Genomic DNA, 278,994 nt, shown 5'->3' on the forward strand with positions numbered 1-278,994 from the left:
TCACATTGGTTTTTTTACAGTTAGAATAAATCAAGCCCTAAAAGAGGCATTATTTTTTTCTTTCTTTCTTTTTTTACATTATTTATGTGTTTCTGGTAAGAAAAAAGTTTTTCATTTTAATTGAAAAATTATTTTCGGTATTTGTTCGGCTTAATTATACCAAATTTATTAACAAATATGGTACCGGATATTTCAAATCTAATAAAGTAAAAACTAGATGGTAAAGTATTTTATATTTGACAAGCTTAACCAATATACTTTTGAAAAAAATTAGGCAAACTTTGAAAACAGATCCTCATCTGTCCTTTAAGGTATATAACTGACCTATGTTGTCAATTTTATAGTTGCTTATAGTGCCTATTAGGGGGCTTATACCTTAAATACACACAGACATTAATGTACCAGTTTAACCTATCAGCTAGCAAAATAGATTGAACTAATGTCATCTAAAAGTATAAAACAATATCAATTGAAATATTTGTTATGAAATGATAAACGATAACAATTATGTTGTTCCCATATTATAGTCGATTCTCAAAAAGAGTTGTAACATAGAATATTTCTGCTATTCAATATACAACATTATTTTACGTAAACATGATAAAATGAACAGGTTTATATGAATTATGTACCATATAATTTGAACCTTCTGTTGTTCTTATCATTACAAAATTATTGTGACAGTGTTTTGGCAATATAAGAATAAAGTTGTATCAGTTATGAACTGTGATAATAGCAAAACTTTATGCTGCTGTTTCAAGAATGGCAGCAATTATTCCATTCGTATTTTGAAATTATTGTATTACAGTAGTTTTAAATCTGCATGCCCCCAGATTAGCTAATATATTAAATGAAAAACAACTTTTAGAAAAATTAATTAAGATTTTTTTAAGAATAGTAAAACATATTTACAACATGTAGGTCATGTTATATGCAATGAATGACTGATTTTGCAGTATTTATAACCATATTTATATTGCGTGACTAACGCAGTAATGACTATTTTTTGCATATTTTTACCTTAATTCGGTAAAGAACGTGGATTAAACAGTAAACACGCCGTTTGCAATGTGTAAATTACTTCCTTTGTTCACATGGCATTTTTTTTTGTTTTTAAAACATTTTCAAAATGTTTATGAACATAAGCATGAATATGGAGGCATGCTGCTGTAAGAGAATGGTGTGTTTTGGAACAGCCATCGATTGGTTAAAGATGAATACGATCACGAAATAATCAAATGACTTAACAATTAATTGGCAGATGAATGTTTTTGGAGTTTATTTATTTCAAATTTAATATATATATTTATTTATTTATTCATTCATGTGTTGTTGGTGTGTTTCTTTCTTCATTTATTTATTTTGTATTTATTTACTTATTTATTGGCTTATTCATTTGTATGTTTAAGTGGTGGAGTATGTCACGGTTCAAAACCGTGTATTATGTAGGGGAGAAAGATGTGTAAGCGGACAGCTCAGTTGGTAAAGGGACGCTGAACTGTATACCGCTGGTCGAGGGTTCAAGTCCCTGCACATTTTTCTCACCCTTTGACAAGGCAACACACTATTATCTTTATTGGTATCTTTTAATTTATCATTATTTTGTTGCTGTTTTTTTTTTTTTTTTTTTTTTTTTTGTTTGTTTGTTTTTTTTTTTTGGGGGGGTGCTGTTGTTGTGTTGTTTTTTGTTTTGTTGTTGTTTGTTTTTTGTTGTTTTTTTTGTTCTTTTGGGGAGGCGGTGGGGGTTTTGTATTTTTGTTTTTAGGGGTATTTTTTAGACATTTAATTCATAAATCAAATCAATCTTTATTGCATTACATCTTCCTAAATCAACCTTTGTTTAAAACATGTAATTTTAGCACAAGAACATGTGTTAAATGTCCATTTTATAGTGCGTGAATCATTTGTTTTTGTACTTTCAATGTTTGTTCCCCTTAGTACAAAAAGAACACGACCACGTCATGTGATTGCTTGTAAATATAAGACCGAACTCATCAGTATCACATTATGTATATATTATCACACTAGGTGTCCCATTTATATTCAAATTTCTAGTACGCGACGTCAAGGACATAGGTTAGTCATCATAATTAACATATGTCTTAAAAACATGTTGTTGGCGATAAATAAGTCGATTTTAAACCCGTGACAAGCTCAAGTTGTCGCAGTTATGTTTTATTATTATTCAGTTTCACTTTCGTATAAACAGAAAGTAACATGATCGTTCAATGGAGTAATCTATCTTCTGAACACTTTTAAATAACATAAAGAGACATATTAAAGTAATAAGGAAAATAATAAGATCATATTTATTGAACTACCACGATGTAATTTACACCCATTTATCATTTACTTAAAGAATAATTATGTTTCCTTCCCTAAAGGTGATATTTCTTCTTGGTTTAAACTTTTTTTTATTCATTGCAGGTTTGACTTCGTTTTTGATTCCTGTGCAACTTTTATAATCCAAAGAAAGAAAGAAAGAGATCGGCAAACGTGTGTATCATTGCATAAAATATATATTAAGCAGAGGAGTTTTGTCTGCCAACAGATCTTGGTAATAAGCAATTGGCTTGATAAAAAGAGCAATACAGTTTTAGCATTAAGATAAAGGGGTTGATTCTGAAAATCTAAATCATGACATTCTTATTAAATTGGATGATTCTATTTCACAGAAAAAAGTGACAGTTTCAATTCAAGATTCAATGCGATATTTGTGCATTTTTAAATTTTGGTACAATGTGATTATTTTCAGATGTCGGTAATATTATTTGTTAGTAATCGAATTGAAAGACTACGACAAATGGCAAGAATTGTTTAAAGGAGCTAGCTCTTCTGAGGTCCAAAAGCTTTGTTTTACATTGTTTGCCAAGATACTGGCACCATTTTTACATTATATCAACTTGGGTATTAAAACGAAAAAGCAAAATATTACACAGAAATATACTCATAATTAATTTAAAAATCGCCTTTTTACGAATTTTTTGCCCGATTTGAATTAAAAGCGTTTAAATGTTTTTCATTTCTTTGGTCATTTTTCACAATTAATTATTCTTGAACAAAAATGCTCAAATGATCCGAAATATCTTGCACATAATCAAATTGTCTAGACATATATCATATGATACACAAATTTCAAAAAAAAAATGTTTCCAGTCCAGTCATCTCAAAAACCTCAGTGCAGTCCCTTTAACATTCAAATCTTCGTTACATACCCTTGATAGTCAGCGATAGAGATCTAAATTTTGTTTAAATTGGATAAACACTGTAAATCATTTGCGTTAAATACTAATTTAAAACAGTGATGCATTATTACATTGTATCTTGTAATAGATGGAGATGTATGAACGTATTGTTGAATAGATACAATTACTCTCTGATGTTTTTATATATGTTTTTATTTACATCGTTTTCACTCCAGTTTAACAAGTTAAAATGATAAATGCAACATACATAATTTTGGATCAAAGACCTTTGTAAATAAGGAAATGATGTGTTGACAACCCTCTATCAATAAGGCAATACAGTAGATTTACAACATGTACTGTAATAAGTATATTAATCACAAACGAATAAGTTCACCAAACAGATTTATCTTAGCTTTATATTCTTCTGTTACAAAACTTCAAAGCAATCATTTAAAAACAAAATAAGAAGAGTGTTGACAATGTATGAATCCATCCGCTTAGCTGAATAGGGAGAAAGTTTGTAATCTAGGTGTCCATGGTTCGATCTTTGTGCAAGGCTGAAGTTCTCCTCGGACATTTTAGCTTAATGGTCATTTTTCTCTCCCAGCTGATTCAGAAAGCATGAGGGATTTATATTTGGTTACTTGCGGGGAAATTAGTAGATACATGTTTGTTAGTTATCACTGAACAATGGTACAGTGAATCAAGTGAGAAATTAGCAAAAATGTGATAAAATCGGCGTAGAACATTAAACAAACAAATATAAATATTGACAGCATCTTCGAGATAAAACTAGTAATATACAATGGAAATCATTGTCGCTATCAAATGATAAGTAAAAATGCTTAAAATATATGGAGAAGAAAATTTATTCAAATTGCAAAGTCCAATCATCCAATTTAGTTTAGTATGCTACAGATATAATCGTGATGCATATTTTGGGAGGACACACATTTGACGCTTTATCAATACGATTCATCAGTTTAGGTTGATAGACTGGAAAATAAGATATGATAAAAAAATATTGAAACACCCTAGAATATAGCAATGAAATGTAAAAAATATAGGCATAATGTTAATGCAACATTTTATTTATATTTGAGATTAAATTTTGAGTTTAGTTTTAACATATGAAACAGGTTTAGCAACTAAAAATCTATATTATTATATTTATAACTTCTGTGGAATGCATAATTTCGAGCATTTACCATATCGATTTAGAGTAGATTTTTACATATTTGAGAATTACGTTGTCGAAAAAACAACATATCTTTTGAAATGCTGTATTTGATCAATTCATACGATAAATATTTACTTAACACAATTTAATAAGGAACACGTAAATATTTTGTTATATTCTCTATTGTCAACATTTCATTTATTTTGGGCGTGAATTTTCAAAACACGCATGTCATCAATTTAGCCGATCATTTGATATTTCACAATATGGTTTTGCATGATTTACAGAAGGAGCCACTTGGCACAGTCAGCCATAGCGTCTAGTTAATGAAATTACATACTATTGGTCCCAATCATAATGCTTTTGTGTGGTTCCAGTTTTAATCTTTCTGACAGGAGAAACAAAACGATAAGAAGATGTATCTGGTGTTTTTCCTGGTCAGACAACAATCACATGTAGGTTCCACAAGGCATTATCCCTGGGCATCTGTTATTTTTATGTATGTTGATATATCTGCCGTTTTGTTTTGTCGAAAATACTTTTAACTACAATATTATGGTGTTTTTGTCTTTTTTCATTTTGTTGTTTAGACGGTCTTCCACCAAGAGTTAAGAAATATCACCTCAACTTCAAAACTGCTATCAAAGTCCGATATATAATTTGTAAGCTTTATTTTCAATTGTTTTTTAATTAATTACTTTTAAATTTCTTTTTGGCATAACATGTGATATAGCACTTATTTGTTGATAATGCAGCACTTATAGTGATAGTTTTTAGGTGAAAGTGGTGTTATTGACTGTAATGGTAGATCTGTTAATACTGTAGTATTTGTAATTGAAATAATAATAATAGTGGCAGTAGTGCAGTCGTGTAAGCTGTTGGTTGTATATATAACATATATAGTGGTATAAGTGTGAGCTGTGGTAGTGGTAGTGGTGTAACTTTTTGGTGTCGTAGCAATGATAGTGATATTAATGGCGCTATTATATGTTAGAAGATAAACAATTAGTGGTCATTCTGTAGTGATGCACAATATACCTGTCACATGTGAGGAATGTAGGGCAAAGAATAATGATAACAATGATAATGCTTTTAAATATGTTATTAGGCAAGATTTGTATACGTTTATACATAATACCTATCAAAAGCAGATGTACATATCCAACGTATACTGATTTTGTTAGCTGCATGCTTGTCAACTTACATATTTATCTCACGTGTATTTTTATTCACGTTGTAGTCTGTATTCGGTGTAACATTGTCTCCTTATGCACCAAATCCCAAAGCTACCAAACTCTGCCCGAAAATATGAACAGATATATGGGCAAGTAAATATACACTTTAAATTAAATGTAAGTTAACAAAAATTGAAAATCTCGACGATATGCAGTGACGATATACGTAAAAAACGCGGACGATATGCAACGTTCGAACGTTTTCCGGGACTTACGTTTTGAGTTGTTACAATGAATATAGGTAAATCACATCAAATGACTTGTTTGCTCCAAGATAAGGGTCTGCTGATTTTCTTTGTATTATGGCATTTTCATATTCATAAATAGAAAACAGGCTTTTATAAGAATTTTAAAAGTTTTTAAAAAATTGCATAATTTTATTACGTATTTTCCTTGATGATAAATCCTACAATGTGTGTTAAATATGAACACAAGCGACCAAAAAAGTAAGTTAACATCATAAAACAAATTAAATATAAGTGCTAAAAAGTAGCAAATGACTATCTGAATACAGCTCTATTGTATCTAGTTTAATTGAAAGTTTCACAGAGACGATTTATGTGAAGTAAGGTTTTTTGAAATGGTAATAACTTTTGCTAAAGTATAAAAAAACTTGATAATTTGACACGATAAAAGACAATTTTAAGTTAAAAAAAAATATGATAAATCATCATTATATAAGGAACATTTTCTGATAGTTTTTACTGTATGAATATTCATAAATTTGTTATCAAAGGAGATTTTTTTAAATGGAATAAAAATTTTCTTTAAAGATAGTGAAATCTGAGATACCCTTTTTTGAGTTTTGTACAAAAACAGCGAAGCAAAAGGAGCGCATGAAGGAAAACCTATTTGCATAGGTAACAAGCTACTAAATATGAATTCACTAATATTTGAGCCGCGTCATGACAAAACCAACAAAGTGCATTTGCGACCAGCATGCATCCGCGCAGTCTGATCAGGATCCATGCTGTTCGCTTACAAACCCTATTACAAGTAAAGAAACTAATAGCGAACAGCATGGATCCTGATCAGACTGCGCGGATGCGCAGGCTGGTCTGGATCCATGCTGGTCGCAAACCCATTATGTTGGTTTTGTCATGACGCGGCTCATTTTATCAAAACACAGCAAATGTGTGTATTTTAGCCCGTATGTTCATCTTGAATTGACATAATGATTGTTGTTCATTCTAGTTAAATTTGTTATTTGAATTCGTAAACTTGTTAAATGTCTTACAAAATTTGCAATAGATTTAACGAGGAGCTAAATTCGCAATTTAATCAAGTAATAGTAAATCAGGGCGTAAAATTGATTTTCCAGAAGTCTATCTGGAAGTTTTTATTACTTTTGTAGTGTAAGTTCTATATAAAAGTCGAACAATACCGTTTGTGTTATTTGTATTCTGGAAAAAAGAGAAAATTAGCAGTAATTATAATTCTAAATATTTTTGTTGAAATTATTTTTCTCCTGTACAGTTAAAAGAAAGCATATTATATTCTGGTAGTCCATAAATATTGAAATCATGATACGTTAATCGAATGAGTTTAAAGCAATTACGTAGGAACCACGCTTATTATTGCAGTAAAAAAGAAAGAAATAAGATTACAAGATAGAAGTAAGTTGTATGAACACATCTGTGGATGTTTCTGAATTCAAAATTTCACCGTTTTTGTTTTTAAATGTTGAGTTCTGCTTAAGCCAGTGCTAGGGGGGGGGCATGGACAGTACTTTGTACTTTCCAGTACCGTTTATGAACAAGTTCAACTAAACCGAGTCTGTAACATTTTCAATTTTGCCGTATTGGGCTTTCTTTTGGAGATTTTGTTTTTCTCTCTTTTAAGATGCATAAACGGTGATTTATTTACTTACATCTTATTGTTAGTTTTCTTAAAAATAACGTGTTTTAATATCTAATGACAGTGAAAGTAATGTACGTTATTAAAAAAAAACAAAGTTTAACAGATATTTACAAATAATAAATTATTCTTTCACATTAAGTCCACTGTTTCTTATTCGATGGATGTGAACATGTATATTTTTTAATTAAGATACGAAAGTACAATCTTATAAAACACTTATGACAGCTGCATAAATTAAACAGACAAACTTGCCAGTTAATACAAAATAATCTTAGTTTGAACAAACAGTGCATTGTTCATGGTATGTTAAAGTAAAGTAGTACAAATAAATGAATAACATGACTAAACCTTGTTATTGACGTACTGTAATGAATAGCTTACTTATAGAGAACACCATCTGTTTCTTTCGTTACGGTTTTGTGACTGAAAGTTGCGTTTAAGCGTAATTTAAATGAATAAAATAAATAAATTACAAATTTTATAATGGTCACTGTGTTAGCACTAACTGAGGTATGGTAAATTAGTCAGGATAGGAAGAACCATGACTGCACTTGAGTGATTTAAAAGCAACGACTTTTCCGAATTATGTCAATTTAATGAAAAATGAAAGAATATATTCATATTAGAAAAAAGTGCTGCTGTATATATTTTACGAAGATAGCCCTGAAGACTTTACACTTATTATCCATAGATATGACATCATTATTGATATGAAATATCAAAATCAGTTTCAAAACAATGAGTCGTCATTGCGGGTACAAACACTTTCTTCTGTCATTTAGGTGCTTACAATACATGTCTTTCAAAATATCAATTTAAATCCAACCAAAAGATCTGGTTCTGGTTAAACTTTTTAACCGTTTGATAATCTTTCTGTCTTTACATAAAGATTTACCATAAATAATTGTTCAATTCAGCTTAAGCCGGTGCTGGGGGTGTGGAAGGTAGCTGGCAATTACCACTACCGCTAAAAGTAGGGCCAATCAAACTTGACCTGCAACATTTCATATCTTTCCATTTGTGGTGTTAAGGCATTTTATTTTTCTCTATTGTTTCGTTCTATATACATGTACACAATGATTATTTTGTTTGTATATGTACAGTTTATTTATCATCTCCAAGTGTATAAAAGTAACACACAGTGCTTCCCATTGTTTATTACATTATCTCACCAAACTGCCAAAATTGATGATTTGGTAAAAAAAACATGTAAATACCATGGTTTTCCCAAAAGTAGGCAATTTTTTAGAAAACTTATCTATTTACCATCGAAATGTCTAACTAAAAGGCAAATAATGCGGAAATTTCGTCATATTTAATTTTCTATTTTAAAATTAATCGAAATTTTGCAAACCAGGGTACTTCAAAATGTTGACTATTTCTGTCAACAAAATGTTCTTTTTTTGCAGTGTACAATTATTAAGTACATAATGTACATGCGTCTAGTGCGATTTGCTGCTAATCGTTGACGGGTCTAAAGAGAATATCTGATGTCATTCATTACAAATTTTGACATCATATATCAAAGTGTTCTTACAGCAAGCGGAATATATCAAGTTATGCATGTCTCTTTAAATCTCATCAAATTAGACAATCAAAATGATACAAAAACAACAGGGAAGGACAATATACATATAAAGATGTACTGTTTGCAATTTTCGCGGGCTTGTCACAAAAGTGCAAAGAAGTTTTGCTGGCGATTTTCAAGTGGAAAGATCAACACTAACTCATGGCGGGGTTTTGACGTAAGATAAGATTTACTTGAAATAAACAGACGGACAAAAGTATTTTAAGAATCTAACGGAATAGGGAACATTAAAGGTTCTACACATAGACTTTTAGAAGACTTTCCACGAATGCGAACGGATTCGGTATGCCTGATGCCTAAGCTATTGCTCAAGGGAGAAAAAATTAATATAACATAGCCTTTATGTGAGGATTTCATATAATTATTTATTTGTAAATGTATGTAAATTTGCATGTAAAGTACATGTTGTAAAAGTATATCGTTTTAAACATGTATTTCTATGAGAACTATTTCCCTGTATATGTTTATTCTAAAGTTGAATTATTCGATTTGGACGACTTTTGCTTACTAGTTAGTTTGTTTGTTTTTTTTTCAAGCATTATTTGTTCACAATACTGACAATTTCATTGCTTTCGTATTATGAGGATCATTAAACTTGAATGGCTATAAAAAGTTTAAAAAAAGAACTTAATGTTTTAAAAGGTTTTTATAGTTACTTGGCGAATGCATTACATCTTACCCTACTATTGGTGGCACTACAAAACATTTTTACAACTACTCGTATAATAATGCCATCTTTATTTTATGTTGAATTTAGACCCAAAAAAATGTTGCATAGATATAATAAAAACAACAATAATAAAACTATGCAATGCTTACCATGCAGTTTCTTATATTACCTTTCTTATCATTTTATCTTGTCCGTTTTATCTTGTCTTATCAATCTATGTTGTTTTTTTTGCTTATATAGTCACTATTTTATTATTTTCCATCTCAATACTGTTTCAAAAAGTGAAAAAATGAATAAGATCTACAACCATTGAAAATTTTATTAAACATTTACTACGTGACAGCCTAAAAGAAAACAAAAAATAATAATAAGGTCTACAACCATTAGAAATTTTATTAAACATTAACTAGGTGCCAGCCTCAATGAAACCGTCAACTGTGGAGGAAGACACCAATCTGCAGTGACTCTATCGTGATTGTAAAACTAGGTTTGTGCCATGAAAAATGTTAGAACAGTTTCTTTGCATCATTAATGAGATAATAACATAGCTGATGAACTAAAAATAATTGACATCGGCTACTTTAATTACACGAAAGTAAAGTAAAAAAAAAACGTTAAATAAGCTGCATGGTCTTGATCATATATTTGACAGGTAAACTAGGTTCGTGCCCTCAAACTTGGCATGACACATTAATTTCTACTGAGATACTCATCTTGCTGATGACCAAGGACTTGATTGACATCAGCCACTTTAATCACATGCCAATGAAGGTCTTTAACATACAATTTTAGCATATCCAGCAATATAACTTACTAATTATATGCATCAACATGTGAGATGTGCCGACCACACAAGTTAGCTATGCAATTAAACATTTTAAACGACTGTTACTTGCAAATGTTGCATTTCGCTGACAGTCAATAATTTACGTTCCTCTGAGAATCTTGTATGTATCTTTCAAATTGATGAGCTATATTTCTCCAACTACATGTACGTTATTGTTCAGGGAATAATTTTTGTTTTTTACATGTGGGTACATAAAAAGCAATGTTGTTGGATTTAATCATTGCTTTACTACAAACACTTTTTCAAAATATTAAGGTATGAAAGGAACATATAATTGTGAAGGTCGTGTTTCTGCATCAGTAACTTTAAACCTGACAGTTCTTTTTTTAAATACTTAAATAGCTTCCATTTTCTGAATTGTCCATTTTCAATTTAAGGGATATCATAATGAAAATTTCAAAAAAAATATCAGCAAGTAATGTACAGAGGCATTAAAAACTGACAGTTTTTTAAGAAAAGACCAAATTAAGTTGACCAGTCATATGGAACGCAGCTGCCTACACACAGTTTGTACATTCTCTTAATCAATTTAGACATTCAGGTAAAAGGTCAAAGATTTCAATACATTTCTGCAATGAAAGTATTTTACTTAAATATAACAAAGTTTATCGTTTAGAATATAGATTTAGTAAGCATTATTTTTTTATCATGCAAACTTATAAACAAAAATCTTTCTCGTTTGAGATAAGTTTTTAAGATTTTCATGCTACGCAATTAATATGACAGGTGGCTACAAAAAAGGTTTGTTATATCAAGATCGCAACATGGTTTTACAAGATGAGTTAAGATAATCTTTTATACTCCTTATATCACTTAAACTTAATTTTAGTTGAAGTCTGTTTTGCAATGTCCTTGAGTAAAACATGTAAAAAATCAAATATTATCAGGACAAATGTACTGGTGATGCAAATAACTATGTGTGTTTATATCAAACACAAATGAAGAGCGTGCAATTTTCACATAATATGTTGATTTACGTCTATCAATTTTCATTTTAAATCTAAATATGGAAGTACATTAAAAATCAGTTTTCCTCCTCACATCAAATATTTTAGCAAACGATAAGCGTCCCACGACTCTTCACTTCAGAGTTTTTCCTTAAAGTAAATCACAACAATTACGAAAGTGTAAAATGATAAAAAGATTGACTGTGCATATATCATACCAAATTGTGCGTCATTCAGTAAAAAAGCTTGTTCCTAAAACAAATAAGATATTGTCTAAGCTACAACAATACACTGGCTATAGGAGCAATGAAAAGAATGACTAAAATCTTTGACATAATAAAAAAGTACGAGTATTTAATCACACAAACAGAACAAATTCTAGTTCGTTCGTTACGTTACTCAACAGTGCTTTACTGAAACGTTAATGATTTAACATATAACCCTGTGTATGTTGTGAATTCAAACAACTTTATCTGCAGCGGATTATCCGACAACGTTTGCATTCCGTATAACTAAAAAAAACAAATAAAAAAGTAAACCGTCTGCATTCTTCTCAAAATAATTTAATTTGATACGATTATATCATTTTGTGGCTTCTTGCAAATTGAAATAACTTAAAGGTATGTAACTTCGACAACTCGATAGTGAAAGAAAAGCATGCATTTAAATAGATCAATTAGTTAAATTAAATATTTCAATCTAGATCTAACACTTACCAAACATAATCAATTTTAATAGTATTTGTATAACCTAAATGATTTAAATGAATGGTAATAGAAGTCAACTTTAAAAATGGAATGCTGTAAAGAGTTGATGTAATAACCTATTTATAAATTGTTTCATTGCCATTGAGGTATCATTTGAGGTGCCATTGCCTTTTTCCTTCTTTTAAGACCTTTTTACAAAATTGTCAATGTGCATGTATTTGTCATGATAACGATATTTAACAAAATACAAACCAACGATTGAACGGCATATTTTACAGAATAAGAAGATTAATAGCAAAATTCAGCAACAAACCTACCACACACAAATACGCACATTCAAACAAAAAGCATATTCAGGTTTTCTGAGATATGGGCGTATATGTTATAATATACAGTAATCATACATGTACACGTTGAATAATTATATTTTTATTTATACTTTTACGTTATATCGGTATTTCAATGATCGTGTAGATATGTGTAAAATAAAATTACGCCAAATAAAATTACGCCCCATATCCCACGCTTCTTTATTTCGTTACTGATTATCAATTTAAAAGTTGTTTGAATCGGCGTTCATTTAAAGTATAATTATCAATCACACTCCAATCATCATATTTAAACTGATGCATGATTGATCATTGAGTCATATTGTAATCAAAAAGTTACTGAAGCCATTAAAATAATATTTACAAACTCATAGATTAAAAGTGTTTTTACTTTAGTTGTAAGTACTTTTTTTCCTTTGATACGACGTTACACCCTTATCAGAAAGAGCCATTTAACAAATTAAACAGCTTTAACTTGCACGCCTCGAAATTAGTAAACACATTCTAAATCATCAAACTCTAAGGTAAAATGTATAAATTCATAAAATATTTATATTAACAATCAATTCATCTATTGCATACACAATATGACTATAATTAACACATTTATGCCATCACAGAGTAAGTTTACTAGTTAAATAAATTGTAAGAAAGCTATAGGATACACTTTTGAAAATATTTCAATTCTTCGTAAGATAAAGTTCATAATCTACATGTTTCTTCCGTTTATCTTAGTTACACAATAAAATGAGCCGCGTCACGACAAAACCAACATAATGTGTTTGCGACCAGCATGGATCCAGACCAGCCTGCGCATCCGCGCAGTCTGATCAGGATCCATGCTGTTCGCTTACAGACCCTATAACAAGTAAAGAAACTGATAGCGAACAGCATGGATCCTGATCAGACTGCGCGGATGCGCAGGCTGGTCTGGATCCATGCTGGTCACAAACCCATTATGTTGGTTTTGTCGTGACGCAGCTCAACTGTATGTCTATGATCCTGGAGCACGAGCTATAATTCGGTAAGACTTGCTTCCAAATAGAGTTGACATGACATCACTAGATAACATGTTTAAGAAGAAAGGGGGATACCAACACAGTAGAGGTCATACGGTGACTTTCCAGCTTTATTGGTAGAGGAAGATATCAATTGCCTGCAATTTCGTGCAATATTTCAGACACGAATGGACACCTGAGTAGAACCGCCGACGTCCCGTAAACTAGCTGAAGAGCTTCCTCACATGAAGGAATACAGGGTCCTTTGCGGGATCCGGACACAGATCGATGAGGGGAGAGTGTTCACTAGATCACAGCAATGTTATGACTGCAAAATTGCAGCTCTGTCTAGAATAACCATCTTTTACCAATCTTGTTCTTCCAACAATCTACTGGTCATGGTCATGAATAAGTTTTAAAAGTTCATTAACCTAAATCTATTTATTTATTTTATTTATAGATCTAATTAGATAAAAAATAAATTAATAGGAGAGAAATCATACTTTTCAAACCTAAGATCTGATGTATTTATCAAGACTTATATATGCGTGACAACCTTTTAGTTTGGCGTTCAAAATATAGGTTTTAAATTTTCATCTTTATCGTCAATTTTCATGATGTTACATGAAATCGCGCTGTTACAAATTAATGCAAGAAGAATGGCCGTATAAACAGACACTTTAGAGTTTATGCACAAGCATGCACAATCAAAAAAGTTAATGCGTTTCCTTTATTTCGTTGCATAATGTAAAACAATTTTGATACTTTCCCGAGTACGCCCGTCTTTCAAGCTCGCCAGACTGGAACATAAACAAAATGATTAAACTGTATACAAGTTTCAAAAGCTGTAAATTCACTGTGTCCAAACTACCTGTCATGCTGTCAAAGAAATGTGAATTGAATTAAATTCTTCTTTGAAATAAATAAGTTTAATTTAATTTAATTCACTGATTTGGTGTTGTAGCTTTTTCTAAGCTTTAAATCTGGAACAATCCTTTCAATGCGTAAGCGATGTCAGTGTCAAAATTCAAAAACCTACATACCAACAGTAGTATGGGAAGCCTGCACGGATTTTTTTTATGCGTTTATTTAAGGTCGCCGCCGAAAGCCCATATGGGCGACCGTACACTCAAGTCGGGTCATCCTAGAGCGTCCCGCCGAGATTTTTCGTCGATTTTTTTCCAGCTTTATTGGTGGAGGAAGACCCCAGGTGCCCCTCCGGGCATTATTTCAGGCACGAGCGGGCACCTGGGTAGAACCACCGACCTTCCGTAAGCCAGCTGGATGGCTTCTTCACATGAAAGATTTCGACCCGAGTGAGGATCGAACCCACAGTGGTAAGGGACCTGTGATCTCAAGTCAGCGACTTTAACCACTCGGCCACGGAGGCCCCCTGCCTGCACGGATGACCGGCTGGCATGGTTTTATACTGAAAAGCTGGCCACTTTCGTTTATAGTAGGTTAAATATAATATTGTAATTTCCTCCATTTTCACAGCTGATACAGCATTTTATTTACTTCTTAAATGTTTGTTTCATTAATTTGACCAATAGAATTACCCTGCTTCTAATTCGTAATAGTTCGGACGTCTATTAGAGTTTAATATCAATATATTAGCATTTACTGTGAGAAGCTAACGATAGGGAGTCTGGTCTGACTTTACGGACGTAAATGCTGGCATTGGTTTGGTCTGGGTTTGCATATTTGTTTTTATGACGCTTTATATCAAAATATTCACAAAAAGATTTAAATTTCTGTAAGAGATATCTCAGAGTGTAAGAGTTCCTCTTACACATATCTTAAATGCATATACACTTTAATATACTTTGGAAGGAAACATATTTTTTTTTATTAAAATGATATGTAGAAAACACAAATTAAAAGTAATGTATAACTAAGTTACTTCTTCCACGTGATTGCATTTTAAAAATCAAAAACTTATTTTTTTAATTGTTTGGTTTGTGATACGATAGAGTGTTTATAATTACTTAACGATCATATTTCATAATAATATGAAATTAGTATCAACCAGTATTTAAAAAAACAAAAGAAGTTAGAACTTTAACCTCCACCTAAATTTGGTTGGTATTGACTAAAACTTAATTTCATTTTAAAGCATGCGTAATGTCCTAAAACCCGTTCACACAGTCTTCAAACATTTCACACCTGTTAAAGATGAACACATTATGTAAATTATGTGTTCATAAACAAAAAAACAACAAAGTTTAAACAATGAAAATTAGAATGATTAATTGTTTGCGAAAACATAGAACGCCATATAAGTATTTGTTATCATCATGTAACACAAAAAACCATAGATATATCACATGTACGTCTGCCTCTAACTTTATAATGCATGACACAAACTCATAATCAGTAGGCTTAATGTGTGAAATAAATGTCGAACAATTTTATGGGCAATGATTTTCTTCATTTGAATTTTAATACATCACTCATGATTATATGTATAATATGTATTTTGCATACACCAACATTGGCTTTTACATCTAATGAACCGTGAAAAAACTTACCTTCTATCACGTTGGTTGACGGTGAGATATCAAACGCTTGATTCAACGGCCAAACGCTTGGCACAATGTCAAACGCTTGATTAACGGTCAAACGCTTGGCACAATGTCAAACGCTTGTTTCATCGCCAAACTCTCAAAGATTAAGACTAAAATTTTCATGTAAGCGACTCAATGCTATCTTTATCTTTTTCAGAAATAATGATTACATTTTGAAAGATGAAAGGAGAACAATAGTTAAACCGTATAACTCGGGATTGTTTTGAAAAGTTCATTTATCAAGCAAAAAAAACAAATTAAGATAAAAATTTGGACACTATTATGATGAAAATAAACAATATAAATTAATAAGTTCAGTTTTTTTAAATACATATATGTGATATCGAAGACGTTATAAGAAATATATTTCTAATTACCTCCTTTAATTTACTTGAACTGTTAAATTCAGTCATATCTTTGTAAATAATGCTTTTTGTAACTTATGATTTTGACAATTCTTCATTTAAGCATCAGGTTTATCATATAGGACCATAACTTTTTAAGGTACTGGGGCTATAAAGAGTAGAATAAAACCTGGTTGTTCATAGTATAATACGAAGCAATAAACGTTAGCTTGTAATTATTATCATTATACTTATTATTATTCATTATATATAAAACAATTCAAAGTGAACAAATTCCAAGTGTGGTTTTTTTGTCGAGATGACATCTGAAAGCTTATTAAAGGAAACATTAAGAAGAATTATTATTTTCTTGTCCGACATAAACTGAGCTCGCATTGACAGTTTTATGACAGTCATTTAATGGACCATTAATTTTTCTACTTTTATAGCACCAGACGTAATAAAAACGTGTAATGGTTAAGATTATCTTATTCAGTTTATTGTCTATTTAATAGATGCATGCAATACATATTGCAAAATAGTGTGAGTTTTCACCAGAATAAGTACCAATCAATTGTCATAAAGTATATAATGTACACATGTACTTTTCGAACGTATAAAAATGATTGTCAAAGTGAACATATTACATGAAGATAAATTATATTTACAACAACTTTGAAACATCAGAAATCATTTCACTTTTAACGAATTTGCGCCTTAATTGAACGCTGCCTTTCCTTGATGATCTTGTTTTTCACATTTAAAAGCAAATTCCCGCCATTTTAGTAATGTATTGGTTCTAATTAGCTGATATACCAGCTTAAGGTAAAGCATACATATATCAGTGCATAGAAACATTAACAGTTTTTTTAATGGTTAAAATTATAAATTGTCACATGGAATTTCGAAATTTTTGAAAAGAAAGCTGGACTTCAAAATAATAATATGATTATTATTTTCCGTAATGGACCTAAGTGTTAACCCTTTTTGTGTTATCCTTGGTGTTGGTGTGCATGTCATGTTTATTGTGTTCATATTTGTGTTATATTATGTGTCTTTCCTTGTGTTATATTACCATGTATGTACATTATGCCAAAATCAAGTTTAAAAATTCACTTCCTTATCTGTTACTTTTTCCTTTTTTACTTTCTCAGTCTTTTACTTTTCCGTTCTTTTACTTTTACGTTCTTTCTTTTACTTATTGTCCTTTTCGTGTTTTTTTTTCAATTACTAATATTAAATAAGGAATGTAGTAACTAATTTTGCTAGCGCAGCATTTTATTTTCGTAATTCACTAAGGTAATGTTCACATTATTTTAAATTACCATATTTCATGGCAAAGATATCACTACCATATGTGATTTTCAAAGGTCATTAAACCTCAAAGTCTAATAATTGTTGAACATGGTAACAAAATGACCGAGGAAATCAAAATGGGCGTGTGTTTTGCTGATCGTATTATCATGCAAGCTCTATAGATCTTCTAAAATAAAAATCATAGACTAATCAAAATGCCAAGGGTGGTCATTTTTCTTTGAGTAGGCATTTTCTTGTGTATTTCATTTCTCTGACAACCATGTTTTTCTCTCAAAAATGCGCATTAAAAGTTTCTTATCAAACAAAGTAAGATATATTAATTACAGTTAAAAATCTTTTGTACAACACAAAACTTCACATACCAAAGCAAAAATGTGATAATTCAAAGTGAAAAGCTTGAAATATGCAAAGTAAAAAATAACAACTGAATCAACATCTTAAATTTTATTGGTATTTGTTACTAAATGAACGAAATTGAAGATAATTTGAATATTTCAAATTTTATGTTAGATTTAGTCTTGAATCCTGATCATTTGTATATATTTTCATACATAACGACTTCTAGCATATGCATGTCCTGTAATCAGTAGAGCATGAAAACATTGACATCTTTATTATTAAAGAGAACTCCGCCGAGGTTCAAAAGTAAAAAAACATAAAATTTGATTTCTAATATATATCAGTTGGGTCACTTAAAACAGAAATTAAAAGTTATTGGTCTGTACCTACAACAAATGGAAAATTAATCTCGGAAAATTATTTCCAGTCCTGTCATGTCAAAAGACCTCAGTGGAGTCCCTTTAATGTGACATTATGCACATCTAAGTGTAAATGGTCAATAAACAGAAAACAATCACAATAACTTGGCTTTTTGTTTATATTTTAATACATTTATGACAAACACTTTCACATTCAGCGCTATTTTCTTTATGTGAAAATACCGCAATCTAAAATACCGCAATATTAACGTTATAAAATTCATGTTTGGAATAAACATTGTATTCGTTTCTGGGCCATAACAATATGCATCTAAATTGCAATGTATTGTTTCATTATACAAATAGTACTTTCATTATTAGTGGACGGCGGTGTCAATCTGCTATTTCTTTCTTTTTTTAAGCTGTTGTATTCGTGTTTGTGTGTCTATAATGTTAATTTTTTATATAGTAACCATTAGTCTGCTGGTAGTAAAAGATGCAACCAAGATCTGTCCTGTTTGCTATTCAGTCAGTAAATGTTTTGATATTTTCCCTTCAAAGATTAATGGATGTGTCAATAACTGTAAGATGGTCAAGTCAATTTAAGATATTTAGTGTGGTGAATGTGAATTCCTTAATTCCTTATTTTCTTAATACCTAATATCAATTTAATAGTTTTATGTAAAGATATGTGTTTTCATTATGACTGTGTCATATTTCATTTCCCTCTCTATGTGGTCATAAATAGCAAATAATTCCTGCACTGAACATGCGTTCCATCACACACAATGATAATACATATTTTATTTAATGTATCATGTTTCAGGAATGTATTCTTTTCTAGTGCATACTTGATCGTATAATCAATTCGCAGTGCCAAACAGATGCACAGTTTGGTAATAAAACCTCACCTGCATGTCGCCAATAAGTTCAAACGGCTCATAACTTCAATAGTCCTTTTATACTCTTAAGAAGTTTAAATCGATTATATGTACGACATGTAATACAAAATGCAGTTTAAGGCAGTCAGTCAGGCTAAGAAATTCATATCAACTATTAATTTAGATCGGTTGCTTGCAAATATATTACTTTTTTAACTTTGAATTTACCATTGCCGTCTGCGATTTAATCAGGGATTAATCATTTTGAACCAGCAGACCATCGAACTTTTATGTTTCCATTTTATCAATTCTAAGATATGCATTTCGAGAATAACTTTAGATCAGACGATGAATTCATCGCAATGGTACTAAAGTCGAGTGTTAGGTAAATGAATTACTACTTGTTATGAAAGTGGCTCACTAATGAAATAGTACCAAACCAAAGAGTTTCTATTTAGCAAATTTATCATAACAATGCGCTGCAGTAGGAAAATATCTTATAATTATAGTAACAATCCAGATATAGAATATATGAAACATCATATCAATAACATATGCATATAGTGGCGGCATGAACGAGTGGGAGTGATTAACGCGTCAGACTAGTTATCTTAGGATTGCTTACCTCACGGGTTCAAACCACTGCAGAGGCAAGACACGTGAGCAAGAAATTTTACACAAATTGTTCAGTCTTGATAAGTTCCAAGATTCGAAAGTGTGTCTACAAGTTCCTACACAAATATGTTCTGTTTGCACAGTAAGGGAAAGGTTTTTTTGTTGTTCTTGTTGTTCTTGTTTTTTTTCCTTGGGGGGGGTGGGGGTATTTTTTCAACTAATTTACTCATTTTACTTTCAGATTTAGACGTAAGTCTACACATACATTTAAAAGGACTTCACTAAGATTTTTAACATGACGGGATTTGAAATATTTTGCAGAAATTTGTGTCCAATTTGATGTAGGTCTAGCTCAATAACTTGATAGGAAAATTTCAGATAACTCGCTTATTCTGTTTTCTTCCAAGAATTATTATTTCAGTTGTGCAAAATGGACCCAAAAATGAAATCTGTTTAAACGCTTTATACTCGTATCGGGCGATAACAAACGTACAAAATACAATTTTCAATTTAATTCTTAGTATATTCATTTTTTGTCTCATCTTTGTCATATTTTCCCACTTTAATTTGATATATGTAATGATTCACTTCACATATTGTGTTTTTGGCTTTTGGACCACTTTACAATCTGAAGTGGCCAAATAAACTCTATTGCTATCAAATAGTAACTTTTTAAGTTCATTATAACACAAAAAAGAACGTTTAACGTTTAAAAATAATATGACTTTTTCTCCTGGTAACAGCTGATCATTATTTACAGTCCTTTCTTTACCGTGAATTAATTGTTATCGTCAAAAATATAATCCTTCCGACAATAAAATATGTAGAACAATATAGTGAATAGAATGATAATAGAATAAAGAGTGTAAAACGTACATATTATAATTAATGAATATGTTTAATATTTCCGGACTTGATAAAAGCTTATACCTAGGCTTCTGAAATCCCATTCAGGTTTGCCTAAACGTCGTTTAATATACATATAATCTTATCAGATCGGATCTTGTTTCAGAGAGAGAGAGAGATCTAAGAGCAAAGATTTGTACTGTACTAAATCACTAAAATTATAATAACTTTACTATAGTTGGTGACATTCAAAGAACATCAAATAAAAACGATCGTATACAAACTGTTTTGTGAAGTCAATTATCACGATATTATTAAAATTTATATTAATACAGAGTAGTTTTAGTTAATAAATCAAACATTTATGAGTTTTCATGCCCTATGAAACACACACACATTTGTGATTTTCAAGCGACTTTTGTGGTATAGAAAGGTCTTGCTATGTAGGACCTTTTGTGTTAATCACTAATCACTTTCAGCAAGTCAAATCGTATATGAATAAGACACTTGATTCGGTCTATATTATGCGTATAAGCCAATTTGTTTTCAAAGAAAAAAAGGTTGTTTCGAAGCATATTGCTGGATAAGATAGCGTTCAATTACATTTAAAAGATTATTAAGATGAGTCACGTGGCTCAAACAATCTCTATTTGTTAATAACTCATATTCAATTATATTTTTTCTATTTTTAAACTGTGTAAGATTTCAGCGTTTTAGGCAACCACAGATGGTTTGCCCATTTATCATTTAAACATTTGCGTCACAATGCAAACATTTGATGAAATCGTTATAACTGTGGTAAAGAGAGTACATTCATTATTTCATATAAGCTTTATTTTGCAAATGATATACATACATAATTATGATATACAATATTGTAACAAAGATAAAACTTGCATGATTAAACACTCTTGTTTTTCAAACATCTAAAATATTTCAATGATATTAAATATATGACTGAATAGTAATTTCTACACAAATTTATTGGCACAATCTTCTACAAAAACTATGTTGATTCATCAACATTTAAAGCCTTTCACACGTTATTATTTTACAACGACGTCAAAAAAATATCAAAATATAAAGAAAAGTCATGAGCCTCGTCACATAATGGGATTGCGACCAGCATGGATCCAGACCAGCCTGCGCATCCGCGCAGTCTGATCAGGATCCATGCTGTTCGCTTACAAACCCTATTACGAGTAGAGAAACTGATAGCGAACAGCATGGATCCTCATCAGACTGCGCATCCAGACTGCGCGGATGCGCAGGCTGGTCTGGATCCATGCTGGTCGCAAACCCATTATGTTGGTTTTGTCGTGACGCGACTCAGTTGTTTTGATGTTAAAGATACGAAGGAATGCCGACTACTTATCCTATTAAATATCTGAATCAGCATGAAAAACAAATGACCATTTACTGCTGATTCAGAAACAATCTGGTGTTAGTAGCCGGTCTCTTGCCAAGAACTGGCTTATTACTGGTTAGTTATTCAGAAAAGTCGGTTAGGCGGGATATATATAGCCAAGCAATGAAATCTTATTTACAAATTTCAGCTGAATTTCAGGAGATTCTTGATGAAGAGCCGACGCGGTTATAAAATCGGCGTAAAAAACCAACACACAAGAAACCTATTATCATTATTATTGCAATAGATTCAGTTGAAATTATTATAAAAGTATTGTCATGTTAATTAAAAGCTAAAGGACAAATTTACCAATAACTTTTTTAATATTTTTCATCTAATCCATACCAACAAATAGTTCAAAAGAAAAAGTAGTTAAAAAAATCTCCAACTATAAAGTAAATGTGTGCATATTTTCAAAAGTTTATATATCCATATGCAAATCAAATAAAATAACATAACATTCTATATTTTGAATGATAGATAAACATATAAGTATATATGATATATATTTGATTTCTATGTATACTGTTATATTAAACAAGATCGGGACAATACATAACAAATGAATACAATTTTGAGCGTAAAGTATATGATTAAATATTGATTACATATGTAATATAATAACCACAAAAAATAACTGTTTTGTTTTGTTTTCCTTTAGATTTTTCAATTTTCAAACTCCAAAGTTAAACGTAAGTATAGGTTTTACTAAAGTGCGAACTATTATTTTTGTACACATTCTTGTGTAGCACAACTTAAACTTTTTAAGAATGATATACCTTTGATCATCTTATGTCAATCAACATTTCCAGTCCGAATTCATTTTAAAATGACATTCAGGAATAAAGTTATTTTTCGTGTTGATTTAACTTAAGCATTGTCTTTATTTACACTTCATTACAAATACAAAAAATGATAGTAAAGAATATAAAGTCTATTGTGACATTCGCCTCCCAAACGTTAATTAACTGGATGCTTTCTCTATCACAGATGCTTTGCTATACTCGAGCCTTTTTCAACATAAAAACATACAATTCTAGCATACAAATTGAGAAACATTCAAATAAAGTCAGCGAACGTTACGGTTATACAGGTTCAATAAAGTATATATATAATATGAATATATTGAAAATTTACATAACCATGGTTTGAACACAAGGACAGGTAAAATATAAATATTTATAAGGACAAAATTATACATAAATTTGCTTCCTTCATTTTACTTTTTACAACTATCCATGGGTGATATTTTTATCATATATACAATGTATAACATTGCGGGGAGATTCACGCCTTACCTAACACCTGGGGATAGCATTTAAAAGAACATTGAATACTTCATCAACTTTTCCCTATGCGGTAAACCCTATCTATAATATACCTTTATAATAGAAATGGTAATTTCACAGCGGGATTTCTATCATGCATACAGATACACGACGAAGTACTTAAAATAAATGGATATATATAGAATTATATAACAGCTATGCTCAACTGAATAAATAACGCACACAAAATATTGTTTTATCAAAATATAGATGAATCTTGAAATGAAAATGTGTAAGATTTTGTTAATGAAATGGTAGAACTCTTCACTCAATCAAATGCAGAATAAGGCAAGATAAGACAGTGTTGAATAATAAAAAAAGTCATGTAATAAAGGCTGATTCAGAAAAAAATACGATTGTGATAAATCAGGTATATTGAAAAAAAGGAATTCCGATTTGAAAAAAACACATGTATAGCAAATGTACAAATCAACCCACACAAATTAAAAAGGTATAACGGTATTTGAATTATACATGAAATTAATAAAAAAAGAGAAAACCACGTGTCAGATAATAATACATCAAAGTAACCATAAATTAAAATCTTTCAAAGGAAGTTTCATCATTTTTGACATCTACTCTATACGTAATAGTAAATATAATTACCATTTGTGTAACGAAATATTAAAAGAAGTTGTAAAACAATCTAAATAAGAAAATAAGAACATTATTCAGATTTGCATTGCACTTGTTTTTGTTTGTGCAAAAAGATAATATTAATGGGACGTAGGTCAAATATAAATATACGCGCATCGTACATTTTCTCGTAATATACGAATATATTTCTTGTATACAATTAATGGTTACTTATCTGGCAAGAATAATAAATGCACTTTAAACGATAAGACTTGAAAACAGTTTGAGTAAGAAGAAAGAAAAACAGTATAATGTTAATGTTAAAGGCATATTATGTCACAGAAATCCATATTCAAATGTAAACAAAGTAGTATTTTACTTCCATACAAAATACTAATTCACTTAATTGTCAAAAAAAAGCAAAAGAAGCAAAGATAGTTCATTTATATGGCAAATGAGTTACTTTTTTGGAAACTGTAACAAGATACAAAACATTTTTGTGAAATTAGTATGGTAGCATTTATGAGACTACGTCAATCTTTAAAGATATTCAGTCTATGCTACAGGCTAGGTAACAGAGCTAAAGTGTCGTATATTTTTAAACAATCAGTCAGTTAAAACAATTAAAAGATACAACGAAAATATACATGAATATACTTTGCTTACCTTATATCTTCTCTTTAACAATGAGTAATTAAAACAGACTAGCGCACACTGCACAGTAATTTATCATCACCGAATATAGTATTCATATTGTAATAAGCTTACATACACAAGTTTTTGAATAATTATTATTACAATTAAGGAACTCTTTCTTTCTGTACAATTAATTATTGCTCATGTTTTTTTGTTTTAATATTACGTAAATATGCTAAAACCAAAGCCTCGACTATCGATGACGTAAATAAATAAATTATTAGTTTACATAATCTAACATGTTTATAAATTGTTATTCTAATATAAGCGCGCCTTATATAAAATGTTACATCGTTTTCTAGACTACATTAATATGTTTTATATAAGTTATTCATATGTAATATCATCTCAAAGTTAAGAAAAGCTAACGATATGCTTTTTTGTGTATTCTACAAAGCAAAAAAATGGAACACATAATGAGCACACGTTGTCTTGCCAAAAGATTGTTTCTTATTCTTTAAACATTTAAATATCTCTGAATACCGTTTGTCCTTTAAAATACACATATCTTGTATATAAATACATGTCTAACTGTTGTATCAGTTTAAGATCTACCGTGACCTAGGCAATCACCGCACCTATGCCATTGAGTATCAAAAAATTGTTAAAGTAAACTGTTCACTTATCTTCACTGTGATTCTATGCATGTCTCCTCTCTAAACACGTGTTAAAATAAAACTTTGTCTTCAGTTGTATTAATGAACTCGTGAACTTCTTCACTGATTACATTTTTCGTAGAGTCTAATTTAGAGTCTAATTGGATTTCTTCGTCATTGACCCTATTGAACATTTCTAAATTGTCCCCTTCTATTTTGAGCACTTCGTCGTCTAAATCTTCGGCAATGATTTCTTTCTTATCTCTTATGACATTGTCAATTGTTTTCTCATTTTCGTCACTTTCAAAAGAAACGATCGCTTCTCTTTTTTCGTCGTCTAAATCTTCCGCAATGATTTCTTTCTTATCTCTTATGACATTGTCAATTGTTTTCTCATTTTCGTCAGTTTCAAAAGAAACGATCGCTTCTCTTTTTTCGATTTCATCCGTTTCAACAGAATAAACTGCTTCTGTTCCTTCGTTTTCATTCATGTGAACAGAAATCAATTCATTTGTTTCCTCGTACTCGTCCTTGACAGCCGTAATTCTATCGGTTCCCTCGTTATCAGCATCAACAATAATGATATCTGGCTCTGTGGAGTATGCTTTTAAAGCATTCATATCTAGTACATACCCTTCTTCATCTTCTCCAAGATTCCCAGTGTTGCTTTCCTCTTCTCTCGTTTTTTCATCATAGTTGTGCCTTATCCGTGAAACAACTGAACTTAATTCACTTCTAAAGTTATCTTGGGAAACGTGGTTTTCTTGCGCACGAGCCTCAAAAACAGAACGGGTATGTTTAACATTGCCAATTAAATGTTCAGGTTCATCGTCTGCCAAAGGTATCTGTTCGACCATTTCATTATATCGCACGCGTTTTTCTTCTATAATTTCTATGTTTTTGTCCATATCTAATTCTTTTTCCTCAATCTCTTCTGAAATAATTCTACCCGGTTCTGAAGCCATTCCTGAATTTACAAAGACTCCAAATCGATTTGAGGCATTCAATTTTTCAGTTTTATCTTCACGTACTAATGTTTCATCATCATCATCATCGTCTTTGTACCTAAAGGCGGGTTCACTTAAAATGGCATCTTTAGGTTCATCCTCGTCTGGTCTTGTTGTGTAGGCACCAAAGAGTCCACTATCTTCTCTTTCTTTATTCAGACGTTCAGACAATTGTTCTTCTATTTCTATCTTAACATCATCTGCTACAAGCGATCGCTCGTTAGTAACATCATTTATTGGTTCTTCGGTTACAATTGTTTCTTTTGTATAGTCTCCAGCATTTTCTTCATCATTGATATCGACTTCAACTGTTTCACTTTTCCCTGTATGCTGAGACATTAAAACTTCGTCTTGGTCTGATTCAGCGTTTTCAATAACTGCAATGCTTTCGCTAGTCATAGGTCTCTCATCGTGTACCTGTCTTAGTTGTGATGAATCTAATCCTATAATTGTAACATTTTCGTCGTGGACAACTCTTCTTTGGTATTCTTCATTCCCATGATTCACTCCGTTACTATTGATGACGGTAACACGTTTGTCGTATCCAAGATTGTTCTCAAGATTGTTCTCGTATTCGTCTGCAAATTCAGCACGGACGTGATACACATTTCCTTTGCTTGATTCAACATTCTGAACATACATGGCATTTTCTCTAATTTCACTAATATTTCTACGATTGTCTTCGTCAACATTTTTGAAAATGACTTCATTGTCATTTCTTTCTTGTATTATTTCCCTTTGTTCCATGTCTAAACTACTTTCGATCTGTTTCATTTTATCTTCAAGATTGTCATTAACAGACGTGTTAACATCAGTACTTGCTTCTGAATTTGATTCTACTTTCGATGTTTCGGCATCTTTTGGCTCGTAATAAGTTCTGACTTCCGGATTATACTTGACATGAACTGCGTTTTGCTGAGATTCCCTGTTAACAACCACTTTTTGTCTCACGAGTGGTTGCTCCTGCGGTACATTCTCTAACCCGTGACTTTGAACGTATTCTACTGTTTTGCTGTTTTGTGCTGCTGATTGTGGCAAATACATTCTACGTATTGACCTTGACTTATACACATCTTCGATATTTTTATGTATAATATCAGAGCTCTGAGACAGTGGCTGGTATAGTCTTTGTCTCTGAACAGCTTGTTGTGGTGGTGTTGTCCGTCCAATAATTCTTACAGGATAAATAGCCGACCCACTTTCTGCATACGGGTTTTCTGAATCGTAAACTCGTTTCCTATAATCCTGTCTTGTAGGAGATTTGACACTTACAAAGTGGCTTCTGGTTTTTAATTGCCTGGTGCTTCGTGGAACTCTGCCACCAACCCTGATGACTTGAGGGCCACCATTTGTGTGACGAACGTTTGCTTCATTTTTAACATATACGTTTCCAGGAATAGGTTCAATTGGTCGAGCATCTATATTTCTTTCGACATAAGTGACTTGCCTTTCAACTGGTGGTGGACTGTGAAGAATCCTGTAGCCATAGTGTTTCTCAAACTGTGATCTGCCTTGGGATCCTTGAAGCAACTTTTTAATACCCCTAACTTCATCCGCTAGAATGTGAAGCTCTTCCTTTACTTCAGAATTTGAAGTTTTAATTGATTCACGGGAAAAACTATCATGACGGTCACTTGTATCGGTCACGATCACTCCGCCATTTTGTTTTTCTGTACTGATGACACGGACGTTATTTCCGGGCATATTTACTATGGTTTTTCCTCGTACATCTCCGTTTATCGTCTGGTTCACGATTTGCTCGTTCTTTGGCTGCAAAACCCAATTTTTTCCTTTAGGTGTAAGATTGGTATTATATCCTTCTCCACTCAACTGTCTCTTTATAGTTTTAAAAGTATGAATAAGAGAAGCTGCGTCTCTATCGGATTTGCATAAGAAAACAAACACTGTGTACACCTTTTGTTGTTTCTCCCGAACAATTGCCAGAGTGCACGCGGTTCTGTATTTGTTATCAATAAAGTATTTATTATCAATAAAGTCCACAATATTTTCCAGTGCTATTTTATCCTTGCGCGTTAACTTTCCTTCATTATTGAATATAAGTAGTTCCAGTCCTTCAGGTGTGATATTCACCTGAGTGGCAATTTTTTTCTTCGTTGCTATTTGGTTGCTTATCTGGCGAAGAAGTTGTTCGGAAACATGCTGAGTACGCCAAGCTCCTATAAATGATACTTGTTTCATTTTATCCGATTCTCCAGCCATTTTGAATTGAAGTTTAAATCTCAAATATCAAAATGTAAAAGTAGAGAAAGTAACTATCAAAGAATCTTAAACTTAAATTCCGTTTTCATTTGTGTGTGACATGTCAGTTTGAACGATGGTATGAAAATGAATTAAGTAACGTCATTCAAAGCGTTATCATCCAATCGGTTCGCTTCGCTGACTTTCTCACAGGTCTATAAAATCGATCTCCAGCGGGCTGAAGAGGCTAATTTAAGCTACGTAGGTTTATATTGTCGTCTGCTGAAACGATATATGTCTACAGCTTGATTTTAAAAAAGAGGGGAAAGTAAAAACGTATTTTTAAAAACAATTATAATTTTAAAAATTTTTTTTTAACCGTTTTTCTTTTGTTTTGCCCATTTCAAAAGGCACTTGGAAAAGAAAAAATTTTGCTTTGGTAATTTTAAATTTAACCTTTTAATCGAAAAAAATTTATCTTTTTAAAAAATTAAAAAAAAATTTTTAATATTTTTTGAATGTTTTCCCAAAAAAAAAAAAATTTTGGTACTTTACCCTTTCCCTAATTTTAATTTTTAAAAGGGGAAAAAAACTTCTAAAACGGAAAATTGGTTTAAAAAATTTTTTAAAAATTTTAATTTAAAAATTTTTAAATTAATTTTTTAAAAAATGGTTATTATTCAAAAAGCCTTTTCTTTAAAACTTTAAAAAAATAAACATGTTTTTTGTTTTTCCCAAAATTGGGGTTCCCAAAACCTTTTTTTCCCAAATTTTCATTTATAATTTTTTTCCTTTTATGGTGCTTTATTAAAAACAAATTTTTGGTTAAATTTTGTTTTCCTTCCCTTTAAAATTAAAAAAACCAAATTTAAAACTTTTGGGAAAACAAAAACTTTTCCATTTTTTTTCAAAAAACGAGCAAAAAACTTAAATTTTTAAAAAAATTTCTCTTGAAAAACAATTTAAAAAATATTTTTTGGTGTTTTAAAAAAATGTTTTGAAAAAAACGTTTAAAATTTTTAATTTTTTGGGGAAAATTTTTCAACTTTTAAAATATTTTGGAAAAAAAGCCCAATTTTAAATTTTTGGAAAAATTATTGATAGTTCTACCTGAAATTTTCAAAAATTTTTCCCAATCAGTTTCAAAAACTTACCCCTTTAAATATTTTCAAAACCTTTTTAAAATGAGGCTTGGGGGTTTAATTCTTTAACTGGAAAAAAATTAATAAAATTTTTTAAAAAAAGGGAAATTTTTAATTTAAAAGTTTTGAAAAAGGGAATTTTCAAATTCACAAAAAAATTTAACTTCTTTCCTGAAAATGTTTGAACAAAAGGGGGTTGAAAATTACAGAATTTTTTTCTTTTAAACAGCTTTTCCCCTTTTGTTTTGGGGTTTAAATTGGTAAATTTTATCAAATTGGGCCATTATTTCGAACCAAAAATGAATATTAAAAAACCATTCCTTTTTGGGTTTACCTTTCTTCAAAACCCCAAAATTAAAAAGGATTAAAATTTTAAATTTTATAAAACTTTTTTAAATTTCAAAATTTTTTGATTTTTAAAAAAGTAAAATTTGAACCCCTTTGAAAATTTTTAAAGGGAATTAACCCCTTTTAAATTTTTTTACTTTTTTTTTTTTATAAAACCCCCAAACCTTTTTTCTGACCCAAACTGCCAACCCTTTTAGCTAAAAAAATTTTTAAAAGGGTTTTGGAAAAAAAAATTTTTTTTCCAAACATTGGAGGGCTTTTTCAAATTTCCATTTTTATTTTTCTAATTTTTTTTTTCCTTTTTTAATAAAAATTTTAAAAGCTACTATTTTTGCCTTTTAATTTAGTTCCCCTTTTTTTTATTTAAAAAGTGCCAAGGCCTGAAAGGAAAATTTTACCCCCCAACTTCTCTAAATTAATTTATTTTTTAAAAATTTTTTATTAATTACCTTTTAATTAACCCCAACCCTTTTTTTCTCATTTTAAAAAATTGTATTTCCTTTTTCGGGGAATTTTGGTTTAATAAAAAGCAATTGAAATTTAAATTGAAATACAAAAGGTTTTATTTTAAATTGAAAAGGGGGTTAATATCAATCTGTTTCCAAAAAGAAATACATGTTTCACATAACTGCAAAAAAAACAAAACTTTACTTTTTACGACTATTATTTAGGGTTTGGTACAGGGGGGTTTTTGGGGAAACATTTGGGAACTTTGAAATTAATAATTGAAAATTAAGCAAAAAAAAAAAGACTTGTTTATTAACTATGAAAGTAAAAAATCAAAAATTAAAAACCCCCCAACCCCTTGAAAACACGTAGTAACGTTAACGGTACGCTATCACCACAATATCCGGCCACACAGGGCACCCAGTGTAGCACCGGAGAGGGGCGGGTCATAAAAACGGGAGGGGTGTTGTAGAAAGGGCACTTTATGTGAAGAAAGAGGCGATAATTCATTATGCATATTACGCAAATATTACATCAGTGGTCCATTTTCATGGCATCACTACTATAGCTATAATTGATTCAAAAACATGGAAAGTCGGATGGCTATTGGATAGTTTTAAGTTATAGACAGTTAGTTTCTTAACAAGGAAAGGAATGAGGACTGAGGAAGATTTGCCTGAATAACTATAACATATACAGTATAGGCGGCTAAAATATTTTTGACCTGGGTAACTGTATCAGTATCTGTATCCACATATGATCGACACCCATTAAATTATGTTTTATTAATTCACATTTTGCCTTTGTGCGAATTTAAGTACAATTTTCGTCCTAATTTCGAATCTAATCGTGTTTGTAAAAATAACATTGAGAAGTAATGATAGGTCAAAACGGATTTACCATCAGAAAGAATATAAATGATGTATGCGGTTGCTTATGTTTGTGTTGTCCTAATATCTCAACCCAAGAAGAATTGTGTGCCGGCTCCCTATTACTGGGAAACACAACCAAGTCCTTTACACCGGGCAACCAGTTGGTTAGTTTCCAGTGCTTCGGGCTTGTAAGTGGGCATTTATAAAGTTAACGTTTGTCTCTCACTTTTATCAACCTGAAATATATACATGTATTATTTTAAAATAATATGTAAATAATTAAACAATCATTTCTAAAAAATTACAGAATTGCATATAAATTTTACAGATTTGCGTCTATTAAATTTAAATAATTATTTTCACTTTATCCCTTTTTCATAAAATGTTTATTAATTTCCAATCAATGATGTTTCCCAAAAAATTTTCCCGGTTTAAAAATTGTGGGGCATTTTTTCATTTTAAAAAAAGGGGAAAGCCCAGGAAAACAACTGTTTTTTGGCTTACAAATTAATGAATAAAATCGCCCCTTCGGGGCAGTAACGGAAACCCTCTAAAAAACCCTTAAATTGGGGGAAACCCCTTTAACTGCTTTAAGGGGGAAAAAACCAATTTCTGAATCTTTAAAAGGTTTTTTCGAAAAAAAAAAATTTTTTTCCCAATTTTGGTGATTTTCCCAAATAAAAAAATTTTAAAGATTTTCATCAAATACCCAAGATGACTCCGTCGATTTACATTGACCTGAAAAACTAACCCTTTAATAGTCGTCAAGGAGCACGTTAGTGACAGTAATTAAAAGATGCTAACTAGTTTTACATCTGTTTTCCCAATGGGGAAATTTCCCGTTTTTGAAAATCTATCGTATTACCCGGGTAAAAAAAAGTAACATCGTTTAAGCCCGATTTTAAAAAAACATCATTTTCATTTTTGTTGCCCAAAACGGCTCTAAAACTTAAATGTCAATATGTTTTAAGGGGGTTTAAAAGTTCGTGCAAAAAAGTAAAAATCCCTTTTTTTTAAAAAATTAATGCCCTTTGGTTTTGGGGTTTTTTTTTTAAATTGAAAATTTAAATTAAAAGGGGTTTGTTTTAAAAGATATAGAAATTTATTATGAATTTTTTGTTTTGTATGCAAACCACTTTCTTTTCGGGTTTAAAGGGCCCACTATTGAAAAAATGCTTTTAAAATTTAAAACCCCTTTTTTCAAATTTTTTTTTCAATGTTTTGAGGGAAAACGCTTCCGTATCTTTTCCTTTACCAAAAGGGTTTTAAAATTGGGTTAAAAAAATTTTTGAAAACCCAAAATTATTAAACAAAATCGAGTATTTTTTTAATTATTTCGTTTTGGGAAAAAAAAAAAAAATTTTAAGAAATAAAGGTGTTTTTCTCCCCAAATAATTTGACCCAAAATCCCCTGTCCTTGAACTTTTTTATTTACCCCGAGTAAATGTAAATTGCCTGTAGGGTTTAAAGCTCCCAAAGGGAATAAGAAAAGACCGTGCCCTTCCCTTCCCTTATTTGTTTCCCGCCCCATAAATAAACAAAAATGGGATACATTATAAAAATGAAATCCCTTTAAATTGTTCACTTTTAAATTTCCCAATTAAATTTTCCCTTTAAATAATATTCTTTTGGAAATATTAATCCCATGAAACTTGAATAACACAAAAAAATGTACCATATAAGTAAAGTGCATATGGGTTGGGCTACAGGTTATTACAAAATTAGCAACAGCCCTTCCCAGAAATATATTTTAACTAACAATTCAACAAATAAGATTAAATTTTACGTGTTAGTATTGTTTAAACATTTCGGAGCGCCTGCAGTAGTAACATCTTGCTGAGGTCTGAAGTAAAAGGCCGGTCTTTACGAAAGACCGGTAGGGCCATTTCAACTTCATGAATTCCCGATTTCATCTTCATGAATTCACAATTTAAACTTCGTGCATTCCCGTTTTCATAATACGGAATTCACGATTCAGCTTCATGAATTCACGACTTCAACTTCACGAATTCACGATTTCAACTTCATGAATTCACGATTTCAACTTGAAATCGTGAATTCATGAAGTTGAAATCGTGAATTCGTGAAGTTGAAATCGTGAATTCGTGAAGTTGAAATCGTGAATTCTTGAAGTTGAAATCGAGAATTCATGAAGCTGAAATCGGGAATTCATGAAGTTGAAATGTCCCCACCGGTCTTTCGTAGGTCTTGGAATTACCCTTTACTGTCGTCTGCGTTATTGCTTTTGTTTGTTTTGTTTTATGACGAACCAACACAGTACAGGTCACATGGCGCCGAAACAGGAATAACTTCGGGTGTTGCAAACTTCAATACATCACAAGGGGTCAAAACCAACTTACCAGCTGGAACTAATAGATGCATAGATTCCAGTTATTTCGAACCTATTTTGTCGTCGGCTTAATTTTTATAAATTCATCTCTTTAACAAAAGACAGTTCCAAATAGACGTAATCCGAAACACGGAAAATTTGGATTTTCCCAATTTTATCCCAATGTACAAACAAACATTTTCCGTAGTAGCTTCACTGCGCTAGATATCGTTTCACGTATTTTTGACTTATTTGTTTTTGTAAAAGTGCCGAAATTTGATGGGAAAAGGACCACATTTGCCGACTTCCGAAGTATCTCTAGAGCCGCATTTGCCGAGTTCCGGATAATCTCCAGAGACACATTTGCCCAGTTCCGAATAATCTCTAGCGCCACAGTTGCCGAGTTCCGAAGTATTTATAGAGCCACATTTGCCGACTTCCGAAGTATCTCTAGAGCCGCATTTGCCGAGTTCCGGATAATCTCTAGAGACACATTTGCCGAGTCCGGATAATCTCTAGAACCACATTTGCCGAGTTCCGAAGTATCTTTTTTCAAAAAATTACGGCATATGAAAATAAGGTTGGATAAGGGATGACACTTTTTTCTCCCTCAATAAATGGCTGATATTATGACGCAATAAGTCGGAACCGGGTTTTTTTTTTCTTCTTTTTTTTTAGTTTTGCATAGAACACGATATTGGCTTGCAATAACACCAAATAAACTCATCTGGATTATGTAACATTTATGACGTTCTACCAATAATAATATTGCATTGAAACGATCATTTCCGTAAACCCCATCCGCAAAGACACTTAAGTTTTAAGGATAAAAACTTGCAATTTTGATGAAGATATTTTAACACGTATATCGATTTACAAAAAAATCAAAACTTATATTATAATTATAACCTTGAAAGAAAATAAAATTGACACAATTCAACTCTAGTTTATAAAATACCAAGTGTTCTGGCACGGGTTTTCTTAGCATACATTTGAGCCGCGTCACGACAAAACCAACATAATGGGTTTGCGACCAGCATGGATCCAGACCAGCCTGCGCATCCGCGCAGTCTGATCAGGATCCATGCTGTTCCTTTTTAGTTTCTCTACTTGTAATAGAGTTGGTAAGCGAACAGCATGGATCCTGATCTGACTGCGCGGATGCGCAGGCTGGTCTGGATCCATGCTGGTCGCAAACCCATTATGTTGGTTTTGTCGTGACGCGGTTCATTTCATTTTTCATGTTTACGACAATATATCGTCAGCCTATACAGTATAGCTAGAACAGGTTTGTCTATATCGCTTCAAGTGATTATTTATTTATTTAAATACTGTATTAATATTTCATCAGGAAAGAGCTCATCGTCAAGGGTATTTGACTGCGCGTTATTTACAGTGAAATATGAACATATAGCTACATGTATTTAAACAGTCATATGTTGTTGTTGTTGTTGTTGCTGCTGCTGCTGCTGGCTAATTATGCTGTCGGGCTTTAGTCGCACCGGCACAGTACAGGTCATATGGCGACTTTTCAGCTTTACTTGTGGAGGAAGACCTCAGGGGCCCCTTTCTTCATTATTTCAGGCACAAGCGGACACCTGAGTAGAACAAACAACGTTCCGTAAGCTACCTGGATATATGTATATTTTTTAGACATATGATAATTTTTACGAGCTAACGTAACGTGAATGAGAACTACGACTTACACATGAAATTATTCAAAGTTCAAGGCGGGATTCGAACTCACGACGTTAAGGGGTAAGGGGTTTTATGTCAACGACCTCGACTTATTCTTGATTCTTGATAAGCGAGACTATTATAAGCGAGTCTTTTAATTCAAAACATAAGCTATCGAAATTTTCATGTGTTTTGATTTATTTACGAACGATGGTTCGCCCATTTAATGTACAGAAAGTGTTCCTGAATAATAACATGGCGTATAATTGATAATTATGTGTTTCATCGCATCATTTGTAAAATTTATAGTACAGCCTTTAAATCAACTTAATACTTAATTAAGGTTTAAACACGTAGTTCATTGTATGCCATTCATCCGTAGCTATATGTTCGGTAAACTCCGTAAATTTCCGTTTTCATATTGATTAAAAAGCATTTACTAAAATGATTTTTTAATTTGCTCATGGTCATAACGACGCTTGTTATAGAATGTGGCAAAGTTTCAAACATATAGAGGCTGCTTCAATCCATATTTGTTACATTTTAATTGTCCTCCTATATGTTGAAAAAGGAAGTTAAGATCACAAATGTATAGATTTGTAAATGATTTTTTTTTCTCGTAATCAAAATGGCCTTGATTTTTTTTATTTACAAGTACCTGGCAGTTTTTATAGATAGTTTGAAAGTGTTATGTCTTTAATAAATTAACAAATGCTTAACCCGCTAAAATGTAAAGAAATCATACTCTTAAAATTGAGCAAACAGGACATAGATATTTCCGAAGTGGACCAATTAAACTTTTCAATTTTTCAACATGTGTGGCGTTAATGACGCTAAATGTCATAAACGCGCAAGCCGTAACGTATCAACGTAAACATATACTTCTATTTTTTTTCTTTAAAAAATAAACTTCAAAAAACTGTTTGCGTTTTATTTTAAGTTATATTCAAACGTGTCAGTCATGTTATATTTACGTATGTTTTTTTCCAATACGTCACCAGGTAATAAGTGATGCCCAGAAAACCGCGAATTCATTAAAATGAAATCATAATAGAAATGATAACGCTCTACAGTTTTTTCAACAATAAATGTCATTTTTATTATACATTTTTACATTAAAATCTGAAAACCTGCAAGATATGACCTCTACTACGTTAATTCAATGAACATATCTCTAAAAGAAAAACACGTAATTTTGTAGGCAAATGAATAAGCTATAAATTAGTAACATAAAACTGACAAACATTAAACTTTATGCACAGTTTACCTTTCCGTTTTGGTATACTATTTCTATAAGGTTGAATGGGATCAGTTATTAAAATACCCTTACTAAACATACCACATCACAAAACCTCTTTCTTTCTGGTACTTAAAGTATTTTCTCCCTTTTTGGACACGTCTACTAATCGTTCAAATGTCTTTTACTTTCATAGAAGTATTTAAAGGGGTATTTGTAGAGTACATGCATAAGGAGTGTGCGGGGGTGTGCGGGGGTGTATCTTTACTTTTTAACCGAACTGTACGATTGAAGGTATTTTACAGGTAAAAAATATATACATGATGGTATATAACATGCCCTTTATAGCACTCTATTATAATATCTTTCAAATATTTCATATAACATTTATTAATATATATTTTTATGACCCAAAAACTATCATTCATATTCATACACTGTATGTACATCACTTCATTAACTACCATTCATCATGTATTATCAATGTAAATCAAGAAAGTGTCCTTTTTCAAAACATTTATGTAGTCAGTATGAGAAAGAAATGATTTATTTATGCGTGACCTACTTATATAATTATATATCAAGTTACAAAAGTTCGGTTTACGTCAAAGAAAAAGTTAAGAAGTATGCCTTATGCACGTGGGTCGTAAGAATAGTTCATCGGATCAGAAAATATTAAACTCGTTTATTGCAGTTTAAAGACCCGCCACCTCCCCCGCACCGCCCTCTCTTCAATTGTTATATCATGCGGGCAAAATGCGTCATACTCAGTCGTACTGCCATGTCGTATTGTTTTCGGGAAACGGTTGTCTATGTAATGACTTTTTCATTCAAAAAAAGCAAAGAACCTTTATACACATCACGTGCGTTTCGTTTGGGTATATTGCAGTATAAGTTTAAGACCTAAACTCCCTTCGATATTTAAGATCAAATTTTCATGTGAAGTACGCTAACTTTTTCAATGACGATAATTTTGTTTTTAACAATTGATTTGATTTTAGTACATTTTGTGTCAGGTGATTATGTCCGAGTTCTTTTCATTTTTGAATAGGTATAAAAATGAGAATAAAGACCAACAAAGCAAAGGCGATTTTCACAGAACGCAGCCACCACATCTTTGTTACCTGAAGAAAGTAACGATGCATGTGAAATTATTTGTCATAAAAGTAGCAAAATGTAAACAAAGTAGTATTTTGACTTTCATATAAACTACTTATTCACTATCATTGTTATTATTGCCAAAAAACAACATATGAAAAAGATGGTTCCGGTAATTGGCCAATGAGTAAGTTTTTGGATACTGTAAAAGTACATCAAAAATAAAAAAGCTTTTGAGAAATAGAAATAAAAGCATAATGGGCCTTTTAAAGCAAACTATCAAAGCACACTAATTTACGGAATGCCGTTAGGGCCATCGCCTATGAATGTGTTGATCTAAAACGCGATAGTCGATAGTACGATGGTGAAAAAGCGAAATCACGAAACTACGATGGTGAAAACGCGAAAGCACGATGATGAAAACGCGATAGTACGATGATGAAAACGCGACAGTACGATACTACGATGATGAAAACGCGATAAACTATCGTGTTTTCACCATCGCACTGTCGCGTTTCACCATCGTAGTTTCGTGATTTCGCGTTTTCATCATCGCACTGTCGAGTATCGCGTTTCAGATCAAACCATTCATAGGCGATGGCCCTAACGGCATTCCGGAATGCCGTTAGGGCCATCGCCTATGAATGTGTTAATCTGAAACGCGATAGTCGATAGTACGATGGTGAAAACACGAAATCACGAAACTACGATGGTGAAAACGCGATAGTACGATGATGAAAACGCGATAGTACGATGATGAAAACGCGATAGTACGATGATGAAAACACGACAGTACGATGGTGAAAACGCGATACTATGATGATGAAAACACGACAGTACGATGATGAAAACGCGATAGTACGATGGTGAAAACGCGATAGTACGATGGTGAAAACGCGATAGTACGATGATGAAAACACGACAGTACGATGATGAAAACGCGAAATCACGAAACTACGATGGTGAAAACGCGACAGTACGATGGTGAAAACACGATAGTTTATCGCGTTTTCATCATCGTAGTATCTTACTGTCGCGTTTTCATCATCGTACTTTCGCGTTTTCACCATCGTAGTTTCGTGATTTCGCGTTTAACACCATCGTACTATCGACTATCGCGTTTCAGATCAACACATTCATAGGCAATGGCCCTAACGGCATTCCGTACTAATTACCAGTAGCAACATTCCTTTTATTACATAGATAAAATAATGGTAGTTTGCGTCTGACAACTAAACAACGGAGCATTAATCTCAAGGTGTCTACATTTAGAGCAATATACGAAGCTCTTCACTACAACAGGAGCACAGACACTTGGGGTTTGGAGCTCAAAACGCCTTTAAAATCCAAATAAAATGCATATTTGTCAATCCCAGCACATGTACTGATCATATATATCAAAAAATCTTAATATATGCCGTTTTGAAAAAAAAATCATATTTCAACAACTATAATAATACACAAGATAAAATTGTTCGCCGGAAAAAATCCGCACCCCTACCGTCATAATCACCATGTATTTTATTCCATTTCCAATATTTTCACATAATCCTTTGGTCCATCGACACAGAAGATATAATTCTTCACGATGATGGTCAATTTTAAACTTCAACGGTAATATAAACAACGCAACAGCCGAAATAAACATCAATATTATCGCCGTTTTTTTTCAACGACAAAATCTTTCGATAAATTCAATGGACCAGACGGCTATGAACGAAGCTATCCGATTATGTGGTTCCCAAACTTAAAAGCGCTGCGCATTTTGCACACGGCAAAGCTGGGACCACATAATCGGATAGCTTCGTTCATAGCCGTCTGGTCCATTGAATTTATCGAAAGATTTTGTCGTTGAAAAAAAACGGCGATAATATTGATGTTTATTTCGGCTGTTGCGTTGTTTATATTACCGTTGAAGTTTAAAATTGACCATCATCGTGAAGAATTATATCTTCTGTGTCGATGGACCAAAGGATTATGTGAAAATATTGGAAATGGAATAAAATACATGGTGATTATGACGGTAGGGGTGCGGATTTTTTCCGGCGAACATTTTATCTTGTGTATTATTATAGTTGTTGAAATATGATTTTTTTTCAAAACGGCATATATTAAGATTTTTTGATATATATGATCAGTACATGTCCTGGGATTGACAAATATGCATTTTATTTGGATTTTAAAGGCGTTTTTGAGCTCCAAACCCCAAGTATCTGTGAACAGGAGCTCTACGGGGGATACGGACAAAAGCCCCCCCCCCCCCCCCATGAAATTTACACGTAGGACAGACAGAAGCCCCTCCCCCCTAAAAAATACAGGTATGACAAAAACAGTCTTCGGATAAGGGCCTCGAACACAGTAATATGAATACACAGAACGGATATTATTGATAATAGCCGAGGATGTTCAGATTGTACGGCAATGCATAGGTCCTTTAGAATCAGTTTTCGAGGTTACAGGGTACACAATAGCACGCTTTACGTGATTGCAAAAGCTTTATTAAAGTCCCATTATGCCCGAGCAATGCTTTTAATTTTAATTCTAGAAAGCTTTTTATTTTTAATGTACTTTTAATGTTTGCAAAAAGTTACTCATTGGCCAATTAAAATTTAGTTATCTTAATATTGATACAAAATCTAATATAATATAAATATTCAAGTGTTTTACATTTTGAAATATATTATCGCCTTTATTACCAAAAGTGGTACTTAATCGTGCGTATACATGGCAGTATGCATGTGTTACTTATACCTCTGAGCAGATAAAAAAAAACATGCTACGCAGACGAAAAAAAATATATATTTATGTAACCACACGGTGTTTAATCGTGCGGGTCCTACACTTAAAGCGCAATGGGTGGATTGGATTTATGAATTTTATGTTAACGAAATCACTTAACCATCATCATACATAAATTCAAGGTTATGCAACTAATATATCAAAAGGATTACCATAGCAACATAGCAAATCATTGATCTGAACAGTAATATACATGTATGTAGTTTACACTGATTCATAATTATTTTAGAAAGATGTTAACGCCTTATCCAGTGTTTAGTCAAATAGAAAAAAAATAGTAGTAAAACATTATTCTTGTTTAGTTCTATCGTTTTTCTGTTCAAATGATACCAATTAACTTACGATTATTATTATTAATACTTAAAATTAAATATCATTATACAGATGTGAACTCAGCAAGATATTAAAACAAATTAAATACATTTATATCTAACCGTAATATTTTATATATATATATATAATTCAATCCATGGTTTTTGTATGCTACTTATTTATTTGTAATTATTGTATATGTATGTACCTAATGGTTGATGATGATAAGCTGTAATGCTTAAATCTAAAATAAATTTTATGTTCTGGTCTGTTTTGTTCTGTTCTGTTCTTTTCTGATTATTTTTTATTTTCATAAAAAAAAATTCAAAAGGGCTAAAGCGTAGAGAGAAAAAAAATAAAAGAACTCTCTCGCCTCATGAAACATTTTGTTAAATAGATTTTTAGGGTCATGCGTAAAATACATGTATTATGACTAAGTTATTTAACAATCTATCAATTTAACTTCACAGAGCTTGATAAAAAGAGACCGACCAATGTATACATTATACATTAGATAATAGCATTAGTAGCATCTTCACTATGATACCTATTTGAAGAAGCTTTTTTGTAAGAAATTAAATGTCCAACGTTACGGACCATCAATAAAGTACAATAGACCAGGGGATTATACATATCCGCGACGGGTGATATCTGGATAGCCCTATATTAAATGAACCCGGTATCAGCGAAAGTGTGTTATATATTGCTATCTATGACCACGGATTTATACGAGGGTTGTCCAAAAAGTTCGTGCACTGCAGTTATTGTCGTCAGAGATATTAATAAAAACAAATGAATTATATATCACTTGAAGGGGAAATCTGTCTCAAATAAGAAAACAAAAGAAAAAGCCAAGTAATGGGCGTGTCATGTAAAAGAATGGTCATTAAGTTACCTTAGTAACGTAATACCGGCGCACGACAAAAAATTGGGAAAGTTCATTACTGTTATTGTATTAATTGTTTGTTGCTTGTAAAGTGGCATTTGCTTTTTATGTTATAATTTGTTTTACTGTCAATAGAGGAATGATTGATGCAAAGTATTTTATAGTTTTTATTGTTCTTATGGAACGTACATGTAACATATTCCACCAGTACACGAATATATTTGACAACCCTCGTCACATGCGCCGGCTTTACGGACGGACGTCTGCCTGACCGATTGTCATCGTCTACCGACTCTCGCCCTTCTACAGAGCGTTTGTGCCATTTAAAAACCAGCCTTCGTGACACTGAACTTGTCCCGCTTGCCATTTTAAGTTCTTTGTAGGTATGGGTTGGTGTTGTACCAATATTTGCACAAAATGTAATGATCGTCCGTATTTCCAGCTTTAGAGACTGACATTTTCACGTAATTACAGTATTGACGACCTCACAAAAATGTGTGTTAACGACCGTTACAATAGGGCAAATGTCGTAATATTTTCTAGTGACGTTAGGAATATGTACACACACTTTTCCGTGAGATTTAACTTTCATATGTAGTGTTAAAAGAATACCGTGATGCCTCAAATTAATGAACTAACCCATTTTTTTTGTCGTGCGCCGGTATTACGTTACCAAGGTAACTGTATGACGATTCGTTTTCACGACATGCCGATTACATGTTTTTTTTATTTTGTTTTCTTATTTCAGACAGATCTCCCCTTCAAGTGATATATAATTCATGTTTTTCTATCAATAACTCTCACGACAATAACTGCAGTGCACGAATTTTTTGGACAGCCCTCGTATTAATATCCGTGCTATGATATAAGTATATATACACCACAGTTTAAGATAAGTTGAGAAAACTGCGCATATATTTGAATAGGCGAACAACATATTGTAAGGCTTAACCCTTACCACGCATAATATCTTATATGGACTTGTCAAACCTTTATCATGTTTGGGGAAAATTCAGAAAATGTATTGACTGAATAGCGAATACTGCAGACCTTCATTCCCGAAGTTAGCCAAGCTCATCTTTTATATTTCGGCGCCATGACAAAAAGTGTGTAAGTGCGCCGTAAGACCAAACAAAAACAATCAGACGGTATAGATGTGCCGGCTGATCTTGCCCCGTACATGTCGCATGAGTAGAATCTGTTGCCGCCAGACGGATAAAAGGGTTAAAGAACATCTACTGAGGTCCAAAAGCCTTAAAACATTACATCTGTATTTCTTACATAGATAACCAGGGGCAATTAAAACGGAAATATATACAGAAGATAATAAAGAAATATATAGAAACGTTTCTCAGCCCGATTTGTGATAAAAACATTAAAACTCTTTTCATTTGTGGGTCATTTCTTACAATTAAAATAATTACTTTTTGTGAATGATCTGAAATTTTGCAGATTAGATATTGGTCGAGATCTACATCAGAATAAATCTCGAACAAAAATATTTCCATTACTGTCATGTTAAAAACAACTTCAGTTGAGTACCATTAAATAGCATGGCAGTATATTCTAGATGGCTTTATTTTTTTAATTGTTTCTAACTGGTAACAATGCTATGTGTGTCAATCAATATAACGATATCGAAACTAGCCAAAATGCACACGTGGTGTTGGTAGTTTTTACTCCGAATCACGGCAGTAAGCCACATTGAACTTACCAGAGCTTAGTTCAGCCGCCGCATCGTTCATGGGCATGTTGTCAAGCAGTTTACTAGTACTAGTTGCCTTCACTTTACTTTCACAAGGACTTCTGTACATGCCGAAGCAGAGGTACAGTGAGAATGTCCGTAGAAAGGATTTCATAATCAATCACATCGACAGTGACATGCATCGTCCAGGAATCGAACCCGGGTCGCCCGCTTCACAGTCCAACGCCCAACCCATTGAGCTAACGGAAGGCACTCAAAAATGAACGCAATATCAAAAAAAACCTACGGTTGTATATAGGCTTTTGTCAAAATATGTAAAGAAAGCCCTTAACCCATGAGGAACCGATGTAGAAAAAAATGTTGATGTAATAGTAAGGGTATTATTAGCTATTGATATAATGACTTCAGTGTGATTTTTTTTTTATCACGCGTGCTCAGATTTTTAATAAAAGAAATTTGAACAAATAGGCAATGTATTAAAGATATAGAAACACAGATCAGTGATTTATTTTTCACTTGAGAAAAGTTAAAAAGGGCGTTAATTTATGACTCAAGTATATATTAAGGGGTTTAATTGTACTAAATATTCGAACGCAGCGTTCCAAAACGTTGTTATAGTGTATCGCCTACCTTAAATCTACGGCTGATTTAGCATAATGATTTAGCGAGCGGCCGATGAAAAATATAATTACATATTTTGGTCTATTAATATACATGTACATTGTTATTTTTAAATTGATTAATGTATCTTAATCACGCTATTCTTGTTAGCATTAATTGTTTTGTTTATTCCACTGATTACATCAAAACATCGTGATGTTGCCCTATTTAAATGGAATGTCCTTCCACCCTTATATTTCACACAAATAACACTATTATAGTTTCGTTAATTTTTTGTATTATAAAATATCAATGAAGTATAGGGCATCCATCATCATCATTATCATCATCATCCTCATCATCATCACCACCACCATCATTATCATTATTTTCACAACCATCATCATCACCATCATCATCACCCCTTTACAGAGCTGGTGCGTACAAATTCTTACTAAAAACATCATCATCAACAACTACATCAACAAGAACAAAACGATCAGCAATAAAATTATCAACAACAACAGCCATCGTCAATCGTCAACAACAACGACAACATCACTATCGGTTTAAATTAAAAAACTTAAAAACATAAAAGCTCTTTACACTTTTGAACAGATAAAACAGAACTTAATCGCTAGCTACGAGTAAAAGAATGTTAACAATGAAAGGGAAGTAACTGAAGAAATAAACATTATAACGTGCATGGAGGTAGTCATCCTTTATGAAGATTTTCACGTCGAGACAGTATAGTACTTTAAATGATACGTCTGACCTTAAGTTTATGTTCATAAGCATTGTAACATCCCACTTTGGGGTCAAACGCACTTTCGGGTCAAACGCACTTTCGGGTCAAAATCGAGAAATTGACCCCAAATTGCGTTAATATGCTACATAACAACACACTTTGAATTCCATAGTTCTGAAGGTGTCTTAGTCGGTGGCCAGCAACATTCCTAGAAAACATATGTTAACACTAATAGATTCAATTACAAGTATAACCTAAATAACATTAAATCTGGAATGACTCATGCATTACAAGACAACAATCTAAATGACTCTTGATTTTTGTTTGCTTGACTCACACCGACACTGTTCAAGTTACAAGACAACTTTCCAGTTTTACTGGTAAAGGAAGACCTTAGGTGCCCCCGTACATTATATCAGGCACAAACGAGCACATCAAATGGTCTAAACAGGTGCCCTTGCACATTTGTTGTGAGGATATGGATGGCAGTGTTACATTGATAAATTGTTTGTTTAAAAGTGCCATCTACGAAGCATTGAGTACAATGTTTATTTGCTATATGACATTGTCAGTCTGAGGACAGACTTCAACATATTAGACTGTAAAAGGTCGCCCCGTACATTCAATCAGAGATGTTATATTTCCGATCCTTAAAGATCGTTCAGCACGACATAATTGTTGTGGCTGTGGTATTTTTAGTTTTAACTTTTCGGCATTTTCTAGTTGGTTGGTTCCAATATTCCTACATGAATAATGTTGAATCACCCTAAGGATATGTTTCCTGCCTTTTGACGTGTTATCTGTGATATGCAGACTTCATAACCTCTGAACCCCTTACAAAAGTCCATTTTATTTAGTTCCGCCCATTGTTTGCTCGTTTAGGGCACCCGCACGCTTTCCATTACTTGGGGATTTTGAGGTTTTGTCACCCGCCTTTGCCTGAAAGATTGCACTACAGGAACACGTCTACAAATGCAGCTGGAATCTCGCCATATGACTAACGAATCAATAGACAGACACTGTGAAAGTTGATCAAGACTGGTATCGATTCTTCGAGAGTCCCGGTGCTGATATACTCGCAAGAAGCAGTTGTGTTTTGGACAGTTTTCTACACCTCTGTGCCGGCAGCTTTGTAAGATTGGAAGTTGTTTCAGTGTTGAGAGAGATGGACACGGTGTATTGTTTCTATTGATGGCAGGAGTTATTCTCATTAAAACCGCCTCCGTGGTCGAGGGGTTAGAGTCGATGACTTCTAATCCAGTTACCTCTCTGGCGTGGGTTCGATCCCCGGGAGATGCTTTGGTAGTTAAGCGCGGAGGAAGGTAGTCTAGTACTGGTGTAACTCTCCAGGAACGATGGTTAGGAAACTACCCGCCTATATGACTGAAATACTGTTGGGAAAAGGCGTTAAATGTAACAAACAAACAAACAATTCTCATTAAAGGTAATGAGTCACAATAACTGTTTATAAATCTCTTAACAAAATCAAATAAGTTGTTTTAATCGTTGCTATTTCTGTTTTAAATGGTGGCCAAGATTGTATGCTTGGAGTAAGAAATGCCAAAAGCTTTTCAATTGAAGTTTGGCTTGCTAGCTAGGTTGAGATTTATTCAAATACTTGCCCATGTTAGATACAAACCATAAAACGGCAAATCTTCATCCACCAAAAAATATTGAAAGTCTTAAATGACTTAAAAAGAATCCAAACAAAGAATTGTAACTATATGCATGTAGTTTAATTGAAAAAGAATTTGTATGTAGAAAATGTTCGTATTTTGAGATCTGAATGTTGTTCTGTTAACTTCAGTGACCTTTCAGATAATTCTTATACCATGGAGGTTTTATTGCTTGATTGGTGGCTTAAGTTGCCATGGTGGATAATGTAAGAATGTGGATGCTTATGAGACATTGGAGAGTGGTTTGTGTTGGTAAGTGGCATGATTTAGCATTGCTAAATTTGTACATGTATTATGTAAATGACATTGTCATTCTAGCATGTACGGAAAAATGATATATTGTATTCCATTGAATATAGGTTTTTAAGGTGTAGTTAAGAAATAATAAATGCCTTCAGAAAAATAATTTTTAAAGGTTTGTTTTATTAAAAGATTAATAATTTCAGCAAGGTATACTTTACAGATGATAGGAATTGTCAAATATACATTGTCTAGTTAGTTAGCTGGTGGAAGTTTTATGGTTTTACTCCGATACATCCTTTTGTCTGAAACATTGCACTTAGACTAACATCTTCATGTACCAAAAGAGCTCGAGTGTCGCCATATGACTTAAAAACCAACAAATTAATTGTAATATGTTGTGTTTAAAATATTTGTTTAGATAAAGTAAACATTTACATTTTGAGATAATCGTCACCGGCCCTTGTCTATAACTTACATTGCACTTAGGAACACATCTGCAAATAAATCTGGAGAGTTACCATGTGGCATAAGAGCTGTGACTACTGGAGAAATGAAGGACTTGGCAGACACTGTGAAAGTTGATCAAGACTGTTATCGATTCTTCGAGAGTCCCGGTGCTGATATACTCACAAGAAGCAGTCGTGTTTGGGGCAGCTTTCTACACCTCTGTGTCGCAGATTTGTAAGATTGGAAGTTGTTTAAAAGTGGAGAGAGATGTACACGGTGTATTGTTAAGTAAAACCTGCCCTTTGATGTCACGGGAAGTTCTCATTAAAGGTAATGAGTCATTATGATGTTCGTAAAAGGGGTAGACTTTTGCTTGGACAAGAAAATTCCCATAGCTTTATTAATTGTATATTGACCTGCAAGGTTCTTTAAGACAGTTCGGTGGTTTTTCTTAAATACCTACTCAAAATTTTATTTACCAATATAGCTTGAATGTCGCCATATGACTTAAAACGAAATAGATAAAATTTGTTACTAGTTAAATTAAAAAATGATTATAGTAAACATAGTAAATGTTCACATTTTACGATATGAATCTTGTTCTGTTAACCCTAGTGACCTTCCAGTAAACCCTTGAACAATGAATGCTTGAATGTCGCCATATGACTTAAAACGAAATAGATAAAATTTGTTACTAGTTAAATTAAAAAATGATTATAGTAAACATAGTAAATGTTCACATTTTACGATATGAATCTTGTTCTGTTAACCCTAGTGTCCTTGCAGTAAACCCTTGAACAATGAATGATAGATTGGTGTCCAACGATGTGATGGTGTATCATGTCGGAATGTGGATGGTTGTGTGACATTGGTGAAACGTTTGTGTTGGGAAGTTGCATGATTGAGTATTGGTAAATTGTGTTTTATATAAATGGCATTGTTACTTTGAACACAGGCAAGCATCCAGACACAAGTAAAGTATTTTATTTTATTGAATATTTAGTAAGTAAAAATATATCCTAAAGGTTTGTTCAATAAATAATTATTTCAATAAGGTATATTTTACTGATGATAGGAATTGTCAATTATACGTTTACAGTTAGTTAGCAGATGGAAGTTTAAAGGTTCTACAACGATTCAGCCCCTTGCATTAAACAATGAACTAAGACGTACATCTTCATTTACCAAAAAGAGCTCGAGTGTCGCCATATGACTTAAAAAGCAACAAATTAATTGTAATATGTTGAGTTTAAAAAGTTTGTTTAGATAAAGTAAATATTTATATTTTGAGATAATTGTCACCGGCCCTTGTCTATAACATACTTTGCACTTAGGGACACATCTGCAAATAAAGCTGGAGAGTTGCCATGTGGCATAAGAGTTGTGACTACTGGAGCAATGAAGGACTTGGCAGACACTGTGAAAGTTGATCAAGACTGGTATCGATTCTTCGAGAGTTCCGGTGCTGATATACTCGCAAGAAGCAGTCGTGTTTGGGGCAGCTTTCTACACCTCTGTGCCGGCAGATTTGTAAGATTGGAAGTTGTTTCAGTGTGGAGAGAGATGGACACGGTGTATTGTTAGGTAAAACTTGCCCTTTGATGTCACGGGAAGTTCTAAATAAAGGTATTGAGTCATTATGATGTTCGTAAAAGAGGGTTAGAAATCCTTGTAAAATAAAATAAAAATGTTATTTTAATTACTGCTATTTCTATTTTGTATAATGGGCTTGTGTTTTGCTTGGAGGAGGAAATTATCATAGTTTTGTTAATTGTAGTTTGACTCGGAAGCTATTTTAAGACAGTTCGGTGGTTTAAATACCTACTGAATATTTTATTTACTAATTTAGCTTGAATGTCACCATATGATTTAATAGAAATAAATATAATTCGTTACTAGTTAAATTTAAAAAAAAAATGATTATAATAAACATGGTAAATGTTCACATTATATTATATGAATCTTGTTCTGTTAACCCTCATGACCTTTCAGGAAACCCTTAACAATGAATGCTAGATTGGTGTCCAACGTTGTGATGGTGGATCATTTCGGATTGTGGATGGTTATGTAGCATTGGTGAAACGTTTGGTTGGGAAGTTGCATGATGGAGCATCGGTAAATTCTGTTTTATATAAATGGCAATGTTACTATGGAGACGGGCCGGCATCGAGGGAGACATAAAGGATTTTATTTTATTGAATAATTCAGTAAGTAAAAATATATCTGAAAGGTTTTTTCAATAAATAAAAATTTCAATAAGGTATATTTAACAGATAATAGGAATTGTCAATTATACGTTTATAGTTAGTTAGCAGATGGAAGTTTAATTGTTCTACTCCGATTCAGCCCCTTGTCTGAAACATTGCGCTTAGGCGTACATCTTCATGTACCAAAAGAGCTTGAGAGTCGCTATATGACTTAAAAACAAACAAATTAATTGTAATATATTGAGTGTATAACGTTTGTTTAGATAAAGTAAATATTTACATTTTGAGATAATTCTCACCGGTCCTTTTCTGTATCCTTGCATTCAGGAACACATCTGCAAATAAATATGCACAGTTGTCATATGACATTATAGCTGTGAGTACTAGAGCAATGAAGGGCTTGACAGATACTGTGAAAGTTGATCAAAACAACTGGTGTCAATTCTTCAAGAGTCCCTGTGTGTTGGACTATTTTCCGTTCCGGTGTTTTAATAATATTGTACTTTTAATGAAAGTCTGTTGTCTTATATTTGTTAAATTGTATTACTTATGTTAAAATTTGGTATGTTTCATTCAATATTTTTCCATCCAAATAAAATACTGTTAGTGTCCTGTATGTATTGTAATATTGCGGTTGTGAAATATATATCGTAATATTTTCCGATGACCATGACAATACGTCAAGGAATTTTTACTGTAAATATTAAATCATTGTATGTGTGTTGAAACTAAGGTCAATGGCCCGTGCTGTCGTCGATTATTTTTCAATGAAATGTAAACATATTGTACTTGTGTTGTCTAATGCTTGTTAAATTTATATTTCAAATGTCACTAATTGATATGTTTCAAATTTCTCTCATCCAAGTAAAATATCATTAGTGACCTGTATTTCTTATAATATTGCAGTTGTCAATTATGTGTCGAACTATTTTCCGTTCCGATTTTCTGACCATGCGGGTCGTCATGCGAAACACATTAGAGTGTGTTGTTATTAAGGTATATTGTCTAATACTTGTTAAAATGCATTTCTGATGTTACCAATTCATATGTTTAAATCATATGTTTTAAATCAAAATTTCTTCCATCAAAACAGAAACTTATGTCCTTTATTTCTTGTGTGCTATTTTACAAATGTTGTACTTTTTACCGTTCCGATGTCCTGGCCACGTGGGTCACTGTGCTTTATCGCTCTCTAAATGTAAACAAATTGTACTTTTGTTTCATTAAAATCTGTTGTCTAATATTTGTTTAAAAAAGTACTTCCAATGTTATAAACATGCATATTCAAATGACATTTTCTCCCAAATAAAATACTGTATGCGCCTTTTATTTCTATTTCGCTGTTTTTCCAGCCGTTATAATTTCAGTTGTGATGTCCTGGCCACGCGTGTCGTCGGTTATTTTTTCGCTAAAATGTAATCATATTGTACTTGTGTTGTAATTATGATTTGTTGTATAATATTTGTTTAAAAAGTAGTTCCAGTGTTACTAACATATATGTGTTAATAACAATTTTCCCCCATCCAAATAAAATACTGTATGTTTTCTTCAATTGTATTAAAATTGGTTTCAAATTGTCCAATATGCGTCATAATATTTTTAGTTGCGAAATCCTTGCCACGCAGGTTGCCGTGTTATTTTCGCTAAAAATGTCAACATATTGTACTTGGCCGTAATTAAAGGTTGTTGCCAATATTTGCCAATATTTGTGAAAATGTATTTCTAAAGAAGCTTTTTTCATTATATAAATCAAAGTTTCTCCCATCCAATAAAAAACCATTTGTGCCTTTATTTCTATATATATTGCTTTTTACCATTTGTCCAATATGGTCAATATTTTCCGTTGCGTTGTCTTGGCCACGCGGGTCGCATTATTTTCTCTAAAATGTAAACATATTGTACTTTTGTTGTAACCATAGTCTTATTGTATTATATACTTGATGTCAAAATGTACTTCTAATGTAACTAATTTGTGTATTTATAACATAATTCTCTCATTTGAATAAAATATAATTGTCCTTTATATTGCAGTTTTAAAATTGTCCAAAATCTGATAAATTATTTTCCGTTGTGATATCCTGGCTATGCGGGTTGCCATGTACTTGTGTTGAAATTATAGTTTGTTGTCTAATATTTGTGGAAATGTATTTCTTCTGTTACCTATCTATATGTTTAAATCCAAATTCCTCTCCTCGAAATAAAGTACTATCTGTGTCCTTAATGTTTTCCAGTTGTCAAGAATGTGTCGTACCATTTTCCGTTGCACGCGGGTCGCTGTGTTATTTTCGCTTTAAATGTTAAAATATTGTATTTTTATTGTAAATAAAATTTGCCTTATATTTGTTAAAATGTATTTCTAATGTAATTTATTTGTACGTTTAAATCAAGAATTTCTCTCGTCAAAATAAATACTACTTTTATCCCTTCTTTCTTTTGTAAATGTTGTTCATTATTACCTTTTCCCTTTGATCATATAATATTTTCCAATTTTATGGCATATATTGATATATGAGAATGCAGATGTTTGGATTCATCCCCTTGAGGTTGCTAGCTAGTAGTGGAATATACCATGAGAAGATAGCTTTGATCAATCGAACAGACTTTAATTTTCATGGAGGTAAGAGTTTTGACGAAATTTTACTATGTTATAAAAACAGAATAATGGGATTGTGGAGTAGTTTTCTATAATTCACAATTACCAAGGCTTTTTCAATTCTAAATTATAATTTAAAGAGTACATGTAGTATAATGTCCTATGTGGTCATGAATTGTGTTATGTCCAATAGTAGAAGATGATTAGTTTTTGTATTTTTTACTATTCAGTTTATAGGATAATCAAGGACTTTACAGACACCGTGGAAGTTGATCGAGACTGGTAACGATTCTTTCGAGAGGACCGGCACTTATTTACTCGCAAGAAGGTTTCGTGTTTGGGACAGCTTTCTACACTCTTGTACCGGCAGATTTGTAAGACTGGAAGTTGTTTCATTGTCGAGAGAGATGGATATGGTGTATTGTTAAAAAATGTTTCCACTTTAATCCAGGTATTACATGCAGGTCAAATCAAGGAAATTATTTATGAAATTGGTCCGAAATTGAAAGACAAGTATAAACAGTTTTTCTTGTTGTTTTTTTTTTATTCACCATTGATATTATTACTTCAAGATTACATTTTTTAACCTATCAAAACTTGTTACATCTAATATTTTTTAGAATTAAAAATTTATTGCCTTTATATTCATTAAACTTTTTTCATATAAGGCGCTGGAGATGTGACTTGATGACAGAAACCGAAGTAGTAACTGTGTTGACATCAGGAAAAACACAACAGCCTACATACGCGTATGTTTGACTTTTTGTATTGAATTGCCATAAAATATAAATTAATAAATCCCAACTTAACAAACCTGACAATTGTAATTTGATTAAAGAGAATATTTGACAAAGTTAAATGTAAATGTGGTATTTCAATAAAGGTTTCAATAAAGATTGAAAATTCAAATTATTTAATTCATTAAAAGGATAATCAAGCTGAGGGTTAAATCATTTTTGTTATAAAAGCGGTACACATAACAATCTGGTATGCTTTATTAACACTTTATCAGAGAATTATTGCTAAAAAAGTGTTTAATTTTCTTTTCTGTGTGTAGATCTGAGCATGGTCAAGGAAATGGATATGATGCCAGAAAAGATTACCTGAGATTGTAACTGATACCCTTAAGAGGTAAGTTTATATCTAATTAAATGTATGATTCTTGAGCAAAATCATTTCTGTGATAAAGTTTATTGTGTCATTCTCACAGTGCGATAATTAAAGTTATATATATCTATGTAATTTAAACTCATTATTACTACATATATCTTTATAAAGAATGAAAAAGTATGCATATAATTATTTGTCTAACAGCTGTTACATGTCACTATTTCTTTTCTCTTGACTTCAAGCTTGTAACCTTGAAAGAAGTATTGGTTGGCCGTTTTTAACATTTTCAAAAACTAGCGTGAATGTTGTTGTAATGATTGTTGTATTCCCCCTCCCCATTAGACACTCAGAAAATGGCATTTAAGAAATTTAAAGGCCCATTTAGCCTAAAAATGGTACCTTATTTTAATTTTCAATTTCAAAAAGTTAATCTTTGGCAAAATACCTTAACTATCTTTTGTTACTTATGGAAAGGCACCTTAAAATACTATATGTGATAAGCTTCGCCATTATTAAAGCATAATTAAAACATAAAGTGTCCTTCCTACAGAAGAAATAAATTCATAACATTAATTTTAGGCGTTATGCGCCCTTCAAATATCTCACAGAAATAGTTTTCAAGAATTTATAACTTGGATTTTAACCTAAATTTAAGATAAATCTTCACTGTAGATTGCAATTAAAACATTGATGAAGATGAAGATCCATATGTCATTGGAACTGCTTGCGCATTTGGTATTACCTAAAAGCTAATTATGAAATCTTATTATTCCAACAGAGCATAAATAATTCCAGTAATCCTGATTCCATTACCTTTATATCTCAGTTATTGCAACTGTCATGTCATTCCATCACCTCGTTTTTCCATAATTATCATTTTTATTGCAAATGACACAAAAATGAAAGCTTTTCAACCCAATTCGGCTAAAAGTCGCACAAAAATTAAATTTTCATTTCAATTTTTAGCATATTTCTTTGTTGTCCTTTCCAGAGTTTTCTATTTTAAAACGACAAGTTCTGGTGTCTGCCTCTCAAGCCTCTCAAGCCAAGAATCATAGATTCGAGTCCAACTCTGGTCACGACCATGATTCCTAATATGACACCAGTACTGATTAGTTCCAGAAAGCGGACTCAGAAGTGATCAATATAAGTTGCAAGATAGAGCTAAATTGTATTTAAACTATGTAATTTATTTAACGAAATATGTATTTTTCTCAGTATTTTTTACAATGAATGATATGAATCTGTTGATATTTTTACAGGACTGATTCTTCATTACGGACGAAATCGATGTGAAACATTTAATTCCGGAATATCACGTGTATGGACACTTAAGTGACATTTACCATAGAAACCATCTGACCACTGGTTGGGGGAGAAATGTAGTGATTGTGTGGGAACTCAAACTATCCAGTATATTGAATTGAATCAGGGCGTTTGTGATGGGACTAACTATAAAACTACACTTCTTCCAATGCAGCCTAGTTCTAGTAACTAGCATGTCCCAAGCCATGGTAAAAGCAGAGGGGAAGAAATGAAGTTCAAAATTATTACTAAGGAGTTATATATAAAATACTACAATGTGTTTTGTTAATGATATTTCTATCCCGTCATAATTGTACTTCCCATACTTCAAGAGTTATTACCTCAATTTAAGAAAAAAAATGATAAATTTCATTTGATTTGTTCTCTGGTATCGGTGTATCCGTCAGTAATACTCTGGTATATTGCCGAATTAAGCCAAAAGTCGAACTGTAAATGGTCATTTCAGCTCAAAACTCCATTTTCGACTGGCCTGTGAGCCCAAGGTTTAATCCTACAGAACCTCATATTATGGCATGGTTTGTGTTCCCTGGTATAAAATCGAACTGTAATGGTCATTTCAGTGTGCAAACTTCTTTGGACAGAATACTATATAGTTAAAGTTTGTTATTCAGCATTAATGTGAGTTGGTCTATAATGGAAGGTTTGTAATACAATGAATGAATTTAGTTTAAACTTTATTTATTCAATAAATTGTACATAAATGACATTTACAAACAATGTAATTCAGACATGAATTTAGTATTAGACATTACTACAAACCATGAAAAATTATATATGGAAGTTGTTGGCAAGTGTGAGATATATGATCCGATATTAAATACATTTATATAGCAGATAATAGTGTTCTAGAACAAAATAATTCATCATATAGAATAATGTTCGTTCTAAATCACAAAGGATTTAGGCCACATTTTGTGCTCGAGCAGCATTTTATTAGAATATCCAAATGATACATTTCTATTATTTTAACAATTTTTGAAATACTTCTGGTCAATGTGCTCATCGTAGACTATTCCACTTAAATGAAAATTAATCTGTATATTAGTACAGTGCCGATTTAATAAATTCACGGCGCAAAAAATATTTGAAGAATGTAATGATAACCACATTGAACAAAAGTATGACTTGGTCGATTTACTTTACATATTAAATTTGTCGATTTACCAATGGTTCATATTTGCAATGGTTCATTTGAATAACTGCAATTGTATTGGGCAAAAATAATATTTCAAACACTAATCATTTATCAAGATTTAGTTTTTTTTTATCGTTGTGGCCATATTAATTTAATATTTTTTCTATCAGAGAAAATGAGAGGGAGACGATTGTTTTACTATCTGAAAAAATATTATTTCAATCTAGCCAATTGCAACTGTTCAACATTAAGTTTAATTAATTTCAAAGTTAATTAAATCTAGTTCATAGTTCATGTTATTTAGTTATTCATGATCATACAGGGTTTGCCGCAAAATTTTGACAAACAACCGTGTTAGTCCACGTGATCATATCAGGCCTTAAATTAGATATTGTTTGTTTCCCCTTGTTAACCCACAAAATCATAGCTATCCAATAAACTTTTTCACTTAAATAAATGTTTTAATGAAATTCATAGATGACTAAATCACAAAACGTTTGCAGAGTCAATAGTGTAAACATCAAGGGTATGGTTCTAAATGCTTAGACAAGATAACTATAAACATGTGTATACGTGTATAAAAGCTGCTGGTTAGTGGTAAATGTTAAATCAATTTTACCACTTGAACTATCTAAGATGACCATAAAATAAACTCCTAAAGTATGTGATAGCCGGTTGCGATCATTCAAACCCGCGAGAAACTATTGTTTTATCATAAAATGTCGTTGGCAACTTATAACAGTTGCTGGAAACAGCAAGGAACATTTTGACTCCAGTGGCCGGTAGCGTCAAAGGTTTGACGCTTTACTTTATCCTTCGTTTGTCTATAAAAGTTTCTTGTTCACTTCACATTATCTATTAAGTGTTTAAATACATGTTCAAAATTTCGTGACAACTAGTGTGAATCTGGAGCATCCTGCTAGAAACATTTCTACACATTATCTTTAAAGTTTAATCAAAAACGTTATATACCCTTGCTACTTCTGACAGCAATTTATTACACGGGGCAACATAACAATGGGCATCTTAATACTTATTTAAAAAAAAACAGAAGAAAATAATTCATGAATAAAAGCTGACATGATTTAGAAAATGCACTCGATTCTCTCAAGTGCTCAACATGTTTCAACCTAAGACGAGTAGGACATTAGCTAGATAAGAATTCTGCATATATACATGATATGATTAAAACATAAAGTATAAGTGTGATGAAGATGTGCACCTTATACATGCTCACCAAGTAATTCACATAATTTTGATTGATAATTGTATTCGTATTTAACTATTTCCATAAACCAATGCGTTTTTCACATGCTTTTTAAAATTCATGACATCGATAATGACGTCATGAAATGGAAAAATCCCTACTTTCTAATAAAGTTTAGAATAATAAGTTTATAATGCTGTTTGTTAGAAACACAGTTTTAGTCATCTGAAAAGAATGAGGATGAGCAGAATGTTTAAAATAATTACTTGATTTCTTGTTTGCTAAAAACTGTGTGATTAGAAATGCATGCCTGTGAACCGTAGAAGAATCATTTTAAACTCGTTTGTTAAATTATCACCCATTGTACACTTAAATACATGACAATTATGAATATTTACAAATTGTTTATTAAAACATAAATGTATGCCAAACCTAAAATGTAATTATTATATAAGCAATATGCTAATACGGTGCTTTGTTCGGACTATATGTCCGGTGCTTGTTGGTCTGTAGAATGAGATTGTCCATCACCCTTCTTTACCAATGTAACTAGTCTAAAAAATCACATACATAATGGTTTTATGCTCAACTTATGATTTCACTTATTTGAAGGTTCATCAATTTTTATAATAATTCCTAAAAAATCAACATTATAACAAAAACATAATAAAGCAGCTCGCCTTCAGATTTTGGTTGGTCTTTACTTAAAATATTATTTACAAGTGGGGGAATTAAATAAGATTTCACATACAATTCATAGATATTACCCATTATTTGTCAAGTTTGCAGAAGTTTGATGATAAAGATAGTAAACTTTATCATATTTTGCATAATGTATTCAAAGTTTTACATGTATTGTGATTTTTTAAATATTTTTTTTTTGCTTTGTACTATTTTGTAGACATACCGCTTTAATATAAAGGTTACTAAATATAGCCGGAATATTAATGTCATGTCACTGTCTGATGAAACGAAATGAGTCTGTTACTTCTATTTTATTAGCATAATATTACTTATTTATAAGCATAAACTTATATACTTGCATAATTAATATATATGTCTGTAATAAACGTGTCTTTTTATCATTTATACTCTAATCAGGATAAGTATCTTAAATAGATCAGCCGATCTTTTTAGCCCCTTGTGGCTGAGGGGTTGCATGGCATTTGAAGTGCGGCCAATGTCTTACCGTTTGTGATCGTAAGAGGCGATTAAATGGTTTCGGGTTACTGAAATTTATGCATCTCTTAGCTCCTGTAGGTGAGATGGTTTTTTCCCCTGGTGTTACTTTAAGTTTGTAACACTAGGGGTTAGCCAAAATCATATTTCATGTCTCGGCGCCATATAATATAAATTGTGTTGGTGCGTCGTAAAAACCTATTAAGGTCGTTGAATTCAAATCACTGCCCCCTCGTTACTGCTGGTTTGAATCCTACCAGGAACTTTGGATTCTTTCATATCAGGAAGCTATTCAGCTAACTTCCGGAATGTCGGTGGTCCTACTTGTCAGTCTCTGCCCGTTCTGGTCTTACTCCACCACTAATGCTGAAAAAATGTGACATTTGCAGTGTTATTGCCACGTAGAAGTTTACCTAAAGCATATATATTAAAATGAATAAAACTTATTTATGTGGATAGGCAAACATGAAAAAAGTGCTTTAACTGTAAATCTTCCCTTTATCACCATAAATTCAAATGATGTACTCTTAACTTTTAAGACATTTTTCATTCTTTAATATGACCTATATATCTTTGAATACTATTATGTTGATATGACATTTGATACATATAAAAATACTTGTTTTATGGTCATTTTGACACTTTCTAGTTTCAAGGTCAGCGCTTAAAGGCACTGAAAAGTGTAGTGTATGGAAAATAATATCTGGGTCAATATCAGATAACAAATATTATATCTGTATCTGCTCGATTACTTATATATTTAACTGCGTGTACTATTTAAGCTTGATCCTTGAACTTTAAAAACATTCATGTATATGTATATGTATTATGTAAATACAATTTTGAAATACTTTACAGGCCATTATTGCATTTGGCCAATATGTTTTGGTCAAACATTATCGTCAAAGGCAATACACATATAAATTATAAATTAATAAAATAATAATTAACAACATAACTAATTGTTGAAAAAAATATGTATTGATATGTCACACATGATATAGAATAGAACACAATAGAATAAACTTTATAACCAATCATGGGATTTTCCAGGTATATAATCACATAATAATGATATTGAACAAGATGTACACAACTAAAAACATAAATGTCACACGCGAGTGATATATTCTATTTTAATTGGACATTTGTCTCATGTTACATATTCGTTTGGTCAGTTTTGCAATTTTCACATTAACGAATTTATCATAAACGTATTCATGACCATCATCATCACATTATTACGGTGGCTGATTTGGAACGCTTTTGTGCGTCGTGTTGGCGTTAGCGACAACAGGACAATGCCGGACTTTCGTCTTGTCGTCCTGTCGCTAACGATGTACGCAAAACGGCGTGTTGTCGTACGGCGTGTGGTCGCGATCTCACATTGTCGATTGGTTCAAATTGAAGGATTGGCTTATAAGCCAAGCGACATCGCGACAACGCACCGCACGACAACGCGTCGCTAGCGACAACACGACAAAGGCGATAACGATATAGGTTGCGTTGTCGCTATCGAATTAAATCAGCCACCATACATTATCATTATGTAACGTATATGCCGCAGACGCATGTTACATCCAGTCGAATATAACACATGTGTTACATACTCATATATACACGGTTCAGTCGGATATATAAGAACATCAAAGTTTGACTACCCGACGTGATTGTAAACTAAGTTCTTGTTTAAGCAATGATAAAGTTACTTTCGATCAGAAAGTTCATACATCTGATACAATATTGATTGATTTGAGTGCGATATGAATATTTATATTTGTCTTAAAATAACCTAAGTATCAATTAGATGCCATTTATACGAACTTTAAATATTAATTTTATATGTGTGTCAGTTTTGTAAATACTACTCGGTAGAATGGAATCTATAGAATTTTAATTTATTTAAATAAGGACATTAAATGTCTAAATCAAAATTTTGATTTAGATGTTATCCTTCTTTTCATGACCTCCATTAGAATTTGATAACGCAGTAATCTTAATATTATAATAGTAAAAGACATATGTTGCGGCATACCATCAGTTCAAAACCCTGGCCCGTGTTCACAAAGATTTAAGGATCAGGATCAAGATCAGGATCAAATTTAAAAACTCTTATATTCTTCATTGTTTATCTCGCATAGATTAAATATCTTATATTAATTGGATAAAACTTGACTTGCAATAGCATGTGTATGAAATTTTAGAATAAATTCATCGTTATATTTGCAAAATATGGGCATTTTACAGTTGATCCAAATATTGATCTTGATCCTAAAATTAATCCTTATTTTGATCCGAATATTTTTGTATTTGTTTTATTATTTGCTGATTTTTTCCCAAAATAGTATGGTTTCTTTGCCAATCAGCATTTTTTACATTTTGAATATTTACCATTTAATAATATTTAATTCTAGCAAAACACTTGATCCTGATTCTGATCAGGGTGCCAGATGTCATTATGATGTGGTGAGGGCATTCATATCAAACATCTATGCTTATATTTATTGTGTTTGTTGCAATATTCGTCAAAAGACGACAAAAGTTTTCTTTTAATTTTATTAGATATGTACGGTGGCACAAAGGTGACATGTGTGTGTTTTTATTTATCTCGTGCGCACGAGATACTATGTCGTGGCCACGAGATAATAAAGTTGTTCTCTTTTTACGAATGATGTTTCAGAAAATAATGCAACTTTATATTTCCCTGGATAATTTACAATAAATGAATTACTTTATCCGCAACAAAGAAGAAAAGTATTCCTTTTGAATAAAGTGGACAGAAATGACGCTTTTCATATAGTGAAAAATGGCACTCAATTTTAACATACAAAAAGTGGATTTGGGTAGTATTTTCCAGACATAATCAGCCTCTTCTGGCAATAAAAAAATATGTGGTCTAGGTGTAATTAAAATGCGAAATACTACAAAAATATGTGCCCCTAGAAACGAAAGAGAGATTTATCAACACTCCTGATTTTCTGTAAAAATTTAATACATGTAATAACATAACCGTCAATGCTTTAACTTCTACTTATAACTATATACACTTAATAAATTAACCTAATTTTAGACGTTCTTGTTTATTATTAGTATTTATTAGTTCAGATGTTTTAACATAGCATTTAGGCTTCAAGGGCCGCTTTCATTCATTTTATTTGGTAATGTATCTGTATTCACATTACATATTCTTGACCAAAATGCGATATTTTTTCTCTTCAATATCTAAAGATGGCGGTGTATAATCAGTTTCTCAATATATCATATAGTTTGGGGTTGACTTTTTTTAAATAAATAAAACAAACTTAAGAAATTTAAGTTGTATACGCCAAAAATTATATCCAGATTTCCAAAACCCGATATTTTAGACCCGTATAGAATAATGGGTTTGATTGTTTTATTCTAATGTATTCTTGATCATGCATATTTAACGGAACAGGACATTCTGCACATTTCACGATGTTAATAAAAATACCACTATTACTACAGTATGCTGACATTAATTGAGTTTGCTTCACATATAAGAGATGTTTTGAAAAGTTCACCGACAAGTTCAAAAGATAGATATATAAAGAAACAAATGATAATTAGTTTTCGTGATTTCATGCTTTGTGATTAGTTGACATAACAAACTGTTTCAATTTGCCTTAATTAGCCGCATCGTTTTCTTACGTACTAATTTATTAAACCAATCGTTGTGTTTGTATAAAACTAAATGTAATACTTTAAGATTAAAGGTACGTGTTCAAAAATATGACATGTTTGTTTTTAGATAAAGATCGTAATACTTTTATAGAAGGTAAAGGTCTTGTTTTTATTATAGCGTCACTCGTACTGAAAGGGCCAGCCATTTCTGATTTATGAGACACCTTTTGCTTGCATACCATGTACCTCCCAACTCCTACCACTATGTCAGGCACCAGACGGATAGAAATCGGTAACCATTCAATTTAACTACCTTACGGCTCACGAAGCGGCCATTTCGGAACGAGTCCTACGAGAAACATTCTTTCTTCAATTAACGCTCCCCGTGGGACCTCCCGATCCGAAGGCGGACGCCTCAAGCACTAGGTTACCGGTTATAGTTTAAAATTTAAATGTTTTAATTGATGTTTTCTCATACTGTAACATTATTTATTTATTTATTTATTTATTCCAGTCTCATCTATATACAATATAATATAAAATACATGTATATAGCCATTCTATAAGAATTATAAGAGACTAAACATCTAAAACACTATAGCATACATAGTAAAACCAATATTAAGATTAAACATTACCAGTGTTAGATGTTGAATCCGAGGGAACCACCATGTTATATTTGAGCCACAAAGTGTACCTTGAAACCTATGTGGATGAGTGGTTAGAGTTTGTGACTTTGGATTCCCTATCACCAAAGTGGTCTTAAATCTTACCAGAGTTATTTCTCTAGATAGCTTCTGGAAGTATTTGTTTCATTAAAGTCTAGTCTCGATTATGATTATGAAACATTTGGGTGTAGCTCCGCCAGTAAAATCCCAAAGAAATCTCTATCTTACAATGTCGATAATAATTTAGAACCAAGAACCCAAATTAAACAAGGCAAATGAAAGAAAGACTAGACGTGTGTTAATTGCTTTTATTGGAAACTGGTCCGAATGTTTGTCGCCATGTCCTTTAACTCAACCAATGGCACCATACGGTGTTGGTAGGTAAAAGATCTTATATCTACATACACGTATATATATAACTTTTTTACCAGCCATGTTTGAGAAGATCGCTTTAAAGATGCAATAATTCGACAATCGGTAAAATGATAAGCGTTTTATCGCGTCTGTCATGCGTTACGGTAAACAAAATTTTACGTAGACGTTGACGTTAACGAAGAAGAAAAAAACGTGCTCTTCTCGTGTGTGAATTACAAATGAAACTGCATATATATTCAAGGAGGCGCGTGAACGTTTCATTAGAAGAATAACATGTTGCTGATAAAGGTATATAGTATTTTTTCTCTAAAAATTGTTAAAGTAAATCTTAAAATCTAAAATTTCAAATCAACATATGGCTGGTTTAAAGATATATATTTAGTACGATACAGTAATTTCAACAGAATTAATTGGAAATTTAAAAATTTAAACTTAATTTGATGAAATAAATAAACTTAAATTTCAAATGAAAGTTGTTTGTTTATTTGAATACTGAAATCACTGTGTTGGACGTATTATATGGAATACATTTCATTTATTTTTCTTTAATCATAGGTGGTATTTTATTGTTACCATATTTAAGCTCCTTTCAACTCTTTAACACATCGAAAAAAAAACATACTTTCCTTGCAAATATTATTGGTGTTGGAATAAAGTAAATTGAAATTAAGTAGATACACTTTAAATTTAACGTATTTGGCATGAAAAGAAATAATACTTACTATATTTTGCTATTTCATGTATTCGCTATGTTTTAGGGCATTACAGAAAAAAATAATATTAATCTAATAGATATTTTATTGTTGTTGTTGTGTTTGTTGTTGTTTTGTTTTTTGTCTTTTTTTGTTTTGTTTTTTATTGCACGCAAAACATAATAATAATAGTTTAGGTAGCATGTTAAATAATACTTTTTTTTAAATTGTTTTGCACTATTTGATGCCTTTATAAATAATGTAGGCACATTATGTCTCAGAATCAAATATTTTTAATTCTTTTATAAAGGTCAAACATGAATTTTATAATTTTTTAATATTTGTTTTGTTTTAGAGAATGATAGATGTTTGTTGCCTGAAAGAAAAAAAAGCAATAGAAGTGAAATTATTTGTCATAAACGTAGCAAAATGTAAACAAAGTAGTATTTTGACTTCCGTACAAAATACTTATTCACTTTCACTGTACTTATTGCCAAAAATAGCAGATGAAAAGAATATGGTATAGATGATTTGGCAATGAGTACTTTTTTGGATACTATGAATATAAACCAAAGTTAAAAAGCTTTTGAGAAATAAAAAATAAGAGCATTTAGAACTGAGAAGAATGTTTAAGTCAATAATCTCGCTTTCACATATTTTGCGATTTTATTTTTTTAGAGATAATGTGAAAACTTTGTTTGCAGATTTCAAGAAATCCTTTTGAAAATATTTAACTTGACAATTATTTGATATTTAAGTTATGTACATCATATATGTTATCCGTTAAGAGACATTGTGTTGTTGTGTTATTATTACGTTATTTCTTCGTTATTATTGTGAGAAACGAGTGTTATATTTACTTATGTTATTATTGTGATGTTATTATTTTGTTACTTTTAAGTTATTTCCGTGTTATTATTGTGATATATTTTTGATATATTGTTGTATCATATACTGATAAATTTGTGTTATGATATAATTGCGTTATTCTGTACTATAGTATTTTATTCCATTGTCATATGGGAATTTTTATAAGTTATAACTGTGTTAGTTATCATTGTTGTTTGTTTGTTTGTTGTTGTTGTTATTGTTTTGTATCATGATATAATTGTGTTTTTCAGATGAATAAAAAATTATTATTATTTAATTTCAGGAATTGGTGCTTACATGCACCTTATTGGCTGCTGTCCACATAAAAATAAGCAATGCACGCGTTGAACCATTGGAATACCTACCACGTGACTTGCAGGGTTATTTTGACACATGTAGAAGTTCCGGTGATTTGACTAGAAATTCAGGTGAGTTTTTATTCACATTTTTATTTAAAGACAATAATGGGTATATTATTTATTATTTTACCGTTTTTCCTCTTCATATTTTACCATTTGTGGGGGATGTCACAAAGAAAGCCGAACAGAACAGTAGAGTCAAATAAATATAAGGCATACATACATTCTGTTTCTTGTCTGCAAGCTAAAGGTAGCATTTAAGAAACTGCAATACAATTTATATAAATAAAAAGCAGATGCCCGTTCGTACACATTATAAATAACAACTTTTACAGCAGATATATAGTTTTTAATATTTAAATATTTTAACTATTTTATAAGGTTTTTTTGCAGCGGAAACAACCAACTTTACGTATATGACCACCAATCTGATAAGCATAGCCTTTCGAAACTTCATCAATTTAAAATCCGAAAGTATTTAGAATCTTTTTCCATAATGTTTTGACCATCCCTGTTAAAGTAAATTTAATAACTAGCTTTAATACATGATGTGGTTATGTGAGACACGGAAAATTAATGGACTATTCTGTAAACCATGTCTTCATACATATTACATTAATTTAAACCAATTAAATGTCTTGTCAACCATGGTGGTAAAAGCGGATGTGATTTAAAATATACTTTTATTTCCTCCTTTGAGAAAGGTTTCCGTCACATGTCTAGCATATTGGGCGTACAAACGAAATTTGTAAATAAAGTTGTTTTTTTTCGGTGAAAAGTTGTATTATTCCTATTTTAAACTCAGAATTTAATTTTGGAGAAATGTTCCCGTTTTTTGTTGTTGTTTTTTTTTTTGTTGTTGTTGTTGTTTTTTTTAACTGGAAATAACTAAACTCTGAAACAATTTTATATATTTATCTTTATTATTTTTCTTAGTAACAAAAAATGAATATTTAAGAGTAGGTCAAAATTTTATACTAGGTTCCTAATATCCTCCTTATATCCATTAACCTTTCCTTTAATTCCTCTTCAAATTTACCATCAATATCCAGCCTAAAAATGCCTTCAATTTCTGTTCTAAATTAAAGTTTTTCTGTAAATTTAGCACGCCTAGAACCTTCTTTTTGGTTCACAGTAGAATTTAATATCTCTAAACTAACAATTTATCAACTGCGTGTTGATAAATTGTTGAATATATTTTGCTGCATTAAAAGGTTTATTTAATGCCTGTGCTTGTGAACCGTTAATGGGCATTCTAGCTTTAGTTGTTAAGCTTTATTTAAAACACACGCGCGCGCACACGGACACACACACAGAGTTATCGTCCTCATATAACTTTTATTCTTTATTTCTAGCTCGCCTGGTGTTCTGGCTGTCGGTAAACCAGTTTTGTTCTAACTTTGTTAAGAGTAGACCAGATTTAAGTCCACGACAGAGTACGTATTTGGAAAATAGCCTACGAGAAGCTATTGCACCGCTCTATGAAATAGACTCTGGAAATGTAGGTCACAGGAAGAAGAGGCAGACGGGTCCCCGCACTAGGATGGAAGTTCGAACAATGAACAGAAACCAGCGTAGAAGATATTTTGCAGCTTTAAATGCCATGAAACGTAATCCGGTAAAATGTCAATTCAATCATATTATTCTGCTTTGAGAAATTTTCTTAGAGCATGTGAAATAATGATATTAGATATAATGAACTTAATTATGTACATCAATAACTTATTGTAATCTACCTTAGATACATAAATAGAAGATTGATTGTAATCTGAATAATTATATATATATAGTAATATTGTAAGAATATATTTTTTATTAAATATTTTTTTTTTAAATGCATTGGCATATAAGCATTTAATGAGAATACTTGTACTAGTCAGTGAAAATAAGTAACTTAAATCAGTTCAAACACTTTAAAATAAATTTCTTAAAATAAATATTTTTTTAAAAGAATCATTTTTGTTGCAACTGCTCTTAAAACATGAAAATTCAACAATTAAAAGACAAAAATTGTACCTATAAACTATATATTTTTCAGCTTTTGCCACCAAACGTTTTTGATTTTCTGGCAAATTACCACACAGGGCCTAATCTTAGACGTGCACATTTTGGACCAGCATTTTTATCTTGGCATAGGCTTTATTTGTGGATGTAAGTTTTGTTTTATAGTTGTCTCTTCTCAAACACTATTCTGTATTTGTAACCCCATCAGTTTGTTTTGTTTTTTCTATTTCTTTAATTTTGCCCCTCCCTTCCAAGACCCCTAAGTCTCCTTCACTTGTGCCCGTTTACTTTGTGAGCCGGTTAATCAATAAAAGAAATCGCCTGCTTTAATTTCCTTGTCGATTACTTTTATTTCCCATTATGTATTATTTATAGTGATTGTCCCGTCCGTGCATTACATTGTGCCCTGTCCCGTTTTTGTTTAGGGTCCTGCTGCGCTCCTTTGCCACAGGCTCTGTGTTGCTGGGTCGTGTGGGAATTATGTTCATTAAACACAACGCCCTTGCTTATTAATCTTGGTTTTATATTTCATACTACTTGCCCATTGCTTTGTTGCTTAGTAGTGGCTTCCAGCTTATAACAATTTCCAGCATAATCGAACTAAAAAGTCTGTTTCAACTAAGCACGTGGCAAATTCAATTTTACAGCAATAAGAAGGGTATTTCATGATAACTGAAATTTTGTTCTAGTTATCAAATGTAATTTCACATTAAATAAGATCATTTGACCCACTTCATTTTTATATTTAGTATATAATTATATTCTTTTGTCTTCTTCATATTTCTTCTTTAATACTTATAATATTGAATGGAATTTATCCTCTCTTTTTTTTCAGTTTCGAATTTTTCCTTCGACGTGAAGACAGTCAAGCTACTATTCCATACTGGGCATCGGAAATCGATAACGAAATGACTGACAATTCGGAGTCCACCATATGGCATCCCACCCTTTTTGGCAATGGAGATGGTTTTCCACGAAATGGACCATTTGTGACATGGAGAGGTTTGAATGCGACTTCTGCTTTTAATAGAGACGTTACTCACGGACCTTTATTCAATTATGAAGAAATTGCCAGGTTTTTGACTCTTGAAAGAACCGCAAATATAACAGTCCCTCTAGCCGATCCCGAAAATAACTTAGAATTTGCTCATGGACGGACTCATACTCAAACGGGTGGATTTATGGGCGGTTTAGATACTGCTGCCTTTGATCCCGTGTTTTACAGCCACCATGCTTACGTCGATAAGATTTACAACGATTTTCAGATACGTCAAATACAAAGAGGTATCAATCCTCAATTAGACTATCCTTTCGACAGCAATGATCAAAGATTTAGACCTGAACATAATCCCGATTTCAATGCAGGTTTTGCAGGTTTGGGAGGTGCTAGGACTTGGACACAGCGTCTTGGATTTTCAAACGTCTTCCGTAGATTAGTAAGGTATGCCCCAAGACCAAGCTGTGAAAACAGATGTGGGAACTCACCTTATTTGTACTGCAATCAAGCCAGTAGGCTTTGCGTCAGTTTCACTAGAGCTCAGTTTGACGCAAGAACTCGAGATAACCCTGCCGGGCGAAGGAAACGAGCTCCTGTCATAAACACATCGCCCGCTGCGTCATATATACCAGAGGATATTTGTCCAAAGCGGCCATTTATTTATGATGTAGACAATAGAATAATGGGCTTAACTACACCTCTACCCAATGTAAACTCAAATGATTGGGCTTACGTAGCATTTAATGTCATTTCAAAAAGATCACAGGACTATCGTGAATTCAACAAATACTCATTGCACAATCAAGGCTCAATTTCCCATCTTGGAAATAAAGGCGAGTTTTTAACTCCGGGCACCCAGTATAAGTACAAAAATTGTGATAAATATCAAGATGCTGTTGGGAAAATAACCGTTGTTGCTCATGGTCTAAACTATGATGGACGCTCGAAGGAGGTTGTTTTTGTTGATAATAGATTAGGCGTTTCCGAAGCAAAAGGATTCATTCCAGTGAAAAGGCCTACAGCTGCCAAACCATCGGAAGTAATAATCTCTGCTTTTGATTCATGTGGTAGAGTTTGTAAACCATTTTGTAAAACAGGTGGTACAAGTGGCGCAATGGGTAACTATTTTCATGGAGGAATCAGAGTATCTAGTGTCGCTCCAAAGCAATATGCATATTCATATGCCGATGCTCAGCTTGATATTTGGGACGTTCCTACACAATCCTCTTGTCCGAAAGTCAACTATGACCATATCCCTATATCGTTCTTTTGTGAATACACCGACTCCTGGATTTGGGGTGGTTCACCTACAATGCCCGGAGTAGGAAGTGGTATGATAGGCCAAGGGTCACATATAGGAGTTGAACGTGGCACTCACATGGGAAATCGGCAAGGATCTAAAACTGGCGCATGGCGAGATCATCAAATTGGCCTTGGACAGGTCTCCCAAATAGGCACTCACCAGGGCTCTTTGACAGATCCATGGCAAGGTTCTATTGTTGGTTCAGATCCTCATACACCAATGTGGCAAGGAACACACATAAATCCTGATCTAGGGAGGGACGCCATGCGATCGTCAAGAAGGGGCGGAAGACGTGGAGGTAGAAGACGAACCGGAAATTCTGGTCGGCGCATGCCAAGACCGTCATCTCATGAAGACATGTGTAAGTATGTTTGTATACCTTCAAACAGAACTGCCAAAAACATTTATTTTCTACGTTTGAGAACAACTGAATCGATTATTTCAAGAATTTACTTTTAAGTGAAGACTGTCTTATTTCTTCCTTTGTCAGAGTATTTTGTAATTAATGTTCTGTAAATATAAAGTCCGCAATATCCAACGATAAAACTGGTATCTTGATTATCAGATGTATCATAGAAATCTCTGTTATTACCTTCCACTTTTAGTCTGAATGATATAATGTTAATATATTCAACTCGAATTACATCCGTCAGTAAAACAAATAGACTTATATGTTTAAGCCAAAAATAAGTTCAACTTAAATGATGTGTGTGTATTCTTTTGTTCTCGTCGCGCAATTGTTTATATTTATTACTCTAGTAAGCAAAAAGATGTCGTTGACATTGTTTGGAGTTTTAATACCTTTCTGTAACACAAACTGTTGCAATATTTCAGTTTCACAATTTCCAGGAGGCCAATCTTTTTATCAATTTAGGCCAAGAGTAAGTGTATAGGTTCTCGTACAGGAAAAACTTTGTTGCATTGTGTGTGTGGCGTCTGTTCAATGTTTAAATCCCCATTATTCAGAACGATAATCATGAGTTTGAAACATGTTCATAAGTTATCATTCTGATTTGATATCGCATTTAACAGCTTTTTCTACAAACTAGAATATTGAAAAGTCAGGACTTTGTGTTTATTTTCCAATTCTAGGTAAATTCTATCTCTAATACTGTGTAAAGAAATGTCCATAGCAGTTCAGTTCAGTAAATCTAAACATTTTATTAAACAATGATGTTGTCTGTAAATCTCACGAAAGAATGTTGGTTCTTTTGTCTTGTCTCGGTCATTGTTTTTTGGGACTGCAGTTTTGTTGTAGATATGTTAGTTAGTACATGCTTAACACGTTTGATTTAGAGTAGATAAAGATAGTTTGTTTTATCCATTCTTATTGCATTTTGTCACTTGATTGATTTGCTTCAAACCACGTTAAGATTTTTAAAGCGTCTTTTAAAATTGCTATTAACATTAAATTGTCATATATACTTACAGTAAAATCATAATTTATTCAAAGGTTATTAATATTCATTAATAAGGCGGTTTAACCTTTCCACACTCGATATACGTTCAAGAATGTTTAAGGTTGTATGTCAAAGCGAACGCAACATCACATGTCAACAAAGATTTTGATCTGTTCAAATATTTTCACAGCCCGGTAATTATAAGAGCAATCACTGCCACACTGTCACCATGATGTTGTACTAAATCTTAACAACTATTTTGCATAATTCAGTTAATGGTATGCGCCTAGTTACTGGTGGTCGACTAGTTCTGGTATCCGTCTAATCCTTATCATTAACTTATGGTGTGTCGGCATTATAGAACTTGTTGGTTTATTTGTTAAAGTCATAAATATATCTTACTTCAATATAATATTATATCAATCCCAAATAATTGTGTCTTAAAACATAACCTCAAAAGCGGTTTTGAAAGACTAGTGTAAATGTCATATAACTGACACATACATTGGGTGAACAAAGGTGTTTACTTATGACTGGGATGTGCTAGATTGAAACGTTTATAAACTGGACTGAGAATAACATGATTGCGACAAAACAAGTGAAAAAGGGTTTACTTTTTTTTGGATATGAATAAAATCATTTTAGTGCTTCAGGGTTCAATACACTTTCTAGCAATATTAGATAATGGAAAGCTTTCACAACGCAGAAAAATGCACTGAATTTAAACCTTTAAAACAGTATAAAATTGTTTCAGTGTCCGACGGCTTTTAAAATCATTGTATCATTTCTTTTTATATTTTACATTAGACACACTTTTTCACTTACTGATTTTGGTAATTTTACATGGATTGGTGACTGATATGTTTTTATTTACAATATATTTGAAGGAGACGACTAATCAGGTTGACTTGTTGTTGTTTATTGAATCAAGCAACTTAAATTGTTGTATAATATAAATTTATTTTTGAACCACTCAATATGTGTGCTTTGACAAAATAGACAGTTACATGTAAGTCAAGTTCGGTTTGATACATCTAGTTTTGAGTGTACGTACCATGTTTTTTTTATTCTAGCTTTGTTTATATAACAACCACTTTTGATATGATATGTTGTCTTTTTACGAGTCGTTTTTAAACAGTTATTCAATTAATGGAAAATCAAATTATGGGTTGTATGATTAATATACAATATCTATATCTATGTGGTATATTAATAAAGTGGATCTCTAGCTCATTATTAACTGTATAAAACTATTTCTTTTATTCAAAACGTATTTGAATAATGTTGTCAATGTTTAAATTTTTATGGCTGACAATATGATTTATTTATTACAGCGCCCCGTGGCGTTCCATCATCCGGGCGTTATACGGGAAGAACTGCATGAGGAGGAAAAGCGAAGGTCATTCGGACAACCCCGTCTAGGATATTATTGTCATTGGTGCCTAAAACATTTTATGTTTAAAACAGGGATGTTTTAAATAATTAAGTGAATTTGTTATTAATTTTATTGTTATTGCTTTATTACGGCAAATAGGATATTTTTATGAATATACACGTAATTGTAGATGATCTAGTACATTATTAATAAAACATGTAGTTTCATAAATATTCTGTAACTTCATGTTAAAATATCTCATGTTTGCACTTTTATCGTCACATTATACAAACGTTGTTAAATTATAAATTTTTGTTTATTTTTCGTTTATTTTTTTTCATATAAAGATTCAAAATCTCTATGAATAAATTTAATACACAAAAATGAATCAGTAAATTTCTGTGGTACAGTTGCAACCCTTTTTTGACTTAAACATGTTTTCATTTCCGCTTTGAATGTATAAAGTGAAGGTTCTGAAAATTGAAAATAATAACATTCTACATTTGTTGTAAACAGTAAATATTGTAATATGTTATTTTAATGGCATGTTTCTTTCTTTTTTTTTTCTTTTTTTTTAAATGTTTGTTGTCCAATGCTCAATATGTGAGTGACCTAAAACTGTGGTTCTTGACCTTATATGTCTCATTTATTGTGTTTTCCTACGAAATTTATGTGCTCTTGAATTGATATTGTCTCCAATATTTTGAGGTTGCACCTAAGGGCTTCCTCTATAAGTTAAGCTGGAAGAAGACCAGGTCGGTGTGACTTGAAACAAATTAATTATACGGAGCTAGTTATCGCAAAGTTCCCAAATATTTTTGACATGAATGACAGATGATTGATCTTGTATTCGTATTTGTTTTTTTATTTTTATTTTTGTTATTTGATAGATCTACAAAATATGGTATACATTACAAAAGACAAACGCAAACTTTCCAAAATCATATTAAAACATTAGTGCATGTATTTTTGTTCATTTATCATTTTCAATTTCGAACACAATTAAAAGGTGAATGCCCTATGAGTTAATAGGTCTTTTTCAACATTAAAACAGTTACATTTGACAAAAAAAGTATTTTCGCCCTAAAAGATTGATCTCTATAAACAATGTAATTATGTAAATTTATGTTCTATTAGACCGATCTCTTTTGCTAGAAATACAACATATGTTTCACTTTAGCTCGACACGGCATGAAATAAACTTTGCAATTTTCTCATGAAATGCATGGTTTTTGTTGTTTTGTTTTTATCTTCATCATTTATTTTTATTTTAAACATTTACATATGTACTGTACTGACATCAATAAAACAGCAAATGAATTTAATGATCCCATGACGCCATACTTCATGTATTTGAAATGAGCAAAAAAATGTTTTGTGTTGTTTATTTGAGCATGTAAATATATATTTTTGTTCTATTATTTAGAAATAAATACAAATTTTTATTTGAATAAAATACTGAAAATTGAAGACATATGTACTGCTTTATGTACCTTCAATGTACTTTTGTCTTGTAATAAAAATGTGTAATTTGCCCATCCATCAAAGAAACAAATCCGTGAGAAATTAACTAGATAAACATGTATGTAAAAGACGTAAAACACAATTAGTTTTATATCATCATCAACTTAAATAATGCTGAATGTGTTAAATGAACCTGTCCTGCGTTAATTTAAATACTTCATTTTGTTTGTGAATGTGGTTTTAACATTGATCCAAAGGATGTATGAGTCATGACACACCTCTGTGATTTGGCTTGTATGTTAAACCCGTTGAGGTTATGATATCTACTTGTGTATTTTTAGTAAAAATCTAACAAATGCAAGTGACAAACAGTAAAATGTCACCACGCCCCCTCTTTGGAAAGCGCGTTACCTCTTGTCGAGGCAGTGCTTCATCCACTGATAAAACGTTTTGGAGCCGCACCTGAAATATTAAATATACAACATGTACAACCAATTGAAGAAATTCTGGTCCGTCTCTACGGAGTTGCAAGCTCATTTGGCTCTGTGCTTGTGGAACAGACGCAATAATATCATTATTTGTATTGAATAATGTTAAATTTAACGTTATTGCAAGATAATTTACGTATATCTTAAATTGCCAATAGATGTGTAAAATATATAAACAAAAGTCAAATTGTGACAAATTATTTATAGTTAACTAAATGTACAAATATTAACAATCCAGTTGTACTTACAATGTTTTATGCAAATAATTTATTTTATACCTCTTCATAATAGGAATTATTAGCCCTGTCAAAGTGTGTGTTTATGATAATTAGTGGAACAAAAAAACGAACTAGATATTAACAATTTTCGCAAAAATGAAAAATTCAAAGGGTAGTATAAAAAAAGATACAAACATAGGGACGAGAGGTGTGACCCTTGTCATATTCAAGAGGAACAACTATTTAAGGTTTAAAGTAATACCGATACATTATTGATATGAATGTATATGAAATTCTATATTTAAAAGAGGATGATACAAAAATAAAAGTAGTAAATTTTTGCACATTGTTGAACATGATGTGAAAGACTATAAGGTACAAAAATATTCACACAATTGGTAATCATTGATTTTTAGAGAAGATAAGGCTTAATTTAATATTGAAAATAAACATTTTTAGACACAAATCAATGTTCAAAGAGGTGATTATTCTTAAAATATAAGTGCTAGAGTTATGAATTTGGTCATTAATGACACGGCTGATGATCAGTCACATACATTTGAAGTTGGAAGTAAAGTGCTTAATAACACATATGTGAGCAGTAAGTTTCTAAGGGTCTTTGACATATATTGTCAACCAAAAGCATATTGTTATATTGTAAGAGTTGAACTTAAAAGTTATGAAGTTTTAATATAAAATCCTTCATAATATTTTTTTCAATACAAAAGTGAAACATGGTTTTTGGACTCCCGGTATTCATTAAAAATGTTGGCCCTTTTATTCATCATTCAATGGATTTTTTTTAAAAGTTTTAAGGGACTATTTATGAAGCTTTTTTTTAGTAGAGAATCTTTTCATTGAAAAAAATTTTCGTTTATTTTTTTTGCAAAGTTATGAGGAGCCGTTTTTAATCAGTTGAATGTAATTTAAATTAAAAATTAAATTGCCGGAACAAAGTAGTAGTTGTTTTTTTTTCAAATTTCCCTCATGAAAGGGGTGAAAAAAATTTTTTAAATGACAAGGGTTTTTGGGTACGAGAAAAAATTTAAAATATTTAAATAAAAAATTATGCTCTTTGGGAAACCCACCGGGAAAAAAGGCAAAAATTTGATATCAAGTTTATCCCGAAAATTAAAGTGTAAATTTATTTTCTTTTATTTGCGTCACAACCATAGGGGGAAAAAAATTACTCCCCTTTTAAATGTTCGAGGGGTTTAAGATAAAATTTCAAAAAAACCAATAAAATTAACTTTTTACATTTTTATTAAATTATCAATTAATTGCCCTTTTTTTTGAGTCTTGTTTTTCCGTAAAATTTTATGCTAAATTTTATTTTGATGTGTTAAAAAAAATCTTCTGTTTTTTAAAGTTTTTTATTTTTTCTTGTATAAAAAAGTCGCTCCAATTAAAACAAAAAAATGGCATTTTTTTTTCCCTTATCTATTCCTGGTTTAAATATAAAATTTTTTCCGACTTGTCTTAATAATTTTTTGGTTTTTCAAATACAAATGTACGAAAGGGTTTGGGGTGAGCCTTTGCTTCGCGTTTTTTTTTAAAAAGTCAAAAAAATAAATTATTAAAAATTTTTTTTTTTTCAATTGTGAATTATCTAAATTTTAAATTACCAAAACAAAAGTGTATTAAAATATAAAAAATTTTCTGATCGAATGATAAAAATTTAGTTTTCTTATGGTTGATATGATTATAAAAAAAACTATATTTTAACGGGACCATTTTTGAATACCGTTATCTTTAATAAAGGGTTAACAAAAAAGTTAATACAAAACAAAAAAAAAAAAAACAAACAAACATAAAAAGGTTTTTTTTGGGGTTCCCCCTTTCCTACGTTAAAAATAAAATTTTGAAAAAAATTTGTTATAGGGGCGTAACCCTTTTTATTCTTATATTTATAAATCAACTTTTATAAGTAAGTTTATGTATAAAAACGAAATTATTTAAAATTTTTTGAAAAAATTATATCGTTTGGGTTTTTAATTTGTTAAAGGCATTATCAAAAAATTTGAAATTTGTTTTATTTTTCCGTAGAGTTATTGTTATATTAAAACCATTTAACAAATCTTGCCGTGTGGTGGCGGGGCTGTGTGTGTTGGTGTGCGTGTGCGTTGGGGTGGTGTGTGGTTTTTTGGTTTTTTGTAAGATTTGACCATTTATGAAGGTATCCGGAGAACCAAAAAAAAGGGGCCATATGCCCTTGGGTGCTACCCAAATGGCCTCAGGGGGGGCCGTTTAAACCAAAAGGTTTTATTTGAAAAATTGGAAAACCCCCTTTGAGAATTTTTGGGGGTTTAAAAATTTTACTATACACAAATTGAAAAAAATGCTTTTGCCCCCCCCCCCCCCCCCGCAGGCAAATTTTAACCCCAGGGTTTTTTTTGAACAAATTGGGGAGAATCCTTGAAATGTTTCATGCTAAAAATCTCATTGCCTTTGGGGTTCTTTAAAAAAAATTTTTAATTTTTTTACCCCTATGTATATAGGGAAATCAATGACCCCTGGGGACGGGGCCATTTTGACCCCAGGGCTTTTATTTGTAACAAATTTTGTAGACACCTATTAGAACATGTTTTATGCTTATATCTTAGCTCTAGCTCTTTGGGTTTTCTTTAAAAAGAATTTTTTTTAAGTTTTACTATATACATATAGGGAAAATTCAATGACCCCCTGGGGCGGGGGCCAATTTTGACCCCAGGGCTTTTTTTATTTGAACAAACTTGGTAGACATGATCAAGAAGATGTTTCATGCTTAATATCTTAAAGGTCTAGCTCTTTGGGTTCTTTAAGGAGAAGATTTTTTTAAGTTTTTACAATATTGCATATAAGGGAAAATCAATGAACCCTGGGAGCAGGGCCAATTTTTGACCCAGGGGCTTTTATTTGAAACAAAACTTGGTAGACAACCCCATAATGAACATGTTTTTAAAACACCAAATATCTAAGCTCTAGGCTCTTTTGGGTTTTTTTAAGGAGAAGAAGATTTTTTTTAAAAAAGTTTTACTATATGCATGTAGGGAAAAATCAATGACCCCCATGGGGCGGGGCCAATTTTGACCCCAGGGCTTTTATTTGAACCAAATCTTGGTAGACACGTATTAGGAAGATGTTTCATGCTTAATATCTTAGGGGTCTAGCTCTTTGGGGTTCTTTAATAAGAAGATTTTTTTTTTAAAGTTTTTACTATATTGCATATAAGGAAAATCAATGACCCCCATGGGGGCGGGGGCTCACATATTGGACCCGGGCTTTTCAGATTTTGAACAAACTTGCGCATAGACTACAACATCCATTAGAACATTGTTTAATTGCCAAAATATCTAACCTCTAGCTCTTTGGGTTTTTTTGTAGAAGAAGATTTTTTTAAGTTTTTACTTATATGCATAATATAAGGAAAATCAACTGACCCCCCCTGGGGCGGGGCCAATTTTTTGACCCCAGGGCTTTTATTTGAACAATCTTGGTAGACACTTATTAGAAGATGTTTTTCTTGCTTAATATCTTAGGTCTAGCTCTTTGGGGTCTTTAAAGAAGAAGATTTTTTTTAAGTTTTTACTATATGCATATAGGGAAATTCAATGACCCCCTGGGGCGGGGCCAATTTTGACCCCAGGGCTTTTATTTGAAACAAAACTTGGTAGAACATTCCATTAGAACATGGTTTTATGCCAAATATCTAAAGCTCTAGCTCTTTGGGTTTTTTTAGAAGAAGATTTTTTTAAAGTTTTTACTAATATGCATATAAGAAAATCAAATGACCCCCCTGGGGCGGGGCCAATTTTGACCCCAAAGGCTTTTATTTGACAACAATACTTGGTAGACACTCAATTAGAAGATGTTTCATGCTTTTAATAATCTAAGGTCTAGCTCTTTGGGTTCTTTAAAAGGACGATTTTTTAAGTTTTTTACTATATGCCTATAGGGCAAATCAATTGACCCCTGGGGCGGGGCAATTTTGACCCCAGGGCTTTTATTTGAACAAACTTGGGGTAAGACACTCACTAGAGATCGTTTTCATGCCAAATAATCTAAGCTCTAAGCTCTTTGGGGGTATCTAGAAGAAGATGTTTAAAGTTTTTTCTTTTGGTTGCCATGGCAACCAGAGTGTTCTGCATGGAATGAAATTCTTTGAACAACTTTGTTAAGGCTTCACACAAGGAACATCCTGTGAAGTTTCATTATGATCTGCCTTATGGTTTCTAGAGGAGATGTCGTTTGGAAAAGTGTGAAGTGGACAACGGACGACGACGACGTTTACGAGGACGACGAAGAGTGATCCTAATAGCTTCACCCCTGAGCATATGCCTCGGTAGCAAAAAACTAAAACTGTTCTTTTAATTAAAACCCCCTATTTCTATTCTTTCGGGGTTTGTAAAAGGGGTAAAAAATTTGTACTATAGAAAAAAAACCTATGATGGCAATGAATACAAAAAAATTGTTAAAGTATCATGGAAAAATAAGTTTTAAAAATTTAAAAAAGAAAAAATAGTTTAAAAAAAAATAACAAAAAAAAATGTTTTAAAAAAAAAAAAAAGAATGGTTTTTTCAGTAAAATTTCAAAATTTCACTCTTATAGTTTCAGCCCAATCACAATCTTAAAAAAATGCGTAAAAAAACTTAAAATAGGTTTTGAATTTTTTTTGAAAATTTTCCAAAGTGAAAAACAAAAACTCAAAAAAATAAACCTTTTCAACAACTGAATTTTTTTTTTTTGACAGGTTGTGTAAAGTTCTGTTGAAAACCGGACTTTTCCCCAAAAAAAGTTTTTCATTTACATAGTATTTTTTTAAATTTCCCAGCTTTTTGGTAACCAATGCGTTCCAAAAAAGAGTTTTGGAAAATATTATTTGGTGCGTTGCAAAACAAGTTTAGGACTTTCTGGATACGCGTATTTCTTAATTCACTTTCTTTAAAAAGCCAAAAATTGGGTTGCAAAAATCCAAAAGTGAGATTACAACGCAAAACTAGGATTTTTGTGGGGGCCTGAGTCAGAAAATTTGCGAATGTCTTTTCTCAAAATTTAACTGCGTTCTACATTGGGCTTAAAAATGGTTTGGAATCTTGGCCCCCGTCTAAATAGGCACCCAAGTTTTTATGAATGACTTTTGAATTTTTTCCCGGGATATAAAATTTTTTTTAATTTAAATTTACCAAATTGGTTTTAAAAAAAAATTCTGTCTTTTGGGTGTTTTTTTGGGTTTTTTGGATTCATATATTGATGATTACAACTGTCTTCAGTTGTTTTATAGCTTTATTTCTTGGTCAATGAAGTTGGTCAAAAGCGTTGACTAAAATGGGGCATAAAAGCGCCGTTGGATTGGGGTATCAATCAATGGGTTCCGAATTGAGAAAAGAGCGAGGACTAGACAGCTCCCTGAGGTCACTGCTTCCAGAAATGTGGGTCGATTCGTAAAATTAACCCGGGCCGAAAATACGGGGTGGGGTCGCCCCCGAAACCGGTACCTTACCCGACTGTGAAACCCGTGGGTTTTAAAATGTTGGGGTAAAGGGGTTGTAAAACTCCCTTTATCTTTGCTTTTAGAGCTGTGTTTTTCTCCATCCGCTGAAGTTTGAAAAGCGGGAGTAAAGCAGTTCATGAATGATGACCGATGCTGATTGTTTTTTGGGGTAAAAAATTGGGTTCGACATGGTTTTTAGTCTGAAGACCCGGGGAAAAAAGTAAGTTACTAAAGGCTGTGTTTGAAATTGAAATTCAAAACCGCTTCTTAAAAAGGGGGTTAAAGTTCCTTTTTCCCAGTGTTAAAATACGCTTTAGAAGAGATAGATTGACTTTTGGAAAGGGTTTGGAAAGGCTTTAGATGGACTTTTATATTTTGGGGGGGATTAAAGTCACTCACCGTTTTGGTTTTGTTCACAATAAGGTTTCCCCTGTGTTTCTGAAAGTCTCGAATTTTAAAAAGGGTTAAATTTTTTTGCATTTGGAATGAAGTTGGGAAATCTAAAGTGATTTACAAAATTTTAGCTTTTTGTCCCTAAAAAAAACTGCAATTCTAGTAGCCCACCGTCATTTGTAGACTGTGGCATAGGATTTTCAGCTTTAGTACCAGTTAATTCGAAATTTAAACCATAGAGTTTTTTTGAATCACCTTTGGCATTTACAAATTTTCTCACTTATAACTAGTTTTTTCTCAGAATCAATGTCTTTACAGTATCTATTTCGTGCTTCTTTAAATTTCTTGAACTTGTTCTGGCTCTTTGTACTTTCTCCAAATTCTCTCTTTTTTCCGAACAATACGCTTAGATTCCAATATTGACTCATTGAACCAAGGTTTTTGAGTTCTGCATATCCTAGTTTGTTTCTTTGTTGGAGCATGTTTGTCGATAACAGATTGGATTTCTGATTCAAACAAGTTTACAAAAGTATTGACATCTTCACTTTAATTTCGGTTTTACAAGTCAAAGTAACACCGCCACCAATTTTGTTCTTGCGGTTTGCAACACTGATTTTGTAACCGTGTTGATTGAGATCAGACGTTTCATACTGATGTTGTTTTTCGTCAGAATACCATGTTTCAGTCAACAAAAGCAAAGTCAATTCTTTGTTCCCTCAAATACTGGCCAACAAATTAATCCTTGTTAACAACAGATCTACAGTTAAGTGTAAAACATGACACTTTTTCACCAATTTGAACACGCGTGTTTTGTATTAAGGGATATTTCAAATTGTGTAGGTTTGCACAAGAAGGCTTAGTCAGGATTTAGACATTTACCACCACGTTTGCTCCTTTTGTGTGTTTTGGGTTGATGAGATGTTCAGCTTATGTATAACACCGTGTACACAATGGTCTAATTTTATGAAGTTGCCAATTACTCGAAACCGTTAATCCTATTTTCAATAGCTGGTCACGACAATACCTGTACTTTTGATTTATGGTTGGCTGGTTAATTGATTTCAATCATGTTCGAAAATATGTATATTTTTCAAAAATCTGTAACTTTCACCCATCCTAAACAATTTGAAAAGTGTTATTGTTGCTAGTTAAATACACATAAAATCAAAAATCTTCGTTTACAATGTTACAAAATTTTACTTTTAGCACTTTTAAACCCTCAAAAAAAAAAGTTAAAAACCAAAACAGAAAAAAATTGCTTTTCGGGACAAATATAAAGAAAAAGGAACAGGTACGGGGAAAAAATTTTAAAAATGCAATGTTTTTGGAAAAAGCAAATTTATAAAAGCCAATAAAAATTTTTTAAAACAATTTTTGTGTTGAAAATTTTTGGGAAATTCCCTCTTAAAATTAAAATTAAATATAAAAAGTTCACTATATTAAAAATAGCATCATTGCAAAATCAGCATGGGTTTTCTCAAGGTAAAGGGAAAAAGACTGTAAATCTAAACAAGTAAAAACTTTCAGAATGACCTTCAATTGGGACCCAAAACTCATAAACGATATTAGTTATGAAAATCAAATTAAAGCCTTTTTAAACACAATGAATACATGTAAAATTAGAAAATTTTATACAACAGCAAAAATTACTATTTTCAAAACACTTGTTTACCAAAATTGACTTCCACTAAGCTAATTTTTTTTAAGCTAAAATCTTTTGAATTCATTGGTGAGAAGAGACAAAGTTAGGCGGCAACTACGTAAACTGAAGTTAGGCGAGAACTACGAAAATTGAACTTAAGCGGCAACTACGAAAGCTAATGTTAGGCGGGAACTACGAAAACTAAAGTTAGGCGGGAACTACGAAACCTGAAGTTAGGCGGGAACTACGAAATATGCGGTTTATGATTGATAGGCATTAATATATACTTAAACTCAATAAAAGCATCGTGGGTAAAAAAGATAATAAATGAGGAAAACAATGGTGACTGGAAATTTATCTTTATGAACGAGATAAAGTTTAAAGGTGGAAACAAACAAGATGGAGAGGGCGTAAACATTTAAAAAAGATATTCTTGAATGTTATAATGAAAGAGTGGTATAGAATAAATTATACAGTTATTACGGGAAACAATATAAAAACATATAATTTTGAACAATAGTGAAATTAAACATGGTGTCAAACTATTATGTAACACCTCTTGGATAACCAAAATTATTTTGTATATTTCAGATTAATGTATATACGACACATAATTTCAAAACATTCGAACAAATACAAAGTCAGATTAATATAAAAAATAAATGAATATTTGTATTACTATAAAATAATTGCCGCACTACTTAAAAAGCTTATCACGAATGCTTTTGAAAACGATATCAAATATATTTTTACTGCAGTTTCTAACACAGACTTTAAGAACGTAAGCAAACTTCTCACATGGATTCAAATAAAAATAATAAACAAGGTGAAAAAGTAAATCTGAACTAAAATGGGAGCAAAAATTTAACAACAGCAATAAATATTTCTGAATCATCTTTTTTTTTATTACAAGGACACTGAACTTAAAAAATGCATATACAAGTTTATTCATATATATATGTCGCCACAGACTGTTGTCCGAATCAACTTTATGTTCTTTGTGTTCCTCTGCCATTTAAGACATCGGTCATTTATTTTGAGAATGCTTTTATACACTAGTATTGAAACAAAGTGTTTAGAATTATAAATATCAAATACTTTGAAATAAATGTGAAAAAAAGACTTTATGCTTATTCATGATAAAAAATTAGTGAGCTATATACTTTTACTTGCAAATTACCACATATACAAATAATTCAAATCAATTATCCCAAAATTTGAACAACTTAGAATCAAGTAAGAACTAAGCTAAAATCACGTATTAAACTTGAACAAATAATAGTGTTTTAAAAAGAAAATTATAATTTAGAAATATTCAATAAAACCTGGTAACCTTTTTTTCACCTAAATAAACGACTCATTTATACGTGTGCAAAGACTAACAAATCCCAATCTTTTGCCGATCGATGATGAAAAAGTCTGTATAAAGGCCGCTATTCCATAAGTACGTGATCCGTGACCCGCGTCAGTGATCCGTGTCCGGGCATGTCCGTGGGTATTATTCCATAGGTTCGTTATTTTCTTTATTTTTAATTAAAGTAAGCGCATGGAAAATTATTTGTAGAAATGATTTTCATTCTAATACAAAAACAATTGTAAATCAAAGATTAGGTAAAACATTGTTTTCAGGGGTTTTTCAAAAAAACACTTTTTAGAAACCAAAGCCCAGATGTTTTTTTTTTTTAAATCTGTCTTGTATCATAAATTTATTTTTCTCCACCCCCCTTTTGGGTAGTCTTTGGTTTTTTTTTTCGAATGTAAAGATTAATTTCGTTCGACTTTTTGTAGGGATGGAATGTCTGATTCCCGCCCGAAAAAAATGTCTCTGCGAACTCGGGGATGCGTGCGGGCGGATGGAAAAGGGAAAAAAGGGATAATTAACTATTTTTGTTTGCAATCGTAACGGACCGATGACGGCGCGACTTGATACGTTAAATGAATGGGCCTAAGGGTGTATGCTGTGATAACCCGCGCGTTTAAAATTTTCAGTTTTTAAATTCTGCTTAAAAATTTGGGTGCTGCTTTAATGAAAATTTAATCCCAAAAAAAGCTTAAAAAACCGTAGAAAACGCGACTCCCAGTTAAAGTGTGGTTCCAGTAAATTGATATTTTGATGATTTTTTTTGGGGTGTTGCTTTTGTCGAAATTGGTTTGTATGTTTAAAACTGTGGTCAAGGTTGGTTTTTTAAGCAAATCTAAAAATTTAAGGTTCTTTCCCAAAATGTTTTTAACAAAATATATTAAATAGTTGGCCCGTTTTGAAATGTGTCCTTAAAAGGGGCATGGCATTTATGTACGAGCCTTTTTTAAAAAGGGAACAACGTCTTATTGGGGTTGGTACCCAATGTTGGGGCTCTTTGTCCATTTTTTAATAAACGTTTGTAAAATTATAAATCACATGTTTTGTTTAATTGTAGGTTTTATGATGATTTAAGAGTAGATATTATTAAGTAGTCTAGAGCAAAATAGCATGCCAATTTATTCTTTGAAATGCAGATTCTGATATGTATATTTACTTTTTTTCCAATAAAGATAAAAAATAAGATATTGTGCCAAAACCTGTAAAATATTTTAGACAGACGTGGTTTAAAACATTGTAAAATAAAATTTTGCAATAGATGCGGAATGGTTCACCACATCCTTTTATTACCTTATAAATTAATCTTTTTTATTACATGTCAGAAACTTCTTTAATGAATGTGATCCGAGGTTTTTATCCGTGCCTTTTTTATTTTATTTTGACTTACCATGTTTAGTTTAGATAAACTGTTTAATTTTAATGTTAATTTCTCATGACCCATTTTCTTTATATTCCAATAATGGATTTTGCAAAAATTGTTTTAATTTGTTTTAACATTTAATATGTATGTTTTCATCAAAAGTATAGTAAATTTTTAGAAGAAAAATTTAAATAAAAGAAATTTCTTCCTAAAATATATACTTTCTTTTTCCCATCCAAAAAAAAAACCAACCAAATTTGAGTTAAAAGGAAAAAAATTTTTACCCATAAAATTTTCTTTTAAATTTTATAACCCGCGTTTATGCCAAAACCCGTTTTTAATTTTGAAAAAGGGGGTTTCCCCGGGCCTATTTTTTCAAATGGACGGGGAAAAAAAAATTCCAATTTCCCTTAAAATTTTTTAAAAAGGGGTGGGGAAAAAAAAAATTTCCCTTTTTAACCCCCTTAAAATTAAAATCCAATTTTATGAAAAAAAAATTTTGTTTTTAACCAAAATAAACTATTCTTAAAAAAGTTTTTCCCAAAAACGAATTTTTCACATTTGAAAAAGTAAAAAAAATTTAAAAAGTATTCTTTTAAAAATTTTTTATTATACTATTTTAAGAAACCCAGAAATTTAAAAAATAGTAAACGTGAAAAAGGGAAACCCCCCAAAAGGACCCTGTATTAGTCGACAAATGTAAAGTGAAACATCGAACCTCTACATTTAACGACTGTATTGTCAAAGTAATGTATATTAACACACAACATGCTGATTACAATTAGGAGTATATTTAATAGTTACGAACAAAGGGAAGTCATTCAAATTAGTTATATATGTTGTAAAGCCTGTAGAATTACCTTTCCTTATCAACAGCAATTGGTACGTTATCGCTCGTTCTATAGATACATGGCATTTTGCATAATGATAAATTGAGCGGACCGTTGGTAACGCGCGCAACTTGTAATCCTTGAGCCTCTGATTCGTGCCTGGCACCTCTACAAACACTTCTAATGATCTCCCGGGTGAAGCTTAATAAACCGATGTCCCATGTACCGGTTCTTTTCACCGGGCATGTAAAAGAACCAGGGCTAACTCTGGAACTGGACAACTGCTGCAACTACCTGGAACATTACAGATCACTCTTCAGAAACGTTGCAGATATGGGTAACAAAATGTGACAGTAAAGAAGCCGGAATGAGTATAGTATGATTAAAATAAACCACTTCATACCAAAGAAGGTCCAACAAAATGTTAAAACATGATAGGGTCAATCTTAATGTCTTAAATTTCATAAAGAACGTAGAGTGCTTCTGTTGTCATTAAAGCTGTTGCTGTTGAAACAGAAAGTATAACTCTAGTTCGTCCATTTGATATCCGTGTACCAACATTTGAGATAATGACCTGGTCTAAGACATACAGTTTAGTTATGCTTACATTTTTTGTCAATAATAATGCCATCTTTACCTTGCCGGATCTCCTTAAATGTGTTTTAACAATGAGCTAGTCTTATTTATAATAAAAGTTTACAAAATAAAGATGACCATATCACGTAATGCATGTTGTCATTTTTGGTGGCTGCAATCCATTTGTTTGTTTTTTGTTGTTGTTTTTTTTTTTCGAGAAAAAAAACTAAATAAACCCTTTATGATATACAAATACCGTAATTCAAAAAAAATTGTGATAATAAATTGAAACAAAAAAAAAACAATCTTAAAGAGATGGGATGATGGCACAACTGAACAAGCCTTTCCTTTTAAAAGTAAACTTTATTATGGTTTTCGCTTTGATAAGGGGGAGATTGTAATTCTGCACAATCTGATTAAAAAGATATTAGCGTGACCATATACGAACTTATTTCTGGTAACAATTCACACAGCCAATCATCGGCGAGCTTTCATATTTTTGAAAGCGATGTGGTGTCTTAACCCTGGGAAAGCCAATACAGGGCAGATAATATTCACGATTTTGAGAACAAACATTGAGATGTCCAGCTAGCCGACAGGTAAACTGGCAAAACAACCTTGCCCTCCATTTTACGAGTAATTTGTTAAAAAATATTTTCAACATTTTTTTTCTAACAAAAATCAACAATTTGTTTAACTTCCACGTATAACTGTGTTTTGATACTTCCTCTAATGCCTATGTAAAACCAGTTTAATTTAATGACTATGTAAAAATAGCTTTCTCTGGAAATCTGAATTATAAAGAAAGCGAAACATATACCGTCGTCATAAGATCTACATTAAAGAAATAAAAACTTTAGTCAGATTGCAATTCTGCATTAATTCTAATCGTATGCAAATCGGTTATGTACGGGCTTAGTGGTTCTTTTGTCAGATATAAAGTATTACTTATTATAACATTTTGTAAAACTGATTTACTATGTTGAAGCTGTTCGCTGTTACAAAATACATATACAATTTGACAATTTACTTGAATGTCAGGGAACATTCTATATCTGATAAAAGATTCATTTAAGCCTGTGTGTAGGGATCAGATTCCTGCTAAGCCTGCGCTAAATATCATTACAATTGTTTAGGAAATAATGTTTTGCAAAGCTGATTATATGGATAGATTATAAATATATCCCACATTAGTTAAAATGTTTGAATTAAGTCACTTTATTTCTTAAGACATTTCACATATTTCTCTATCACGACACACAGCACAAAGCAAAGCAAACGCAAAATTTTATGAAAACATAGAATCAAATATTTCATTTTTTTAAGATAAAAGTGCAGTTTTCATTAACATTCAGCATGGCATAACTGAAAGGAATTAGTCTATAATGGAAGGTTTGTAATACATTAAATAATTACTTTGATAGTAATTAGTATTAGACATTACAACAAAGCACGATAGAATTATATACAAATGTTGTTGGCAAGTCCAATGTATATGCTTCGATATTAGTTATAGAAGAGCAGCGAAACTAGAGACTGATTTAAGCAAAGGGCGTAGCTTCCTAGTATAAACCAGATTGCCGAGTGTTTTGTTGTTCTTTCTTTTTCTTTGTTGTATATCATAGGCATAAATAAAAAGACGTTCCCTTTCGTCACAATATGAAACCCTAGACAAAAGTAACCAATGAACGAGCATCTGAATATGACATTTCTATCGTTATCTCTTTCTCTCTCGTCCAAGACAAACTAAGCTAGTCAATGGAAAATCATAGAGTGAGGGTAATTAATATCTGCACTCAATTTAACGCACTGTGCAAGTATGTGTGTACGATTTAATTCTGGCACATTTTAAACAGAAAGGCGAAGTATGTGGTTTTTATCAACTCGAAATTTCGGCTTAGTTACATTACAAGATTGGACAAAATTATGAGTTACCAAGAGTTGAGATAGGGAGTTCGGTTGAACGATGGAGATGGGGAAACGGAGAAACGGGTGCCTGGACAAACTATTAAAGTTAAACTTAGACTTATTTAAATTGTTCTTTTAAATACATAGGTTTTCTGTCAATGTGCAACAGCTACACATGAAAGAAAGTGTCTTGAATTCGATCCTTTGCTTTCACCGGCAACCAATGTAAGCCGTGCAATGTAAGTCGAAATTTCGAGTTTATAAAAAACATGCACCTGGCACTCATGCTCTTCCATAGAAAGGTCCCAAATCTATGATACAATATATATCTATAAAGCAGATAATTAAATGTTTATCATTCATCATATAAAGTTTTATGCTAAATGACTTGAAATTTTTAGCAATATTTTAAGTGAAAACACAAAAAAATATTTTAATTTTTTAAAGTTTTTATCATTATTTGAAATATTTATGGAAAATGTGCCTATTGTAGGACAATATACTTAAAGACTTTTTAAACCAAGTGAATTATAAGTCAATTTTTTGAATTTGAATGCCTTATAACAATCCTACATATTGTGTTAGCATGTCAATTAAGTATCTTTTTTATTCTCAGAAATCAAGGCAGCAACACAACAAGACACGAAAATAAGACGGATTTATGAGAATATAGAACAATAAATTTTATTTTAAACAAATGATAATAGTTTACATACGTGCTTAACATCATTGTATAGAGTAGCACAACACGCCTATAACCGGATAGACATCTCATAAAAGAAAACTCAAAATTTCATTTCCTTTAATGAATTTTGAAACATTTTACAGTTTTGTTGAATATATTTACACCAAATTTGTTATAGAATTAATAAAATTTAAAATAATTGAGAAGAGCAAAGTAGTGACGTTAGATCAAGCACGTATCCTCACCAATCGTGAATCATCGACATTTCCCGTATACTCCGGATAAGAGGCACGAATACACATCAATGTAAGAGTATCCTAAACTTTCATTTCTTCTGTCTTAGAAATTTTAGCAAAATTACCATTGCAACATAATCTATGATAGTCTGATACAAATCAAAAACAGAAATCTATCCTTTCTTGCTTAAAAACTGTAACGCAGTGTCAATATTAAGAGTACAGCGTTTAATGTTTGAAGGAAATACATTGCAGTAATCTGTTGTCGATCTCATATGATATTTTAAACAAAAGTAATGACGTTTTTGGTGTTTAATATGGAATTGGCCGTGAAATACGCTCGAAATATCCTGGAATCTTTTTTATACCATGTATATTTGCAAACAAATAACATAACCTTTCTTAAAAAAAACATTGCCGTGATTACATTGTATTTAGTTGATTCGTAAACATGTGTACTTTTCAAAGCTAATGAATTAATCACGTGTCATATAAAATGTTACATATTTACCAAAATTTATTCAACTTCCGGCTATTGAAAGGCATGCGCATTGAAATATTAAACTCCCATAAAGTGCAAATAATGCAAAATTAATTAAGTAAAACCGTAAAGTTATAAATGTCATTGTTACGCATAAATAACTTTAAAACACCTATCTCTTTCTTCAAAAGGATTTTGCCCAGCATGGAATGATTATGAAGGTTAGCTAATGAATTATTCTTTCTCAGTCACCTTTTTAATTAGTGTATTAAGGCTACGAATGCATAGCTTTTAGACAAAAAATAAGGGCAAAACTGAGTTGGTGTTATTTTTAAAATAAATAGAAAAACTTAGGTTGCCAAGTGTTTTGATCTGTAAGATAATAGATGAAAAGGAATTATTTAGGAACGTCCGACACGGCGAAATGTTCAGTTTGACAGTAGACCGGAAAATGCAGAAGTTTCATTTTTTCCTTTGAGAGCGTGATTTTTATTCAGAGTTCTTTCCTGTCCTGTGACTCAGTCGCTCTAATACTGTGACTTAGTCGCTCTATAAATATTGTCAGTTGATTACAAATCATGTGGTGATTTTTTAAATCTTTTTTAAATAGCTGTGTATGTTCTTCGATCTTCTTATGAATTGAATTGTTGTATTTACTAGAGATGTTTCTCTGTGTACATAATTCACGATACTTAATATGTCACCAATATCAATTCTGTATTATAAAACAAAATAATATATTGTATCTAATCACTATTTCATTTGATCTTTCTACTCTGGCAGTAAAATTTTAATTTGGCCTGAACTGAGTGACCAAGATTGCATAAATATTTTCATAATGACACAGGACATACATGTACGAGTATATACTCGCATATGTATATATTACATATATAAAGAACTGGTATTCAACAGCGATATATTGGACATAAATGTATGTATTGTTGGAAATTTAATAAATGAAACAATAGAAACAATTTTGTAAATATAGGCTTTTTTTAAAAATCTTTCGATTAATTTGACTAAAGGATCGGGCCTCAGTACCACAACATAGTTATAAAATTGGAAGCACAGGCTTGCAGTTTCCATAATAATATTTTGATCTTACAGTAGTCATGTTTCACATCAGAACGAAGCCTGAAAGGCGTTTCTGTGATTTTTTTTACTCTGCGGATGTTCTTATTTTATTGCTGATCCATTCCAAATATCAAAACAGGACTGTCAATATGAATGTCTGTGTAATAAAGTACAAGAAGCAATCATTTAAAACTTTGCTGATACTAAAATATATGTATCGTTTACAATGTAATTAATATTCCAGCAGGCAGATGTCATGTTTCCATTTCACTTTTTTAGAAGTTTTTGATGTTTGGTCGTGACAATGCGTCTCGCACAATATAAGACTGTCATCTCAACCCTTTGCCATTTGAATGTCATACATAATAAAGTAACACGGTGAATGAACTTCGTACCTGACCAACCTTAAACTTGTAAATGAAAGTAGTGCATCTTGTATATGTGCGAGGTCTATGAAGTTGGCAACTCCAATTAAAGGGTTGTCAGAAACATATAGGAATTGGTTCACCAGTTGTTTAAATTGTGAAAAATGTGAAAGTAAAGAACAAATTTACATAAACCCTATAAACGCGGAATTGTCCTAACTGCAAATTTTATGTAACGTCACTATTTTGCATAACTATTATTTTAATATTAATTGATGTGTCATGTATTTTGTTCATTGTACTTTAAATTGTTCATTAAAGAAATCTTTTAAACCTTGAAAGTTACGGTTGTCTTGAAAATGAGAATAATGCAGAAATAATGATACTTAATTGTGAATAATACATTAATTTCATCGCATGGCATGCCATGACTTCATAAGACATGGGGAATGTAAAATGTTTTATTATACTGTTATACATTTGATATTTTAATGATCTGTTCTTACAAAGAACAGATTGTGGCTTGTCTGCTAACGTCATGATATGCGTGTCCTTTAGTTTGATTCGTTTATTTACAGTAAGCGGAAGCGTCTAGAATAAATAAGAATAGATTAAATTGTTTGAAATCATGCAGTATGCTGTATTTAAATAATATAAATGTCTTCGTTTTGTTTATTATCCGTGATGGTGTTGGGAGTGTACCCACCAGGTCACGCTAGTAAGCCACATTGAATTCATCGGTGAACACAGTTCAGCCAACGCATCGTTCCTGGGCAGGCTGTCAAGCATTTTACTATCACAAGTTCCCTAGGCACTGATCACTTCTATACATCCCATATATATACAGTGCAAATGACCGAAGAAATGATATCAGGCACCGTCCGAGAATCGAACCCGGGTCGCACGATTCACAGTCCAACGCACTACCTATTGAGCTAACCGGACGGTCATTGTTTATTAACCTTTACCTGCTGTATTCTTAATGAACTTGTCCAGATTTATATTTGAAACAGTACGTACAAAGTTACATGGATTTTGATATCAAAATATAGAATAGTGGTACCATAAATAAAAGTCTAGTCAGAATGTACGCATGCGCGGAATCGGCCTGGTTCTATACTGGTGTCTATTTAAATCTTTTCCGGTTCCAGAGATGTATGATTTCTTGATATTTTGTATAAAACTTGCCATTTTGTAATTGTACTTTTGTAGGCTTTCCAAATATTTGCGATATGGCTCTTCATGGAGGTCAAATGCAGCCATGCCATGGTGCACCCTCTACCCAGCCTTCCTATAGAGCTTCAGGAAACATTGGATACTTGTCAGTCAATCGGAGATCTCAGCAAGCAATCAGGTAAACTAAGGTTTTCTCACTGCCTATTATTACATTAGTAATAAACAAATTCTGCTTTAAATTTTGTATCGTACTTACAAGAAAGAACAAATTATTTTAGCATTTTTATTAAAATACTTCGACAGAAATACAACCATTAATCTCTGATTTTTATTAAAAAACGGAATATTTAACAAATACAAATGTATATGTGATTTTGATTGGCAGTAATCCTCTACTTTTAAAACTGTTTGAAATACTCAAACTAGCTAAGATATCATAGATTTACTTTAAATATATACATGTACAGTAATTATGTCCAGTTTTGTTTGTGTTGTAACAGTAAATGTATTGAAGATGAATTTCACTTTGGTTGTGTTTGCCGTTGATACTCACAGATTAGAAGAAATATTTTAATCATTTTAAATATGCTAATTAATATCTAGGTTTAAATTTTATGAAATATTTACTTCTTTCAATAATAACGACATTATTTATGGGGCAAAAAAATTAAATGAGACATTAGTACAAGTAATTCGAAACTTTTAATAATTTTTTGACGTAAACTTCACTTGGGTGATTTTTAATTATTGGTATATGTTACAATATAGTAATATTACTATATGTTCTATACATGTATATGTGGAATGTTCATGTTTATCACTTATGTGTAAACAGGTTGATTTAATTCATGTACTTATGCATCAGTCTAATGAAATGTTTGCCATACACGTGCTGGAACTGAAAGTAATTTTCTTTTCCATAAGTATAAAATCAGGCTAGCACCGCATCCACTCATTCCATTAAACATGCTCTAAGTAATAGTTATAGTATATGAAACGAGTTAGTTACGAGGATATATCAATACAGTTTTCAAATGCTCATTGATGTTTACTGAGTATAATGGGTTAGTTAGAACAAAAAGTTAAGACCATGCGTATCTCAATGTTTGTATGTTAATATTAAAATCAGTGACGCAAAAATCAAAGCAGTTCAAAACCATCTAATAGATTTAGCATTCACTGGAATCATCGTACCTTTCATCACAAGCTTTATTTAGACACATTTTTTGTACTTACAGGTCAACTGGTACTATGGTCATCCATCCAACAGTACGTCTCCAAATTTTTTGTTTGTGATCTAAACTTGACAAAACCAGAATCCAAACTATTTGAATCTGCCATGTACGAAATATTGACACCTTTAATGGACAATAATTCAACGTACGCAAGACAGAAACGTCAAGCAGCTGTCAGAATAAGGTACGAGATTCGAACCATACCGGTCAGTGAACGACAAAGATACTTCCGGGCATTAAATGAAGCAAAGAATGATAGGGTATGTTTCTTTTATAATAATTCAATTTTCTTATTTTGTAGTGCGTTACTTTCGTGAGGTGTCAAATACTTTTCAAATTTGCAAGAATAAAATTGCAATTGCAGATTGACGACATTGTTTTATATTGACGTATGAATATTTGTATACAAGTTTTTTAATCATATGTGTTCCATTTTAGAGATTGACACCAAACGTTTATGACGTCATCGCAAGATTACACTCTGGCCAAAATATACGCCGTGCTCATATTGGTCCGGCATTTGTTGGTTGGCATCGACTTTACTTGTTCATGTAAGTTATAGGTATTGCCCACTCTAAATGTACGAGTATCTTATTTTCATGTGGATCAACCATTAGATTGGCAAAGCAGTACTATCTGGTTTTTCATTTAAAGACATTTTTCAAACTAAAATTCGTTAATCGAGCTCAGGGGATACAACGTGTATTCGAAACGCCTATTCGGTGATAAATTCGTTTACATGAGAACAATTAGCATTAAATGTATAAAAATTAATAGAGCTGTCATCGATATAAACGATATCGATATACCGTTGATATTTTTCTGTCGATCAGTAATCGAAACACTTTTTTTAAAAAATCGTCAGAATGGTGACAATACGCCAGTGCGACAGTATGATGGTGACAACACGACAGTGCGACAATATAATGGTTATAGTACGACAGTACGAGAGAGAAACACGACAGTACGAGGGTGACTGTCGTATTGTCACCATCGTTATGTCGCACTCTCACCATCGTACTGTCGTATTGTCACTATCATTGAATTGTTTTGATTTTTAAGTAATTTCGTCATTTCCGTGTTTAATTTAGAGTGTATATTGGATGCTCCTAAGCTTGAAGGAACTTGTGAAACTTAGAACATATGTTGGCGTTTTACTAAAAAATCTTTACTTTATCAAAGATCAAATACCAAGGAAATCGAAAAAAAACAGAATCAGAATATATCTATATAAATAAAGAGTTTTATGAAAAACATTTAATCGCTAACCTATGCCTTCATAATTTGAGCCGCGCCATGACAAAACCAACATAATGCGTTTGCGACCAGCATGGATCCAGACGCTATCAGTTTCTCTACTTGTAATATGATTGGTAAGCGAACAGCATGGATCTTGATCAGACTGCGCGAATACGAAGGCTGGTCTGGATCCATGCTGGTCGCAAACCCATAATGTTGGTTTTGTCGTGGCGCGGCTCAATTGTATTTCAATAGAACAGGCCTAATCTAGATTTTTTTTTGATTGACTTATTTGTAAAATATAGTATTTTCTTAAAAGACCTAGACCATGCTCAACAGGAAGGCGACAGTACGGTGATGACAGCACGACATTACGATGGTGACAGTATGACAGTATGATGGTGACAATACGACAGTACGATGGCGATGCGCGACAGCAGAATGTTGACAGTCCGTCGTACTGTCGTATTGTCACCATCGTACTGTCGCACTGTTATCATCGTAGTGTCGTGTTTCCCAGAGAAAACGCGCTGTCCCGAACGGAACACCGTATGTATGAACAAAACATGTATTTTACAAAAAAATCATTTAAACAGGTGAATTAATATAAGAAATTAGTGGTATTTTTGATATATCGGTGTATCGCCGATATTTGTTATCAGATAGCGATGTATTGTTAATATCCTTTGCACTGAAACTAATAGCTATCAATGTTTTAACAGACTAAACTGTTCACTACACTTGTTTTCATTTCAGATTTGAATCCCTGTTGAGGTTGTGGTATGATCCAGAAGTTACAATCCCTTATTGGGCATCATATTTGGACGATTTTATGTTTGATCCTACTCAATCACCGATATGGAGCGACGAATTCTTTGGAAACGGATTCGGTAATGTTAATAGTGGACCTTTTGCAGGATGGGGAATTAGACGAAATATTGGCGGCGGCCCTCTAATGTCATTGGCTGCAGTTAATAGAGTAATCAGTCGAAACTTAAACGAGGAAATACTGTTACCATTAGCCAGGTTTGACAGCAATTTGGAACAAATCCATGGTGGTCCGCATAATTTTGTTGGCGGAACAATGGCTAACCTAAACAGGGCTGCGTTTGATCCGATATTTTTCTCACACCATTCATATGTTGACTACGTTTGGGAACAGTTTCGAGTACGACAACGTGCTAGTGGCACGAATCCTGAAACGGATTACCCATTCGTTGCAAATGACCCTCGTTACCGTGTTGAACATGCACCTGACGCTAATGCAGGTTTCACAGACGTTGGTGGAAGTCCAACGGTTCTTGGTCTTCAGCTTTCAGCTCTAACACAAAGGATCGGGTACAGTAACGCATTTTTTGACTTGGTTCAGTATCAAGAAAATCCTGCATGTCCAGACTGCGACGGATCACCATATTTCTATTGTGAAACAAGCATGAATGAGTGCGTTTCTTTAACAATTGATGAAGTTGCAGCAACGATTGGAAATACAAATGTACAAACAACAACACAAGCTATACCAGCCGCAACTACTGTTGATAACTCGCTGACTGTCAATAATAATCTTCAAACCCCCATTGATAATTCACAAAATCCGTTTGGTAATGAGCCTGTCAACAGCAATCTTCAGAACCCAGTTGATAATTCACAAAATGCGTTTGTTAATGAACCTGTTAACAATAATCTTCAGAACCCAGTTGATAATTCTCAAAATGCCTTTGGTAATGAACAATTTATTGATAATAATCTTCAAAATACTATTAGTCAACCCCCTGTTGATCATTCTCAAAATGCCTTTGGTAATGAACAATTTATTGATAATAATCTTCAAAATGCTATCAATCAAGTTGATCATTCTCAAAATGACTTTGGTAATGTACGACATGTTAACGATCATCTTCAAAATGAATTCGGTAATTCTCAAGCTGCCATTGTTAATCGACAAACTGTTGTTGATAATTCGTTTATAGATGTTGGTCATTCACAAGCTTTCAATGATAATCAACACAGTAATATTGATAACTCAAACGCTGTCATTGATCGTCCTAACATTGCAGTTGATAATTCTCACTTTGCCATGAATAACGTACATACAACTAAACCGCCACCAACGACAAGAGGTACACCAGTTCCGGAAACAAAACCTCGAAGTAAATATATACCTCGACCTCGAGGCAACTGTGGAAGATATGAACTTATCCATGATGTTAATATGAAGGAAATGACTGATGCCGGAGATTGGGCTTACATTCCATTTAACGTCGTCTCTAAGAGACCCGATACGATCATCGGATTCGATTCGTACTCGCTGTACAAACCTAAAAACGCATGGGCGAACGAAACATTACTTGGCTATAAGTATGAATTTCTAAAATCTGGATACCAGTACGAATTTGAAGGTTGCAATAATAGGCAAGGTGCTGTCGGTAGAATCAGTGTCGTATCCTGGGGTATTAACTACGATGGACACGCGGAAGAATATGTAGTTGTCGATAACAGATTTGGTGTGTCGCAAGGTAATGGATTTTTACCTGTAAGAAAACCGACAGCCAGTACTCCATCCGAGTTTATAGCCGCAGCGTATGACTCTTGTGGCAGGGTTTGTAAGCCTTATCTTAATTCTAAAGTATATGGTAGTATTAACATGAATTTTGGAGGAGGGTTTAAAGTTACGAGTGAAAGCCCTCATCAGTACTCGAATTCTTACGAAGAAGCAATGCTCGGTATATGGGAGGTGAATTCTCCTACATACAGCCCGATCATAGATTATACCGATCTGCCCATAACATTTTTCTGTGAGTACACCAACAAATGGTTGTGGGATAAGCCAGCACCGACAACCACATCGACAACTACGACGACGACCACCACCACCACCACAACAACGCTTCCCCCGACAACAAAACAACCGGCTTACCAACCGAAAGTGAATAATGAAAAGGGAAACGGCTGGATCAAATTCCTAGCCCAAAAATATGGAAATGGTAAGAATACTGGAAACAACTACATTGCCCAAAAGCCAGTTACTTATGGAGAACGAATTTCAAACAGTAAGCCTATATTTCTTTTATACATTTGTAGATCATTTTTGCCTCTTTTGATAAAAAGATTAGTCAATCTATCGGATAATGCTGTACATATGATTTCTAAGCTTTTTTTTTGTTGAGTTTTACAATATTACGGAAAGGACTCAATTTGTCTGTTACGACCTGTCCTTGAATAAGATGTGGTCCTTCTTTCTAATAACATGTACCCTAAATATGTCCAAAAGAAGATCTAAAATATATATTGAGGTAGGTTTTTCATATGTATGACATTTAATCGCGATGGTCTCAAGAATTCCAAATATAGTACATGTTAAAATGAAAAATGCTAGTTATAAACGGAGGGTTTTGTAAAAATTAATATTAAAAATTACCATTACTTTTGCATTCTTTTTAAAAGTATTATGTTTTACTCTTAAAGCCTTTTATTAAACATAACTTCGTGTAAAATTAAATCGATAAGGATATAACGCTATGAAATTGTCTTAATCAAGACATGGTTTAAAATAGCTTGAAAATTATAATAATTGTTGCACTTAGACACTTTGATTTAAACTTTATATTAATAAGAACGAAAGCACAAGCAGAATGAAATTTTTGTATGTTAAAATTCGTGTATACAAACAGGGATTATTTCCAGGGATTTTGGGAACATGACCCATACCCACGGAATCGGGAATTTCAGCGGTGTTTTGTTAAAATTAGGGAATAAATGCATGACTGAAATGCTGCAGTGATTAAATGGACGCAAACAATTTTTGTCTATGATGGTATCTTCAAACATTTAAGTATTATTACCCTGAAGAAGTCCTTATTTGCAAAGATTTTATAATTTTTATTCAATATTTTTATTTTGTAACTTTTAATTGGGAATTTTTCCTGTGGATTGGGACAATAATATACTGTTTTCAATTGTTTTTAATTTGGAATATGAGCTATAACGGCTATAAAATAAGCCAAAAAAACCTGATACATTTAGACAAAATGAAAACTGTACAATAGGCTATTCATTTTAACTTTGTATGGTCTTAGTATATGATAAATGAAATATTTTAATTTAAAAAAATCGGGTAACTCAGCTTGTTTTCGAGTTACCTAATCTTTAATTTTAAAAAAAATATTCAAGGCAATCAAGGTTAGCAAGGCCATTCTTGCCTTTCTTAGAGTGATTGTACAAAATTTCAAGTACTGGTAAACAGTTGTTTGTTTATTTTTTTACCTTCTTTCTGAAATCAGTTTGGCCTTTTTATTCAGAATTTTCCGTCTAATTATTTTAAGTGCAAAAAAGGACAAAAATGATGCATAATATTCTACGAAAAATGAGTATAGTGACGAAGGAGATAATGAATACTCAATATTGTGCCCTTTTCCTGACTAAGCAAAACCTTAATAATAACGTTGAGATGTTTCGAAAACGAAACCGCTGACCCTTAGATTGTTTTGCTTAACTATTTCTGTTTAAATTCTAAGATTATGCAGCGTTTAAATGAAATTAATTATATATTTTTCCTGCTTTTATGTCATTAAGAAAACCGCGTTTTTATGTGTTTATGAAAAGCGCAGTATACGGCTTGAAGAAACAGGTTTTTTCACGCTCACGTTTTGTGTACCTGCATTCTGAGAACGTTACTCTTACTTGTTGATCTCAAAACCCATATTTGATTAAACAAATCATGGAACTTTGTCTATACATTTGTCATACAGGACTTATTCAAGCTTAAATTTTAGGACTTTGTATTCTCTTCACCTGTCTAACAACATTTAAATCATCAGAAGAATGCGTCCTTTGTTCGCCTGCCATGTTATTTTTGTTTTTCATTATTTTAAGTATTTCATTCAAACGTGAATAATTTAAGTTTAATTACATCATCATATAAACATTTCATTTTTGTTTCTTTGTCTAATTGACAATGAAATGCATGCACTTCTGAATTCATTAGTTCATGTACAAAACTAAAACAATTCATATAGAAAATATGTAGTGTATACCAACTTAACGTATTTGTATGTTTTAACTTTTAAGTAAAAGTGTAGCATAGCGTAGCGTAGCATGTCATATCATAGCATAACTTGGCATATCATAGCATATCAATTCATAGCATAGCATAGAATAGCGTAGCATAGCATAGCATAGCGTAGCATAGCATAGCATTGCATAGCATAATAGCATATCAAATGATATAATATCATATAGCATAACATAGCATAGCATAGCATAGCATAGCAAAGCAAAGCATAGCATATCATAGCGTAGCATATTATATCATATCATATCATAACATAGCATAGCATAATATAGCAAAGCATGGCGTAGCATAACATATCACAGCGTAGCGTAGCATAGCATAGCAAAGCATGCATAGCATAGTATAGCATAGCATAGCGTAGCGTAGCGTAGCATAGCAAAGCATGGCGTAATATAGCATATCACAGCGAAGCATAGCATAGAATTGCAAAACATAGCATAACATAGCATAGCATAGTACAGCATGAATGGGTGGACAGACGGATCAGGGTATTTTTCCCCCAATGACGTACTATTTATATCATTTGTTTTACTTTTAGCATGCGTGGTGGCTACAGACTGTGTAATTGACGTGCCGTGTAGAGGGTGCAGTGACTTTGAATATCAGTATTGTCGAGGGGAGAAGAAGATTGCCATATGTACATACGGACAATATTCTGTCACGGCGCTTACGGAAGCGTATTACAACCATTTTTATAGCAAATAAATATGTTTTTACAAAATATTTACTTGAAAAATAAAAATGATTTTGAGCTGAATTTCTCTGATTTTTTAAGTCAAGTCACTGAAATTTAAAAGGAAAAGAAACATTAAATGATAAAATTACAAGTATACACATAACAAATATTATAAATGTGCATGTATAAATGGTCTCATATTTGAACCAATATTTGCTCCGATCATGCTGAAATTTTCAATAAATACCGGGATTAAATATGATATGACATTAAATTTATCAAATCACATCACAAACACAAATGACATTCACATGCCCTATAAATGTGATGGAGCGCGAAAAGGCAATTTTGCAAAATGACGATATTAGTGACGTCATCATTTTGCAACATTGACTTTTTACGTACTATTACATTTATTAGACATGTGTGTAAAATTTGTGTTTGGAAATAAATGAATGGAATGTCATACCACGTGTCTCTTCTGTATTTATTGAAATTTTTTATTAATGCTATGAGACTATTTATTCATGCATAATTTGTTGCGTGTATTCCAATGGCATATTTCCATATTTCAGCTCCTCTGAAATAGAAAATATGGAATCCTTGCAGAACGCCCAAAACGGCAAAATACAAAATGTTACAGGCTCGGTTTGATTGAGCCTGTCCATTGGGCGGTAGTGGTAAGTAGAGGCTACCGTCCAAGCCCGTGGCACAGGCTTAAGCAGAATTCAACATTTAACAATGGTGAAATTTTGAATTTAGAAACATCAGCAAATGTGTTCATACGGCGGTTATCATAGAACCGGGACAACATATCTATACAAGTAATCATACTGTATTCATATATACCGGGACAACATATCATTATGGTAATCATACTGTATTCATATACACCGGGACAACATATCATTATGGTAATCATACTGTATTCATATACACCGGGACAACATATCATTATGGTAATCATACTGTATTCATATACACCGGGACAAACATATCATTATGGTAATCATACTGTATTCAATATATACCGGGACAACATATCATTATGGTAATCATACTGTATTCATATATACCGGGACAACATATCATTATGGTAATCATACTGTATTCATATACACCGGGACAACATATCATTATGGTAATCATACTGTATTCATATATACCGGGACAACATATCATTATGGTAATCATACTGTATTCATATACACCGGGAAAACATATCATTATGGTAATCATACTGTATTCATATACACCGGGACAACATATCATTATGGTAATCATACTGTATTCATATACACCGGGACAACATATCATTATGGTAATCATACTGTATTCATATATACCGGGACAACATATCATTATGGTAATCATACTGTATTCATATATACCGGGACAACATATCATTATGGTAATCATACTGTATTCATATACACCGGGACAACATATCATTATGGTAATCATACTGTATTCATATATGAATACTAGAACCATCCAAAAAGAAACGGAACAAATAATTGTGTCGTGTTAAATAATATTCAAGGGTCGGAAATACAACATCTCTGAATGTGTTGTTCTTTTTTATTTAAAAAAGGTGTTCACATATCAATGCTCTTATTAACGACCAATGTTTATTTTAAAAAACTCATCTGTGAGCTGACATGTTCGTAAAAAGAAATAGGCACGAAATACAAGATCTCATGTTTTCTGAAAGAATGAATTTTTGAGTACGGTTGGCGTTTTTAGTGAAATTAACGGAACGAGGAAAATTTTACATTTGAATGGGAGATATTTGTATGCACGCTTAAAATGCTTTATTAGGGGTAAAATTTGTAAACTCCGTAAATTAAACTCCAACATGGTCAAGGAAATGTGAAGGCCAAAGAGATGCAATCTTTTTACCGTCTGTTTTTACTGTTAAGAGTTGTGTGCCTTGACGAAGAAACATAAGGATACATTAACAATATATTGTATGGACAATTGAATATGGACAATATTATTGAACAAATTCAATAACCTAAAACAGCCTCGTCTATAAAGAAAGGAAATAAAGGAGTATAAACGTTTAAGAATATTTTTATTCTTTTACTCATTATACCCCTATTTTTTATATAATTCTTACAGAATTAAAAAAAATGTAAATTTCATTTCATGATTAATGTTCTAGTTTTTTTCCGAGACAAAAATTAAACCAATACAATTATGAATTCTATCTAAAGATCAGGGTGATTTTGCTTTCTTCTGCATTCTGAATGCTCACATTCAGAAACAAACTTTCATATCTAACTCAAAGGGTTAAAATGTGCAATTTTCTCGTAGGCGCGATATTACAAGTGTTTCCAGTACAAAAGACACAAAACAAAAAAATTGAATCCCTAAAGAACACCATGAACGATAAAGTTGAAAATGTTGCAGGCACGATTTGATAGATCCTGAAACTGGTGAATAATGGAAGACACAACATGCATGTTTAAGTATTAAGAGAAGTAAATTTGAAAACAGGTATTTGCTAAATATTTAATATGTTATTCAATTTTGGGTTGGAATAACAAACTTTTTAGGCATATTTATGATTTCACCTCGCAACCAAAATGCCCTGGACCTGGCATATAAATATCCCTCTTCTTGCTTACAACAAGCGACGACAAGGTGGATCCTAGAGGAACAAACTGGCAAGTCAAGCCTGGTCCACATCCACAATGTCCATTAACTTGCTCCAATAACCCGCAGAAATCATGCTCCACGCGGTATTTTTCGCAGACACCTACAAAGAAATGTACACCATGACGCTGTTTATAATGTAGATAAACTGGAAACCTTATAGAATGCCCAACAAGGCAACAGGGAAAGTGTTGCTTATACCTTATAATGCAACATACCGTCAACGCCCCAAGCATCGGTTTTAGCAGAAATGAACAATATCGAAATGGTAATTGGACGTAAAAATATTTTACAAATCACACTTATATAACGGTATTTTAGCAAACCCAATGGCACAACATTTTCTGTTTGGGACACTCAAAAAACAAAAGATAAAAACGACGGTATATTGAATAGGAAGAAGTAAGAAATCACCCAGACTTAACGGGCTTTTTTAATTTGAAACACTCTGGTTTAACGGTTATTTGAATATGAAGAAGTAACAAAATCACCATGGTTATCATAACCACGGATTTACGCCGTGTTATAACGGTATTTGTATCAAATTATCCTGCTACACCATATTTTGCAATAGAACCACACTGGTATAACGGTATTTTAGATATGAAGAAATATTTTTCACCCTGGAATACCTGTATCATGATGACCCGGTATAACAGGTACAGGCAAAATATTGACTTGTCTTTTCTTGCTCACAACTTCCATATCCGGTTTGATATAACAGCATTCACCTTGTCCGCAATCTGTGTCATTCTTGCAGATTGTACCCTGTAGGAATAAACATTTATTTTTTCTTCATATTTTCCTCAAATTTGCTCCATAACAATATTTCATGAAAGTTGAATCGCATCTTTGTTGAATTGTTATGAAATTAATATAGTGTTTGTAGATTTTAAGTGCCGTTTGCAATAAGTAAATTTCTTGCTTTGTTCACCTGACAATATTTCACTTTTTAACTCATTTAAATAAAATTCATGAAAATAAGTATAAATCTGGAGGCGTGATAAAATATATGGTTGCCGGCCATCTCAATCCCGCTAGAAAATGTTTCATTTTATCATAAAAGGTCGCGGGCAACTTACAAACCCGCGAGATTTTCTGCCAAAATCGTACAAAGTGTCGCGTGGAACATATAAATATATATTGTTGGAACAGCAAGGAACATTTTGACTCCAGTGGCCTGTAGCGTCCATGATTTGTCTCTACATTTTATCACTCGTTTGTCTATAAAAAGGCAAGGAACAGAAAGAAATCGGCGTCACCAAACTCGACTTTTTTTACATGGTATGCATAAAAACAAAATATCGCGGATTGTAATGGCCGCAATCTGCTTCTTACTATGTAGGCAAAAAATGTCGTGGTTTCCTTTCTATAAGCCGCAACATTTTAAAAGATTTAAAAGTTGCCCGCGATATAAAATTTAAAAAAAAAATATGGTTGCTACCGGCCACCATAAAAATGTGTTCATTTTATAATAAAAAAATAAAATAAAATCGTCTCACCTCAGCTATGTGTGCTATGGAACATAAGAATGTAAAGCAAAGTAATACACCTATCTTATCCATGGTTTATGGTATTATTATAAGTAATTACATGTATGTGTATGTTTTATACAATTATTATATATATGCCTACTTATCTTACTTGAGAAATGAACAGCTGAATGAAAAACTGGAACAGAACAGTGAGTACAACATCTACTTGATTAAAATGATATTTTGAAAGATACTTATTTTAAATTTTGTAGTTTGATTTATAATCATTATTATCATTATTATTTTATTATAATTTTTTTATTATGTTTATTATTATTATTATTTATTATTATTATTTATTATTATCATTATCATTATTATTATTATTATTATTATTATTTATTATTATTATTATTATTATTATTATTATTATTATTATTATTATTATTATTAGTGGTAGTAGAAGTAGTATTAGTATTATTAGCAAAAGTAGATGTATTAGTGTTGTCGTCGTCGTCGTCGTTGTTGTTGTTGTTGTTGCTGTTGTTGGTCTTGTTGATGTTGATCTTGTTGTTGTTGTTGTTGTTGTCATTGTTGTTGTTGATGTAGGTCTTGTTGTTATTGTTGTTGATCTTGTTGTTGCTGTCATTGTTGTTGTTGATGTAGGTCTTGTTGTTCTTGTTGTTGATGTTGATCTTGTTGTTGTTGTTGTTGAAGTAGGTCTTGTTGATCTTGTTGATCTTGTTGTTGTCATTGTTGTTGTTGATGTAGGTCTTGTTGATGTTAATCTTGTTGTTGTTGTTGTTGTTGTCATTGTTGTTGTTGATGTAGGTCTTATTGTGCTTTTTGTTGTTGATCTTGTTGTTGTCATTGTTGTTGTTGATGTAGGTCTTGTTGTTGTTGTTGTTGTTTTTGTTGCTGTTGTTGTTGATCTTGTTCTGGCCTCTTTCCAAGGGCATATACTGATTATTTATTTAATAAATTATTGGTCCTTAATCTTCAACAGAGGTCAAATCACGTTATCTTATGTTGTTTCAAACAATGTTCTTCTTTGCTATTTTGTAAATTTCAAATATGTTAGATCTGAAACAGTTGTGTCGCCATATGCATTACCAAAGTTTGGCCTTTTTTCAGATTTGTAAAAGGTAACGTTAAGTTATGATGAAAAATAAATTAGTTTGCCCTTTTTTCAATGACCGTGTATACTTCATTTCACTTTTATGTTTAAGTGGTGACCTAAACCACTCGGAAAATTTGATTTCGAACGCATTGAGAAGTTTTGATCAAGCGAACCCCTTGTCTTTCGGTAAGTGGGGTCAACCATTTTTGTATTACTAACCGGTTAATCTACAATTCTGACCGTTTGTTCTTAGTGATTTTACTAAATCACTTAAAAAAATATATGTTTACTTACAAAATAAACATATTCTTTATGCGAGAACAATAATCTTATTTAAATATGATAATGTGACGAGCGCCATCAATATTTACATTATTCATTAAGAAATAAAAAGCAATATTTGTAATACCATCATAAATATTATTTATAAGTAGTTGTAGAATTTGAAATGACAAATCAAACATTTTATTTGTATATATATTTCACGCTGATTAAAAGTAGACAAAGGTTTGTTTATCACTTTTTATATGGTATATTGGATTCGTCTGTATTTTATTATAGGAACTGATTTATTTCTGCTGAAATTGTTCGAAGTTAACGATGAAAATCATACAAAAAGAAAATATTAAGAAAATTAAGAATGCTTGCGCTTATATCAACTTATTTATAAATTAACATATGAGTCGCGTCACGACAAAACCAACGTAATGCGTTTGCGACAAGCATAGATCAAGACCAGCCTGCGCATCAGGATCCATGCTGTTTGCTATCAGTTTCTCTACTTGTAATAGGATTTGTAAGCGAACAGCATGTATCCTGATCAGACTGCGCGGATATATATATATATATGTACATACACATTTATACATACATATACATATATGTCCTTCGGATGCAATGCGCAGATCTTACTGATATTTTTATTTAACAAATAAAACATGGCCTTGAGGGCAATATGCAAGTTTACGGACTGGTTGGTCAGACTGAGGAAGGTATATGGCCCGAAGCGCAGCTGAGGGACATATACCTTCCGAGGTCTGACCAACCAGTCCGTAAACTTGCATTTTGCCCGAAAGGCCATGTTTTATTTGTTATATTATACCGAATCTAAATTCTTTCATCCCTTTTGTTGCTGTCATTTTTACTATAATTTGCTTTCAAATAATAAGTTATTTGTTCAGTGTGTGAAATATCTCAAACCCTAGTCGAATTTTTTATTATTATTTTCAAGCGATACAGCAAAAAATCATGCTCTTCTTTTGTTATTCATTTTTGTTAATCGAATTAAACAGGCAAAAAAAACCCCGAACTTTCAGATTTTCACAAACTGTATCAATAAATTTATAATCAATTTAAAGACAAATCAAGACTTTGATCAACATGTAATAAACTTATTTGAAACAAAACAATAAATTTAGTAAAAAAGACTCATTTAACAACAAAATAAAATATAATACCTCATTTGCATACGCCCTTCTATATTTAATATGACGTCATCCGGTCCATATAAGAATTATGGACCGCCCCCGGTCTGTATGCGGTTTATGGACCGGATGACGTCATATTAAATATAGAAGGGCGTATGCAAATGAGGTATAATATACATATTTAATCATTTAAATCCACCTTAGTAATGATGTCGGTAATATTGAGCCATTGATCTTGACCTATTACAGAAATAAAAGGCTCTTTTTCATGGCAATTCCCTTCATTAAAATTCAAGTGTGAAAGTGTGGTTAAATGTTATTTTACTGCATCATTCAAGATAACTGAAAGAGTTGATAATAAAAAAATAGCGAATGAATTTAAAAGCATTTGAAAGATGTAGCTACTTTTTTAACTTTAGTGTCATTATATATGTTTGTATATCAAACAAGGATCCTTTTTCAAACTGGAAAGTAAATATTTACTAAAGCATTTTTTGATATTCAATAAAAGTTCTGTACCTGTAAAGTTTATTAATATGTAACGTTGACACGTATTTATACAATCTTAAGGACCTTTAAACAGTTTTTTTTAAATATATAAATACATTGCTTATAAGTGTTAAAATTACGATTTCAAAAAGGCCAACGTAACTTGAGCGAATAAAGAGAGATGAATTGTGTCTAATAAAATATCTATCAACTGTTTATAGATTAACCAAGGAGATATTTGTAAAGGAAAGATCACCCACCACATCCTCGGTCCCATGTGAACAAAATATTGACGTGCATATTCCATTACAGAAAAAAGAAATTGTACTTTGATACGAAAAAAATTATTTCGTTTGTTAAACGTGTAATAAGAATAAAGTCATTATTGTTTAAATAAGACAAAGGTTTTGCTTACGTTCTTCTGCTGTCGATTCGGAATTGCAGTTATTTCTCTCTGTTGTCATTGTATAATGTCTGTAATTTTAGTTTATTTAGTGTTGCTTTTTTTTTCTGGTCCTTCGTGATCTTTGATTCCAGCACCATTAAGTGTTGTAAATTAAGTACCGCTCAAGCCGGTGCTGGGTGGGGGGGGGGTAAGGGATGTTGCACTTTTGCATTATTCCTCTTGTATATCAATCAAACCGAGTCTGCAACTTTCATGTACTTTTTGTTGTGATTATTGCTTCCGATGAATCACTTTTTCTTCAGATTGTTTCAATATCATATCTACAATAATAATTATTATTTAAGACTATATTCTTTATGTTGTTTTTTTTTCTTATAAGGATTACTTATGCTTATTTAGATTGAGATGCGTAATAAACAGTCAGACTAATAACTTAAAGTAAATATTTTTCTCGTTATCCCTGACCTTTATAAATCCCCTTAACATATATAACCATAAAACAATTATTTGTGTACCTTTAGGGTTATAAATTTATTCAGGTACATTAATGCGATAAAACATGTAAATATTTACATTTAAATGATTTATTGATTTATTCCGATGATCAATATTGATCTTGATGTTTTATTTATAATATTTATATATTAAGTTACCGTTAAAAGTAATTGTGTGAGCATCTATATACGTTGCCATTGTATTTGATAATACACACAACCTGCAGATTTAAAAAAAAAAATATTTTTGCTTGTTTGATTTGAATTCGGAACATTGAATTCAAAGTTTAAGGAATTTTTATAACAATATACACAAAAAATGGATAAACAAAATATAAAATAGAGCCTGGTTAGACTGCACGGGTGTGCAGGGGGGACTGACTCTGTACCGGTGACATAGACTAATCACTTTCTGTTCCAAAAGGTCAAGGTCAATAAGCAATACGTGTTTAATATCCAATTGTTCTATACATATATTGATGTTTTGTTTGTTTTACGGGTTTTAATTGGTTAAAAGAAGAAATAATATTTAACGTAGATCGAAACCGAACTAGTGCAGCTATGAGATTTATGAAAGAAAAGTAAATTTAAATTTAGTATATCTAGAGGTTGCTAACAATAAAATAGCGACAGATGATAATGTATCAATTTCACTTTTTTTTGTCAAAAATAAATAAATTTTATCCATTCATTAAAATCAATCCAAGTTTTTTTTTAATTTTAAGAAATTGAAAATTATTTCAAACCTGAAGAATTAGTTTTTAATTGTTATATAAATATGTACATATTTTTATATGCATTACTTGAAGTGTTAAACTGTAATTGGTGAAATGTGATACTGTATCAATTCACCACACGCTGCTATGTTTTTGTTCGTATCTCAAAAGAGATTTATTTATATAAATATTGATGATATTTAAAACAAATAGATATTTTAAGCAAACACTAAACAAAAAAATTCATTAACTAAAGTCTGTTACCAATTTCTATTCACCTGGCGCCTGACATAATGGTAGCAGTTGGGAGGTACATGGTATGCAAACATAAATGTGTCTCGTAATTCAGAAATGGCTTGCCCTTTCAGTAGGAGTGACACTATAATAAACAAAACCTTTACCTTTTATATCATTCAGTTTAACCTACTAGAAACAAAGGTGGTTAGCTTTTATTATCAATTTGGAACATCCATGGAGTTTGACCAGACTCTATATTGTTGGCTGACCAACATAAATCTTGATATCCCAATATATTGACAATGTATAGTTCCAAAACATCGAAGCTGGAAAATTAAGAAAATCAGCAGGTTAATTATAAATATCATATTTAACAACATACTCCCAACTAAATATTAAGTTAACAGTGCATTAGCACTAATGAAACTTTAAACGAAATGTAAAGCGCACATAATTGAAAGAATTTTTTTTTAAAATATGAATAGACTAACATATAATGACAACTAGCTTATAACTAAGTTATTGGTAGAAGACGAACAAATTACCCGCAAAAATAGGACATTTATAATGTAACTGACACTCGATATAACAATTGGAAAAACAAAAAATCATTGCCATTATTTTACAACAATAGATTTACATTCATTATTAATCTAACTTTAGTATAAACATATTAACGGCCAAGCCCTCCCAAAAATGGAAAGTCCAATATTTGCTATTGCCCCCATTCCCATTCAGTTACTGACGTACTACTCTTTTTTCATGAATATTTAACAAAATCTAATGTTTGCACAATTAATACAGGCATTTTATTTCTTTATTCACTTTCTGAAGATATATGGGACTAATCAGAAGGATAATTTGTCATTTCTTAAAAGGTATGTCGAATCTTTTTATATTACTCCATTTAAGTAATGTATTAATAGTTTAATGCAATACGTTATGGGAACTTTTTGTTTACTTGTGTTTTTTATGAGTTTATTATATCGTTGTTTGAATGTCGTAGTGGTTGAGTATAGTTTGCACTCTTGCAAAATTTCGGATGCATGTAATAAGCTTTTTTATTTAAGCGTTGCTATTTTGACTTAATGGGGTCATTGGTTAAAAAACTTTTAATGTTGAGGATTGAATACCGTTTAAGCCGGTGCTAGGTAGCGTAAAAGATCTTGCATCTTTTATCACTTCTCGTAAACAGACTCGGTCAAATCGCGTCACCTGTTTTCAACTTTTTACTATTGTTGACAATTCTCTCGTTGGATTCCCTTTTCTCCATTTTTGTTGCTAGTAGTAAATTAAATGCGTCACTATATCATTTAATAAGTAAATACAAATGTATTGCAAGCCATATCATTTGTTCTGTTCGTAGCTTAAACTCTTAATGTCATAAAGTAATATGATTTTCAACTGTGTTTTTTATCATTTTTTTGCAGTTCATTTAAACATGTCATTTGTATATATTAAATATTTAATAAACCGTACTTTTAAAAGTAGATTTAAAGCCGTACCAAGCAAATTCATTTTATATACTCTACTTCAAATACTATGAATTGTCCTTTTTTTCAAAGTCGATATTTTGTCCTTAGCTTATTTGATCAGCTTGTCATTTGACGTATACATATACTTAAGTTGTTTTTTGACCTATAGATGTACTTAAGTTGTCATTTTATATATACATGTACTTAAGGAAGAGTGCTTTATTTGGAAGTATTCTGGATATGACATTATTGCCTATTATCACTCTTAAGTACTTAATGAGTGTGCATTGCATTAAAAATTCAAGCAAATAAGTATGTTGAAAGATTGCATTATGCATTTGAAAACACAATTCATATAAAAAAAATATTATGCATGAGGAACGCGTTTTTTGTCCATTTAAAAATTCAACAAAATAAGTATGTTTAAAGATTATGTTTTGCATTAAAAAATAAATTTAGATCAAATAATTATAAATTGATTCAATAAAAACCATTCAAATAAAAGTAATTTACTTTTATTAAAAAGTATGCAATGTGTATTTAAAAAGTAAAATAAATATGTGCATATCACTTTACTGAAAAGGTTTTTTAAGAGTAAATTTTCCGTTTCATATTCAACAAGATAAGTGGATATGTATCTTTTTTAATCTAGTTTTTTTTTCTATATAACTATATAATTGACAAGTACATGTCTTATTTGTTCCTATGTTAACTTTAATACTTCAAAAAACTGTATATTGTTAACCGTTATTTTCTTGTGTATCATTGTTATTTTGTCTATAAGTAATGTTTATTGTTTTATGCTTAATGGAGTTCGTATATTCGTATTCGTATATTTGTATTCTTATATTAGTATTCGTTTTTCTCAAATTTGTATTCTTATATTCGTATTCGGATTCGTATATTAGTATTCGTATATTCGTATTATTATTTCATATTCGTATATTAGTATTCCTATATTACTATTCTTATATTGGTATACATATCATTTCATTAAAAAATTTTGCCTCTTCAAATTATTCCAACTGCGCGAACGTCGCTCTATTTAGAAGTTTTTAATTGTGTATTTACACGTATAAGTTATATATCAAACTTAACTTAGTGCACTTTACATTAAGTAAACGACAAAATAAGTTTCTAATTATGAAATACATGTCTAGTTAAAAAAAATGTTTCGAAATAGTATTACTAGCATTAGGATTCAGCTAAAGTGGCGTATATCACTTCACTAACAAGTTGTTAAATACTTTATTTTACGTCATGATATTCCATCAATTAAGTGTACATTTCTTTATAACAAAGAATTAAAAAAATAAACATTGTGTTATACATACATGTTTATAGTTCTATAATCTTTATCTTTTAAGATAATTGAATATTGCTGTAAGCGATGCTTGTTGGGCTAACGCTGTTTTGTTTTTATTATTAAATCAAAATGAACAGTCTAAGAACACTAATTATGCTTTTTGTTTTTGACAGACCTCCATACTTCAGTCAACGGAACGAACCTTATCTCATGTCCTCGTTGTTTTTTGGGGGGTATATAAAGCAAGTTAAATACTAAAATATACTGGAAGCTATCTTTTTTCCTCTAATTATATGTCATATTTCCGAATTGGAAAGCCTTTTTTCAATTGTCTTTCGTGTGAGTTATCTGTTTAACTTATTACACAGATCGATTTTACTTATTTCTAAAGCAAACACCATTTTTATTTGTTAAGTTTTGCTTTAACCGGTGCTGGGGGGGGGGGCATGGACAGTAGCTTGCGTTTACCACTGCCGTTCATAATCAGACGTAAACCGAAACTGAAATATTTCCAACTTTGCGGTGCATGCAAACCTATAAGGTTTTCACGTTGATAGTTCTGTTGGTGATTGTGCCGTGTGGCGGCCGTCAAATGTCTCCCCACACGTTTTATAGTAATAAGGAAATTAACCACACATTAATTGTCAACCTTCTATGTCATCCTTAAACCCTCCTGTAAAGCTATCGTTTGTCTCTCCTCTGTATCACATTTCATAAGACATAAAATATGTATTAGTATACTTTTAAAACACAAACAAGAACATAAAACGGGTGACTGATAAGATCTTCCTACTTCAAATCATGTTTCACTTTTAAGAGTAACTCTGTTTGCATTCTTCTGTTTTAATGATTTCAATAAAAAAAACATAACCTTGTAACGTTTGTTTCAACGCACGAGTTCCTTTTAAAGCGACTTGGTCACACATGTATTGTCTTTTTTTTACTTTTATAATAACAATATGTTGTTGCTGCTGCTGCTGTTGTTGCTTCTTCTTCTGCTGCTGCTGCTGCTGCTGATGTTGTTGTTGTTGTTGTTAATGATAGTGGTGGTGGTGTTTGTTGGGTTTTTCTCCTTTTTATAAATATTTTTATCGACTTAATCAAAATGTGTCAATGTATACAAACGCTTTGGTGGAAAACGTATAAAACAACACTTATAAATTATATCAAAGTTTATTTATATAACTGAACATACATAGTTTATCTCAATTTTGGAACAAGTTCTACAAACTAATTTCATATTTGAGGTCATTTCCAGAGAGCATGGATGTGTGTGACGGCTGTCTATTACGGCTGTGTTGCGCCTGAATGGGTTGAGAGTCAGATACTTTAATCACCGCCAGGCCACCGGTCACTAGTATTTGTTTGTCATATAATTATAATTTCCGACAAATCAGAATGATCTGAAAACGTAAAAATATTTCCTTTACGTTCTGTGAGTGTTGCTTTAATTATTAAATTCGTAAATTCACTGGGTTATACACTGGGTTATAATTGTTTGACAAGCTACAGGAGACAAAAGACAATACTTATATTCCTTTAAACGCGGTTAAAGTTGTCGATATTGAATTGTGTAAAGAACAATAGATCGAAACCTACAGAGAAACTTTATGTCTTAAAAGTGGTAGTGAGGACATAGAGAAATCTAAGTTTAATGTTTACTTTAAGCTTAGTAGATAAACGCAAAATGTGGCCTTAAGTTAATTTAAAACAGAATTACAACCAACTCCAAATGATAACTATTGACTTAAAGGAAATAAATTGTTACAAATTGTAATTTTCACTTTTTTTGCATGTGAAATAGTGTCGTTAGTGGTGAAATTTATAAGATTGTATTTGAAAATGTGTTAAAATAAATATAAGAATGACACGTTCAAAAATTGGATGTTAATAGTTAAAGGTAAATATGTACTTTTATCAAAGCTATCTTTTTAATTTATTTTTAATTGTTTTGTACAGATTGGAACCTATACGTAAATGAGGGGGAATTTTATAGGTAACCTTTTGTAATAATTGAATAGTAACGATAAGTAATGTGAAAAAGGATTTATTTAGAAAACAATAATATTTTTGATGTTTTTTTTCGTTTTACTATATTAAACACTTTGGTGTCAAATGTAACATTTCCAATAAGTAATTCATCAATAATTAACACAACATGAAAAATGGAAACCATAACAATTTGATGGTATAACTATAAAACAACTAAATATACAATGTTAAAAGAGGATAAATTAAAAAAGTAAAATAAAAGCAATATGTAACCTGTTTAAGAAAAGAGAAAACACAATAATGGAAAAATGTAAAAAATTGTGTGTGTGTGTGTTGTTTTTTTTTTAATCTGGAAAAAAAATGATCCCTCTAAATCAATGAACATAACAAAATTACAGGCTCGGTTTGAATGAGCCTTTCATGATATGTAACACATTTGTTTTTTGCTGATAATCCTACGTTTTAAACACAGAAACAAAACCATGTTACAGACCGTCAACCTAATCATAAATGAAATTTTGTTTAAAAATAACTTCAATTTTTTTAAACGTAAAAATAAATGATTTTGTTATCTTTTGAGTTCTTTCGTATTCAAAAAGAAAGCGAAATTGTTTAATTTGGGATAAATACATAATAGCTATTTCTTGTTAGCTTATCTATTTTCTTAACAAAGCTACAACAAATATCAAACGAATTTAACAAAGTGCATCCAATTACAATTATTGTGCCTAAAGTGAAATTAAAAGGTATGAAATTAGAATTTGATTAAGACGGATCACTTTCAAATCCACGTAAGCATTAACTGAAAACGTTTATCAAATACAATAACAAGTGTACAGGAGGAACGCTTGATGAATACAATAAGTGCATGTCACAAAAATGTACGTACATTGATAAAAAAGTCTCAATTTTATTAACAATATCAAAATTGTATCATTATATAAATAAGAAATAAAAGAGGCGTAAGACCATTTCAAATGAAAAAGTGGAAAGATTAAATAAGTTAACTTTTTTTAATTTGTTATATAAATTGCTGCGAGTATTTTATTGTCTAAATTTGATTTGATCTGTAACTACTAAATTTGATGATTCAGGAAAAATGTATTGAATAACAAAACGCTTGAAAAGATAATACAAAAAGATAAGAACATTAGTAAGATGGCATTCAGGACATACCTAATTAAAGCACATAGCTTTTTTGTCTGTTATTAGATTGAAATTTATGTATTGTAAATATATCGTATTTGACAGAATTTGAACAAAAATGTAATCATCACATTTGTTTAACTATGTAGAACATATTTCCTTAATGTCATACTTTATTTACTATATGGATGGATATAAAGGTGTCAAGTAGTTTCGTCTATTTTATGTAATGATTTAAAATAGTTCAGGGTTTCCTTTTTCTTTTTGTTTTAAGTACATAGTTGTTGCTTAAAATCATATATGTATTAAGATATCAAATATATGTATGTCTAACATTACAGCCACTTTCACATGACATATTCATGAGCGATATGGCGTTATTTCGAGATCAAGGATTCGCGACAATTGTGCTTTCTTATTACTCACTTGCTATGGGAGTTAATGTGATGAATAAATATAAATCATTTCTTCTTTTTAGATAAATATTGAGAGATTTGTGTCTTTTCCCAAATCATTAATTCTTTATGTATGTATTGAATATAAAGTTTTGATATACGTTGTCAAGTATACATAAACAAATGATTTTGATCTGAGATTCTTTGACCATTCCATGCGCTCCTATGCGCTCAAATGATAAACATACAAATACCAAATCATAATACGCAACAAATAAACATTATTACCTTTAACTATTGGTTTGATACAAGGGATTTTATATGAGTGAAGTCACCACAAAATAGGTGACTAAAACAATTAAGTTTTGTTTTATTAAAGATCACAATAACTAACATATGAAGAACATGATTTTATTTATATCATTTTGCAATTGAAATTCGATCTTTGTTGTTTTGCGTGACAATCTTGTTCGTCGTTCCTAATGACAAATTATTCCGTTTTTTAATCATTTTTCACTTAACAATATGTATGACCTGATAACCGTAATGAGAAATCTGATATACATAAAGAGCCATTTAGAATAAGAGATCTTTTTCCAAATCTTGAAACTGACAGTCCGACAACAAATGTTGACGCTGTAATCCGATACTGCCAATTACTAATCAACAGACATGGGTTAATTGGTTTGTTTGCAAATTAGTTATTGAAAAACAGAAATCGTATACGCTAAAACAAAAGGCGGATCCCGAAAAACAAAAGGTAGGTCGCTAGCGAACTTTTGTATGCAATCTTGAAAAATACGTAAACACAACGCCTGAATGACTATCAGTGGATAGAAGTTGTCAAAAGCAAGTACATTACCTAATAAACTATACAAGAAAAATATGATAGTTTTGAAGATACTGTGATATGGCACATAAAAAGGCGTATTTAAGATTAAATTTATTTAAAATTTGGATACCACTATTTTTTTAAAACGTGATGGTAATTGCTTAAGGCTTTAGCAACAACCATGGTTAGCTAAATTGCACGCTTATATGAATAGCTGACCAAGACAGCATAGTGTCAGGTTAATAACTGTTGCTCATGTTCTCATAAAGTTCTACTTTCGGACGCTAACTGATATAAATGAAGAATAAATATCTTTTTTTTCTCCTTTAACTTTAACTGAGTCTCCTCGACTATAATACAATGACTATATTAATAAGTGTATGCAAAATTTCCTTTCAATCTCCTTTTCAAATATTTGAATGGAGAATATCACTGGCTAGTACATACTTTCTACTTTAGAGTAATTTAACCCCTTGGTACGTATGTGACAGTGTACTTCTAACTCAATTTGTCATTAAGTCACAATGTAGATGAGTGTTTGATATGTTAAATATATATTGATTTTAAGGCGTACAGAGGTCATTTAAAATATTACATTTAACAGTAAAGTAACCCTAGCAAGCCCTCTTGTAATTTGAAACTGTCATTTTGTTATTTAAATGCAGCTAGAAGCCTATACGTGGCCGAGTGGTTAAGGCATTGGCTTTGAATCACCTGCACCTCACCGCTATGGGTTCGAACCCAGCGTCGTCGTGATTTAAAAGCAAATGTCATCATCAAACAAATTTGAAATCATTGTAATAATAAGATGATGCAGAAAAGAGTATAATATGGAATTAAGGTGTCTGCCTCCTACCGGGTTCGAGTCCTACTAGGTCACTACCATAAGTCCTCATATAATTCCTTATATAATTCCTCATATGATACCAGTACTGCTTAGTTCCAGAAAGCAGATTCGATGGTGGTTGATGTTTTTATACTAGGAGCAGATTACGCGCATGCATAGGCTGGACTGACTAGGGACACGAATGACTAGTGACATAGGTAGTTTAATATACAGCTACCATACAATGTTAAGAGTCTCGTTCTGTCATTTCAATGATGGCCTAACTTATCAAATTGTACAACTTTTTAACACACCTTACTTTAAATTAAAATGTAATTTTACTTCCTTGTGTGACTTCTCTTGTAAAAAATGATATAAATTGTTGTAATTGGGAATACTATTAATTACAATTAAATCATATTCAATATAAATACAGTTAAGTCAAAAATAAGAAAGAAACAACTATTCACTAAAATGACAAGAAGTATCTTAAAAAGATATTGAACCGATACTCGGTTCAATACAAAACAAAAATGTTAGCAATACCTGATTTTACACTAAAGATTAACACCTAGCATAGTGTTAAATCTACACGTAGTGTCATCTTTTAACATGTTTGTATATGAATAAAATTCATCCTTATCACCAGCGTACGATATTAAGATGTATTAAAGGCAAATAGATAGATGTTAAAACATGATCCTCTTTCATAAAGTCATTCAGAAAAAAAATATACCAAAAATACATTCAATATTAATCCGGCTACTGTATCAACCTGCGAACTTTGTGCCGTAAAGCGTGAATATTACTGCGCGATTAAATTTCGTGATTTCCATGCTGAACCAGTGGACGGTTTGTAATATTCAAGAAACTTAATTTTTTGTAAAGGTTTCTTCTTTTATTTATAAACTATATATCTTTATCAAAATGAGCACGGAATAATTGTTGGAATTACAAAATCACGAAATTAACGTGCAGTTTTAAGAAAGTGTTTTCCAGTATATGAATTTTTAAAGCACTTGTAAACCCACCACGTGCGATGTTTTAAAAAATGATAAGAAATTATGATTCGTTTTGAACATGGATTACATAAATATTTATGGAATAAAAATAACTTAAATTTCTTTGTAAGTTTTTTTTTATTTTTTACTTTATAATATATTACATAACATAAAAGAAAGGTTTAAAACATTTACATATCTTCCATTAAATGCAATGTTAATAAATACTAAATACAATGTACATGACAGTACTATTATCTTAAAGGTAGAGTGGTGTATGTCAATTATATTATCTTTAATCAAAAAACATGCATGCGCTTATCGTAATTACAACTCATCTTGAAAAATACTTTGTAGTTATCACGAGTAAGCAAGGACATGGTTCAGAAACATATTGTTACATAAGAACAGACGAAACAATGTTCTAAAAATAGATACTACGGAGACTGTCGAAAAAAGGCGGGAGCGACTACGGGTTTACGACATTGGTCAAGTTATCCTTTAGTTGAAGCTTTATCGACGTATTACGGAAAAAGCCGAACAGCTATGAGAAATAAATGTAACGACAACTTTTGCACTAGTTTTATGTTAATGTACAGTTATAATATAAAAAACAATTGAGACAGATCTACATAATATAAGACATGTTTCATGAGTTTTAAAAATAAAATTCAAAAATTGTAATCCGAACTTGTATCATACAGTGCACGTACAAAAAATATGCAAGCTGAAAAATGCAATATCGATATTTATGACACGGATTAATGTTAATATTGCATGACCCACGCAATCAAGAATGTTGATATGTGCAATATTGATATCAATAGAATATGCGGAATATTTACTTTATAAACAAAACTTCATATTTAAAACAATCCACAGGCCAATGCCAATTAAAACTTTTAAACATAATATTATCTCTAATGGCATTAATTAATGTCCAATTACTTGGGTTTTTTTTAACTGTCACCGTTTCCGTCGTATGATGTTTTTCTTTTGTTTATATCACAAGCTTTCACAGTATAATACCGGTACCATTTCCAAGAGTTTTCATGTTGTATTCTAATATATGCACAAGACTATAACGAAAGTGAAATACAGAAGAAAAAAAGAAACTTAGTAATCAAAACTAGTTTTATATCAGTCACTTTTCGTCATACAAACTGTATGTAAGTTGTCAAAAGTTACTTAGTTAGTGCTTTATTGACAGTAATTCAGTTTTAAATATCAAGTACGTTTTTTTTTAATTCTGAGCTATTATTTCAAAATTAAGTCTAAGAATAGAATTCAAAAATATGTCATTATCTCCCTTTAATACAAATACCTATTTCCTTACTTTTATTAAAAACATCATTCCATCTTCCGTTCATTTGAGGAAATAAAGTGATACAATCAAGGTGGTTCTTCAATCAAATTATTGTTTTTGTGTCAATAAACTATCCATTAGGCATTAAACCGATTCAACTTCCGAACATAAAAACAATTGCATTCACATTGAAAGGAATATATTATATAGGCGCATAACTGCACTGAACGCATGTTTTAATAAATTAATACCATTTAGATGAGCCTGTATTACGGGTCATATTGCTTAGTTGGCAACACCTTCGCGCCGCCCTATGCATCCGTGAAACTACAAAATAACTGCATTCGGTCGTCTGCTAATTAAATACGACTTTAGAAGTTAGCTTTAAACATTGATTTTTTTTCTTCTGTAAATCTTTACCTACTAACAAATTTAAAGCAAAAAAACAATGTTTTATTTAATGATTATTTAAAATGGCCTATTAAAACATCAAAATATACGTGACATTCTTTGGGACATCTGCCAATTCTCCCTAGTGAAGTTGTAAGATGTTACCCAATAAAATAAAACAGTATGATAACATCGAGGGAGGAAATTTCAATAAATACCACCAGCGTCAAGATTCTTTGTTATGTCACGTAATAAACAACATTTCACATTCATTGATTAAAAACGAAAATTACCTGATTTTCTTTAATTAAAATGAAGACAATTCAATTAGAATACAAACAAGAACTTAAGCATCAAGATACCAAGGTCATTTGCGTGCTTATTCTAGGACATAGAAACCTTGAGATAGCTGTTTCGTAGTTTATTGAAAGAGAATTAAGACTCATTATTGGTAATATACAATTTGTGGATCATTCACTGAACAAAATACTTTGTGAACAAGGTTATTTTAATTCTTTAGTGAGACTTACCTTGATATTGATATAGATAACTAGAAATTCAGGAAAGGGATATCTAACACATTGTTCAGGATCATGGTTTAAATCGTGTAAAGCCGTATTATTGTTGATACAACAACTTGGCATGGATGGTAGCTTGCATTTACCATCGCTGTAGTCAAACAGAGTCTGAAACATTGGCGACATTTTTACGATTTTTGTGTTTTCTATTTTCAGGAAAAGAAATGTTAAGTGAATGAATGAAATTCATAGTAGACTAGACTTGCACTTACAAAAACAATGGGAACACAGAGCGAATGGGTATATTCCGACTTACAGACGCCTAAAGGTGTTAAATCTGCACATAGAATTCCGTTGGTGTCACCAAGAATGGATGTTGATGTTACAGGCGTTTCCTTAAAAAATGTGCGCACGCACCTAATTGATCACCCACGTGACGATGGATTGAGACATCGTGAACAACTCTGGAATTTTCAACAAAGGTATCGTGGCGTGATCGGGAAGGGTCGTCCTACTCTTCCTATCGGAGATGAGGACCGGAAGTGTGAGACATCCGGTTCCGATGAGCAAACCGAAGATGAGACCCGGCTGGTAGAAAGCTCACGATCACGTGTTGCCAACGAACAATCATCATTACCGAGTAGATTTCGTAAACGTTTAAAACATAAAATAAACTTTACAGGTTTGAAGCGGAGCGAAAGTCAAACAGAGGCAGACCGGCGTAAACTTTTTCAAATTAAGGAGCCTAAAGAAGAAGAAAAAACAAATCCAGGAATTCAAAGACTGTATTCATCAGGCTTAATCGTCAAAAACAATTTATTCAATCAGTTACGTAATGTTAACACTGATGAAAGAAAAATAGATCACTTTCCTGATAATTCGAAAATTCTTGAAGCTATTCAAAAATATGGATCCTTAGAAAAACTTCCTGATATTAGTTACCCTGGATTGAAATCTGCGCAGCAAACACCAAACATTCGCTTCCTCAAAACCTTAAATTCTTACAATCGACGAATGATTGACCAGGTGTCAGAACGGAATACCTCCATTACGTCGGTCGTTGACAAGTATTAATGATATGGGTTCATCCAAACGAAAACTAATCATAGTATCTCGACGTGGGAAAAATGACGGTAGACTAGTTCGTCTTGGGTGTATTGACAATTTTAACGAAGACGATGACGAAGAAAATGATAATAATGGTGATGTGGATGATGATGACGATGATGATGAAGATGATGAGGAGTATGAAGAAACAAAATGATGAAGATGATGATGAATGTGACAATGAAAATCAGATTTCACACGCTGAAAAACTGCATGGAAAAGAACATTCGGATCATGTTGGTATAAGAAGTAATATTACTCACGTAAATACTCAAGACGATTTAATTTTAATCGAAAAATATAAAAACGAAGAGAATACTCATCAAAAGGAATTAAGAAATGAAAAGACATTTCATGAGGGTATGCGAAAGCCTAAAATCAGTAAAGAATATAGAAGAACAGACTTATCGAGCCAAGAACCATACGTACCAAAGTGCAATATTAAACCTCGCGAGAGCTGGAAAAATACTAAAGTTGGAAGTAAAGATAGAGACGAAGCTAAAGACAATACAAGTAGCAAAAAGAATCAGAAAAAGAAGTCTGAAACTGACAATAAAGAGGACGAATCTGATTCAGATGAAAGCTTAGATATTCCAGAGGATCGCTTCGGGCATACAACTCATTCAATAGATAAAAAATTAGCAATAAGGAAACCTTGGGAATGGAAACCAAGTCCATATAGATGGATAGATAAATCATATGTGAAAGAAAGTGATAAGCCCTACATTGAGCGTATCATTAACAATGGTGAAATCATAGATGAGTTTCATTATGATTCATTTGCAAGAACGAGACCTTTAAAACTACAAAGTTTTCCTGAAGGGGCAGGATACAAGGACAGATATGGGAATTTAAGATGAATTGTTGTGTTCAAAACATATAAACATATGATTATCTGCATCACAAACCCCATTTTTGCGATAATATCGCAAAACATATGCACGGCTAAGTATAGATTATGCAATAAAATGACAAATGTAAGAATGTGTGAATACATATATTTACATATCATATTTAATACTTATTTTTTACGTAAATAGCATACAGTCTTTGCATTGCTGTGTGTTTCTGCTCATAAAACATTCATTTCATAAAATGTTATAAAAGCTGTGGAGTTATTGTTTTTACATATATGAGAGTCCTCCAGTCCTTCCAGCTTACATTTTAGTAACTAGTCCCTTGGCATGTAAGCAGACATACCCCTGACAATTCTGAAATAAATTTCTTGGAGCTTTGCCCCCTTGATATTCGTTAAAATCAAACGCAAAATAAAACATTAAGAAAGAAAGAAAGAAGCGCACTGAAAAAAAATATAAATATATATTAATCATAGAAGGATTGAAGGTCAGATTTTGTGTAAACTCCGTTATGTAACGTTTGTTTGTTTATAATTATCTCAAAATCTTTTTTATGCGACAGTCTCCAGATATATCTACTCTTATCCACGCCCCAATCCTTGAACTTATATCTAGAATAAAATAGTATTCATATATTTACTGATAATCAAAATCAGTAGGCTGAACGTATTGTACAATTTCATAATTTTACAATCATAATCAAGTGTACATACAAAAGGGTTTGGGGGCCAAAAAAATTAACATTATGTAGGGGCCCTTTCCCCAGATTGGGCAAAAATAAAAATTATACTATTTGGGTATAAAAACTTAAAGAATAAATTTTGTGAAAATTTTAGGTATATTCTTTTAAAATAAAACTTTTTTCTATTATTTTATTTTTAAATTTGTTAAGAAAATAAGAACAAATTAACCACATATTTAAAAATTAACGACCATGTATTAGTCTGAAAATATTAGCTAGCTATTGTCCTGCTCGAAAGCGTAATCATCTATATACAAACATGTAAATTGAATCCATTGCTTTAATTTTGTTCAGCCCCTTAAGCCCAACCGCCGGTCGATCTGTGTCTGAATGTTAAACCAGAATGATCCCTAAAACAACTTAACAGTAAATCTTTAAATGAATTATGATTTTCAGAGTTTGAAACAAAACAAATCATTTAGAACAACGATAGTGAAATTAAAATGTTTCTGAACTTCCGTTAAAGTTGTATTAGCCCCGGACCTCGGTTTGTTTGCTTAACTTGTTTTTACACCGACTGTGACACATGTTTAGTCATATCTCGACAGTCGGGACAACTAACCGCTCTCTTGGATATCGAACCAGTAACTACCAATTTCTCCACAAATGACCGGTTACATATCCCACAGCGGTGAGAGTCATTTATTAGACTCAATGCCCAAGATGAATTGAAAAATCTGGAAATTAGGCCTTACATGAAGATCAAACCGGCGACCCCTGACAGGTAAGGATCCAGAAAATGTTAGACTAGAGTGTTTCAGTTTGATTAAAATCAATCTTTCCTTTCCTTATGGAATGTGTCAAGAACCACTCGATATTACAGTCTAATTTTAGCAATCAAGTTTGAAACGAGAAATTTATTCAACCATGATTGGTTACATTTCAATTTTTCTAACAATTTCCATTCTTGTATTCACCAAAATATACAATTAATGAGTATAAGAGATTAGTCATTTCCGCTATCCAATGAGTCTGCTATTCAAAAATTCATCTCCGTGTAATAACATCGCCTGTGTAGAATGATTATCAAAGATTCATCACTTTCTAAAAAATAACGTTTGTGAATTAATACAATGTAGTATTACCATTATACAGTATCTTTCTTTTTGAAAGACCCTGCAATATTTGAACTAAATAGAACTATACGTTTTATTTCAATTCCTCTTTAGAACCTTAATATAATCCACAGAGGTCATACTATCGTTTTACTTTGCATGTACAGGTACATAACTATATTTTCAGTCATTTGAATTGTTACATTGCAAAAAGAATGCCGTAACGGAAATGATATAGTGCGTACTGGTAATGATAAACGGAATTGATAAAGAAACAATCAACTTCGTTTGCAGGGATTTTAGCTATTTAAAAAGTTTCATTGTCATTTTATAACAATCGATCAAGAATTTTTGTTTGTAATACATGACAGAAGTTTTCATAAAATCATATTAAATAAAAGTAAATATATTGATATCACAGAAAGATTTTATACACATACATTTGAGATACGTTTTCCTTTTTTTCTAATTATCTCGTGGTGTTTTTGAAGCATTTGTTCATTCAAAAATATGAACTTATTTAACAAACTTCTCATAGAGAATGCACTTCAATTGGACGTAACGTGTTCATGTTGAGATTGGGCTACATCTATAAAAAGCAGGCAAGCTTTGAAAAAAACTACGCGTATATCTCATAGAGTGTAGTTAAGAAATTAGTTGTTGCATTACTATAGAATTGTTTCAAGTTATGATGCAAAGCGGTACAAAATGGAGATTTGTATTGCTTTTACAGTGATTAACACAAAGGTCTAATTGTCGTAGGAAACGATATTAATATTACTTTAAGAAAAATGCATTTTCCTTTGCTGTTTGAGATTGTATAATGTTATCATAAAGTTCACAATATGCTGAAGTGCTGAAGAGCTGAACAGGTAGCGCTTGTCAGCCGCACACATGCATGATAAGCTAAAGCTGTCCAAATCGCCTATATGTTCCACGGCAGAACACTTATTACAAAGGTGTCAACATCTAGACCAGCTGCGAAGAGAAGTGTGGCCAGCAAGTACCCCACTGGCGGAGAAATTCTTCGGGAACATGGAGGCCAAACAGAAGATTGCACATTTCATCGCTTTGGCTTGGATGACTTTGTAGAAGGGCAAACGACAAGAAGAAGACTATATGCTTGATGGTTTTCGAAGTTGATCATCGGAATTGTTTTGCTAAAATGTAAAAATGCAACAAAATATATTTTCATGTACGTATGCTCACTCATATATTTATCGATAATATATGTGCAAGAATTGTACATGCATCTTCTAAACATTCCTTGATTTATTATTCATAGTTTAATTTGATAACTTTTATTATAGAAATTTGTATAGAATGTTGTAATTTAATAATGTTTCCTTCTTTGTAATTGTGCATTTTGTATGTTGGAAACATTCACACAATTTAAACACATTTGCTTGATAATTGCAGACAAACTATATATACCGTGATGAGAATAATCCGCCGTCGTCTTTCACTAGCTATAATATTAACACATATGCCATTGTTTAAACACATATGATACAAATTAATCAGAACATAAATGTGACATAATATTTGCTTTTAAACTTAATTTGTTTTATTGTTTAGTGCTTGTAAAGATGTAAAGATGTGTATAATGTTCATCGTATTTGGAATGGATAGCAGATTTCCTGGTACCTAAGCTTCAATACTTGTTTCGGTACCTTGTTGCTGGCCTATAACTGATGTAATAGGGCCTTTTCTTACAAAGTCTTGTCTCTCGCGGTTGATGTGTAACATAACTGGATCTATACGAGTCCAAATTGCACCGCCATGATTTACAGAATCCAAAACTGAACGGATAATTGCAACTATAATTTTCTGAGAAATCACCGTGAATAATAATTTCATCTTCCGCTTTTCCCTATCTCACAGATACCGAGGTACTGCTTTTGTATATCAAAAATGTGACGACACATCTATTTCATGTATTTCTCTAAGTAACTGTTTGCTTCCAAAATCAGTACCTTTTATAAGCCTTGCATCTGTCTTTGTTGTTACATTTCAGTCAGAGTTTTTTGTTATCCTTTTTTTCAAATAGTTTTGTTTTCCAAACTTTCCAGAACATAAGTTATTGTTGTTTTTTTCCATTCCCATCATTTAACCCGACTGATAATGTTCATGCTTTACAAGATTGACAATCTCTATATATGCTTACATTTCTTGTGACTTTCATCACACACTATCCTTCTTTCGATCTTCTCCACACCAAATTTCAGTCTCAAGTCATTGTGGATCTTGCATTAACAGGTGTTTGTGTTTTTTCTGAGGGTTTATAGACCCAAAATGGTTTCAGGTGACAAAAAAAAGTAAATGAACTTTAGTTATTTTCAGATAAATTTTTTGCATGCTATTATTCAAAGTCATCACTCAACTAGTCAAAATGATACTTCATGCCACCTTTTAAATTTAGTTGCTCCTTTGTCTGCTTTAAGTCTCGAAATATCGTCCCTGCAGAGCAACTAATATATATTTTTACTTAGGTGAAAAACCATTAATGTTTATTGTTCTTATAAAAGATAATTTGCCTCCTAATAACAGATAACTTGCCTGGAATAATTATGATGTCTAAAATTACCAGTTTCTTTTTAGTGTAGTTATCTTTGATGTACTGGCGTAGAATTAAGTATAGTTTTTGTAAAAATGTATGCAATCATTTGCCTCTCCTGGTATCTTTTTGTATTTTTGTATCTTTTCAACAATTGCTTTATAAAGCAATTACTTTTTAGACTTTGAGTTTGTTTTTTTTATTCAAGGGTTTTATATCAGTATATGTTCCGATTTTCAGGTGTTGATATTTGTCTGTTAATCTCACTTCACATTGAAACTTTATTTTCAATTTTACAACATACCTGTATGCATTTACTTTTTCTTTCTTTCTTTCTTTCTTTTATTTTTTTATTTTTTTTTATTGCAGATGCATTTTGATGCTTTCACTTGTATTATTCGGCAGTGGTATGTATATCTTGTATTTTATGTGTCGGAGAAATCTGTGTTATTAACATCTTTTAATCTTTTCTTTACTGGTCGGAGAGATAACTCCCTCGCATAGATAACCCCGACACTTGATAAATGTAATTGTTATAAACTTGTTTTTCATCAAACAAGCATATGGTCACCTAGTAGTATGGGAGCAGGACATGTGATGATTTTTCGTAATTGGTAAACTTTAATATATTTTTCAAATAACCTAAACTTTTCGTCTGCAAAAACAGCCTCAAAATGTTCTTTTTACAGGTAATTAGGATTATATTAACCACAGGCCATTGACTTTCAAAAGATTTTTTTAAAAATTGTGTTTATATCAACTGAAAATAGATAAAACATATAAGATATAAAAATAGATTATTGGTGCTGATTATCCCGTCAGTTTTTACTTAAAATTTTCAGCGTCAACTTTATCTACTGTTGTTGGGTGAAAAGACCATATTTTGTATACCCCAAGAAGTATCAGTTTCCATTTTCATACATAATTTTTGTAGTGTAATGTTAGTTATTTGAACTTAACTTTGATTAGGTGGTTAGATATTTGAAATATACAGGAAGATAAACACCGCTTTCTTTTCTTTCATTTATGTTCATATTTATCTGGATTTGATTTTAATCTTTCTCTTCAGCATGTGTTCTCTCTTAAGCTGAGAAAGTAATTGTATGACCTATTTTGACAAGTATAGTATCCTTAGTCCCTACCAACATGGCTTTCGGTCAAAACGTTGCTGCGAAACCCAACTGCTGAGTTTCTCCCAAGAAGTTTTTGACAACCTAGACAGTGGACAACAGACAGACGTGATTGTGATGGATTTTTCAAAGGCCTTCGACAAAGTCGACCATCACAAATTGATCCATAAGCTAAACACAATGGGTGTTAACAAACAGGTATCCACCTGGGTCAGGTCATTTCTTCGCCACCGTAGCCAAAGGGTTGCAGTGGAAGGTCAAATCTCCGACCAGCTACCAGTGTTATCCGGTGTCCCTCAGGGTTCAGTCCTAGGACCCTGTCTGTTCCTGGCATATATCAATGATTTGCCAGAAACAGTCAAAAGTAAAACCAGGTTATTTGCGGATGACACTATAGTCTACTTGACAATTAAAGACGAGACTGACGCTGACAGACTACAGGACGACCTACATGAACTTGAAGTATGGGAACGGGACTGGGCTATGGAGTTCAACCCAGACAAGTGTGAGGTGCTGAGGATCACCCGTAAAAAGAACACCACCATCTTGCCATACACCCTTCATAATAAAACTCTCAAATCAGCAGAATCTGCAAAATACCTTGGAGTAACTATCTCTAAAGATCTAAACTGGACACAGCATATAAATAACATCACCTCCAAGGCCAAAAATTCTCTAAGATTCATCCAGAGAAACGTCAAAACCCAAAACAGGCAACTCAAAACATGAGCCTATGTTACTTATGTCCGACCACAACTAGAATATTGTTCCACCATATGGCACCCCTGGCAGAAACATCTAAGTCATAAGATTGAAAGTGTCCAACGAGCTGCGGCCAGATATGTCTGTAATAATTATAATTTCGACAGTAGTGTAACCCAAATGCTAAATGAACTTGGGTGGCCTTCCCTAGAAAGCCGCAGACTCCATTCCTCTCTAGTAGTGTTCTACAAAATCCAATACAAACTTGTATATGTTGGCCATAACCATCAAACACGAACTAGAAATCTGAACTTCCTGATCCCCCAGTCCCGTACCCAATATCATCTAAATTCCTACTTCCCTAGAACTCTCGGGTATTGGAATAGCCTTCCATATCAGGTCAAATCCAGTCCCAGCCTAGATACCTTCAAGGATAGGCTGGCGACAGTCACCTTCTAGTCCCCTCCCCAGTATGTTTTTTATCTTGCACTATTCTTTTTATCCTGCACCTTTTTTATCTGTGATCTTTATCTTTTAGTATGCACTTATTCTTTTAACACAGTTTTCCTGACAAGCGCCTCCCAGTCATAGTCAGAATTGATTGTTCGGGAGTAACATGTAGATGTAGGCCAACTCAGATCAGCATCTGTTACACAAACATTTCAACATTTTAAGTTTTATTATTATGATACTTGTACATGTTTTAGTTACACCCATATTTTCATGACTGAGTACATATCAGATGCTGCTACTGATATGTGCTCAAGCATCATACTGGAAATTAGGTCAACTATATTTAAATAAAATAAAATTGAATCATTTACTTTAATTTATTTTAAAAATTTAAATTTTTTAAAAAATTCTAATCCTTTTTCTGATTTTAGGGTTGTGTACATAAATAGAATTCTTGTATGATGTAATTTTATGTGATGTTTGATTGTAATGTATATTTGCTTTTAATCATTTAATGCTTTCTTAACCATATTTATATGTGCTGATAAATCTTAACTGTTTTACAGAGTCTTTCATAAATGTATCTTCTTAATACTTTTATATATTTTCTTTTATACAGATTGTTTGTTTGAATTGTTATAGGATAATAAGTTTTGTCGGAAAATAGCTTATATAGCTAATGTTTATATGTTTTTATGAAACCGACTTTAAATAAAGATTATCTTATCTTATCTTTATCTTATCTGATGTATTGCACTATTCTTTTTATCCTGCACCTTTTTTTATCTGTGATCTTTATCTTTTAGTATGCACTAATTCTTTTAACACAGTTTTCCTGACAAGCGCCTCCCAGTCATAGTCAGAATTGATTGTTCGGGAGTAACATGTAGACGTAGATGCTAGATGTATTTTGATTGAATTCTGAAATAAAAGATTTTATTCATCTTTCGTCTACTTTGCTCCTCCAGCGGTACTACTTTGCGAGTATTTAACGTCGTTAGGTTTATTTAAGCATATTATTATGTTGAATACTCTCCAATTTATGGTGGGGAATGTCAAAAATTTGCATGTAAAAAAACGACCTTCTCAAAGGCAGGACATCACTTACAAACCAAGTGGCTTGAATTTCAAACGTAGGTATAATTTAAATAATTTATCTTAATTATTTTGAAATGCTTAATTGCTTCAAAAATCAAAGAACGGAAAATAATTTAGATCAAATAAATTTTGGTGCTAAACAATCGGTACGTTACGATACCGAAATCAACTTGATTTCGGTAAAGTTACCGAAATCAACTTTTCATTACCGAAATCAACTTATAAAGTCACAATTAAGCGTTTTAATATATTTTTTTCATTATAATCTATTACAATAGGTTAAGTTTGACTTTCATGCAAAAAATCAGTTCGAAATAATTAATAATTATGAAATTAGAAACAATTAACTAAATATCAAGATTACTTCCCTGATTTGTCGCTAACAGAAATATATGTTACCATACCGAAATCGGCTTGTAAAATCACAATTAAGCGTTTTATTATGATTTTTTCATTATAATTTATTACAATAGGTTTAGTTTGACTTTCATGCAAAAAATCAGTTCGAAATAATTAATAATTATGAAATTAGAAACAAATATCTAAATATCAAGATTATTAAACGAACCGAAATATATGTTACCATACCGAAATCGGCTTGTAAAAGTTAAAATAAACATGTTAATAGATCTTATTTCATTAATTAATATAACATCATTCAAACTGAACCATAAACAAAGGAAAATAATATTTAATTATAAAAAATGATGATGTTATAGCGGATATGTAAATTATATCATGATTACTTCCCTTGTTATTAATGTGTTGCATTAATTTACCGAAATCAAATCAGATTTCATTACAAAGATGAGAACAACCCCTAAATAATTTGCATGAATTTCAGAAGTCTATGAAAAAAAAAGATATTTGAGTGAGTTTTAAATTTTTAATTCATATTGCATATTTTCAATGTTTAAATTTTCCCTTGAGTTAGATAACATAGCAGCGTATGTATCAAAATACAAGATTAAACAAAACTGTGTTTTAAGTTATCCGCCTAATTTAGATCATTATTAAAATAGTTGACTGGAAATTATCACAGTATTTAATTTAAATCCAATGATTATGATTTGATTAAAATGACGTAGCGGTTGCCATTAATCATGTAATCATAACACCTTTACTATAAAAAGCAAACATACACGTGCTCGGACAATGGAGGGCTGTTAAAATTACATATCGTTAAACCCACCCCTTTAAATCTACCGGGCAGGGGAAAACTTTAAATTCCCAAGCATTAAACTATAGTGCAGTTTGGGCTAGTTTAAGTCATTTTTTATTTAGATGTTAAATTTTAATAAAATTAAGCTGTTTGTCTCTTTTAAAAACAAAAGTCTTACGTTTAATATAAAATTGATTAAAAAACCCGCGGAAAACGTTAGCACCCCCCAAATTGATTATATAAAATATTTTTTATGTTTTTATGTATAATTTTAGTAAGAAGCTGTAAAAAAAAATTGTTTTTTTTAAAAATAAATTGTCAAAAGTCTGTTTTAAACATGTTGTAAGGGATACTCGCTTACTTTTTCCGTAGAAACATTTGGGAAATATGGCCCAATTAAAAGGGCTTTGTATTATTATTACCTAAAATTGCATATCAAGTTGTTCCAAAAATGTACGCAATTCTTTGATATCCCGGATACTTTATAATGTATTAATAACTACATTTTCTACTTATTGAAAAAAGTTGTTAAGACATGATTTTATGTTGATCGATTTATAATCATTTTAAATTTCATATCTGTAAACAGCATAAATTTATGGAATGACTGATATATATGAATTGATGATTTATATGATGGAATAAATGGCACACTTTATACTGACAAATTTCAATTATGTAATGTTATAACTTGTACGATATGACATGTTGTGTTTACTGTATTAAGTAAGGTGTGAAGTAATTAAGACAGGAGGTACAAGTTGACATACAATGTATGTTAAAGATAAAAGATTATAATGGACCATCGGTTTATTTCGTAATAAACCATTTGAATAATAAAATAATAATAAAATATAATTAAATATTATAATAAGGAGTCCCCATAACATATGTTAGCGATTTTGTTAATATACAGTTTTAACTGTTCAATAAAAGAAAGACCACAAACTTTCCAATTTTACTGCCTGATACATAATACAATGTTTATGGAAATTTTTTAGAGCAGTCAAATTATACATTTGTATTCAAATTTATAAATAGAAAAATCATAAACTTCCAGTTGAAGTTGGATATTTTTTCTTCATAAAACGTTAAATATGTACAAAACTTATAATTAGCTTTAACTCATATTACAGAGTATTATATTTTTCCATCAAAGTCCGATCATAGATTTTGAAAAATACGATTTTATTAGAAAATTGTTATGCACGACAATCACGTGCAGATATATAACATGCTTGTGCTAATGTCTTGTATATAAATGGTTGATGTACATACATAATTTTGTGTACCAAATATCTCTAAACCTGCAATATATTTTATTGCTAAAAAAAGAAAAAAAAAAAAAGAAAAAAGATGGGCCATGAAAAGAGCGCGCACCCCGTGGGGGGCCCGGATGCACTGAACACTAGATATTAACGCGTATCTTTCGTTGCAAACTGAACGCTCCTCAATGCACGGGTTCTCTTTAATTTTCAAAAACTTTTATCTTAAATAATCACTTAAAATGTTTAAACTGATTTTTTATTATAAATTTAAAATTTACAGCTATTTCGTAATGTTTTAAATTAGAACAAAAGGAATACTCAAAAATTACATTTTTTTTTAAACATCATTTTTAAAAAAAAATTTTCATGATTTTTAAAAGAAAAACTATTTTACTTTTTCATCAAATAAAGAAGAAAATATAGCAATATTTTAACTAGGTTGGTTTTTACGAGTTGATTTCGGTAATGAAAAGTTGATTTCGGTAACTTTACCGAAATCAAGGTTGATTTCGGTATCGTAACGTACCCCTAAACAACAATTAAATTTGAGTGTTTACAGTTTAGGCTTGTAGTTTGATTTAGAATGACCATGAATAAAGGATAAAGTGCATGTCCGGTATGGTAATTAAATAAAGGAAGTTGAACTGTTGAAATAAAATCCTGACGGGGCTCCAGATAAATTTTTTTTAAGCAAAGGAGGTTACGCCTTAAACAGTTAAAGTTTCAAACTGTCAAAATCCAGGATGAAGGGTGAAAAACTGTAAGGTGTAAAATTTGTAAAATTTAAGCATTTTGCTTTGGTTTTTGTGTCACATCTACGGAGTAGTTGCGACATATAGTCTGTCTGTTCATCTGTCTGTCCGTCCACCACAAGACTACTTGTCATAAACTACTGGTGCAATTTCATCCAAAACTTAAAATGGTCTGAGTGCCAAGTCTAGTTGTTTATATCATCAGCATTTTCAAGTTCAATGATTTTTGTCCTGATTATGACCCTTTAATCATTTTTATTTTTGAAGTTTATCCTGACTATACCTATTGTCCAGACTACTTCTCAAAAACTTCTGGTGCAATTTCATCAAAACTTTACAGAATGATCAGTACGAAGGCTAGTTGTGCATCAAAACTTTACAGAATGATCAGTACCAAGGCTAGTTGTGCATATCAACGGCTTTTTATGGTTAAATGAATTTTGTTGGAGTAATTGCCCTTTAATTATTTTTAAAACTTGTCCAAACTACTCTTCAGTCCTCTCATATTACTAATTTAATGCAATTTCAATGAAACTTTACAGGAATGATTGGTAGGTCAAGCACTTGTGCAAATTACACAGGTTTTCCGCTTGAATGATTTTTGGCCCGGTTATTGCCCTTGAATGAAAAGGGTGTTAATAAAAGTTGTCAGGACAATTTTAGCTATAATTTTTCCCAAAATCAAGAGGCTAAGGCCTCTTCCCAATAAAGTTAGAAAAATCACTGCATGCGCACTGTAGCTCCCCATTTTTATTTTATCAGTAGATTAATATTGATTGCTTAATATAATTATCAATATATATCAGTGTTGGCAATTTTTCCTCACTTTACTATGTCTGGGTCCGGTTTTACTTAAATTTCATGAGTTTTATCTTACATTTATGCTTTACATTTAAACTAACCTGAATTGTGTGTTTCACACAATATTGTAAGTTTTTTTGTTAAACTTACATTAAAATAGACTAGTTTTCATAGCTCTTTCATGGCGGTTTTCAGAAGTCTTCTATGAGGAGGCGTTTTGGGCATATTTATCAGACATTCAAATCAGGGACTTCAAAACATTCAAGAAAGCTAAACACACTAAAAACATATATGAACACACAATGTTGTCGCTGAGCAAGCGCTGACTGTACCATTGGCCATGCATCACACTGGTTTCTCTCGATTTTTGATCATGTGTATTGTAATTTAAAAGATATTTGCTGAAATTAAAGGTAAGTGCTATACAAAAAACTGAAACAACGTCCAGTGCACAAGGGGTCAAAAGTAATATTTTCCTACTAAACAATGGTTTTCTACTGTCTCAAATGTTACTACATTATGTGCACATCTAGTGAACTAGACCCCTTGTGCACTGGACGTTGTTTCAGTTTGTTTGTATATCACTTACCTTTAATTTCAGCAAATATCTTTTAAATTAGCTTATAACTATCTAGAGAAAAAAAATTATAAAAAGAAGTCATATTTCAGATTTTGTTACCGTTACATAATTTTATTGATATGAAAGTGGTCTTGCTTTTTTAAGGAATGTTTAAAACAACATTTTATTAATTTATTATTTTTACTTTTTGTATTATTACTTTTGTTCAATTAATGATTTCAATCAATATAATCTAATTATTAGTTACCTGTTGGAATTTGTAGAAATAATGATGTTTTATTTATATTCATTATAATAACTAGGTAATGTTAAGTAAAAATCTGAAACACTAAATTGACAGTAGTAAATTTTTCAACTTATTTAACAAATTAGTTGATCTACTCTATTTATGAATAAAGTACAACAATGTATGAAAAGTTTCTGACAATATTAGAAACAAATAGGCTAATAATTATTATGTACTTAAATTTTAGCTTGAAAGTTGTAATGAATAGTCAATCTATATGATGATGTACTATTTACAAATATAAAAAAAATCAAATTTCCTTTCTGATAATGTATATAATCAATTGCAAAGGGGGAAAACAAGAAATCAAATTCCAACAACTTGGAATGGTATTTACTTACACATTTTGTAAAGTTTTTAATTTCAGTTCAATTCATTTTAACATGCAATCTATGGTACATAGCAGAGGCTTTCTATAGGGACAGCTGTCATTTAAATATATCAACTTATCAGGTGAAGAATGTACACAGGTTATTTCAGGGGGAAATATAGGATTTTAGGGGAAAATATATCTATTTTGGGCTAGAGGAAACAGTCATAATTTGGTTATATGATATAGGGGTAAAAAATGCAAAAAATAAATCTCTGTTAATTTGTAACTATACAGTTTCTTGATATATCTTGTTTGTGGTTTGTATTTGAGAGTCACCGTCACTGGCATTAGCATTATAATTGTTACCTGGTATGTGATTGGTCCACAATGTTAATACTGATAGGGAAATTAAATCATTATGTGACCAGGAAAATTAATTCATTATGTGACCTTGTAAGAACATTTTTATCTCATGTGTAATAGCTATACTGTACCATTGCTGTTTTAACGATTTTCGGGTTTGCATAAATTGTACCCTGATCACATGACCTTTCTGTATGCCACTCTGCTGCTATAGTTAACAGTGATGGTATATCTGTTACTTATATTTTGAATTGTATAAAGTCGAAGGTAAATGTCATGTAAAGAGTGTAACAAAATTATCACACAAAGTTTTCACATAAGTATAATTCTATTTACATATACTCACATTAGCGCCACAGGTGGCAGTATCAGTGTTTGGACACACACCCCTATGATATCTGCCCCTGGACCCCTACTACAACCCTGAAAAAAATAATTCAACACTCTAAGGCTAACTATAAGGTACCAAATACAAAACCACCGATGAAATTATATAAAAAAAAATGTTTTTTCCACTATCAAAATTATAGTTATAGAAAGTCTATAACTATAATTTTGATAGTGGAAAAAAAAATTCTTATATATTTTCATCGGTGATTTTGTATTTGGTACCTTATAGTAAGTCTTAGAGTGTTGAATTTTTTTCAGGGTTGTAGTAGGGGTCCAGGGGCAGATCGGGGTGGGTGTCCAAACACTGATACTGCCACCTGTGATTAGCGCTGCTTGCACGGCAAAACAATCTGATCATTTACTGTGGTAGAAAAAGTCTTTTAGTTCTATTAATCAGCTATGTGTGACTTTCCTATTTATTTAGGCAAGAAATTATGTAACTTAACAAATAAATAAAATTTTAGCAATATTTACTCACATACAGAAATGATACTGCTTAAAATGCCTGCTTTAAATGGATTTTAAATTTGTTATTTAAATTGTAATTTGTAATTTGAGCCTGCAGCTTTAAATATATTTTATTAATCTCTATCTGCTTTAAAAAAATTGTCATGATAACAATCACCTTAGTATTGAAACTGCTGTTTCAAACAGTTTTTGGTAATTTTGAGCAATATTTGAGACAGCTGCTTCATATCTGTAGGCATTGTCAATAATAAACACAACTTTTAAGACTACAGCTTTAATGATTCAAATTGCATATAATTTTAAGAAATATTTAAATTTTTGAGACAGCTGCTTTAAATGCATTGTTAATTTTGCAGCATAGCCAGTTGAGAAATCTGCATGTAAATATGTTGCCACAGTTGAGAAATCTGCATGTAAATATGTTGCCTCTATAGTGCTAAAAGGTTATCCTCAGAGCATGCTGCTTTGCCTGCTTTATTTTCAATCTTAGAAACAACAACTGCTTATTTATAGTTATAAGCAATGTTTTTAAAAGATTTATTAAAAAGAATCACTTTAAAGTTATTAACATATATAAAAAGCTTGATGCTAAACCAAGGTAACTCATGTGACATAAAGAAGGAGTGACAACCATTTCATGCAAATCCTTGGATTATTACATTTCTATAACTTATTCTTTCTTCAAGCAATACATGAGACATACTTCTTTAACCTATTTATTTGTCTTAGTAAATCAACACAGTAATGAAGATATGCTGTCTTAGTTTACCTATTGACTATACAGAAGTTCACCAAATGTCGGTGTATACTATATATCTGTTATACTGATGAATAGGTATAGTTCTATAGACTGTGTGCCAGGTTACTATTTGTAATTTACCTGTATACACCTACATTTAGTAGATATAACATAGGTCAGTCTCTGTAACCACTAGAGGGAGTGACACAATATTTTTTTGTGGATTTATAAATTTCAGAAACAAGGATATTTTGTTTCCTGTTTTCAATTTTTTTCTTTCGCAAAATATTTGCAGGAAGTTTCTTTAAGTGGTAAGATTTCTCTGTATTTTTAGACGAGTAGGATAATTAAGCTTTGTAAGTGTAGTTTAGTAGGTCGTTGTAACTAAGTCGTTATTGATTTATTTGGTTTTAATATATAAAAAAAGCTGTTTTCAGCCCATTTTAATTGTATGGTAGTGATTTGTTTTTTACTGTTTTTTGCAACAACTGATGCCTTTAAAGTTCGAAAATTTTGGTGCGGTAAATAATTGAAAATTCAAACAATTTAGCAGGTTTTTATTACATTTTATGGATATATAATCAGTTCAATAAAAACAAATGATTCTCTATTAATAGCTTTGGACGTTTTGTCTTCTTTGGAAAATAACAATTCTCTGACAGTATTCTTTAAATTATGAAGAAAGTTGAGCACTCAGTACTTGTTGATTTCAAAAGCATTCTTATAATGCTAAGGTTATAATTTTTCTCATCTATATTTTCTTTCCAGAGTTGTGGCTCTGAATCTTGTTGTGATAATGATTTTCTAAGGTCAAAATCCTGATCCAAGACGAAATTTCAGAGCCAGCAAAATCTGATTTTGACTTGCTTGTCTGTTTTATCTGAATCATCTTTTTACTGGTCTGCATGATATTTATAAATTCTTAAAAATAAATCACTATCCATGTAGGTTATGGGAGAACCTGTGCAATATTGACAATGGATTTTGCAGCCGCTTATCATTCAGATTTCTATAGACTTATATGCCTTAGGATAATTGTGTGCAAAAATTTGATCTATCTTTGATGTAACTGAATGTTTTCACTTGAAACTATACAGAAGTTTCTTCTCTCTTGGATCATAATTGTACATCATTTTTCAAAGACCCATAACTCTTACTTTGATTTTTACCTATAAATTATTGTCCTTTGTAAACCTAAAGTGCTTCAATTAACTGTCAATGTACAAATTCTAAGAACATGAATTGAGCAGAAAATACAATAAGAAATGATAGTAGATAAATCAATCAACACCTCATTTTAGTTAATTGACATTTTCCCCTAGAAATACTTGGAAACTTGCTAGCATTCATGTTAGTAGTTAACAACTCATTATTCACTAATTTCATTGTCATAATGAATTAAAACTAAATCTATACAGCTTAACTTACAGGTTAAAATAGTGTTATATCCCAGTTGGCCAATTGACAAAATACATCTTCTCAATTAAACCAATTGTTTATATACTGGCAGTAAGGTATATTATGTACTGGTATTGAAGTTGTATTTATTTTTCTAACAGGTGCCTGTTTTAATGAAAAATCTTCCTATTATTTGCATGGCAAGAGCTGTAAGTCGCCTATCATTTTAATATTGTTAAGGTCATATGACAACTTTCTAGCTTTATAAAGAAGAGGAAGACCTCAGACGGACAGACACCCCTTCATGTGTTACATCACAATCATCTGCATGAAGAACCACCATTCCTTCTATAAGCAAAGTGGACAATTTCATATTATGAGGAAAAAAAATTCAACGTCCCTGAGGTGGGATTCAAACCCACATCAGTGTGGGACAAGTGATTTGTATAAAAAGACCATAACCTCTTGGCAGATTAAGAAATTATTACCAGACAAAGCAAAACAAAAACAATGAAGTATAAAAGATAGTTTAATAGAAATCCCTGTTGCAACTTGTGACTCTTTACCTAAACATTTGGTGTATATTTATGTGAATATAGTGTTTTAAGAAATTGATAGAGTTATTGCCCTTACATACACTATAATTACATTTACTTGAAGCAAAACATTTGTGTCATTATTGTTAAATATAAATGGAATTCATCAAATTGAAATATAGATCTAGTTACATGTACCTTCTCCCTTAAACCTAACTTTTTAATGAACCTTCCTGCTTTGACTTCGGAAATGTTCAAAATTACTTAAGAGTTTTGTCAGACTGGAGGACAGTGCAGCTAAGAGTTATAATTTTGCCACAAGCAAAACATTATAGCTGAGCAAAGCACTGTAATTATTGATTTGTTGCAGATCTAAACATGTATTGGATTTTAGATGACATTTAAGAATGTTCAGTATATATCATGTACACCATTAAAATTGAATAAAATTTGATATTGCCTGTCTTAAAATAGCAAGGATAATGTTATGTCTACAGATATCTGAGTCTGGCTGAGTGGATAATGATATATAGATTGTACTACATTATGATTTTTAGTTACTTTTTTCAGAAAAAATATCTTTAATGCCTGTTTGGGTATCTGTATTTGAACCAGATTGATTCTCAGATCAGGGAGGATGCTGGTACATGTGTACTTATACTTTAGGTAGCTAAAAACTGGTTCATATATAAAAAATCTTTGGGTAACTAACATTACTGCATGCCTATAATTGATAAGTAGGAATGTGAACAAAACAAAAACAAACAAACAATAACAACAACACAAAAACAACAACAAAAAACTACCTAAAGTGAAATGCTATAATCTAAGCTATTTTGTTTGGTTAGGTATATTACTAACCTGAATGATTTTGACAATTGTATTTTACATGTTGAAAGGGGTGGAAATATAGAATATTCCAAGATTTACATGTAGATAACTAACAGGATTTTTTGGGGTAAATAAATAAACATTTGTATATGATTATATAAGACATATTTCAGCAGTAACAGATAATAGAGACTATTATTGCTGATGCTTATGTTTTGCTAACTTTGATGCCTTGGAAAACATCCAATTAGAATTGCACACACACAAAAATTGCAAGACAGTACCATAATTTGTACCATAATTTATACAATATATCCCTATCACTGGCCGATACATTCTAATAAATGCACTGTGATTTTCTTTGGATTTTTTTCATGTGATTTTTGCTGTGTATAATTTCTCACTCATAATAGCTTGAGTCAATTTTGAATACAGTAAAACTTGTTTACAGAGGTCAGTCCTGGGATTTTATAAGAACAAAGTATGCTTGGTTTTATTTAAATAAGTTTTTGTGAAGCTCTTGTGTCCTTCCTTCACCAATATAAAAGGAGGAAAGTTGCCGTATGACCTTTACGCTGTTGGTGCTATGTAAAATCTAACAAAAAGACCTCCACACCCTGACCAATTTGAATCACTCTTCTGTCTTGTCCAGGTAATGATTTCTCGGTAGGAAACATTTTCACAGCTTCAAAATCAGCATCTTCTCATTCTTTGGCTTAGCATGCTGATAGATGGTCTCTCAGAATGAGACTTTATTGCTTTTATATTGACACGTTTTCATATACATTGACATGTACATAATGTGGTATTTCCACAGAATATGCTACTCAGGTTTGACTTTATTCACTATGTTTTTCAAGTGAAATATAATAAGTTATAGTTTAATTGTTCTCCTTTATTTACAGGTATATTACTTCATTGCCTGAAACCATGAACAACTGACAAGTGGTAGAGAAAGTAGATGCTAGATATAACACAAGGTAAATTTAAATATTCAAGTGCTTTTGGAAATATTTAGGTCTTAGATTTATCTTTAACACATAACATGCTAAATATTTGTAAAATAGGCCTGTTCTGCTCTAAAGTTTGAATAACCATTATTGTTTTCATTTAACGCCACCACCCCTCTTATTTGAGCCCCCAGAAGAAAAATTCCTTCCTTATATAGATTTATAATTCATAATGAAAGAGCAATCCAAAAAATCAAAATATTTTTATATAAGAAATAACTAACACTCCAGTTGAATGTAGAATCATTAAAAAAATTCCTGTATTATTTATTTTTATAGTTCTAATTAGTGCCCCCACCCCCCTATTTAATGCATGCCTCTAGGGGTCGTTACATGGAAAGAATATGATTATAATGCTCATTGATAAATTTTAAGGGATTTTGATATCAAAGTGCTAAAAATTGTGCACAGCCAGAGGTGTCAGAAGTTTTCAATATGTTCCTTTAATGCTAATGGAACATGAATTATAACATTAAAATTATGGCCAAGTAAATGACAGTAAATACGTAGTTTAAAAGACATTTTTTTTAAGCAAGTTTGAAGATAAAATGTTTATCATATATAACATCTAAAGTGAAAAAAGATTTTCAGCAATATCAGTAAAATTGAACTGATGTTCGAAAAGAATAAAACTGTACTGTTTGACCAATTCAAGATATTTTCTTGTATTAATTCACTTTTGTGACCAGTAAGAAAACCCCTAAGAATGATATATTTTATAAAATCAATATCTTAATATCATGAACTAAAATTTCTACACTGAAAACTGCTGTGTCATCTATTTAAAAGCCGCTGACTAGGTGATTCAGAAGTATTAGTGTCATATTAAGACATCATTAAATCCCCCTGAGTAGATTGATTTGCATGCAGGGAATATATCAGTTTTCAAAGACACCTTTACATACTTATCACACAGTGAATTAAATGTAGTAAATATTAAATAAGTTTAAACAAAATTATGTCAAAGTTTGCATGCTTTGAGAGGGATGTTTTAACTTGCTTTTAAAGTCACTTGATCATAATTCTAATATGATGTACATCATCTTTTTCATTTTATGTACATTTTTTTTTTCAAGTACACATGTATATGTATATGAGAGTTAGATAATTAATTTTGAAGGGTTTCCTTAACATGCATTAGTGGAGGGGAGGGAAAGGAAATCAGATTTATTATGGTGTATGACAATGAGTCAAAAGACACATGTCAGAATAAAACAATTAAAAGAATGGACATCTGGGGCTGTTATTCATAAAGCTTCTTTCTAGTATATAAGCAGGGAAAACCCTCAACTGTTAATTTTCATTACTATAATTCTGTCAAGTGTATCTTGACAAACTGTCAACGTAGGTCTGTTAAATTCAAACCAAAGATTTTTCTCAGACAAGAATGCAGTAAGCAGAAGCAACATAACAGTACATGTATTTATATGTTAGACTCAAATTTATCATTTTAAATTTTCATTCATGAAATACAAGCAGTGGTAAGTTCCATGTTCAAAGTAGGACAAATGTTTATTATAAACATGTAGCTTAAATGACCCTCTGTTGGTTACCCATGGTACATTTATATATTTTGTACATACTATATAATCCATTAATGTGGGTAACTAACAATGGCTTTCCCCTCACTAGACGAAATATTTGATGGAGTTGTCCATCTCTTAATCAGGAAAAAATGGTGAATCATATTGAGAAACATTTCTGAATTAAGTCCAACTGAGTAATAAACAGTGCAGACCATAATCAGATGGCACTAATGTCGCACATGTCACGGTGACTGTGGTAGATTCAATCATCACCAGAAGGCTAAGATTTAATATAATAACAGGGTTAATGTTAAACATTTTAAATTTGTAAATTTATTATCATACACCTGTGATTGTAAATTTATTATTATCCCCCCCCCCCTCCAAAAAATTTAATTCTTCAGTCTTTAGGAATATCTCTAAGAATAAAAGGTATAATAAATATTTAAATGGTTTATAAATAAACAGATTTACAAAAGGAGATCTATTTAAACTTAAAATGTCAGTATCATATTGAGGGGAAAAAAATCTGTGTATTTCTACAAAAAGCCCCAATATGTTTACATATTAGTGATGTCAGGTAATAAGAAATTTAAAACAGGAATTTTAGATCCGGGTATTTTATTTACAAACTTTGAAAATTTATAGTGTACAGCAGGATGCTATATACATTTATTTTAATCCAGGGATGCCTTTTAAAGCAGAATTTATGGATCAGTGTTAGATTATTAAAATCTTAGCAGAGGAGTTCTGTAGAGAATATTTTAATGTTTAACAAAAATTTGGAAATTTCTGCTTGTGCGCTGGAGACTTTAATTTTTATGGAAAGATATTAATCACTGTGAATTTTTGTTTTTCTGTACTTTGGACTTTGGATGTAGAAAAACGAGTTATTATTGTGTGTTAAAGTAATTGTTTACTCTACTTGGATTTAATTAATGGAAATTTAGTGATTTTCTGATATTGTATTATTAGCATTGTTTGTTTTTTGTCAAGGTTCTAAGATTATGTGTTTGGTTCAATTTTAGGGCAAAAGACCTCAAATCAGGGAACTGCTGTTAAGATAATTTTTATATTATATCCATGTCTTGTTTGGATTAAGAACATGTATCCCCCTTGTGGTTGAGGGGTTACCTTTAAGTGTTGAGGCATAAGAATCTCAGCCACTGTTATAATCCTCTGTGTGATGGTAAATGGCAACTAAATGGGTTTGAATTACTCGAGTATTATTATTATCTCATAGCTCCAGCAGGTGAGGTGGTTTGGCCTTTGGTTTTGCTCTAAGTTTGTTACACCTCAAGGTTAGCCAAAATCATCTTTACTGTTTTGGCACCATGTGACCTCAATTGTGTTGGTGCACCATATTCCATATTGCATGACTGTTTTGGGCTTTTAATATAAGAAATATAGTAGCTTTATTACATTTTGTATAGATAAGAGTTACTACTTATTTTGTGTTGTCATACACCGCCTCCGTGGTTGAGGGGTTAGAGTCGATGATTTCTAATCCAGTTACCTCTCTGGTGTGGGTTCGATCCCCGGGAGATGCTTTGGTAGTTTAGCGCGGAGGAAGGTAGTCTAGTACTGGTGTAACTCTCCAGGAACGATGGTTAGGAAACTACCCGCCTATATGACTGAAATATTGTTGGGAAAAGGTGTTAAATGAAACAAACAAACAAACAATGTGTTGTTATAATTGAATTGATATGTCAATTTTATTAACATCATTAATTGATTTCTATTTTTAGGGGAGTAGCTCTTCACAATCTGGTACCATCAAATATACATTAAAACTAGTAGTGCTAGAAAATGTATAAGTGTTAGTGCAGGGCAGTCTGAAAGAGAACTGATCACAGATGGTACAGCCACAAGGTGGAATGGCCCGCGATGAAGTGGACGCTGATCTTCCAGATCAGGATCAGGCAAAGGATTTCTATGCTACGTACGACCCAAAGGATGTCCTTGGAAGGTAAGAATTTAAGATAAATGCCTCAGTCAGGGATAGTGGGTTAGTTAAGACTCTATAATTGGGTCACAAGTTCAAAACCATGAGTGTCGCCATCCCAAGAAGATTAAATTAGACTGCTCTTTTTTTATGTGAAAACAATAATTTATAAACAATTTAAAACATAATATTGAAAAAATGATGTTTAAGCATTTATATATCAAAATGCAAATCATTTTTTTTTTAATAAATTATTAATTTTGGTATCCAAATAAAATAAAAGGGGAGTTTACTATGTGTGACATGTATTCTTCTCTTAATAAAGTTACTTCCCTTTTTCAATTATTACCGTTTATATAAGAATATTGAATAGCATGTTTATGAAGTTGTAAAGATTTTAATCACTGTAATACAGAAATACTGTTTTTTCTTGTCATATTGGGAATATATACTTCTATGCTCCCCCCCCCCCCACTCTACCCCCATAAAAAAAAAACAACAAAAAACAGCACACTCACACAAAATAAAAAACAAAACAAATAAATACTTCCACAGTACATTCACTTAGCATTGACACAGTTATATGACAACAAAGGGAAGCTAAATTTGCCATGAAATGTAAGAGTGAGGCTTTTCCAATTTATTGTCTTATCTTGTAGTGAAATAAGGGAAGTAAATTCAGCTCAGTTTCTGAGACATGTTTGTTAGAAATACTTACACTGACACTTTCATGCTTACACTGACACATTAATACTGGTTTTCCATCTTGTTTTCTTTTGTTTTAATTGAAAGTTCTATCATTAAAATAATAAATGAATTGCTGTTATTTATCAAGGTAGTTAACTCTAAGTAGATTTTTTTGTCTTTTTGTGCAAGAGTTACTTCCCTTCTGCTGTTAAAAGTACATTATAAGTGATTATATTTTTTCTGAAATGTGTCAAGCAAACAGCAATAACAGTAATGATGGTTATAACTTGACCAGATGTGACTGGAAGGGGCAGAACTGACAGATTTATACAATCATTTATTACATAATGATAGTAATAATTGAAATGTATACAACAAGGTCACTGTGACAAGATGTTACTAAGAGTACACTAACTTCAGGTTATTCACCTCCATTTAACCTTTGTATAACAAGTCATAACAGACATTTTTCATATGTACTTTTAGCTCACGGAAATAATTCGGTCAACTGTCTACTATATAAAGTAACTTATGTATGTTGACATTATCAGACATCTATTTAGAATAAAGGTTTAATGACTGTACTGTACAAATAAGAATAACAGACAGATTATTATGAGAAAAAAGTTATAAGGAATATTGCAACTTTTTTCTGTGCATCACATATTTTCGAACAGGTTAATGTTCTGCATACAAGTGCAATATAAGTGCAGTATTGGTATTAAAAGTAAGGCAGTAGAATGTAATTATGTTCTAGAAGATATCCTTAGTTCATTGACCTGTTGATTCAAAGTTTAACTGTTTTTGAGTTAACCAGCTTGACCTACAAGTAAACTAATAAACCTTTGCCATATCTGTAGTGCCAGGTATACCTGCATAATCTGCAACATTTTGTGAAAAGTAGGGTTAACAAGCTCTTATTATAAAGTGACTTGGTCTATAATGGAAGGTCTATACATACAATTAAACATAACAACACACCACTTATGAATTATACATAGAAGTTGGTTGCAAGTATAAGATACATTGTTTGATCCAATGTTACATAATACATGTACATGTATATTTGAACAGCAGATGATTAAGTTTTTATGCCACCACAAAGTGGGAGCATATAGCGTTGCACTTGTCTGTCCGTCTATCAGTCCGTCTGTATGTCCCATAATCTTGTGAACGCAACTCCTCTTAAACCTGATGGCAGATTTTGCTTAAACTTTCAGGGATGAACAACCTTAATGTGTAGATGGTAGTAAAGGAAGGAATTTTTGCTGTGTCCAAATTTAACAGAATTATGGCCCTTTGTTGATTTTTTCACTTTATACCATGTAGAAATTTTGTGAACGCAACTCCTCTTACACCGGATGGCAGATTTTGCTTAAATTTCAGGGATGAAAACCTTAATGTGTTGATAGTAGTAAAGGAAGGAATTTTTGCTGGGACCAAATTTAACAGAATTATGGCCCTTTGTTGATTTTTTCACTATATATACTATGTAGAAATTTTGTGAACGCAACTCCTCTTAAACTGGTTGGCAGATTTTGCTTAAACTTCCAGGGATGAACAACCTTAATGTGTAGATGGTACTAAAGGAAGGAATTTTTGCTGCTACCAAATTTAACAGAATTATGGCCCTTTGTTGATTTCTTCACTAAATGCTTTGTAGAAATTTTGTGAACGCAACTCCTCTTAAATCGGATGGCAGATTTTGCTTAAACTTTCTGGGATGGATAACCTTAAAGTGTAGATGGTAGTAAAGGAAGGAATTTTTGCTGCGACCAAATTTAACAGAATTATGGCCCTTTGTTGATTTTAAGTTTTCAACTTGTGGCACATGTAGTCCAAAAATATTTGACCTAGAGTCATAAGATTGACAGAACAGTGGCGTGTGGGGGCATCCGTGTTCTTTGGACACGTTTCTAGTTATCAGATAAGTGGTCATTCTTAGTCACTATAAGAACTTACCAAAATTTTTAGCACGACTATCCCATAAGAATAAGTAGAGCTATTCTAGTCACCCCGAGTGTCAGTGTAACCACTTATGTTCAAGTTTGTGAACCACCTATGATGTATGGCTTTGAAAGTTTGCACACTAGTTAACCATCATGCCCCAACCTGGAGACAGGAGGAGGTAACTCTATTAAGTATTTTGACAGAAGTATTCCCCTTTTTCGACATAGAATTTACATTTAAGTTTGCGTACCACCTGAAATATATTCCAAGTACATTGTCATGTGGCTTTGAAACTTTGCGCACTTGTTCATTATCATGTCCCCAACCTTTATATAGGAGAAAGTAATGCTATCAAGCATATTGACAGAATTATTTCCATTTTTCGACTTTTAATTTACATTAAAGTTTGTGTACCACCTCAGATATTTTCATATTCCATTGACATGGCTTTGAAACCGGTCGAAATTTTAATAATATGGGTTAGGTTCTCCGCGATTTTTTAAGGGCTCAGTGGAGCCTTTTGTGGACTGCCATTGGCCTTCTTGGAGCCTTACTTGGCCTCTGTATGAAAATGGCCATTATGATAGAAGCTTTACCCTCAAAAGGAATTTGATGTTCAAGGTGTCAAGGACACCAGTACTTGAAATAGATTTTTCTACTTTCCGTAACTGTTGCATTTTTTTTGCTCAAGTCATTTTTTAAGTTATGTAGCATATTTATTACTTTATAACCTTAATGAGTTTGATATGCATGTGAAGGTCAGGGTCAATTAAGCATAAGAGCTAGGCTTAAAATGAAGGTATCTTCTCTATTTCTCATAAAAAACCCTTATATACTGACCTAGCAATTCTTATACATTAATTAGACACTGGTATTTGGTATTTTTAATTAACCATCATCTTTTAAGCTCACGTGTCACAAAGTGACAGGGTGAGCTTTTGTGATCGCTTTTCATCCAACATCCGTCCGTCTGTAAACTTTTACTTTAAGTGACATCTCCTCTTAAACCACTAAGCCAATTTCATCCAAACTTCACAGGAATGTTCCTTGAGTGGTCACCTTTAAAAATTGTTCAAAGAATTTAATCCATGCAGAACTCTGGTTGCCATGGCAACCGAAAGAAAAAACTTTAAATATCTTCTTTTAAAAAACTGTAAGAGCTAGAGCTTAGATATTTGGCATGAAACATCTTCTAGTAAGTGTCTACCAAGTTTGTTAAAAAAAAAAAAAGCCTTGGGGTCAAAATTGGCCCCGCCTCAGGGGGGTCATTGATTTTCCCTTTATGCATAAAGTAAAAACTTAAAAAATCTTCTTTTAGAGAATCCAAAGAGCTAGAGCTAAGATATTTAGCATGAAACATGTTCTAATGGGTGTCTACCAAGTATGTTCAAATAAAAGCCCTGGGGTCAAAATTGGCCCCGTCCTGGGGGTCATTGATTTTCCTTACTTGTGTATAGCAAAAACTTAAAAATTTTTTTTGAAAAAACCCAAATAGCTAGATTTAAAATATTAAGCATGAAACATCTTCTAGTAAGTGTCTACAAAGTTTGTTCAAATAAAAGCCCTGGGGTCAAAACTGGCCCCGCTCCATGGGTGTCATTTATTAACTATATGTGTATAGTAAAAACTTTAAAAAAATTTTCTTTTAAAAAACCGTAAGAGCTAGAGCTTAGATATTTGGCATGAAACTTCTTCTAGTGAGTGTCTACCAAGTTTGTTCAAATAAAAACCGCGGGTCAAAATTGGCCTGGCCCCAGGAGGTCAATGATTTTCCCTTTATGCATATAGGAAAAACTTAAAAAATCTTCTTTTAGAGAACCCAAAGAGCTAGAGCTAAGATATTTAGCATGAAACATCTTCTAATAAGTGTCTACCAATTTTGTTCAAATAAAAGCCGGGGGGTCAAAATTGGCCCGCCCCAGGGGGTCATTAATTTTCCTTTTATGCATATAGTAAAAACTTAAAAAATCTTCTTTGAAAGAACTCAAAGAGCTAGAGCTAAGATATTTAGCATGAAACATGTTCTAATGGGTGTATACCAAGTATGTTCAAATAAAAGCCCTGGGGTCAAAATTGGCCCCGTCCTGGTGGTCATTGATTTTCCTTATTTGTGTATAGCAAAAACTTAAATATCTTCTTTTAAAAAAACCCAAATAGCTAGAGTTTAGATATTAAGCATGAAACATGTTCTAGTAAGTGTCTACAAAGTTTGTTCAAATAAAAGCCCTGGGGTCAAAACTGGCCCCGCCCCATGGGTGTCATTTAATAACTATATGTGTATAGTAAAAACTTAAAAAATCTTCTTTTAAGAAACCCAATCAGCTAGATTTAGATGTTTAGCATGAAACATCTTCTTATGGGTGTCTACCAAGTTTGTTCAAATAAAAGCCTTTGGGTTAAAATTGGCCCTGCCAGGGGGTGTGGGGGCGCTATATACAGGTGAGTGACTTCAGGGCCATCATGGCCCTCTTGTTTGTTTATACCAACTAAATGGTATGAAGTTTCACCTCAGTATACAGAAGCTTAATGTATTATGTTCCCATCCCTAAGTTAATTTAACTTATTTTCCACAGTTCAGCAGTTCAAATTCTGGTACAGGAAAATATCTTTTTTTTTTTGCCTTACATCTTCCACCAAGTAAAAGGAGAAATTGCCCTATATTAATCAGACATTTATAATTCTCTTCTACTATTTTCTCAACCCACATACATAAGAAGTTTTAAGGAGTTGGTACCAGATAAATGTAAATGCTCTGACATTGCTTTATAAGATAGACACTTATTGTATCATACCCTAAATTTACATAGCAGAGAAGACGGAAAAAATCAATCCACTGACCGAATTATTTGTTTACTGTAAATGTCCTCTATCTTACTAATTTTCTGTTAGTTAACCAAATTAATGTTATATGATTATAAATTTATAATATTTGATCTGATTTTCACTTCATGTTATTAAAGAAGACCAAAAAAATTAAAAAAATATAGTTAAAGCATTTGTGTATATATATCTATGAGAATAAACTCCCTGTAACCCTATTGGTTAAACTGACACACACACTACTGGTACGGTGACCTACATGCAGTGATAGTTGAAGTTATTTATAGAACTCACGTTGAATGAAATGTGTATTATGTAGGACAGGTGCATAGACTTGCTATAAAGTATAATATGTAATACCTTGATAATCTTCCTGCTTTGATGGAAACATGTTTTCATAATTCTGTTCAGTTTTGAAAAGAACATGAAAAGTGTTAGTTTGTTGACTGATTTAAAATATGCGCGGAGTCATCTTTCATTAGATTTATAAAAGGAAGACTGCTAAAATGGTTTTATTTGTGTTTTTGATGATATTGATAAACTTTCCCCATCAAACCTGACCAGGCCCTACACTGTCAGTTTATTTGATATCCTCAAAATTGTTATTGCACAGTCCCAAAAATGAAAGCCAGGAAAGCACATTTTAGACATTTAGCAGATTAACCCTTTAGCCTACTAGTAACTACTGAATATAACCATAACAACCAGTGCAGACCAAGATCATCCATCACATCCATGCCATCTGATCATGGTCTACACTGTTTGCTATTCAGTAAATAGTCATTGTGAATATTAGCCTTCAAAACAATAAATGGTTTTGTCCAGACCCACAAGAGAAGATATTCAGTTGGAGGAGGGTTAAGGATTTAAAGGCTTAAGTTAAACACCTTTCTGGTGCTGTAAAATGAAATTGTCATTCTTTGAAATAAGTACAGACCGGATGTCAGATATCAGAGAAGCCCCCTTGTATAGAAGTGCAGGCTGGCCTGGCTTAAGAAGACTGATGGCATATTAATTTTGTTTACCCTTCATCTGCTAAATGTCTAAAATGAATATGTCCAGCTTCCATTGTTTTGACCTGCTCATTGTAAATTTAAGGGATGTTAAGATGAAATTTTAAAGTTATTTAGCCAAAATTATAGAGCCAGTTAAATTCACTGGTCGTTAGGCTTGCCTGGCTCTATTATACTACTGGCCGTATGTGCAATATTTTCTTTCTAAAATAAAATCTTATTTTGAAGTTCAAACACTTAAAACATGCTTTAAGGACATACACTTAAAAGTATACTTGAAAATAGTGGTATTTTATCTAAATGAATGTGTTCATTGAATTTGTAAATCTGATATACATATTGTGTTGTGATTATAACATAGCAGAAGTAACTGAAGCAAGTCTACAAAATAATTATTTAAGTGCAGTTTTCACAGGTTTAACTGCTGATATTGAGCTGGTTTACTGCTTATTTAACTTTGCAAAGAATGATTTTGACTTCTCAAATCTATTTATATAAATTTTGTTGAAAATTGCATATTTCCTAATATTATTGGACTTTTTAATTGGATGGTTAGTGGTAAAAGTGTAACAGTGTTCGGATATGGATAATTTTTAGATGTGCATGAGTATTTACATATGTCTGCAAACAAATTGTTGTAAATTCTGTGACAATTCTCTTTTACACTTTGGATAAAAGTTTGAAGATTAAAAAATGCCTCTCAGGCCTAGTACAATCAATGACAGTATAAAACAGAAAAAGCTGAAACTTTTAAAAGGTACCAAATGTCGTTCTAAAAGAGGTAATCATGTGGCAAATAAGGACAAATTGGATTCTCTTGCAAGCCTTCTTAAACCTCATGACACTCTACTGAAGGATACTGGAACATTCGGGGAAATTACCGTCTCTTTCCTGACAGAGCATGGGGAATCCACCTTATATATCAGTGAAGTTCTAGGAAGGTATTGATAGATTTTTTCATTTTAAACTCTTTTCTGTTTATTAAACATTTTATTTTTTCAACGGATTAATGTCAGTCTTTGGTTATTGAACTATGCATAATTTGCAAGCAAAGGCGATGTAAGATATGTATTGAGTGTATTGAGACTGCATGCACAAGAGAAGTTTTAAAAAGAAGCAGATTTTTTACCAGTTTCCAATATAGCAAAAAGAGTTGCACCTGAGTCTCTTAAGTTGTGCATAACACAGTGCACCAGTCTCTTCTTTTCTTTCATATGCCAGGCAGTGCCTATGCCCCTTTGTCAAATTTCAAAGTGTGCATATGCCAGTGTATCCATCTCAAAGAGTTCATTAGTCATTGCACCAGTCACCAAGTGTGCATAAAATAGTGTAATAGTGTGCATATGCCAGGCACTGGCAGTGCATGGTTTCCAAGTGCGCATCAGCCAATGTACCATTCTCCAAGTGTGCATAAGCCAGTGCATCATTCTCAAGAGTTCAAAAAGTCATTTTACCATTATCCAGGTGTACAAGTGTTCATAAACTAGTACATCAGTGTACAAATATGCATAACCATTGCACCAGGCTATATTTGTTCATATGCCAGGAAGTGCACCAGTCTGAAGTGTGCATACATCAGTACATCATCCTCAAGTGTGCATATGCTAGTGCATCATCATCAAGTGTGCATACGCTAGTGCATCTTCTAGTGTGCATACGCCAGTGCATCATCAAGTGTGCATAAGCCAGTGCATCATCTCCAAGTGTACATATGCCAGTGCACCAGTATGCAAGTGCATCAGTTTCCAATGTACATAATTATGTCAGAGTGTGCACCAGTCTTTAACTGTGCAAAATCAAGTGCACTGTCTGATCTCCAGGTGTACATAAGCCAGTGCCCAGTGTCATAGATTATATATGCCAGTGCACTAATCTCCAAATGTGCACACGCCACTATTCTCTAAATGTGCATTATTTATGCCAGTGCATTAATATCTAAATGTGTTTTAGCCAATGCAAGGAACTCACAAGTGTGAATATGTCAGTGTACCAGTCTCAAACTGTGCATATGCCAGAGCACCAGTCTCCAAGTGTGCAAGAATCCAGTTAGTATTTCAGTGTACATTAGCCACTTTACCAGTATTTCAGTGTACATTATTCAGTTTAACAGTCTCTTTAGGGTACATTAGCGTGCATGTTAACCAGTCTCTTAGCAAACATTAATCAGTTTACCAGTCTTTAAGTGTACATTAGCCAATTTACCAGTCTGTTATTGTACATTAGCAAGTTTACCAGTCTCTTACGTGTACATTAGTTAGTTTACCAGTCTCTTAGTGTAGATTTTAGCCAATTTACCAGTCTCCAAGTGTTCTTTAGCCTGTGTACCAATCTCAAAGTGTGAAAAAGCCAGATTACCAGTCTCTTAGTTAGTACCTATGCCAGCTTACCAGTATCTTAGTGTACATTAGCTAGTTTACCAGTCTCTTAGTGTATATTAGCCAGTGTATCAGTCTTCAGTGTACATTAGCCAGTTTTACCAGTCTGTAAGTGTTCATTAGAGAGTGTACCAGTTTCTTAGTGTAAATTAGTCTGTGTATTAGTTTCCAAATGTACATTTGCCAGATTATCAATCTCCAAGTGTACATTAGCCAGTTTACCAGTCTCCAAGTGTGCAGGAAGCTGCAATACTGGTTTCTTAGTGTACATTAGTCAATTAACCAGTCCCTTAGTGTACATTAGCCAGTTTACCAGCCTCTTAGTGTACATTAGCCAGTTTACCAGTCTCTTAGTATACATTAGCCAGAGTATTTGTCTCCAAGTGTACTTTAGCCAGTTTACAAGTCTCCAAGTGTGCAGGAAGCTAGATTACCAGTCTCTATGTGTAAATTAGTCAGTTAACCAGTCATTTAGTGTACATTAGCCAGTGTACCAGTCTCCAAGTGTGCAGGAAGCTAGTTTCCCAGTCTCTTAGTTTACATTAGCCAGTTTGCCAGTCTCTTAGTGTACATTAGCCAGTGTACCAGTCTCCAAGTGTACATTAGGCAGTGTACCAGTCTCTTAGTATACCTTAGCCAGTGTACCAGACTCTTAATGTACATTCTCCAAGTCTCCAAGTGTGCATATGCCATTGCACTATGTATATATAAGCCTAATGTATCAGTCTCCAAGTTTGCAAGAAGCCAGTGTTCCATGTTCCAGGTGTACAAGAACAAAGTGTAACAATCTCCAGGCATTCATAAATGTCAGTTTGTCAAGTCTAAAAATTTGGTTGTCCACCTTTTAAAAGAAGTACCCAGTTACAGACCCAGAAAGCATTTTGCCAAGACTGTGAATGTCCATCTTTTCAAAGAAATACCCACTATAACTGTTACAGACTTAAACCATTCAGCCAGTAAGCAATTTGTCAAGTCTGTGGTTGTCCACTTTTTAAAAGAAGTACCCAGTTACAGGTCAGTAAGCAATTTGTCAAGTCTTTGGTTGTCCACCTTTTAAAAGAAGTACCCAGTAACAGGTCAGTAAGCAATTTGTCAAGTCTTTGGTTGTCCACCTTTTAAAAGAAGTACCCAGTAACAGGTCAGTAAGCAATTTGTCAAATCTTTGGTTGTCCACCTTTTAAAAGAAGTACCATATAACATGTCAGTTAGCAATTAGTCAAGTCATTGGTTGTCCACCTTTTAAAAGAAGTACCCAATAACAGGTCAGTAAGCAATTTGTCAAGTCTTTTGGTTGTCCACCTTTTAAAAGAAGTACCCTGTAACACGTCAGTAAGCAATTTGTCAAGTCTTTGGTTGTCCACCTTTTAAAAGAAGTACCCAATAACAGGTCAGTAAGCAATTTGTCAAGTCTTTGGTTGTCCACCTTTTAAAAGAAGTACCCTGTAACACGTCAGTAAGCAATTTGTCAAGTCTTTGGTTGTCCACCTTTTAAAAGAAGTACCCTGTAACAGGTCAGTAAGCAATTTGTCAAGTCTTTGGTTGTCCACCTTTTAAAAGAAGTACCCTGTAATAGGTCAGTAAGCAATTTGTCAAGTCATTGGTTGTCCACCTTTTAAAAGAAGTACCCAGTAACAGGTCAGTAAGCAATTTGTCTAGTCTTTGGTTGTCCACCTTTTAAAAGAAGTACCCAGTAACAGGTCAGTAAGCAATTTGTCTAGTCTTTGGTTGTCCACCTTTTAAAAGAAGTACCCAGTTACAGACTAAAACCATTCAGTCAGTAAGCAATTTGTCAAGTCTTTGGTTGTCCACCTTTTAAAAGAAATACCCAGTAACAGACTTAAACCATTCAGGCAGTAAGCAATTTGTCAAGTCTGTTATTGTCTAAATGCTGGCAATTTGTCAAGTTTGGCTTTTCAAAAACACTTCACACCCTTGATGCAAAAGCAATTATCACTGTATAGAGCAGTGCACTAAGGCAATCTGCTCTCAAATGTATTATAAAGGTTTTATTTAATCATGAAATATGACCATATTTTGTAATTAATAGGAAAGAATATCGGTAACTAGGTCAGTGCAAATGATATGCTGTATAAAAATTTTATATGACATCATTCAGAGGTAATGATAATGTCAGAGTTATGTAACAGAAATGAAGTGCATTTTTTTCTACCAGATAAGAATGTTAATACATATTAAACAGTGCAAATAGGTAAAGTACCTGCTTCTAAATAAAATGAAAGTTGCAGAGACATTTTTGGTACATTAGTGCACCTGTGTACCTGTGTACTACATTTCATCACCTTAATGCAATAACTTGTTGACTCCTATTTAATTTAGAAGAACTAAACCTGTTTCTGCACTTAGGTAATGATTTGCAGACTTCTGAATGTGACTGACATAGCAATCTAATTTAATTACCTGTTTTACATGATTAATGCCAAGATTAGAAAGCATAATACTTAGTTTAGAACAACTTAATTATAATAATTCATTTAACAGATTATGAATATTTTTCCTGATTTTGTGTCCCTATTTTTAACAATGAAGCAACTTAATTTGTTTATCAGTGTAAAAATACAATTTCAACATGTAAATTATATTGAACAGAATAAGTTATAAAATTTCTCAACATCTTTCAGAGAGTTGCTGTTAGAAGACTTGCTTGAATTTACACAATGTGATAACAGATGAGCTGGTGTTTAATTATATTTTAGGGTCAGAACAGAAATGATGTATTGTTTATAACATGTGGATGTCCATTATAAATTGATTTTGCCATATCTGATTCAGTTAAATACTTTATAATGTGTAATTTTACTACACTTGTACAACATTATTCAGTTAAATACTTTATAACAACACGTGTACAACATTATTCAGTTAAATACTTTATAACATACACTTGTACAACATTATTCAGTTAAATACTTTATAACTACACTTGTACAACATTTTTAACACAATGTGTAGAAAATTTGGTGCTTGTAATAGAATGTTACTGTTTTAAACTTTTCAACTATCTTCACCGACTTTTCGTGACCCAGTCTCTTTTCCACTAATACTAGAAATTTCATCATACACCCATTCAACATCTGGTTGTTTACATTCTTCTCCTGAGAAAGGTGTGTGAGAGTGCAGGCGTCTGATTGGCTCTTAAGTAGGATAGTGCATGTAAAACTTCTGCTGATTGGCTAAGGCGTTTTTCCATGCTCTACTTCTTTTGGCAGCTCTGATTGGTTGATTGATTAATGTATACACATAGATACTACTATGACTTGTGTAGAATTCAGTTAGAGCATGTATACCATTGAACACAAGTGTGATATGGAGTAATCATTTAATAGTTTGTGAATATATAAGGATTAATATTTAGAGTTGATTTATTGGGATTTATAATACATTGAACTTCTTAAAGCTGTGAGAGAATTTTTTTTAAGGAAATTTATTTAAAAAAAGGACATATAAATTATATGAATTCAACTTAAGAATGGTTTTAGTGGATAGGGGTGGGTAAAGCCAACACTATGGTTAAGTCATTGAAAGAGGATCTGTTTAGCTTTAAAAACAGTGATTGTGTCAAAGGGATTAGTGATTGCCGTAAACAAATGGAGGACCCTAATAATAATATAGAGACATGTCCTCGTGTGGAGAGATCTGACCCAGGGATCGGGACATCTGATAGTAAATATCAACCCCTAGATAATGTTAACCTTGTGTTCACAAGTAATGGAGAAAACTTTTCAATCACTCTTCATGAGGTTATAGGAAGGTGGGTTTTTCAGTAAATTTTGGTTGAATTAATATTTTATCTTGTTATACAATGAGAGAGATAGAGATTTTCTTTTATGTTTTACGATATATTATTTATTGATAGGCAGTACAGCCTTATTTCCAGCTGTTGTAACCTGGGTCAAGCTGACATGCCAAATGAATTGGGCTACAGTACAATTGTATAGATTACATAATGTTTCTTACTAATATAATTTTTTTTTTTTTTTTTTTTCAATGGAATTTTTTTTTTCAATGGAAAATTATCACAGATTATCGTATTGGTATTTTCATGATTCAAATTTGTGTTAATGGCTAAAATGTTTGATTGACACTACTGATGCTACCAAATTAATTAAATATATATGTATTTGTTTTTATCTCATATTAGGATTATTCTTTATTATCACTGTTACAGATAAAAAAATGAACCCTTAATACTCTGCATTGATTTTATAACATGAAATATTAATTTAAAAGATACAAATATTTGACACTGTATTTAAAAATGCAGGTTTGCCTAATAAGGCAAGATGTTCAATATTTGGAAAAATCAACAAAACAGTTATAATAACTTTACAATAATGATACCCTTATCAAATAGGCATGAATGGTTTGACCTGATTAACAGACTTTCATACTGTCATAAAGATATTGCCTGTCCAAATATTATCCCAATGTCTTTTTGACATTTTGGACTACTGTAACGTAAACACAGAGAAAAATGATGTCATAGATTAAAGGAAATGCATATATATATATAAGATGAATACTTGAACTTTGATGTTGATCAATTAATTGTTTACCACATCACGTCATATAATGACGTATAAAACCCAATTTTAAACCAGGAAATGACGTTATAAATAATAATAATGACATAAGTCCTGATTTGAAAAATAAACATGTTTATTAATTAATAAACAGAAAAAAATATCAGAAGCTATCACTTATATATAACACAAAAATGTTTGGGATGAAATTCGTAGCTAGTATCTCTGTGGTCTGACAATGTCCTGTGAAGCGTTTTTGAAATAAATATGCTTATTTGTTGATATAATTATAGAAATAAATGTAAGAACTCCATTGAATTTTCGCTTGAAATTTCGCTCTACTGGTGGGAAAGATGACTCACACCAGTCCAGAGTTGTGTCCCTTTATGTCTCTTACAATGTAGAGTGTCATGTGACCCGGTTTGGGAAATAATCATGGTTATATAATGTTGATATATGGGAATAATATATTGTATGGTAATATAATCAGTTTGGGTGGCGTAAAGGAGAGGGGCGGGGGAAGTTAAGCAACAGAAGGCAGCAACCTGTCTATATTGTATAACAAGTTTCCATACTGATCTTGCAAGCAAACCAGGAAGAAAATATTTGAAATAGAAAGTGGTTTTAATAGGAATATAATACATTGACTTATTGTATATTAAAATTAAGTAATATGTAAATTTCCCATTTTTTGCCCTGTTAACTTGTTACTTATATAATAAGCTAAATCAGTTGTGTATTTCAGGGGATGCCAAAAATATTTGAGCAAATATATTTTTATACTCTTCATAATTATTTTAAGGACATTTTAATATATAGTTGAAGTGGCTTAAACCCAGTTTATTAATTTTCCTTACATGTATTTTGCTTCATTTATATTAGTTTCCTTCTTGACTTGCAAGTAGACAAATGTGGGTTATTATTACTAATAATAAGTAAAGTACCATTTACTTAACATTCCTTTGAGATATGTATTTACATACATGTACATGTATAATTATACACGCTTGAAAATAGGCAAAATCTCTTGTTAATACTAAAAAGGTTTTAATTGAAATTGATTCCTGCATATGCATGAAATGTTTTATTGAACAAAATAAGCATGTTCATGTTGTGCATACATTATAATCATTATGCACACAATGCAATTCTAATTGTCAAGAAGTGCAATTGTATAATGTTATTATTTCAGGAGATCAAAAATCTATAAATAGATTAGTTATTTAATAGTTTTATACAATGATATTAAAAGTTTTAAAGAAATCACAATTGTCATCTGCTGACTTGACTAGACTTGACTACAAAAAAGTGTTACATGTTTTTCATAAGCATAAATTATGACATACTTAGGTCGCACAGTTCTAGTTCTGTTTAACACCCTAATACAATCAGCTTAAAGTCACTGACATCTGGTGTTTTGATTTGTATTTTTCAACAGCTTATTATAAGGTAGGAAAATAAGTAAGAACAGCTGCTCCCTTTTAAAATCAATATGTAAATGTATAATTGCCTTAAATTAGGCTATTCTATTGAATTATGTGTTTTTAAGGACATAAATGTGCACAGTTTGCTTGTTGATAATATTTAATTTTAGGCTAACAATTTTATTAACAATGTGTTTATTGTTAAAATAAAATAGATGTTCTTTGATTTATAATTGAAATGTGGTATTCTTTCTTGTTGTACATGACTTAGGCTATGGAGTATGAAAAATCTAGGTCATGATTGCATAATATATAAAGTATAAATAATATATTACTTTTTTCACTAGTTGGATATTAAACATTTAGGACTGTTTACAATTTTTTTATTACAACATGAATTTTTGAATAAGCGGTCCGGAATAAGAATACCTTACATCAAAAATTTTTATTACCTTGATATCAAATTTTATGCCATTGTTTAATAGTTTATATGACTACTGTAATTAATAAGGCTAAAGATCGAAACTTCGATTGTTTCTAAAGTCTTAACTTTGTCGGTAATTAAAAGTAGGTTATAGTTACAATTTTCTACTTGACTTAATTATTTGTACCTTTTACACATTTATGTTATTTATTACGCATATCGAGATTGCTATCTGGTCATTAAAAACTGTTATTGCATGGCCAATTGGTAATTAACTAATTTACACTTGATTAGCTGATATATATCAGTTATATTGATTTGATCAGCCATTGTTTGAAATGATAGACTCTGATTGATTTACGCTCTTTAAGAATGGTATCATTTGATATCAGATGTTAATGTCTTGACCCTTCCTATTCACATTGGCCTAGATAACTGACACAAATAAAATTTATGGCCATAAAAAATGAAATATAAAATGATTAAAATCAATGAAATAAAACTGTTGACAAATCAGATAACATTATACAGTTGAAACTGGATTTGACCAGACATTTTTAATATATTCAGATTTTATCTATATTATTGTTTCATGTTACTATGAAAGTGAGTCTAGGTAATTGTTTATGTATAACTTTAAAAAACAACAGACAAATGATTTCCCAAAGTGGTCCTTTTAATAATTAATACCGATAGTCTATTTGAAGACATATGCTTTGAATTTACGGTCTTTATAGCTCTACAATTTATGATGGTCTGCACTGTACACTATTCAGTAGACCTACTTTCAAATCCATACCATCCATCTCATTCTGATTACAGCAGTCTGCACTTAATTCAGTCAATTCTTAACTTGAAAATTTCCTTAAAATTGAATGGTTTTGACTTGATTGAATATCTGATGGACAAGTCTATTTAAGATATTTAGAGTGTTAAAGGTTAAATACAATTATTTTTTATAATATAAACAATCAAAACAGTATGAATAGAGAAAAGCAGAATCCCTAAAGAAAGCCCAACACGGCAAAATTGAAAATGTTGCTGGCTCGGTTTGATTGAGCCTGTTCATGGATGGAAGTGCAAGATACCATCCACGCCCCCTAGCACCGGCTTAAGCAGAATTCAACATTTTACACGAAAAATGGACTATGTCATGTTTCTCAGATCAAAGAAAACTTAATTATCTTAACTATTGATTTGTTGGTAATTGGAGACTTTGTTACACCTCTATATACATGAGCAGCATGTCTGCATTGTAGATCTGGTCAATAACCCAGTCTGGTTCTGTAGTGTTCCAAGAATGTCTGTATCTTTACAACAAAACAATAAAGTGCCCCAGTCTGGCGTCAGATCAACTTCATATTGATTACCGCAAACCAATAATTAATACACAACCTTCTTAATTTCACTCAATTTTGCAAGTTTTCTCTGTAAGTTACACTGAGATTAACCAGATAAACAGTCATGTGGAAAAATCTTGGCATGGTGATACAGTTCAATAAACTGGTTAAGTTATTGAATCATCAATAACCTGCAGTCTGCACTCCGCCATTATGACTGATACGGAAGTGCAGTCTTAAGTGTCCGTCATACATGTATGTCATATTGACCTTAATTGTCGTCAAGTTTTACATGATTGTAAAGTTTAATATAACAATGTGATATACATGATTGTATAGATATTATAAGGTATGAAGGGGATGACCTCGACCCTCTCATTCTGTATTACGGGGTGAATAAACGGGGTTAGACGTTACCCCGTTGAGGCCTAAAAAAAGTTTTATATGTTGCACTTAAGGAAATTTGTTGAGTGGGAACAAATTTATTTGTAAGAATTTATAAGATCCAAAATAAAAGTTAGATTGGCGGAGACTGAAATAGCCTGTGTGGCTCTATATTTATCGCAGGAAATTCTGGATATACCTACCTGTTGATGTTATGAAGCTATACCACTATTCTATATATAAAGTGAAGTCTTTGAAAGTTGCTAAATTCAGACAAATTTTTCAGTACAGCCCAAGGCTATGTTTCTTCTAAGAATTTTATTTTTCATCTCAGTCTGGGACAGTGTCATTGAGTAAAAACTCAAAATTTTCACAAGTGTCAATTTGCTGTAAAAAGATTTGTGTTCATAATGACACAGGTTTTCTAGTTAATACAGAAATGTGCCAGAAACTAAATCTGGTAGGGTTCCTTGATTGTTAATATTTTTTTGGCAACAATGCCAATCAGTTTACATTCTTTCAATTGCAAAACTTTAATTTGATGTTTGTAAACCTGGTCTATTTATTGACATAGATTTGTTAGCTAAATAAGGAAATTCATAGTTATTATATGTGCTTAAAGAAATTTTGTATCCATTGAAATATTATTTCAATTAGCATAAAGGATTTCTTTCTGTCAGTTTAATTCCATTTAATCTTATTTAATGCTGCATTACTTTAAGCGTAATTGAATCGTGTTTGGATTTGTTTTGTAGGCATGGTTCATATGGAATAACGTAAATATATGATTCACATTTCACTGTATGACCCAGAAATGCTGCTGCTTGAAACCAAAATATGTCAAACAAATGGTCAATTGTTAAGGGATCTACTTAATTAAAAGCCGATCTACTTAATTAAAAGCCCACTTAGTAGAAAGACTTCTTGTTAGGTCAATCAAGTTAAAGCTCTCGTCAGAATTCTGAGGGGGTGAGGTATTTGTCAAATTTTTGCTCTGATTTTCACTAAAAAAAACTTAAGTTTATATCGGGACATTGATGAGATATGATATATATTCTATGATGACATGGAAGCCATTAAATTAATCTTAAGGTGGGAGGGGTAAGGCTGGGATGTCACGATGCCCCCTTCTGGATTAATGTACATGTATGTAGGGCATTTGCCTTTAAGGCCATTTAATTGCTCCCTTTAAGTCTAACTACGTATGTATCATTGGACACCATCTGAAATTGACATAGTCATGTACATGCAACTATCAAAAACATCCCACATATACTCGTATAGAATAGTCTTAATAACTTTCGTTTACGTCAATTTGCGGGTTTTTTGTTGCGTAATGGTAAAAAGTCATACATTAAGGACATTGTATATGTTGAAGATAGCAAAAATATTTTCATTATTAATGTATTAGTACGAAAACTACATGTTTTACAGAAGTGAATGATTAAGTAAGTCATATCAAACAGTGAAACTTATGTAACTTGAAAAATTCCGTCACTTAATGTAAACAATTTATCATGATAATCATGGATAAAAAAGGTTACTCAGTAAGTTTTATAGATCTACCATGATAATTTGGCTATAATAATAATTACAAATTTATGTTCTGTATTGATATAAATGTACTTGTTTTAAAATTACATAAGCAAGATAAATAAAATTTTCATGAGTATAAAAATACCTGATATCATTCATTTGTTGCTGTTCAAAGACTCAGATGTCAGATCATTATTTATATAAAACAATATTTTCACTGCAAGACCAAATTATCATATTCAATTCTTTCAACACAGTTTGAGTGAGCTCAGTTCTATTTTAAGGCCAGAAACTAGGCCTGTTTACTACAATTTGAAGTTTCACCTTCAAGGTTGACCTGTTGACAACTTGACCATGATTATATTGACCATCATGATAAACTGTAAACATGACCACCTACAGTGACCTTCTCAGGTGTAAATAATTGATAGCTGGACACAAGTTACCTCCCTTGACCCATGTACATTCAGGACACCTTGACTGTTTCTTGATAGAGAATGTAAACAATGTTGGCCAAACATTGACCTTTTCAAACATTGCAGTAAACAGTTATTTATATCGAGTATCTATATGGCTGATGGTCTTGTCCAAAAAGCAGTATGGAGTGGAAAAACAACAACAACAACAATAAACCAGTAGATGTGTTTAATTTATTGTGATACTATATATTAATCAATATTAATTGTGTTTAATTTATTGTGAATATCAATCAATATTAATTGTGTTTAATCTTAATATTGTGGTGCTATATTTTAATATATTAAATATCAATCAGTATTAATTGTGTTTAATTTATTATGATGCTATATTATATATCAATCAATGTAACTGGTTTCAATGCAGAAACAAAAGTTACTAGTTTTAATAAATAGGAAAAAACAATTGAATTTCCAGAGATGATTACTTATGCACCTTTCTTCATTTCTTTCTTTTGCACACTGACAATTTATGCACTAAATTTCTGACAGTAATTGATTTCCCAGCCGCAAAGCTGCAATGATGTAATATTCTTACCAAAATAAAACAAAGTTTAACCAAAGAAGAACAATATAAGTTTAAACATATTTATTTAAAGCTCAATTTATTTTAAAACAATATTGGTATGCATAACTCAAAAACGCATTATTATATATTTAGATATTTTATGCACAAAAGTTTTTTTCCCCCTCAACAGTTGTTAAATTTTCCCACTCCCCCCAAATTATCTGCAGTAATAGAAGTTATTTATGTCTTTGTGTCATAGAATATAATGATGTTACCTATATAATGCCAAACCTCGTAAAGCAGATAAAAGAAGGTTTTTCTTGTGATTTTTGCTTTTTTGACATCTTTGAAGTTTTTGCGCTTTGTTCAGGAAAATATCAATGGTTTTACCAATTACTGCTGACATAATTGTGTGGGAGTAATAAGGATTTTATAAATGATGTGTAACACAGGCTGTTGATGTTGTGAGAAGTAGATTTGTCATCAGATAAATGACAGTCTATCAATTATTATACAGAAAGTGTTGTTTGTCTGCTTTCTGCTTTTGAATTGTTGTGCGGTCTGCTTTTCTGCATTGTTAAAGTTAATTTAGAGGTGCCAGTTTCTCTATTTATTTTATGGTACCTATAGATTTTATTTTTAACCATCATCTTTTTCATGTGAGGAAGCTGTTCAGCTAGCTTACAAAATGTCTGTTGTTCTACTTATGTTTTCTGTTTGAAAAAAAATATAAAAAAGGGCACCAACCAGTGACATTTTCTGCCAGCTGTTTGAGCTGGAAAGTCACCATATGGCCTCAACAGTATTGATGTTTAAAAATGATGTGGATCTCAAATATTAACATTAAAATATACACATTTATAACCTATTACTATATACAATATAAATGTGTCACATCCAATGCATCATTCCCTTTAGATTGTGAACACAAATAAGTCAGAACAAGTTGAAAAATTTATTAAAAAGCCTACATAATATTATAAGTTTTATTATGAAGTAATATTCTACAATAAAAGTTATTATGTAAGAACTGGTTAATACATCCATTTAAAACCTCCACGAAAAAAAAAAAAATTGCAAGTTCAAAACAAAGAAAAATTCCTCATAAATGAAAAAAGAAACTTATTGACAGATTTTATATGACGACAGATCTGATATACAGTTATGTATCATGTTTATGGTGTAATGCTTTTATGAAAATGACAAGTTAGACATCATTGATATAAAATATTTGTATTTATTCACAATAATACTGTACAGAAACATTAAATGTATTGGAATAATTTGACATGGTCTGTAATTATACAATATCATAATTATATTCTATTATAAAACGTCTTAAAGGCACTGTAAGACAGTTAGATGTAGCCACAGTTTGATCTGGCCACAGTTTTGATCAAAGTAGAGCAGTTGTTTTTTACTCTGACCATGCTAAATATCTAAAATGGACTTGTCTATCTCTCGATCTGGACAAAACCATTTATCATTTTTAGAACAATGTCAACCATAATCAGACGGCACCAATGTGAAATTAGTAATGTTAATTCTGTATTTTATATTCTTAATATTTCAGGGGAATAAGTAGCGTAGTTCGTAGATGTACGGAAAAGAATACGGGTAAAGAATATGCCGTAAAGATAATAGACATCAGTGGGGAGCGCTCGGACTCGTACCAGGCAGAACAGACCAAGGAGGACACTATACGAGAAATAAACATTCTACGTATGTGTACTGGCCATGAACAAATTAGTAAGTACAATACATGTATATGAAGAAAAATCTCCTCTTTATACATTAGTTGAAGTCATAAACCCTTAAATAGCTACTGAAATTGTGTAATGGATTTGCACAGCCTGACTTTGGAACAGTTCATTAGAAATTTAAGCGATTTTATATCAAAATACAAAAATTGAGCTACCAAAAGTATAGAACCTGGTCAGACTTCAAGGATGTGCTGGCTGGCTTGGATGGGCTGGCTGTACACTTAGGTTGCAAAGGCTTATCAATGTTGCAAATGCTAATCAGTCTGTGACTTTCTGTTCCAGTCAATTATGAGTTAATTTTGTTGTTTTCTTTTGAAAAAATCCTTGGAAGAGGAAGATCCATCTACAGTAATGGACAAAATATAAGTACAAATTGCTCCCTCAGTTTGATACAGTCTGTTGATGAGAGACCATGAGAAGTGCAATATCTTTCATGTCCATTAGCGCAAGCTTATGAAGTGTTCAAAATCTTTAAAAGTTAGAAATTATCTGGAAAAAAGTGATCCCTCTAAAGCATTAAAAAAAACAAAATTAAAGGAAAATTGCAGACTTGGTTTGAATAAGTAATGGAAAAGCCATGCTATCTTTGTTTCAATAATGAATACGTATAGCCTAATGTTACCATTGACACATCAGCAATTATGTGCTTGAAGTGAATAAAAAGTGTTGCTTTAAATTTTATCATTCTGAAAAAAAAAGAAGTTATAAATTTCTTATAAACAAAAAAATATTTTTATCTTTCAGTTGAACTCCATGATGCTTTTGAAACTCCAACCTTTATCTTCCTAGTCTTTGAATTGTAAGTAATTTTATTTCATTTATACTGACCATCAGGCCTTACCTCATGTGTTTACACATTTAATATATTGAAGCTTGATTGTAAAGAAAGCTTGCAGTTGACTGGAATTTATCATTAGCCTGGTGGCGATGACTGTATAATTATACATGAGTACCTGAGCGACCAGTGCAGACCAACCATCAGCCGGTACATCCGTGCTGTACCGTCGAATCATAGATCTGCACTGTTTGCTATTAAAAAAAAAAAAAATGGCAAGAATGTATGACTTGGTTATAGACTTGACCATTTGATAATAAATAACGTTAAATTTTATGTGTTGACTACACCAATAAAGCGGCAGCATTTGTAGTGATGTTGCATACAAATGCTGTTGTATAAAACATGCAACAACCAATTTCAATGCTAATTTATTAATACATAAACATGCATTTAAATTTAGCTTGTAAGGAAATGTCACACAGTCTCTGCAAACTGACTTTGTTCTTTTGTTGATTAAGTCTGGAATTCTATTCTGGTATTGGATTTGTTGATAATCGAGTGAAAAAAGACTTTCAATAGACCCAGAAAATGTTCTGTTTTGTTACGACTGGTTTGAAGCCAGAACCAAAATATGGCATATTTGCCTGCCGTGTTAAAGACAGGAACTGTTGCTAAATTGAATTTTCTAGACCTCTCTTATTATAGGGTGCATTAAAATAATAATATCCTTCACTTTACATGTCGGTCTAAGATCAAAGTAATTAAGTATACTTACTGGTGCAATTAGAATATTCTTTAAGATGTTTTGCATATAATTAGAAGGTTGATTAAAGAATTATAAACAAATAATTAGGTATATTCCACTGATTATTTTCATATTGTACCATAGAAGATGGGAAAATATTGCTTTGAGATTTTTACTCCAGATAAAATACATAAGTTAAGTAACTTTTTTTTGCATCTTCCGTAATGTAAAACTTAATAGTAGGAGTATATTGTTGATAATTTTTAAAGTGAAGACTGCTAAGAGTGTCAAAATGAGAGCATCTTAAAATTATTCTGTAATAACGTCATCCATACCTTAAAGTGATTTTCTTAAATCTACATCAATAATTGTAAATGGGTTTTATTTAGCTTCCCATACACCTGCTTAGGATATCTTGGATCAATTCTTTTTAAGTACCAGTCGCATAACATTCCCTTAAGTGGAAAATGATATTTATTTATTTATTTACCGCATTGTCACAAATTAGTGCCCATTCCCTAATAAATGCTCTTGCCTTAATAAACAGCCTTGCTATTATAAATGCCCATGCCCTCTTAAAAATGTCCTCATAGTGCCCTTATAAATGCCCATGCCCTCTTAAAAATGTCCTCAAAGTGCCCTTATAAATACCAATGCCCTCTTAAAGTGCCCTTATAAATGCCCATGCTCACTTAAAAATGTCCTTGCCCTTAATATATGCCCTTGTCGTGACAAAGTAAATGATCATGCCAGTAATAAATGCCCCTGTCTGGGGACATTCAAAAGAAACAATACGGTAAAATAATATGTTTACTGAGCATCAGTTGTATGCGTTAATGGTTTTGTATTCAAAACTAATTATTTGATCAAAAAAAGTAATGAAATATCTGAGGCAAGTCACTTTAATGGTTGCGTTTATATTTTTTTCTTTTGATGATATTTACTAGGCCATACTTAATTTAATATTTACTTTTTTTGGGACCATATTATAATGTGGTATAACTTTTTATTTCAGACCTGTTTTTATATTTTTGAATGCTTCTGTTAAATATTGCGGTTTGAATGTTTTGTGTTTTTTTGCTTCAATATGTTTTGAATGGTTACCATATATCTCAAATTGGGATGAGGTTATTAGTACACAAGACATAAAGATGAATGTTAAAAATGTAAATTATGTAAACATATATGTGGAAAAAAAAAAGACTAAAAAAATCCTTATTTTATCTTCTGGGTAGCTGAGTCTCTGTATTCTTTTTTTTTTTCATTTTTTTTTTTTTTCAACTTTGAAACTTTATTCTTGAACACCCAGAAATTTAAAATAAACTGTTCTAAACTCAAGTAGGGAAATGTTATAATATAATTCAAAAGGAAGCATTCCTGGTTTAAAGAAATAATCTATAATATGACACAGAATGTAGGACAAGTCTGTAGAGCTAGACATTCAATACTCTATAGTACGTGGGATGTTAAAATCGGTCAATATCAGTTTGACATGCAAGATCTTTATAAGGAATTATTAATGTGTCGCTGAGACATTAACAGCCTTTCTTTTAAAACAATTTCCGCACAAAGGGAATAATTTCCTTTTCATTTAGAAAGGTATCTTTGTAGTTTCTGAGGATGGCATCCATTGGTTCTAGTCAAAATATATTGACGTGCCAAAGCTTAGATAGATTCTGAGATATTTTGTTCTGGGTTCTAGAGGACAGGCTAGGGTTAGGCAAGATATTTTCCAGACACAAAATAACACAATATCTTGTCCTGCAGTACAATTAGTTGGACTACCATCGGTTCCAGTTTTATATCTATCACCAGAAAGAGCTGCTTTGATAATCTGAAGGATGTTTAATACACAGCCAAAAGTTCAAGGGACAAATCTGTTTGAGAAATTATTAGGTGATCAGAAAAATGGTTTAGATTTTAAATTTATAATCTCATCCTCCTGTGGCCCTCTGTCACAAGAAAAGAACCAACCATCATGGTACACGTTTGTGCAATCAGACCGATAATTATTAAATCCCTTATAATAGCAACAAATAGTTCAAGAATCAATGTAAAATGTACTCATATTACACCATTAGTATAACAGGGATTTCAATATTCAGAACTGGTGGGTAGCAGATTCGACCAGTAACAAACTGATTTCAGGCATTTACAATGTACTCAGGAGTGAGACAAAAATTTTTATGTCCTTTTCCTGCCTGAAAGGGTATGTCAGTTACCTTTCACTTGTCTGTTATTTCATCCTAATTAGCCAACGACAATTATCACAACAAAAATCTTCTTTGTTTTTGTATTTCCGGTAGAGACCAAATACAACTGCAATATCTGCATTTTTCAACGTGTTTTCTTTTCATGTGCATGTCTTTGTAAACTATTCATGTCTTACAAATTTAACATTGGGTTTATGATATAATGTACAGTCATGTAAACTGAATGCACTTGCCAAATGTCATTATTATATCATGCTCATGAATCGTGATAAGAGAAAAATCTTAAACGTGCATTTCTTAACCCCACTTTTTGAGGGGGAGACGGAGGCCGAATGGTGAAGGTCATTGACTTCAAACCACTTGCCTCTCGTCACTGTAGGTTCAAGCCACGCAAGTGTTGTTGGATTATAGTATACATGTGAGAAAGCTATTCAGCTAGGTTTACGGAATGTGGGTGGTCCTACTCAGGTGCCTGTTTGTGCATGAAGTAATATAATGTACAGTCTCAGGGTAACTTGAGGTCTTCCTTCACCATTAAAGCTGGAATTTAGTCCCCCTATGACCTAGTCACCTATACGTTGTTGCAGTATAAAACCTAAACATTAAAAAACATCACTATTTCAAAAATAGGGATAGAATTGATTTCATCTGAAAAGTTCCCCTTAAAGTGATGTTTGTGATATTTTTGTGGAGAAGTTGTCAAATGTAATAGTTTTTGTATTATTACTCTTACTGAAATATTATCTTGTTTGGAAGTTTTACCAAATTTAAATCCCATGCAGATTATAGATACGGAAACTATTACACACCATCAGACCTTTTGAATTTCCTACTCTAGGTATTTATAAAGTAAACATGTGTGAAATAATCAAAAGCAATATTTCAGACAACATGGAGACAAATTGTATGTTTGACATGCAAGGTATGTGAGAAATTAAATTAAGTATTTGGTGAAATACTCTTATCTTGACATAAACTTAAGTGACATTTTGTTTCTTGTTTGTTGAATGCTCGGATTTGATAGTTTAACACTCGCATTTGTTAGTTTAACTTCAATTCTCAATGCAACTGTAAATCCTTAATTCAGCCTGCTATCAGCATAAATTTGAACAGAAAAAATGTTCACCTGAATTGTAGAAGTCAAGTTAAGTGGGTACAAATAATTACATAAGGCGATGCATGAGTCGATTAAGAGGTACTAATGTTGCAAAGTAGGTGATAAAATAAGCAAATCTTTAAATCTTTGTACCCCCATTTTTGTTGATTTTGATATGGCATGCTTGTTTAATGAAATTTAATTTTGCAATTTGATAAATATTATATATGTTACATTCATGACAACTGAATAGGTTTTTTTAAAGTCCTCTAATATTTGTTATAAATTTTTTGTATGAGAAGTAAAGATCAAACTTGCAACCTTTTGATCTGTATGATTATTATGTAGTCAAATGCAGTATTACCTTTGAATACCACTGGACCACAGTTTACCTGTTCTAAAGATTGACAATTATGTCCATAAACTTGCAATGAAGAAAGACCATGTAGATTTCGAAATCCGAGTCCATCATGATTCAGTGTCTTCTGATTTGTATTTTATTGGATTTGATGTAAACATGTTTACTAAAAATGTGTCCACTATTGGACAATCTTTATTCCAATCAGATGTTGTAATGTCATTCATCAATTGCTATATGGCTCATTATGAGGAAAGCAGTATGTTCTGCATATAAACAACAACCTCATTGATCTAGATAGGAATTGATTGTGTATTAAAGGCATTAAACCTCTTTGATGGTTCACTTAGTTCAATAAGGACATTGTACAGTGTTGTGTGTGTATTTGAGTTTATTTATACTTGTGACATCGGTTGCCGGGCACATGGACGAGTTCTCCAAAAGGGCATTGGTCATTTTGGATTTTTGGAGGAAAGTGCACAGAAATATGCCCCAATTCCAGAAGATTCTCCTGGTTCTTTAGCATGCCAAGTGTTTAAACACTCATACATATATATACGGGACCTGGATTTAAAGTCTCATCCGATAGACTAATTTTTGCCAGCCAGTCTGGGATTCGAACTTGCAATATGTTGAGATTGCAAGTCTCCTGCCTCAAACTGATTATAAGCTATGCTGCTGAGGCTGGTTGTACAGTTAGGCAAGATTCTATATTTATAGTGCACACCAAAAACATTGGAGAAGAGGGAATATGTATAAATTTGCCATAGCCTGGACTTACAGTCACACTTCTCTTGAATGGGTCACACACTCAAACACCCCCACCCTGCCTCGTCACCCCTCATACACCCAAACAGATCTTGTTCGGTTCAGCTTTACTTAAACTTTAACCTGCTGGCAGTGACTGAATGTACTAATGGTCTTGCACTCTCAATTATTCAGTCAGTATATTTTGATCTCTAAATATGATGACTGTTTTCTCTTCAGATTGAAAGATACAGGGACAAGTCCATTTAAAATGATTTAGGGTGGTAAGAGATAAACTGGTCTCAAGTACAAATTACGAGTGTCTTACTCTTACGTAATTGTAAATGAATGCCCTACAAATTTTAAGTTTAAATTAAGGTCACATTCTAGATTTTGATTGCAGATAAAGAAATGTGACCTATTTTTTCAGTGTGACCGAATTTAGTTAAAACATTCTTTACTTCTTTTCAATCCTACAATTAAAGTTGCAAATTTTTATATATTTATTTACAAATGTAAATAGGAATGCCCATCTGAAGGTCTGATTAATAGTATCTTGGAAAAAGTTTTTTTACAATGGAAACTTGTGTGCAATTTTAAATGACATAATGAAATGGCTTTGAGACATTTAAACTTTGGAAATGGGTGAAATTTGCAGTTCTTTACCACTGGATTTGAATTTTTTTCTTGCTTTCTTTAAAAGTTGGATAACCAATAAACATTATGGATCCAGGCTAAGGTACATAAACCTTTATCATAGACTGATCAATTATTGATATTCTGTTCAATTAATTAATTGGATTAAAAGTTGTCATTAAATTAGTATTCTGTGTAAAGTGATAAAAATGACCCAAAATATGTAACTGTTGATTGATTTTAGCTTTGGTGAACTTTGCAGGGTTCTTTCAGGGCTAAGATTTTAAGATCACTGAATGGTGACCAATATTTAGATTTTAACTCACTGAATGGTGACCAATATTTAGATTTTAACTCTGTGAATGGTGACCGATATTTGATCCCTTATAAGACAGGAGTTTTGACTGGTCAATTGAGACAAATATGGAAATGATCGTTTTTGCCAATTATGCCATGAAATCTTGTTTTATGACTTACTGAAAAAGGAAAATTCTTGGATGGAAGTTAATGTCTTCGATAAACCGAGTATTGGTGAAAAGTGGCAAATACTAGTCATCATTGAATTATCACCAATCAGGAATAGATTTGTTGAAGTACTTTGTACCTTTAAATGTTTTCTACTAGCTTTCCCTGTTTCTCGGTTAAGTGCTTGTGAATTTTGCATAGATTGATCATCACAAAGTGGCAATAATGACTTACTTAATGTGTAATATTTGTGAGTCATGATAACTATTTATATTGCTTTAGTTAAATGTTCGCACTGAGTACTTGTTTTGTTTGAACCTTTGACTAAATATATGGCACCGATTCATGCAACACAGAAAGATTTATTTTGAGCTCTGTTTTAGCCTTAAAATATCTGTTGACAGTTTCTTTAAGAAAAGATTTGCTTGATTTTGATATATTTGTAACTGTGTAACACGATATTGATTTAACGAAATGCCTTTCAATTACGTAAGAAGCTGCAGTGTCAGCAGAAAATACAAGACGAAAAGTAATGAAAGTTCTTTCCAGCCAATTTGTTACTTAAAAACCGCAAGCTGTCGAGCTTGTGTCATATTAGTTTCTGTTGATGATTTTTATCGCATGCCTTCGAAGCAATCCGTTCACAATCTGTTCACATGTTGCTATTTTAACATTTTTTGCCATTTTAACAATTTTCGCTTTTTCTTCGGTAAAATTTTTCTGTGTTAAAAAACTCAATTTAAATACATGTATATAAAGAAAAGCAAAATTTTTGTTTCAAAGTGCCAAATAACAATGTTTATACTGTATGTCAAGTCCTTATAAAGAAAACTTATACCAATGCATGTTCAATCAAGGGTTTTGATTGAAGACATTAATACATAATTTGCTGAACATCATGCGGATGTCAGAGGTGTGCTAGTTTTCGGACAGGGTTTATTTTCGTCATTTTTGGAAAGGTTTATATAAGGTATAAATGTCATACTTTGTGTTTAAGTGTGCCAGATATGTTAGGTGTGAAATCATTAATTAACAGTTTACTGGCAGATTGATGATGTAAATGGGTCCTGAACAAAGGAAAAGTTCATTAATTGTCATAATTATATTATATGTGATGTAGTAATTTCCAGTATATCACAATTAATATTCTAAAATAGATCTTGTGTAACAATTCCCCAAAGAAAGAGATTATATGATAATCAACTAAAGACGACATTTGTTATTGATGATATTAGTTCACAGTGGTGATCATTGGAACACTGTAAAATATATGATTTAAAAGTCAAGACCAAACTCCCTTAAAAGAGAGATAAAATCATTGATGTTAAGAAGTTGGCAGTTACTAGAGAAGAATTGTGTAGTCCTAGAAAAGCCAAGACTATTTTGCTCGGGTTATGAAGTTTGCATGCACCTGAGTATAATCCTTGCCCTACTTGAACTGAAACTGGTAAAGGCTTTGCCACCAGTATTATAGCCAGCCTGGACATCTTTGTAGTCTGACCAGGTGCTTTGGCTGATCAAAGTCAAAATCCCAAAAATTGATAAATGGACATTTCCAAATAAAATGGAAGATGGACAAATCACTTACTTAATTTGATTTCAGCAGGTGAAGGGATATACAGGTTTATAATGAATTTGTTTATACAGCAGATGCCTTACATTATGAATATGTATAACTTATCTAAGATTTGTTTTAAAGATTCCAAACTTTTTGTTTATTTCAGATGTAAACAGGGTGAATTATTTGATTATCTAACACAAGTAGTAACATTGTCAGAGAAAAGAACTAGGTAAGTGGAACAAATTCCTATCATAAAAATCAAGTTTATTCTGGTTTGTTTAGATGTTAGATCCACATAGGTTTGTCAAAATGACTCAGTTATCAATTTATGATTTCGGAGACTTTAATACATGGCTCCGAAGGCATAAATACAGGCATCATAGTCACTTGACTTGGCAGCATAAAAAAGTTCAATAAAATATTCAGAAGAAAAGAGGAAAAAATTGTATACATGTTATTTGTACAAATTTTCATTTGTGAGGGTTTAAATCTAAGTCTGACAAAATGTCTTTGTTAAATAATTATACATGTAAGTCAATCTGACTTGTGATCATTATAAGGATACTGGTGTAATAATAAATGTTGCTTAATGTCCAAGAATAATGACAAATTTGCCATATTAATAAAAAAATTTAAATATGCATGGAAAATAGCTTGTCTTTAAGCTAGGTGGGAGTTGTAACACACCAAAACTGTCACAGCCATGAATGATTTTAGCCAAGAGGTGATGACTAAAGTCACTAAACATTGAAGCATAAAAAGAAATAGAAATCAAGTAACCAGGGCTTGTTTATCATATTGAATCTACAGTCAAACTTGTCTGTCGAGAGACCTATAAAAGTGGTCTTTCTTGACAGGTTGGTTACCTTTATACATAGGTCAGAATAAATTAGAAATTCTTACTAAAATTAGAATTATAAATTCTGGTTGTTCAGATTGGTCACTAATGGGTTGTGATGCTAGTGTAACTATATCATTAAGATTAAAATCTGTCATTTTATCATGGTAGACCTATAGTTGAATAATTATTTAAGTTACTCATGCTGTTAGGTAGGTGTAACTGATTAATGAATATTTACCTGGTAAAAAAATCAACATCCTAAAGCATGTTTTGATATGTGGGTTTATACAACATAGTTACTGTGTAAAAGTCATACTTTGGAATGTTGGGTCATCATTGAGTAAATGTGTGGATTATCTTGTTTAATTTGTTTAATACGATTTTTTACGTCACACCGACACAGTATAGGTCATATGGCAACGTTTCAGCTTTATTGGTGGAGGATGACCTCGGGTGCCCTTCCATGCTTTTTTTCAGGCACAAACAGGCACCTGAGTAGAACCACCAACGTTTCGTCCCTGTCGGGATTCGAACCCACAGCGGTGAAGGGCAAGTAGATTATCTGTAAAAGTTTTTGTTGACCCTTTATCAATTACTTCACAATTAAAAGTCAGTTCTATGACATGAAATTATTCTTGTCAATAAATTTTGATTTAAACCAATAAATTACCAAGTGGAACATATTTTCATATAGACTAATGTGCAATGATCATTTAGTTCTTTAACCAGAACACTTGCTTATTTTTATAAACTATTTCTGCCAAAAAATGATTAATATTTTTTTACTGAAAAATTGTGTCTGCTTTTATCATGTTAGATCATTATCTGCTCCTTCTTGTTTTGATCCGCAAAAAAACTTTAGTAGAAAACAGAAACAAAATTGGGTATCAAAGTTTATATAAACAGAAAAATTAGAGTATCAAAGTTTATATAAACAGGAAAAAAGAGGAAGTTTGGTAGCTTAATGGGAGGTTACCAAGTTCAAAGGAAGTTTACATCAATTTTTCTAGTTAAATGGATAGAGTTTTATCTTGCTTTTTCTAGATTTGTAAATATTGCTGAGTCATCACTAATATATCACACCCCACCCACCAAAAAAAAATGTAAATGCAATGTGATGAAACTGCAGCTCGCTTAGAATAATGATACACATTTTCAACACCAGTGAATCTCATTAACTTTTTTCTTTGCTGAAAAATGGTATTTAATCACAATTTTTAAAAAGGAATATCGGAGGAAAATGCTGTATCTATGTCGCTAGAAATATTTGAAATTACTTTTTCTTGGCATTATATTTATAGTTATACATATAGTATCTATGAAATATATGTGTACACAAATGGACATATGAAAGGTCACAGACACTAATGATATATTAAAGTCAAGTAGTTATATCCTTCAATTTAGGATCTCGATTTCTGGACCACACCTAACCTGTGATCTACATAAGTACATTATACTTTACATCCCTACATCCCTCAATATACTAAATTTGAATATTAGACTTGCCTAAATCACAGCGCCTCAGTCGCCGAAACGACGATTTCCCGTGTTCCACATTGTTTGGCAAATGAACATATAGTAGGCTTTTCACCTTTCTATAACTATAATTTTGATAGTGGAAATTACTAAGCCTTAGAGTGTTGAATTATTTTTTTTTCAGGATTGTAGTAGGGGTCCAGGGGCAGATAAGTGTGGGGTGTCCAAACACTGATACTGCCACCTGTGGCCTGAATGCTAACTACTGTTTGAATATGAGGGATTTTGATTATAACCCTTTATGCCAGCTTGCAACAACTAAATATACCTAGGCGCCCAGTGCAGAACAAGATCTGGCATGACAAAGGTGCACTGATCTGTCAAAACTTTTTTTTGTTGAAATTTTTCCTAAAAATAATGAATGCTTGGGTTTGGTCCAGATTGAAAGATTGAAAGATGGACAAGTCCATTTTATACATTTAGCAGTGTATGGGTTATTAATTAACTTAAGCAACAATCAGTATAATTATAAAGCCAGGTAAAATTGCTCAGATACTCATGGGCTCATTTGGCTCATTACATAAAATAAAGGCAAGTCTGGCATAGTTGCTAGTATACAAAAGGGATATTGTCTTACATGTATACTATACTTTCAGTTATAACAATTATCTGACATAATGATTTTCTGTTCTTGTACTTTCAGAGTCATTATGAAACAGTTACTAACAGCTGTAGAGTATTTACATAGCAAAAATATAGTTCATAGAGATTTAAAGGTAAGAATAAAAGTATTTGTTGATTCATTCATTTGTTTGATCATTCATTCATATTGAGTCACTGTACATCTGCCTTTTATTGCACAATTATAATCATATGTTTGTAAAATAAATGTAAATTTGCATTAACCATGTCAGTATGACCCATTTAGACAGCTTGGTGTGAAAGGGTCGTATCTCCTTTATGTAACATGAGTTACAATCCTTTCGCACCAAGCCCTCAATATATATGCCACATCCCCGACCTGGGGCAAAATTCTCCAATTTTTCAATTTCCGGGCTGTGGCATCTAAAATCCCCACCTTCGGCCTGTTAGTCAAAAGGATGGCAAGTGGTTCTACACTGTGCCTCTGTTCAGATTTATAGTCTCTAGTAAAGCATGAAAGAAGTTGATGCACCCAGTAGCTGAGTGGCAACAAAATCCATGTCAGATTTGTAGTACATTTATTAAATGTTTAAGTTAAAGAAAGATGTGAAAACGAATTTTTATCTCAAAGGCATGGGAAATCATTTGTAAGATGTTCGTTAATGAAACATCAGTAATTCCCTGAATTAATTCTGTGTCATTCACAGTGAATTTAACTTAAACTCCTATTTCAAATGAAATACCGCCCTTGTAGAAACTTGACTTTTTTATTTCCTTGTAAATGATTGCGCGTGGGAAGTGAATTGCATCTATAGAAGGTGTGCAGGATGAAGTGTAGACATTTAATTACTGTTTTTTGGTCACATTTTCAACTCGTGTAATAAATCTTGTAGACGGAGGTTGATTTATCAGACAATATTATCTTTTGTAGTTTATTTATGGAACGTCCCAATATGTCAATGACATCTGATTATTGCTTCTCATTGTCATCTAGGTATTCACAATGAAATTACCGTTGTTGCTATAAATAGATTTTATATGCGTAATAAAATGCACGGACTTGATTTTGATTATGAGTGCGGTTTTCCTGGTAAACTAATTAAATCATTTTGGTAACAATTGATTTTTGTTTGCAAGTCTGTTAAATTGAGTACTACTGTGAAATCGGCTAAAGATAAATTAAGCTCACAAATAATTGGAAAAATTCGTACTTAAGATTTTCATTCGCGTTTAAGAAATATAATAAGACATTATGAAATGTTTATAATGTAAAAGATTGATTTATATGTATATTTGTTACCTTAAGTGTGTTTAAACATACTAATACAAATCACATCTTGTCCAAGTATAGATGATTTAGAAAAGAAGAAAACTTGACTTAAAGGCCAACAATGTATCTGTAAATTTTAGTACAAGAATACTTGTGTTAAGAAACCCCTTGTGCAAGAATACCTGCATTAAGAAATCACTTGTAACATAATGTTGTTTTCTGTTTGCCAAGAACAGCCTTTTTTGACAGGTTTATCTGTAAATAATAATATTTAAGTAAATGATTTTATGATACAAGTAAAAATATTCATGGTTGATCAAACAGTTTCTTATAATGTTAGAAAATTCGCCCCTATGACTTCAAAATTATGATCATGTTGATATTGTTAAACGTCTAATATACAAACATTCATCATATGTAAACACGACATGCAAATTCAATAAAGGTGTGCCTTCTATCTAGTTCACATCTTGATTAGAGATCGTGTAAAAAATCGTTTTAACATTCCTGAGACATCTGTCGCACATTCTATGACGTTTACAGTAGTATAGTTTACGTTAAAGGCACATCATGCATCGAAAATCAGTACTTTTTAAAATTCTTTAAAAATGTATAACAATGTCAATTTTAACATGTTTTAATAATGGATTAGGAGCATATTAAATGTAGAACAACTGAAGAAAGTAGTACTGAATGTACAGTATGTTGAAATTAGGTAACAAAATGTAAACAAAGTAGTAATTTGACAAATACTAGATCTCTTAGTATAATTATACCAATTGCCAAACCAAAAGATAGGAAATGTATATGGAAAATGAGTATTTTCTAGAGACAGTAACAAGATACCAAAAATAAAACGTTTTTGAGAAATAAAAAATGATACAGCATTTAATTCTGAGGAATAACGGGCCTTTAAAACCATCTGCCCTCGTATTTGAATTCAGCTTAATTAAAGAAAATAAAACACTTGTGTTTGTTTGCTTGGAGCTGTAAATGAATGCAAACAAGTTGTTGTCTTAGCAACCAAATATATATAGTAACTTAAAACAACTTTAAAATAATTTTAATGGTATTTTATATCGAAGGTACATTAAATTTTGTACATGTATGACTGGTGATCCATTTTATAGGGAAGAAAATATTGTATGAATGATATTTGTGTTTATATGTGACTTAAATGTCTTGCCTTTGGTGAAATAGTAGTTTTAATTGTGAGGAAGGAAAGATAGCTGATGTTGAGTCACATGGTCCTTGATATATGTGGTTTTCAAATTTGAACTTCAATGTGTGCTAGATGGTAAGAATGATGAGCGGTGTGTATTAGCATTGTGACAAAATTATGCATCTTCAAGGTATGTTTTAGGTATCTTCAAGGTATCTTTAAGGTATCTTCAAGGTTTCTTTAAGGTATATTCAAGGTATCTTTAAGGTATCTTCAAGGCATCTTCAAAGCATCTTCAAGATATCTTCAAGGTGTCTTTAAGGTATCTTCAAGGTATCTTTAAGGTATCTTAACTGTGTCCTCCAGGTATCTTCAAGGCATCTTAAGGTATCTTCAAGGTCTGGTGAACTGCTGATGTGAATTGCTGGTGTGTGGGTCTGCCTAGGTACTAACTTGTACTTGAAGTATCAGCATTCCAATGGGCATCTGGTATTATCTACCAATGAAGCTAAAAATCTCCATATGACAGAGTGTTATCCAATTGAAAACAAATTCAATACCTTTCTTTATTTTTTATTTCAGCCTGAAAATATACTCTTAGATGATAATTTGAATGTGAAGCTATCTGACTTTGGTTTTGCTACAGTCCTTGGTCCAAATGAAGAATTAGCAGGTAAGATAATATCAGAAAATACTGATAAAATTATTTAACATGGTCATGTGCATACAGATAGTTCCATCTTAATCATAAACATGCAATTAGCATTCTATAAACATTTAATGCTAACATCAATAATGACCTGCTATCTTACGTGGAACGTCTGTGGTTCTATTCAGCTGCCTGTTAGTTCATGCCTGAAATGATGCACGGAAGGGCACCTGAAGTCTTCCTTCACCAGTAAAGCTGGAAAGCTGCCATATGACCTATACTGTGTTGGTGCGACTTAAAACCCAAACAAAAATATAATGACCAGCCAATGCCAAGGTCAGCCAGCACAATCAGATTTTATACGGTTCAGTGATTAAATGTATTTTATTATTTTGATATTTAACTCCCATTTATTAGCTTGACTATTTAAAGAATTGAGAGAGCTGTTGCACTTACCCAGGCATGGGCATCGGCGTCACACTGTGGGTAATTTTTAGCGTGCAAGTTGATTTCCCCAAAACTCTTGAAGTGAATGGGTTGAAACATCACAGTCACTTGGTCCGTCCTGGTATTCTCAGGAGGGAAGGAAAAAGGTCATTTTGCCCTCTATGGCTGATACAAAGATACAACTTGGGTGAAAGCCAGCACATAAAGTAAAAAACACTTGTTAGTACTTACAAATAATACGACCGAAATTCTTGAGCAGACTGGTCCTTTTCTAAAGCAAACAAACAAGCCTTCTTTTTTATCTACTTTATATAAGTCAGTCCTGTGTTGGGGTTGTTACTTACACCATTAAAATTTTGTTACAGCCTTTATTCAGTGGCATTCTTCAAGCAAAAGATTTTACTGTAAATTGGTGGAGTGAATTCAGAGGCGTGTTAATTAAAAAAAGCTGGAATGCATAAATTGCAGTGTGTAAGAAAACCAGACAAATTGCCATACCTGTTATTATAATGATAATTTATATATAGAGTATTAAAACAGATGAGAATAGAAAACCAGTGACACATAAATAAAAAAAATACATAATTGTTCCTGCACACTGTCATAAAATTAATATTGTTGAGCCTTTGTATAAAATTCCAATATACATCTATGTTGTAAACTCTAGCTTATACATTAGAATACTGTTAATTTTTCTTCCTTGTGTTTAATATATAGTCAGTGGCTACATGTATCCACAGGCACAGATACTTGTGGGTCAAGTATGTAATAATTGATATGTAAACAATGCAGACCATGATCAGATAGAACAGATGTACCGGCCAACCTTGGTCTGCACTTTTTGCAGTGGTATTTGCTGCAAGCAAGCTAAGGTATAAAACAATTCAGGTTGTAAATGAAAGGTTAACAAGTAAAGCCCTTTAAAGGAAAAACATTACTTTCAATGTGTCGGGTTCAAATTATAATTTTCAGTAAATGGGACTTGTAATTCTAACAAGCAGTGGGGTAGTTGATACTTAATTGTCAAGGACAAGTCTTGGTTTAGAATTATGTACATGACTGTATATTATTGTTTGGTAAGCTAGACTTCCATACTATGCTGACCCATAGAAAAAACTAGACAAATAGTTCTTAAGTTTATTTAAGTACCAGAATAGTTGTAATCTTACATTAGGTTCAGGTTTATTATTCAAATATTTCCAATCTTTTGATACAAAAATGTTAAGTATTTGCTTTTTGTACTTGCACATGTTAAATGTCAGATTTTAAAAGCACTCTGTAAACTTCTCTATTGACAATGTGGGATGTAACAGAATGTGCTTGTTTATAAATCATGTGTAGTTTGAACAAGTTCTATTTATTTTAATCAAGTGGGCAACTTGATATAAATCAAGTGCATCTTGTGTTTCTATAATTAGATTTTCTGCTTTGATTTGAACAATCTTATCTTTATGAAACAGAAACAAGAGTCCTAGTTAGGCAAGAATCTCGTTATTTAATGGAATAAGTTTAAATTTTGGTTAATCATATGAAAGTGAAAGTAATGTCCTAGTTCTTCTGATGAGTGCAGATTTTGAGAACTGCTATGTAACCCTTTAACCAACATGTTGCTGAATTTCTGTAATAAACATGATCATGTTAATAATTGTTTTGAACTGGTTGAATTTCCATATCAATATAATGTTTTATATGTATATGTTAGTGTTCATCCGTGCTATTTCTACAGAAATTAAAAACTTCAACAGAAGCGATAGTGACGGGAGGATGTTTCTAATTTCTGTAGAACAGTCACGGATGAATACTAACAAACTTAGTGTCAAGCTTTATTTGGCCTCATTATTATTCACTTAATTATGTCACTATGCAGTTCTATGAAGTACTATGAAAAATAGAAGTGACTATGAACGGAATTTGATATAATCGACTTTTGTTCTTCTATGAAAATTAACACGCACAATTCTTAAGAAATACAGCGTTTTCATTGGATGACAAATAAAAGCTGGACACTAAAATGAAATATAGCAGCAAACATCATAGAGCCTGGTCATGGTCAGACTGCAAAGGCTAGACTGATGACTCTAAAGTGATATGATATTATAGGCAAGTCATTATTGATGCTAGAGCACTATCTATTAAACAAATTTAAGAGATTTTCAAGCATTATTTCACAAAGTTTATTATCCACATTTTTATCACAAATATCACATCTATTTTGTAGAACTCTGCGGAACACCGGGTTACCTTGCACCGGAAGTACTGGCTGTATCTATGTACGACAATGTCCCAGGGTACAGACATGAGGTAGATATGTGGGCGTGTGGTGTAATTATGTATACATTACTGTGTGGAGCGCCACCTTTCTGGCATCGAAAACAAATGCAAATGTTACGAATGATAATGCAAGGGAATTATAAATTTGGGAGCCCCGAGTGGGACGACGTCAGTCAATCACCAAAAGATCTGGTTGGTATTTTTTCTTTCGGTCTGGTTTTATACCACTTAACACTGTTAAGGTTATAGGTGACTTCACAGCTTTACTGGTGAAAGAATACCTCAGGTGTGGTGTGCCCCTCGGCATTATTTTAGTGACAAGCTGGTTTGGTACATGAGTAGAATCACTGAACTTCTGTAACCTGTATCTGAATAGCTTCTTCACATGTGATATTTAATATTTAATGCACTGACTTGATTGGAACCTACAGATATATAAAAAGCTTATTTTCAGAACTATTTCCTGTTTAATTAAAATGTTGGTACATAGGTTAAAGTACAATATTAGTTTTTGAAGCAGAAGAATGAATTGAAAAGTCACTAAATTGTACAATTTGCTAAAATTCTACAGTGAAAATAAGTGTAAATTCTTATTTCCCAAACCTCATACATTTCTAAAAAGTTTCAGAAATATGAAATAAGTACATGGAAGAATTAAATAACTGAATTTTTATATGTCAGCAGCTATATTTAAAAAAACTCTTTAGGCCTTTTCTCTGGGTAGTACAATGTATCTGTATATGACGTTAGAAACTATACATTTTTACTTCGATGCCATGTTTGGAAAAAAAAATTGTAAATATTGAAAGAGAGAAACATCCCACAGACCAAATCAATATCTACCAACCTTTTGTGTCACAGACACATTCACAGACACATTACTTCTTACATAAATTGATGGATTGGATGTTTTCCTTTTTGCTTTAATGTTGAAAAGTCATCGACTCAACCCTAGGTGGCAGACTTGTTAAAAATAAACTTTTTTTAAGTCACTGAATCATGTGACATTGATATTTTCAGTATGACAAAGAATTTTAAATTGCTTTGAAATAATAAATAACAACGTAAGAAAAACAAAAATTAATTTGAGTAAAACTTTGTTGATAATTTTGTTCGACTAAAATGCAGTCTAGTTTCTTTTCAACTTTTCTGCGCATTTAGTTAAAAAAAAAATTTTGCAAGGTTAGACTATCATTATAAATATCTCAATGCTATGCAAAGGAAGCATTATCTATTTTGACAAAATTTTTCGTTCAAATTCTCACGTAACTGCATGTAAATCAAAAAGTTCAGTTCATTACTGATGTAACTTTTTGAATTTTATGACAAATTTAGGACAGTTTTGCATCTATCTTTAAAAATGACGTCAGGTTTGAATTGAAGTTAGTGTATTATCAAATTACATGCATGATTATATCATATTTTGATAAATACGATGATATAAGACAAGAGTGCATTTATGACTTGACCGATTTTTTTTTTCTTTACCGAAATATCACTATCAGTATTGTTTAAGATTATTAATAGAATGGTAATCTTTATGTGGTTTGACTTTACAATTGGTTGCTGGATTAAATATTTTAATTGTAACCTGAGGACTGTTGTATGTGCGGATATTGAAATATTTTAAATAAATCGTAAAAGCCGGAACAAAATATAATGTTGTTTGTTTTTCGGATATACAAAAGTATTGATATATTAAGATTTTTGTTTTTATACAAAAATATCTATCTGTTTTTTAGACTTTTAGTTGTATTTTTGCTGCCCCTCTCTTGCCTTCCACTGAGCTGTTATATAAAGAATATTGGAGATGTTGGCATATATAATGTCATTTGACCACAGTAAAAGAACTGCATTTATGGTATAACTTATTAAATGTACTATTTTCTTAATGCCAAAACCAAGGAATAATTGATATTCTAGTTAAATATTTAAAAAGATAATTTTACATTGTGTTTTGTTGGTTTGTTTTTCAGATTTCCAAGTTGTTAGTTGTTGACCCTAGAAAAAGACTCACAGCAAAGGAAGCACTGGCGCACACGTTCTTTCATATAGATGTAAGTTAAACAGAATTATGTCATGATAACTAGCTGATTATAGTTCCAAGGGTTGATCGCAAAACTGTTGTAAGTTCTTCTTTATTTCATATAAGTTACTACAGTATTGCGGTCAACCCTCAAACTGTTACTGTATTACCATCGTGACATAACTACCATCTTTATGAACCTATTGATATTTTTATTAACAATGGTTCCTAGATTTGCAGATGTTAGTGGCTGGCTGTAAACAATTTCTTTTATGTGCACAACGCCAACATTTTTTAAGGGATTTCAATATGCCCTGGTATTATAGCACATTTTCATATTGTTATTTGATCATTTTTGGCAAAAGTAATGGCCTTTTGTTATGAAATATGTACAGAAAATCTGGATTTGTAACAATTTTATTTCACTTTTTATCATTTTAAATTTTTAAGCTACTAATTTTGGGCCTTTTCTCCAAAATATTTTTCGTTTATTTCCTGAATTAGAAGTTTCATTTTTAAAAAAAAAGTAAATGATATTTTAAGCTGCAAGCATCAGACACCTATCCAAAACACTACTACCCTAATACATTCCCTGTTTGGGTATTTTGGTCTTTGATATCCATTTATTTTTCCCTAGTTCAAAGGGAGAGGACAAAATACAAGTTTGATAAGTTTAATCAACTTTGGTGCAAACTTGGAAACAGACACTTAGACATTTTGTAAACATACTTTAAGGATGCAAGATTTTTTTGTATCTGGCAGTGTTAATGGTAAAATAGAGGAAACCTTCGACAATTAAACAAAGCAAAGAAAAGAATGCAAGAAAAAAAGTTGACATTAATCATTTATTAATGAATAATTCAAACAGATAAATGTTTTGAAAGATTCATGACGAAGGTGCATTTCTTTATGCACTTCAAATATAGATATTTTAATTGCCTATGTAATTGTTAACAAATTGATAAAATCGGGTTACCTGTTTAATTATATATTATCAATACTTTATCTATGCACGTTTGACAGGCAGACGACAGAAGTTATGATCGATGCGTCTGCATTCAAATTTAAATGGATAAAATGTTGAAATTAATTGTTATAAATTTGTAAATGTGTTGTAGGTTAGGTATGCGCTGTAGGCCATTTTTAGAATAATTTACTGTAAAATGGTTTAAAGGGGATAATAAAGATGATGAATTATGTAGTATGAGGGGTGTTTTGATGCAGTGATAAAATTAATTTTATGGGTGGCGGGGGGTCCTGGAAGGAAGTGCACTCATGTCAAAATGATTGACTTACGATTATCTTGATATAAAATGTGACAAAATACTTGGGTCACTGGCCTGCTTAATTAAGGATATTACCTAATTTATAACTATATAGGTATACACACATGTATATTTATTTATGTATAATTATAGATATTAGATAAAATGAAATCATGAAAAGAGTAAAAATAGGGGAAAAAAGATGATTTATTTGAAAGGATATGTTGTGCAAATTTAAATGACAAAAGTTGCAAGTTTTCTAGGATTAAGTGTCAAAAATTTACATATAAAATGCCTTCTGAAACGTTTTGTTTTGAGGAATACTTGGTAAAAACTATTCAAATTTATTTCGTAAAATTAAATTAATCAATTTCTTACTTATTAGATTTACAAACTATTTCTTTTCTGAGATGATTTCAAAGAAAAGTAGAAAAATTCAAGATATCTAAAATACATATTTTAGTGTATGAAAATAGTTTCTAAGAATTGATTTTGGGGCTTTACTTTCCTTTTACCATGATTTCAAAAGATAGTCAAATAGATATTGTAGACATTATTGAGGTAAACAACTGCCCCCGTAACTAGCATTTCAATCATCTTGTTTACTTTAAAATTCTTAATTTAAGTCTGGGAAATCAGATATTACCCATAAATGTCATTAGGTTTTTTTTGGTGTTGCCTTAAGAAAAAACAGAGGCGTCTGCTGCTCTTCTAGTTTTATGAGATGCAGACAATTTGTTTGTCACGTAAACAACTTTTGGACGTGCATAGAATAACAAAATATGGTGTACCGGTAGCTAATTTTTAAGGTGTTGACTTTAAAGTTTTTAATGGAAAACTTACATTAACAACAAAAAGTCTACAAAAATTTTATTAGTTTAAATATATATAGAGTGGCTGTGTGGCCAAGTGGTAACATGTCAGACTAGTTATCTAAGTATTGGTGACTGCATGGGTTCAAACTTTGTCAGGCGCAAGCTGTAGTTTCCGTAAGCAAGAAACTTATTAATAACACTCATTGCTTAGTACTGGTTGTTCCAGGAATGTATTCGAGAGTGTTTCAATAAGCTTACAGCTTCCAACACAAACTAAATATAATTTGTAAGAAATATAATTTGTATAAATTAAACTAACCATATTAGTTTTCATATACTATAAACTGGTTATTTCTTGATTATAAAGTTCAAACTAATGGACAGTTATAAAGTAAAAGTAGGCCTTTTCCACTATGCAAATGAAGAAATTTTAAGTTTAAGTATTGACTAAATAAGAAATTAGGGAAAAAAACTTTGGGTATGTCGGCCATCACATTTGAGTTTCCTAATCAAGTGCTTTTTGCGTATTTGGCAGATAACAAGCTTTTTTGTTTAACAGGAGCTTTGAGGTAATGACATTGATGTCACGATCGATCTGTGCAACGTAATGCGCATCTAGTAAATTGACAGATTAGCCGTTAGATATTGGAAAACATTTCTAACAGACATTTCTTTCCAATTCAATTTTCCTGATGAAATTTGGTTGCTATGGAAATGTTGCATTTTAACTTAGAAAAAGAATTTTAAGTTCATTGACGTCAAAGTAGTCTGGTTTGTGCTTGGATGCAAGTGGTATTTTGAATTCAGGTAAAAGAAAGTTGTCCGCTTATAGTCAGAATTGTCCGTCTGCTTATTGAAAACTGTACAGCTGCTTATAGTAAGAATTATCATTCTGTTTATAATGGAAAATGTCCGTCTGCTTATAGTGAATATTGTCCGTCTGCTACTAGTGGTTATTGTCAATCTGCTTAAAGGAAAATAGTTGATTGAAAATGTATTTGATGTGCCTGTATGTGCAAGTAAACTGTTCACTTTATGTAATGAAGTTCGGTTTGATGTTAAAATGTTTGTCTTTCTCTATTTCAGATCACTCCAGAGAAGAAATTCGAAGCCAAGAAACATTTTAAGGTAAACAATCAAATTTTTTTTCAAAAATATATATAAACATGTACGTAATAAAAAATAAACAAAAAGAAAAACTGTCAGTGTAAAAGATTGACTATTGTAGTAGATTAATAAACTTTTTTAATGGCTTTCTTTGTTTTATCCAAGATTATCCTCCTAATTGATTTTGTTATTATAATCAATAGTCTTATGAAATAAAACTGATTGAACAGCCTGAATATATTGTCTTTATCATTCTACAAGGGAGGAAACTGAAACGGATTTAATTTAGTCTCTAATGGATTGTTTCCCTTTAATAGAATGCTTATTTTATTGAATTGTTCATTTTCAGGCTGCTGTACTGTGTGTGAATTTCTTCTACCGACTGAAGTTCTTTTTCAACAACCCACCCCCGGTTTCTATAGATGTTCTTCAGACTAATCCATATAGTGTTAAATTTTGTCGCAAACTTCTCGACGGTTGTGCTTTCAAAATGTACGGACACTGGGTGAAGAAAGCAGACAATCAAAACCGTGCGGCTTTGTTTGAGCACGTGCCACGTGAGGAATGGCAAAGTGAATTTCCTAGATGATAAAAAATATTGTTTTAGGATAATTTACCGAATCTTTTAACAAATCCCGTTCTGGTAGTAGTTCAGCTTCAGAAAAAACAAAATGTGATATCGTAAAAGCTTGTAGTTTATAAAAACGTTTTAGTGGAACTGAATTACAGTTTGAAAGGAACAGAATTGCACTCACAGGTCCCAGTTTGTTTGTTAAAGAACGATTTATGTTTGCCTGTTACTGAGCAAAAAAAAAGTATTTTTACAATCCTTGCAATGAATTATTCAATTTGCTGGAAATGTTTTCTACTTGCAAATGCACAACAGTATTGGATGCACAATATTATTCATTAATATCGCAGAAAAAGGAGATTTTTTTTTAACTGTTCTTTTTTCATTCTGAAAATGTAAATGCAAAATTTGCGACATTTTTGAATGAGTATATCACTAGTCCACAAAACACTGTTAACGTCAGCATTATGATAATATTACTGAAGAAATAGTTGAGCCAAGTGCTATGTGTTTGTTGGAATGATGTCATGAACTTTTCTGCGATGTCATGTGTGATGTCATTTATTTTCTGTTGTCTGCTTTGTTGAAGTTTTTTTATGTTAAGATGTTGTTTTTATACCCCCAAAAACAAGGTTTGGGGGGGTATATAGGAGTCACCCGGTGGTCGGTCGGTCGGTCCAGACGTCCGTTGCATTTTCCTTGTCCGGAGCATAACTTGAAGACTAATGATTGGAATTCAATATAACTACACGCAATGGTCAAGCACATTGAGAGGAAGTGCAGTGCACAAGAACCATAACTCTATCTTGGCTAATTACAGAGTTATTGCCCTTTGTTACTTTTCCTTGTCCGGGGCATAACTTGAAAACTACAGGTTGAAATTCAAAACAACTTCATACAATTGTCAAACACAATAAGGGGAAGTGCAGTGCACAAGAACCATAACTCTATCTAAAGTAATTACAGAGTTATTGCCCTTTGTTACTTTTTCATTCCTTTCTTTTGTCCAGACCATAACTTGAAGACTAATAGTTGGAATTCAATATAACTTCATACAATGGTCAAGCACATTGAGAGAAAGTGCAGTGCACAAGAACTCTAACCCTATGTTGACTAATTACAGAGTAATTGCCCTTGGTTTCTTTTCCTTGTCCGGGGCATAACTTGAAAGCTACTGGATGGAATTCAAAACAACTCAATACAATTGTCAAACACAATAAGGGGAAGTGCAGTGCACAAGAACCATAACTCTATCTAAAGTAATTACAGAGTTATTGTCCTGTGTTACTTTTCCATTGCTTTTTTTGTCTGGAGCATAACTTGAAGATTAATAGTTGGAATTCAATATAACTTCATACAATGGTCAAGCACATTGAGAGGAAGTGCAGTGCACAAGAACCATAACTCCATCTTGACTAATTACAGAGTTATTGCCCTTTGCTACTTTTCCTTGTCCAGAGCATAATTTGAAAACTACTGTTTAAAATTCAATACAACTTCATACAGTTGTCAAGGACATTAAAAGGATGTGCAGTGCACAAGAGCCATAACTCCATTTTGACAAAATACAGAGTTACTGCCCTTTGATACTTTTCCTTGTCTGAAGCATAACTTAAAACATACTGGTTGGAATACAAAACAACTTCATACAATGGTCAAGCACAATAAGAGGAAGTGCAGTCCATCTTCAGTATTTATAGAGTTATTGCCCTTTGTTTCTTTTCGTTGTCTTTCTGGACTTATTACAGAGTAATTCAATAAAACTTCATCAATGGCCAACCACATTGAAAGGAAATGCAACATACAAGAACCACAACTATCTAATTACCCACAACCATAACTCTATATTTCAATTCTTTTACAAGGTATTCTGTTACTAGTAACATCCTCATTTCTGAAGCAGTCTTGTGGGGGTATTAATCACATTTAGTGATAGTTCTAGTTGAATTTTAAGTTAAAAACAGTTATTTTTCTTCCCTGAATAATGCAGAAACAATTTTTTTAGCTGGTTCCTTGATTTACAATCCTGCTCTGGGACAAGAATTTTATCATTTTGATACTGATAAATTAATTATTATACCTGCATGCCTTAAGATAAGCCAAACTATTCCATGAAAATCAACTTTGAGAAAAAAATACTAACAATTAAAAAAGATAAAAGATTCAAAATTCAATTAATAACTTGCATGTTATGTGCAATAAATGACTGATTTTGTAGTATTATAGAAAAATCACTGCCTTTGTTAAACAGGTAGTCCATTTAATGATAAAAACTGTATTGTTTGCAGGGATTAAAAAGTTCTCAGAATTCTTTACTTGTTAGTTATTTAGTTACTTTCTTGTTATAGTGTTACAACTTTTATTTAAGAAAATAAAATTTTCAAAAAAATTACAAAAATATCAAAAGTTGAATTTGTTTGAAGTATTTAAAAATAATAAATTATTGCATGCATGATGCATCTATTGTTTGGGTAATGATTTGGTATGTTTAAGAAAAAATTCTAATAAATTGTTTTTTATTTTATGTCTAAATTTAAATGACAGACAAAAAAATGCAACAAAATTTTCTTGCTAATATGTTATAAATATAACTCAGTCATCATTAAAGGGAGATAATTCAATTTTTTGCTGTAAGCTAAGATTTTTTAAAGTTGGTTTTTCATATATTTCATTCTGCCAAAGGGAGATAATTCCAATTTTTTAGATTGAATAGATTAAGAAAAATAAGTGAATTAATGTGTTTGTCTGACGACTTGTCCACACTTTTTACATGTAATTTTTGTGTCTCTTGAAATTGCTCATTATACAGAGAAAAAATACCCATGTTGCACTATTCAAATCAACAGGATTTTTAGGGAATTCACTAAATATAAGATAATTTCACAAAAGTGATTTCTGCAAACAAATCTTTTTTAATTTCTAACTACTTAAAGTATTCTGTACCTAGTATCTTAAACAGGATTATGTAAAGAATCCTAGCTTGGAATTGATTTTTATATTTTAAAATGGCATCTGTGAAGAAGCAGTATAGTTGTTTCTGTGATGGTGATTTTAAATTGTAAGGATGCGCCATTTATCTATACAATTGTGTATATATATTTTTGTTATTTATTTTAACATTTGACAAGTTGTTGAAATAAAACTGTGCTCCCATGAACCAAACAAATAAAAACTCACAAACACAGAAAATTGACTTTGTCTTATTATGAAAAACATTTTTTTTTATTGTTTGTCTGGTTTTATGCAAATTTTTAACACCATTTTTGGTCATATCTTGGCTGTGGTCCATCTAACTGCTTTTCTTGAATTTTAACCAGTAACTACCAGTTTCTCTGCAAGTGACTGACTACTTATCTAATATGATTTCTGAATCAACAGTGAGAGAAAAATGACCATTAAACATGTCTGAAAGAGGAGAAATATTGCAGGGTCTACAACAATTATCGAACAAAAGGGGAAAAAGAGGCATTAAATTTGAATAAATAGAAGAACCACATAAATACTTTATCACTTTTAACTGGAATTTAAGTTGGAAATTTATCAAATTGCACATGCAGTGACTTGTCACAAAGAAGAATAGAAATAAGTACTGCATTATTGATTTAATTTGCTTGTTTGGTTTATTAACACTTGCCACTGAAAGAAACCAGTGATTTTCTTTTTTAATTCAAAAAGTTTTAATTTTTAGAGCTTTTATTGCTCCATTAAACAACTGGTTTGTATAAATCATCAGGACCAATCCATGATAAAATATTTCAGGACATCAATTGATGACATGTACTTAACGTATTAAATGTTGACACCATCAATTTTAATTTACTTTTGGTCTAAACACATCAATAAAATAAAACTCTTTTGATAACCTAGCAGTTAATCAGTGTACATGTAATGAAATTAATATAATGAAAATTCAGGAGTACAGCATCACTGAGGTAATATTACTAGTTATATATTTGACAGGTTATATGGCACTATATAATAGTTGTTATATTGAAAATTATCATTTATAGACATCCATATTATAAGCCTGTCAAAAATGTCTATTACCAGCTCATAATACTGCAAACTTCCATTATTAGTGAAAAACATGAAAAAATCAACTGTAGTCCTGTATAAAGAATATATAAACGTCATGATTACCCAATAAAAACAATGTTACAAATGTGCAGTATTTTATTTATATTTAGATATATTGCAAATAGCAAAATACAAATGAGCCGTGTCATGACAAAACCAACGTAATGTGTTTTCGACCATCATGGATCCAGACCAGCCTCCGCGCAGTGTGATCAGGATCCATGCTGTTCGCTTACAAACCCTATTACAAGTAGAGAAACTGATAGCGAACAGCACGGATCCTGATCAGACTGCGCGGATGCGCAGGCTGGTCTGGATCCATGCTTGTCGCAAACCCATTATGTTGGTTTTGTCATGACGCCGCTCAAATTAGGATATTTGTGGGATTGTAATAAAGACAAACACATCTATTTTTTACAGAACTATTTTTATTCTCATGACTTTTAACAAGAAATTTATGAAACATTATTTTTCAACAAGAAATATATAAAACATTGTAATTTCTACAACAGAAAATATATACCGATATGACTTAAAATTTTTATCTTCATGTTTAAAGACGCATATTATGCCTGTATTTCATATCTGAAATGGCAGCCTAAAAAGTTCAGTCACAATACGAGAGTACAGTCAAGTTACAGGTGCCTGATGTTTAATATCCCCTTCATATCTTCTTATCTATTATTATATATAAAGGGGTAAGGTAGGGGGGTGTGTGTGTTAGTCATCAGGCACATGTGAATCAAGTGATACAAGTCCTAATTCTTATTACAATCTTACAGAGAGCATTTTGTTATGTACCTCTCTCATTAATTAATAAAGATATTCAACATTTAATTATAGATGTATTACCTCAATCTGCCCTCAAAGTTTGGCTGTGATAAATAAATAACTGTATGTGAAGATACAAGTCAGAGATTAACATTTGTGATATACATGTACTTACCCTGAGATATTGTTCTTATAATATCAAAAAAACTGAGCTCAAAAATCTTATAACAGTCACTCTACCTATGAGTTTTTGTTAGGTTTTCCCATCTTTTGAAAATTCAACATGTTTAGTGTGAGCTCTACATGAAGTGCATTACCAGTAATCACAATGTGATTAAGCATACAATTTTTTGTAAAGATCTGTAAATTTTTGGTAAAGCAAACTTTATAGCTATACAATATAGATTTTCATTTCTTTCATGTTATACTTATTCATGAAATACAAGAAGTCAATTTTACAGGAATAAACAGTTAAAAACAAAATATCTAATGATTAAAAATTTCATGAAAAAAAGGCAGTTAGATATACCTCTAATAATAATAATGAAAACAAGAGCTGTCGGTAGGACAGCAACGCTCGACTATTCTTAGTGCTTGATAGTAAAAGAGCCTTGATAATGTAAAAAATTTTAAGTTAACAAAAGGGCCAAACTTTCCATTAAATCCATGTTACTGTTATAGGCCTTGAAAACAGTCCTATTATGCTCTAAAAGAAGAGTATAAAATTACAACTTGTTTGAAAGCCAGATGTCAATAGTATATGAAAATATTTGAGGTATTACAAAAACTTAAACGTAAATTCTAAGTCGAAAAAGGGGCATAATTTGTCAAAATGCTTGATACAGTTATCTCCTCCTGTCTACAGGTTGGGGTCATGATGTTGAACAAGTGTGCAAAGTTTTCAAAGCCATATGTCAATGGACTTGAAAATATTTCAGGTATTACAAAAACTTTAACATAAGTGGTTACGCCTACGCTCAGGTGACTACAATAGCTCTACTTATTTTTATCAAATAGTCGAGCTAAAAACAACAATAGCACTATTTTGTGACACCACTCTCCCCTGAAAATATGGCAGTATATAATATATTCATTTTCGAAAATATAAAGTCTCAAAACTATAAATGGTTTCTCATCTATGCAACAAAATTCAAGTGGTCAGGAATCCAGTATAATCCATTTTGAGGAAGAAGAGACTTGAAAATTTGACCACTTTTTCATATTTTCTTGGTTGGGTTTTACGTGGCACCGACACAGTATAGGTCACATGTCGACTTTCCAGCTTTACAAGTGGAAGAAGACCTGAGTTGCCTTTCAGTACATTATTTCAGACACGAAAGGGCACATGTGTAGAACTACCAATGTTCCGTTAGTTAGCACGATAGCTTCCTCACATGAAAGAAACCAAAGTCTCTGTTGGGATACAAACCTACAGCCATGTAATGTAACCTTAACAACTTTATCAATATTGAAATTAATCATATACCTATATATCCTCCTTAACAAAAAATGTACAACATATATCACTATATAAACACGAGACAAAGTTCACAAATAAATTGGCACTAGATGCAGAATGCTATATCTCATACAAAATATAAAAACTTTGCGATCTATAAAATATTGCACATCAATGAAAAATAATCATCAAAACAATAGTAATGGTACAATTATCACAAAAAAAAGAATATTTACAATTTTTTTGTTGGTTATTAAGTAACACCAACTCTGTAATGTTTATATGAAAATTTTCCTAATATACTTCACATCAAAGAGGCTGCAATATGCACTATTTCAGGCATAAAGAAGGCAACCTAGTGAGACAGCATTTTCACATGAAATAGTTCAATATCCCTGTTTGGATTTGAACTTACAATCATTAGGGGCAAAATATTTAATGTAAAAGACTTCAAGAACATCTACATACTGTTTCATACCCTTCTACATTTCCCTCATAATCTAACAAAGCTATTATTTTCTTCATGTATATTTTAAAAGTTAAATCTAGATATTTAGTTTTGCTTCAGGTAAAAACAAGAATAATGTCTAAATGAACAAATATCCCTTCAGAATGCAGATTTGTGTATCCACAAAAAGTTATGTCTCCCCTCTTTCCCCCCCCCCCACCCACCAAAATGTCAAGTAGTCCCAATGTTAAACTGTAAAACCTTGTATTGCCCAAGAATATTATAATTTAATTGTATTATACTTTAGTGTTTTATTTTACTATATAGCATTATGTGAGGGTAACCATAGCAACTTTTTATATCATATATAACACAGTAATTGCGAAGTCATGTTTTGGCCTATATCATGTATACTATTGAGTTATTAAAAAAATATGGCAAATCTGGGTATAACTGATGTTTAGGTATAGCTGGAATCTGTGAGACTACTGCTAGATAAGTCCTGACATATCCTCGTCTCTGACATATCATCGGCTATAGCCTCCAGTATATCTAATAACAGTTCCCGACTTAGTCTGCCAATCTGTGGTAACTTAGCAACCTGAAATATTCAACAGTCCAGTATTTGTATTAAAATAGCTTATTTCATGTTGATCACTAAAATTTGTCAGTGAATTATTATATGTGTTACTCACTGTATATAATTTTCTAAAATGACTAAATTCCATTAAAGAACACAAAACAGAATCTAATTAAATGTTAACAAATATTGAGTGTATCTCGTAACCCTTATTCAAAAGAAAAGTAACATTACATACCTTGAAAAAGAAATTACACTGCTTTCACATAACAAACCTTGGCAAAGGAAACATAACAAACCTTGGGAAAGTTAACATAACTTGGAAAAGGTAACATAACATACCTTGATAAAGGTAACATAACAAACCTTGGCAAAGGAAACATAACAAACCTTGGGAAAGTTAACATAACTTGGAAAAGGTAACATAACATACTTTGATGAAGGTAACATAACATACCTTGGGAAAGTTAACATAACTTGGAAAAGGTAACATAACAAACCTTGGCAAAGGTAACATAACAAACCTTGGCAAAGTTAACATAACTTGGAAAAGGTAACATAACATACCTTGATAAAGGTAACATAACAAACCTTGGGAAAATTAACATAACTTGGAAAGGTTACATATCATACCTCAGATAAGGTAACATAAGGTTAAATAACCCACTTTGGGAAAGGTAACATAACATTCCTTGGAAAAGGTAAAATAACCCACCTTGGGAAAGGTAACAAACATGACATGTAAGCTTGGGAAAGGCAACATTAATAACATTCCTTTGGAAAGGCTGCATAATATATTTTTATACCTTGGGAAAAGTAACATAACATACCTTGGGAAAAGTAGCATAACATACCTTAGGAAATGTAACTAAACATACCTTGGGAAAAGTAACATAACATACATTGGTTAAGGTAACATTACATACAATGTACCTTGGGAAAAGTAACATAAAATACCTTAGTAAAAGTAACATTACATACTGTGGGAAAAGTAACATAACATGCCTTGGGAAAAGTAACATAACATGCCTTGGCAAAAGGATTAGAACATACCTTGGTAAAGGTAACATAACATACTGTGGGAAAAGTAACATAACATAAATTGGTAAAGGTAACATTACATAACTTTGGAAAGGTGTCATTACATAACTTCCGAAAGGTATTATTTCATACCTTGGAAAAGGTAGCATAACATACATTGGGAAAGATTAACATAACATACTGTTGTAAAGATAATATCATACACCATGAGAAAAGTAACATGACATACCACTAGGAACTGTAACATTATGTACCTTCGGAAAATAAAAGCATTACCTTGGGAAAGTGATGTACTATAATGCTGAGGGCGTGTTTCTTCATATCTACGGCTTGTATTCTGTCAGCAGCCTCGAGGATCTGTACCACGTTCTGACATGTCACGTTCATCTCCAGATTGTGCTTGCAATATGCCTACAAAGTCCAGGTTAAATTTACATTTGATAATCAACTTTGAGTAATTAGAAATAAACAGGCTGTGTTATACTTTATAGTAATTTAAATACATAAAATTTGTTTCTTTTTTCTTTTTCAGTTGGGTTTTCATGTTGCACCAACACAGTACCAGTCATATGTTGACTTTCCAGATTTACTGGTTGAAGCAGACCTCAGATGCCATTCAATGCATAATTTCAGGCACCTGAGTAGAACCATGTAAGCTAGCTGAATAGCTTCCTCACATGAATACAATCCAAAGTCCCTGTCGGGATTTGAACCCAAAGCGATAAAGGGGCAAGCGGTTTGAAATCAACAACCATAACCACTCATCCACAGACACCATTGATTTGTTTCAAAAGTATGGTACAAATATAGTCATACTTTATAAAGGTCATTGTAAAAGGTTGGTTTTTTTTAAATTTATCGAATATTTTCAAGAATTCCATGTTAAATAATGCATAAAGAGAAAAGTTTGACAGTAAAATAAAATAGCATTCCTGAATAATGATTGCTTTCACAAAACCATCCTTTTCTATTGCAAACAAAAGAAACAGTCTTTTACATTAGTCACACTGCTCATGAAAAACAGAATATTTTATGTCAATTAAATGTTGTCATACCTGTAATCTATTGTTTGTAAAGCCATAAAAATAAGGAGCAGGAAAGAGATAGAGCGAATCTTCAGGTGGCATGGAAACCTCACCATAGTATATATATCTCATAAGGCTGTCAAATGCTTGTCTTGAAGGCACCATTTCTCCTATTGCTATCTGTAATATACAAACATGTATGGTGTCCTATAAGAGACATTGCCTTTATAACAATTTCTATGATAGACATGTATGGTGTTCTATAGGAGACATTGCCTTTATAACAATTTCTATGGCTATCTGTAATATATAGACATGTATGGTGTTCAGTAAGAGACATTATATTTATAACCATTTCTTATATCTATAGACATGTATGGTGTTCAGTAAGAGACATTATGCTTATAACCATTTCTTCTATGACTATCTGTAATATATAGACATGTATGGTGTTCAATAAGAGACATTATTTTTATAACAATTTCATCAGTTTACAGTAATCAGACTTTTGTTGTTATTGTTGAAAAAACGACCACACCAACATCCTTAAAGTTATATGGTGACTTTCCAGATTGTTCTGGTGGAAAACCTCTCTGTTTATTATTTCTGATTTCTGGCACCCTCAAAACTTGCTAGCAAACCTGACATTATAACCATAATTATGAAACCATACCATAATACCAGTAATGATAAAACTGAGAACTATCTGTTTGTTCCAAAGTATCTTGGTGGTTAACCTACCATACTTGTATCCTGTACAACTAACCAGTAATTACGAGTTTCTCCATAGTTGACAGACTACTAATCCCAATATATTTTTAATCATCATTGAGAGACAAGTCACTTTTCGAAATCATAAATCACATAAGAAATTTTGTCCATCCAGCCAAAGAATCAAACCAGTGACCCCTTGAGTATCAATCTTATTCTCTCCTTATTGAGTTTAGAGGGCATGTTCCAAAACAGAGAATAGTTCTTCAGAGCATTATGTATTCAGTGGCAGAATTCAACCCACACTAGTTCTGGGTAGGTGATTCAAAGGCCAATGTCATGATCAAAGAAACCTTGATAATATGTACATTTTTTCTAAGAGAAAGTCAAAATACAGAATTCTACATCTATACATTCTTACTGTGACAGTATTATTTTCTGGCATGAAAGACCTGAACATGGATTCAAAGTATGTACATCTAGCAGCTAGGATCGCCTTGTGGGCGGGCACTGGAACATTGTCTAACAACAGGGTAATGTCACAGAACTCATGTCCGCTTGTCTTCAGAAAATTCTCCATATCTTTCTCTAGAGAATTAGCTGTGAAAGAAAGAAAAAAATGACATTGCTGGTGACATTCATGAAATATTTTTAAAAAAATGTCTGTTGTAATGCACAAGCCTATCATACCTTACAGACCAGTTAAAGGAAAGATAGAGACATACAGTTTAACCTTCAAACGACTGCCTTCTGAATTTCTTAAATAGACTTCTAGATTTGTCCATTATCATTGTAAAGATATCATGACAAAAAAAATAAGTTTGCTGACCAGTAGTATAGAGACTGGTCAGATTGAGTTAATACATTGTTACAAACCAAGCTTTTTACCTTATTGTTACAGATCCAACTATATATCTTATAAAGACAGTATAAAGACAGTATGATCAGATAACACACATAAGTTATATTCTGTTGCTATTACCAGTCTGCGGGTTAATGGTCAGTTCAAAGCAGGACAAGTCTCCTCCACAAAACTCAGCAGGGTACGGGTTAAAAGTCAAATCATGACAGTGTTACCATTTAACTGGTTATTTCTGCGGATAGCTAATTTCTGCAATATTTTGCAGGTCCTTCCGACTGCAAAAATTAAATTCGCAAATATTTCGTAGTTTTATATGTAATTTAACCCGTTTGTCACCTCAATTTTCCTGTTAATTAAACAATACACACATCCTGCTGGTAGCCTCTCGCTCTAGTGAAAATCAATAAAGATATGTGAAATGTATATGACACGTTCTTGGTGTAGGCTGTACACATGCGAAGTTGAAAATTTAATAGAAAAATGCATACATTATATTTTATAAACGTTTTTGATGAAAAACGCAGAAATTAAATTCCAAAAATTAATATACCCATTTTCAGTCCCAAAATGCAAAAAGCACATGCAGAAATAACCAGTTATACGGTATATAGAATTTCCGAAAATTCTTTTTCTTCAAAATTTTGTTAATATTACTATGTCTAATGTGTACTTATAAAATGAAAAACATACTGAATGCCTGATCAACATGAGGCTCTGCCAGGGAGCGAGGATGAGGCTGAGTTTTCCTCCGAATAATTTCCACCATTAACGTCTGCTCTAGGGTCTCGAACTCTTCACTCATGATTATAGTGCTGTAGTTATGGTCCTTTACTATAAACTTCAAACAATACTCCTGAAAAATAATTAAATAACATGTGTACATTGTTTAATTCATACCTATAAACTAGTTGGGTTAAAAGTGTCGGCACTAAGGGCATAGATGGCCGAGTGGTTGGACAAGTGATTTATCAGTCTGCCTAGGGAACAACTGTTCAAGTCTTACTGGGTCACAATCATATTTCCTCTTATGACAACAGTACTGGTTAATTCCTGGAAATAAACTTGAGTGTGGTTGATTGTTCCAATAAGAATATATTTTTTGTTTGTTTGGTTTTAAGGCGCACCACCACAGTTTTGGTCGTATGGCGCTGAGAAAAGATAATTTTGGCTAACCTAGGGTGTTACAATCTTCAAAGCATCACCAGGGGCAAAACCACCCCACTTAATGAAGCTAACAGATACATAGACCCAAGTTATTCTCTTATGATATTGCATGGATAAACAGTGGCTGCAATTCTGAAGCCTTAACCATTAAAGGCAACCCCTCAGTCACAAGGGGATGGTTAAAACAAACTTCAAGATTTCATAACAATTGAGGTAGAAGTAATATAATGTTTAAACTAAGTCACAACATTACTGTGATTTCCTGTCTATTTCAGGAGGACTTCCCTTCCAATAGCTGGGTGAAATAATTTCATCTCCCAGGAAAGCAGATAAATTGTAATGAATGTGTATATTCAAATTGAGCCAAAGCTTCAGACACTGATGGACCTATAATTGTTCTTTTTCTTCTTCATATATTCATTATAACCAATTAAATGTAAAAAAATTATTTATCAATTGGATTATTTTGACAGAACTGATGAAACAGTCTGGAATTTTCGTCCTAACCATATTTATTAGTTTAACCTGCTGAAAGCAAAAGTTGTTAGCCACTGCCACCAGTATAGAGCCATAGACCAGCCTACACCTCCTTGCTGTCTGACCAGACTCTATACTGTTGGTAGCTTGATAATGAATTCCCTTATACTTTAAATGGACTGTTCCTAATTCAAAGCAGGGAAATCCAATACAAAATTTAGCAAGTTAAAGGGTTAAATACATAAATGCACAGCTTTAAAATATGACATAGTAGAGGAATCACACCTTTAAGAAGTCCAGCTTGAGCCTAGCGGCATTTTGTAATGCCACAAGTACATTGTTGTGACCTATACTAGCTTCCAGATACTGCACACACAGCTGTTCCAATCTCCTCATGTGAAACTGTAAAATAAAATAAAACATCATACCATGGGCAATGACTATTTTTCAATAATACATTCTACATTAAGAAGTGAATTATGCTTAAAGTGGAACTAATATAATTGTACACTTCCTGCCGGTACAAACATCTAGCATGAAAATAACTGTTCATAGCTGTAACTGAGATGATACCCAGTTTTAGCTGCTTTTCCTTGCATATTAGCAATACATGTAACTCATATTTGAGAGAGAATTTGTGAAGTTAAATATTTTCTTATAGCTCTTTTTTTCTTACAGTAATATCAATTTAGAACTTCATTCATAATGGAAAATGATGTAATTCTAAGTACACACACAATTCATTCATAGAAGGCATGTGGGAATGACATCAATGAATGCATGTGACTTGTCTTACATTAGAGAGTGCAAGACAGGTTTTTCTAGCACTGGTATTAGCAGTACAAAATCCTGTCTGATATGCAGGAAAGTAAGATATCAACTGAAGTACGCATTAACCACTGACATGAATAAACTAATTCTTATGTTGTTGCTCAAATCACAACCAGATTCATATTAGACTGGAAAAAAAGTCCCACAATAAAATTTAGTAATCTCTGGCCTAAACTACCAATTCTCATGACAAGTAAATAACATGAATTAACAATATGACCCCTTTGCTGTTATCACTGAATCATCACTAGCAAATGTATCAAATATCAATAAAGTAAAATCAATTACATCTCTATAAACTGAATTATTTATCTCTTGCAAAGCTTAATTGCAATAGATTAAAATTTCAATTGTAAATTTACACTATTTTCAATTACCTTCGGGTCTTTTGTCTCTAGTTCTTGTGTTGTAATCTATTTTTACTTATGTTAGTTTTATTGTGTTGTTTGAATCACACAGATAGAGTATTACAACTTTCCAGCTCTCATAGTAAAGAATAAGCTGAATTTAAGAAAACTGGAAACTTGCTACTATTTCATTTCATAGGCAGTTTTAAAACTTTCAAGAAGTAAGTGTCAAATGGCAATGAGATTAATTTATGGTGACCTTTAACAATAATCATAATACTGTTCTTTATATTATAATAACTCTATGAAATATAAAAGCTTTAACTTCATACATCCCAACCCCAACATTCCACTGTTTTGTCAGTCTACCAGTCTAAAAACAGTAAGCATGACAGCGGGATGGACAAGGGTAAATCTATATGCCACCTATAAGAAGTAGGCATACAAAGTGCACTAGAAAAGAAAATATCCCATACCTGAAGTGCTAACCTGTACACATCCATCATTAACAATGTTACTTCATTACTGCTCAGCTGTTTGTCTTCCTTGTCACTCTGCTGGGGGTAAATTCTGTCTCTATAGATGTAAGCTAGAACAAGCTGAAATGCTTGAGGTTCAGCATCTTCTAAACTGACCTCTATACAACTGACCTTTGATCTTTGCTGACCTTCACCTTCATCTAACAGGTCATTGTGTTCCTAAAATAGACAACAATCAAGTTAGGATTATTTATCATTTCTTTATAAAGAAGGAATGAAGAAAATTACCATGAGAAAAAAACAACCGATTGGGAAATGACCATGGTAAAAAAAATGCTCTATGTTTATCAACATATTAACAACAACTACAAAATTATATTTGTTCGTCATTCTGTTTATAATATAATTTTACTGAAGATAAAAAATTGTTTTACTGAAGACATGAAATAGGGTATTGCAAAAATGTAATTGTAATGCACAACAACACATTGACTCATATAATAAGTTATGTACAGGGTTTTTTTGCATTACAAGTAATTGTAATATAATGTATTACATTGCTAATAAATCATGTTATGCATGCATTACATAATGCATTACAAATGTACAATTTTCAAGCCCACTGTAAACCATACTTGAAATTGCATCAATTGACATTTTGTTGATAAATGAGCCGCGTCATGACAAAACCAACATAATGGGTTTGTGACCAGCATGCGCCTCCGCGCTGTCTGATCAGGATCCACGCTGTTCGCTTACAAACCCTATTACAAGTAGAGAAACTGATAGCGAACAGCATGGATCCTGATCAGACTGCGCGGTAGCGCAGGCTGGTCTGGATCCATGCTGGTCGTAAACCCACTATGTTGGTTTTGTCGTGACGCGGCTCAAATAAACTATTAAGTTGTACATAACTAACAAAGCTATTTGCTAATATGTTTAAAGGTCCAACTAATTAGTGTGATTTTTTGCATACATATGTGGATAAATGAACTTTGTTGATATCTTTTGGGAAATAAACAGAGTAGATGTATTGAATTTTCTCCAAAAAAAGAAGATATTTTGGCTTAGTAATAGCAAATATATTATAAAGTCAATAACTTTCATGCTAATATTTCCATAATATATTTCCATAATATTTACAAACTGTAAAAGAAATTGGTTCCCTACCTGTGTTTTTGTTTGTCTTATTTTCTGTCGTAACCATGGAGACCGAGCTGCGACTAGAGCAGTGTGAGCTGGTATTCTAACTTTGTCCTGTAGGTGAGAAAAACATCTTTAAATAAGTTATCTTTTAAAGCTACATGCCTCCAATATTTGGAAAAAAATAGTCATGTATCGAATAGTGAGAGTTGAAGGAAATATTATTTTTGAAATTATTATCAAATGTTTGGTTGGTTATATAGTTATATGTATTTTTTTCTTGTGGTTCATTTCAATAACTGAGTCAATAACTAAAATAGAAAGAAATATCTAAATCTAAAGTTTTTACTGAATGTTAGTTTTACATCACTTTAGCTTACAGAACATTGGTGGCTCTACACACCTGGATAGTAGCACAGACTTTTCATACCATAGGTGGCTTACCTTGTCACATGAAAATATTTCTACATCCCTTTACACAAACCAATAGTAATTCTAAAATTTGAGTTCTGGTGAACAGTTGAATACTTAAGTTTGTATTTTATACTAATAAAAAAGTTTTAATGTAACACTGCTGAATTTTATATGCAATATTTTGCATTCATTTAAAAGAAAGTAAAATTGTTAAATTTTTATGTTAAACCATCTCTACACTTAAAATATTCCATAGCCAATATTCCATAGCCATACATTTTGTATCTGTGCCATGAAATGTATGGCATATTACATTTGCAGAAAAAGTAAAGATGTTCTGACCTAATTTTTTTTTGTTTATACAGTGAGCTCAACATCTTTTGTTGTTTTTTTTGGGACAAAAAATCATTTTAAAATAGCACGCTCAAATTTAGACATTTAATAAACAAGACTGCCTCAGCAGTAACATAAATTACCTTTCCTACTATAAAGATGACATCACAGAATTGTTGACTCTCTAACAATCTACCATAGTCATCATGCAACGTGCATTTTGGGTAGCTAGAAAACTGAAAGATAAAATATCAGTTTTAAAAATTTACATCAAAATCAACAGCCCAAATTGTATGACCAGCTAACACAGGTTTTATTTCTTTACTACTCTAGTTGGCTTCAATACTGTATGTTTTCACAAGTCTTTAAGCAGTATGCCTCAAGATTTATGCTAATTTTCATGAAAATTTTACAAATTCATTTAAAAAGTAAAATATTGTGATGTGAACAAAGAAGCTGATGGACGGACATAGATAATTGCCATTTATATAGACCAAGGGGCCATATCTTTTGTTTAATAGAGGACCATGGCCCCATATTCTATTGTTACCGAATGAACTCTATTGTTCTCTTTTCTTCTGATTACAGTTATTTGGCCCCTACTACTCTTAAATAGCCGGACAGACAAATGGCTAAAATATGCTCTTCCTTTCGGAGTGGGGGGGGGGGGATAAAAATAGAGCAAGTGTTAGAAATTAACGTATAAATCTGTAATCTGTTTTACATAATCATAAGTATGAAAAAAAACAAACAAGTAGAAATGTGTCCATTAAACAACAGCAGAGTATCAGGATGAACAGATCATCAAGGTCATATCTATATCCCACAGTCCCCGAAATGGGTGAATAAGAACATGTACAAGAAAAACTTGTCAATTTGCTGACATAATAATACTGCCAAGACCTGCATTAAATGCCATCTATTAAAAAATATAAAAAATTGAAAATAAATTTAAAACTCTATAAGAAAGAGTAAGATTAAATTTTGTAGTTCCCTTGAATATACATGTAAAATATTGGCAAATCTTTGCTTGTCATCCCAAATCCCACAATTCTCTGGTTTATCTTTATCACAGACAGCTTTGGGGCTCCCCTTGGTGTCAGATTTTGGTGTCAAATTTTAGCTGTTGACATAAACTATTGATCTATTCAAGATTTATGTACCAGATATAGTATCATCAGAATATAAACAGAGCTTCATATATCTTCAGAATATTTCGAAAGTATCAAAAGATATTCCTACATGAAAAACGAATTCTGTCATTTAAAACAATATCTATGGTACATTTTTAAATTATTCAAATTATCTCAGCAATGAAAAAAAAAATCATTCATTCATAAAGAAAGCCTCCTTAAAACTGTAATATCTGAAGATGCAGGAATAATAATATGTTTATGAAAGAATAATTTTGAGAATAATTTATCATTTTTCTGTATTCTCAAACTTTCCCTCAGTAGCACTTAATGATCATAGGTACTTTGTGTGTTTTTTTAAAAAAAACTTACATTTTTACCATTTGTAGATTTTTTTTTTCAAGATAAAATACTTTTCTGGCGACAACACATTTTAACTATGAATAAAAAAAATGTTGAAAAAAGTTAAAATGTCGTACCTGAAATCTATACATCTCGCCACTCCTGACGTTATTGTCCACAGTACCACCAAACACATACATGGCATCCGTGACAACTGCCGCAGCATGGAACAATCTCCCAGCAGGAATCTGTAAATATATGTTATCACCTTTTAGACATATATTTCTATCCCTTCATTTACACATTTTGTTATAAGCAAAAGGTCAGTATTCAATTCTGAAATTATGATACATAAGAAAATAGTGGAAGACATCATGTGATTTATACCTTCTGTATAATGTGATTTTTACTTTATGTATACTGTGATTTATACCTTATGTACTATGTGATTTATACTTTATGTATGTGATTTATACTTTATGTACTATGTGATTTATACCTTATGTATAATGTGATTTTTACTTTATGTATACTGTGATTTTTACCTTATGGACTATGTGATTTATACTTTATGTATGTGATTTTTACTTTATGTACTATGTGATTTATACCTTATGTATAATGTGATTTATACCTTATGTATTATGTGATTTATACTTTTTGCACTATGTGATTTATACTTTATGTATAATGTAATTTTTACTTTATGTATAATGTGATTTTTACGTTATGTATTATGTGATTTATACTTTATGTATACTGTGATTTATACCTTATGTACTATGTGATTTATACTTTATGTATAATGTGATTTTTACCTTATGTACTATGTGATTTATACTTTATGTACTATGTGATTTATACCTTATGTATAATGTGATTTATACCTTATGTACTATGTGATTTATACTTTATGTATGTGATTTATACCTTATGTATAATGTGATTTATACCTTATGTATTATGTGATTTATACTTTTTTGCACTATGTGATTTATACTTTATGTATAATGTGATTTTTACTTTATGTATAATGTGATTTATAAGTTATGTATTATGTGATTTATACTTTATGTATATGTGATTTATACCTTATGTACTATGTGATTTATACTTTATGTACTATGTGATTTATACTTTATGTACTATGTGATTTATACCTTATGTATAATGTGATTTATACCTTATGTATTATGTGATTTATACTTTATGTACTATGTGATTTATACTTTATGTATTATGTGATTTATACCTTATGTATAATGTGATTTATACCTTATGTACTATGTGATTTATACCTTATGTATTATGTGATTTATACTTTATGTACTATGTGAGTTAAACCTTTTGTATAATGTGATTTATACCTTATGTGTTATGTGATTTATACCTTATGTATAATGTGATTTATACTTTATGTGTTATGTGATTTATACACTTATTATAATGTGATTTATACACTAACGTATAATGTGATTTATACCGTGGCGTATGTATTAAGTGATTCATACCTAATATGTATTATGTGATTTATACTGTATATATTATGTGATTTATACCGTATGTATTACGTGATTTCTACCTTATGTACAGTACGCTCACCGGGGGTTTTGCTTTTTCCGCGATACCACCGCGGACGATTTTTTTTATCGCGGACGAACGCGGGTGTTCGTCCGCGATGAGAAGCCTAATTTCCCCGCGATCCCCGGTGTTCAGTTGTTTCCACCGCGGACAAAATTCTGACGACCGTTCTTCATTTATCGATAAAATCAGTCACCCGTTTCCCGCGGGGGAACGCCATGGTTAGTTGGTCAGTATTAATTAACCTCCAAAAATAATAGACGTTTTATTATTTTTTAACGTCATCTTTTTTACACAATGACTTGAAAATTGACAACAATCGTCTCCTTAAATGTTATTATACGTTAAATTATTTGAACGGAATTTGAAATAAAAATAATTACAGCTGTACCTGTTTTTGTTGTTATTTTTAATATTTTTGTTATAAACGTCCACAAAACTATTCGTCCACATACATGTACCAATATTTTTACAACTGAAATCGTCATTTATCACTGTCAACTTTACTTGTTCATTCCTTGTGGTTCTATAAGTTTTATTGCTGTTAAACTATATGGGAGCCATAAATATGATACTTAGTAAAAAAAAAGGATATTTGTGCTGATTTCTCAATGATGACTGACGCTACAGTACATGTCCTGTAAGAGGTCGATGAGTGTGAATACAAGACAGGACATAAATAAAATACATGTACATATATTAGAAATAAATTTTCCCTGTTAAGATTCTATATATTTACCGGACAATCAGTTTATCAAACAGAAGCTATTCTTAAGAACTCAAAAATCATTCTAAATTAAAGTTACAGAATAAAAAACACCATATTTTGTACGGTAATATGTAGGACCCCACAGTATTGAACACAGAAGAACTGAAAGAGGGTACTATTATGCATTGAAACCAAGTACGGAAACAAATGGTAGAAAAAAACCCATTATATTCATATTGTATAAACATATCTTGTTTATTATTCCAGCGCTCTTGATGTATGATAACTATATATAATAAGCACCAAACGCGTTAAAAACAAATTCCGCACCCATTAAAAAAATAATAATTAGGCTGCCTTTTACAAATTATAAAATTACATTATTATTCTCGGAATTAATTTCAATGAAAACTTAATATAATAAATACAAGAAAGCAAAGATAATTACGTTCAATTGTATGTACTTAAAACTACATGTTGTCTACAAATACTATTATTCCTATGAACAATAATATCTTAAGATGAAATTAAAATGAAATATTTTTAACTTGAAAATGGGTCGATGGAAGTTCTTAGAAAATAACTGCCATGTGCTCCTTTGCCTTATATACATGTATGTACATGCATACTGTTCATTATAAAATAACAAAAGTATAACGTCAAGTTTAACAAAATTCTGCAAAAAAAATCTATAAAAAAATTAAAAAGAACAAGCAAACAAACTACTAAAACAAAAATGAAAATAAACTTCAACAGTTGATACAAACTTCAAAACATATACATTACGCTCACATCTGTAATTAGATAAATCAAAATATCATTTAATGTATATTTTGGTGAAATAAACGCTTTCTTTTAATGTTCCAAATAAAATATAAGACTTTATGATCAACATGCAAATAAACAGAAACAGTAAAACGCATCTAACAATTGAAAGAGACGTCCTGGAATATTGCTTGAATAAAATTGTTGAGGGTTACGTTTTCAAAGTTTTTAAATAAGAAACAAAAGCTGGCATATAAATTGTTGTAGTATCTTTTTCATAAATGTCATATGCCGAATTTTTCATTATTTGACTTCAAGTTTCTCACTACCATGAAGTTGCGACGACAATGATTTATCTTGATGTCGAATACATATTATACATTACCCAACACAATAACAAGAAGAAGAACAAGAAAAACACTGCATTTGTCATGTACTTTTATTACAACAAAAAAGAAAGAAAACAAACAAATTTTACATATAGTTACATGTATATGTACAGTACATGTTACAGTACATGTACGTACGTATACTGATGTTTAAATACAGTAATTAATTTTGAAAATTTAAGGTTTCCACCGCGTTGACCGGTGTTTGACCGCCGCGTTCCTCCGCAATTTACCACTGCGTTCCGCGGGGGAAACGGTTTAAGCCGCCGATTTATGTCCGCGGTGGTGAAATTTTCTGTCCGCGGGGTCACGCGGACAATATCTGAGCAAATTTTCGTCCGCGGTAAACCTCATCTGCGGGGTCACGCGGGTTTTGAAAAAGTCGCGCTGAGCGTACTGTACTATGTGATATATTCTTAATGTACAATGTAATTTATTCTATAATATATAATTTAAACTTTATGTAATATGCAATTTATTTCTTCTCTATGCATTTAACAAGTATAACATTTTAGTTTTCTAATTATCATATAACTACAATGTAAATTTTTTTGCATCAGAATAATTATATACATGTCTACACTATAAAAATACTTTTTATCACTTATAAGGTTTAGCTGATAACTTTTTTTGAACAATTTTCTTCGGTCTGCAGAATACCCAAACAAATAAAAATTGTAATTTTTCTGACATTCTGTACATGGTACCAAAAAGCTGTCTAAGGTTTACCTATGTTGCCATAAGAAAAGCATTGTTTTGCTGGCATTTAGTTTATGGTACCTCAGACATTCTAATTTTAGCATATTCTTCCAAAAAATTGGTAATAAGAAATGGATAGCCAGATTTCTCCTGGGCATATCTTAATAAGTTTTCTTGGCAAAGTTAACATAACTACATGCTTATAGTCATTTATAATGCATGAATCTATTCCATTATAATCAACATCATGGGCCTACGCATTTGGAGGGAAAAAACAGAATGACTTAGTTTCAAGGCTTTAATTTTTGTCAGTAAAAACAAGGAACTACTTTTTTGTCATTATAAAAATTGTTAGGCTTGAATTTTTGCAAGAAGCCATTATCTTTGGCCTGTTTAAATAGAAATATGTCTGAAAGCCAGATGCCCCCACTATAAATGTTAGGACGGTTGACTACAATAAGTTGTTTACATTATTAAAAGTAAAAGATTTGATGAAATAGTTTTTTATAATATTAACACTAACTGCTGAACTTTGACCTCTGTGACCTTGACCCTACAGCTAGAGGTTAAGTCTTGTGCATGACACACTGTCTCAACATGCTACAAATTTGTGCAAATAAGTTATTTCAAAATCCATTGATGCACAACAGAGTAATGGACTATATAAAAAATTTTTAACTGCTGACCTTTGACCTCTAAGTGTAACCTTGACTATGGAGCTAGGGTCTAGGTCTTGAGCATAACCCCGTCTTATCATGCTATACATTTGTGCTAATTATTTCAAAATCTAAATTGATGCATGACAAAATTATGGACCAGACAAGATTTTTAAACATAATTTATGCATTCACTCACCCACACATGATATATAAAGGGTCTAATGAGTCATGGCAATAGCACATATATTTGTATATCATAATAGTGTCTACAGATACACCATAATGATTAGGTCAATGTGATATCCAATGGCTGCATGGCTAAAATTATACCACATGGCTAGGATAAACCTTTGTTATACTTCATGGTCAAAGTTTTACCCAATGGCATCAGGTGAAACTTCATAATGAAAATTATACCACATGGCACTTGGTGAAACTTCATAATGAAAATTATGCCATGTGGCACCAGATAAAACTTCATAAATGAAAATAATACACCACATGGCACCAGGTGAAACTTCATAGAGAATTTAAATATACCACATGGCACCAGGTGAAACTTCATAATGAAAATTATACTACATGGCCAGGTGAAACTTCATAATGAAAATAATACCATATAGCATAACAGTGCAAAAAATACATGGATTTACGGAAGTGAATGGAGTTCTGTATGTCATTAATATATGGGTAAAAATACAGGAAACTTGAAATACAGAGATGTACGGGACCATTTAATATACGGTGATCCGTATACTCACAATATACGGGAACTTTGTTCATGTTCTATATGATGAAAAAATTGTCTGATCTGTTACATTTGTCAGACATTTGTCAGAATAACATCAAATAGTAAAACTTTAACTCAATGTAATATTTCCAGGATTTATTAACATGTTAACTGCATACTGTTATATGGTCAGTGCACCAGTACGTGTAACCCATCGAAAAAACTTTGACAGAGTCTAGCATGTACCGACAAATAACAACAATATATACAAATATCTCTTTTTTTTGTATAAAGCTATACAACTCAACATCATATTCTAGCTTAAGACCACTTTGTTTGCTTTTTATTCCATATTCAATTGTAAATTTTACATAAGTAATTTCATACAATCAGCTTTTTTTAGGGATTCTGTTTTTCACATTTTTAATGCTTCAATCTAGGGGCGGAGATTTTGATTTATCATTTTTCTGAGACTAATCATTCTATAACACTGTTAGAGAGATTCTAATGTCAACTTATCTTGTATATGACCTATCTTAATAATTAAAAATATCATTCTATACCATCGTGTATTTCTTGATTTAAGGTTAATTCATTCGTTGCTGTCAAGTTGTGATGAGATAGTTTTTGAAATAATAGAAACAGAAATAATATAACAAATTTCTTAAAATTCCAGTTAAGTATAATTGATAAGAAGTATTCAACCTTTTTACTTAAAAATAAATTAAACAGAATATCATACATGAAGTACAACCAAACTGAAAGTAGCTTTTTCCTAGATCTTTTGTAATGAACGGAAAGTTGTCCTTTCGCATATCTGTGCTTTTTAAACAATTTTTTTTTTCTGAACGAATTGACTCGTACTACTGATGTCAATATACATTAAAACTAGAACTGTGTCCAAAGGACACGGATGCCCCCACTGACAACATTTATATGGTATATAGTGAAAAAATCAACAAAGGGCCATAATTCTGTTAAATTTGGTCGCAGCAAAAATTCCTTCCTTTACTACCATCTACACATTAAGGTTGTTCATCCCTGGAAGTTTAAGCAAAATCTGCCATCCGGTTTAAGAGGAGTTGCGTTCACAAAAATTTCTATATAGTATATAGTGAAAAAATCAACAAAGGGCCATAATTCTGTTAAATTTGGTCGCAGCAAAAATTCTTTCCTTAGTACTACCATCTACACATTAAGGTTGTTCATCCCTGGAAGTTTAAGCAAAATCTGCCATCCGGTTTAAGAGGAGTTGCGTTCACAAAATTTCTATATGGTATATAGTGAAAAAATCAACAAAGGGCCATAATTCTGTTAAATTTGGTCGCAGCAAAAATTCCTTCCTTTACTACCATCTACACATTAAGGTTGTTCATCCCTGGAAGTTTAAGCAAAATCTGCCATCCGGTTTAAGAGGAGTTGCGTTCACAAAATTTCTACATAGTATATAGTGAAACAATCAACAAAGGGCCATAATTCTGTTAAATTTGGTCGCAGCGAAAATTCCTTCCTTTACTACCATCTACACATTAAGGTTGTTCATCCCTGAAAGTTTAAGCAAAATCTGCCATCCGGTTTAAGAGGAGTTGCGTTCACAAGATTTCGGGACGTACGGACAGACGTACGGACGGACGGACGGACAGACGGACGGACAAGTGCAACGCTATATGCTCCCACTCTGTGGGGGCATAAAAACACATCTTACGATCCAGCACTTTTTCCAAACAATGTTATTCTGTATTAATTTATTTTCATCGATAAAAGACGCTTTACATAGAACAGAGATACTGTTATATTACATGTTTGAAATAAATAAATGCAAAATGGTTTTCTGACAAAGAAAAGGGAAGTCATGTGATACAGAATATGTAATTTTATGTTGTGGTAGCTTTCTGAGGCTTTGTACTTGCTACGAGCAGCGTTGGAAAATTGATATCTCGCGAGACCGAATTTTAAACGTTTCAAACGTTGCGAGTAGCAAAATACATTGCCTCAGAAAGCTGCTACAACGTAATTTTCCTTTATTTATATATCTATTCGAAATAAATTTATGAATGACGATTGAATACATAATTTTTGCAAAACCGACCATGCCTTTCATAATTTTGGCTCCCATGATTTCCAAATGCTATGCTATACATAGGTGAGTTGAAACAATTGTCAAAAATAGTCTGGCATTTCCATATATGGTTCCATATTTGTCACTAACATGATAACATAAATCATCGGACCATGACCAAATTCGAACTTGACCTGTATTTTCTTACGATATACCCATATGTCAAATTTTAGTTGAATGTGTGCAACCGTTACTAAGATAATGAACAGAAAAATTTGAGGACAGAATGACGGAAGGATGGAAGGACGGAATGACGGAACAGGGTAACACTATTATGCCCTGGCCATTTTATGGTGGAGGCATAAAAATACAAACCTGTATATTTTTAAAAATATGGTTCCGTATATCCACTGTTTATCTATAGCATACAAGAGGAAAAGGCCTTGATAAAGTCCATATATGGGATTTTATTCTCTGTTTACTAAGGAAATCAAACAAAATATAATTATACGTACACGTATATGGAACAAATACGGAATTCCTCACCTGCCCGATATATATACAGACTTCCCATAAACCCGTTGTTCCCTATACGGACTTGTATACTTGGTCTGTATATTAGACAAATGGGTCCTGTATATGCCTGTATAATTATGTTGAAAATACAGGACCATAATATTCCCATATATTAGTGTACTTTTTGCAGTGTATGGTGAAAATTTCCACATTACACTAGGTGAAACTTCATAATGAAAATTATACCACATGGTGCCAGATGAAACTTCATAATGAAAATTATACCAAATGGTACCAGATGAAACTTCATAATGAAAATTATACCACATTACACTAGGTGAAACTTCATTATGAAAATTATACCACATGGCACCAGATGTGACTTCATAATGAAAATTATACCACATGGTGCCAGATGAAACTTCATAAAGAAAATTTTACTACATGGCACCAGGTGAAACTTCATAATGAAAATTATACCACATGGCACCAGGTGAAACTTCATAATGAAAATTATACCACATGGCACCAGATGAAACTTCATAAAGAAAATTTTACCACATGGCACCAGGTGAAACTTCATAAAGAAAATTTTACTACTTGGCACCAGGTGAAACTTCATAATGAAAATTATACCACATGGCACCAGGTGAAACTTCATAATGAAAATTATACCACATGGCACCAGATGTAACTTCATCATGAAAATTATACCACGTGGTGCCAGATGAAACTTCATAATGAAAATTATACCACGTGGTGCCAGATGAAACTTCATCATGAAAATTATACCACATGGCACCAGATGTAACTTCATAATGAAAATTATACCACATGGCACCATGTTATTATGCTAAAAAATTAATATTCTGCCTTGGTGATCTATTTATTTCTTCCTCACAACCTTCATTCACCTTATAGTAATATGAGACCATACAACATGTGTTATTGACAAAAATAGTTTGTCACCTGACAGTACCATGCTGATGCCAGTTATTTATCTTTAATTCCCCATCTAATGTTTCTAAATAACAGCTTTAAATATGTTTAAACTAATCATAACATTAATTTTATAAAAAAGAAAAATCATTTGATCTTTGCAGAGTTACCAAAATTTAATACACACACCAAAAAAATATTATTCTTTATTTTGCATCAGATTCTGACTAAATCTAGTGATATTCACTCAAAATATTATGTTTTATTTCAAAAACATGTACATGAATGCTTAATTAATAAATATATGTTGTTTTTTTCCACAAAATTATTTAATCTTTGGTTTTGAAACCACTCCCTTTTTTCAATTCTGAAATTGATTTTTAATTGATTCAATATTAAGAAGAAAAGAAATGTAGTTCTTAAAGACAGAAATAGCTTAATCCTTGTAAAAGGAATAAAATTAATAATTCTGTGAAAAAGAGAAAATCATTTTTTGTTTCCAGAACATTTGTTTTTATGAATACTTAAGTCACCAAACCACTCAGGACATGTGCAATCTAAAATTCCCAGATCTGATATCACTCAAAATTTACATTACCACATTGAAAGCTCTGCTCAATGCCCGTAAAAAATATCTGATAAAACTGAAAACATGACCTAGTCCCAATGATTAATGAAAAAAGAGTTCCAGTGATCAATGGCTGGCAACTGCCGTCATTTTATTTTACATCAAAACAGCATAAATGAAGCAATAATACTGCAGTATTGATGAACCTTACTTACTTTCCACTGCAATAACTTGAAACTCAGAATCATAAATAAAGCTGTATAATATCATTTACATATGAATTTCCTATACTACAAGATCCTTTGTTAAAATCTAAAAACAAAAATATGATATGCATGGAACTTCTTTTTCTTTCGAAGTATGAACCCTTTCGCTGCCATAGGGTTATTGTTTTATTGTTCACCTATTTGTAAGAGGATTTTCTAAGAAATAACTATATTATTAATTAATATAATTATTATTATTTGTTATTAGTATTATAATAATTATATATGTTTCCAAATCTGTTAGTATAATAATAATTATTGTCAATTGTATCATTTCTATTATATCTATTATTATTTTTATTATTATTATCAATAATTTATAATTATTAGTATTATTATCATAACAAGAGCTGTCAGTAGGACAGCATGCTCGACTATTCTAAGTGCTTGATAGTAAAAGAGCCTTCATAATGTTAAATTTTTTAAGTTCACTAAAGGGCCAATTTTTTTTATATAAATTCATGTTATAGGCCAATTATACAGTATTGGCTTGACTATTCGGAAGGTAATGTCACAAGGGTGTTTTATTGAGTATAATAATACTAATAACCTATGAATACATAAATTTGACAGAAAAGGTACAAAGGCTTGTTATTAAGATGTTTTATCAAGTAAATCACTGCTTTATTATTATGAATGCATAAAATTGTCCCAAAAAGGCACAAACCCTTCAGTAGTTATTGAGATAACAGCTTACAAGCAAAACTTTACCATGAATTTCTAAGTTGAAAAAGGGGAGAAAAATCAGCCTAAATGCAAGATAGAATTATGGATCTTTGTCAGTGACCTACAATTATGACCCTAAATGCATATATGAAGTTTTAAATAAATATCTTTAATAGTTATTGAGATATGTAAAACTTGCATGTAAACATTAACCAAGAGACTAAGTAGAAAAGGGAATATGAATCAGCCTTAATGCAAGATAGAGTTATGGAACTTGGTCAGTGACATACAATTATGACCCTCCAATTATGACCCTAAGTGCATGTGTAAAGTTTCAAGTAAATATCTTTGAAGACCTTTAACCTTTAACCAAAATTTCTAACTTTCAAAGGGGCAAATAATTCTGCAAATTTTGCAGACAGAGTTATGCAATTTTGCAAACTGATGTACAGTGTTACTATAAAAAAGTATTTTAAATTTCAATTGAATATCTCAAGCAATAATTGAGATATTTGACTTTATAAAAAAACTTTAACCAAAATTTCTAAGTTAAAAAGGGGCATAATTCTGTCAATATTGTAGGCAGAGTTATCCAACTTGTAAATCTGATGTACCTTGTTACTATAAATAAAGTATTGTAAGTTTCAATTGAATATCTCAAGCAATAATTGAGATATTTGACTTTATAAAAAAACTTTAACCAAAATTTCTAAGTTAAAAAGGGGCATAATTCTGTCAATATTGTAGGCAGAGTTATCCAACTTGTCAATCTGATGTACCTTGTTACTATAAATAAGTATTGTAAGTTTCAATTGAATATCTCAAGCAATAATTGAGATATTTGACTTTACAAAAAACTTTAACCAAAATTTCTAAGTTAAAAAGGGGCATAATTCTGTCAATATTGTAGGCAGAGTTATCCAACTTGTCAATCTGATGTACCTTGTTACTATAAATAAGTATTGTAAGTTTCAATTGAATATCTCAAGTAATAATTGAGATATTTGACTTTACAAAAAACTTTAACCAACGCAGACGCGGACGCGGACGCGGACGCTGACGCCGACGCCGACGCCGGGGCGACTACAATAGCTCTCATATTCTTCGAATAGTCGAGCTAAAAACGGCTAAAGCCATCCATATGGTAAATACGCCAAATATAACAGGGACGGCTTAAGCCGTCCCTATGGCAATGAAAGGGTTAAATATAAAATATGCAATAATTTTCATTATAAGGCTCTTTGGATAAAAAAAAACAACAACAATTTTTGTTATTTTACATTGGCTTTGAAATCAAGCATATTGTCACTTAGTATAAAATTTAATATAACCCCTTAATTTCATTTTTATAACAGATGTAACTGGTGGCAAAGGCTTATCACATTTTGGTTTCAACAAATTAAGGGTAAAATTTTTTGTAATGTCAAAACCTTAAAACTATGCAGCAAACAGTAAAAGCATGATCTGGTTGGACTACAGGACTTATGCACTCTGACCTTACTTTATACTGGTAGCATAGAAAAGTTTAATATGCTGGCACCAAGTGAACAGAAAAATCTTAATATATACATGGTAATAAATATGGGAAAACATGGTAAACTTTATGTGCCAACATATCCCTTCTGTGCCACTTAATATTAATTTCATCAAGCATTAAAAGACCTAAATAATTCATAAAATAAACTAAATTGCTAAAAAATTGACCACTCAAAAACAGATTCAATAGTTACATCTTTGTAATATCCATTAGCTTTAGGGTACTCCGCAAGTTTTAAATGTTAATTTTCGTATAACCTGTAATCAAGTAAATTAATATTTCTCTCTAAATCTACATTTATTTAAAAAATTTTGAGTTCATAACATTTTTGTTAAAAAATATTTCCATAAACTTCTTCACACTTTGTTTATAACTTTGCTTCAAATAGTTAGTAAAAATACTTATAATATCTTCATCCATACATATTTGATTTGCTATCATATTTGATTTGCTATCAATTACAAAATTAACAATAAAATATTTCACACAATATAAACCATACCACAAATCTGTCCACACTTCCTTCCGCAAAATCTTAATTTAAATACAAAGTTCTCGACTTAACTACCCACATAAAAGATATCAATTATATCCAATTTCAACTTCATTCTTTGCTTAACATCTTCCATAAACGATGAAAAAAAAACACTACAACAAAAACCAATACCTTTAACAGTAAATAATAATTTCAATATCATCACCGCAACTATAAAAGCAATTGTTTTGTCCACATTTCAGTAATTTAAGTCATAAGCTACGGAAAAAAAAAATTTCCTCTTTTTTTTAATAAAATCAAAAACCGTTGTTAACGACAATACTATTAAAAGCTGGAATGATGGGACATTGTTTTTACAGTATGATATGTAACGCTGGCGACAATGGAAGCTAAACTCTTCGCTGATCAATAGAGCTTGTATGATGGCATGCTCTTTATACAATTAGCGAAAATGATAATATAGTGGCACAGCTCCCTGCGGAACTCAAACAGTATTGATTCATTAGTCATTTTGTATCGGAGCTCAATTTTATTATGTAATAAACAAAACCTAATTCTAGTTTCATACTATTAGTAATTTCTGCAAATTCTGGTATCCATTTAACATTACAAAAGAGTGTGTCATTGTTCAAGGTAATTTTCCAAAAACAAATTACATTTTTTCTTCACTATATAAAATTATGCATGTACATGTGTTGGTATAATTATGTTAAGGAAATATAGTCACCTTCTTGCAGTAACAGACTAACTACAATTAAATTATATAAGGAGTTAGCCCTTTACTGCACTAAGGTGACAACATGTAGATTGTAAATCCTCCCCTGGTATTTTCATGTTTTTTATGTTATTTTAGGCATTATCTTTCATAACATTTTTTTTTTGATATTTCATTATTTTTTATCAAATAAAGTTCAGATTCCAGGTATTCTAGTGAGTTACCTATACAAATAAATGGTTAAAAATAAAAAAATAAAACTTTTTTTTGTGACACTGCATTGGAAGTTTTTACTGTTCAAACACACTGTTTCACTCTAAGAAAAACAAGTGCTTAATAATAAAACAAGAGCCTTGATAATGTAGAAATTTCTACGTTTAAAAAGTGTCATAATTCTGTAAAAATCCATGTTAAAGTTATGGGTCTTGAACAGTCCCCTCCTATTATGCTCTTAAGTGTGTGAAGTTTAAATCCATTCCACTCAGTAGTATTGGAGGTACCAACTTGCACACAAAAACTTAACCAACATGTGATGCTGACACCCACATCAGGGTGAATACAATAGCATTCCCTATTCTTCAAATTGTCGAGCTAAAAATCTTTTTTCTCAAAAAGCATTCCATAAATGGGTTACTCACTGTAATGAAAGAGCTCTACACTATATATCCCATAACAGATAATAGAAATTTCAAAATGTTATGACAGAAAATACTATGTGGACCAATTTTTTATATTGGTCTTCTGCCAAACACAGATCACTTAAAGTCACATGGTATTGGCACCATGAATAAGCTTGCAGGATAGCTTCCTAACCATGAAAAAATTCAACCTTTTTTTGCAACTTAAACAGGACTATTGACATAGATAGACCTTATACCGTTTATAGCTCTAGCAAAGTGATATCAAATTCTAGAGGGTAGATGTAAAGATTTATGTAACTCACCGTGCTTTCTGGTGATGGTTCTATGATGGACCATGTTTGAGAATCTAAGTCAAAACTGAAAATATAGAAATATAAAATTGTAAATTATTATATTATATTACTATTATAATTACATTTATGTAAATGGACATGCCCGGCTTAAAATCTAGATCAGTTACTGCCCTGCATTGTTCAAGTGATTTCAGCTATCTTTAATACTTAAAATTCGAGTAGCCTGTAGTATATTACAACCTGGCTTAGAAATGAGTCTACAAATATTGTATGCTAAGCCTGCTTCACTTTTATGCGGCATTATGAGTCAGGCTGCTGAAGTCATATATTGCCAACTAGAAGTCATGCTTAAATGTCCACTCTAAATGGCATTAACCTGTCAAAAACAAGTCAAAGAATGTCATTAGTCACAATTGGCAGTATCAAATGGACATTTTTTTACCAAAAACTCAGTAACAATTACTCTACTTCAATCTCTTTGCAGCCAATTTATAAACCTCAGGGAAAAAATTAAGGACCTCCTCTCATTGAATAATGACCATATCAGTAAATTATCGGTAGAACTATTTAAGTGATTTTTATGACCATCATTTGAAAATTAGGACCTTCTCAGGAATTAGATTAGAACCACCTCAGTCAATTAAAGGGGACCATTCCAGTGAAATAGAATATCCCCAGTATCAAAGATTAAGTAAGCCCCATAAATAAATTGGGCCCATAACGTGAATTTAAAACCTTTTCCAGGAATTAAAACCCATCACGAAAATAAGGACCATCTCAGTGAATTAAGACCATTCCAGGGAATAAGAACCATTTTAATAAATCAGGCCCCTCTCTGTGAATTAAGACTATTCAAGTGAATTAAGACCATTTTAGTAAATTAGGTCTGTCTCAGTGAATTGAGACCATTTCAGTGAATAAGGATCATATCATTAAATTAGGACCATCTAAGTAAATTAGGACCATTCAAGTAAATTAGGACCATCTCAGTGAATTAGGACCATTCAAGTAAAGTATGGCAATCCAAGTAAATTAGGACCATTTGAGTAAATTAGGACCATCTAAGTAAATAAGGACCATTCAAGTAAATTAGGACCATCTCAGTGAATTAGGACCATACAAGTAAATTATGGCCATTTAAGTAAATTAGGACCATTCAAGTAAATTGGGACCATCTTAGTAAATTAGGACCATTCAAGTAAATTAGGACCATCTCAGTGAATTAGGACCATTCAAGTAAATTAGGACTATCTCAGGAAATGAGGACCATTCAAGTAAAATGGGACCATCTCAGTTACTTAAAGACCATGCGAGCAAATTAGGACCTTCTAAGTTAATTAGGACTGTTTCAATAAATTAGATCCATCTACAAGCTCACTTGACAAAACTATTTTGCAATATTTCATTAATTCTTTAAAAAATATAGCTATAAAATCAAGTCTATAAATCCAACTCTACCATAGGTCAATTTCAAATCAATGTTGCTATAAATGTGACAAGTAGAATATGGTTTATTTGCATTATTTATATGGTTTCTCACTGTTTGAAACAAAAATGTTTCCTCAATTTGATTTATTAAAGACCTATTGTGTTTCTCTTGAGACATGCGGCTTCAAAATATTAATTATCGAAAAAAAATATTTCTGGAAACACTATAAGATAACCAATTTACTTCCAAGAGCGACATCAATAAAATTATAACAAAACGTGATTATAATAAGTCTTCTCTATGACATCATACTTATTTTCCTTACATTTAATTCCCAACATTTTTATAAACTGAAATATAACAGTATATAGTATATAATAGCAGAAAAGGTGCTTGGTGCAGATGTCCTCAACCCTTTACCATGATTTGTTTGTTTGATTGGGTTTTACGTCACACTGACGGCCAGCTTTACTGGTGGAGGAAGACGGCAGGTCTGTGCATTATTCACCATGAAAATTTTGGACATGTGACTGTCTAAAAATGGCCTCAGGTCGATCGTAAAGTCGGGTAACTAACGCTGAAAAGCCAATTACTCTATCTCAATCCATTGAGAAGTTGCAGCACTTTGAAATCTCGAACATTTAATGACAGATTTTGCAGTATTTGTTACCATATTAAAGCTGCTGCATAAGTAACAAAGAAATGACTATATTTGCATATTTTGACCTCTTTTTGGTAATTTATGTGGACTGTTAGTGCCATTTGTGTGTAAATGTGTAAATTTAAATATCTTTGTTGGCTTCACAATATTTCACATTTTCAAAATTTGCATAAAAATTTGCATGAATCTGGAGGCATGCTGCTTTAAATCAAAGCTTTGAAGTGTGCCATAAATAAATCCATACATTAGAAATGTGAAATATGATATAAAATAATTGAAAACTGGAAATCACCACGGGTTACAAATATAACGCAAATTGTTCACTCCATTGGGAACTTGATATACTGGTAACTAAGTAACCGTGCTTCAAAAACATAAATATTCAACAGAATTACCAATTCAATGATAATTCAGGAAATTTGATTACTATTTTGAAATTTACTGAACTATCGTTAACGCTGAAACTATTTTTTAATTTTCAGTTTCAGTGGGGGGGGGGGGAGGGGGGGATTACATGTTTATTTTGAAATACTGTGTACTTCCTAAAAAACTAGTCACAGACTAATAAGGCCAAATTCGTTGAATTTATATCCCCGCCGAGTAACTGGTTATTATTAACACAACAACTGAAGACATAAGGCTTTATTTATATATTAATCATGGCATAAACTGTAATATTTCTTTGAACTTTGAAGCCCTGATGTACTTCAAACAAGAAGAATTTTTAAGTTTTCAACTATATACATGTAAGGAAAATCTATGACCCCCTGAGTGGGCCAATTTTGACCCAGGGCTAAAATTTGAACAATTTTTTTTGGTAGAGGACTATAGGTTATATCATATACCAAATATCAAAAGCTCTAGGCTTGTACTTTCAGACAAGATTTTTTAATTTTGCATTTTTTGAACTCCTTTCTGGCTGTGACCTACTTATGCAAAGACCGGAACCAATTTGATCAACTTTGGCAGGGGACCACCCTAGGATCATTCCTGTAAGTTTGGTTGCTGTGCAGTCATTTGTTTCTGAGGAGATGTTGTTTAAAGAAATTGCTGACGACGCACGACGACGGACGGTGGGGGATCACAATAGCTCACATAGATGTAAAAAACTTAATCTCCAGACTTCATTGCCATTTTTCAAGGCATCAGAAGAAGGATCTCACAATTTTCAAATATTTTTAAATGTTATTGTAAAAATCATTTTAATTCTTCTTTAATAAAAACTAGAAATGTGTCCATAGGACACGGGTGCCCCCACCGCGCCACTGTTCTGTCAATCTTTATGACTCTAGGTCAAAACATTTTTCGAAAACTAAAAATCTTTTTACTAAGTAAAGGCAAGAACTTTACAAATACTGAATAAATCCCAAAGCAAACCCAAGTTGAAAATTGCAAATTTATACTACTGTAATTCAGGGCAATAACTCTAACAAAACTGAAAAAAATCCAATGCAAAGTCCCAGGTTCATAGGCATCACAGTGAAGGTGAATCATTATTCCTATAATTTAGTGATGTTGATCATTATTCCTGTAAGTTGATCAATTCTAACTCAAGCACTCAAGGATCAAATAACAAACATTTAATGAAACAGTTTTTTTTACTAAGTCAAGGGAAATAACTCTACAAATACTGGATAAATCCACAAGCGAAACCCCAGGAACAAACTAAATATGCTGAGCAACTTTCCAATAAGGTTTAATGACCCTATGTCAAATCCTTTTGAGTTATATGCGACACATGTTGAAAATTGCAAACATTTTCTAAGTCGATGGCAATAACTCTAAAAATACTAAAATAAATCCAGACGAAAATACCCAGGTGCACAACTACACATGCTGATCAACATTCCTGTAAAGTTCATGACTCTAGGTCAAATACTTTTTGAGTTACATGCGACACCCAAGTTGAAAATTACAAAATTTTACTAAGTCAAGGGCAATAACTCTAAAAATACTAAAAATATCCAGACAAAATTACCCAGGTGCACAACTACACATACTGATCAACATTCCTGTAAAGTTTTCATGACTCTAGGTCAAAATACTTTTTGAGTTACATGCGGCACAAGTTGAAAATTACAAAATTTTACTAAGTCAAGGGCAATAACTCTTAAAAATACTAAAATATCCAGACGTAAAATACCCAGGTGCACAACTTCACATGCTGATCAACATTCCATAAAGTTCGTTGAATTCCAGCATTAGTTGCAGAGAAACTACTCCGGAAACGAAATTCGGACAAAATTTTACTGAGTCAAAAGGGCAATAACTTCTAAAAATACTAAAAATATCCAGACGAAAATACCCAGGTGCACAACTTCACATGCTGATCAACATTCCCATAAAGTTTCGTTGAATTCCAGCCATTAGTTGCAGAGAACTACTCCGGAAACGAAATTCGGATGTACGGACGGACGGAAGGACGGACGGACAACGCCAAAACTATATCCCCCTCCCGATTCCATCGGCGGGGGATAATGCTGAGCAACTTTCCAATAAGGTTTAATGACCCTATGTCATATCCTTTTTGAGTTACATGCGACACATGTTGAAAATTGCAAACATTTTCTAAGTCAAGGGCAATAACTCTAAAAATACTAAAAAAATCCAGACGAAAATACCCAGGTGCACAACTACCCATGCTGATCAACATTCCTGTAAAGTATCATGACTCTAGGTCAAATTACTTTTTGAGTTACATGCGACACAAGTTTGAAAATTAAAAATTTTACTAAGTCAAGGGCAATAACTCTAAAAAATACTAAAAATATCCAGACAAAAATACCAGGTGGCACAACTACACATACTGATCAACATTCCTGTAAAGTTTCATGACTCTAGGTCAAATTACTTTTTTGAGTTACATGCGGCACAAGTTGAAAATTACAAATTTTACTAAGTCAAGGGCAATAACTCTTAAAATACTAAAAATATCCAGACGAAAATACCCAGGTGCACAAACTTCACATGCTGATAACATTCCCATTAAAGTTTGTTGAATTCCAGCCATTAGTTGCAGAGAACTACTCCGGAAACGAAATTCGGACAAAATTTTACTGAGTCAAGGGCAATAACTCTAAAATACTAAAAATATCCAGACGAAAAATACCCAGGTGCACAACTTCACATGCTGATCAACTTTCCCATAAATTTCGTTTGATTCCAGCCATTAGTTGCAGAGAACTACTCCGGAAACGAAATTCGGACGGACGGATGGACGGACGGACGGAAGGACAACGCCAAAACTATATCCCCCTCCCGATTCCATCGGCGGGGGATAATTAAGGTACCAGCAAACATGTAAAATAAACCAGCGGTCATTCAACATGTGAAAATTTAACTATCAAAAATCACAGAAAGTTAGATTTGAAAAAACATCAGTGATTGTTTTTCAGTAACAAAATAATTACGTTTAATAACTGAATAAAATGTCTCAAGTAGTATAATCCATAATCTGCCTTTATAAAAATTCTTAATGAAAGACAACACTGGCACATCAATCCATAATCTGCCTTTATAAAAATTCTTAATGAAAGACAACACTGGCACATCAAGACCACAAGTACAAGGGCACATCAAGGCATGTATACTTGCATATCAAGACCATAAGTACATGTCTTGCACATCACCGCGACATTTAAAGACCACAAGAAACATGACACATTAAGACCACAAGAACATTGACACATCAAGACCATAAGTTTTTGTTTGTTTGTTTGTTTCATTTTATGTCTTTTCCCAACAGTATTTCAGTCATATAGGCGGGTAGTTTCCTAACCATACGTTCCTGGAGAGTCAATACACCAGTACTAGACTGTAACCTTCCTTCTAGCTAAACTACCAAAGCATCTCCCGGGGATCGAACCCACGCCAGAGAGGTAACTGGATTAGAAGTCATCGACTCTAACCCCTCGACCACGGAGGCATACACCAGCACATCAAGTTTAACATATTTTTATCAATTCTCTTTTTTATTAGCATGTTAGAATGGAAAAAAATATTAACTTTGAATGCATTATGGTATAATAATGCACGGCTTATTGTTAAAATGCTTTCAGTCCTATCGGTACCCATGATTATATGCCAGTGCATTTGAACTCAAAACATGCAAAATAGTATTCTACAACAATACACTCCAAATATATATATGTACTTCCTAATTCTATAAGACAGATAATAATTATTCCTATACAACCCTTTCCTCCTAATAAAAATCATTTAAAGAATTTCCCCAATTTTGGCAAAACAACAATAACACAGATCCTTTTCAATGAAATTGCATTGTATATCAAAATATAAATGTACTTTATAAATATTATTCTTGTCAGAAAATCATTGCACTTTCCATATAATTATTTAATATCTATCTTGAAAAATGGCAGATCTACCGCAGAGCTCAGTAATATTTAAAATCAAAGTCATGATGTTTTTGTTTTGTTTTATGAACCCCCTGATAATACATGTCTGGGATAAATATATAATGATATATTACTGATCAATACATATACAAAACATTACCAAATAACATTTTTGTCTTAAAAGACAAGAGCCCCTAGCTGGCCCAAAGTGCTCATCTAAGTGCATAAACATGATTCAAAGAAGAAATTTTCTTGCTAAAAGCCAAAATAACAATTTTAGCTGTAATTTATCTGTTTATATCTCCAGAATCATTCCTGTCAAGTTTTATCAAAATCAGCCATGCAATCAGGCACAGACCCTGGTACATATTATTTCAATTTCTATCAATATCAGCAATCTAACTCAGCAGTCAAAACAAGTTTTAGCTCATATAGTACATTACCACAATACATTGATAATAAATAAGTGCATTCAAAATAAGTCCAGCAATTATGACTATGTCGTTAAACGATTATTCTCTGTTCAAATCAGGCAACCATCTTGATCAGTTCACCAGAATGATTGATAACCGTTATTGTACAATACTAGCCAAGGATATGACCTAGACCAGCCAAGGATATGACCTAGACCAGCCAAGGATATGACCTATACCAGCCGAGGATATGACCTATACCAGCAAAAGATATGACCTATACCAGTAAAGGATATGACCTATACCAGCCAAAGATATGATATATACCAGCCAAGGATATGACCTATACCAGCCAAAGATATGACCTATACCAGCCAAATAATATGACCTATACCAGCCAAGGATATGACCTATACCAGACAAGGATAATTATGACCTATACCAGACAAGGATATGACCTATACCAGACAAGGATATGACCTATACCAGACAAGGATATGACCTATACCAGACAAGGATAATTATGACCTATACCAGACAAGGATAATTATGACCTATACCAGACAAGGATATGACCTATACCAGACAAGGATATGACCTATACCAGACAAGGATATGACCTATACCAGACAAGGATAATTATGACCTATACCAGACAAGGATAATTATGACCTATACCAGACAAGGATATGACCTATACCAGACAAGGATAATTATGACCTATACCAGACAAGGATATGACCTATACCAGCCAAGGATAATTATGACCTATACCAGACAAGGATATGACCTATACCAGACAAGCATATGATCTATACCAGCCAAAGAAATGACCAAACCTAGCAAAGGAAATTACAAGGGCTGGGAATGAATAAGGAATTTGATGTTCAAATATTCGTTTTCCATATTCGAATATATTCGAATATTCGTTTTTACAACATTTGTTCCAATATTTCTCTTTGACGTATACGTTTCCGAAATTGATTGCGTCGAATACTATACTACTTTAATATGCTTGGAATAATCGACGATTAAAAATACACCTATATTACTACGTAAAAGTCTTTAATTTTATAAATTGTAAATCGACATAATTGTTTACTTTTGAAATAAATTCATAATTTGATTGCCTTTTGTTCAGTTAATCCGACTGTTGATCATCTGTCTTATTAATGGGAGGTAATTCGACAGTAATATGAATCATGGTAGCCACTTAGCCCCAAAAACACATAATTTATATTGAAACTGAACTTGAATATATTTTTTTTATTTATTTATAATTTTAGATAAGGTTTAAAATATTCTTCAGATAAATTTAGCTATAACGCAGTAAATATCACACCGCGTCTAATTTCACGGAATAAATATATTTTGACGGATTATAGACCCTGACCATGCTTTCATAAAGCACCGATTAATGCGTGTCGATTTTTTCGTTTTCACAAAATTTAAGACAATTACTGATTAATCAGAAAGATTATTGCACAGAAAAAATAAATAAGATAACTAAAATCGCAAAGAATTACATTATATTCTGTTAAACTGGTAAATTGCAAACTGTGAAACGGGTGCCCTTTTTATCAACTAGACCCCAAAGTTTTCACAGTTAATTGGCGATAATCGTTGACAAGCGTCATACAAACGTCAAGTAAAGGTCAATGGTTTAATTTACGATCTTAATTGAAATATGAAAGTAATAACAAAAAAAAAACATTCTTTTTTTTTGAATATTCGTATTTGTTTTTCAATGTTCGAATATTCGGTAGAGTTTTGAATATTCGAATATTCGAATACAATTACCGGCCCTAGAAATTACCTATACCAGCCAAGGATATGATCTAGACCATCCAAGGAAATGAGCTAACCAGCCAAGAATAAAACCTATACCAGCCAAGACCTTTAGTCAAGGGTAAATCCGGATACCAGATAAATTACTCAGTTTTCTCAGACATTCAATAAAGGTTATCAATATTTGTTTTCATGAAATTATATTGCTTTTATTTAAAAACAACCAATTCATGAAATATTACCAAAATGGATATGAAGTAACATACAAAGTGATGACTTAGTTCTCATCCTTTGTAAATGTAAACAGAATATAGTTTGAACACAGTAAATTTCAAACAAGATATAATTATGAAGAAACTTCAATCAAGCAGTTTAGAGTACAGTAATAAGGAATTCTGAACAACTACATGATTATTCATAATCATCTAAGTGCTAATACAGATTGAAAGTAGTTCTACCATGTTTTGTTAGATGTAAACAAAACATTGGGTGTAATCATTGTATAATGAGTAATTTCTGTATTTATTTGACATCCCATGGAAAAATTTTGCTTGAAAAATATGTCTGACAATCAGAATCAATATAAAGAATACCCAATGACATACAACTATAACCAAATCTGATGTTATCATCAACAGGTTAACCTTTTTACTTTTGTACTTACATATTAATAAACTTAATTTGCATGGACATTTACACAATATAATGGAAAAAACTAAGCCAACAAATCCCAGCAATTACTACTATTTGTTTACATGTTTTAAGTTTTGTAGCATAAGTTACAGAAGTTACAGTAACTAGAAGTATCACTAAATGTGATTGTCCAAATAGAGTTATGATTCTTGTGCACTGCACTTCATCTCACTGCTTTGACCATTGTATAAAGTTTCATTGAACTCCAACCATCAATTTTCAACTCCAACCATTAGTCTTCAAGTTATGGTCCGGACAAAAGAAAGCAATAGAAAACAAAGGGCAATAACTCTGTAATTACTTAAGATAGAGTTATGGTTCTTGTGCACTGCACTTCCCCTTATTGTGCTTGACAATTGTATGAAGTTGTTTTGAATTCCAACCAGTAGTTTTCAAGTTATGCTCCAGACAAGGAAAAGTAACAAAGGGCAATAACTCTATAATTAGTCAAGATGGAGTTATGGTTCTTGTGCACTGCACTTCCTCTCAATGTGCTTGACCATTGTATGAAGTTATATTGAATTCCAACCATTAGTCTTCAAGTTATGCTCCGGACAGGGAAAATGCAACGGACTGCTGGACCGATCGACCAACTGACCACCGGGTGACTCCTATATACACCCCAAAACTTTGTTTTGGGGGTATAAAGACAGCATCCATTCTGTGTATTCATGCTATTGGGTCCAAATATTGACAATTGTCATTGCTATTAAATCCAACACAATTATTTTTTTTCAAAATTATTTGCATGAACTTCTATTTTGTTTTAAATTCTGTCAAAAAAGTAGATCATATCACAATTGATAACAATAATTTCACAGATAAACAGTACAGTTTCTTGGGAGCCTTAACAATTCAATATGTACATGTATCAGGTCTTGCGGCTACAAGCACCTGTTACTTTCGATCACTATACCATTCTTGGGAGCCTTCTATTCTAATTTGATACTTTCTTGTAAAAAATTAGTACACTTGTTTAGACACTGTGAATTCCTATGTGTTATCATGATTTGTTCCTTTGTTAATGAGTTATTATACAAATGAAATGTAAATAACTGCTTCACCTTTTCTTACATTCTGACTCTATCAGTCAAAATGATTAAATACAGTTTTTCTTTCTTTACAAATTTTGAGTGACTTGTTAAACTATACACAGTTGAAGATCATACAGTGTTTCTGTAGCATTTTAAAGAGTTTGATAACTATATCTAATCAAATATTTTCATAAAATTTAGAAACAGTAAAATTATTTTGTTTAAATAATCTTATGGTTAATTCTTGAATGAGTTTTTCCTTACAAATATAAGTTGTACTGAATTACGGACTCATCCACAGTCATGGACTGTCCTTCAAAATTTTCAAACTGTATCAGACAGATCCGTTCACAAATCTGGTGAAATTTCGATACCTGACAAAATTAGCCGTTAATTATGCCATTTATTTTCATTTTTCGTCAAATCATATTTCAACTTCAATTTGTTATTGCGTTGTCATATTGATCATGTTAAAATGTTATTTCTGTAAAAGATTCACTAGTCAGACTTTACATTCAAAACAACAGTTGGATTGTTTCTAAAATATATATTCCAGTTTGATTCATTGATTTCTTTCTTTCTTAGTGTAGATAAATCAGGTAAGTGTTTGGAACACCAATTTACACTAAATTTATCCATTAATAATGTGAATTTCACACTTTTCATATGAAATGAATCACCTAAATTTCACATTTTCAATAAATAATTTTAATAAACAACTCACCAATGCAGATCATTAGGTAAGGTTTGACCTGTGGCTCCACCAAACACATACAGATGTCTATCAAATGCCACCATGGTGTGACCATACCGTTTTTCTGGTGGAGGTGGGGAACCCCGTAATATATGCTCGGTTGAGATTCTTGTCCATCTGTAAAATGTAAATGTTAAACAGAATGTATAAAAACATTTTACCTTTAGATACAAGAAAACTTTACTACCTAGACGGTCATCACATTAAGTAAACAATCTGAGATTTTGTAAGCTTCAGACTTTCGTAGGTGCATTCATTTTTGACTGAACTGATTTGTCATGGAGGTTTTGTAGCGTTAAAGCGTTTGCTCGAAACACCTGTTCATATTATCATGCTTTGCTCTTAACTTATTCAAATACAGACAGTAGACCTGCGTATTAGAGGTATCAAGTCTTTTCCTTTTTGTTCATGTATCTTAAAAATGTCAACAAATTTCATGTTCCACATAAATACTTTGGATTTGACAATTATATAAAACAATTTATCTAAAAATAACATATTTAACCTTTAGAAAAGCTGGAGACCACTTTAAATCAAACTTGAAAGTAACTTACAGGTTTTCTTTGAAATTAAATTGGAAGAGATTATTGGTTATTTTGGCACCACTTTGTCCAGAGAACACAAACATTGCATCACGAGCTACTGCCAGAGCGAAGTTACAGCAGGTTGGCGGAATATCTCCAGTCTGATCAACCTGGAAAAATAAACCATCCATTCATGCTAGATTACATTCATGTATATACCTGTAATGTATTCACCAATGTAAGTTATATATTGATCTAGCCAATCTCCTTGCATGGGATTTATCTTTATTTTTACATATTATGTTGGACATCTATTCATTGCCTTTTTACCATCTTTTCAGTTAATGTTATATACATTTTTTTTCAACAAATTACAATTATTGAAATTTTCAACTTATGCTTGACATTAATTTAACAAATCAAATATTCATATCAGAACATTTATCTTTCATGAATAAAATTCACTATTGAAATTAATTACAGGGCAATAACTGAACAAAATTAGTGCATACAGTAAATGCTCTGCCATTCTACTTATGGGCGTATTTCTAATTTCTTCTAAAATAAATCTTAGTCACTAACAAAAATCTCAAAGTCTGCAAAGAGTCAAGTAGCAACAAAAAAAGGGCCATAACTCCTGTACAAACTAGAAATGTGTCCATAGGACACGGGTGCCCCCACCGCGCCACTGTTCTGTCAATCTTATGACTCTAGGTCAAATATTTTTTGAAAACTAAAGATTGAATAAATACACAAGCAAACCCCAAGGTGCATAAGTACACATGCTGACCAACATTATTGTAAACTTTCAGGCCTACAAGTGAAATACCTTTTGAGCTATGCATGAACAAGTTGAAAATTGCAAATTTATACTACTGTAAGTCAAGGGCAATAACTCTAGCAAAACTGAAAAAAATCCACATGCAAATTCCCAGGTGCATAGCTTCACAGTGATGTGAATCATTATTCCTGTAATTTAATGATGTTGACCATTATTCCTGTAAAGTTCGTTGATTCTAACTCAAGCACTCAAGGAACAAATAACAACATAATGAAACGATTTTTACTAAGTCAAGGGAAATTACTCTACAAATACTGGATAAGTCCACAAGCAAAACCCCAGATGCAAAACTAAATATGCTTAGCAACTTTCCCGTAAGGTTTAATGACTCTAGGTCAAATCCTTTTTGAATTACATGCGACACAAGTTGAAAATTGCAAAATTTATAAGTCAAGGGCAATAACTCAAAAAATACTAAATAAATCCAGACGAAAATAACCGGTGCACAACTACACATGCAAATCAATATTCCTGTAAAGTTTCATGACTCTATGTCAAATACTTTTTGAGCTACATGCAACATAAGTTGAAAATTGCAAAATTTTACTAAGTCAAGGGCAATAACTCTAAAAATACTAAGTATATCCAGACGAAAATACCCAGGTGCACAACTACACATGCTGGTCAACATTCCTGTAAAGTTTCATGACTCTAGGTCAAATGCTTTTTGAGTTACATGGGACACAAGTTGAAAATTGCAAAATTTTACTAAGTCAAGGGCAATAACATGACTCTAGGTCAAATACTTTTTGAGTTTCGTGCGACACAAAAGAGAACGGAGGGACGGAAGGACGGACAGAATGATGGACGGATGGACGGACAAGGGTAAATCTAAATGCCCGCCACTAACGTGGGGGCACAAAAAGAGGATCCAAACACATATAGCAGTGGTACAAATGTTGTATGTACAAATTTGGAGAAAATACATCATGAACAGTGGAAGAATCTTTCACAATATACCATGTGTGGCAGATTGAGCAACCAACCAACCAATCCATCATACATCCATCCAACCAATCCACCACTCAATTAATTAACCAACTGACAATAGTTAGGGAACAACTATACAGGGAAATGTTTGGCTCCAGTATACTTCCTTCAAACTTCGTTTGCAGGGTTATTGAATTTTTTATTATACTTTGATATGGCCATGCTGATATTTGACTCTTTTTTTGCAAACTCTAGAGACATATTTAAGATTCTCAGGTTCTTTTTATCAGAAATTTGTTATATATTTTGATATATACAATCTAGCGTACCTCCTCCCAGGTCCTAACTTCAGCAGATCCTGTCAGGGGAATAGTCCACATGTCATTTAATCTGGCATTACCATCGTAACCCGCAAATATCCATAATTTGTTGTTATACACAGCAGCTCCATGAGCCGCCCTAGCAACCGGACGTCTGAAGAAAAGCATTAATATTCATTATTAACCCATCTTTTAATTTAAACCAATCAAAAACTTTACTCTATATAGTATAGCTATAGTTGTTGGGTAAATTTTACACATTAACTATATTAAGAATGAAATATGGTATTGTGCAAACTGTTATATATATATCACAGCTTACATTTATATAACAGTTAGATAAGTCATACCAGAGCAGATGATGTGGCATGGCCAAGTGGTGAACGGGTCAGACTAGTAATCTAAGGATTACTGGCTGCTTGGGTTCAAACCCCGTAAGGGGCAAATTGTTGTTTCCATCAGCAAAGAACCTTTACACTTTACAGGAACGATTCAAGAGTGTTTCAATAAGCTTATAGCTTCCAACACAATTGAACTAAAAAGAATTAATATAAACTAAAATTGGGTTCAATATGCCTTGTATTATCCTTTAGTTAAAAAGTCAAATATATGTTCCAGATCAAAATACTCCTATAATAAACCTATTATATTAAATAAACATAAATACTTTTTTTCTTTTTGGTTGGGTTTACCTTGCACCCAAACAGTACAAGTATGGCAACTTTCCAGCTTTACTGGTGAAGGAAGACCTCAGGTGCCCCTTTATGCATAAGTTCAGGCACAATCAGGCACTTGAGTAGAACCACTGACGTTCTGTTTGCAATAAACACTGACCTTCTGTTAGCTAGAAACGCTAATACAAAAGTAACAAGCAATTATCATAGTATTGCAAGCAATCCATAAGTCCCCTACCGGTTAGAACCCCATCAACATTCTGTAGGGCCATTGGCCATTCACTTATGTTTCAATTTTTCTCTATTTTAAGTAAATTTGTTGGAAAAGTTCTTTAAAAGTGATCACAGGAAACAGTTTTTATGAACAGACAGACTGAAGGACACGCTAAAGTTAATATTTGAAACATCCCTGTTACCAAAATATAACATTTTAAAAGCAGAATTCTTAAAGAGGAGATAACTCTTGAATTAAGATGCAATTTCATAAAAATTTTCAGCTCTTTTTGACTAATCACAAATATTGTTATATTTGCCATGTTTTAAGCCTATTTGTTGCCAAGGCAACTGATATTTTTTCAAAATAGGAAGAACAGATAAGACATGCATAATCTCAACACTGCTATCTACCCATATGTCAAGTTTCATAAAAATATTTCCAGTACTTTTTGAGTTATCACTGGATTCAGTTTATGTGTAAAATTTGCCATATTTTCAGTCTATGTGTTGCCATAGCAACCAGAATTTTCAACATAGGAAGAAAAGAAAAAGACGTGCATAATCTCAAGACTGCCATCTTCCAATATGTCAAGTTTCATAAAAATATTTCCAGTACTTTTTGCTTTATCACTGGATCCAGTTTATGTGTAAAATTTGCCATATTTTCAGCCTATTTGTTGTCATAGCAACCAGAATTTTCAACATAGGAAGAAAAGAAAAAGACGTGCATAATCTCCATACTGCCATCTATCCATATACCAAGTTTCATAAAAATATTTTCAGTACTTTTCAAGTTAACACGGGATCCAGTTTTGTGGACGGACGGACTGACGGACGGACGGACAGACGGAGGGTAAACCTAAAGTCCCCTCCGGTAAACCGGTAGGGGACTAACAAGATAAAAATAATATATGACATACCTTCCCTCAAATTTCCACTGTACCCACTGCCCTGTAGCAAACTTATACTCATATAGGTCATTCTTATTGGTCAGGTTAGAATTGGAGTGGATATCTCCTGTATACCCACCTGCAAACATATATAGATTGAATGATAAGACAAAGATAAATAGTAATAGATTAAGAACTTTTCAGCATCTATCCAGGTCACAGCATCTATCCAGGTCAAGTTTGTCATAGACAAAGGGTTTAGTTTAAACAATACTACAGTTCAGTATAATTAAATACATGCATTACCGAATAGATTCTTGAGAACACATGCCGCTGTTTCGCATTTTTTAATATGCATCACACACATTTTTTAATATGCATCACACAGGGTGAAATGTTTAGAAACAGCTTAATGCCATGATGACCCTGGTAGTTTTAAAAGTAAAACATTACTGTGAAGTAACATTGTGCTATTATGTGGAAAGCAAAGCATAACCAATAGGTTATTATATGATATGCAGATAAAAAAATGCTGAATTACTGAATGAGACATCAATTTTTATGCAAGAATAGTGCTTATAAAATGTATCTTTTTTGTGCACTAACATCTGCAGAAGCCTTCAGACTTATCAAGTCCCCATGGGGTTTGGGCTTTAAATGAATCCTTTTGCTTCTGCAGATATTTATCCACCAATAAATGTGCATTAACCGTCCACTGATGTACATAAAAGCAACAAATATTATATAATTGTTATACCAGTCAATAGGAATAAACATGTCTTCATTTACGATCTTAAACCCATTATGCCCAAAAATTTAAATTTTTTTTCTCAAAAAAATTTTTCTTTTAGGAGTTTTTAATTCCAAAAAAATTACCATTGGCCCTTACCACAACCCTCTTTTTTTTCTGTTTCTTTTTGGGGAAAATACAATTATAGTGAATTAGTAGTTACTGTAATTTGTATGGAAGTCAATATATTACATTGTTTAGATTTTGCTTCCTTTTTTCACAAAATCATATCTTGCACTACTTTTCTTCAAGTAACAAGCAATTGAATTATATAACATTATGTTTGCCTTGTCTAAAGAAGTAAAAAAAATATTCATTTCTGAGGCATATTGTGCATTTAAATTTACTTTTGAGAAGACAAATTTCATTAAAAATTGTGTGCCAATTCCCTTGTAACTTACCAAATACAAACATGCTACCCTCATGCACTACAGCAGAATGGTGGTATCTTGGTGCTGGTGGTAACCCTGTTGTAAATGCCCTAAAATAAAGAACAAAAATATTCATGCTCAATGTTAAATAACACACAATAAAATTCAACATTCTAAAATTGACAACTTTTTGTATTGCAAGGTCACTGGTCCAGGCATTTTATCCTTTAATTTGTTAGTGGTTACACAAAGATTAAATTTTTATCAATAACATGTTTCATATTTTCGTCCTCAATTCATAAAATTGCTGTCTATATATGAGCAAAAATGCCAAAAGTTATTTCTTATATTGATTTCTGTTCAGCAAAGCCCAAAAGTACTGTACATTTCACATTTTAATTTTATCAAAATAATACAATCTTTGAAAGGGGCTGACAGATATGTTAAATTCAAGCACATTACATGTACGTAACATTAAAAAAAAAACTTCAGAAAAAGATTATTAAATACTATTATGTTAAATCATCTGTATCATAATTAATTCTTTAAGCATAAGTGGCCAAAATGACTGCTAGTACAGAGCCAGTCCACCCTTAAAATCCTCTTAGAAGACTCTTTTAACATTGCAGGGTTTCCCTTTTTATCTGAGGCAACAGATGTGCCAATGAAAACAGCCCATTTGGCCAAAGTTTAACAGGGACATTTAAATCAACAGGCTGAAAATACAACCGATTTAAATGTCAATTCAACTGATGATATAGACCGCCAATCTGTTAATAATTGAAATCCTGCAGTGACTACTTGAACTAATATTTTAATATTTCCAGCCACCGATGTTGTCCAAGGACAGCTTAAAAATCAAAAACAGGCAAAAACATGAATGAACTCGTTGATATAATGGTTAACAATTTTTTGCTTCACATAAGAATGACCTACCTTCCCCATGACTTGTCCTTCACATCAAATCTCAGCAAATCATTTAACATATTTTTTCTGTAACAAAAAAAGAATGATTTTTACAAAGTACTACAAATCATCTATAAGCAATTTAGTGCCACCAGTGTTGGTAGTTTTCAATCCGGATCACGGCAGTAAACCACATTGAATTTCCTAGAGCTCAGTTCAGACACCATCACAACTTACCATATAAATCCTCTATACTCCAAACAGTTACAGGAATATGAAATTTGCAGTTTTTCACTAAAAACTGAAACAAATTGTTGTTTTGCATCTAATTATCCACCAAACAAGCTTTCCTCACACAATTTATAGCAAGTACGGTAAAAATTGCTAATTACACCAAATTATCAGTTCATGTGTGCTTTATTTCGATATGTAATTAATGTATAAATCATAATGAGAGTCATAACTATATTAATACCTTTGTATTTTTCTTCTAAAAGGGAAGCCGTTAATTAATATTTTCATCATATTAATGATGTATCATAGTTATCATCATGCATTAAAAATGTTTTTTGTTTTAAAAAAAATGTGTTTCTTTTTACTCATTTAATTAAGTACATTTACCATGTGCATAAAACTATACAAGGTATACATTAAGTTAAGCTGGACTTCGTCAGCTGTTAAAGTGACTTATTCACTATTAAGACCAGTTCACTATTAAGACCACTTTGGGTCAGTCCCGTTAGTGGTCTTAATAGAGAGAATATACTGTAATCCCAACATGAATCAGAGATGACAGCCAATGATTATTAGACTCAATCACTGAGAACAAAGCTTACGGAACCTTGTTGGTTCTACTCAGGTGCCGGTTTGTGTCAGAAGTAATGCACGGAGGGGCACCTGAGGTCTTCCTACACCAGTAAAGCTGGAACGTCGCCATATGACCTATACTGTGTTGGTTGATGTAAAACTCAATCAAATAGACCGAGACCAATTGTCATGGAAAAATTATGCCCTGCTCAAGGATCAAACAAGCAACCCTTGTATTACTTTCCTCTATATCTGATGCTCTTGATATAATGCTATATTAAGCCAACTTACCCATTATCTCCGCCAAACACATAAACAGCCTCTTTGTATGCAACCACTGTATGTTTACTTCTCCTACAATGTAAACAATGACTTGTAATCTATATAATACATTATATCTTCCCATTTAACCCCCCCCCCCCCAGTAAGTTCCACCCCTAATCTGCTGGTAATAAGAAAACGCCTGCTTTGAATTTGCAAAAACTTATTCCAAGTTCAAGGGACTTCACAATCAAAATACACAAATAAAAATTGAGCTACTAACAGTATAGAGCCTGGCAAAAATGCACAGTCTTTCAGGCTGGCCTGCTTCTATACTAGTGGCAAAGGCTAATCACTTTTGGTTCAAGCCTTTTAAACTGATAGGGACATGTATTAACATGGTTACCATAACAAAATTGGGGATATTTAACAAATCAAAACATTCACCATTTTGCAGATGATTACATATTTGATTTATAAATGGTGCCATTTACAAAAAGTTACAAATGTACATGCATTTAAAATTAATCTTCACATTTTTCTTAGAAATATCAAAATAAAATGGAAAATTTCAAAAGTTTTGTCCATTATTTCAACCTCTTTCTTATGCAGAAAATATCAATATTTACATGTTTAGTAATTCTTCCATTACCTTCAAACCAATGTATGTACAAAATAACACATTGCAGAACATTTTCTATCACTTTCTAATCTTTGTTAATGGAAACGTAACTTTCTATCAACAGTTATCTATCTTCTTTGGTAACCCAGGCTATTTACCATATACATGTAGTATTAAATGTAGAATGATAAACAGCAGGAAAAATTCAGGCTAATTCTGTTATCTACAATACATTTTTGTGTGAAATATGTGCGTCAACAAATACGACGGAAAAAAAATTACCTTGCCCCAACAAATTCATCACACTCTGGCATGCATTTCCATCTATGTACTGTTTCAAATGGTCCAAAGTCGAGAGTAAGACATTCAGAACTCTCTGGCCAGTTGTGGTCAAATTCCATACCTCTAGACCGTGCTATTGCCATCCTTATAGTGAGACAACTTTCACTACTTATACATCAGTAACATCAGCAACGTCAAACTTTACAATCACACAACATTGTTATGCATATATCTGTAAATATAAAACATTCATACAATCAAAACTATGAATGATTGCATTAAAATTGTATTATGATAAAAGGATATAAGGCTATATCTTATGGAATATCTTTAGAAAATTTATTATAATCTGAATTATATTGTTTTCAAAACCTTATGGTCGATTCAAGAAAAAGATGTAACGAACCAGTAAAATGACTCTGTTATTTAACACACATGAAATATTGAACGTAAACAGAAAAAAATCATTACAAAATAAAGTTATCTGCTTTTTCAATTTTTTTCTTTTATTAAGGTTTTTACTGTTTAGCAATGACTTCAAGCATGTGTCCTTCACTCTTAAGTTAATATACTAACATAATTATAATGTTTTTCTTTCATACTATCATTTAGGAAGTGTTCTTTTTTTTCAAAATTCAAACAATAATTTTTACAACAAATACATAGCTTTATACAGTTTAACCTGAATATAATTTACTTGTATAAAGATCCTTTTTAAAATTTCTTTCTGTTAACTTTACATATAATTTTCATTATTATCTTTAATATTGACCTTCCAGTTGTATAATTATCCTTTGAAAAATTCATTTGCTCAAAATGTTAAGATTATATTCAATAACATATATTACGTTCTTTAACATGCCAAGTGTTTTTAAAAGCAGTGTTAGCATTCATACACATGACCTAAAAGTCTTCATTCGAAATAGTTCTGGCTTGTAAAACTTTATAAACCGCTTTTTAATATTATTGTTTTTCATATGATGCGGCATGTCATAGCAAATAAACAGGTACGCTGAAGCTCTCAAGCTACATCCGAAATACTTCGGGAATCGAACCCACGTGTTAAAAATAAAAAGCCTAACGCCCAATAGTTTCTATAAATATACGGTTTTGAGATATTTGCTTTTTGGGCAAAGCCAAGGTTTGGGACCGACATAAACTCCCTAGACAAGCTGAAACGCCCTATATATTGGGACTAACCCCTCCAAGTCAAATTTGATTGAGAAAAGAATTTTCAGCAAACGGGGTATTTTTCCAACTGTCGCAAAATGAAAAATGTAAAACAAACGCCTTTTAAAACTTAGGGAAACCCCCAAAAGAAAAATTGCTTTTAAAGAATTTTTGAACCTAACAAAAATTTCCCATTTTTGGGTTTTAAACAAATAGATGATTACAGGTAGGGAAAAAAAACAATAAAAGAATTTTCCCTTTTTCCCAGGGTTAGGTAGGGACACGTATTTTTCCGTTTCCCTTAACCTTTTTTCTGTAGCCGCATTAAAATTTAAATTAATGTGTTTTAAATAAGTCAAAAGGGGGTATTAAATTTTTAAAATTTGGGGCCCGCCCTTTAAAATAACATAAATTTTTCAAAAAATTTATCAAAAAATATTGTCAAAAAAAAAATACACATAAATTTTGGGTGAAGATAATTTTTTAATTAAATTTAAACAAAAAGCATTACACCCTTTTCCCAATTTAGACCCAACCCCCCTTTTAACAACTTAAAAAGGGTATATAATATATAACTGCAAAAAAACCGGGATTTTCAGAAAGTCACAAAAATTCGTAAATTTTAAAACTTTAAATTTAACTTTTTTTGGAAAAATAATTGAAACAAAGCCCATTGATTTTTTACATTTAAACCCCTTTTAAAAATGACATAAAACCCAACCCCAATTTTGTTTAAATTTAAAAAGGCCACCACCCCCTAAATAAGAATATTTTTGTAAAGGGCAGAACAAAATTAAACCCCATTTTCATTTTTTAAAAAGTTTTATGAATTTATGGGGAAACGGGGGTTCAAAAGATTTTTAAAAAATTCCCGTATATATAAACCGCAGATGCCCAAACCTACTGTGTGGAAAAACGGTAAAGGGTTGCCGAAATACAGGCATCTGAAAAAAATTTTAAACCGAAAATTTACGGGGGAAAAATTTAGTTTTAAACAAGGGAAATTTCCCGGGGTTTAAAAAAACGAAAAAGGGGTTTTAACTTAATCAAAGGGTTAAAACCCGGGTTTTCCCGGGCCTTCAAAATTTTTTCCGGGTTTCAAAACCGTAAAATACCCAAAAGACCTTTCGATTGGGGAAGGGTAATTTATTATATACTTGAAAATTTGGGAGGGGCCCTAGGCTTTTTAATTTAAATCCCCAACTTTTTTGGGTGTTAATTTCTTGACGAACTTTTAAAATCTCAACATTGGGGGGTTCAAATTCCCCGGGCGGGGCCAACAAAAATTTTAACAAATTAAGTTTTTCGGAAATGAACATTATTGAATAAAATATATAAAATAATTAGATCTAGATCTAATATTGAAAAAAAAATGTTAAGATGCAATTAATAATTTTAAGTAATTCATATTTTATGTTTATTCATTCAAGAGATTTAATAATAATACAGACATGCAGAGGGGGTCAAGAAATAAATATAGCTGTATGGTAATTCATATAAATTATATATATGCCTCTTCAATTAGATCTAGTTACATAAGTGAAATAAATGCATTTGTGAATTAGCGATCATTTATAAGAATTCCTAAGACCGTAAATGGTGGAGACCGTCTATTAATTAGTACTAGGGTATTTTCAGATCTAGTGTCTCTTATAAAAAAAAACTATTTGATAAGAACTCTATAATGACAGCTGTCAAAGTAGTGAACGAAGAAAAGAACTTTAATGGAAAAATAACAAATAGAGTAATTAACAAAGAAAAAAAGAAAGAAACATTAATATGCTAATGATAGTATTTTTGAAAGTAAGTTTGGTCTTATGAAGAGTTGTGGTAAACGCCCTATCACCGTGTAGACAGGCCGTCGAATACAGATGACTGGGTGAGTTTTGATTTGTCCCAGCAGGCACTCAACGTTGTTTCAATATGACAACCACGTTAATTGGAATATGGTCGTGACGTTGATTACGGTCGAAGTTCTACTTTTAATTTAATCATTATCTGAACTTGTATACCACTTTAAATATTGTGTGTAACTTTTTCCCTTTAAAAGAATTAATCCGTAAGGGTTTTTTTGCAGGAAAATTTTCTAGGCCAAATTTAAACCCCGGGAAACGGTTTTTACCTTTTCAAAAATTTTTTCCCACGCAATTCCGTTAGAAAAAAGACTGCCCGTCCAAAATTTTCTCGGGGTCTTTTTGACAATTCCCAATTACTGGACTAATCACTAAACATATTTTGGGTTACGCCTCAAAATAATTTAAAATTTCGATGTCGCAAGTCTTAAACTGGGGGTTGGGTTTTTAAAAAAAGGCCCCAAAAGGAATTTTTTTTGTATTTTGAAAAAAAAGATTTGTTTAAAAAATTTTAAATTTTAAATGTAAGGCTTTAATTCTGTACATACAAATTAAATGTTTTTTTCCCTCCCGGACACAACCCTTTTCCCCAAAAATTTTGGGAAACAGGGACAGAAAAGTCCCGTATGTGTTTTAAACCAAAAACGGGAAAATTTAATTTTAAAATGAAAAAACTTTAACCTTCAGCAATTAAAATTTTAAAACCCAGGGGCTTTATTAAGGGTCCCCTTTTCCCAAATCCACATTTAATTTTTTTTTTCAATTCCCAAAAAAAATTTTAAAAGGTTGGGAATAAAAATTTATGGGGTTTTTTTAAAAGCGTATTCCCAAAAACCCATTCAAAAATTTTAAAATTTTTTTTCGAAGATCTATGCGTAAACTCATTTTTTTTCCCTGTTGTTTTATATTTTCGGGGCTTTTAAAAAAGAAAAATTTCTTTTTGTCCTCTAAACTCGTGGGTCCCCCGTGGGGGACAAAAAAAACCAAAATAGCTGTATAGGAAAATTTAAAAACCTACAAAAAAGGTGTAAAAAAATTAAAATTTTTAGACTAAGTTAAAAACAACAATTGGGCCAAATTTAAAAGCCGCAGGGCATTGACCCACGTAGTTAAAAAGGTTGGTAGAAACGTCGCCCAAAAAAAAAATGAAAAACGGGGTTCAACGATCAAAACTCGCTCAAAAATGGGTTGCTTTTGAAGCGTTGATTTAAATGAACTCTCTAATGGGTTTGGCCTTTTTTGTGTTCCCAATGACACAGTTAGGGGATGGAAAAAAAAATTTTGAGGCTGGGTAAAATGAAATTTAAAAATGCACCAAAATCAGCGGCCCAAAATTCCCGCATCTTAACGAAAATTTTGTTTCCCAAAAAAAAGGGGATATTAAAGGGGTTCCAATTTTCAGTTCGGGGAATTTTCAAAGAAAGGTAAGGCCCTATTACAAAACAAAGGTTCAACTTTATTTTTTAAAGAAGCATTTTAAAGGGCCAAAAAAATTTCTGCTAAAAGGGGGCCACATTTTGTTGACCGATGAGCAAAAGAGGCAACGGATTAAGGTGGCCAAAAAGCTGCTTCAAATGTTTCCAAAATATGACAAAAAAACAGTTTGCCAATGTCGTCACAGGTGATGAAACTTGGGTTTATTATTTTGAGCCCGTCAGAAAAATCTGGACCACTAAACACAACAAACGCCCCAATAATGCCAAATGGTCTTTGAGTGCAAAGAAGGTTTTGTATGCAATTTTCTTCTCTGGTGAAGGAGTCGCAATAAAAGTGCCGGTGAAAAAGGGCAAAAGTATCACTGGGAAGTACTACAAAGACGTAGTACAAGAAAGTATCAAGGAGTTTCACTTCCTGTGCTGCAGTCTGAGTCTGACTCTTGCTCTGGTACAACTCCTATAGTCTGTTCCCTTCTGTCTGGCCTGGCTTTCGGCTTAGAAACCTGCTTTTTCACTCTGTGTTCTCACGTAAGTTACGATATAGACATCAGAGGAAGAAGGAGGTTTCTATGCTATGGGTCTTCCTCTTTTCCCTTGCCACTTCTTTCTTTCATTTGTAGATACTGGAATATCTTCATTGGGGATGCCTACTATGCCTGTAAGGTTCCTTCTCCCACTTGTCATCTAACTTGCCTTTAGGGGGTAAACGTTCCCTGATGAAGACTCTATCACCAACAATCTAATGTAGAGTGTCGAACCTTAGCATCCCTCTTCCCTTCAACTTGTCAACATAGGACTCTCTGGAACTTGGAGCTTCTGTTGATTGCTCTGATTGCCCCAAGAATGCATCAATGGCTAGGCGTTTGATGGCCCTCCAAAACATCAAATAATGTGGAGAGTAGCCAGTTGACTCATGTTTCGTTGCGTTGTAGGCATGAACCCAAGAAGGCTTGACAAGTCCTTACCAATTGTCTTACCCTCCGAGTCGCAGAGTACCAGCATTACCGAGTAACGTCGATTAAAATACGCTCGGTTTCGCTATTACCCATAGCGTGGTAGGGTGTTGTTCGAGACTTCTCCACCCCTGCAATCCTAACACAGCTCCTTTATAAACTTAACTTTCAAAAGTTAACGACCCTGAATACTGTTAGTCCTTGCAGGAAAAGAGTAGTGACAGAAAGAAGTTCTTCGAACAAAACTCTTGCTGTTTTTGTGGGCTGTTTGGTTTCTGGTCGGTAGTGGCCTGGGCGTACCTAGTAAAAAATGGTCATTGATAACTAGGTTATTTTTCATAACCACCACTAGTTTCTCTATGATAGATAATCTAATACAGACAATTCGTCCATGGATCTGAACTCCCGGAAAAGGGACCATTTTTGGGGAATAAAAAAAACCCAAAAAGTTTTTATAAGAAACACGCCCTACCCCTCCCCGGTTTTTAAGGGATATCCGTTTCTACATTGAAAAAAAAAATCCCCCCCCTTTATACCTTGCAAAAGGTTTCCCGGGGTTTTTTGAAAAAAAGAAAAAATAAAATGGTCTTGCCCCACCCCCGGATTCCGGAAACCTTTTCCCCCCTGTGATTTCTTTTTGTTTTTCCCAAACTTGGGAAAAAATTGTTCCTTGCGGCGGGAAAAAACAAAATCCCCAAAAGGCACTTGGGGTCTGGGATTTCCAAACCCGAAAATTATTACGTCCCAAAACAAACGTACCGTACGGCCTTCCCCAAGAATAAACTTTTCATTTTCTAAACCCAAAGGGGAGTAAATTTTGAGGGCAAAAAATGAAACTTTTGAGCTAACTTGAAATTTTTTGTCTAAAAGAAAAAAAGCAATACAATTCACACCATCGTAAAACCCTTTTTTATAATCAACAAGAAAACTGATTTTTAATAGGTTTTTGGTTTAACTGATAAAAAAAGTTTAAATTTTTTTTCAGACCCTTTGCTTTCAATTCTTAGGGGTGCATGTTGGGGTATACAAACCCAATGTTTTTTGATAAAAATAAAAAACAAAAACAAAAATTATTTAAAAATGAGAAATGGGGATTTTGTATTTTTTTGAATAATATTATCAATTTATTTAAAAAGGAAAGGGATTTTTTAAAAAGACAAAGATACCCTGTACATTTATTGGGGAAACTATTTTTTTAAAAGAGGGATTTTTTTATTATTGTTATCCCTTTAATGCTAATCTTCTAAATCAATAAATTTCCAAATAATTATAATATTCCCAAATTACAAAAAATACATGTATATACAAATAACACCAAAATTTAATTAATAATTGTATTATTTTCATTTTAAATCTGTATAGCATTGGGCAACAGAAGGGCACTGTAATGCATGTTTACGGCATGGGTTTAGGGATGTTTTTTCAAAAGATGGGTTAATTTTTCTTTCCCGCACTTTTAAAATGTTGAGGGAAATTTAAATACCTCAACCGGTAAACCAAGGGGTTGAGTGATTTTTCCCTTTTTCATATCCCCTAAATTTCCCGACTCAATCAAACCAGGGATTTTTTAAAGTAATTTTGCTGTTTTAAATGCTTTCAAGGGGACACTTTTTTTAGATTCATTAATTTATTCAAAGGGTAAAAAAGTCACCGTACGGGAAAATATCCATAAATTTATGGAAGGGGTTTTTTCTCCCTGTTGGCTTCTGGGGGTCTTAAAAATAAGTCCTTTAAAATTTAAACTTCCAGCCAACACGCATTGGGGTTGTCAATGTTTTCTTTGGGTTTTTGGGAAAAAAAAAATTCAATTTTTGATTTTCACTTAAATTTCCTTTTTTATGGGTCATGTTTTTTTTCCCACCCATTAAACCCGTTTGATTTTATATCTATTTGGGTTCCGGGGTTTAAAAAAATTTACTTACTTTCAAAAGCCCCCCTTTCATTGGTTCCCGAAAATTTTGTCTTTAAAAAACTTTTTCAGTCATAGAATACCCCGGAAATTCGACTGACCCAAATGTTGGAAAAAAAAGATTGCCTCAGGGATTTTTCTTAAAAGGTTTAAACGTCTAATTTTTCATTCAAATTAATGCACATAATGTTTTTGGCCCGAAAATTAGAGACAAAGTTTTAAAAATCCCCAAACCCAAAGGGCCTGTCTATCATTCACTTTATAACTGTAGAAGAACTGAATGCATACGACTCCCTCCACCGGGAATTTCCCGTAAACCTGAAGTAGAACATGGAACGCCCAAACTTGGGGTTTTCAGGGAAACATCGGGGTTTTTGTGATTTTGGGGTTTTTTGTCATGGACGTTGGGGTTTTTTAAAAACTTCCCTCAAAATTAATTTTTTAGGCTGACATTTTTGAAGAAAAAAATCAAAGTTTTTTTTGACCCTTTCCGATTTTCATTGCCCTCCGAAAATTTAATGTTGTCATTGGGGTTTTTTTTTTCTTCAACATTTTTGGAAAAACAATAAGAAAGACCTTCTTTGAAAAAAGACTGAACTTTAAAAATTTAAATTCATAATTGGGGGTTTACCTTTTAAAAGTTAAATTAAAAATTTAATTTGCTTAAATTAAACCCAAAATTTGGCCATAAATTTTTAAAACGGGTTTTTTCTTATACTTTTAAAAATCCTTAGGGTAAGAAACCCTTATGTAGATTCAAATTTGTTAAACCTTCGCTCAGTCAATGACCTTGAAATGCCAAATTCCTGAATTTAGCTTGTTTTCTTTTATAAATTTAAAGAAATTAAATGAAGTTAAATCGTAAAATTAAGATAAACCACTGGCAATGGAAGAGAATTTAAAGTTGACAAATATATATAAAAAGACCAAATACCCGGAGCGGACGACACTGAAAACGGGAAAATCGAAGGGGGAATGATAGTCCGTTAGGGGAATAATAAAGTTTCCCAACATCACAAGGTATCCCAAGGTTATGAATTTCGCTAGAGAGGTTTCTGCTCCCACAGTCCATAGTGTGCTTAAAAAATTCCTAACAAAACTGACATGTAAATTCAAAATATAACATTGACCTTTATATGACCTTGAATTGTCCAAAATCAAATATTGAATTTAGCTAAGATTGTCATTCTTTTGCTGTGCTTTTTGGATCTTTATCTTGGGCAAAAAAACACCTTTTTACAAAACCCCATTTTGTTAAAAAATCTGATTAGACAATTTACATTCATTTTTAGATTGACTGGGCAAGGCCAAAATTTTTTGAAACTTGAAATTAAAAAATTTTTTTGTTTTGGATTTGATTTTTAAATTTTTTAATTTAAAAAAGTCACTGTTGCCGGGGTTTTAAAAATTTAAAAAAAAGGCCTTCCCCCCTGGGGCCCCCCCGGGGGTTAAATTTTGGCATAACAGGGATATTACAGTCTGAACTACCGTAAAGTTGATTCCGAAAATTTTTCAACATTGGGTCAATTAAAATTCCTCAAAAATTAACAAATTTCCCCAAAAAAAATTTTATCCCCAAATCAGTACCTGACAATTTAAAATGTTTGGGTTTTAATCGTGTATCGGGCGAATTAGTTTTCTTTTTCCCTTTGGGTTTTTTGATTACCAAATCAAAAAAGATAAAGCGCAAAGTATTTCTTGTTTTGAAGAACACTTTACTTTATTAATCAACTAAATTAATGTCTCTAACACGAAATATTTAGATAAATCATTTTTTGAATTTAATCTTTATGATAATACGCCGGTACTTAATATTATGCCCAATTTGATACAGATAATTGAAATTGCTACATAGCCTCCTTAAATTAATAAAATAACAGTTTTGACTTCACACAAAGTCACATTTTATAAAAATTCCTCATACATAATATGAAATTTAGATTGTTATAAAAAAAACTGGCGCTTTTATAAGAAAAATACCAATTGTAAATATGGAACAGAGCTTTTATTAACACTTCTATAAGGCTTTAAGGTAGCTTTATATTCCCAAAACAACTAGTATAAATATTCATACATTTTTCATTTAATTATTTTAATATTCTATTTTTTTTAAAATCTTTTTTTAAAAAATTTTTAAAAATTTCAAAATTTCCATTAACTAATTGTGAAAATTTTTTGGAAATATTTTTTTCAAAATTTTCCCAAAATTTATTTTACTATAAAGGCCTCTATTTATCAGCTTGGTATTTTTTGTCGAAAATGTATGAGCTGATTTTTAAATTTTTTAAAATTAAAACGGTGCCAAAAGATTCAAAAATCTTAAACAATGTTTTCGGAATTTACAAATGTTTTATACCCCCGTTTTCTCCGATTCGGGAAAAAACATACATTTTGCTCCTATTTAGTTTTTAGCCTTTTTAGTTTAGCTGTAATTTTTCATTATGATTTTTAAAAAACAAAATATAAGGTTACTTTTTTCTATTTTCTATTAGACGCTGTTTTTAATTCATTTTTATTTAAAAGGGAAAGACTTTTTTGCGAAAGTAAAAACCAAAAAGCAAATAGGTTTTGAATAAAAACTGCTAACGAGAAAATTACCCCTTCAATAAAGCAGCGAAATAAATTTTATTAGAGAACAGAAATCACAAATAAAATAAACTTTCATAAAAAAACTAACTTCCATACGTTCGAGAACAAAATAAAAGAGTTAAGAAAATTGCTCAAATTTTTGGCCTGAGGGGATTTGTTTTGAGAGAATGTTTTGTGTAAAAATTGCTCTAATTCATTTTGTCAATTACATACTATAAATTAAAGAAGAAGAAAATTGCCAATTTTTTATATGAGGAAAAGGTGATAAATTTTAAATATAGATCGAAAATTTGACTAAAAAAAAGGAGCTAACAGTTTTAGAGAATATTAGTGATTATATGAAAATTTCTTTTTGTCTTCTCTTTTTTTTTTTAAACATTGAGAAGAGCTGTTATAAAGTGGATTTAATTATTTTTATGGATTATTGAATACTGAAAACAGTGGTTTTTCATCTATTTTTAATTTTATTTTTATTGATTATTTTGCTTTTGGGTTAAAAAACACTTGGAGATTCTCGGTTTTTTTGTGTTTTGGGTGGGGTTTTTGCGTTTTAAAAAACACAAAACAAGAATTTTATATATATTTATAATGAACCCCGAGGGGCAAAATTGTAAAAAAACAATTATAAATTGGGGAAAAAGATATTATCTACCCAAGATCAAGGTTTAATAAGGGGCTTTAAAAAAAAATAAATTTTTAAAAAAAATTTAATTTTCCCCAATTGTTTAAAAAATGGGTGAATTTAGCTGGTACAGTCAAATTCGAACACAAAAAAGGAGGAAAAAAAAAAGGGAAAGCTTTTCCAAAAAACCCCAACCCAAAAACACCCCCCAAATCAACAAAAGCAAAAACAAAAAACAAACAAAAAGGGGCATTATCAGAAAATTTAAATGAAAACCAGCAAAAAAAGTATGAAAATTTGTCATGATCCAAAAACCAGCTTGACCTTATTACAGGAATCGATGCTCAGAAATGAAGCATAGAGAATTAATAACAAATACAATCCACACCATAATGAATAAAAATGGAAGAGAAGATTTTAGAGACAGTAAGATCCAAAGTACAGAAAAAAAAAAACCAAAGACTTAGAAAGAAATAAAAACTTTTGAGGGTTTGAAAATGATATTATGAAAGATAAAACAACAAAAACAGATGAGGGAATATAACAAAAAAATAGAAGAAATAAGAGGAGAGACTGCAAAAGTCTGAAACATCTGCATAAGATGCCAGATACGAAGAGCCCAAAATAGAAAACGACAAACTCCAGGAAAAACAACATAAAAGATATTTGGCGTTCCAGAATGAAAGACATTACCGAAAGCCAGAGATAACTTTAAAAAGAAACAGAGAAAGTACAAGACACCTTACCGTTAAAAAGGACAAAAAAACCGTAACGAAGAGGATATTAAAAAAACATCAGTCATAAAAAGTAAACAATGCTGTTTAACATCAAGTGATGAAAAAAGAGGAAAAGTATGAGAGATGCTGGGCATAGAATAGCTGAAAGATGTCACAATTATGAACTCCGGACTTATAAATAGATTGTCACTTCATAGGGAAATTAAATCAGCTTGGTTTTTCAATGGCTCAGTATTTGCAGAAACATTGACTGGTGAGCGTATTAAAATTTGATGTGTATGATAACATTGATGAGACAATAAGAAGATCTCGTGAGCAAAAAAAGTAAACAGAAAAGAAAGTCAAGGTATGAGACTATGGATTGCTTAAAGTTAAAGGAATGCAAATGTAATCATTTGGATTATGACTTATAAGAATTGAATATGTGATTGACTAGAATATATTTTGAATATTGTGATGACTAGAATATATGAGTATATAGAATTTTAGAGAGAAAAAAAACTATAAAGTGAATGTTAATTGTCTGTAAATTAAGTTAGTTAACTTACTTGAGAATTTTAATTCTTGATGACATATATAAAGATTAGTTTTTCTAATGTATTTTTGAGATATGATGGTACAGTATAAAAAAAGTTAATAATTATTAAGGCATTGAATTATTGAAATGGCCCAAAGTTCATTTTCAACAACTTTGAAATTACACTTCATTGTACATATCCCTTAAGTTCATTAGCATTGCTGATACAGAAATTGTGTGTTTAAAGTTGGTTTTTTTTTCCCCTTCTTTTTTGCTTACACATGTATATTGTTGTTTAAGGTGTCATATAGATGGATGCTTTAATGCTTATAGAAATAAGATTTCATATACTATTACCTAGAGTATGCTTACTTGATTGTTAAAACTGTAAATTAAAGTTATAGTTTTTCTACTATTTTTTTTTCTTCAATGAAAACAATAATAGTATTATAACTTTGCGGACAAGAAATTATACAAACACTAATAATTTTTTAAAAATCACTTGTAGAACATTATGGCATTTGGAATTTATGTTATTTTTTTCTTAAAACGGCAGCAAATCTTTTGAGGAAAAAATGTCATTTTTTTTTAAAATAAGAGTTATATGTGTATGAAAAAGGTACAAATTATAAATTATAGAATGGTTATTCTTTGTTGTTTGGCTACAATTCTAAAATTAATTGAGAAAAATCCTAAAAAGATTTTTGATAAAACAACAGAATTGCATTCATAAATAGCTGTACACAAAAATAAGGTTTTTTCTAAAATTAAAATACATTTATAGTTTTAAAATTAAGTTTTTAAGCTGCATTACCATATGTAATTGTACAAATTGTTTGACAGTTATATGTTGTTACTTATTGTTTATACAGTTTATTTTCTGTTCATATTTTTGTTCATTCTTTTCATGTATAGCTTTGTAAACTATGCTTTTCTTTTTATAATATATTTCTCAAGATTTTTTTATTATGTTATACAGGTTTTTTTTTTTTTCTCTATGTCTACACTTGTTTTTTTGCTACTGAACCTTTTTCAGTGTGCTTTATGTCGTCTAACTGGGTTTATAAATCTATTATAATCAGCTGTAGTTATAAAAGGGAAACTGGGATAAATAACGAAAAATGTATATTGGTTCTTAATTTCAAATGTCTAATCTTAAAAATTTTTTTCTTACAATTGTCGTGGTTTGAAAATGATAGCATAAAGAGGCGTGATGTTTTCAATTTATTCAATACAAAAAAAAGCTGATATACTTTGTCTACAAGAAACGCAATTTTTGTAAAAAGATGGGTTGGAAAAAAAAGTCTACTCTGAATGGAATGGTTTATGTTTTTTTTAGCCATGGAAAATCTAATGCTAAGGGTGTTGCAGTTTTATTCAGAAAAAATTTAAATATCAAAAATCAAGTCAATTAACACTGACAATTTTGGAAGTTTCATTATTTTTACAAATGCTTTTTTGAAACTAGATACTTAACGTTAGTTAATATATATGCTCCAAATACAGATAGTCCAAGCTTTTTTAAAAGTATTTTTGATACTGTAGACTCACTTTGATGACAATAACTCACTTATAATTTGTGGAGATTATAACCTGGTTCAAGACCCAGATCTAGATTATCATAATTATAAATCCAAAAACTAATAATATAAAAGCCAGAAATTTTTTATTGGATATTATTAAAGATAAAGATCTTATTGACCCTTTAAGAGAATTACATGGCGAAAATTAAAAAATTTACATGGAGGCGTACAAATCCTATAACAACAGGGGAGATTAGATTTTTTTTTTTATCAAAATGATTTGTATCAGTATGTAAGAAAATGTGATATTGATGTGAGTTATTAAATCAGATCCTTCAATAATATTTTTAGATAATTTGTTTTTCTCATATTTGTCATGGTAAAGGTTTGTGGAAATATTAACAATGCTTTATTACATGATATTGAATATTTAAAAATTATAAATGAAAAAATTGATGAAATAAAACTTCAATATTGTAATACCAGTTTTATAATATAGACTATATAATAGATACAAAAAATAAAGACATTAACTTTACAATCAATGAATGAACTAATTTTAGAAACACTTTTGATGGAAATTAAGAGGTAAAACTATTTCATATAGCTCCTATAAGGTTAAAGAGAAAAATAATTATGAAAAACAAATAATGGAGAAATATCACTCATAGAACAAAAATTTGACAATTTGATAATAAAGACAGACTCTTACATTTACAAAATGAATTAAATCAGATAAGACATAATAAAATAAAAGGTTCTATGATTAGGTCAAGGTCACAAATGGATTGAATCTGGGGAAAAACCTTCTAATTTTTTTTTGAATTTAGAAAAAAAATACTGTGCTGCAAAAAAAATATTCCTTTTTTAGAAATGGATAACGGAACATTTATTTATGATCAAAAAAGATATACTCACACATACTTGTTGTTTTTATGAAAATCTATATAAAAAAGTAAACTTGACTGATGAATCTGTTATTGATAGAGAATTAGGAAATTGTGATATTACTACTCTGACTCATGATGAAATGTTAAAACTAGAAGGTTGTTCTTACATATGATGAAGTTTCTTTTACATTGAAAAATATGAAGAATGATAAAAGCCCAGGTTGCGATGGATTTACGGCTAACTTCTTTAAAACCTTTTGGAGTAGAATTGGTCATTCTGTTGTTAGAGCTATAAATTTTGCTTATAGAAATAATACTTTGATAGAAATCAAAAACTTGGTATAATACACATGTATTCCAAAAGAAAACAAGCAGAAACATTTTTTGAAAAAATTGGAGACCAAATACTTTATTAAATGTAGTCTAACAAATTAGCATCAGGTAGTATAGCAAACAGATTAAAAGGTGTTTCTAGATATTTTAGTTTCAAAGGATCAGACAGGATTTATAAAGAATAGATATATAGGAGAAAATACTAGATTATTATTATGACATAATGAAATTTACAGAAGATAATAATATACCAGGTTTAGCAATGATGATAGATTTTTTGAAAAAGCATTTTGATACTTTATCTTTTACATTTATTGAGAAATGTCTTTCATCTTTTCATTTTGGTCCTATGCTTAAAAAAATGGATATCTTTGTTTCTATATAATACTGAAAACTTGTGTTATTTTAAAATGGGTTTTTTATCTATTTTTTTTTAAAAGTTGAACGAGGCTGTAGACAAGGCGATCCAATTTCCCCCATATATCCTTCATTTTATGTGCAGAAATATTAGCTATAAAAATTAGGCAAAGTAAAGATATTAAAGGTATTACAATAGACGGTGAGGATATAAAATTTCACAAAATTTGCAGATGATAACATCACTTTTATTAGATGGTTCAGAAAAAATCACTAACTGCTTCTTTAAACTTGTTAAATACATTTTCAGAGATTTCCGGATTAAAAATAAATTTTGACAAAACCAAAGTTATCTGGATAGGCTCTTTAAAATATAGTAACTAGATCAATTAAGACAAGATGGAAACTTACATGGGGTGATACACAGTTTAAATTGTTAGGTTTAGTATTCGATGTTGATTTAGAAAAAATGATTAACTTAAAACTTTAATGAAAAAACTACAGAAAGTAAAAAATAGTATTAGCCACTGGAAAAAGAGAATGTTAACTCCAATTGGAAAAATTACTGTTGTTAAATCAATATTGCTTCCATTATTTACCCATTGTTTTTACAAGTTTACCAACACCTAGTACTGTTTATTTGAAGACATTGAATGACTTATTTATGATTTTATATTGGGAGGGCAAGGCAAAAATAAAACAATCAGTAATTTACTAAAACATACAAAGAAGGTGGTTTAAATATGACTGACATTAATAGTTATTTCATAGTTTTAAAGATAAAATGGTTTTAGAAGGTGTGTTTAGTAATAGCAGCAGTAAATGTTATAAGCTAGTGAATACATTGTTTGATATTGGTAAAGTTTTTAACACAGGTAAAATGTTTTGTAAAGTAATTATCAGTAAGTTTAAAAATGCTTTCTGGATTGATATTTTAAAGGCTTATATGATGTTTATTGAAAAACTTTCTATAGATAATATAGAGGCAAGTATTACATATGCCACTTTTTTACAATCATAATTTTTTATCTGAAACAGATATATTTTCATTCAGATATTGTATGATAAAGGCATCAGATTTGTGAAGATATTATTAATGAACAGGGTAATTTTGTAGATTTGAATTATTTAGAACAGGTAAACATGTAAACAAGTGAATTTTTTACAATATCATAGTTTTAAAACAGGCAAATTAAATTTTATATGCAAACGTTAAATATGGATGATTTGTAATAACTTGTTTTAATGTTCAATACCCTATTATAAGTTGTTATATAAAACCTATTTTGTTCATGAATAGTAATAAGAAATATGTATATGAAACTTTAGTTCAAGAATTCAGATTTACCATCAAGTCAAGAAAAGTGGAACACATGCTTTATAGGTGATCACAATTAATTGGCATTTAACTTTTATAGTTATGTTTTCCATTGTACAAAAGATTCATACATTCAGTGGTTCCAAACAAGAATTATTCATAGAATTATTGCTACAAATTCACTTCTGTTTAAAATGAAAATTGTGAACAAATAAAATGTGTACTTTTTGTAATTGTTATGAAGAAACACTTTTGCATTTGTTTTGGGAATGTCACAAGATTCAAGGCCTTTTTTCAATATCTGAAAGATAACATACATAATTTTGAAGAATGTTTCAACTGTAAATCAGTTATTTTAGGTTCAGAATCTAAAGATTTTAAATATGACATTTTGTTTTTAAGAACTAAAAGATATATTTTATTTTGTCAAAAGAAAAAAGGTGCTACCACATGTATTGGTTTTAAAAATAGTCTTAAAATTAGCATGGAATATTTATAAAGATACAAACTTGACAGAAGATGAAAATAATAGATGGCAATTAGTAAGATCTTTAATTGAATAAACTACACTGACATACTGAATTAGATAAATAAATTTAACCTGATAATACCATTCTTAATTAATGTTCTTACATTGTACATGGTTTTATTATAATGTACTTACTCGAAGGTATAAAGCTATGTGTGTTGTAATATCTTTATTTAAATGTATAAAATTATACCGATTTCCCCCCATACATACACATCTGTAGTATATTGACAAAAATTCATGGTAACTTATACCTCTTCATATATAAATATATATATATATATTTTTTTTTCAATAACAGGCAGCAAAATATAGCTTTATACTCAAATTTAGTAATTATTTTAATATCTGATGTAATGAGGTACTATTAATATCTATAAATATGTACTATTATATGTATAATGTAAAACAATTTGAAAATAAATGGGGTTACCCAGTTGGGGCCTGAACAAAAAAAAAAAAAAAAAAGGACAATAACTAAACAATTATGCAGGGTAGAGTTATCGTTCTTGTGCACTGCACTCCTCCTCAATGAGATCCATCCAGCTATGAAGTTTCAAGTTGATACCTCAAATACTTTTTGAGATAAACTCTGGACAAAATAGTATGAAAAAGAACAAAGGGCAATAACTCAAAAATTGTACAGGGAAGAGTTATCATTCTTGTGCACAGTATTCCTCCTCAATAAAATCTTTCCACCTATGACATTTCATGTAGACATCTCAAACACTTTTGAGTTATGCTCCACTCGGGTGAAAAATTAGGTATGAAAAATAACAAAGGGCAATAACTCAAAAATTATGCAGGATATAGTTATCATTCTTGTGCATTGCACTCCTCCTCAATGAGATCCATCCACCTCTGAAGTTTCAAGTTGATACCTCAAATACCTTTTGAGATAAGCTCTGGACAAAATAGCATGAAAAAGAACAAAGGGCTATAACTCAAAAATTGTATAGGGAAGAGTTATCATTCTTGCGCACAACATTCCTCCTCAATAAGATCTATCCACCTATGACATTTCATGTTGATATCTCAAACACTTTTTGAGTTATGCTTCACTCAGGTGAAAAATTAAGTAAGAAAAATAACAAAGGACAATAACTCAAAAATTATGAAAGGTAGAGTTATCATTCTTGTGCACTGCACACCTCCTGAGTGAGATCTATGCACCTATGAAGTTTCATGTTGATATCTCATAGGCTTTTGGAGTTATGTTCTGGACAAAAATCAATTTTGAAAAATAACAAAGGGCAATAACTCAAAAATTATGCAGGGTAGAGTTATCATTCTTGTGCACTGCACTCCTCCTCAATGAGGTCTATCCACCTATGAAGTTTCAAGTTGATAACTCAAATACTTTTAGAGATATGCTCCGGACAAAAATGTCGGACGGAAGGACGGACGGAGACTATTTCTATATCCCCCGCCGCCTTTTCGGCGGGGGATAATAATCTTGGTATGTCAGATTTTTTTTTCATTTACAGAAAGATAATATAAATCACTTTAAAAGTATTGTATAACTTATACTACGTGATTTTTTTTACAAGATTGGCATAGTATTATTTATACATCTTCTAACTGCTTAGTGTATCGCACATATTTAAATACTCACTGTTTTTAAAAATATCTAACATTTTTAATTGAAATTCAGTAGTATTAATGAACAATATGATCTCCTATTCATGTTTATTTAGCTAGTCATAATTATATTCTTTTAAATGATATTTGTTGATTTTTGACTACAATTTACAGTTGTCAGAATAAGTTATAGAAAGAGCAACGGAACACGAGACTGATCTGTACGAGATGGGCGTAACCCTGAGTATTTATATGAATCAGATTGCCGAATGCTTTAAAATATTAATGTTCTTTCTCGTTTGTATCATAGGGAAAAAAACACGCTGCCTGTTGTCACAATGTGGAAAAAAACAATACTAAACATCAACAAGGCAAAGGCAAGGCAAGGCAACGTTCACAGGACGCGGCCCCCGACACACTCAAGTACGGCACCAGGAAGGCACCAAACAAAAACCTGGAGTGGACATAAGGGTGAAAGGATTGGGACATGTAATGTGAAGTAATATAAAATAACCACAGAACGCATGTAGCCAATGAGCAAGCATCTGAATATGATGTTTCTATAGCTATTCCTTTCTCTGTCGTCACAATAAATTAACCCCAGACAAAATGAGTCAATCAATGACCATGCTCTGGATTGCGGTAACTAATTCCTGCACTCCAGCTTACGCACTGTGCATTCATATAAGAAATAGAAAGAGCATCGAAACACGAGGCTATCTGATGCACAATGGGGCGTAGCCCCCGAGTATAAATCAGATTGCCGATAGTTTTGATGTTCTTTATGTTTTGTATCATAAGCAAAAATAAACACACGTTCCCTGTTGCGCAATACGAAACCCCAGAAAAAAATAGCCAATGACCTAGAATGTGATTATTATACTTCTATCCGAGTCCCTTTCTCTGTCGTCACAAAAAGTAAAATAGAGAAAAATAGAATCCCTAAAGAAAGTCCAACACGACAAAATTGGAAATGTTGCAGGCTCGGTTTGATTGAGCCTGTTCATGGACGGTACTGGAAAGTGCATGTTACCATCCATGCCCTCCTAGCACCGGCTTAAGCAGAATTCAAAATTTGACACAAAAATGGGGAAATTTTGAATTAGAAACATCCGCAGATGTGTTCATACGGCGGTTATCATGGAACCTTCAATGTGACACTCCGTGCCATTCCATGAAAAGCGGCGTATGGTCCCCAAGTAAAAGAATGCCTTTGCCCTAAACAGGAAACAATGGGCGTAACTAAATAAAATGGAATTTTGAAAGGGGATCTCGGGTTATAACCCCAGACAAAATAAGCCAATCAATGGTCATGCTTTGGAGTGCGGGTAACTAAAAAAATCTGGAAACAAAGTGATCCCTCGGAAGCATTAATCACAACAAAATAACATAAGAATTGCAATCTTGGTTTGATTAAGACTGTACATGAGGGATAATGAATAAGTGCAACATCCCTCACGCCCCCTATGAAGCCTGCATCAATAATACCTACACTCCAGTTAACGCACTGTGCATGTGTATATATACGATTTAACTTAAAATTTTTAATAGAAAAAATCCCCAAAACTATGATACAAATACGATTATCTCATTTTCAACATAAAGATCCAAAAACAATGATACAATATCTGTAAATCACATATTGTAAAAATAACAAAATTGCTTGGTTTATCACACGGATTGTCCAAATAACTTCACGCGTTGTCAATTTCATTTATCATACGCTTTGTCTGAATAACTTCCTTTATCACACGCGTTGTAAGCTTCTGTTATCATAAACGTTGTCAGCTGCATGTATCGTCCTTGTTGTATGAATAACTTCGTGGTAATAATAACAAATTGTCTGAAAAACGACGTTATCCTTACGCGGTGACGTACAAGCGAGAAAATATTGACAGATTATTCATGGTTTTAGTTTTTTCAAAATTTTACATTAAAATGATGTTTGCTTGCTACGAGCTATCTCGTTCTTGCATCAATTTTACATTTTAATGTAGATGTCTGTTTCGGTTAAAAAAGAGCTTTATATTTATGTTCATGTAAATAATGTGTTAATTGAAATGTCATTTAAAATGAAATAAAACAGTTTTTATTCCAATATTAAAATATATACATAATTTACTATTAAATTAGAATTTAATTTCTCACAAAATAAATGTGAAGAAAGCAACATTAAACCATTCTGGTTTTTCCTCACCTTATTTTATACAATATTCCAATCATAAGAAAAAAGAAATAAAAAACATCTTTTAAAAAGTGGTCTTAAGAGCGAGGTGGTCCTATTTCAAACTTAAAAGCGCTGCGCATTTTGCACACGGCAAAGCTGGGGCCACATAATCGGATAGCTTCGTTCATAGCCGTCTGGTCCATTGAATTTATCGAAACATTTTGTCGTTGGAAAAAAACGGCGATAATATTGATGTTTATTTCGGCTGTTGCGTTGTTTATATTACCGTTGAAGTTTAAAATTGACCATCATCGTGAAGAATTATATCTTCTGTGTCGATGGACCAAAGGATTATGTGAAAATATTGGAAATGGATTAAAATACATGGTGATTATGACGGTAGGGGTGCGGATTTTTTCCGGCGAACATTTTTATCTTGTGTATTATTATAGTTGTTGAAATATGATTTTTTTTCAAAACGGCATATATTAAGATTTTTTGATATATATGATCAGTACATGTCCTGGGATTGACAAATATGCATTTTATTTGGATTTTAAATGCGTTTTGAGCTCCAAACCCCAAGCGTCTGTGAAGATTTGCTATCAATTAGGAAGTCCCAGCTATTACGTTGATATTTTGGTTGCAATCTATTCTGTATGTATAATCAAGTTTTCTTCACAATCTGGTAAAGCTATTGATATATTTCGCTTGATACTGCAAGTAGACTGCAAATTTTAGTGCATTACAAACTCGGCCCTAAAACGTACTCGGCCCCGAGTCAGCTCGGCCTTTTTTCAACTCGGTCCACTTTTCAATTTATTAACATATTGGTTTGTTTTATCACTCTTTATTGTTGAAACCACATAATTAATATCTGGACTTATTCAAAAACATGGAAAGATATTTTCTTAAATTATTATTACATTTTTGACTACTTTTTGAACACATCTCTATAACTCAATTTACTGTATTAGCTATCTAAGCTAAACAAAATAGGCACAAAACTTGTCATGGTATACAGGTAAAATGTTATAATTGGTGAAAAATGATAGTTTTCAATTTTGTGATCATGATTTTTGCAAGCGACTGGAGGTACTGCCCCAGCCCTGTAATGAATAAAATCCTATCCTATGAGAGGTTCCAAAATTTTAAAGGACTGGTAATAATTATAATTGTTAAATACAATATGACTTAAGTTCAGATATACTTATTTCATACATGTAGATCTGATTTCCACAGTTTTGCCTTCATTGACGTAGGATTTCATATTTATGGTCAGTCCATAATTTTATAGATTTTTTATTTGTAAATTTATAGACATTTATATGAAAAAAGTAGTTGTATTAAAATTCAAAACCACAGGTCAATAATAATAAGATTACTGATTATATTATTAAATATAACAGATTCCAGATAATGTGAGTATCGGCGTATTTTACGCTTTAAAATCAACTAAAAACGTACAAGGTTACCAATTTGTTGCGTTCATTTACGCACTCTGTAAATTAATTACGCAAAGAATGTAAATTTGAAGCGTTTTTGGTGTGTACTTTCATTTTCGAAACAGCTGATTGACCGCTTCCATTTAACAGTTGACTGTGTATCTATTTCCAATTAATACCCGTCAAGATACTTTCAACTATTTTTCTCTGTAAACCAGTCAAATTACGTCTTTATTGCTTAGGTGCTTGATAAAACAATTGTTCTATTTTCTTGATAATTGCAAGGATTTATTAATACACATGTAGTGCATGGTTGCTTCAAGGGCTAATCAAATTGACATTTTTTTCACACAACTCTGTTGCCGGGGAAACTATTGTAAACCGTAGTGTATTTAAAATGAAAAGAGCACAAGAAAATGTGAATCATAATATACGTGAATGGAGGCGCTGTAAACATACAGAAATCGGCAGGTGGTTATCTGCATTGGTTATGTCATTGTCGACGATTATTTAGTGTAAACAATATAAATATGCGCATGAAAGGCCTTTCAACTGAAATGAAATTCATGCTGAATATCTGCTAAATTTCACATGATCTTTCAGGGAAATAAATAAAAGATGTTTATTTTGATATTTCCCCCTTAATTATCTAATATATTTTCCAAGAATCAAATTATTTTTAACAAAAGTGTGGTACAGTCATCTTTTATTCTGTTCGCTACTTAATAAAAAATGAAATACCACTAAATCTGTAATGCTATTTTAGTCTTGTAGAGATTAACTGGACCAGACTTAGTGACTTAGAATTTATTTTTGTTTTAAATGTATATAAAGAGAAAGATTTATGTAATAAACTTAGTTAGAGAATGGTGTGTTAATTTTAATGTAATAAAGTATTGTGCATTAAAACAGAGTACGTCCTTTAATTTTACTCGGTAGATTTTTGATCTATTTAAATTTACCCCCACATTCTGGAAAGTGGGGGTAAGTAATTACCCCCAGTGTCAAAAAATTATCTGGAACTCTGTATAACAGTATGGTAATATTTAGAACAATTTGATGACTATCAATTTTTACTTTAAACAAAAATTTAAAAGTCATCATACACTGATGAAACTTACCTCATTACCTTTGTTGATATAAACTATCCATAAAAACAACTTGTCTTTAGCAGCGAAATTTTATATACATCATATTAAGTCATCATTACTTTTATTGTTTAATATCTATATGATTATTATACTAATAGTATTCAAAAATTTTGTTGATGGAAGTTTATGAATTGGTAGAGGAAGGAATAATTAATCATGGCAGTGGCTAGCAGTATGAACCAGTATTGTTTGACAAAAGTGCTGGCTGTATGCGAGTCGCATACGACTAGCATATACTGACTGTTGAGGGCTAGCTGTACAGCATTTTAAAAATGAGTTGCCCTAAAACAATAAGATGCAAACTTGTTTTTCTAAAGAAGATTTTATTGAATATCATATACAATTTCAGTCAATGCGAAAGTCAAAAAAAAAATTCCTGCCGCAAGGACTTGGATCCTTAGATTTATTTCCGGCCCTGATGATTTTTTACCGGCCCGGACTCTGAAAGGTTTTTTTTGTAGGGATGGGGGAGGGATATTGCCATAATTATAAAGAAAAGTATTTAGCATATATGAATTGTCAGACTCAACTATAAGATACTATGAAAAAAATATACAGAAACATACACTGTAATTAATAAAACATTAGCATAATTCACAAGAAAACAATACATCTTTCAAAGGTTTAATTTTGAAGATTGGAGAAAAAATATGTTTTGGTAAGGAAATTATCAAGGACAAGATGGTGGCTTACATTACTTAGCAAAAACTGGTCGTATCCTGCGGTTTTTGATTTTGATTTTGGTTATCTTGGTCTGTGAATACAAGCAAAAATAAAAAAAAATAGATCGATCTTGGAAGCTTTGCATATTTTAGAAGGCCAAAAAATGTTTGAAACTGGCTGAAATTTTATTCGGACATGACAACTGACTGTATCGAAATTTATCTCGGCCCTACTGATTTTTAGTTGGCAAGGTCCGAGGACCGACAGTCTTTCGCACAGACTGCAACTTACAGTTGGTATAGTAATTTTTAGTGTTTGATGATCAGAAGATTTTTTTTCCTTCTGAAAATCATGGAGTTGAATAATTTAAATCTGTGTGAAAGCGCAAAGAGAAAGAGACTGAAAATTAATTTATTATTTCTATGGACAATATAGATGTAATACATTTGTAATCAAACGTGGGTCAATTTCCAACAGTAGTTGAATTATGACAAAGTATTTTTAATAATTTTATTTCACTTTTAGCTACTTGAAAATTTCATGCTGGATGTTTGCTTACCATTACATTTTGCATAATCTATGATTGACATTAAAGTCCACGGGCCAATTCATTTCTGATATATCTTTCCAATATCTTGTTATAATATAAAAGGCTGAACGCCATCATAGAATTATTAGGAAAAAATATATATGTTCATTCTTTGTAAAAATGTTAGAAGACTTGCAAGTTACCGATTTTATCATTGCATTGATTTTATTTATTATTGAAAACATGCTGAACGGCTATCCTCAACAGTGTGTATAGGCTAGAACTTTCAGTTTGCATTTTAGGGTCATGACGGCTTTCCCGTTGCTGTCAACAAAATTTAACCTTTTTCATAACTTTTTCAGATCTTGGTGTATTGTCTTCATACTTGGCCACAACAACCCTTCAAGTAGACCAGACTAAACTTGACCTCCATATAAACATTCAAGGTAAAATATTTAAATTTTCTTGATTTTTGCTATTAGTGGCTATGACTTTGTTATTTTTGAATGGATTGTCTTCAAACTTGTACGCAACAATCTTTCAGGATAGGACCTGATTCTCTCATTAATGTCCTTGAAGCTTTTGTGAAGTTGTGCAGAATAATACAAACCCAGAACAATTTCATTTACTTGGTTTTGCAACTTCTGAGACAATGGATTTTAAAGATAGTTGTTTTCTTAAAATTTCAGGACAGTATAGTAGATTGTAAAGACATTTAGTACATACTGTATATACACTATAACTACTATAGTATACTATAAAAATCTTTGTGCTTGGACAATTTTGAACAAATTGTTTCTTAAACAGTGTAAGAAATTAGGATTTGAATCGACTAGTCTGGTCGGACTACCAGATTGGAATATTCACTAGCCAAAAAGACATTTCACTGGCACGATTATTTTGTTCAAAACAGTTGTTTATATTGCCTCTAAAATACAGTAGCCTGGTCGGCTTGTTACTGTGAAAAGTTGGTAGCACGAGGAGAAATTTAGTAGTCGGGCCCGCGGACTAATGCTTATTTCGAACACTGCTTAAATTATTGATTTTATATCAACTAACATAATTATTGGGATACTTTATGTATATCTAATAATAATTATATTTTATCTTTCCAACTTTCTGTTTCAGATGGTCGGCCTACATGTCAGATTTGTGAATGTGAACGGCAGGATATCGATTTTAAGGATGCTTTAGGGTCAATGAGGATGAAATCAAGAGAGATAAAGGCTAAAATGTGAGACTGTCAATCTGACAAACCTTGCAGTGAATAAATGGTAAAATGTTTCTTTCAGTAGCATGGCATTTAAGGAAGCGGTACAAGATTATTTAGAAGTGGTTGTATTATGATATTTCTTAATTATTATATTCTAATAGCTTTTTTTCTTGACTTGTTTAAAGGCTGACACAGGACAGTTTATTTTAAGTCAGTGAGCTTCTGTCACTGGATAGACTATTGTCAAAAAATCCAAATTTATAAAAAGGAATTACAGTGTATTTAAATATCATCTTATACTAGAAATTAGGAAACAAAATTAATAGCAAGAACAATTGCGACATGTAACATGTATTTAGGAATTCAGCTTTTCTTTCCTTTTCACCTCAGGAGAATTCACATTAAAATATTGAATATTCACAGTAAGCACTCCGACATATCGGACATATATGATTATCTTATCTACACTTAGCTGTCTATAGGTTATCAGAATCACTCACATTTATAAATTTAAATAATTTTGAAAAAATTGCAGCTTAGCAAATAGATAAAATACTTGGGGTGTCTGTGGTGGATTGGTTGACTTTGAACCTATTAAGCCTTTCACTGCTGTAGGTTCGAACTCTGCAAGGGTTTATGGATTATTTCATGTGAGAAAACTATCCAGCTCATTTATGGAACATTGATGGTACCCAGGTGCCTGAAATCATACACATAGGTGCACCAAGGTCTTCCTCAACCAGTAAAGCTGGAAATTGTGCTTTAAATTGCTCTCCCCCCCCCCCCCCGAACAAAACAACAAAAATAATGGCATTTTTATTTTGCAATTAACTTTTTCTAAACAAATATTTCAGGAACCAGAGGCGTTTGTATGATAGAACAGTAATAGCAGGAGTGATAAGGACAGATGCATGTAGATGTGTCTTCATGTCGGAAACACTACTAGAGAAATTGAAATATTTGGGTTTTTCAAAACTTAAAAGACATTGGAATACCAGGAGACAGCTTGCCCTTTGCAATGTTGGATGATGTGATGTCGAGGCGCCAGTTCATCACCAAGAAGATGAGCTAACTTATCAATGTTTGAAATCTGTTATACCCCCGCACAACAAAGTTGTAAGGGGGGTATACTGGAATCAGCTTGTCCGGCCGTCGGGAGTTCGTCAGTTTTTTCTTGTCCGTCCAATAACTTAAGATTCCTTTGACCCACAGTCTTCATATTTGGCATGGAGGTAAGTCATGATTAGTAGATGACCTCTATTAATTTTGAGAACACCAAGTCAAAGGTCAAGGTCACAGGGTTTTGACTGAAGAAAGCTTTTCTGCCCAATAACTTAAGAATCCTTCGACCCACAGTCTTCATTTTTGGCATGGAGGTTAGTCATGATTAGTAGATGACCCCTATTTATTTTCAGGTCACCAGGTCTAAGGTCATGGTCACAGGGGCCTTGGCTAATTAAAGCTTGTCCGCCCAATTACCTAAGAATCCTTTGACCCGTAGTCTTCATATTTGGCATGGAGGTTAGTCAAGATTAGTAGAATACCCCTATTGATTTTGAGGTCACTGGGGCAAAGATCAAGGTCACAGGGGCTTTTATTACAATTAGCTTGTCTGCTCAAATGGTCTCATATATTCATCATAAAACATCTCCAGGCAAGGCTGCATGAAATGGGGGGTGTTATTGAATGGCAGTTTCAGTTTTGAGGTCAGTAGGTCAAAGGTAAAGTTCACTTTGATCTTTTCCACTAAAACATGTAGAATACATAACTTAGCAATGCACTGGCTTACTTCCCTCAGATTTGGCTGGGAGGTTGTCTGAGCTGTAAATGACTACTGTTGATTCTGACAAATTGGTATGTGGGGTATTCACGCCATGACAATGGCAGTTCTAGTTTGTACAGAAAATATCAAGGTGCAAGTTTCTTTTATTAAGAATAGACTTATTGATTAGATAACTTACAATATTTACAAACATTTATAATACCATACCCATTTAAAGTATTTCAGCTGAGAGTGTATTATCCAAAATACATGTATTGTTATAATGTACTTTATAGTATATTTATTGATATATTTATTGTAAAGTTTTGATTCTACTAGATTTTAAAAAACATTTAGATTTTACTAGATCTTGAAAATATTTTGTTCCATGCTCTTTCATTTAATTTTGAATAATGAATCCAATAAATACCTATAATAAGTATAGGATTAAAATTGATAATGTTTTCTATCCTTAACTTATATAAAAGTACAAAAGTAATGTTTAAACTGCTGGTTAGATTTCAAACAGGACTAAACAGGAGTGTACAGTGCCATCCTTAGTTGTGCACATTGTTGGCATGTTCTCATCGTCGGATACCCACGGCCGAACCATTACCATTCATCATTGATTGCATGTTATGTGACATGTTTATCAATCGTGGGTATCCGACAATGGCATGTTCTGTTTCTCTGCACAAAATGGCCCCAGAGTTAAAAAAAGAAAAATCTATCACATGTAAAACTGCCAAAATTCAAAAGAGTGATCAGAACCATACACAGTTTTGGGAGACATGTTTTTGTGTAAGAAAGATTTCCTTACACAGCATACCAAAAAGCTGCTTGTCAATTCATTAATTCAGTGCCACTTTGACTATGCCTGCTGTGTCTGGTATAATGGTTTAACTCAGGTCTTGAAAAATAAATTACAGACAACACAAAATAAAATGATGAGATTTGTTCTAAACCTTGACTCCAGAGTTCATATTGGCCCTTCCCATTTTAAATCCCTTAATTGGTTACCAGTTTGTAAAAGAGTTAAACAAATCATGTTATGTCACGTTTTTAAGGTTAAAAACCAAATGGCCCCAGAGTACTTAAGTGATTATTTTGTTTCTCAGGAATCTATGAATTCTTATTGCACCAGACTGAGCAAAAAAGGAGGGTATTGTCTTCCTAAGGTTAAAGGTTCCGGGTCAAAGTCTTTCAGTTTTATTGGTGCTAAACTATGGAACAGTCTTCCAACTTGCATAACTGAAATTAAACAAATTTCATCGTTTTTAAGGTAGCCATCAAAAGTCACTTTTTAAGTAGCATTTAAGTGTATTTCTTAAAATTTCTTGCAAGAAAATTTTATGTTTTCATTTTTTTTATTGAATTATTTTTCGGCTCAGGTTTACTGTTTCATTTTTTGATATTTGTTTTAAATTTTTTATTAAGACTTTAAAAACTTTATCTTCTTTTGAATAGTGTAATCTATGGCATGTTCTTTCCTCACATACTCATAACAACTGTGATATTTTTTTAATGTAATCCTTTCTTACTATGCACATACTTATTTCTTAATGTGATAATGACTTTTTTATTTACAATACCTTACATCTTAAATTGTGATGATTTTAAATGATATCCTTCATTAATGTGATTTATCTTATAACTTGTGATATTTTTTTTCTTTTATGAAATACCTCTCTATGTCATGCCACCAAATGCTAAGGACCACAATGGAAATAAGAGCTTGCTCTTTTTTGTGTTATCCTTGGTTTTGGGAACATGTCATGGTTTACATAATATAGTATTTATTCATTTATTTATTTATTTATTTGTAATTGTTTTAATCTATATTGTGTTTGTTTATCATGTAACATGTTAACCTTTATGCCGAAATAAATCTATCTATCTATCTATTGTGACAAAAGCCCTTCAAGTTCATATATGACCTTGACCTTTATTTGATATAAAATGTCTGGAGTTAGCTGGAATTGTCATTACTTTGTTATTATTTACAGATTTGATTCATGCTTGGACAAACAAACACAAAACCAACATGTTGAATTTTTCTGATATAACTTTGACATTTAAATGACCATTACCTCCAAAGTTAAACAATTGAAATTCGATCACATTGTCATAACTTTGTTTTCGTCTATGATTTGATTCATTCTTGGACAAAAGAACAATTATCATTCAACTATGACCTTTACTATTTAAATTTGAAATTTACTTTATATATTTATATTATGTTTTCTAGGAGTACTCTAATAGATATTACAATATTCTCCTACTGATGTGTTTGACTTCCAATATAAGAAAAAGCCGAGCATGGCCCAAGCTAGATAGTGGCTCTTGTTTTCAATGCCAACTTGATTATATGTATCCATTCCAATTTACATTCTCACATGTATTATCTATTGTGCTTGAAAGGTTTCTACAAAAAATAAGTTTGTTCTTACAGTCCTGGTTTTATTTTAGAAATATTTTATAGACAGTTTAAATTTGTTTATTTTCTATCTGCATAATCATTTCTTGGAATAGATATAGTAAGTACACTGATTTATGAGTTATACACTCACATAAGGAAGTACTTTACATGAAAATTTGGTTAAACAACTATAGTTTCCCAACAAAATCCAATGTCATAATTTAAAATGTTTATTCATGATATATATATATGATATCAATTATGCATTTTGCCTGGGTTTGTTAGTATGTTCTTGGTACATAATTTTCAATTTTGACAAGAGTTTGGAGGCGATACTATTATATTGTGTACAAAATGGGCACTTATTCAACTTTGAAAGAAAAATGATATCAGATTGGAACACCTAAAGTAGATTGCTATACAAATCTCGAATTTTTGTATGCAACATATTGCGCCCCCATCAGTGCTTTCAGCACTTTGATTATAATTCGCAGGTTGTCTGGTATTTTTGACCTCTGGCTGACTCACAACCCTTTAATGTTCATCGCCTTTGTTTTTGTACTATTTCATTTTTTAAATTATAGGAATGCATATATTCTTGAACAGTAGATAATCTTAACAGCAGATTTTTACGGAATGTCGGAGATCTTTTCGGGTGCCTGTTTGTACCTGAAATAATTCACGGAAAAGCACCTGTCGTTTTCCTCCACCAGTGAAGGTGGAAATCGCCATATGACCTATACTGTGATGACAAAGCCAAACCCTTCAAAAAGGGCAGACTTTCATCCTGCAAAATTCTCGTTATGGAAGAAAGCTATATTAACAAAGTTGTATAAACTTTTCCCGTAGTCACCAGTGACTGTCAAGTTGATTGCATTTCGTATTAGCTTGTTTAAAAATATTTTCTCCCGTTAAGTATTCACCGAACTATTTTGTTATGTTCACATCTATGTAAAATCATTTAGAATTCTAAATACTTATTCAAAGTAAACAAGAATCTTTTCTTATGGTCATTAAATCACTAAGAGCCGATATAAATAATATATTCGTGTGTGGTAAATGTTTGACCTTTTAAGGCTATTAGGATTGCTTGAAAAGATTGCATACAAGATTGAGACATTTCCACACTTTGTCAAAAGCCAGCAAAGCAATTTGGATTTATTGACGTTATATTGCCCGAGAGCGGAAACCAATTTCAGGTGTTGATCAAGATTTATCAGATTCCCATTGCTAGCAATTATGTCTAGAAATTACGTCTGGAAATAAATGAGATCTTACAAGTACCAGGAGAGACATTATCGTCGGAAAAGAACTACTGAAATGGCATATTTAAGCTTATCTAATATATAAATCACCTAATAGCTCACTTTACTGTAACGGTGTTGTATTGATTGCTCACTGATTGTTCTTTGTAACGATGTTTGTATTGATAGCTCACTTCATCGAAACAGTGTTTTTATTGATAGCTCACTTTATCGAAACGGTGTTTGTATTAATAACTCACTACATTGTTACAGTATGTATTTATAGCTCACTTTATCGAAACGTTGTTTGTATGGATAGCTCACCTCATCGAAATGGTGTGTTTTAATCATGTGTACACATGTAAATGTATGCAAATAAACATAACTATTACTCTTGCTGTTTGGTATGGGTGTTTGATTATAATAATCCTTTTCTGATCTACTATACGCTAATCTAAATAATTATATTATATTAACATACACGTATACTTCTTTATTTTTATCTATAGATGAAATACACTCACTTAAACATCAAATCTTATTGGGAAACACATTGGTTGATTATTAAGTTTTTTTGTTTCCTTAAATAATGCTTAAATTGCAAAAAGAATCAACAACTTCAAAACAACAGAAACAAAAAAACGGAATGCAAAAATTTAAACAGAACTTATGAGCTATTTCAAGGTAAACATTAATTTTGGATTTCTTTACTTGCTGTTATTTACAAGTATACTTGAAAAAGTACACTGCAGCGCGCTTAAATCTACCGAGGGGAAATACACGTACGGATAGTTTAAACAAATAAAGGTCAGATTTTGGCACACACGTGCAAAGGTCGAAACCTAGGTGCAGTGGTTATATGGCATGGTTCACTTCAGTTTAAGATATAGAATTTGATATAATTTAAGATTGTTTACTTTTGAAAACATATTGAATAAATGTAGGTTCGATGAAGCAATGATAAATTACTTGAGAACAGACGGCCGAACTTATTATTCATTTTTTTTTAAATATTTTAATTTTGATATAAGGAATGATAAGTAAAGATAGTTAATTAGTTTATGTAGATTTGGATAACGACGTATGCTAGCATAATTGGTTCCCCCGAACCTGCAATTTATTGCACCCTTATAAGAGTTGCTTGATCAAAGTTGGTGGATTCATTTTCTTTTTATTAGTGAAAATAAGGAATAAACTCAGCTGTTCACTACTGTATGGGGTAGGGCTGCTCGAAAATGGGTCCAATCTTTTAATTCGAAAGCTTGTTGTTTTTGTGTATATTTACATATTTTTCTTAGCAATAAGATATGATTAAATTTAACTAAAAGTTATATTCTTGAGAAAATGAAAAAATAAGGCATCAGTCGTTCTTATAAAAAAGAATGGACTTACTTCCAAAGATTTAAATAAAGAGAGCTTTTAAAAACAACATGAAAAATGGTGTGGTGCTGCTGAAAAGTATATTTCCAAGACTGATCATTGTTCCACATGTTTTCATGCCCTGATTATCCGTGGCGTGCACAAGGTCTGGGAACACTTCCAACCAGAAGTTGAGCTCTTTTGCGAATGCGAACTGCTTCCCGCCAGTATCACCCAAATCTCTATCTAGCTCCATGTAATGCTGGTTTATTAAGTCGTATTCGCGCCATACAGGTCCAGGATGATTTGGGCTATTTGGATCTCTGTAAAATAATATATTATTTAAGTAATTCTTTTCATAACTTTGTCTACTTTCACATAATAATAGTTTAAGAGAATAAAACTGTAGTTTAATTTTTTGTTCAATTATGGCTTTTTGTAAGACATATCTGTTTTTTATACTCATAGCATTGGGACTGGTCAGAAATTACACTAATACAGCGCGATTGATTATATATAATTATATTGCTGATTAGAAGGGTAACCACATGGTCATATTCAAAGTTGTTATTTCAATTTTCATTTATGTGTTAGCGACGGGGTATAAAATTGGAAAACAAATGTAATCAAACCAATCTGAAATGATTCAGTTAATATTAAATAACATCACGAAACAATAATTCCAAATTAACAACTTGTAAACGTTAACATGAAAAAGATATAAAAAAATTATAACATATAAAAAAGATGAATTTTGACGTACCCTGTTTTAGCAAAATTAGTCCAATACCGCATCACGTGTTTCGACAATTCAATTTCCCAATCCTCTGCATTTGGTTGATCAATAAATCCAAATTCAAAACGAATATCGTCATCGTGGTTCGCTTCATCCATCCACTCAGGAGAACCACCGCTTCGCTTTGATGGTTTAGGCATAAATTTGTAAACATATGTTTTAGATGTCGGTGGTGATGTAGCATGAAGCCGTGAGAATTCGATACTAGTTACTGCAAATCCTGTATCTCCAAATATTTTAGCAAATTGTCGTCTGATATTACGATAGTCATATGGACTAGACCAGTTTGTGTATTCATTTTCAATAACTTGCATTATAGTTTCAGGGAATGTTCTATTGTAAACCAAGTTCATTGCTGCTGGTATATACACATTTCCATCTCGTCTCTGGTTGGCATAAACTTATCTGCGTCTTCTACAAAATACATCAAGTAATATCCACCTTCGATGGCGTTCATTCCTGATAACAAATCAAAGGATTTGAAAACTTCAAGCTCTTCAATGGTCTGTGTTTTTGCTCTTTCATACAAATCTCTAGGCTCATCTTTTATAAAGTCTCCATCAACGAGTGGGTCAAATATCAAATATTCTATACTATTTGAATCTTGGCTTAATGCATTTATTGCTCCGATGTAATCCTGTCAGGTGATGTTACGGAGACATTCAATCATCTCTGCAGTGCTTTTCAAATCACATCCAACTTTTCCCGCCATAACTCTGGCGCCAGTCAGTATATTTCTAGAACAATTCATAGACCTTACAGAGGGTGATCCGCTTGAAGCAATGATTCTGTGGAACACACCAATATTTTCTCGTTTCATACCTTGCATTTCGCCACTTATCGCTCCAGCGGATTCACCAAAAACAGTAATGCGGTTAACATCACCACCAAAGGCGAAAAAATTATCTCGTATCCAGCTAAAGCCAACATCTGATCCCATAACCCGAAGTTACCAGGACAGTTCGAGTTCATTGTACTGAAGAATCCAAGTGGACCGAGTCTGTAGTTAATTGTCACTACAAGGACATTTCCGAAACCTGACAATATTTTGCTGTCATACTCATCGGATGAACCTAAAATGAACCTTCCTCCGTGAATCCATACCATAACAGCATGTCCATTTGTATCATCAGGCGTTTGTGTTGGAACAAAGATATTAAGATGCAGACAATCTTCATCTTGTGTCCCTACTAATGGTTCACTCGGGAGAATAATCTGCGGGCAGATAAATCCGTATCTAGTAGCACGGAATGGTGTTTGTAGCTTTGGTAAAGGTTCTGGCTGTCTGAATCTTAAGTCACCAATTGGTGGTTTAGCATATGGAATTCCTAAGAATTGTTTTATTTTATATTGTACCCCGCTGAATGTCGTTTCCTCGGTTGTCCCTATAAATTCACCAGCCGTTGTAAATACCGTTACTTCCTGCCCATACACATAAACAACGAGCGTTAAACAAAAAATATGGAATGATAACTTTAAATCCATTCTATTTTCATATTAATGATTGCTTAGATTAAGATTCGGTAGTTTTATGAAAATGCTATATTCAACACATGGACGTTAAGAATAGTGCTTGTTTAATTTAGAAGTTGGGTGATATAAAGTTCAGGTACGACATTGAATAAATATAGTATTTTCAACATATCCTTACCTCAAATATATCTATTATTAAGTTTAACTCTAACCGGTGTTTACATTCGTCCCTCTAGTTCTTTAAACTTCATAGCAAGCAGTACATGGTAAAATATTTATTTACGAATACCGGTGTAACATTAAATTTTGACCCCGTTGAAAAAAAAATCCAAGTCTTTTTACAACTTAAAAAGTGACTCTGCCACTGTTGCAACTTTAAATCTTGATTAAAAAATTCGTTGAAATCTGATGAGTCGTTGAATTATAATTATAATGCAGTCATTTTACGGGTATGTAAATTTTTAGGTTTTCTATTGGAAATGGTCTGCTTTCGGAAGAGAGACACTGAAGAATCATTAACAATCAGAGCCTTGGTCTGAGTCATAAACTTGGTTTGAATCAATTGCCACATCCAAGATGTAGAACGGGGCGTTCTTGTGAGTTTAGAGTCCGTTTTCTAACTTCTTTTATCGGTCAGAGGCTTGTATTTCATATAGTGTATTGGGTTAAAGGGACCGCCTCAGCTCCCCTTACAGCTCAACGATTGAAAATTGATGAATTATTACGGGGTCAAACTTTGTTTTACACCGGTCTTTAAGTTTCGTTTATAATTCAATATCATGGTAAAATTCAATGGTGGACTTTGTTAAAGTTATATTCCTGGTCAAATTCATCAAAACAGATTGTCAAATTAACGCCTTATTGTTATCAAATGCATTATTTAACTAGTATTGACAAAGTTTTCCAACTTAGAAACGCCCTCCGTAACATTTCTGACCATTTTAAAAAATGCATTTTCTTATTTGACTGGGTTAGTCAAATAAGATTTATATTTTGGCGGGAAGGCCTTCGATTATTTCCGTAAATGTTCGGATCTGAGTCACGTGATATGAATATTTATCAAAATAATGGCGGACAATACGAAAGGTGTGTCACGTATACGAGAAAGAAATTTTGAGATTGGAAAAGGAAAAAGCGAAAAGTGGAAAGAAACTGTGATTTAATTCAATCAAGGATAAACTCCGGTAGTGATTCAAAGCGATGAAAAGTTCTAAAAAGGGTAATTAAAGCCAAAAGCGACCGTGACTGACATGTGATCCTTCCAATTATAGACCTGTATCCCTTACTTGTGTTCCAAGTAAATTGTGCGAAAAATCTGTTAGGAATGTTATTATGCAACATATGAACGCAAACAAGTTATTTTCAAATTGTCAGTTTGGATTTCGGGAAAAACGTAGTTGTATTCTGCAATTATTGGATGTACTTGATGATTTCGTAAAAAACTTTGATGCAAGTTCAATGATGTTATATTTTCGATCCTTGAAGATCGTTCAGCACGACATTATTGTTGTGCTTGTGGTATTTTTAGTTTCAAGTTTTCGGCCTTTTCTAGTTGGGTGGTTCCAATATTCCTACTTGAATAATGTTGAATCACCCTTAGGATATGTTGCCTGCTTTTTAAATTTGTCTTTTGACGTCTTATCTGTGATACGCAGGCTTCATAACCTCCGATCCCCTTTCAAAATTCCATTTTATTTAGTTCCGCCCATTGTTTTCTCGTTTAGGGCACACGCTTTTTATTACTTGGGGACCATACGCCGCTTTTCATGGAATGGCACGGAAGTGTCACATTGAAGGTTCCATGATAACCGCCGTATGAACACATCTGCGGATGTTTCTAAATTCAAAATTTTACTATTTCACGTTTAAATGTTGAATTCTGCTTAAGCCGGTGCTAGGGGGCGTGGACGGTAACTTGCACTTTCCAGTACCGTCCATGAACAGGCTCAATCAAACCGAGCCTGCAACATTTTCAATTTTGCCGTGTTGGGCTTTCTTTAGGGATTCTGTATTCATCTATTTTATGATCACATCCGTGTTATTTGTGCCGTGTGGCGGCTGTAAAAAGTCTCCCCGTACATTTAATCAATGATGTTATATTTTCGATCCTTGAAGATCGTTCAGCACGACATTATTGTTGTGCTTGTGGTATTTTTAGTTTCAAGTTTTCGGCCTTTTCTAGTTGGGTGGTTCCAATATTCCTACTTGAATAATGTTGAATCACCCTTAGGATATGTTGCCTGCTTTTTAAATTTGTCTTTTGACGTCTTATCTGTGATACGCAGGCTTCATAACCTCCGATCCCCTTTCAAAATTCCATTTTATTTAGTTCCGCCCATTGTTTTCTCGTTTAGGGCACACGCTTTTTATTACTTGGGGACCATACGCCGCTTTTCATGGAATGGCACGGAAGTGTCACATTGAAGGTTCCATGATAACCGCCGTATGAACACATCTGCGGATGTTTCTAAATTCAAAATTTTACTATTTCACGTTTAAATGTTGAATTCTGCTTAAGCCGGTGCTAGGGGGCGTGGACGGTAACTTGCACTTTCCAGTACCGTCCATGAACAGGCTCAATCAAACCGAGCCTGCAACATTTTCAATTTTGCCGTGTTGGGCTTTCTTTAGGGATTCTGTATTCATCTATTTTATGATCACATCCGTGTTATTTGTGCCGTGTGGCGGCTGTAAAAAGTCTCCCCGTACATTTAATCAATGATGTTATATTTTCGATCCTTGAAGATCGTTCAGCACGACATTATTGTTGTGCTTGTGGTATTTTTAGTTTCAAGTTTTCGGCCTTTTCTAGTTGGGTGGTTCCAATATTCCTACTTGAATAATGTTGAATCACCCTTAGGATATGTTGCCTGCTTTTTAAATTTGTCTTTTGACGTCTTATCTGTGATACGCAGGCTTCATAACCTCCGATCCCCTTTCAAAATTCCATTTTATTTAGTTCCGCCCATTGTTTTCTCGTTTAGGGCACACGCTTTTTATTACTTGGGGACCATACGCCGCTTTTCATGGAATGGCACGGAAGTGTCACATTGAAGGTTCCATGATAACCGCCGTATGAACACATCTGCGGATGTTTCTAAATTCAAAATTTTACTATTTCACGTTTAAATGTTGAATTCTGCTTAAGCCGGTGCTAGGGGGCGTGGACGGTAACTTGCACTTTCCAGTACCGTCCATGAACAGGCTCAATCAAACCGAGCCTGCAACATTTTCAATTTTGCCGTGTTGGGCTTTCTTTAGGGATTCTGTATTCATCTATTTTACAGACTGATGTTGTGTACCTTGATATTAAAAAGGCTTTCGACTCTGTTCCACACAGACGACTTATTTTGAAAATGAAATCATATGGCTTTAACGATGAAATTCTGAGGTGGGTCGAAAAATTTCTGTCCGGTCGTAAACAACGTGTTGTAATTAATGGCAACTTCTCGGATTGGCAACCTGTGTCATCAGGAATCCCCCAGGGCTCTGTACTTGGACCTGTACTGTTCATCTTATACATGAATGATATGCCTGACAGCCTTGAATCATATTGTAAACTTTTTGCTGACGACAGTAAGATTTACTTACCAATTAGTTCGCCAAATGACCAACAAGTAATTCAAAAAGACTTGATGAAATTATGTGACTGGAGTGACAAGTGGCTGTTACAATTTTCCGTGCCAAAATGTAAGTTTATACAGTATGGTAATGTTAAACATAAATATGTATATCACATGAGAGACAGTAAAAAACAAACTATTGAAATTCCAATATGCACAGAAGAAAAAGACCTCGGAATCACTTTTGAAAGTTCGTTAAAGTTTAATAAACATGTTGCAAGTGTGGTAAATAGATGTAACAGACTCATTGGTTTAATTAAGAGATCTTTTCAATTTATGAATAAGAAACTTTTTATAACACTGTACAAAAGTTTGGTACGATCCATCATTGACTACGGGTGCATTGTTTGGTTCCCAAGTACGAAGAAAAATAGCCAACTCATTGAGAATATTCAGAGACGTGCAACTCGTATAGTTCCAGAGTTAAAAGGACTTTCTTATTCTGAAAGACTGAAAGAACTTAATCTCCCAACGATGCTGTATAGGAGAAAACGGTATGATATGATTGAGTTGTATAAACTAATTAATGGTCTAGAAGATTTTGACTGTGAAAAGTTACTCTCGTTTAATGACAATCCCACTCGGGGGCACATATATCGCCTCATCAAACCCCGTTGTGTAAAATCTATACGCTTAAATGCTTTTCCTGCTCGTGCAATCGACAAATGGAATGACCTGGACGAAACGATAGTTTGTAGCAATAGTGTTTACTCATTCAAATGTAAATTGGATAAAGCATGGCAGAATCAAAGGTTTGACCTGGAAGATATATATTCCTAGACGCGTACTTTTCCGCGTGATTTTTTCAACCGGAAGCGGAACACCAAATGTAAACATGAGATCGAGGGAGTCAACAAGCACAGAAGTGGTTACAATACTCCAAGGAAACAGTAAACAGTAAACAGTGAGGTGATCATATTCATAATTTTTGTTTGCATTTAATTTTTTCTTGGTCTTAGTTCTACTTATAGAAAAATTTCACCTACGAATATATAAACACAGATATTGTGTTACAGTTTTAGGATGGTTTTGACTTTATGAAAAAAAGAAAATTTAAACTTGCAGACCACGTCGTGTACAATTTTTTGTTCAAATGGAATTTTCGACCAAAAATTTTTTAAAGGTTTTAAATAAAAAATCGGGTGAGCCTAAACT

The 278,994-nt window shown here is 31.9% G+C and overlaps 8 protein-coding genes across 12 annotated transcripts; 4 read left to right on the plus strand and 4 right to left on the minus strand.

Annotated features, from left to right (window-relative positions):
- Positions 1–62,769: 62,769 nt before the first annotated feature.
- LOC132727258 (uncharacterized) lies at positions 62,770–72,857 on the plus strand. Its single transcript, XM_060712680.1, has 6 exons — positions 62,770–62,923; positions 64,481–64,625; positions 65,912–66,174; positions 66,595–66,707; positions 67,396–69,221; positions 71,595–72,857. Exons 1-6 carry the CDS (start codon positions 62,909–62,911, stop codon positions 71,642–71,644), a joined length of 2,412 nt encoding a protein of 803 aa, XP_060568663.1. The 5' UTR covers positions 62,770–62,908; the 3' UTR covers positions 71,645–72,857.
- A 15,960-nt stretch (positions 72,858–88,817) lies between these two features.
- LOC132727259 (uncharacterized) lies at positions 88,818–100,516 on the plus strand. The gene is made up of 7 exons (XM_060712681.1): positions 88,818–88,968; positions 91,402–91,543; positions 92,604–92,860; positions 93,039–93,151; positions 94,596–96,886; positions 99,446–99,584; positions 100,159–100,516. The coding sequence occupies exons 1-7, from the start codon at positions 88,957–88,959 to the stop codon at positions 100,235–100,237; spliced, it is 3,033 nt and encodes a 1,010-aa protein (XP_060568664.1). The 5' UTR covers positions 88,818–88,956; the 3' UTR covers positions 100,238–100,516.
- A 1,572-nt stretch (positions 100,517–102,088) lies between these two features.
- Positions 102,089–103,904, minus strand: LOC132727260 (uncharacterized). The gene is made up of 3 exons (XM_060712682.1): positions 103,747–103,904; positions 102,877–103,012; positions 102,089–102,347 (listed from the first exon to the last, which is right to left on the minus strand). The coding sequence occupies exons 1-3, from the start codon at positions 103,807–103,809 to the stop codon at positions 102,151–102,153; spliced, it is 396 nt and encodes a 131-aa protein (XP_060568665.1). The 5' UTR covers positions 103,810–103,904; the 3' UTR covers positions 102,089–102,150.
- Positions 103,905–109,327: 5,423 nt separating this feature from the next.
- Positions 109,328–122,004, plus strand: LOC132727255 (uncharacterized). Its single transcript, XM_060712678.1, has 3 exons — positions 109,328–109,486; positions 120,012–120,854; positions 120,938–122,004. The coding sequence occupies exons 2-3, from the start codon at positions 120,075–120,077 to the stop codon at positions 121,760–121,762; spliced, it is 1,605 nt and encodes a 534-aa protein (XP_060568661.1). The 5' UTR covers positions 109,328–109,486; positions 120,012–120,074; the 3' UTR covers positions 121,763–122,004.
- A 7,387-nt stretch (positions 122,005–129,391) lies between these two features.
- LOC132727270 (phosphorylase b kinase gamma catalytic chain, skeletal muscle/heart isoform-like) lies at positions 129,392–190,560 on the plus strand. Of its 5 annotated transcripts, none has more exons than XM_060712697.1 (12): positions 129,392–129,535; positions 140,289–140,363; positions 143,668–143,888; positions 164,916–165,091; positions 165,850–165,904; positions 173,868–173,933; positions 176,728–176,800; positions 179,681–179,771; positions 182,413–182,657; positions 184,442–184,522; positions 187,658–187,699; positions 188,028–190,560. In XM_060712697.1, exons 3-12 carry the CDS (start codon positions 143,776–143,778, stop codon positions 188,265–188,267), a joined length of 1,182 nt encoding a protein of 393 aa, XP_060568680.1. In that variant the 5' UTR covers positions 129,392–129,535; positions 140,289–140,363; positions 143,668–143,775; the 3' UTR covers positions 188,268–190,560. The 5 variants fall into 5 exon arrangements, with proteins under 5 accessions (XP_060568680.1, XP_060568681.1, XP_060568683.1 ...); XM_060712698.1 differs by having other exon boundaries at positions 129,392–129,531; XM_060712700.1 differs by lacking the exon at positions 140,289–140,363 and having other exon boundaries at positions 129,457–129,531.
- Positions 190,561–195,239: 4,679 nt separating this feature from the next.
- Positions 195,240–239,931, minus strand: LOC132727269 (leucine-zipper-like transcriptional regulator 1). The gene is made up of 19 exons (XM_060712693.1): positions 239,679–239,931; positions 238,805–238,867; positions 237,737–237,793; positions 236,831–236,910; positions 235,670–235,778; positions 233,869–234,013; positions 231,799–231,938; positions 231,215–231,361; positions 220,124–220,178; positions 206,024–206,134; positions 204,555–204,647; positions 203,692–203,778; positions 202,519–202,740; positions 201,150–201,266; positions 199,914–200,076; positions 198,783–198,961; positions 197,681–197,830; positions 196,902–197,036; positions 195,240–195,605 (listed from the first exon to the last, which is right to left on the minus strand). The coding sequence occupies exons 1-19, from the start codon at positions 239,819–239,821 to the stop codon at positions 195,465–195,467; spliced, it is 2,337 nt and encodes a 778-aa protein (XP_060568676.1). The 5' UTR covers positions 239,822–239,931; the 3' UTR covers positions 195,240–195,464.
- A 31,907-nt stretch (positions 239,932–271,838) lies between these two features.
- Positions 271,839–274,470, minus strand: LOC132727268 (acetylcholinesterase-like). Its single transcript, XM_060712692.1, has 3 exons — positions 274,395–274,470; positions 272,711–274,165; positions 271,839–272,270 (listed from the first exon to the last, which is right to left on the minus strand). Exons 2-3 carry the CDS (start codon positions 273,094–273,096, stop codon positions 271,991–271,993), a joined length of 666 nt encoding a protein of 221 aa, XP_060568675.1. The 5' UTR covers positions 273,097–274,165; positions 274,395–274,470; the 3' UTR covers positions 271,839–271,990.
- Positions 273,581–274,228, minus strand: LOC132727256 (acetylcholinesterase-1-like). The gene has a single exon (XM_060712679.1). The coding sequence runs from the start codon at positions 274,226–274,228 to the stop codon at positions 273,581–273,583; it is 648 nt and encodes a 215-aa protein (XP_060568662.1).
- Positions 274,471–278,994: the final 4,524 nt, after the last annotated feature.

Source organism: Ruditapes philippinarum, unplaced genomic scaffold, assembly GCF_026571515.1.
Source record: "Ruditapes philippinarum isolate M1 unplaced genomic scaffold, ASM2657151v2 ctg756_1_1_1_1, whole genome shotgun sequence".
In the NCBI taxonomy this organism is placed as follows: domain Eukaryota; kingdom Metazoa; phylum Mollusca; class Bivalvia; order Venerida; family Veneridae; genus Ruditapes; species Ruditapes philippinarum.

Bases quoted from the DNA above. Each gene is read 5' to 3' on its own strand.
- LOC132727258 (XM_060712680.1), top strand. The intron at 64,626-65,911 runs GTGAGTTTTTAT...CTTTATTTCTAG, and splicing joins TGATTTGACTAGAAATTCAG to CTCGCCTGGTGTTCTGGCTG. The intron at 66,708-67,395 runs GTAAGTTTTGTT...CTTTTTTTTCAG, and splicing joins CATAGGCTTTATTTGTGGAT to TTTCGAATTTTTCCTTCGAC.
- LOC132727256 (XM_060712679.1), bottom strand. From the start codon at position 274,228: ATGGATTTAAAGTTATCATTCCATATTTTTTGTTTAACGCTCGTTGTT.
- LOC132727255 (XM_060712678.1), top strand. From the start codon at position 120,075: ATGGGAACACAGAGCGAATGGGTATATTCCGACTTACAGACGCCTAAA. The intron at 120,855-120,937 runs GTTGACAAGTAT...ACGGTAGACTAG, and splicing joins ATACCTCCATTACGTCGGTC to TTCGTCTTGGGTGTATTGAC.
- LOC132727269 (XM_060712693.1), bottom strand. From the start codon at position 239,821: ATGGCAATAGCACGGTCTAGAGGTATGGAATTTGACCACAACTGGCCA. The intron at 236,911-237,736 runs GTAGGTCATTCT...TCTTTATTTTAG, and splicing joins AAGGACAAGTCATGGGGAAG to GGCATTTACAACAGGGTTAC. The intron at 202,741-203,691 runs GTAGGGAACCAA...TGTCTATTTTAG, and splicing joins TAAGACAAACAAAAACACAG to GAACACAATGACCTGTTAGA.
- LOC132727259 (XM_060712681.1), top strand. The intron at 92,861-93,038 runs GTATGTTTCTTT...GTTCCATTTTAG, and splicing joins ATGAAGCAAAGAATGATAGG to AGATTGACACCAAACGTTTA. The intron at 93,152-94,595 runs GTAAGTTATAGG...TTTTCATTTCAG, and splicing joins CATCGACTTTACTTGTTCAT to ATTTGAATCCCTGTTGAGGT.
- LOC132727270 (XM_060712695.1), top strand. From the start codon at position 151,028: ATGCCTCTCAGGCCTAGTACAATCAATGACAGTATAAAACAGAAAAAG. The intron at 151,276-164,915 runs GTATTGATAGAT...TTAATATTTCAG, and splicing joins ATCAGTGAAGTTCTAGGAAG to GGGAATAAGTAGCGTAGTTC. The intron at 173,934-176,727 runs GTAAGTGGAACA...TTGTACTTTCAG, and splicing joins TTGTCAGAGAAAAGAACTAG to AGTCATTATGAAACAGTTAC.
- LOC132727268 (XM_060712692.1), bottom strand. From the start codon at position 273,096: ATGAACTTGGTTTACAATAGAACATTCCCTGAAACTATAATGCAAGTT. The intron at 272,271-272,710 runs GTACGTCAAAAT...ATTATTTTACAG, and splicing joins ACTAATTTTGCTAAAACAGG to AGATCCAAATAGCCCAAATC.
- LOC132727260 (XM_060712682.1), bottom strand. From the start codon at position 103,809: ATGGATAAGATAGGTGTATTACTTTGCTTTACATTCTTATGTTCCATA. The intron at 103,013-103,746 runs GTGAGACGATTT...TTATTCCTACAG, and splicing joins CCATAGCACACATAGCTGAG to GGTACAATCTGCAAGAATGA. The intron at 102,348-102,876 runs GTATTCCAGGGT...ATTTCTTTGTAG, and splicing joins ACCGGGTCATCATGATACAG to GTGTCTGCGAAAAATACCGC.